Here is a 280,709-nt window from a genome sequence, read left to right as displayed (position 1 = left end):
TCAAATAAGTGAACACATCTTTTTTTAAGTGAATAAATTTAAAAAAATTTTTTTCAACCAATAAAGTTTTTAAAGAGCAAAGAAGTTGGAAGATACTCATGTACGAACGTGCTTTGGGAGGAAATTTTCTCACTATGGAGCCAAATGTCTGCCCCTTTGAAGACTGGCCCAGTGTAAGGTTTGAGGGGGAGGGGGGGCAATTTTGTCACCTAGGGCAGGGATGGGAAATCTGTTGGGCGAGAACAGCTACGGGAAGCAAGTGACCACAAGGGGGCAGTAAGAGATGGGGGAACGGAGGGCTGCCATTTAGTACCGGTGACACACTGAAGGTTCCCCTTGCTGGGAACTCGGGGACCCATGGCACATCACGTTTATCATGGAACTTCTTTGGCAAGAAGTCTTCTTCTCTGCATTTTGTTGGGGGAGGAATAATGGGGGGTACAGGAATTGCTGGGAGGAAGGAGGCAGGGGGTGGGGTGGCCAGGCTTGCTCGGAGATCCCAGCTCCCCCAGGAATGTGGGGTGGAGTGGAAACGTTTAGTGTATTTCAGGAGGGAGGAGGGACGGCTGTGGCCTTTGAGGGGGTTGAGAAAGGGAAGCGGCCCCACCTCTCATGCATGGTTTCCTGGGACTGAGAAGCCCAGGCTTGCAGGATCCCAGAGGGACAGGTGCCTGAGCCTGCAGTCCTGTGGGTGCGTTTGGCCCCAAAAGAGACCAGGCAAAAGTGGCATGTGTGGAACCATTGTCCTCTGAAGCTCACGTGGGTTAGTGACGTTATCTCCTGCAGGAGAGTAGCTGGCATCCCCATGCGTAGCTGGGCTGTCCTTTGAGACACGGGAGCTCTTCTCCGTCTGGTGGGGAATGCTTCCAGGATCTTCTCTCCTCCCTCTTTCCCTCCCTCCCTGCTCCTCTCCCTTCTCTTCCCACTCCGTGGAAAATTTCACATGTACCTAAAAGCGGAATCAAGAGTACAGTGAACTCCCTCGGACCTACCAGCCTGCTACCCTGTATCCATCTCTTCTCCATGTCCACCCCCGGGTTTTGTTACAGCCAATCCTAGACATGATCACATTTTAGCTGCACATATTTTAGGCTGTATCTCTAAAAGATAAGCATGTTTTTTTGAACCCAAGCAGAATACCATTAACACACCTTGGCATCTTTCCATACTCCATCCTTGCTATCATTTTCTTGGTTTGCTCAAGAGTGTGTCTTTCTGGGCGCCTGGGTGGCTCAGTGGGTTAAGCCGCTGCCTTCGGCTCAGGTCATGGTCTCAGGGTCCTGGGATGGAGTCCCGCATCGGGCTCTCTGCTCAGCAGGGAGCCTGCTTCCCTCTCTCTCTCTCTGCCTGCCTCTCTGTCTACTTGTGATCTCTCTCTGTCAAATAAATAAATAAAAATCGTAAAAAAAAAAAAAAAAAGAGTGTGTCTTTCTGGTTGAATGGTCTGGGCCAGGATCCACCTAAAGTCCGCACATTGCATTTGGTGGCTGTGTCCCTTAGGTGCTTTTAATCTATAGTGACCTTTCTGAGGCTGTGGGAGCTTGGGAGAGTCTTATGATGATGCAGAAATGTGGGGGGGGCTCTTCCCCAACCCCCCCCTGCCCCCTGTTAAGATTAGATTCCCACCAGGTGCTGGAGCAGTTGTCTACGTAATTTGAAAAAGAAAGATTTCCATTCCTTGCATCTGGAGCCTAGGTAATTTCATGTAATTTTCACAATGACCCCATAAGGTAGCAATTATGCCCGTTTTACAGCAGAAACTAAGTCTGAAGGGAGGCTTTCCAAATAAGTAGAAGTGATGATTTAATTAGAAGGCTTCGGGGCGCCTGAGTGGCACACAGTTGGTTAAGGGGCAACTCTTGGTTTTGGTCCTGACCTCAGGGTGGTGAGATCAAGCCCCATATCTGGCTGTAGGCTCAGCGTAGAGTCTGCTTAAGATTCTCTCTCCCTCGGCCCCTCCCCCATGCCCTCTCTCTCTCTCAAAGTAAATTCCAGATCTTAAAAAAAAAAAAAATTAGGTTTCATCTACCTGATTCCACAAACCACATTCCATTTATTCTCTGGCATTCCTCTCTGCCCTGGGACAAGCAACAGTGACACCCACTGCCAACCAGAGCACAGGGCCCTGTTGCTAGTTGAAGCCATTTGGGGAACCTCCGAGAGGTTGGAAAAGGGCTCCATACGAGAGTGTGAGTGAGGGGACAGGCATAAACCGCACCTGTGCTCACCGCTGTTCTCTAAAGAGCGGTGACAAGCATTTTCATCGCTTGTAACAGCCAGGGGGAGGCCAGTAATCCTTTTGTTTTGGCTGAAATTTTTTATTATGAGATTTAAAAAAAGATTTTATTTATTTGACACAGAAAAAGAGAGAGAGAGAGAGAGCAAGCAGGGGGAGCTGCAGACAGAGGCAGAGGGAGAAGTGGGCTCCCCACCTAGCAGGGGGCTTGATACAGGGCTCTATCCCAGGACCCCGGGATCATGATCTGAGCCGAAGGCAGATGCTTAACCACCTGAGCCACCCAAGTGCCCTCCACATTTGTATTTTCAAACAAATCATAAACATCATATGTTTGCACATGCAAACATTTCACTGTGTATGTTTCAAGGGATATGTCCTCTGTCTAGATGCCTTCCTCACCTCCTGTGGGCTCAAGCACCCATTTACAGTCCTGTTTCTGGGCATTCTATTTAGTTCCATTGGTCTGTCTGTCCCTGTGCCAATACTGCACTGTCTTAATTACTAGGCATTATAAGAAGTCTTGATATCTGGTAGGCAAATTCCCTACCTTGTACCTTTTCAGGAGTGCCTGAATATTCTTGGCCTTTGTCTTAACCTTTATTATAAACTTTAAGATTCGCTTATCAAGCTCTGTGAGAAAGCCCTCTGGAGATTTTGCCAGAACTGCATTGAATCTGGTTGTGGGTTTTTTGTTTTGTTTTGTTTTGGTTTTTTGTTTTTGTTTTTGGATGATCTCTGTTCTGCATGTATAAAGACACACGCACACATCATTTCTCCCTTTCTCCCTCACATGAAAGATAGCTTACTGTATACATTGTTCTGTACCTTTTCTTTTTCATTTTCTTTTTAAGTAATGTGGACATCCCACGTGGGGCTCCAACTCACAACCCCAAGGTCAAGCATTGCACGTGCTACCCAGTGAGCCAACCAGGCACCCCTGTTCCGTGCCTTTTCAACAATGTATCACGGAGGTTGCTTTCTGTTGATGCCTAACTCCAAAACTTAGTAGCATAAAACAATCTCTTGTTTTTCGTGATTCTGAAACCAGATCTGTCGGGCAAGTTTTCAGCTGCACGTGGTGTCTTCTGTTTCTAGAATATACGAGAGGGCTTTTCACTCGCTAGCCTGGGGCATCGGTCAGATGGCTAGCACATCTGAGGGCCTGCCAGGTGTCTCTTTGTCTTGTGTGGTCTCTCCACATGGTTAGTGTGGGCTTCCCCGCTCAGCGTGATGGCCTCAGGGCATTTGGAGTTCTTAGACGGAGGGAGGCTGCCAAGAGAAGTGGAACTTAAAGGCGAGGTCCCTAACTGCGACAGCATCACTTCTTTTTCCCCTTTTATTGGTCAAAGCAAGTCAGAAGATCTGCCCGGTTTCAAGAGATAGGAGAGAACCCACCACATGCTGTGAGAAGTGACATGTATTGTGAGAGAGGGAGGAGATTTTGGAGACTGTCTACCACAGCCCACCCTCTGGCCCCAACTCGTACCCTTTCCAGATGCAGAGTACCTCACCCCTTCCCAAGGTCCCCAAAGATCCTAGCTCATTATAATATTGAAGTCAGGTTTAAAATCTGTCATCTCATTATCTCCAGACATAGGAATCCTCTGGGCTCTGCATCCCTACCCCACCACTGTACATCCAATGAGTGATGTTAAAACCAGATAAGGAAAACCACAGTAAACCTGTCTGTTCAAAAAAGGGAAAGAATGGGATGCATGAAACAGTCACAGATCCCATAAAAACTCTGAAATCCAGTAAGGCACACATGTTCAGGGAATATTCCAGGAATGTTCCAGAAGCAGGGAATGTTTCTCAATTAGGACCCAGATAGGTTTTCTGGGAGTGGTTTCCTAGGCTGTTTGTTGTTCCCAGCAGCTCTTGACTTCACTAAGAAATCCTCTTCTAGGGGCGCCTGGGTGGCTCAGTGGGTTAAAGCCTCTGCCTTTGGCTCGGGTCACGATCTTGGGGTCCTGGGATTGAGCCCCGCATCAGACTCTCTGCTCAGCGGGGAGCCTGCTTCCCCCTCTCTCTCTGCCTGTCTCTCTGCCTACTTGTGATCTCTCTGTCAAATAAATAAATAAAATCTTAAAAAAAAAAAGAAAAAGAAAGAACTCCTCTTCTAAAGGAAGTGACCTGTGTCTGCCATTCAGTGGCTTTATCAGGCCTCTCCATGCCCGCAGAGAGCTGGCGACCCAGAGGGTCTCAGTTGAGTCTGAACTGTGCTTGTCTCCTTTAGTCCAAGCAGGAAGTGTGTTCACCCATGCGGTTCTCTTTAGAAATCTTTGTTTCCGGGGTGCCTGGGTGGGTCAGTTGGTTAAGTGTCTGCCTTTGGCTCTGGTCATGATCTCAGGGTCCTGGGATCAAGCCCCGCATCAGGCTCTCTGCTCAGCAGGGAGTCCTCTCCCTCTGCTGCTCCCCCTGCTTGTGCTCTTGCTTTCTCTCAAATAAATAAATAAAATCTTTTTTAAAAATCTGTAAGTTTTCTGTGAATCTGATTGGGGTTCACTCCATGCCCCCAAATACATATGCATAATTCTTTCGAAGAGGAACGGCCCTGTTCAGGCATGACCGGCAGTAGTAGGACAGTACCCTTAAGATTCTTAGAAGCGGGTGCCTGGATGGCTCAGTGGGTTAAAGCCTCTGCCTTCGGCTCAGGTCATGATCCCAGGGTCCTGGGATCTAGCCCCGCATTGGGCTCTCTGCTCAGCAGGGAGCCTGCTTCCCTTCCTCTCCCTCTGCCTGCCTCTCTACCTACTTGTGATCTCTGTCTTTCAAATAAATAAAATTAAAAAAAAAAAGATTCTTAGAAGCATTTTTCTCTTGCTGAGAGGGTCCATGAGGCGTGCCCCTAAATCATTATGGGGTTTTAGCAGGTGGTTTTTATAGCTGCGCCTAGATTTGATCTTTTTTTTTTTTTTAAAGATTTTATTTATTTATTTGACAGGCAGAGATCACAAGCAGGCAGAGAGGCAGGCGGGGCGGGGGGTGGGGGGGCAGGCTCCTCGCTGAGCAGAGAGCCCGATGTGGGGCTCCATCCCAGGACCCTGAGATCATGACCTGAGCCGAAGGCAGAGGCTTAACCCACTGAGCCACCCAGGTGCCCCGATCTTATCTTTTTAAAAAAGATTTTATTTATTTATTTATTTAATTATGTGACACACAGAGAGAGAGAGAGAGATCAGAAGTAGGCCGAAAGGTAGTAGAGGGGGAGAGGGAAGGGGAAGCAGGCTCCCTGCTGAGCAGAGAGCCCAATGCGGGGCTTGATCCCAGGTCCTTGGGATCATGACCTGAGCCGAAGGCAGAGGCTTAACTCACGGGGCCACCCAGGCGCCCCTAGGTTTGATCTTAAGCTTGAAGCCGTTTCGTTACTTTGAAAATCTGTAAAGGCTGGCGGTGAGAAACCTTTTTGAATAGTAGTACTGGGTTGAAACTATTTCCTCTAAGCCCTGCTTGAAAACTATTCCTAAACCTCTTTAGTTCATCTCTCTCTCTTCCTGTTCTTAATCACGGGCAGCTAAAAGAGGCAGTTGGCACTTTCGTCTTCCTGCCTAGAAATCTCCGCCAGATACCCAAATCTGTTAGGTGCATTTTCCAGCTTCAGTCTTAACCACGGGCCAGAGTATTTCCAAATGTTCCACCACGAGCTCACACATCACCCTTTTAAACACATCTCATGGCAACTTCCTCGCTGCTCCGCCAGCTTCTAGCTGCTGACTGGTTCCCCAAAGCAATGCTTTAGGGTTTGGTTTCCAGCTTCAGTAAATCCATTGGCTCGGGGTTCAACCAGGGAATCGGAAAGATTCCCGATTGGAGCTCAACCTTGCGTGAGCGTGAGGGGAGCTCCAGAAGTCAAGGTTGGACACTAGGCATTGGAGGCTTGGAGGCGCAACCGGCGGATCAGGGAAGCTGCGGTGGGGCCACACAGAGGAGCTGGTGCCTCTGTGTGGCCACGGCAGGACACTGGATGGTGGGCCCGGGGCGCCGCAGGCCACACGTTGGAAGGGCCGGGTATGGTGCAGAAGAGGAGCGAACACACTGGAGCTCACTGGCCCCCGTGCGCGCCTGTCACCATACAGCCCCACATGCCCTGGTCTTCAGAACGTCACTGCCACGGCCTCCCTGCCACCTTGCATGCCACCTGCAAGTTCCTCTTTTGGCCAACGAGGGGGAAGGGGATTCCGGGAAGAGCCAGACTAGCCCCGCTGACTATCAAATGATTCAAGGCAAAGAGAAACATCCCCTCGTCACTTGCTCGGAGGTTGGTTTCATTGTTTCACACTTTGAACTCTGGTGCATGGAGTGCACTGTGGGTCCCATTTTATCTTTCCCCAAACTGTCAAGATTTTTAATATACATCCCCCGATTTTTCTTAGTTTTCTTTTTTTCCTTTTCCTTTTTTTTTTTTTTAAGATTCTATCTAGAGAGAGAGAGAGAGCATACACAAGTGGAGGGGCAGAGGGGGAGGGAGAAGCAGATTCCCCACGGAGCTAGGACCCCGATGTGGGGCTGGATCCCAGGATCCCGGGATCATGACCTGAGCTGAAGGCAGACGCTCAACCAGCTGAGCCCCCTGGGTACCCCTTCCCCACCGATTTAATACGCCTTCTTTATCCTGTGCTAAATTTGCCTATGCATGTTGGTCTATCTCTGGGTTTCCTGTTCTCTTACATTATTCCTTTTATGCACCAATACCACATACTATAGAGGCTTTATTGAATGTTTTAGTATTTGGTAGGGCTAGCTTGCCCTAACTGCTAATTTTAAGGATTTTATTGAAAATGCCTATTCTTGGGACACCCGATTGGCCTGAGATTGAGGTCCCATGTAGGCTCCCTGCTCAGTGGGGAGTTTGCTTGTCCCTCTTCTCCCTGCTCATGCTTGCTCTCTCTTTCAAATAAATAAATAAAATTTTTTAAAAAGATGTTTATTTTTATTAGGCAGAGTGAGAGGCAGATTCCCTGCTTAGCAAGGAGCCTAATGCAGGACTCGATCCCAGGACCCTGGGATCACGACCTGAGCTGAAGGCAGACACTTAACCGACTGAGCACCCCTTCTTTTCTACCATTGGTAAACATGTGGAGAGTTTTTGGTTTTTACCATTACAAATGGTGCTACTGTATCCATTCTTAACATGTGTTTCTTGCTAGAGCTAGGGGTTTTGAGATGGCTGGGCCACTGGGTATGCATATCTTTAGCTAGAGAAGATGGTGCCAAGCTGTCTTCCAGATGTTTGAACCAGTTCACACCGCTCTCAGCAGCGTATGAGTGTTCTAAATGTTTCCTGTTCACACCTATACTCGGTGCTGCCAGTCTTTCTAATTTTAGCTTTTTTGTGAGTGACTGGCATCTTAATGCAGTCTCCACTTGCATTTCCCTGATTCCCAGTGACACTGAGCCAAAATGTGCTATGTTGGCCATTTTCTTTAAAAGATTTATTTATTTATTTTAGAGAGTGCAAGTGTGTGTGTGTGTGGGGGGTGCAGAGCGAGAGGGAGAGAGAGAGATTTATTTTTTTAAAAGATTTTATTTATTTATTTGACAGACAGAGATCACAAGTAGGCAGAGAGGCAGGCAGAGAGAGAGAGAGAAGAGGAAGCAGGCTCCCTGCTAAGCAGAGAGCCCGATGTGGGGCTCGATCCCAGGACCCTGGGATCATGACCTGAGCCGAAGGAAAAGGCTTTAACCCACTGAGCCATCCAAGCGCCCAGAGAGAGAGAATATTCAAGCAGAGTCCATGCTGACCTCAGAGCTGGAGGCAGGGCTTGAACTCAGGACCCTGAGATCATAACCTGAGCTGAAATGAGGAGTCAGATGCTTAACTGACTGAGCCACCCAGGCACTCCTATGTCGGCCATTTAGATGTCCTTGGGAATAGATTTCTTGCCTGTGTTTGTGTCAGGTGGTCTGCCTTATTGATTTGACAGAGTCTCTTCGGATATTTTGGACACAGAGTTTTTCTTGGTTATTTGTGTTACAAATATTTACTTCTACTCTGTGACTTGCCTTTTTGCTCTCCCAATGGTGTCACAGGATTAACAGTTCTTAAAATAGTCAGCTTGGTCAATATTTTCCTTCATGGGTACACCTTCTTGTGTTCTGTTTTAAAAATCCTTCTCTAGCCCAAAGTCATGGAGATATTCTCTTTTATGATCTTCTAGAAGCCTTCTCAATTCACCTCTTACATGCAGATCTTTAATCCACCTAGAACGGATATTTGTGTGTAGATGATACATGAGTTGTTTTAATTTTTCCATGTAGAAATCCAATTATCTGATCAAGATTTATTGAAATTGAGGGGCCCCTGGCTGGCTCAGTCAGTGGAGCATGGGACCCTTGATCTCAGGGTCCTGAGTTTTAACTCCATGCTGGGTGTAGAGATTACTTAAAAATAAAATCTTGGGGCGACTGGGTGACTTGAGTTGATTAAACAGTTAAGTGTCCAACTCTTGGTTTTGGCTCAAATCATGGTCTCAGGGTTGTGAGATCGAGCCCCAGGTCAAGCTCTGAGCTCAACGGGGAGTCTGCTTGAGATTCTCTCTCTTTCTCTACCCTCCCTGGTCATGCACACCATTCTCTTTCAAATAAATATTTTTTAAAAAGATTTATTGAAATTGAAATAACGGTTCCTTCCTCGCTGTTCTGATTTATTACCTTTGTTGTCAACCTAAAATCCACATATGCCTGAGCCTGTCTCTATGGTCTATAGACCATTCTCTTGGTCTATTAGCCATGTGACAGTACCACAGAGTGGATATTGTCTCTCTGTCCAGTAGGGAAAGTCCTCCTACTTCATTCTTTTTCTTGGAGTCTTGTGTAGTCTTGGCCTCCTGCATTTCCATATAAATCTTAGGAGGAGCTTGACAATTTCCACACAAAAAAAATCTGTATTTATTTTTTTTTCTGTTTTATTCTGTATTGAAATCTATAGGTCATTTTGGGGAGAGGTGCTAGGCTATTTTCTGTAATGTAACGATAATAGCTTACCCATTATTGAACTTCACAGAAATGGGATCATAGGGTATGTACTATTTGTGTCTGGCTTCTTTTGCTTAAGTAATGTGTATTTTAAAAATAATGTTGTTGTTGTTGTTGTAAGTAATCTTTATATGCAACAAGGGGTTCAAACTGACGACCCCTAGATCAAGAGCTGCACAGTCCACTGACTAAGCCAGCCATAAATAATGTTTCTGAAATGCTTCCATGCTGTTGCATGTATAAGTAAGTACTTTTTATTGCTGAGTAGTATTACATGGTATGAATATCCCACAGTTTGTCTGTTTTCCCACTGATGAACATTTGCTTTGTTTTCAGCTTGGGGTAATTATGAGTAAAGTTCTTATGAATATTCTTGAAGTAGTGTATTTTGGGGCATGTTTTCATTTCTTCTGGGTGAATATGTAGGGGCGGAGTTACTGGGTCAGTGTATTTTTAATTTTGTAAGAATATCCAAACTCTTTTCCAAAGCATTTGTATCATTTTATACTCTCATCAGCAATGTATGAGAGTTCCAATCATGCCCCATCACTGACAATATTTGGTACAGTCAGTCTTTGTAATAGGAGCCATTTCTGTGAGTGTGAAGTGGTATTTCATTATAATTTTACAGATTTTTTATTTATTTATTTGACAGAGATCACAAGTAGGCAGAGAGGTAGGCAGAGAGAGAGGGGAGGCAAGCTCCCTGCTGAGCAGAGAGCCCGATGCGGAGCTCAATCCCAGGACCCTGAAACCATGACCTGAGCTGAAGACAGAGGCTTAACCCACTGAGCCATCCAGGCGCCCCTTCATTATAATTTTAATGTGCACTTCTCTGATGACCAATGATATTGAGCAAATTTTCAGTGCTTATTGCCCTATAGATCAAATTGGGAGAATTAACATCCTAATATTATATTAATCTCTAATCCACGAGCATGGTATATCTCTCCATTTATTTAGGTATTTAAATTCTCTGAGAATGTGTTTTGTAGTTGCAAGTAAGAAAAAGTCTTGCAAATATTTTGCAACTTCATTTTTAAGTATTTTATGTTTTTTAAGTATTTTAAGTACTTTATGTTTTAAATATTTTATGTTTTTCATGCTATTATAAAATGTATTTCTAGCTTTGTTGGTAGTATATGGAAATAACAATTAAATTTGTGAATTGGCCTTTCACCTGTGATTTGCTAAATTCATTTATTAATCCAAGTGGGTTTTATTTTTTCTTGGTATGTTTCTTAGGATTTTCTATGTATATAATCATGGCATTTGTGAATAAAGACCACTTTACTTCCTCATGTCTTTCTCTTTTTTTTTTTTTTTAAGTAAGCTCTACACACTACGTGGTGCTTAAATTCAGGACCCTGAGATCAAGAGTGTTATGTTCCATCGACTCAGCCAGCCAAGTGCCCCTACTTCCTTGTTTTCGATCTTCATGCTTTCTGTTTATTTTTCCTGACATACTGCTCTTCCTGGCGTCTCCAGCAAGAATACAATTGAATAGTAATTGTGAGAGGAGACATGCTTACCTTCTTCCTCATTTTGGAGGAAAGTAATTCACTATTTCACCATTGATTATGATGTTACGTTGAAATTTTTTGTAGATGACTTTTATCAGATGGAAGAAACTCCCTTCAACTCTTAATTCAGCAAAGTACTTTTTTAAAAATCATTAATGGGTTTTGAATTTTTTCAGATGCTTTTTCAACATCTAATGAGCTAACTTTGTGCCTTTTCTCTTTTGTTCGGTTAACATGGTGGTTGGTTGGTATTTCTAATGTTAAAGTAACCTTGTATTTCCAGGATAACCTGCCTTAGATATATCATCCTTTTTGTGTACCACTGGATTTAATTTGCTAATATTTTGTTGAGAAATTTTGTATCTCTGTGCATGGGAAGTTACTGGTCTATAACAGTGGTGTCCAATAGAACTTTCAGTGATGATGTAGTGTTCTATTTCCTATGTGGTCCAATGTGGCAGCCAATAGGCACATGTGGCCACTGAGCCCTTGAAATGTGGCTACCGTAACTGAAGAACTGAATTTTACATTTTACTCAATTATAGTTTCCATAGCCACATGTGGTCAGTGGCTGCTGTGTTGGACAGTACAAGCCTTTAATTTAGAAACTTGTAATCTTCTTGTCTTTTTAAATATTTGCACATTCTGTTATCTTATTTTGATTTTCCTATTCAAGGGCCGTCCTCACATGCGTCTTTCTGTCTATTCTCTATAGCTGTAATTTTCTCTCTAGTCCTTTTGATGCCCCTTTTTTTAAAAAAGATTTATTTATTTATTTGACAGAGAGAGAGACAGCGAGAGAGGAACACAAGCTGGGGGAGTGGGAGAGGGAGAAGCAGGCTTCCCACAGAGCAGGGAGCCCAATGCGGGGCTCGATCCCAGGACCCTGGGATCATGAACTGAGCCGAAGGCAGACGCCTAACGATTGAGCCACCCAGACACTCCTTATTACCCTTTTTAAAAAAGATTTTATTTATTTATTTACTTATTTGACAGAAAGAGAGAGATCATAAGTAGGCAGAGAGGCAGGCAGAGAGGGGGTGGGAAGCAGGCTCCCTGCTGAGCAGAGAGCCCGACATAGGGCTCAGTCCCAGAACCCTGGGATCATGACCTGAGCCAAAGGCAGAGGTTTAACCCACGGAGCCACCCAGGCGCTCCACAGCCCCCCCCTTTTTTTTTTTAAAGATTTTATTTTTAAGTAATCTTTACACCCAGTGTGGGGCTCAAACTCACAACCTCAAGATCAAGAGTTTCATGCTCTACCGACTGAGCCAGCTAGGTGCCCCTCTGTTAATACCATTAGTTCAGCTTTATCCTGATTGCTTTCTCCGTGTGTATCCTCTGTTATGGCACTTTAGGGTCGTTATCTGCTTCCGAGTCTTTGAATTTCAGTATCATTGCAGTGATGAATTTATTTTATTTTTCTTCCACTTCTTTCCTGAGCTCTGACAGACTCTGTTTTGTCTCATCCTGTTTGCTCACAGTTTCTACCCCAACTGCTGTTATTTCTTCCTTGTTCTTATGCTTTATAGAGGCTGTGCTTTATTTTTAATTTGAGAGTAAGATGTTTGACATAAAGTTTTATCTATTCTGTCAAAACTTGTGACAAACATATGCAACTAGCAAAAGAGACCCCCAAATTTGATGCACACATGAACAACAGGGCAACAAGGAGAAATGGACAATTAAACGATGATAGTTGGAAACTTAAATCCTTAGCTTTCAAGAACAGATACAGCCATCAGACAAAAGAGCAACAAGGACGTAGAGGACTCAACACTATAATCCAGCAGACCAGCAGACGTCTCTAGAATAACATTCCAACCAACATAGCAGAATATACATCATTTGTTTTCTTTTACTTTTTTTAAAAAAGATTTTATTTATTTGTCAGTGAGAGAGAGAGAGCATAAGCAGGGGAAGTGGCAGGCAGAGCAGACAGAGGGAGAAGCAAGCGCCCTGCTGAGCTAGGAGACCAATATAAGACTCAATCCCAGTACCCTGGGATCATGACCTCAGTTGAAGGAAAACACCTACTGACTGAGCCATCCAGGTGTCCCCAGAATACACATTCTTTTCAAGCACACATAGTACATCCCCCAGGACAGATCATATATTATGCCACAAGAAAAGCTTCAGTAAATTTCAAAGGATTGAAATCATACAACGTCTGCCCTAGGCCCACAATGGAAGTTAGATTTCAGTAATAGAAGAACATTAGGAGGGGCGCCTGGGTGGCTCAGTGGGTTAAGCCTCTGCCTTCGGCTCAGGTCATGATCTCAGGGTCCTGGAATCAAGGCCCACATCAGGCTCTCTGCTCAGTGGGGAGCCTGCATCCCCCCTCTCTCTGCCTGCCTCTCTGCATACTTGTGATCCCTCTCTCTGTCAAATAAATAAACAAAATCTTAAAAAAAAAAAAGAACATTAGGAAATTCACAAATACAAGGCAATTAATTATCACACTCCTAAACAGTCAATGGGTCAAAGAAGAAATCACAGAGGAAACTAGAAAACTCTCTGAGATGAATAAAATAGAAAATATAACATATTGAAATGTATGGGATGTAGCTGAAACAGCGCTTGGAAGAAAATTTGTAGCTGTATGTTTTGTATTCTTTTGTGAGATGGGCAGTCAGGTAAGACCACAAGAAGAGACATAGGAGAGGCTCTGGAATAAACAGTGTTTTATAGTCATGGGCCCTGGAGACAGGAGGCAGGGCATGACAGACAGGGCATGACATGCAGGGCCACAGGGGAAGGAAACCACTGTGGTCAGGAGGCAGAAGACAGGAGTGAGAGAAAGCATTAGGCTAGAGCCTCTATTGGGATTTCCACAGTAAAGTCAAGGCATATATGCCGCGACAAAGAGGAATATATCCCAGGAATGCAAGTTTGGCTTAATATCTGAAAATCAGTTAATGTACGACACCATATTTATAGAACAAAGCAAGAACCACATGATCGTCTTGATGGAGGAAAAATATTTGTCAAAACCCAACACCCTTTCATGATAAGACATTCAAAAAAAAGGCAAAGGATGAGACTTCCTCAGTCTGAGAAAGGATATCAACAAGGAAACCCCAGTTAACTTAATGATGAAAGGCTAAAAGCTTTCCCTTAAAGTCATGAACAATACAAAGGTGTCTGCTCTTTGCACTTCTGTTCAACATTGCACTGGACATTCTAGCATGGCAATAGGACAAGGGAGAAAAAACCCATCTGTATTAGATAGAAAAAGTAAATCCGCCTCTATTTGTGGAAGACATGATCTTATATATTAAAAAATCCTATAAAATCCACTAAAATACCATTAAAACAAATAAATGTGTGTATCAAGATTAGAGGAGACAAGACCAAAATAGAAAAATCAGTTGTATTACTACACACTAGCAATGAACAGTCCAAAAATGAAATTAAGAAAACAATTCTGTTTACAATGGCACAAAAGTAATAATATCTTAGGAATAAACTTAACAAAAGAAGTATAAGACTTGGAACACTGAAAACTACAAAACATTATTGAAATAAAGAAGCTCTAAACAAATGGAAGGACCTCCTATGTTCGAGGATCATTAAAATTCATTAAAATTGTTATGATGGCGATACTTCCCACGTTGACTTGCAGACTCAATGCAGTCCCTGTCAAAATCCCAGGTAGGGCGCCTGGGTGGCTCAGTCAGTTGGGCCACTGCCTTCGGCTCAGGTCATGATCCCAGGGTCCTGGGATCGAGTCCCGCATCGGGCTCCCTGCTCAGCGGGGGGCCTGCTTCTCTCTCTCTGCCTCTGCCTGCTTGTGTGCGTGCACTCTCTCTCTCTCTCTCTCTGACAAATGAATACATAAATAAAATCTTAAAAAAAAAAAAATCCCATGTAGCCTGCTTGCAAAAATCAACAAGCTGCTCCTGGTGCTCATTAGGAAATTCTAGGAACCCAGAATGGCCAAAACATCTTGCAGAAGAAGCTGGGAGGACCCATACTTCGTGATTTCAAAAGTTAATACAAAAATGCAATTATCAAGACGACCTGGGGGCACCTGGTTGGCTCAGTCAGTAGAGCGTATGACTCTTAATCTCAGGGTTTTGAGTTTGAGCTCCATGTTGGGTGTAAGAGATTACTTAAAAAATTTTTAAAATCTAAGAAGGAAAAAAAGACAATGTGGGACTCACGTAAAGTTAGGCATATATATCAATGAAATAAAGAATCTACAGATTAACTCATACATTTGTAGTCTGTTGACTTTTGACAAGGGTGCTGAGACAAATGTGCTAAGGCTACAGAACAGTTACTCTAACAAATGTGGGAAGAACAGTCTCTTCAACAAACAGTGCTGGGACAGCTGGATATCCATTTGCAAAAGAATGAGGTCGGACCCCAACCTCACTCCATACATACAAATCAAAAGCTAAAACTTTAAAAGATTTAGAAAAAAACAAAGGGCAGCTTCTTGTCAGGCAAAGATTTTTGTGACAGGACACCAAAAGCACACAACGAAATAAAAAAAAATAGAATTGGATTTCATCAACTTTGTGAAAATAACAACTTTGTGCATCAAAGGACAAGATCAAGAAAGCAAAAGAACAACAAAATATGAACACTCTTAGAATCATCTTTTATACATGTGCATACATTTATGATGATGTGATTAAAAAAAAAGAAAGTAAAAAGACCACCCACAGAAAATATTCATAAATCTTATATCTGGTAAGAGTCTAGTATACAACATAGATAAAGAACTTAGAACTCAACAGTGAAAAGGTAAAAAACCCAACTTATTTATTTATTTTTTAAGTAGGCTCTCTGCCCAGCATGGGGCTTGAACTCACCACCCCAAGATCGAGAGTTGTGTGCTCTACCAACTGAGCCAGTCAGATGCTATACCTAATTTAAATAGGTAAGTAACCTAATTTAAAAGTGAACAAAAGATCTGAGTAGGTATTTCTCCAAGGAAGTTATGCATCCTGGCAATAAACTCATGAAAATATGTTCAGCATCATAGTCATTAGGGAATGACAAATTAAAACCATGGTGAGATACCACTTTATACCTATTAGGATGGCTATAATCAAAAAGGCCGATAAGAAGTGGAGAAATTGGAATCCATGTGCACTGACGATGAAAATCTTAAATGGTGCAGCTGCCTTGGAAAACAGTTCGGCAGTTCCTCCAAAAGTGAAACATAGAGTTGCCATTTGGTCCAGCAGTCCCACTCCAAGAAAACTGAACACAGGTGTCTCACACATATGTGCACACATGTTTCATGGCAGCACTATTTACAATAGCTTTGTGAACTCATATGTCCATGAATGGATGAATGGATAAACCAAATGTGGTATGTCCATACAAGAGAATATTTATTGTTCAGGCATAGAAAGGAAGTTTAATACATTTTTTTTTAAAAGATTTTATTTATTTATTTGACAGACAGAGATCACAAGTAGGCAGAGAGGCAGGCAGAGAGAGAGGAAGGGAAGCAGTCTCCCCGCTGAGCAGAGAGCCCGATGCGGGACTCGATCCCAGGACCCTGAGATCATGACCTGAGCCGAAGGCAGCGGCTTAACCCACTGAGCCACCCAGGCGCCCAGAAAGGAAGTTTAAAAAAAAAAAAAAAAAAGGAAGGAAGGAAGTACTGACAGTTTACAACATGGATGAATCTTGAAGACATTATGCCAAATGGAAGATGCCAGTCACAGAAAAGACATGTATGGTATGATTCCATGTATATAAAATATTCAGAATAGAGTGCTCGCTTCGGCAGCACATATACTAAAATTGGAACGATACAGAGAAGATTAGCATGGCCCCTGCGCAAGGATGACACGCAAATTCGTGAAGCGTTCCATATTTTTGAAACCAAAGAGAAATAAAGAGTACACTCCTAATAAAAAAAAAAAAAATTCAGAATAGATAAATCTAGAGGGACAGAAAATAGATTATTGGTTGCTGAGGACTGAGGAGGGCAGTGGTGGGAAAATAGGGGTAGTGATATCTAATAAATATGGGGGATCAGGAAGAGGTCCTAAAATTGGATTTTGTAGAGGTTGCACAGTCCTGTAAAAATGTTGAAAATCACAGAATAGTATACCTTAGCTGGGTGAATTAAAGCTGTTAAATGTTTGCACAAATTGTCTAGAGATGTTAAAATGCAGGTGTGATTTCGGAAATCTGCGGCAAGGAGACAGTTGTGAGTAGCAAGGGGATTGCACACAGTTCTTTCCTCCAGGAGCTTACGTGCCTAGTAGGCGTAGGAGACATAAACACAGTATGGTCAGTAGAAAAGGAGGTAAAAGAAGTTACCCTCCAAACTTGAGAAACGATCTCCAAGGTTAGAGACGGAATCTTAAAAGAACCAGTACACGAGGATGAAGATAGTTACTGAAGACATTTCAGGAGGCATCCCTCTGAGGAAATTTGCAGACATCCAACCAAACAAGCCAGGTATGTTCTTGGGACCTGTGTGTTTAACCAGTATTGAAATCCAGTCCATTCTACTGAGCCTTATCTAAAGAGAAGCAGTGTTTGAAGAACGGGGCTTATGTCTGGGAAAAGCAGACCAGAGGATCAGACCATGTTAGCGTCCCAGGCAGGTCTGTCCCTGCAGTGAGATTTGAGAGGGAGAGAGAGCATGAGCTGGAGGGAGGGACAGAGGGAGAGTGAGAAGCAGACTCCCCTCGGAGCAGGAAACTCGATGCGGGGCTCTATCCCAGGACCCTGAGATCATGATCTGAGCCAAAGGCAGATAGTTAACCAACTGAACCTCTCAGGTGCCCCGCATCCCAACTTTAAGTTATCCTAATTGTTCTATCTCCCTTAACTTTGTTTCTTAAGCAACTTCTTTCTTTCTTTTTGTTTTTAAAGATTTATTTATTTATTTGACAGAGAGAGAGATCACAAGTAGGCAGAGAGGCAGGCAGAGAGAGAGGGGGAAGCAGGATCCCCGCTGAGCATAGAGGCCGATGCAGGGCTCGATCTCAGGACCCCGAGATCATGACCCAAGCTGAAGGCAGAGGCTTAACCCACTGAGCCACCCAGGCGCCCCTAAGCAACTTCCTTCATGGTAAAATACATGTAACATAAAATTTGCCATTTTACAATGTACAATTCAGTGGCATTAGTTAGATGTGTAAGCATCACCACTGTCTGCTTCCAGAACTTTCTCCTCACTCCACTAGAGCAGTAATTCTTCATTTCCTTCTCCCCCACCGCCCCAGCCTCTGGTGACCTGGGATATACTGTCTCCATGAATTTGCCTCTTCTAGATATTTCGCACAAGTGGAATCACACAACATGTGTCCTTTTGTGCCTGGCTTCTTTCACTTAGCGTAACGTTTCCAAGGTTCATCCATGTCATGTCATAGCGCCAGTCAGAACGTCATTCCTTCTTAGGGCTGACTGATGTCCTAGTGCATGGAGAGGCTGCATTTTGCTTATCCACTCAGCTGTTGATAGACACTGGGTTGTTTGACCTTTCGGTCGTTATGAATAGCGCTGTTTAGAACACTGACAAGCAAGCGTCTGTTTGAATCGTTGTCTTTGATTTTGAGGGACATATATTTAGGAGTGGAATTGCTGGATCATATGATAATTCTATGCTTACCCGCCCCCTTTTTTGGCTTTTATTTAAATTCCAGTTAGTTGGGCGCCTGGGTGGCTCAGTCAGTTGGGCATCTGCCTTCAGCTTTGTCACTATCCCAGTGGGGGGCCTGCTTCTCCCTCTCCTTTTGCCCCTCCCCCTGCTTGTGCTTGCTTGCTCTCTCTCTCAAATAAATAAAATCCTTTTTAAAATATTTAATTTATTTATTTGACAGAGATTACAAGTAGGCAGAGAGGCAGGCAGAGAGAGAGGGGGAAGCACGCTCCCCATTAAGCTGAGAACCTGATGCGGGGCTCAATCCCAGGACCCTGGGATCATGACCAGAGCTGAAGGCAGAGCCTTTAACCCACTGAGCCACCCAAGTGCCCCTCAAATAAATCAAATCTTTTTAAAAATTCCAGTTAGTTAGCATATGGTATAATACTGGTTTCAGGTGTACATTTTAGTGATTCAACACTTACATAGAAAACAAATGCCCTCCTTAATCCCCATCTCCTACTTCCCCCATCCTCCCCACACCTCCCCTCTGCTGACCACTGGTGTGTTCTCTATAGTTAAGAGTCTGCTTCTTGGTTTGTCTTGCCCTCTCTCTTATTTTTTTCCCTTTGCTAGTTTTTGTTGTTGTCATTGTTTGTTTCTTAAATTCCACATGTAAGTGAAATCATACGGTATTTGTCTTTCTCCGACTGATTTTTTTTTTTTTTTTTTTTTTGCTTAGCCTTGTATTCTCTCCAGCTCCATCCGTGTTGTTGCAAATGTCTGTGTTTAGCTTTTTGAGGACTTTTTTGCTTCCTCATTTGAAGTTCCTGGGAAAACTCTCTAATGCCTTTTTCCTTTAGGTTTGTATATAGAGCAAAGTTATGCTCAGTCCTTTTTTGTGGAACAGAATGTGAACCTCTGGCTTTGTTGGCATGAAGAGTTAATAGACTTTCCTAATCCTCAAGACTCTGAGAGGTACTTTTACCTCTCATTTGGAAAGGCTCAGAGGCTGAATAATTTCGTTGGATAAAGATCTAAACTGCCGAATCTTAAAGGTCCACCCTCTTTTCCAGAATGGTATTTAACCAAAAGAAGCCTGGGACCAAGAGAGGAATGGAATAGAATTAAAATGCAAGGTTCTAGGGGCACGTGGGTGGCTCAGTGGGTTACAGCCTCTGCCTTCGGCTCAGGTCGTGATCCCAGGGTCCTGGGATTGAGCCCCACATCGGGTTCTCTGCTCAGCAGGGAGTCTGCATCCCCTCTTCTCTCTGCCTGCCTCTCTGCCTACTTGTGATCTCTGTCGGTCAAATAAATAAATAAAATCTTTAAAAAGTATTTTAAAATGCAAGGTTCTAGAAAAACAGTCACCAGGGAGCTATTGGTTTGAGTGTGAGAAACTTTTTTAGCTTGCAGACTCTTGGCTGCATCATTTTTAAGACATCAATCATTAAGATATTTTTAAAAGCAAAAACATTGCAATTTGCCATCAGTGGGACTGTGCATAAATAGAGAGCAGAACCAAACCAGCTTGATTCTCTGTTCCTCTGTGTCCTGTTCCTGGGGAACAGGAATTGGAATTAACATAGGGATGATACTTAGAACAAGTGTTCCTCCTGTTGCCTCCCAAAGAAACCTCCTCTGGCTTCTCCAGGGAGGTAGAGAGGAGCTGGCATTTTTAGGGGATGTTCTTTGTAGCTTGCAGGAAAGGGGACTTGAGATGGATGATTCAGACACCCCCTGGGCAAGCTGTCTGTAAGAGGCCCTGAGTGCCACACTCATCAACAAGTTGTGCCCACACCTTCCTTTCCCCCAATCTGGGCAGGAGCTGGGCTGAGAATTCCACCTCCGCCCACCCTTCTTCCCCAGCATTTGCTCCTGCCTCCCTCCGCAACCCCCCCAACCATGATAGGAGTTTAACCGTGTGCTACAGATTTTTTTTTTTTTTTTTTTTTTTTAATGATCCTGTCTCAAAGCTACTACTATCTGGCCTCAAATCCTGGTTTGAAGAGAAAATCTGGCCAAAGATCCTTTCTCCCACCCTCACAGAAGCACCCCTCTCCCTGTCATTCTCCCTTTCATCAACCCTGGCTTATCACAGCTGGCTTCTCTGGCTCTTACCACTCCCTGAAATCAGAGTGTTCATGTTCTCTGTCTCCCCCTGGCAGGAATGCAAGCCCCTCAAAGTAGAGACTTTCTGTCTGTCTTGTTAATTGCTATCCCCAACACATTTTTAAAAAGATTTTATTTATTTATTTGAGAGAGAGCACAAGCGAGCAGGAGCAGGGGGAGAGGCAGAAGGAGAGGGAGAAGCAGACTGCACACTGAGCAGGGAGCCCGATGCGGGACTCGATCCCAGGACCCTGGGACCATGACCTGAAGGGAAGGCAGCCGCTTACCCAACTGAGCCACCCAGGCGTCCCTATTATCTTATTTTAAAATTACTTTTTCTGCACTGAAACAGAAATTCTCTTCTGTTGTCCTGGAGTCTTCAGTAAGGTTTTATTTTCTATTATATCCTGTTCTTGTCTATATTTGGGGGAATTGGAAGAGAGTCTCCTGCTCATTCTCAGGCCACATGGGATGGGTAGGTGGCGACAATGGCAAAGTGACCCACGGAGAGTGAGTGTGCGGGGACTGGTGAGTTCCTGGGGTCTGGATTTTTGCGACTGGGGAGTTTAAAGAAAAGAATGATTCCTAAAGCCTGGAAAATGGAGGGATGGTTATGGACAGCATAAGTTCAGTTGCATATAGTTACATAAAACACCTTGCACTTGAGGAACTAGTGTCAAAGGCAAACAGACATCTGAATAGACAATCACAGCACTCTGCTGGCTCAGTGGGTGGATCACGTCCCCCTTGATCTCCAGGTCATGAGTTCAAGCCCCACATTGGGTGTAGAGCTTATTTTATTTTATTTTTTTAATTTTTAATTTAATTTTATTGTTTTTTTAAAGTGACATTTTTATTTCCTAGAATTCTGTAGGTTGTCTGGGCTGCTGCCCTCTCACCCAGCAGCAATCTAACTTGAGCTTTTCCAAGCCATTTCAAGACATCAAAAGCAGGAGCTTCCAGGATTCCTCCCCCACCCCATTTTTAAATTCAAATTCAACTGATTAACGTATAATGTATTACTGCTTTCAGAGATCAGTAATTCACCAGTCTTATATAACACCTGGTGCTGCTTACAACGCATACCTTCCCCAGTGCCTGACACCAGCTACACCATCCCTCCACCCCCCCTTCCCTCCAGCGTCCTGTTTGTTTCCTATAATTAAGAATCTCTTATGGTCTGTCTCCCTCTCTGGTTTCATCTTGTTTTATTTTTCCCTCCCTTCCCCTATGCTCTGTTTTGTTTCTTAGATTCCACATATCAGTGAGATCATAGGATAATCGTCTTTCTCTGACGGACTGACTTCACTTAGTGTAATACCCTCCAGTTCCAGCCACGCCGTTGCAAATGGCAAGATTTCATTTTTTGAATGAAGTATTCCAGCTTAATTTTTCTTTAGGGTGGCCCCCTCAAAGAGAGGCTGGCTGTTGTCTAAGGTGGGAGGGAGGTCAGGAGGATCTTTGTGCAGGCCTGGCTGTCTGATTTCCCCTATCCCAGGTCCCTGAGGCAGGACCCACCTTAGGCCTCCCTCTACCCCCCTCAACCCCCCCCCCCCGCCCCCCTTGTGAGTTTTGCTACACCTTGAACCATTTTAGATACAACTTCCTGAGCTGGCTACTTGCTTCAGACTTAGGGTTCAGCCTGAGAAAGCCCTCTCCCCATCTGCTCTTCACGAAGAAATTTCAAATGGCAACAAAGGGCAAGCCACCGTCAGGGAACAGGGCTTCCTTTTCTCGGGTCCTCGACTAGATCGGCTCCCCATTTATGTTCCCATACATCCCCCGCTTACCTGCGGTAGCCACGATCCCCTTGGCTAATGTGTGTGACGTCTGAGGTCCTCATCAGGCTGCCCGCTCTGGGGGGACGGGAGCGGGAGCGGGGGCGGGGGGTCAGCTACGCTTGGCTCGACAGGTAATTATTGAAAGACTGGCCACTCCCTGCTGTTTTTACTCTCCTTGAGCAAAATGGAGATCCCGGTGGTCCTGGCCTTGAAGAGGCGCTGGTTTCCGAACCTTACTCACTGTGACAGACGGAGCAGTTTAGGGCGATCCTGTGTGACCAGGATTGGTTCCTTGAGCCACCGGTGCAGGCAGTCTGTTCTCCTGGGGGTGTTCAAAGCTGGAGGGCAAATCTTTACAGGACATCCAGGGTCCAGATGCTTAGAATAATTCTGCAGGGACATGAGTGACCCTTTTCTGGTAATAAAGAAAATAGGCGAGAGTCATAAGCCAGTGAAGATCTGAACCGGGGGAAGGGAGGACATAAGCCGGTCTGACACCTGCTGCTCCCCCACTTAGAGATTCTGTAACGTGCCATCTTTTTTTTTTTTTTTAACATTTCATTTTATTTATTTAAGAGAGATTACAGAGGGAGAGGGAGAAGCAGACTGGCCCCTGAGCAGGGAGCCTGGTGGGGGGCTTCTCCCTCTCCCTCTGCTTCTTCCCCTGCTTGTATTCGATTTCTCTGTCAAATAAATAAGTTAAATCTTAATAAATAAATAAATAAACAAAAGAACTTTTTTTAAATTAAAGATTTATCTTTTCATTTTAGAGAGAGAGAGAGAGAGCAGGGAAGAGGCAGAGGGAGACAGGAGCAAGAGTCTCAAGCAGGCTCGATGCTGAGCGTGGAGCCCGATGCAAGGTTCAGCCCCACTGCCCTGAGATTACAACCTGAGTCAAAACCAAGAGTCAGACGCCCCCCAAAACAACAAGAAATTGTGGTTACAGCCTATGCATTCCTCTTGTATAGGCTGACATTCAAGTGCTCTGTACTGTCCACAGTTAAGCTGGGGGTGCTGGCGTTGGGGTGGTGGGGGCTGGGCAGCAGCTCAGATTATAGAGCTTTGTAGGTAGACCTGTAGGCAGACTTAACCAGTGAGCCTAGGACGTTTTCTCCATTTGTTCCAGGAAAAAAAACTCTCCCTGGAGTTTCTCTCTGTTAGGAACATGCTGCATCCCATCAGGGGTCCTTTCTGGGAAGGCAGGAGTAGAAGTTGTGAAAAGAAAAGCCAAAGACATCTGATAAAGGCTTGGTATCCAAAATACAGAGAGAGCTTACACAACCCAACACCCAAAAAACAAATAACCCAATTGAAAGATGGGCAGAAGACACGGACAGACATTTCTCTGAAGAAGACCTATAGATAACCAACAGACACATGAAAAGGTGCTCAACATCACTGATCATCAGGGAAATGCAAACCAAAACTGCATGAGATACCACCTCACACGGGTCAGGATGGCTAAAACCAACAACATAAGAAACAACAGGTGTTAAAGAGGATGTGGAATAAAAGGAACCCTCGGGGCGCCTGGGTGGCTCAGTGGGTTAAGCCTCTGCCTTCGGCTTGGGTCATGATCCCAGGGTCCTTGGATCGAGCCCCACATCGGGCTCTCTGCTTGGCAGGGAACCTGCTTCCCTTCCTCTCTCTCTGCCTGCCTCTCTGCCTACTTGTGATTTCCTACTTGTGATCTCTGCCTGTCAAATAAATAAATAAAATCTTAAAAAAAAATAAAAGGAACCCTCATGCGCTGTTGGTGGGGATGCAGACTACTGCAGCAACCGTGGAAAACAGTATGGAGGCTCCTCCAGAAGTTTAAAATAGAGCTACACTATGATCCAACAATCACACTACTGGGTGTTTACCCAAAGAATACAAGAACGCTCATCCAAAAGGGACACATGCCCCTCCATGTTTGTAGCAGCATTATTGACAATAGCCAAAATAGGGAACAACCAAGTGTCCATTAATCAATGAATGGATAAACAAGATGTGGTCTCTGCATATAAGGGAATATTAGTGGGTGATAAAAAAGGATGAAATCTTGGCCACTTGCAACAACATGGATGAAGCTTGAGAGTATAATGGTGAGTGAAACAAATCCGTTGGAGCAAGACAAACGCCTTTTGATTTCACTCATATGTAGAATTTAAGAAGCAAAACAGGAGCAAAGGGAAAAAAAAGAGAGAGAGAGAAACAATCCAAGACACAGACTCTTAACTATAGATCACACTCAGATGGTCACCAGAGGGGAGGTGGGTGGGGGGAAGGGGGAAATAGGTGGTGAGGATTAAGAAGGGCACTTGTGATGAGCACTGGGTAAGTAAAATACAAACTTAAAAAAATATGTCATGGGCTCTGCTTCCTTATTATTTGTTCTCTGATAATTCAGCATAGCCTGATTCAAGTTTCTTTCTTTCTGCTCTTAAACTCCAAATGAAAAAGAAAAAAAAAAAAGGCTACAAGAAAGGATTTTTCCAACAGTGGTAGGAAAATTGACTTTCCAATGAAAAGTAACCAGAGTTGAAATTCAGGAATTTACTCTCTGTGTGGGTAGCTTAAGCAAGTCACTTAACTATCAGCTCAGTTTTTCCAATAATGTCTAATTTATGAAGGAAATTATAGAGGTATAATAATGTCATTATTTTGGGGGGCTCCTGGGTGGCTCAGTCGGTTGGGCATCAGCCTTTGGCTTTAGTCATGATCCCAGGGTCCTGGGATCAAGCCCCGCATGAGGCTCCCTGCTCAGAGTGGAGTCTTGCTTCTCCCTCTGTCCCTCCCCCTCCCCCTGGTCCTTCTCTCTCTCCCTCAAATAAATAAATAAAATATTTTAAAAAATAATGTCATTATTTTCTTAAAGATGTATGTATGTATTTAGAGAGAGAGTGAGCAGGAGGAGGGGGAGAGGGAGAAGGAGAGAGAATCTCAAGCAGACAACAGGCTGAGCCTGGAGCCTGATGCGGGGCTCGATCCCCTGACCTTGAGATCATGACCTGAGCTGAAATCATGAGTCAGATGCTTAACTGACTGCGCCACCCAGGTGTTCCTGATGTCGTAATTTAGTACTATCTAGTTTATGATGTTCTACATACTAAACTAGACAGGGTGCATATAAGTAGCTTAATAGTGGTTAGTGCTAGTGTTTATTGAACATTATCACATGTCAGACATTGACATGGGTGCTTTATGCAATGTTCCTAATACTCAAAGCAAAGTTGCAAAGCAGGTATTGCATTTTTGAGATGAGGAAACCGCTGATGGAGATTAAACAATCCACTCAAGAGTGGAAAGCCTGCAGTGTGTAGTGTGTGTTGGGATCCGCTACATGTCAGAGATGGCTCCTTCAATGATACTCCTGCAGTTAGTAGAGGACTTTTTCAGCAGGGTTCATCTGGTTTCACTGGACACCTTAGATAAATCCTGGTATGACAAGTGAGTCTGATAGTTTGTAAATATCTGGAAGGGGTGAAATTAATTTGGATAAACAGTATATATATATACTGTAATATATATATATATATTAGTGTCAAATATATTAGTAATATTAGTAATATTATTATTACTACAATTACTATTACAAAATATATTAGTAATATATATATATATATTAGTGTCAAAAAAATGAAAACAGTACCGAATCACCCAGCAGTAGTGGAAAACACATTCTTCTCAAGTACATGTGGAAACTTCTCCTGAAGGAACCATATACTGGGCCATAAAATAAGCCTCAGTAAATTTAAAAGAACCAAAATGGTGGAAAGCACAGTCTCTGACCACAGTGGAAGGAAATTAGAAACTAATAACAGAAGGAAGTTTGGAGATTTCACAAATATGTGGAAATTAAACAACATATGCCTAAATAACCAATTAGCCAGAGAAGAAATCACGAGAGAATTAGAAAATACTTTGAGATGAATGAAAGAGAAAACACAACATGCCAGAATTTGGGGGTTGTACCTAATACAGAGTTTTGAGGGAAACCTATACCTGTAAACAACTATATATTTTTTAAAGATTTTATTTATTTATTTGACAGACAGAGATCACAAGTATGCCGAGAGGCAGGCAGAGAGAGAGGGGGAAGCAGGCTCCCCGCTGAGCAGAGAGCCCAATCCAGGGCTCGATCCCAAGACCCTGAGATCATGACCTGAGCGGAAGGCAGAGGCTTAACCCACTGAGCCATCCCGGCGCCCCTGTAAACAACTATATTAATAAAGGAAAAGATTTCAGTCAATCACTTAACTTTATATATGAATACACTGGAAAAGGAGAGCAAACTGAACCCAAAGCAAGAGGAAGAAAGGAAATAAGATTAGAGTAAAAATTAATGATATAAATTATAGAATAAAAAAATAGAGAAAAATCAGTTGAGCCAAAACTTGATTCTTTGAAAGGACCAGTAAAATTATCAAACCTTTACCTAAACTGACTAGGGGGAAGCGGTGGAGGGGGCATTGATAGAGAGATAGAGAGAAAGGAGAGAGAATTCAAATTACTAAAGTCAGGAATGAAAGAGGGGATATTACTACCAACCTTACAGAAATAAAAAGAAGCATAAGGGAATATTATGCACTGGATGCCGATAAATTAGATGAAAAGAACAAATTCCTAGGAAGGCACAAATGACCAAAACTGACTCAAGATGAAGTAGAAAATTCGAACAGACCTACAACAAGGAAAAAGACTGAATTAGTTATTAAAAAATTCAACACACACACACACACACACACACATACAGCCCAAGCCCAGATGGCTTCACTAGAGAATTCTACCAAATATTTAAAGAAAAATGAATGAGTTTCTTCATGAACAAATGCAGTTTCTTTACAAACTCTTCCAAAAAGTGGAAGAGGAAGGAACACTTTCTAACTCATTCTTTGAAGCCAGTACTCCCTGATACCAAAACCAAAGGTAATAAAAGAAAACCACAGACCTCAATATCTCCCATGAAAGTATATACAGAAATTCTCAACATAATACTAGAAACTGAATCCAGTAACGTATAAAAAAGGAGGGGCACCTGGGTGGCTCAGTGGGTTAAGCATCTGCCTTCAGCTCAGGTCATGATCTTAGGGTCCTAGGATGGAGTCCCACATTGGGCTCCCTGCTCAGCTGTGAGTCTGCTTCTTTCTCTGCCCCTGTTTGTGCTTTCTCTCTCTCTCTCCCTCAAATAAATAAATAAAATCTTGAAAAAAAAAAAACTATAGAACAGGATTATATACCATAACCAAGTGGGGTACATCTCAAGAATAAAGGTTGGGGGGCACCTGGGTCAGTCAGTCGTTAAGCCTCTGCCTTTGGCTCAGGTCACAGTCCCAGAGTCCTGGGATCAAGCCCCACGTGGGGTTCCCTGTTCACTGGGAAGCCTGCTTCTCCCTCTCACTCTGTCCCTGCTTGTGTTCCCTCTCTCGCTGTATCTCTCTCTGTCAAATAAATAAATAAAATCTTAAAAAATTGTAAAAAATAAATTAAAAAAGAATAAAGGTTGGTTTAACATCTGAAAATCAATTTATGTAATACACCATCTCAATAGAGGACAAAAACCACATGCAGAAAAAATTTTTGACAAAAATTCAACACTCCATCATAAACACAGTGAAAAAAATTGATTTTTAGGGAACTCGCTCAGCCTAATAAAGGATATCTATAGATAGGAGCAGGATGGTGGAGGAGAAGGAGACCTAAATATCATCAGGTCCCAGGAGTTCAGCTAGTTATCAAACCATTCTGAACATCTACAGACTCAATAGGAGATCGAAGGGAAGAAGAGCAGCAATTATAGGAAGAGAAGAGTGACCACTTTCTGGAAGGTAGGACGTGCGGAGAAGCGAATTTGAAGCAAGCAGACGGTGTGGGGAGGGTCCGGCTCCCGGCAAGTGGAGGAGCAATGGAGCATAAAATCCAGACTTCTAGAAGTCAGCTCTGCTGAGGGACATCCTCCGGAGGCTAAGCGGGGATGGAGCCTTTGCAGGGACAGTGTGGTCTCAGGACCTGCGGGGTCACAGAAAGGGGGTGTCTGAGTGTGGCAGAGCTGCCAGGTATCAGAGTGGGGAAGCCGGCAGCAAAGACAGAGCCACGGGGAAGGGGGCTCTCAGCTCAGGGTTACATTAAACGTCCACGGCAGAGTCGGGCTACTGCTCTTCGAGCAGGGACCCTATAAGCAGAAAATCCTGGGAGTAGCTGCAGGAGCCTGCGGCAGGAGCCTGCGGCAGGAATCTGCTGGGTTTGGAGACTCCAAATGGGGCTGAGCGTCAGAGACAGAAATGCTCAGTCACAGGCCAGGTAAGCTTGGAGCGGGGCCAGGGACCAAGGAAATGGAAGGGAGTGACTGCTTTTCTGAGGGTGCACTGAGGAGTGGGGCCCCGAGCAATCGGCTGCCCCAGGCTGGAGACTGGGAGGCTGCCATCTTCATTCCCAGCCTCCACAGCTCTACGGAAAGTGATCAAGGAACAAGCTCCCCAGAGTGAACCCGAGCAGATTACATAGTCTGGCCCCTGGCAAGGGCGGTGCAATTCCAGCTCAGGCAAAGACATTTGGGAATCATGGCAACAGGCCCCTCCCGCAGAATAAGAACATCCTGTCAATACTAAGTTCACCGATCAATGAGAACTGCAAAACTTCAGAGATAAACGGGAATACAGCACATAGAATTCATGGCTTTTTTTCACATGATTTTTTAGTCTTTTAAGTTTTTTAAATTTTATTTTTTTCTTACTCTTTTTAAAAAATTTTTCCTCTTTCCTATTTTAACCTTTTAAAACTATTTTATCTTATCAATACCTTAAAAAAAATCTTTTAGGGGTGCCTGGGTGGCTCGGTCGGTTAAGCGGCTGCCTTCAGCTCAGGTCACGATCCCAGGGTCCTGCTTCTCTGCTCGGCAGAGAGCCTGCTTCTCCCTCTCCCTCTGCCTGTTGCTCTGCCTACTTCTGTTCTCTATCTCTCTAATAAGTAAGTAAGTAAATAAATAAATAATATCTTTAAAAAAATCTTTTTAAAATTTTCATTGTTATAGTCATATTCTATCCCTTCATTGTATTTAACCTTATTTTTGTATACATATAGGTTTCTCTTTCTTTAAAATTTTAGGATACAGTTTCTTCTAACAGATCAAAATATACCCTAAATCCAGTGCATGGCTTTGTTCTACTCTCCAGCCTGATTGCATTCTCACCTCTTTTTAATTTCTTTTTCAACTAACTTATCAAGTCCTTTTTTAGAATCTTTTTAAATTTTCATCTTTATATTCATATTCCATCCTTTCATCATGTTTACCCTTATTTTTGTATATATAGAAGTTTTCTTTCTTAAAAATTTTAGGAGTTAGTTTCTTCTAACAGACCAAAATAATACAAAATCAAGTGTGTGGCTCTGTTCTATTCTATATATATATAGTTTTTCTTTGCTTCCCCCTTTCTTCTCCCCCCAGTTTCATGTCTCTTCTGATTTGGTTAGTGTATGTTTTTCTGGGGTTGTTGCTACCCTATTAATATTTTGATCTCTCATTCATCTATTCTTATCTGGATAAAATGACACAGTGGAAAAACTCACCACAAAACGAAAACAAAAACAAGAAACAAAAAACAAGAGGCAGTGCAGATGCCTAGGGACTTAATCAATACGGACATTAGTATTATGTGAGAGATAGAGTTCAGAATGATGATTATCAAGGTGCTAGGTGGGCTTGAAAAAACCATGGAAGTTACTAGAGAATCCCTTCCTGGAGAAATAAAAGCTGTTTCTGGAAAAATAAAAGAACTAAAATCTAACCAAGTTGAAATTTAAAAAGCTATTAATGAGGCACAATAAAAAATGGAGGCTCTTACTGCTAGGACAGATGAGGCAGAAGAGAGAACTAGTGATATAGAAGACCAGGTGATGGAGAATAAAGAAGCCAAGAAAAAGAGAGACAAACAACTACTGGACAATGAGGGGAGAATTTGAGAGATAAGTGATACCATAAGACGAAACAATATTAGAATAATTGGGATCCCAGAAGAAGAAGAAAGAGAGGGGCAGAAGGCATATTGGAGCAAATTATAGCAGAGAATTTCCTTAATTTGGCAAAGGGAACAAGCATCAAAATCCAGGAGGCACAGAAAACCCCCCTCAAAAATCAATAAAAATAAGTCCACATCCCATCATCTAATAATAAAACCTACAATTCTCAGTGACAAAGACAAAATCCTGAAAGCAGCTCAGGACAAGAGGTCTGTAGCATACAACAGTAGAAATATTAGATTGGAAGCAGAGCTATCCACAGAGACCTGGCAGGCCAGAAAGGACTGGCATGATATATTCAGAGCACTAACTAGAAAAAAATGCAGCCAAGAATACTATATCCAGCTAGGCTGTCCCAGAAAATAGAAGGAGAGATAAAAAGCTTCCAGGACTTGGGGTGCCAGGGTGGCTCAGTCATTAAGCATCTGCCTTCAGCTCAGGTCATGATCCCAGGATCCTGGGATTGAGCACCGCATTGGGCTCTCTGCTCAGCAGAGAGCCTGCTTCTCCCTCTCCTGCTTCCCTGTTTGTGTCCCCTCTCTTGTTGTCTCTCTGTGTCAAATAAATAAAATCTTAAAAAAAAAACAACAACCCAAAAGTTGCCAGGACAAACAAAAACTAAAAGAATCTGCAAACACCAAACCAGCCCTATAGGAAATATTGAAAGGGGTCCTCTAAGCAAAGAGAGAGCCTAAATGTAACAGACCAGAAAGGACCAGAGACAATATACCGTAACAGTCACCTTACAAGCAATACAATGGTGCTAAATTCATATCTTTCAACAGTTACCCTGAATGTAAATGGGCTAAATGCCCCCAATCAAAAGACACAAAGTAACAGAGTGGATAAAAAAACAAGACCCATCTATATGCTGTCTGCAAGAAACTCATTTTAGACTCAAAGACACCTCCAGATTTAAAGTGAGGGGGTGGAAAACAATTTACTATGCTAATGGACATAAAAAGAAATCTGGGGTGGCAATCCTTATAGCAGATCAATTAGATTTTAAGCCAAAGACTATAATAAGAGATGAGGAAGGACACTATATCCTACTTTAAGGGTCTGTCCAACACGAAGATCTAACAATTTTAAATATCTATGCCCCTAATATTGGAGCAGCCAATTATATAAATCAATTAATAAAAAAATCAAAGAAACACATCAACTTTAACTTCAACTTTAACACCCCCCTCACTGAAATGGACAGATCATCTAAGCAAAAGATCAACAAGGAAATAAAGGCTTTAAATGACACACTGGACCAGATGGACATCACAGATATATTTAGAACATTCCATCCCAAAGCAACAGAACACGCATTCTTCTCTAGTGCACATGGAACATTCTCCAGAATAGATCACATCCTGGGTCACAAATCGGGTCTCAACTGGTACCAGAAGATTGGGATCATTTCCTGCATATTTTCAGACCACAATGCCCTGAAACTAGAATACAACCACAAGAGAAAAGTAGGAAAGAACTCAAATACATTTCTATACACCAACAGCAACACAGAAGAAAGAGAAATTAAAGGAGTCGACCCAGTTGCACCCAAAACCATAAGATACCTAGGAGTAAACCTAACAAAAGAGGCAAAGAATCTGTACTTAGAAGACTATAAAGTACTCATGAAAGAAATTGAGGAAGACACAAAGAAATGGAAAAACGTCCCATGCTCATGGATTGGAAGAACAAATATCGTAAAAATGTCTATGCTACCTATAGCAATCTACACATTTAATGCAATCCCTATCAAAATACCATCCTTGTTTCTCAAAGAAATGGAACAAATAATCCTAAAACTTATATGGAACCAGAAAAGACCCCAAATAGCCAGAGGAATGTTGAAAAAGAAAACCAAAGTTGGCAGCATCACAATTCCAGACTTCAAGCTCTATTACAAAGCTGTAATCATTAAGACAGTATGGTCCTGGCACAAAAACAGACACATCAGTGGAACAGAATAGTGAGCCCAGAAATGGGCCCTCAACTCTATGGTCAACTAATCTTTGACAAAACAGAAAAGAATGTCCAAGGGAAAAAAGACAGTCTCTTCAATGAGTGGTGTTGGGAAAATCGGACAGCTACATGCAGAAGAATGAAACTGGACCATTTCCTTACACCACACACAAAAATAGACTCAAAATGGATGAAAGACCTCAGTGTGAGACAGGAATCCATCACAATCCTTGAGGAGAACACAGGCAGCAACCTCTTTGACCTCAGCCACAGCAATTTCTTCCTAGAAACATCACCAAAGGCAAGGGAAACAAGGGCAAAAAGGAACTATTGGGACTCCATCAAGATCAAAAGCTTTTGGGGTGCCTGGGTGGCTCAGTGGGCTAAAGCCTCTGCCTTCAGCTGGGGTCCTGATCCCGGGGTCCTGGGATCGAGCCCCGTGTCAGGCTCTCTGCTCGGCGGGGGGCCCTGCTTCCCCCTCTCTCTCTGCTTGCCTCTCTGCCTACTTGTGATCTTTCTGTCAAATAAATAAATCTAAAAAAAAAAAATCAAAAGCTTTTGCACATCAAAGGAAATAGTCAACAAAACCAAAAGACAACCAACAGAATGGGAGAAGATATTCACAAATGACATATCAGATAAAGGGCTAGTATCCAAAATCTATAAAGAACTCAAACTCAACACCCAAAGAACAAAAAATCTAATCAAGAAATGGGCAGAAGACATGAACAGTTATTTCTGCAAAGAAGACATCCAAATGGCCAACAGACACATGAAAAAGTGCTCTACATTACTTGGCATCAGGGAAATACAAATCAAAACCACAATGAGATACCACCTCACACCAGTCAGAATGGCTAAAATGAACAAGTCAGGAAATGACAGATGTTGGAGAGGATGCAGAGACAGGGGAACCCTCCTACAACTGTTGGTGGGAATGCAAGCTGGTGCAGCCACTCTGGAAAACAATATGGAGGTTCCTCAAAAAAGTTGAAAATAGAGCTATCCTATGACCCAGCAATCGTACAACTGGGTATTTACCCTAAACATAGAAATGTAGTGATCTGAAGGGCCACATGCACCTGAATGTTTATAGCAGCAATGTCCACAATAGCCAAACTATGGAAAGAACCTAGATGTCCATCAACAGATGAATGGATAAAGAAGATATGGTACCTATATACAATGGAATACTATGCAGCCATCAAAACCCCCAAAGTCTTGCCATTTGCAGCGATGTGGATAGAACTAGAGGGTATTATGCTAAGTGAAATAAGTTGATCAGAGAAAGACAATTATCATATGATCTTCCTGATATGAGGAATTTGAGAGGCAGGGTGGGGATCGTGGGGGGAAGAGAGGAGAAAAAAATAAAACAAAGAGGGACCGGGGAGGGAGACAAACCATAACGGACTCTTAATCTCAGGAAACAAATTGAGCATTGCTGGGGGGTGGGAGGGAGGGATAGGGTGGCTGGATGATGGACACTGGGGAGGGTATGTGCTATGGATAGTGCTGTGAATTGTGTAAGACTGATGATTTCCAGACCTGTGTCCCTGGGGCAAATAATACATTATATGTTAATTTAAAAAAAGAACAGCTACAAAAAACACAGAGCTGACATCATACTTAATATTGAAAAACAAAGCTTTTCCCCTACGATCAAGAACAAAACAAGGATTTCTGCCTTTGTCACTTCTATTCAACACTGTAGTGGAGTTTCTAGCCATGGCAATTAGGCAATAAAAAGAAATTAAAGGCATCCTTATTGAAAAGAAAGGAAAACTATTTCTATTTATGTTACATAATTACATATATAAAAAATCTTAATGGACACACACAAATTATTCAAGCTAAAAATGAGGGGTGCCTGTGTGGCTCAGTCAGTTGAGCGTCTAACTCTTGGTTTTGGCTCAGGTCATGATCTCAGGATCATGGGATCCAGCCCCGTGTCAGGCCCTGGGCTCAGCATGGAGTCTGCTTAAGATGGTCTCCCTCTTCATCTCTTTCTGCTCCTTCCCCTGCTTGTGCATTTCCTCTCTCTTTCTTAGATAAATACATAAATCTTTAAAAAAAAAAACCTCATAAGCTCAGTTATAATGAAAAGGGGCTTATAGGGAACAACAAGAGACCCATTTCACCTTGATGGCTCTGAAGTGGTTTTCAGGACTGAGGACCAGAGACCAAATACTATAACCAAACATGCTCCCATTGCTCTTATTGCTGAGGAAATGCTATGAGCCGGGAGCCAGGAACCATGGATGAAGACCAAATATGTGAGAAGAAATTGCTTTTGGTCCTCTGACAGACCAAATGTATATTTCTGACAAATCATAATATCCGAAACCCTTAACATACGAGTCATAGTTATTTTAAATTTCCTCTCTGTAATTCCAAGATCTGTGTCATAACTGAGTTTGGTTCTGATTCTTGCTCCTCTCTTCAGTCTGTTTTTTTCCTTGCCTTTTAGCATGGCTTGTAAATGCATGATTTATTGGGTCAAGGGACTGATAGAGACCTTTAATGTGAAGTTTGATGTTAGTCTGGTTAGGAGTTGGACCAGCTTAATGGTTACTGCAGCTTTAGGTGCCGGTGGCTTTAAGTTCTCCTAATGTCCTTTTTATTTTTTTTTTTTTTAAAGATTTTATTTATTTATTTGACAGAGAGAAATCACAAGTAGGCAGAGAGGCAGGCAGAGAGAGAGAGGAGGAAGCAGGCTTCCGGCTGAGCAGAAAGCCCGATGTGGGGCTCGAACCCAGGACCTGGGATCATGACCTGAGCCGAAGGCAGCGGCCCAACCCACTGAGCCACCCAGGCGCCCCATCCTAATGTCCTTTTTAGTTTGGCCTCAGTATGGCTTCATTATTAGTCTTGTTCAGCTTAAGCTCTCCCTCCCCCAGACTCCATCTTCCATCCCCCTGGAACCACCCCTCCAAGGATCTTTCTAGAACACAGACTTAATCATATGTCTCTGCTCAGAAACTCTCTGCTGCTCAAAACCCCTGTGCCCATGGAATAATGTAGATGTTGCTCAGTGTGGCCTTCCCAGGTCCTCAGGTGTCATCTTAGCCTTCCCTCTGCTGTCCACCTGCCCCGACTCCTACACTGCATCAGGGTACCAGGGACATCCCGAACTGCTTCCGGTCCTACACCATCATGCTGTCCCCAGTGTCTCTGCCTTGCCCTTGCTGATCCCTCTGGAACCCTTCCCATCATGACTGCAATGTGGCTCCACCAGCAAGACCCTGCCTTTGTGGGGAGGCCCTTCCCAAGCCTCTGGTACATTCCTCAGGCACAGGGCCAAGCTGTGGAGCCTGCCGATGTCCCAGGGGACCTCTCCAGCAGGGAAAAATCCCCACCTTCCTCCAGGCAGAGGAGGTAAGGGGCAGACACTCTGGATCTCCCCTTGGCTCTGCTTTGTCCCAGAAGTGGGGGGGGGGACACCAGATGGCACTGACCAGCCCTTCCATCAGCCCCCTCTGGCTGGGGAGAGGAGAGGGAAGGTCTGGAAGGGAAGGAACATCTGTCTCTTGACACCTGCTGTACGGGCCAGGGATGAGGGAATCTAGCTCTCAATCAGAGTCTTGGGATCCAAACCCTGAGCCCCACCGTGTATTGGCTCTCTGACCTTGGCAAGCTACTTACCTCTCTCTGTTTCATCCTCCTCCTCTATAGAACAGGTGAATAAATAGGACCTAGCTTAGGTAGAGAGAAGCTTCATGAGAGAAAGCAATGGCAAGAATTCTGTATGTGGGTAATACCCAATGAGGACTAGTTGCTATTCTACTCAGTCAGTCAAATGCTGCACCAGCTGCTGCTGAGTCCTGGGTCCACTTCCTGCCCTGGCCGGCAAGACAAGGTCAGCTCCCTTCTGCAGAGCAGGCGACCAAGGTGCTGAGGAAGTGGCAGAGCTGTCTGCTTCCTCCCAGTGCCACCGCTCCGCCCTCTCCTCCTCTGCTGGAGTGGCTGGGGAGGGAAGCAGGCTGCACATTCTGGCTGCATCAGGCCTGGCCTGGGGTGCCTATCGGATCCTGGAAGGAGGCGGTGGCAGTGGGCATAGGGGAAGGGGAGCGATCCTCCCAGGGCCAAGGCAGCTGGTCCTGCTTCATTCTACTCCCTCCATGAAGGTGGCAAGGAGAGAGCTCCCTAACCTTGTGGGTCTTGCTACATGCTGGGTGAGGACCAAGGTGGGGGCTCTGATGCCACACCCATTCTCACCAACTCCAAAGAGGCTGGTGTTCTGCCTCCATGTTCTGGAAGCCCAAGATGATGCAGCCAGGGATGTACAGAGACTGGCCCATGGGAAGCGCTTCACTCCCCTCTCCTGGGCCTCAAGTTGAGCAAGACCTCCACTCCTGCCCCGCCCCTACGCTGTCATCTCCCTGTGCTTGTCCCTCACTATGCTGAGTGAAGCTGAATTGCTGGAAGAGGTCAATTTAGGATAACAGGGACCCTCTGTTAGACATCTGAATAGTTCCATTGTATTCAATTACACCATGCTCAGGTGATGCGGTGCACAACTCCAGCAACTGCATGGGGCCGCCCTGAGATCATCCTCAGTGCGGTAGTCTTTTTGGAGCACAGCTGTTGAAATCTACCCTCCCGAACTCTGGGACTTCAATCTCTTCTTCTAGCATTTCAGGTGTCTTGTTAAACAAACCAAGCATCACTGGTCCAGGACTCCTCTGACTGCTGGCCCAAATCTTTGGCAGTCAGATGCCTTGAAGACCCCCTCACCTCCCGCTCTCATTGGCTCCAGGCTTCCATGCGGAGAATTCCTCCAAGGTCACTCCCCAATTCCATGGTCTCCCTTGGCCCCCCTCCTTCACCTCTCCTGGACACCATGTGATCAGTGGTTATATGCCTCATGCTGTGGGAACGCTCCAGGATTCTCCTGCTTCTTGTCTTCTTCCTCCCACCTCAGAAACGTGGTCTTCCCACCCCCAAGCTCTATGACCAGGTCCTTGCCGGCACCTTCTGCCTACCCCGAGTCTGGGCCTGTAGATCTCGGTCTGTCCATCCCAGTGCGGTGGGATAAAGCCCCCCGACCCCCGAGTTGGAGCCCATCAGAGCCCAGGGGGACCAGACTGCCCAGAAGGGCAGTGAAGCCTGGAGGGCTGTGGGAGGTGGCAGGAACCTTGCCCTTCTTTTGGCTTCTCTCCCACCTGAGCTTCCCCTGGACTTGGGGTCCCCAGCCCTGTTCCAAACCCTTGCCAGCTTGTCACTAAGAAAGGTGCCATCTTTTGCCCCATCCCCCTCTGCTCGGTCACAGGCAACAAACTGGTGCTCTACGACACGTTTTGTTTGGCCCAGCATCCTTTTCTGAAGTTTCAATGAGTTGCTAGCGTTTAAAAAGTAACTGATTTCACTTAAGAATCCAGAATTCTAGTTTCTTTTGAAAAAAAATCAGAAGATCCAGCAACATGGGACCTGCGTTCCTGCACGGTGACATGCAGCCAGAGCCGGCGTCCGCAGTGTCCTTCCATGGGACCTGCACAGCAGTGTCTGCAGTTCTAACCCTCTGGATGGGCCCAGCCACCCACGTCCGTGGCCTGGCTTCTGCACAAGGCGGTCCAGGGGGAAGGAGCCAAAAGTCCTCATGGTCTGAGTGCCCGAGGGCAGGTGGAGCAGGGCAAGCATGAAGGGGGTGGACGGTCCCAGATGGGAGCTGCATCCAGCCTCTCTGTCACTGTTTATTGCTAGCAGCGTCTCGGGCGCCCAAGGGTGTGTCCCGTCCCCGCTCCAGCCTGCCCCGGGGTAGCCAGGTGGCCTGCTATCTGCTGCTTTGGGACCCTCCGCGTCCTACTGGAGTTGGGCCCGGGGCCTGAGGCTTTGTCCTGAGCCTGAGGAGCTGTGTGGCCTGTGGGTACAGGCTTCCTTATTGTCCTGTCAGCTCAGCCAAACGTGCACCAGGGGGTGGCAGTCTTGTCACAGTCCAACAGGATGTTGAGGACAGTGCAGGGGGCCCCGCCCACTGACAGGGCAGTGCGGGAATCCACGTGGTACTTCACGGTGCTCAGGCCGCCCTCGCGGTCCACCTTGAACTGCTCCTGGGAAGGGAAGGGGGAGCGGGCATGTACTCAGGGCTTTGTGGTGGCCAGCGGTCCCCAGCAGCGCGCCACTATTAAGCAGGAGAGCTGACGGACCCATATGGGTGTGTGCGAGGTGGTGGCACCCATCACAGGTCTGCCTGGGATTCGGCACCTACAGCGGAGTCCCTCGCTTGCTCCCCGCCTGCCCGGACCCTGAGATCTGGGCCGGCCCACGGTGCCCAGGTGCCCATGGCAGCCACCAGGGTGGGGCAGACTGCTTGAGTAGAGTGCTGAGGGGCTGTGCTGGGCCACACAGTGGAGGACAGGGTCATCTGGGCCGGAGAGCATGGTGGTAAGGCCTGGCCCTGTTGCCCACCCTCTACATCACCACCTGTGCGTCCCCAATCAGGGGACCAGTCAGCACCTGTTTTTGAGCAGCGATGCGCTTCTGGTCCCTCTTCCGCCAGGCTGGGTCATGCAGGTGGCGAAAAGTCTTGTACCCAGTTGTGATTCCCGAGGGGCGGAAAAGCTAAGAAGGCCAAAGGAAGTTGGGTCAGGCTGCCTCTCAGAGCTCTGGCCCTTACCACTACTCTCCCAGGGTCCCAGTGCCTGCCAAGAGCCACAGGCAGGGGCCTGCACTGCTGTTTGGCAGAAGGGGGCGGTGCTCATTGGGGGCAGGGCAGGGTGGCCATCTCCAAGCCCCAGGAACCTCATCTGAGGGCAGAGAAGGGAACCAGGGCAGCCACAATGACTGAGGAGGTTGGAAGCCTTTCGGGGGGGGGGGGGGGTGTTACCTGCAGCCCGGCCCCTTTGATGCGCCGGTAGAACTCGTCATCTTCACGGCCCCAGCCCCAGAAGCGGTTGGACATCCCATTGCACTGACACAGAAACAGGCAACGTCACTTGCCCCATCCTCCCAGGGGCATTCCCTGGTATCCTATCACGTGGGAGTCAGCCAAGGCCCCCTGCTCCTCCTCGTCCCCTGGAGATTCTAATGGACACCCAGTTCCCACAGCCGCTGAGGTATGGGGGGGCGGGCACTGCAGCCCAGTCCCTTTGCCTGTTCTAATGGGGCCTTGAACTTGTGTGCGATGCCTGGTTTCTCAGGAAGGTCTGACGGGCGGGAGGGAGGGCACCTCTCTGGGGAGCTGGTGATTGGCAGAAGTGCCAGCTCCTGCTTGACTTCTGCCTGCCCCATGCCCCCGTTTCTCCTAGGGAGGCTCTGCCCTGGTCTCTTCCCCAGGGAGAGGGACAGCTGGGCTCTGGCAGCACCTCTGCTGCCACCTGGCCTGGGGCTTCATCTACATAGAGCTGGCTTCAGCCACACCCTGAAAAGACGGGGGTCTGAGCCACTTGGTCCTTCCCACCCTACCCCTCACCACCCTTGCCCCCTGCCCACCTCCACCTCCAGCCACAGCCCCTGACTCGGGCCGGGCCCCTGACTTAAGTCAGGCCAATCAGGAGGCAGCACGGTGCAGTTCTGAAACTCCTGTCTGGGCTGTTGGGGAAGGCACTCCAGCTTCTCCTGACCCTGGGCCTAGGTGGACCAGGGCAGGGGGCACAGCTACGACAACCACCTCGCACCTCCAGTGTCTGAAAGTCAATCCACTCTGCGGACAAAGCCGAGCTGAGAGATGGCAGGGGAAATGGTGTCCCGGGGACCCTGTCTGAGAGGCCGGGCCAGCTGCCCTGGAAGCCAGACCCTCCCCGGGTCCCACCCAGCCGGGTCCACTTTCCCAGCCAAGGAACCCCGAGTCTTCTGAAGCCAGCCGGTCCAGCGGTTCCTGCTGCCGCAGCTGCATCCTCCCTAACTGACCCACTGGGTTCCATTCCTGGCCCATGTCGCTGGCTGCTCCTGCGCTCCCAGGACGGGCCCGGGGCAGGACACCTCCATCTGCTGGGCCCCCGGAACTGCTACACCCCCAGCGGTGCCCCCACACAGGCAAGCACCCCCTGGCCCTGGGCCGCACAGGCCGGGCCTCACCAGCTGGTAGTGCTGCTTGGAGAGCAGCAGGATGCCACCCACGTAGGTCTTGTAGTGGTAGAGCGGGTGGAGCTCCGGGGAGGCCACGTGGAAGGGCCCAGCCTCAGGGAAGCCATAGTCTAGCTCCTCGTTGAGGGGCAGCAGGTCCACGTCGTGCATGGCGATATAGTCTGTGCTGTTGCTGCTCTCCAGAAAGCCCACATTAATGAGGGCTGCGCGGTTGAACCTGCACAGGGAGGCAGCAAGCTGGCTGAGCTGGGGGGTGGGCAGGCGGGCTTGCTCTCCACCGTGAGTGGGAGCCTATCCTCCACAGCACCCAGCCCGGGCCACCTTCCTGCCCGACACTGTCTTCCCAGGGTGGGGGGGGGGGCTGCCTGGCTGCATGCCTGCCCCCAGCTCAGCTCACACATGCCTAGCGAGCCCCCACCCTGCGCCAGAAAGCTGCAGGATCCCTGCAGTACCCATGTGGAGAAGTCAAAGCACTGCCATCAGGGAAAGGACATGCTGATAAGAGGAGAGAAAGGTAAGTAATTATGTATCTAGCCAGACCCTGGCAGGCGCAATGGAGGAAGACAGAGCAGGGCGAGGAGTGGGGAGGCCACTGGGGGGCAAGTCAGTGTTCTTCCAGACGGGAGGGGGGCAGGGGGAGCCATGGTAATAGGGTGGCAGGCGAAGGGCTGAGGGAATGAGCTGGAAGGAAGCAGAGAGGAAAGCCACTGCCAAGGCCTGAGGCAGGAGCAGAGGCAGGCCGTGCCGTGACTTGGGTGTAACAGGATGGCTGTGGCTGGGGTGTGGGGAAGAGACGGGAGGGTCGGGGGGAGCGGAAGTCGGGCTGGGAGGCTCCTACACTCATTCCGGCAGGACACAGCAGTGATTTAGCTCAGGGGGGAGGTGAGAAGTGGGCAGATTCTAGATGTATTCTGAGGGACAGAATGCGCCGCGTGAGGGAAAGAGAAGAGCTAAGCACTCTGAGGCTTTCTGGCCCGAGCCACCGGAAGCGAGAAGCAGCCGGCTCCTGAGCTGGGGAGGGGTCGGGTGGGGAATCAGAAATGCGGTTTTGATCACACGAAGCTTGGGATGCCAGAGACACCGAGAAGGAGGGTGATGTGGGCGGCTGCGCGTGCAGGTCTGGAGGTCAGGAGAGCTCCTGGGCTGGAACAGACTCGGGGTCAGCAGGGTCTGGACAGGGTTTAATGCTGAGACCGGATGACATCCCCAGGGAGTGGCTGTAGGCAGGAAAAAGGACACGGAGGCACTGAGCCCAAGAGCACCAAGGTCTCGAGGTCAGGAGGGTGAGGCAGAACCAGTGAAGGACACAGCCGGGTTGGGGAGGGCAGTAAGGAAGGAGGAGAAGCAGAGGGCTTCAAAAGCCAAACAGAGGTGTTTTAAGAAGGAAGTAGTAACCCAGTTGGCCAATGCGGGCTAAGAACAGGGCTTCGGGTCACCGCCGCGGGCTCACGGCTGGTATCAGTGAGAGCTGCCTCCCTGTCACAGATGTGGGGGTAAATGTTGGGAGGAGAGCAGGTTCCAAAGAGCGAGATGGGAGAGAGGGGAGCAGAGAAATGTGAGTGATGGGAGGTCACAGGGTCTTGTCTTCTTTTTTTAGATGGGAGCTATTTCAGTGTGTGCTGATGCAAATGCTCCCAGAGGGGGGAATTTGTGTAGGAGAGAGAGGAGCTGATGGCTGGAGCTACGTCCGTCCGGGGCCCGAGTGGCAGAGCTGGCCCTGGAGGGGCTGGGACGGGGCATCTCCAGCACGCCCACAAAGAAGCTGGTGGGCACTTGGGCACACCCTCTTCCAGCGTCTTCTCAAACAGCTCTGTGTTCTCAAACGGGAAGCCAAGTCATCGGCTGAAGCTGAGGAGCAGGGAGGAGCAGAGAAAGGGTGCAAAGCTGCGTCAGACAGCGGCGCGGCAGCAGGCCAGAGGAGCACAAGGCTCCCAGGCAGGCCTTCCATTGCCAGGAAGATGAGCAGAGCGCCCTCTCCAGCCACATCCAGCTGCCCAGGTGCAGGAGAGGCATCGTCAGTGGTGGTGGCTCAGGGAGCCGAGAAGTAGGCAAGGGACTGCTGCTAACGATGGACCCTGGATTCCAAGCTAGGGTTAGGAGGAGACAGTGAGGACAAAAGTGTGGGCTGTGAAAACTGGGGGGAACTGGGCCTAAAGGGCCTGGTGGGGCCCCTGAGCCTTTGGACCCAGCTCCCAGCGGATGGAAGCGCAGGGAGAGGAGGTAGAGGAGACGTGTGGACTGGCTCTCGGAGGCGAGCAGTGCATGGTAAAGGGCGAGGATCTCAGGGTAACACCTGATGGTGAGCAGCTTCGAAGCTGTGGTGTTGACCCTCCCTTCCCTGAATACCCACAGCCAGTTTACTAGAAAGCTCTGCGTGGGCTTCCTCCCCATCCCATCTCCCCATCTGCTTCCCCAGAGCCCAGACACCCTCACCTCCCGGCACCCAGCACCCTTCTCCTGTCCAGGTAAAAGCTATTCCTCATACAGCAGCCGTGGCCATCTTTTCAAAATGGATACTGGGGCGCCTGGGGGGGCTCAGGCAACTAAGTGTCTGACTCTTGGTTTTGGCTCAGGGCGTGATCTCAGAGGGGTGAGATCGAGCGCGGCGACCGGCTTGGCGCCCAGCATGGAGTCTGCTTGAGATTCTTTCCCTCTGCCCCTCCCACATGCTTGTTCTTTCTCCCTCTCAAATAAATAAATCTTAAACAAACAGAAAACGGCTATCAGATCAGGACACGCTTTAACCCCGAATCTGCCTCTCAAATTCCCAGCACACCACCGAGAAGGGACCACTGCTCCCCCACTTCCTGCCACTGCCCCGGTGTTGGGGGAGGGGAGGGTGCTTTCACAGGCCAGAGGCCCCCCTGGCATGGGACTCCCGTGGGGAAGGGAGGTGCCCAAGGGGCCGAGGCAGGGTGAGGGCCTGGAGAGGGGCTGCTGCTTCAGGAGACCGTTCCTACCTGAAGTGGTCCACCTGGTTGAGCACATAGATATGGTGCTGGATCTTTTTCCGGCTCAGGAAGCGATGCATGTGGGGCACAAAGACCAGGAGCTCCTCAAAGCGCTCGCGGAAGGGCACTAGCACGGCCAGGCGGTGGGGGCCCCAGGAGGCGTCTTCTTCCCAGTGTTCAGGTGGTGGCTCGGGGGGGCAGGAGCGGGGTGGGCCCGGGGTCTCCTGCCCTTGTCCCCTGGCTGCCCGGGCTACGTCCCCGGAGCAGCTGAGCTGCAGCCAGAGCAGGGAGAGGAAGCCCAGTAAGAGACAGGCGACAAAGAGGTGGAAGACGGAGCACTTCCGAGGGAGGCCGCCGGGGAGCAACCTGGACCTGGGACAAGAGCAGAGACAAGGTTAGGAGTGCCGGTGGCGCCAGGGGTTGGACCCTCTGACAGGCCCCTCCTCTGGCTTCCCCACAAGTCGGGCACACAGGACCGGTCTGCCCCAAGCACCTGGGAATTAGTGCAGAAGCCCCCCGAATGCTTTGGTTTGTGCTGCTACCTCGTGTCAGAATCCTGCTCGCTGCTCTGGGCCCAGCCTCTGTCACCCTGCCTCCAGAAAGCCCTCCGACCCCGGGGCAGAGCTTCCCCAGCTCTTTCAAACCCCCTTACTTTCTGTGAGTGAGTCCAGGTCAGATCAAGAGCTGCTGCTGGACGGGGATGAGACTCCTTGTCCCTTGTACCCTCCCCTCCCCAGGACATATAGCCCGAGGTCCAGGCAGGAGCACGGCCTTAGAGATCCCACCCATTGCCTTCCAAACCCTGCTCCCTTGTCGGTTCACCCCCAGCTGAAACCTTGACTTCATTCTGCTTCTCACACCAGAAAGGCCCCCAAGGCAGGGACCGGTGCCAGCACTGGTTGCAGGGAAGAGCCCTAAGTTGATTCTGGGAAGATTGGATCTGCCCCCAGAACAGTACAAGGCCCAAATAGACAATGGCAGTTCACTGAACAGGTCTCAAAGCTTCAGTCCAAGGGGTAGCCTATGTCACAAGAAATGGGAGATGGAAGAGGGAGAGGAAGATGCCGGCAGGGGAGGAAGATGGAACCCAAGCTGGGTTTGGAAGCTGCCAGCGCCACTGAACGGCCTGGACACTGAGGAGTGCTGGGATCCTTCTTGCTGAGCCTGGGAAGGAGCTGGGCAATCTAAGAAAAGTAAAGTTTCCTCGATCTACTGCCCCTGCAACCACCTGCAAAACACCCAGTTTTATAGCCTTAAAGAATCACCAGTTAGCTGGCAGGCGGCACAGACTGGACCCGAGTTGCTCCCTACCACCCCCGCGGGGCACATGCTGGGTAACCCAGAGCTTCGCCACTCACCACATTCCTTCCTGCTCCAGCGCTCACACAGCCTGCCGGGCCTTCCTTACTTTATTTGCCTGGAAGCCCCCTGCTCATCCTCCAGGGCCAACCTCCACTGTCACAGCCAGCACGGTCCCTCCCCTTCAACTCTAATGCCAGGGCCTGCAGGGCCCACCCCTCAGTGTGCGCTCAAGTTGATCTACGAGCTCCCTCCATGGCCTCTGGGCCGTCCCTCCTCGAAGCACTGAGAGGTCTGGAACCATTGGTGTCCCGTTCGCCGTCCCCCGCAGGTCATCAGTTCCTGTCAGCAGCCCCAGTTTAGGCAGCAGAGGGCTTGCTAGGGAGTCACAGGAAAGGTTCAAGCAGTCGCAGCATGCTTTAAGTCACACACCAGAGCCAAACTGTCCATAAAGTACAACCGCCAACCCGGAAGCCAGCAGCCCTAGCCAGGTCCCACACATGGCAGAGAGGTGACCAGGTAGGACACTCTGGGCTTCTGACTTACCCCCCATTGTCCTGTGGTAGGACTCTCCTCCGCTGCGGAGCAGCGGAGCCCAATCCTGCCAGTGGCTTGGGAAGGCTGGAACCTCTACTGATTCTCTCTCGCCCTTGGGGCTCTTTCTGGGGGTGGGATGGAGACCGGGGATGCGAACATGAGGAAACATCCCACCTTTGGGAAAAGAAGCAGTGACCGTTATCCAGGGGTGTGGCATGGATTGGGCACTCTGTGCAATTTCACAGGCTGTTCCTTCAGTCCAGCTTCCCTTTCAGGACCACGTTCTCTTAGGCAAGCTTATCCTTTGGGCTCTAAGACCCCAAATCAACTGAATTCAGAGCCAAATCTCCAATCATCAGGACAAGTGGACACTGAGGGCTCCTGGCGCCACCTGGTGGCGATCTCCAGGTCTGCGGCTCCCCGCCCTGGGGCACCCTGCTCTGAGGGGCACACCCTGCTCTGTCTCTATCAGTCTGTGCCCAAGGCTAGAAAAGGCAGATTCAAACCCAGGTAGGCTGGCTCCAGAGCCAGCACTCTCAACTGTTATACTAGCCTGCATCTGTTGCATGGACCTTTGTACCCCTGGGTCCAAAGCAGGCATTGACATTGGTAACTTTTTCTGGGAACAGAGGTATGTTCCAAAGGTTTATGGAAAGGGATCAGGAAATGGAACTTCTCTTCCATTACCTTTCCTCTCTTTCCTTATACAAACCTTAGTGATACAGGTTTGAATATCAGCTTCTCTGGTTACAGGACCGCCCAACTACAAAGGGAACCGTCAGACACCTCCTCTGTACCAGGTGCAGTGTCAAGAGCTTTACAGATGCCATCTCAGACAGCCCTGCAGAGTAGATATTATGATCCCTGCTGCGGAGATGGCAAAGTTGAGGTTGGAAAGATGAAGGGATCTGTTTCGGGTCACATGGCTCAGGGCGGACTCCACTGTCCAGGTTTTCCTTCTCTTATACCCCTGTCTTCCGACTTCAACACCACATCAGAATACCCCCCAGGAAGAAGTTGTGTCCACTGTATTCCAGAATATTTGGCACCTTGGCAAACTCAAGAGACACACATGGAATGGGGTGTCATTCCCTGTTCTGGTTCTGGGTGGGAAGAGTTTTGCGGGCACATCTTCAGAACGAAGTGTGGGTGTCCTCCCAAATCTAGACGGGTCTAGATGGCTCCCCTACCCCAATTTTGCTTTAGTGGAAAACATCACTTGCTAAGGTCTGGACCCCGTACAGCTGCACCGGAAATGAACCAGCATTACGTGTGCCGAGTGCCTAGTACGTGCCAGGCAGGGCCCTGCCAGGCACCTCACACAGAGCTTCTGTCTGGTCGGAACAGCTTCTGGGCAGTCAGCAAAGGCTGGGGAAGCGTGAGGGAGGGTAGGGTCTGAGGCTACAGGGATGTGAGGCGGGAAGCGGGAGACCAGAGAAGAGGGAGAAAGACCCTCAGGGGCCAGGGGCAGACAGAAAGACAGCGATCCGAGGGGAGAGGTCCGTGGAGTCAGAGCCCCGCACGCAGACAGACGCCAGTGGAGAAACAGACACAAAGAGACCCACACCGAGGGACAGAGACCCGCCAAGAGAGGGACAGAAACTCACAAGGGGAAGTCATGGGAAAAATACAGACCCGCGGGGGGACGGAGACCTGCGGGGTGACGGAGACTGCGAGACCCACACGGAGAGAGGGCGACCCGTACCCAGAGAGAGACAGCGACCCACAAGGAGAACCACAGACCCTCGGGAAGCCCCGCAGACGGGGACGCGACGGCCTCGGGCTCCTAAATTCCGCGGGGCGGCCCGGAAAGGATCGGCACCCGGGAGGACGGGGCCCGGGCCGGCCGCCGCCGCTCACCTGCCGTCCTCCCAGGGCAGCTGCGCCGCTTTCCTCCGGGAGGGGAACATCGTGGGGGGAGGTGGCGGCGCATGGGACTCGAGTTCCCAGCCGGGCCGGCCCGGCCTCCCGGGCCTACGCGGCGCCTCCGCCTCCCGCCCCGCCCCGGCGCGTCCGCCCCGCCCCCCGGTCCGCCGGGTCCGCCGCTCCTGCCGCGCCGTCGGCTCCACCGAGCCGGCGCGTGAAAGGTTCCGCGTGCGAGGAACGGTCGAGCGCTCCCGCTACGGCGGTTCAACTGCCTTGCGGGGTAGCCGCTTGTTCTCCCGAGAAGCCGAGAACCCGGAGGGGGTTCAGGTCACTGGGCCGGTGCTGGATTGAGTTAGCCTCCAGACCTCCAAACCGGCGCTCTGGGATGATAATCCGCACCGCCGTCCTCTTCCCGGCCCCAGGTGGTGGGTGCAGGGTTCCTCCGCAAACAAGCCGAGGAGGTGGGGGACGGGGGAAAGGCCAGGCTCGCGGCTCTGCCTCGGGCTCAGCAAAGACCCCAAGCGCTAGCGAGGAGCGAAGCACTAGGGGGCAGGGCACCATCTCTTTGCATCTGTTTCCTACTTGCGTGTATGAGTAGCCCCTGACTGGCATGGCTGCTTGGGTTAAGAGAACGGGCAAACATACTTGGTAGGTGCTGGGCACATAGTCAACGCGATGTTAGTGACGGCCATTATGCAGGAAGGGGCATTTAGGTGGAGTTGAGGTGAGCACTGAAGGGGGAGTAAGATAGAGTTCTTCTATCTGCCCTGGCACAGTGGGAACTTAACCTGGCTGGGCCAGCCTCCGATCTGGGAAAAGACAGCAGACCTGTGGGGCTTGATCTCCACACAAATGTGAAGTTCCCTAATAAACAGCTAATATCTACTGAGTGCTTAGTAAGTGCCAGGCACGGTTCTAAGTTCTTTGCTCCTGTTCTCTCATTCAGTCCTTTCAAGAAGTATATGTATGCGGGGCGCCTGGGTGGCTCAGTGGGTTAAAGCCTCTGCCTTCGGCTCGGGTCGTGGTCTCGGGGTCCTGGGATCGAGCCCCACATCGGGGTCTCTGCTCAGCGGGGAGCCTGCTTCCCCCTCTCTCTCTGCCTGCCTCTCTGCCTACTTGTCATCTGTCTGTCAAATAAATAAAATCTTAAAAAAGTATACGTATGCCCGCTTGAAAAACTGGTGCACAGAGAGGCAATTCAGGGTGTAAACCAAGGTACTTTGGTTGCACAGTTGCTGCTTCCAAAGGACTTTACTGTAGGTGAAGAATTTAATCACCACCACCACCACCTTCCCGTTTCTCCCTTAAGCCCAGCATACACCCACCAGTGACCTTACTGCTAAACTCTGCCTTGCACTGCACTCTAGAACAGAACGTTGGCAAATGCAGCCTGTGTTTGCTGATGACACAGGCAAGGCTGATCCCCTGCAGAGACCAGTCCAGGTAAGGCCAGTGACGGAAACAGGGAGGTGGGACTGTGATCTGAAAGCACAAGCCCACCTCAAAGGGACAGCTGTGATTCAGTCCAGCTAATTGTCACACTGGAATGAAGCCCCACTAGCGTCAGATCTGTCTCAAGAAATCGTTTTCACATAAAAATCCCAATTAATTTCAGTGACACCCACAGTCGTGTCGATAAGCAGCACCATAGATAAGATGGATGAGAATGGCACATTTTTTGGTCTTTCAAATCCTCAGAACTCCAGTCTAATCATGATAAAACCAGCAGACAAATCCCAATTGAGGAAAATTCTATAAAAAACCCCTGAACTGTACTCCTAAAAACTGTCAAGGTAATAAAAAGCAAGAAAAGTCTGAGAAACGGTCACAGCCAAGAAGGGGCTAAATGTAATGTGGTGTCCTGGATGGGATCCTGGAACCAAAAAAAGGGGGGCATTGGGCAATGGCTAAGAAAATCTACATATGGTATGGACTTCAGTGAGAAATAATGTATTGATATTGTTTCATTAAGAAATATACCATACTGATGCATGACAACAATGGGGGAACTATTATCACAATCTTTCTGTAATTCCAAAGCTGTTCTAAAAAAGGGTTTTGTTTTTAATGTCTAGGTGGCAATCTGAGGTCACATCACATCCTCCTGGCAGTTCAAGTAGTCTGCAAACTGGTCTCCCCACTGTCTTTTTCTCACATGCTTCTGGATTAACCTTCCTCAAATTTATCTCCATGGGGAATGCCTTGGGTGGCTCTATTGGTTGTGTCTGCCTTCAGCTCAGGTATTGTGTGATTGAGCCCACATCTGGCTCCCTGCTCAGCAGAGTCTGCTTGTCCCTCTCCCTGCCACTTTCCCTGCTTGTACTCTCTCTCAAAAGCTTCATCTCCACGGGATTCTTCTTCTTCTTTTCTTAAGATTTTATTTATTTATTTGACAGAGAGATCACAAGTAGGCAGAGAGGCAGGCAGAGAGAGGGCGGGAAGCAGGCTCCCTGCTGAGCAGAGAGCCAGGTGTAGGGCTCAATCCCAGGACCCTGAGATCATGACCTGAGCCGAACGCACAGGCTTAACCCACTGGGGTGCCCCTCCACGGGGTTCTTCTACTCAAAACGGTGTTGAACACTGGGTAACATACAAATGTCTTCTAACTCTAACCAACCTTAAACATCTTCCTCAAATTACCTTGACTCCAGTGGGAACCATGCCCATTGACCTCCATTCGCTAGTTTGTCCAACACCCCCAGCTTTACTTTGTATCAGAATCCTTCCTCTCCTTCAAGGTCCTTACTGAAATCTCAAGCTTTTGGTTAAAACCATCGACATCCTCATCCCCACCAGCCCAGGGATTTCTGTCCTTCCCAAACCTACAGAACTTCTGTTCAGTGTACATTCCCTTCCTGAACGAGGTCCTTCCTCTCAGCACCATGACAGTGACTTCCACCTGCTCTGGAAAAGCAGGGAGGGCACTTTGTTACAAGGGAGGGGGCACAGAGGAAAATGGTGTAAATCTGAGCACCAAGCCCCCAAGTGTCTTGTTTTATGGTCTTGGGCAAACCCACCATCTATCGCCTACTGCAGGAATTTGGAGAGAGGACAGAAGGACTAAAGTTCCAGGGTGGATTTTCATCTTGGAACATGAAGTGCTTTGCACAGTGGAACAAATGACATTTCCCAAGCACCTCCGTGTTATGGCCACTGCAGTAACTACACTGGACAAGAAGTCAATTTTTCTTTTTTATTGGGAAACCAATGTAACAAACCTAGACTTATTGAAAATGAAATCAGTAACTAAGACTCTGCAGGCCCCATCCCCAACCAGCACCAAGGCCTCTGCTTGGCCTGACCCCAGTTCCTCAAGCTCCCAAAAAGGACAACCAATTTGAGAAGATGAGGTCAAGCTCCAGGCTACTCTCCCCACACTGCAACTCCCTCCACCCCCACCCTCCATTGACACAAACATCCTGGATCAGCAGTCTGGGCCCAAGGAGGGTACAGTGAGGTTCCCAGGGTGGCAGGGAATCACAGCCACACCCCCACCTGCTCAAAAATCCCACGTTAGCAAAGGAAGACAGAAAAAAGACTGGCTTGCCCACCCGCTCCCCTCCCCCCAGCCACCCCAGACAACAGCCTCACATCCCTGATCAGTAACACTGTGATTCTGAGGTGCCAGTGGGGCTCCCAGTGGCTTCACCAGCCCCTGGCTGATTACTGCAAAGGGCTCAGAGCCCAGGGGAGGGGGCAGGCACTGCCCTACCATCTGCTCAGTATCAGCCAGCCAAACCACTGCCCTAAGCTTATGCCGGGGGGTGCCTGTAGCCCCTCTCCCCTCCAGATAACCACGGCTCGGAACCAGTCCTCCTGCCAGAGAAAAATCAGTTCCAGGAGGCCCTTTCTCCCCCAGCCTGGGAGGAAGGATGGCCTGTGAGGCCAGGAATGGCTACACCAGCTTCTTCGCTTCAAAGAAGCTTTTGAGGTGCCGCATCTGCCAGACACCGATGGCTACGAGGATGAGGGTCTGCAGAATGGACCACCACAGCACCCGCTGGTTGGTGCTCTCACTCGTTTGCCGGAAGCGCTCCTCTCGCCACTGTGGGAGGAGAGAAGGGAAGAGGGGCTTAAGATTGCTGGGCCCCACCTGGCACCATTGTAACTGGGAGGGGAACCCAGGGCCAGGCAGCTCCACTCAGCTTCCCGTCAAGTACCTGCAAAGACCTGAAGAAACACCCCCCACCCACCTGAGGGCTGCATTCCTCCTCCCTTGGTCCCCTCGTGGAGCCTTGGGCAGAGGTAAAGTAGCTGCATTATCACCCCATCAGAGAGAGCCGTCCTCTAGCACTCAGGAGTGGACATGCTCTCACCTCTCTGCCCAGGTCTCCCCAGCTGCTCCTTGAGGACTGAGGGCACAAGCTGCAAACTGGTGGCCCAGTGAGGACATCTGGCATGCACGTGTGTTTTGCAAATATTTAAAACCCGGGAAAAATCCACATAGCTTTTCTTGAAACCCAGGTCTAAAATATCTGCAAGGCTGCCCTCAGCTGACAATTAACTGAGGTCCCTGAGGCTTAAATACAGAACAGTCCTTATGGTCACAGAGCCATTCATGGTCCCATCCTGGCTCCCTGACACAACGGAGTTTGAAATAGCTGCTCCTGGAAGCACCTGCAGCCATGGAATTAACACCCAAGGTATTAGCATCGATCCCTCCTTTTGTCACTGTGCATGTGTCATTGTGTCTCCTTGGTTACAAACAGGAGTTAGTGGTACCCACCCTGCCTTTTAGACTTGGCAGAGCAGCACAGACATGTGAATCCCTTGGGTTTCAGAATGAAACCCAAGTTTGACCTGCATGCAACTTCTGGATGAGCCAAGGGAAGGCACCTGGGATGAAGCCCACCCAGAAGGTCCTGCCCGACATACCCGTTGGTAGTTCTGCTCTTTCTGGATCTGCTCTACCTGCTCCACCAGCTGTCTCACTCGGAGCTGCAACTCACTCAGCTTGTCTTTGGCCGCAATTTCTGCATAGTCGTTGGCGTGTTCTCCTACCTGGATGTCCAGGTGAACTCTCTGGGGACAGACAAGGAAAAGAAGAAATGAGGCAGCCCTGCTCCATTGTCCTGCCAGGGATGAGCAGCTGGTCCTCCACAGTGTCTGGTCCTAGGCAGATCTGGGAAAACAGGCAAGAATCAGCTTGGTGGAGCCTTGGACCAAGGCACACACAAGGAGTTCAGCAACCATGCCTGGATGTTCACTGGAAACCCAGAATTTTTAGGAAACACAAATCCGACATACTCATTTCATACCCAAAGCACCTCCAAGTCTCCAGGCTTGAGCTGGGTCTAGAACTTGAAAGCTACAAATCCCGCGTGGTTCCACTCACCAACATGCCTCCAGCAAAAAGAGAGAACTTGGTGGAATTGGAGTGAAGACAGATCTGGTGTTCACCAGGGGTATGGGAGGTGAAAGTGAACCTGCCTTCAGAGCCATACTGTCTGGCCAGGATGACCTGGAGAGAAAAGCCTTCAGTGAGTGTTACAGGCCGGATGGGGCCGGAAGGAAACAGGGCTTCATGCTCTGAGTGCCTGAAAGTTGGCAAACAGGGTCCTAAGCACCTCACAACACGACGAGGTCCAGAGAGCTGCTCTACAGCAGTTGCCAAAAGCCTGAGAACTTTCTGGGACAGGGGTGAAGGGTCTGACGGAGCTGACATGTGACTGCTCTTGGGAAGGGATCTTTATTCGCGGAGCTCCTGCTATTTCCACTCTTTTGGTCTGGTTCTTCTTTGAAATGAAAGGTGACAACTAAGGATTTTTGTTTTTCTTTGGCTTTAATATCCTTACTTGTCGAAATTAAAAGCTGCTCACTCGGTTTGGGAAGCACCCCGTTCTGGGAAATCCTCAAGTCTAGGTGTCACAGCAGCACAGTGGCCGGAATTCTTTGACGACCAGCACAATTAATCCACCAACCACGCCTACCAGACAGGTGATTTTCCATCTCGCAGGCCAGGAAAACCGCAGCGGCTCGGGGCGGGGAAGGGGCTCTGCCGAGTCGGGCAGCAGTCGGGAAGAAGCTGAGGAGCCGCTAGCTAGCCCCGCAGCGGCCCAACTGTGGCCTCGAGCGCAAGTCCGGGATTTTCTCCCCAGGACCCAGCTATGCTCAGCAGTGGAGCGGCTGCGGCGAGCAGGAAGGGGAAGAACCAGCACCTGCCGGGTCTGGAGGGGAAGGGCAGAGCGGAGGGCTCGGCGGGGCTCAGGGGCCGGCTCACCTTGTCCTCTGGGTCCTTCACCTCCACGAACATGCCAAGGCCGGGGGTGGCCGGCTGGTACTCCTCCCGCTGCTTGTCATACAGCTGCGTCCGGTAGTTTCCTGGAGGAAGTGGGGCGAACCCAGGTCAGAGGAGCGCGAGGTGGTGTGGAGTCGGGCCCCGCCAGGACGCGACGAGACCCGCTGCTCCCGCGCCCCCCGCCCCAAGACCAAGGTCTTGTTCCAAACTCTCCCCTTCCACCCGCACCTATAACCATGGTCTCGTCCGGAATCTCCTCAATAAAGCACTTCTTTTCGGTCTCCCCGATGTGGAAGTAAAGCGCGCCTCCGCGGGCCGCAAAACACAGCAGCAACACGAAGGCCCGAATCACCGTGCCCAATCCCGCTCCCGTCCGGGGCCGGACGACCCTCACGCCCTGCTCCGCAGCCATCTTGCCCCACCTGCCGGCGCAAGCGCAGCCGGCGGCGCCACGTAGCCCTGCCGCCGCCGCCCCGGGGCCTGCCGGGACAGCGAGTTCGACCGGCTGGACTACAAGTCCCGAGATCCCCCGCGGCCACGGCGAGGCAGTATCTGATTGGAGAGTCGCTTCTGCCTGCAACCTAATGGCGCCCTCAGAATTGAAACCTCCTTTGTGTTGATCGCGGAGTCTCAGGCGGCTACTAGTGTTTATCAACTGTTTACAGATGCTGCCAGTCACGCAGTTAGTGGTCGCAGAATGAATTATGGCCAGATATAGGATTGAAACCGAGGATCCCTGACTTGATATTTCTGCGTGCGACACTCTGGGCTTCTATGTTTAAAAACCGAACTTTGAAAAAATGACCCCAGAAGTGCACCAACTTACCTTTGGGGGAGAAAATAAAAGAAGCCTGGGAGACCTCCTTTACCACTTCTTTGCCACCTCCAAATTCAACCACTCCTAGATCTGGTCTGATCTGGTCTTATGGTCCCAGGCATCCTTCCCCCCATCCCCCGCCCCGCCTCCGTCCCCGCATCGGCCCCAGACATCATCCACCCCGGCCTTTCTGCAGAGCTCGCCCGAGGTGGCTCCTCTCTGGAACGTGGTTCGGTGCCTCAGTGGTCTGCAGGTGAAGGACTATCATTGGGGGTCTTGAGGGCAGAGCCGCCGCGTTTTGGAGGGCTCTGCGCTCAGTGTGAGATCTGCAGAGGTCTGGGTGTGACCTTCGTGTCCTTCCTGTATTTTATCCATATCCCGGTGTATTTTGGAAGCTCTTCGGACTTGGCAGTTTCTCATTGTGCTACTTCAGGGTTTCATAGAAGTTGGAAGTTTTCTCTCTAATTTGGGTTCTCTTTGTTGTTTCGTTTGGTCTTGGGGAGGGAAATTTAATGAGGATGTGTTGACATTTCCCCCTCATTGGACGTCTTTACCTTATTTTTCTTAAAAGCAACAATATAACATCATCTTGTTTCATACCTTATTTTTTTAACCATTCCTGTGATGAAAGTGGTTAAGATTTCTTTCCCTAATCATTTGCTCTCATGTATATTGCTGCAATAAAAATTTGTGTTGATTTGTTTTTTTAAAAAGCATTACTGTAGGACATTGTGTGTGTGTGTGTGTGTGTTTTCTTATAAATTGCCCTTTCAATCTTCATACCAATTTACAGTCTCACAGGCAGAGTGTTTTGGGGCTTACTTCCCCACACCCCGGACAAAGGTTCTCAACTTTTTAATCTTGCAAAATAATTGAATGAAAAGTTGTATTTCACTATTCTCTTAATTTTTATTTCCTTGGATATGGAGCAGGTTTTTTTGGTCGTTTGTTTTCTTCTGTGAATTACAGCTTATGTTTTTCTTAGTGCTATTTTAAAAAATCTGTCTCTTTTTAAAAATGTTTTATTTATTTGACAAAGAGAGGGAATACAAGCAGGGGGAGTGAGAGAGGGAGAAACAGGCTTCGCGCAGAGCAGGGAGCCTGATGTGGGCCTTGATGCCAGGACCCTGGGATCATGACCTGAGCGGAAGGAAGCACCTAACAACTGAGTCTCACCCAGGCACCCATTTCTTAGTGCTATTATAACTACATGCTACTAGTGCTGATGTCACCACCATTTGGGATTCACCAATGTTTACAGAATTAACATATGATAACATTTTATAATAGACATTTTTAGTATTTTTATTTTTTTTAAAGATTTTATTTATTTATTTGACAGACAGAGATCACAAGTAGGCAGAGAGGTAGGCAGAGAGAGAGGGGTAAGCAGGCTCTCTACTGAGCAGAGAGCCCGATGCGGGGCTCGATCCCAGGACCCTGGGATCATGACCTGAGCCGAAGGCACAGGCTTAACCCACTGAGCCACCCTGGCACCCCTTTAGTATTTTTTAAAATTAAACGTTTTACACTGAGATAATTATAAATTCACATGCAGTTGTAAAAACAATGCAGAGTGATTTAGTGTACCCTTTACCCAGTTTCTTCCATGGTAACATTTTGCCCAAGTATAATGCAATGTTACAACCAGGATATTGACATTGATACAGTCAAGACACAGAACATTTCCTTCACCACATGGATCCCTCATGTTGTGTATTCAAGCCATACCCACTTCCCTATTCCTTCACCGTCTCCTTAACCTAGGACGACAAGTAATCAGTATGCAGTTGATGTTTGCTTGGAGAAAGGGAAGAGAGAGAAAGAGAGAGAAAGGAAAGAATATGGAGGGTAAAGGAGGGAGAGGCGTGAAAATGAAAGAGAAGATGGGAGAAGAAGGAAACAGTGAAGGACAGAGAGAAGAGGGAAGGAGGAAGGCAGAGGGAAGCAAGCAAGGAAGAAGGAGGGGGGAGGGAAAGAGGGAAGAATGGTAATGATGACACGTAATTATAGGAAAAGCCAAAATCTCCATACTCCATGTCTGGTTTTCTTGTGATGTCTCCTCCTGATTATTTCCACGGGCATCCTGACCTGGGCATAGTAAGGGTGGAATGTTCTGTACATAAAATCAGAGTTGCCCTGTGCAAGTCTTCTGCTCTGGTGTGGATGGATTCTTTTGGTTTGGTGCTGATTTTCACACCATCCCCAGAACACCACCAAGCCACCCCTTCCTCTGAACCACTGCCTTCTACACTCATCTTCCCCCCTGGACTGTGGAAAAACAACTTCCATTCCTTGTGACCATCTCTACAAAGAAAATTCCTAAGGAAGTTCTTTTCCTTTTGCTCTCTATCTTAGAACACCTAGACATGAGGGTGCTGGTGCTGAATTCTGGGATATCACAATGTTCTGCTGAACGACCTTCGCCATCCTCCTTAGGCTTCTAGTGGTCCCTCTAACAGGATCCTTCCACTCCTGGTGAGTTTTCTCAGGAGTCTCATTGGGTGTCCCATCCATTGTTCTTGAGGTTTTGGGCAGTCTGTCCTACATGTCTGTGCCTGACTGAACCCTAACTGAGGGCTTGTGTCCTCCTGCTCCCCAATACTCTGGGGGGGGTACCTGTGGATAGGGCAAATCAGGAGAGTAGCCAGGCTGTGCCTCAGTCCCTGAGAGTCAGGAAATAATTGACCCCAAGACTCAGAGGACTTCTAGGGGAAATGTGGCCAAACGCTACACACCTGCCCACCTAAGTCTCAGCTCTACTATGGCCAAAATACCATGACATTTTCCCATAGTAAAATGCTTGCAGTCTCCTCAAAGTTATTGGTCTTCTAAACATCTCTTCTGGACAGTTAAAGAAATGCAGACTTGACTGAGGCACCAGGACACTTCTCTGGGTTCAGCTCCCCCACAAGGGCAGATCCTTTCTCCTCACATCTGAGGTTGCACAGATGAAGCGGATTTCTCAGAGCATCTTCTATTGTCACCCTTTGTCAAGTTCCCTAACCAGTAACTGCTCCTGCCCTGGAAGGAAGCCTTTTCACCATTCCTGCATGGGGGAGGCCTCATTCTTCAGATTCAAAGTTCAAAGGTCATTCATTGTCGCTGATGAAAAAAAAAAAACAGAGAAAAGGGAGGAAAGGGACAAAATGTGGAGACCAACGTGGAGTGAAGAGGGGCAGGATGGCAAAAGCAGACAGTGACACAGATGCGCCCTACTTACCTCCCCTTTCCTCCCTCTGCCCCATCATCCCATAGCCCCTCCCATGTCTCTGATTTCCCTGTACTCAAATGTAGGCTTTCTTTTTTTTTTTTTTAAAGATTTTATTTATTTATTTGACAGACAGAGATCACAAGTAGGTAGAGAGGCAGGAAGAGAGAGAGGAAGGGAAGCAGGCTCCCTGCCAAGCAGAGAGCCTGACGCGGGGCTTGATCCCAGGACCCTGAGACCATGACCTGAGCCGAAGGCAGAGGCTTTAACCCACTGAGCCACCCAGGCGCCCCTCAAATGTAGGTTTTATTCCAGTATGGTGAGGCCAACAGATTAGGAGATGGTTGCCATTGAAAGATAATTTCTTACCCATAGTTCTCAAGACAAGTGACTATATCGCACCACTCAAGGGCTACAGGGGACAGCGCCAGGGTCTGTCTGGGGGTAGAGAGAGTGACAGGAAAGCATGGGTAGAAGCCTTTAATGTATCTTTATGGGAAGGAATGGTAGGTGCGGGGAGCAAGTGAGCAGGTTTAGGATTGACTAGTTGGAATAATTTCAACAGGCTCCACTTCTTTTTTAAAAAGATTTTTGTGTATTTTTTTAATTTTTAAAAAAGATTTTATTTATTTATTTGACACAGAGAGAGAGATCACAAGTAGGCAGAGAGCTAGACAGAGAGAGAGGGGAAAGCAGGCTCCCCACTGAGCAGAGAGCCTGATGTGGGGCTTGATCCCAGGACCCTGAGACCATGACCTGAGCAGAAGGCAGAGGTTTAACCCACAGAGCCACCCAGGTGCCCGAATCTTCGTGTATTTCAGAGAGAGAGAGAGAGAGAGAGAGAGAGAGAGAGAGAGCACACACACCAGCAGGAGGAGCTGCAGAGGGTGAGGGAGAAGGAGAAGAAGCAGCAAGCTCCCAGCTCAGCAAGGAACCTGATTCGGTGCTCAATTCCAGGACCCTGAGATCATGACCTGAGCCAAAGGCAGACGCTTAACCGACTGAGCCATCCAGGTGTCCCTGATTCTGGATTTCTTAAAAAAATTTTTAAATTATAAATTATATCAAATCTACCACTGTATGAGTGGAAATTAAGTCTTTATGCAATTTTATATGCTGTAATATTTCTTCAAATAAACCTCTCCTTTTAAAAAAATCTAAGTCTGAGGTCTTCAGTGAACCACAGATGAGGCAAGTAGATGTACCAACCCAGTGTCTTCTTTGAATGTCACAAATGGCACCCAGGTTCAGTGATCTTGGCAGTCATTGTGGAATGAAATTTTTGCCAAGTGGGAGGATCCCAGAAGGGTGGGTTCACTGCTCTTATGTTCCTAGTCTTGTTATTGGTCAGAAACAGTTGTCCTTCCTTCCTTCCTTCTTCCTTCCTTTCAGGGGGAGAGAGAGAGAGTGTGTGCATGCCTGAGAACGTGAGGGTGGAGGGGGGAGAGGCAGTGGGAAAAGCAGACTCCCCACTGAGTGCAGAGCCCCCCTCCCTGCCCACCTCCATGAGGCCCTATACCAGGACTCTGAGCCCAGGACCCCAGCCAAAGTCAGATGCTTAACTGACTGAGCCACCCACCCCCACCCCTGGTTGTTCTATTTCGACAAAACACTTGTGCTACTTGGACAGTCATGTCCAACTCCTTCCTAATGTCTGGGTTCTGTGCCTTGAAATCTCATTGGTGTACTATATCCTTACATACATGTAGCTGCAAGCATTTTCCACTTTTGACCCTTTGGGAGGTTCCTGTGGGTAGTCTGGCCAATGGACCACTGCCATGCAAGAGTGGTATTCACAGTGTAGTGTGGGTGCTGGTACTGGTTCATGTTTGTTATAGGTCTGCAATGAGGTAAGTGCAGATATTGAGTAAGTGTTTAGGAATTTTTACAGAAATTTAATATTGATGTGATATCCAGACACACGATTAGTTTCATTTTTTGGTTGTATTTTATAGGAGTATTGCCTTGTGAGGGATTGCAAATTTTACTAAAAACAAAACAGAGCCTATGCTTTACTCTAAGTGGTGGTACTGGTCTGGAGAGGAATGACGGTTCAGGACCACGGACAGCACCTCTGTCTCCCAAGCCTGATTTCTACCTCTGCTCCCAGCTCTGGCTAACTCCCCTGGTGAACAACTAGCTCTCAGATCCAACAGATGCTTTCCAGCTCTTGTCTTATTTGACCTTTCTAAAGTATGACTTTCGTTAACATCCAAATCTGTCATTTTTGTTTAATGATCATTCCCAGTGAAGAAATAAAAAACGCTCCCCTAGGATTGCCAGTGAACTACACCACTAAAATGAGGGGACCATTCTTGGTAACTAAAAAACACATTGTCAATCTCTCTCTCTCTCTTTTTTTTTTTTTTAGATTTTATTTATTTATTTGACAGAGAGAGAGAGTGAGAGTGAGCACAAGCAGGAGGAGTGGAAGGCAGAGGGAGAGGGAGAAGCATGTTCCCCAGTGAGCATGTGGGCCTCAATCTGAGGACCCTGGGATCATGACCTGAGCTGAAGGCAGACGCTTAACTGAGACACCCAGAACCCCATATTGTCAATCTTAACACCCTGTATTGATTTTACACACACACACACACACACACACACATCATCTCATCATCATAACATATTTGCTGAATAAACTGACGAGCACCTCTTACTACCAGGCACTAGGTGGTGGAAGACTTCATCCCATTTCCTGGGTTGGGCTACAGCTTTCTGTTGACATATTTGGGTCCACACTGTTCTACCCAGGGCACTGTGAACTTTTGATTTCTCGAGATTTGCTTTTTCTGGGTCCCCATTTTGTCATGTTGGCTTCATCCTCCCACCCCTTTCAGTTGTGTACCCCTACCCTTTTCCAGTGGCTTGCTTGCCATCTTCTCTTCCCTCCAGGCTCACCAATGCAGAGAAAAGTACGCTGGATGAAGGGCTCCCCTGTTCAAGCAGGCTTGACACCTCCTGCGCCCTCAGATTCAGCCCAATTGCCTACTCCCTCCACGTTCCTATAACTTTTCTTCCCCCAGTCCCTTAACTGGTCTGGCTGCTAGGCAATGCTACGTTCCCTTGCCTAAATTGCTCTTGTTCCCCGCTGCTCAGGGAGATTTTAACCATCTTTCAAGGCTTGAGTCAAATCTAATCCCTTCCATGAAAACCGCGACATCTCCTCCTCCCCTTCTTGAATTACTGCTTCAGACTTGAAACCCCACGGGGCTTCTCATTCCGTTTCGCCATGTCACCTCCTTTCCCCAATCAATCCTAAACTCTTCGAGGTTCAAGTCCAAGTAATAAACTTCCCATTATCCCCATTCTTTCCGCACACATCTGGGGTGGGTGCCCTGTAAGTTTCAGAGGGCAAGCCCCCTCCACTCTCTGAGGCTGTTACCTCAAACAGGAAGAAGGGCTAACAGCACCTATGCCTCCCCGAGTTTCTGCGCGGAGCAAGCGAAGCGGGGCCTGGGTTGGGTGGGGGCTCACGGGACCCCTTCGCTGCGGGCTCACGGGACCCCTTCGCTGCGTGGGTCGGCGGGAACGCGCCGGGGGCGGGGCCGCGCGGCGGCTCCCGGGAGTTGTAGTCCGCGAACGCGTTCGCAGTCTCCGCAGGCTCCGCGCGGAGACCCGTGGACTCGCCTGCGAAGGTGGCGGGGGCCTGCGGGGCTCGAGGAGCTGGGCCCGGGGTTGGCCCCGGGCAGGGATGGAGCAGAGCGCGAGCAACCGGTATGGCCTGCCGCTGCTGCTAGGGCAGCTGCTGGCGCTTATGGGCCATGGGGGGGCCTTCTACCTCGAGGTCCGCGAGCTGGAAGAGAAGTGCTTCATCCAGGAGATCCCCGATGGTACCGTGGTCATAGGTGCGCGCGCCGGCCTTTCCGGCCTTGCCCTCCCTGCACCCAGTGTCGAGAGGGGAGGGGAATAGGGCTCCGTGGCACCAGCGCAGACCCCACCTCCCCTCCCCTGCCGGGGGCGGGGGTGGGCTCGGGGGTAATGGGTGGACAGTAGTCTGGCCAAGGCATCCTCTCTCTTGCCTGTGCGGGGGCGGGGGGCGCCGAGTCTGATGCAGACTCTAACGAGGGCAGAGAAGTGGTGCTGGAGAAGGGAGGAGAGGCAGAGGGCCGTGGTCAGGCTCCTCAGACTCGAGATCTTCCTGTCCCCCCACCCCCACCCCGGACCACCAGGTCTGGGTCAGGGGGATGGTTGGGAATGCACCTCTCTTGCCTCTCCATTAGGTAACTACAAGACTGAGCTATACGACCCTGCTATGGAAAAGTACCAGCCCTCCCCACAGTGGATCAATTTGTTCGTGTTTGTGAAGGACCCTGAGAACAAGGTGAGGCAGGCCTTTACTCCTTGCAGCACCCCCAAGGTCCCAGCATCAATGTGTGGCCTTCTCTAGTCCCTCATTTCTCACAGAAGGTGTTTCCTGACAGGCAGGCTAGCTCAAGGAGGGCCATGGTCTTTGCAATCCTGTATTCTGTATTAACGTTGGAATATGGGAATTTCCAGCCAAACCGATCCCATTTCCCTTACACCCACCCCTCTGGCCTGCGGGGGTCTGCACCTGGGATTCTCCTGAAATCTCCTGGAAGCAGGTACATGGCTAACTTGTGCTCACTGAAGGCTGCTTCCTCTAGAACCTCCTGGCCCGGCAGTACGGCCCTCAGGGAAGCTTCACCTTCACCTCTCAGTCTCCAGGAGAGCACCAGATCTGCCTCCACCTCGAGTCCATCCGGTTCGCCCTCTTCTATGATGGCAAGCTGGTGAGTGTGGCAGGTGGGAGGTCCACCGTCCCCAGGTGTTCCCTTTCTCAGCCTCTATAGAGTGAGAAGGCTGTGGTGGGTGGTGCCTATTGAGTAGGGCTGGGACTTTACCTCAAGTACGCATCCCAAGAACGGGTCCTGAGGATGAAAGGGGACCTGAGGAGGGAGTCACTCAGACTTAAAATGCTCCCTTGGCTCCAGGCCATAGGATAAAGACCAGGCTTCGTAACAGGAGGTTTAGAGCTATTCTGCATCTGAGCGCTTCTGGGCTCTCCAATGTCACCTCCCAATTCAAAACTTCTAGTAAACTGCCTGGTTCAGAGTCACAGCTCTATTTCTCTGCACATGTTGCCCCATCGTTTGTGTTCTGAATATAGAACTCCACACAAGCCAGGTCCTGGTCTGGTGTCTGGACCCCCAGAGCAGGGCCAGTCACCGAGTCAGTGTGTAAGGAATGGAACTCCCAGTGTAAGGCCCAGCTGGGGATGTAGAAGCTAGATTTCCGGCAGGTTCATGGAGCTGAGCTCCCTGACTACCCCCTCCTGGGTTCCCCATTCCAGGCCATTCACTTGGACATGCAGTTGGGCGAACACACCAATGATTATGCAGAATTTGCGGCCAAGGACAAGCTGACCCAGCTGCATCTGCGCCTACAGCAGCTTGTGGAACAGGTGGAGTTGATCCAGAAGGAGCAGGAGTACCAGAGGGTGAGGGGCTGGGTTGGCCCAGCTGGGATAGGGTACGATATGTGACCTCCTGGGAAGTGGCTCTTCCAGCTCTGCCCCCAGAGGGCGCTCTAGACAGGCATCTTTTCCCTTCTCTCTTCCCACAGTGGCGAGAGGAGCGCTTCCGGCAGACAAGCGAGAGCACCAACCAACAGGTGCTGTGGTGGTCCATTATGCAGACCCTCATCCTGGTTGCCGCCGGTGTCTGGCAGATGCGGCACCTCAAGAGTTTCTTTAAAGCCAAGAAGTTGGTGTAGGCGGGCCCCAGAAACCTAGCCCGAACTCATTCCCTTTCTCTTAACTGATGGCAAGTGGCCTGGCCTGGTGTACTTCCTGGCTTCGGATTCCCACAACCCCACGGGGGTGGGGGTGGGGGTGACGGAGGACCTCTTTGAACTGGTTTCTCAGCTGGCACTTGGGAGAGGATGGGTTTCCTGCCAGATGCTTGGCTGGGGAGCTGCAGGATTCTCTGGGGCTCTGGGCTGCTGAGGAGGAAGGGAGGGTGCCCCCACCCCCTATGGCTAACCTCGATGAACTGTCCCAAGATGGAGAGAATTAAGAGTGTCTATAAACTGCCAACTTTCTGACCTGAACATTTATTGCCTCCCACTCTGCAATTCATTCTGGTGTTTTGTTTCTAACCAGATATTAACATTAAGGCTCTGCATGCATTTGGTGGGGACTGATCCCAAAATGGATGGGGTGAAGAAAGCTTGTTCTCCAAAAGCCTTAGCAACTTGTGGAGCCCTTTCAAGAAAAGTTCAATTTGGGCCCATCTTATGGGTAACCTGAGTGCTTGTGCTAATCCTGTGCCTCTTTGTGGGGCTCTGGTCCCCACATGTGCTCTTCTGCTGGTTTTTTCCAGGCAGTTGGACAGGCACCTTTGTTTTCATACTACTCTTCAACCAACCTGTGTCTCTCTTTAGGATGTCCCAGGTTGACTTTTTTTCAGGAGATGCTTTCTTTCTTTTTTTTTTTAAATAGGATTTCAAGTAACTGTTTCCATTAGAGTCAGCATCTCGTTAACTCAACCGTCACAGGTGCACACAGGTGTAGATAACCAGGCATCTAGGTACCCAGTGCTTCTGCCTCATCTGAACTCTGTTGGTTGCCCTGTTGGGAAAGTCATCTCACATGTGAATCTGACATTTTCTGTGATAAGGAAATTCACTGGCTGGCACCCTCAACAAAATGAAGTCCAACTCCTCAAGGCTAAGGACGTCAATAAAGGGAGACTCCCCATAAGGAGGGGGATAGGGCAACAACCCAAGCACTTGGCCCCTGAGACAGACACATCCTCCCCTAGGATACGCTTGAGGAACACTGCAAGCCTTGGGTATTTGCTCATTTGTGGGTGTGGTCCTGACTGGCTTCTGGAAAGTATGAGTGGACTAAACTGAAGGCTGGGGGTGGGGAGAACCACTGGAGAGTAACCTCACACCAAAGTATGTGATCTTAGGGCCCATTACCCTTATCTGAAGGGATGAGTGTGTGAGTCGGGGGGGGGGGTTGCTCTGCTCTCTTTCATAGAAAAAGCAAAATGATCCAGAAAGGCACATTCTCGCACATATCTGATACCAAATGAGGCAGGGCTCAAACAACAGGTAAAGGTAGTGCGTGCTTCTGAGAAGGATATGCGCCAAAAATGACATGATATAGTGCTGGCCTAGTCTAGATGGTCAGAGAAGGGTGCTTTTTAGAATTGCATTTGTGATGAGGAAGCAGCTGGGGGAAGTGTGTTCTGGCCAGAAGGAATGGCACATATTGAAGCCCTAAAGCAAAAAAAAAAAAAAAGAAAAAAAATGGCAATTTGAGAGATCAAAAGAAAGTCACTCTATCATAATCCGGACTCTAAGAGAGACCACAGGATAGATCTGGTATTTGCTGGGGGTATGGGAGGTGCAAATGAACCTGCCTTCAGAGCCATACTGCCCACCCAGCATGACCTAGGGAAAAGGGGCTTCAGCAAGTGTTACGGGGGGATGAGGCTGGAAGGAAACAGGGCTTCACGCTCTTAGTGCCTGAAAGTTGGCAAACAGTCCTAAGCTCCTCACAACACGACAAGGTCCAGAGAGCTGCTCTACAGCAGTTGCCAAAAGCCTGTCTGAGAACTTTCTCGGGCAGGGGTGAAGGGTCTGAGACGAGGCTGACATGTGACTGCTCTCGGGAAGGGCTCTTTATTCGGAGCTCCTGCCATTTCCGCTCTTTTGGTCTGGTTCTTCTTTGAAATGAAAGGTGACAACTAAGGATTTTTGTTTTTCTTTGGCTTTAATATCCTTACTTGTCGAAATTAAAAGCTGCTCACTCGGTTTGGGAAGCACCCCGTTCTGGGAAATCCTCAAGTCTAGGTGTCACAGCAGCACAGTGGCCGGAATTCTTTGACGACCAGCACAATTAATCCACCAACCACGCCTACCAGACAGGTGATTTTCCATCTCGCAGGCCAGGAAAACCGCAGCGGCTCGGGGCGGGGAAGGGGCTCTGCCGAGTCGGGCAGCAGTCGGGAAGAAGCTGAGGAGCCGCTAGCCAGCCCCGCAGCGGCCCAACTGTGGCCTCGAGCGCAAGTCCGGGATTTTCTCCCCAGGACCCAGCTATGCTCAGCAGTGGAGCGGCTGCGGCGAGCAGGAAGGGGGAGAACCAGCACCTGCCGGGTCTGGAGGGGAAGGGCAGAGCGGAGGGCTCGGCGGGGCTCAGGGGCCGGCTCACCTTGTCCTCTGGGTCCTTCACCTCCACGAACATGCCAAGGCCGGGGGTGGCCGGCTGGTACTCCTCCCGCTGCTTGTCATACAGCTGCGTCCGGTAGTTTCCTGGAGGAAGTGGGGCGAACCCAGGTCAGAGGAGCGCGAGGTGGTGTGGAGTCGGGCCCCGCCAGGACGCGACGAGACCCGCTGCTCCCGCGCCCCCCGCCCCAAGACCAAGGTCTTGTTCCAAACTCTCCCCTTCCACCCGCACCTATAACCATGGTCTCGTCCGGAATCTCCTCAATAAAGCACTTCTTTTCAGTCTCCCCGAAGTGGAAGAAAAGCGCGCCTCCGCGGGCCGCAAAACACCCCTCCCGGACCAGCTCTGCAGCCACCCTGCATTTGTCACCACAGCCGAAGGCGGCGGCAGCACGTGACCTTGACGCAGCCGCTGGGCCTGCCGGGATGACGAGTTCCACTGGCTGGACTACAAGTCCCGAGATGCCCTCGGCTCCAGCTAAACAGTACCTGATTAGGGGGCGGATTCCGCTCGCAAAAGAGTTAGGGCCACAGAATTGAAAGCTTTCCGTTGATTGTCGTGGTGGCCGGCGAATGGTAGTGATTATTAGCTTTTTACGGATGCTGGAAGTATGTTTGTGTCGTATGTTATGCTGTATGTTTGTGGTGGCAGAGTGAATTATGGGCAAATACAGACTTAAAACCGAGGAGCCCAGACTTTCCCCCACGTGTCTGCATTTACACTTGGGGCTTGCTTCCATTTTAAAAAACTGAGCTTTGAGGGGGTCTGAGTGGCTCAGTGAGTTAAGCGTCAGGCTCTTGATTTCAGCTCAGGTTTTGACCTCCCAGGTCCTGAGTTTGAAAAAGCAAAATGCAGGGGCGCCTAGATGGCTTCCTCAATTAAGCATCCCCCTCCCGATTTCCGCTGAGGTCATGATCTCAGGGTCATAGGATTGAGCACTCGTCCCACAGCGGTTCAAGGCGGAGTCCGCTTGAGATTCCCTTTCTATCTCATTCTGCCCTACCCCCGCCGCCCGGCGCCAAGTTCGCGCGAGCTTTCTCTCTCTAGGATAGACAAATCAATCTTTAAAAAAAAAAAAAAAAAAAAAAGAAAAGAAAAAGAAAAAGAAAAAAGAACAAAAAACCCTCTGAACTTTGAAAAAGTGACACAAATGGTGCGCCAACTTACTTTGGCGGGAGGAAAAAAAAAAAAAGCCAAGGAGACTCCCTTTACCTTTTTTGCTCTCCAAAACCCATCCACTCCTAGATCTGATCTGTATCGTCCCAGGCATCCCCGCACAGCATCAGCACCAGACGACATCATCCACGTGGGCTTTGCTGCAGGAGCTGGGCGGTGGTGGCTCCTCTCCAGGCCGGGTTTGGTGCCCTACTGGCCCGCAGGTAAAGGAGTATTGGTGGGGGTCTTGGGGACAGTCACCTGTTTTGGAGGGCTCTGTGCTCAGTGTGAGATCAACAGAGGGTCTGTGTCTGCCCTTCCAGGATTTTATCCAAATTCCAGTGTATTTGGCAGGTCTTGGAACTTAGCAGTTTCTGACTGTGCCACCTAAAGGCTTCAGAAAACTTGGAGGTTTTCTTTATAATATGGGTTCTCTTTGTTGTTTCGTTTGGTCTTAGGGAGTGACGTTTAATGAGAATGTGTTGACATCCCCCCCCTCATTGGAAGTCTTTACCTCATTTTTCCTAACAGTAACAATAAAACATCATCTTAGTTCACAGAGCACCTTATTTTTAACCATTCCTGAGATGAAAATGGTTAAGATTTCTTTCCCCCAATTATTTTTTTCAGTGATCCGTCTGTTTATTTTGGGGAGAGAGAGAGAGAGAGAGAGAAGATGTGGGTGCGCACAGGCAGGTGAGGGGCTGAGGAAGAAGAGAAGGTTAAGCAGACTCCCTGCTGAGCACAATGTGGAGCTCCATCTCACTACCCTGACGTCACAACCTGAGCTGAAACCAAGAGTCAGTGGCTTAACTGTGCCACCTAGGCACCCCACACCTCATTATTTGCTCTTAAGTATATTACTGCAATAACAATTTGTGTTCATTTTCTAAAAACGCATTACTGTAGGACATGTAGGACTCTTTGATAAGAGAACACAAAATTCCCCTTTCACAATTTGTACCAATTATAGTTTCACCAGCAGTGTACTATAGTGCTTAATTTCCACACTTAGGTCAAATATTCTCCACCTTTTTAATCTTTGCAAAAGATTAAGTCTTTTGCAAATCTTCAAAAGATTTAAACTTTTAACGACTCTTTAAAAGAGTTTATCTTTTGCAAAGATTAAAAAGTGTATGAAAAGTTGTATTTCCTTTTATTTTCCATTTATTTTCTTTCCTTCCTATCCTTTTCATCTTTATCTCCTCAGATGCTGAGGGTTTCTTCTTGGTCATTTGATTTCTTCTGTGAATTGCTGGTTGTGTTGTTCTTCTTTTTTTTTTTTTTCCTTAAGATTTTTATTTATTTATTTCAGAGAGGGAGAGTGAGAGGGAGAAGCAGACTCTGCTATGTAGAGAGCCTGACCCCATCTCAGGACCCTGAGATCACGACCTGAGCTAAGGCAGACACTTAACTGACTGAGCCATCCAGGCACCCCTGGTTGTGTTTTTCTTTTCTTTTTAAAAAAGATTTTATTTATTTGACGTAGAGAGACAGTGAGAGAGGGAATACAAGCAGAGGGAGTGGGAGAGGGAGAAGCAGGCTTCCCGCCGAGCAGGGAGCCCCATGTGGGGCTCCATCCCAGGACCCTGGGATCATGACCTGAGTTGAAGGCAGACTCTTAACCAACTGAGCCACCCAGGAGTTCCTGGTTGTGGTTTTCTTAGTGCTATTATAACTACATGCTGATGTCACCACGATTCAGAATTAACAAATGGCTTCAGAATTAATAAATGATAACATTTTATAATAGAAGTTTCTAGTATTTTTAAACTTGAACTTTTTATGTTGAGATAATTATAGATTCACATGCAGTTGTAAGAAACAATGCAGAGAGACTCAGTGTACCCATTACGTTTCCCCTATGGTAACATCTTGCCCACGTATAATACAATATCACAACCAGACTATTGACATTGATACAGTCAAGACATGGGACATTCCATCACCACAGGGATCCCTCACGTTGACTTATTATACCCACACTTTACCTCCCCGTTCCTTTACTCCATCTTTCACCCTAGACAGCAAGTAATCTGTGCTCTCCGTTTCTATAACTTTGTCATTTCAAGAATGTTATATAAGTGTAATCACTCAGTATGCAACCTTTTGAGATTCGCTTTTTCCATTCAGTATAATTCTCTGGATATTTATGCAATTTATTGAGTGTTTCCACAGCTTCTTTTTATAGTAAGGAGTAACTATTGCACATAATATATAGAGATATAATTCTGAGATACCCACAACTAAAAGGGTAACAACTGAGCTGTTAAAGGAGCAGAGATTTTGGGTTTTACTGAAGGTAAACTGGTATAAATTCAGATTAGTGTGATTTAACTGTAAGATGGTAGATATCATTCCTACAGTAACCACATAGAAAATAACCATAGGGGGCGCCTGGGTGGCTCAGTGGGTTAAGAGTCTGTTTCAGCTCAGGTCATGATCTCAGGGTCCTGGAATCGAGCCCCGTGTCAGGCTCTCTGCTCAGCAGGGAGCCTTCTTCCCCCTCTCTCTTTGCCTGCCTCTCTGCCTACTTGTGATCTGTCTGCCAGATGAATAAATAAAATCTTAAAAAAAAATAAAATAGCCACAGAATATATACTAAAGGAAACGAGAAAGGAATTTAAATGTTTCACTACTAAAAAATTAACTAAATGCAAGAAGACAGTAAAGGCAAGACATGAGGGACAAAAAAAGCTATAAAGCAAACAGAAAACTAATAGCAAATGACAGAAATAAGTCCCTCCTTATCAGTAATTACTTTAAATGTAAATGGATTAAACTCTCCAGTGAAAAGGTAAAGATTGGCAAAATTGGTAAAAGCCATGACCCAAGTATTTGTTGTCTATGTACGGGAGACTTGCTTTAGATCCAGACATACAAGTGAAAGAATGGAAAAGGCTATTCCACGCAAACAGTAACCAGAAGAGAGCAGGGAGACTATACTAGTATCAGACAAAATAGACTTTAAATCCGAAAAGCTTACAAGATATGGTAATGGCACAAAGAGAGACACATAAATCTATGGAACAGGATAGAGAGCCCAGAAATAAACCCCACTTATATGCTCATTTAATCTACAACAAAGGAAGCAAGAGTATATAATGGGGAAAAGATGGTCTTTTCAATAAATGGTATTGGGATAACTGGCAGCTATAGGCAAAAAAAGAAACTGGATCATTTTCTTACACCATACACAAAATAAACTCAAATTGGATTAAAGACCTAAATATAAGACCTAAAATCATAAAATTTCTAAAGGATAATATAGGCAGTAATCTCTTGGGCATTGGCCTTGGAAACGTATTTACGGAAGGGAACGGAAGGTAAAGGAAACAAAAGCAATAATGAACTGCTGGGACCTTTTCAAACTAAAAAGTTTTTTGCACATCAGAGGAAACCATCAACAAAATGCACAGGCAACCTACTGAATAGGAGGAAACATTTACAAATGATATATCTCATAAGGGGTTAATTTACAAAATACATGAAGGACTCATACAATTCAACAGCAAAAAAAAAAAAAAAAAAAAACAAACCCACAAAACAAACCACCCCCCAAACAATCTGATTAAAAAATAGAGAACCTGAATAGACATTTTTCCAAAGAAGTCACACAGATGGGCAACAGACTCATGAAAAGATGTTCAACGTTATTCAAGATCTAGGAAATACAAAACAAAATCACAATGACATATCACCTCACAGCAGTCAGAATGGCTAGATTCAAAAAGACAAATAAAAACAAATGTTGGTGAGGGTGTGGAGAAAAAGGAACTCTTGTGCACTGTTGGAGGGAATGTAAATTGATGCACCACTGTGGAAAACAGTATGGAGTTTCCTCAAAAAATTAAAAATAAGACTGCCATACAGTCCAGGGGTACCTGGGTGGCTCAGTTGGTTAAGCATCTGAATTTGGCTCAGGTCATGGTCCCAGGGTCCTGGGATTGAGCCTGCGCTGGGTTTCCTGCTCAGCCAGGAATCTCCTTGTCCCTCTTCCTTTCCCTCTGCCCCTCTCCTTGTTTGTACACACATGTTCTCTCTCTCAAATAAATAAATAAAATCTCAAAAAGAAAAAAAAAAAAAGAAAGAACTTACCGTGCAGTCCAGTAATTCCATTGCTGGGTGCCCAAAGAAAATGAAAACACTTTTTTGAAAAGATATATGTACCTCTGTATTCATCAAACTGTTATGTATAATGCCAAGACATGGAGGCAACCTGTGTCCATTGATAGACAATGGATAAAGAAGAAATGGTATCTATCTATCTTCATATATATTCATATATATGTGAATATCACTCAGCCTTAAAAAAGAATGCAATTTGTGATAACATAGATGGACCTAGAGGATATTACGCTAAGTGAGGTAAGTCAGACAGAGAAAGATACCATATGATTTCACTTATATGTGGAATATTTTGTTAAAAAAAGATTTTATTTATGTATTTATTTGAGAGAGAGATAAAGAGAGAGAAAGAGAGAGCATGAGTGGGGGGAAGGGCAGAGGGAGAGGGAAAAGCAGACTCCTTGCTGAGTGGGGAGCCCGATGTGGGGCTCGATCCCAGGACCCTGCGATCATGACCCGAGCCAAAGGCAGACGATCCACCAACTGAGCCATTCAGGCGTCCCTTAAAGATTTTATTTATCAGAGAGAGAGGGAGAGAGAGAGAGATCTTGTGCATGAGTGGGGGAGGGGCAGAAGGAGAGGGAGAGTGAGAATCCCAAGGAGGCTTTATGCCCAACATGGAGTCTGACTCAGGGCTTGATCTCACAATGCTGAGATCATGACCTGAGCCAAAATCAAGACTTAGAGATGCTTGATTGATTGAGTCACCCAGGTGCCCCTGTAATAAGTCTTTAAATCAGGTAGTGTTGGTCCTCAAACTTTTTTTCTGTTTCCATGTTCTTTTGGACATTCTAGTGCATTTCAGTATGAAGCATCAACTTGTTAATTAAAAAAAAAAACCTGCTGGGGGGATGCCTGGGGGGCTCAGTCCATTAAGTGTCTGACTCTTGATTTCGGTTCAGGTCATGATCTCAGAGGTCTGAGATTGAGCCTTCCTTATCCATTGTCTATCGATAGACACAGGTTGCTTCCATGTCTTAGCATTGTACATAACGGTTCGATGAATCAGAGGTACATGTCAGGCTCTGTGCTCAGTGGGGAGTCAGTTCAAGGATTCTCTCTCTCTCTTTCCCCCTGCCCCTGCTCTCTCTCTCTCTGAAATAAATAAATCTTTAAAAAAAAGGAGAGAGAAAAAATATGCTGGGATTCTGATAGGGATTGTGTTAAATTTGTAGATCAAGGTGAGGAAAACTGATATCTTTTTTTAAAAATTTTTAGAAGATTTTATTTATTTGAGAGAGAGAGAGCGCGAGCGAGCGAGCATGAGTGCGGTGGGGGAGGGGTAGAGGGAGAGGGAGAAGTAGGCTACCCGATGAGCATGGAGCCCGATGAAGGACTTGATCCCTGGACCCTGGAATCATGACCTGAGCGGAAGGCAGACATTTAACCAACTGTGCCATCCAGGCGCTAACAACTGATATCTTAACGTTATTGTGTTTTCTGGTTTCTGAATACTGTATACCTTTTTGTTCATGTAGATCTTTAATTTTTCTGAGCATGTTCTTATGTAGTTTTTGGTTGTTTAAATCAATCAATTAGCATCAGATAATTCAGTTTCTTTTTTTAAATTTTTAACAGATTTTCTTTATTTATTTGACAGAGATCACAAGTAGGCAGAGAGGCAGGCAGAGAGAGAGGGGGAAGCAGGCTCCCTGCTGAGCAGAGAGTCCAATGCGGGGCTTGATTCCATGACCCTGGGATCATGACCTGAGCTGAAGGCAGAGGCTTTAACCCACTGAGCTACCCAGGCGCCCCAGATAATTCAGTTTCTTTATTGTACATGTTTTGCTACTTATTTGCAGTTAATTACAGTGAAAAGTGGAGCCAACAGGAAAATGACACATACCATTTCAACTCACTACGCATTTGCCAGAGCTCATGGTATGTTCCCACTCAGCTCTAAGGGGGCCGGGAAATACAATTCTGTTACCCATCTGGAAAGGAAGAAAACCAGTAATATTGGGTGACCATCACTGAAGACTATCATAATACCCTTTGTGGCCTACCCAACAGCCGTTCTCCATCCTTTATTACTTGCTAAGAGAACCCCAGTCCTGTCTACTCTCTTCTGGATGATATCTGCTTTAGGAAAGACGGGACCTTTCATGGCAATCCCATTCCTTCCTTTTTGGGACTAGGGCATTAACCATGTTCTGGGTAAGAGATGTAAGGATGTCTATTTCTGGAACTTCTGGGAAGGTTTTTTTCTCTCCCTTAAAAGAGGACATCAGACAATGAGCACTTATCTTTCATGCCTTGGTGGCAAGTTATGATGTGATTACTTTAGAGCTGCAACCAAGAGGGGGAGTGATGGACACTAAAGATGACAGAATGGTAAGCTGGACAGATGCTGGATGATTGAAGGCATTGGTGTGCCATATTGAAATGATTGGTCCTGGAACCACCCTACCGGTAGACTTCTTGTTAGAAGGCAAGAAATGTCCTTCCTTTGGCCTTTTTTAGGCTTGGGTTTTCTGTCAGGTGAAGCGAGAAGCATCTAAATATACCAGACAGCTGAGTCATGAGTTGGGAATTGTGGTAAGGACTTCATCTGCATAAAAGTAATGTAATCTCATTTCATTCCCATAAGAACACTGTGCCCTAGGTGTTATTATATCCTTTTTGTGGGTAGAGAGATTAAATCATTGCATGAGGCCACACAACTCTAAGTGGTAAAAAGAAGGACGAAAGCTTTTGGTCTAGTCTATGCAAAGGATAACTTGACATCATTTGTGAATATTCTATACCTTCCCTACTTTCATTTTTCTCTGAAGCATATGTAAAAAGTAGAATTGTAGTGTTTCACCCTAAGAACTCAGAAATTTCCAGGGGTATGGGAAAATACCAGAGAATGTAGAGCTGATTAACCTTATGATTTATTGTTATCTAACTTTAGGCAAGTATTCTCTTTTTTTAAAAGATTTTATTCATTTATTAGAGAGATAGCAAGAGAGAGAGAGAGAGCATGAGTTGGCAGGGGGAGTTGCGGGGAGAGGGAGAAGCAGGCTCACCGCTGAGCAGGGAGCCTAATGTGTGGCTCAATCCCTGGACCCCGAGATCACCACCCAAGCTACGGCAGACGTCCCCAAGTATTCTTTTTTTTTTTTTTAATTTGGATGAATGTGTTCTATATTCTTACTAGGCATCAGCAATACAAGCATTTAGTTACTCATTCAAAAGGAAAGGAAATGAATGACAGGGTGCCTGGTGGCTCAGTCAGTAGCTGCAATTCTTGATCTTGGGATTGGGAGTTCAAGCCCCATGTTGGGTGTAGAGATTACTGAGAAAAATAAATAGACCTTAAAAAAAAAAAAAGAAAGAAAGGAAAGAGTGAAAAAAGGAACACAGCATGAAGTCAATGCTTGATACTTACATATTATGTCATAGTCACAACCATCCTATGAGTATTTTTTTTAAAGATTTTATTTATTAGGGAGAGAGAGTGAGAGAGCACAAGCAGGGTGAGAGGCAGAGAGAGAGGGAGAAGCAGACTCTCTTCTGAGCAGGGAGCCTGACGTGAGACTCCATACCAGGACCCTGGGATCATGACCTGAGCCAAAGGCAGATGCTTAACCATCTGAGCAACCCAGGCATCCCCATCCTAAGAGTATTAAATATACCTATTTACAGAAGGGAAATCTGAAGGTTAGAGTAAGTGGTCAAGCCAATAATTGGTGGAACTCTGATGTTATGGGATAAGATTGAAAACAGTTATGTGCCTGACCCCTTATAAAATGTTTTCTCACTACATACTTGGTATGCTCAGATATTATCTACTATCTGTGGTTTGTCTCGGAATGAAGCTGGGCTTCATCATAGCCTGGGCCAGCTTTCTATCTCTACCTCATTCATTACTAGTAGCATGGCCTTGGGTCAGTTATTTTATTTTATTATTATTTTTTAAAGATTTTATTTATTTATTTGACAGAAAAAGAGATCACAAGTAGGCAGAGAGGCAGGCAGAGAGAGAAGGGGAAGCAGGCTCCCCACCGAGCAGAGAGCCCAATGCGGGGCTCAATCCCAGGACCCTGCAACCATGACCCGAGCCGAAGGCAGGGGCCACCCAGGCACCCAGGTCAGTTATTTTAATCTCATGCAGACTGCTTCTTCATCTGTATTATCTGTATCACAAGGTGATATAACTACTTCATATGGTTTTGTGAAGCTTGGGAAAATAAAGACAGTGTCCCGGGCTCTCAATTAGTGACAGGTATTATATTGGCACAGCTAAGGAAATTATGATACACAGTGATCAAGGTAGTAGTAAATGTTCACATAGTTCAGTGATATCTATGCTGGGGCCAGAATATAAACCTATTTCTGCAACGGGCAGAAGACATGAACAGATATTTTTTTCAAGGAAGACATCCAGATGGTGAACAGACAGGTGAAAAAATGCTCAGTATCACTCATCATCAGGGAACTACAAGTCAAAACCCCCATCGGGGGGGTTCAGTTGGTTGAGTGTCGCACTCTTGATTTTGGCTCAGGTCATGCTCTCAGGATAGTGGGATCGAGCCCAGCCTCAGGCTCTGTGCTGTGTGTGGAGCCTGCTTGGGATTCTCTCTCCCTTTGCTGCCCCAAAGAGATTAGGAGCTCAAGGATTACGAAGTAAGTTTTTAGAGGGTGGAGATGATTAGTCCTGATTCCAGATTCTAAAATATGGCCAACCAATGAATATTTGTTTTTGTGTCTCTGCAGTTTTAGCTGCTGATGAAACCAACAAACAAGATAAAAAAGGTTCTGGCTCTTGAGTTTATAATCTAGTAAAAAGAGCAAATTATAAATAAATAAACAAAATAATTTCAAGCAGTGGTAAATCATAATGGATTGATGTAAGAAAGCCTGTTTAGGTAAGGGATAGAATCCGGTCTTAAATGATGAGGAAGTACTGGGAGGAAGATTGTCTGGGCAGGAGGAAACTAATGCAACTGGAAAGTTCCCTTGATGGTAATGAGCTTGGGTGTGTTCATGGGAGAGAAAGAAAACAGAGCATTTGAGCACTGAAAGTGGGGATGAGAGTGGTGGGAGATGAGATTTCGGGAGGTAGGGCAGAGGCCTGCTCAGTAGGGTCTTGAGGGTCATGGTAAAAAGTTGTGGGTTTTTAGGGTGCCTAGGGGGCTCAGTCCATTAAGCATCTGGGGCGCCTGGGTGACTCAGTGGGTTAAAGCCTCTGCCTTCAGCTCAGGTCATGATCCCAGGGTCCTGGGATCGAGCCCCACATTGGGCTCTCTGTTCCCCGGGAAGCCTGCTTTCTCCTCTCTCTCTGCCTGCTTGTGATCTCTGTCTGTCAAATAAATAAATAAAATCTAAGCATCTGCCTTAGGCTCAGGTCATGATTCCAGGGTCTTGAGATGGAGCCCTGCTTCGTGGGGAGCCTGCTTCTTCCTCTCCCTCTGCTGCTCCCCCTTCTTGTGCTTGCACACTCTGTCAAATAAATAAACAAAATCTCAAAAAAAAAAAAAGGTGGGTTTTTAGTAGTTGGAATAGGGAATTACTGGAGTGCTTTATGTAGGAGTGTTAGCCTACCTGGCTTATATTTTTATCTTTTTAGGATTTTATTTATTTTGAGGGGCGCCTGGGTGGCTCAGTGGGTTAAGCCTCTGCCTTCCGCTCAGGTCATGATCTCAGGGTCCTGGGATCGAGTCCCGCATCGGGCTCTCTGCTTGGTGGGGAGACTGCTTCCCCCTCTCTCCCTGCTGCCTCTCTGCCTACTTGTGATCTCTGTGTCAAATAAATAAAATATTGGGAATAAATTTTTTTATTTATTTTGAGAGAGAGGAAGAGAACATGAGCAGGGGAGAGGGGCAGAAGGGGAGGGAGAAGCAGACTCCTTGCTGAGCATGGAACCTGATGTGGGGCTCAATCTCAGGACCTTGGGATCAGGGCCTGAGCTAAAGGCAGGAGCTTAACCCACTAAACCACCCAGCTGCCCCTGTCAGGCTTATATTTTTGGAAGGATCACTCTGGTTGCTCTTTGCAGAAGAGCAAAGACCAGAGTCTTTGGATCATGGAAAGACCAGAGTGGAAGCAGTTAGGGTGGCTGGGATTAGGTATATGTCAGTGGAACTGTACGCAAGGAAGAGCAAATTCTCATAATCCTCTTTGACTTCCCAAACAAAAGAGTCCCCCACTTAGGGTCGCCACATAAAATACAGGTGCTCTGTTAAGCTTGCATTTCAGTAGAATAAGGTTTTTTTTTTGTTTTTTTTTTGTTTTTTTTTTTTTTTACTACGTGTTCCCAAATACTGCATAGGAAATTCTGAAAACCTATTCGTTATCTGAACGCAAATAAAAGGGGCATCCTGCCTTTTTACGTGCTACATCTGGCAACTCTACCCCCACGAGAATGTGAACTCCTTGAGGGCAGAACCTGCGTCAGTCTGGTCCCACACCTACGTGGTGGCGTAGTGCCTGCCGGGCACACAGCGGGAGCCCGCACAGGCTCACCGAAAGAATTAATGAAGGATTTAGGGAAAGAATAAAAGGAGGCACGGGAGCCCCTTGGTGCGGAGGTGCGGACGGGGGAAGTCAGAGAGAATGGGCTGCGCGAGGGCCGCGACACTGGCAGGCAACTTCGGGGAGGTGAGAAGCGGCAGACGCGCTGAGGTCACTGGCGCCCGCTGCCCTGGTGACGTCATCACGCCCGCGCTCTCCGCTTCGCCGGGGCTCTCCGTGGCGCCGGCGCCGCCTCGGCTGTTGTGGTGACGGGGGGGTTTCTGCTGACCCCGGCCCTGCTCAGGCCGCCTGCGGAGCGGTCCAGTCCCGGCCGTGGCCGTCCGTCCCTGTCATTTACCGAACGCCTGCAGGCCTGGCCGCTCCCCCGCGGGGAGAACTTCTCAGGGCCATGTCCAGGCCGAGCAGCGTCTCCCCGCGGCCGCCCGCTCCTGGAGGCGGCGGGGGCGGCCCAGCTCAGGGCGGCCCTGGGGGCGGGGGCCGGGCGAGGGGGCTGAAGGACATTCGTATAGACGAGGAGGTGAAGATCGCGGTCAATATCGCTCTGGAGCGCTTCCGATACGGGGACCAGAGAGGTGAGGTTCCCGACGGGGACCCCGCCGGCTGCCCCGTCTCCCCCACGCCGGGACCCACCGTGTAAAGGGGCCGCCTCAGAGTGGGGCGGGAAGGCTTGGGCCGCCCCCCCAGCTCGCGGCGCACTGGAGCCGGCCTCCGCGGCGGGCCCGGGGCGCGCTTTGTAGCGCTGGGTGGGAGGCACGGGCTCCCTGCATATCCGCCGGGCTGAAGCACTTACCTGGCGTAAGTCAGAAGGTGGAAAGAGGCGCGTTGCTCCCCTGCAGGACGCGTTTCTTTCCCCCAGAGAGAGGCCTTCAGGCAGGCAGCTTGGGGGCGTCGAAGCCACAGTTTTTAGGTATTGATCCCCCCCCCCCACCTTTTTAAAAGGAGATGGTGGTAGCCTTAGCTGAGGCACGTTTAAGCTACAGCAGGAGAGCAGAGGACACCAGACGAATAAATGCTTGGCAATATTTTAGTGCTTGGTTGAAATCCCGAAAGCATCACGCTTAAACACCGAAAAAAATTAAACCGGTTTTGGTGGATGAAACGTCTTTCATATCCCTTAAGGCTAGAAAGCTCCTTGCCTTGGGTCATCGCGTGCAGAACCCACAGCCAACCCGCGGTGATCTGTACAACATAGTGTCCATTCCAATTTGCTGGCCTAGGTGGAGGCCCTTGACTTTGGAACCTTACAGTCCAGAACAGGCAGGGACTTGAGCAGAGTCCGTTTGCCGTAAACAAAGCCTCAGCAATAGGAAAGGAACACGTCCCCTCTACGATAGTGAAATATTAATTCTAGACAGTTTTGAAAGCAAAGACAATGGAGTTTGACATTGAGCATTTATAATGCTTGAGCATCGCTCATTGCAGAAGGAAACGAACCTTTTGCGAATTAAGCAGGTCAGGACTCAACTAAGTTAAAGCAGGAAAATAGGTTCATCAATTAGTCATCTTACCAAATTGAAGATTCCAGTACAAATAAGAGGAGTAATCTTTGGTGAGCAGGAGAGTCCTCTATCACGTTTAGATTTAATTTTTATTAATATGGTAACTCTGGTAGACATTCAGCAATTAATTGAATTAATCACGACTTCACGCATAAAATGACCTTGTCACAGAATGTGAAAATGACTTTTCACATAAAATCACATATGCTTAAAGGATTTTTTTTTTTTTTTTTAAGAATGCTTTGGGGAGGGGAAGAGAGAGGGAGAGAGAGAATCTGAAGCTGACTCTATGCCCAGTGTGGAGCCCCACTTGGAGCTCAGTCTCACAGCCCTGAGATCATGACTAGAGCAGAAATCAAGAGTCGTGTGCTCAACTGACTGAGCCACCCGGGCGCCCATTTTTTTCACATTTTATATCTGTATGTTTATTGAAGCACCTTTATAGAAAATTGTGTATTCCCAAATGGTCCTTTGTGTGTGTGTGTGTGTATTTTTTTTTTTCCATGTAGAAATGGAATTTCCTTCCTCTTTGACCAGCACTGAAAGAGCCTTTATTCATCGATTGAGTCAATCTCTTGGTTTGGTCTCTAAAAGTAAAGGGTAAGCTGATAGCTTTTCTTATTTAAACATAATTATTTACCAAAAAAGAGAAATGTTCCTGACTCCATTTAAGTAGTTACTACTGTTTTAGATTCACATCCTTAATTATATTGTAGATAAACTGATTCATGTCTGTACCAAACTCAGCTCTTTGCATTTTCCGTTAGGGGGTTTAAAAAAAAAAGTGAAATTTAAAGTGTAAGAAAAATAGTTTAAAAGTTGAAGTTGCTTGCTGGAAGAAAGTGTTTTCTTTTTTCGTAGAAACTAGTCTCCTTTTTAAAAAAGAATGGATGGACTAAAGATAATAAGTACAATTATTTACAGAACTATTTCTTTTAATGTTACTATACTGTAATGGTAACTTTAGAATACATAATCATTGTTTTCTTTCCCATCAGCTTAGAATCTGGTGATTAAAAATGACTAAATAGGGGTGCCCGGGTGGCTCAGTGGGTTAAAGCCTCTGCCTTCCGCTCGGGTCATGATCTCAGGGTCCTGGGATCGAGCCCCGTATGGGCTCTCTGCTGGGCAGGGAGCCTGCTTACCCCTTTCTCTCTCCCTGCCTCTCTGCCTACTTGTGATCTCTCTCTGTCAAATAAATAAAATTTTTTAAAAAATTGACTAAATAAAATGGTCCTATATTTGAGGACCACTGACCACAGAGAGAAAAAGTCGTTTGAACTATCCAATTTGAAGGGCTCAATTTTAAAATTACATGGAACAATTTCATTTTGGGGATAAGAATGATGGGATTGCTATATATAGCAGGGTTTCTCAATATTGGCACTACTAACATTTCAAACTGGATAATTATTTTGGAGGGCTGCCTTGTGTATTGTAGCATATCTAACCTTACCCAGGAGCAACTCCACTCGCCGTTTTAACAACCCAGAATGCCTCTAGACAGTGCCAGAGTGATCTCTTGTTAAGAACCAGGGATGGGGAAGAAAGATAAAATTTCAGCTTACCAGGGTTTAGGTTAAGAAGAGAGAAAACAAAAGATTATGAGGTCAATATTTGTAACAAACAGCAGGATAAGTCCTAAGAGGAAAGTATCTGATGTAGGAATGTCTGGCTTTTGAATGCCCACAATGCTACATTAGAGGAAGATGGGCTTTAGCTTAGGTGAACGTGCATTTTGAACATCACTAAGGCCAGGGCTGGAAAACAATGGTAGATTTTGGGCATGCCCATATCATAGTCATCTGGATAAGTTAAATACTGCACTTGCAGATGAAAAGAGTACAGAGCCATAATCCTTTATCCAAAAACACTTGGAACAAGTGGATTTTGAGATTCAGATTTTAGGGTATATTTGAAATGTGTTATGTAATACCCCTCATAAGGTACAGGCATTACATTTAATCACAATATTTCTGCTGGTAACCATGGATGTTCGCAGTAAGATAAATAAATACTAGAAATAGACTCATGTCCATGTAGTCAGGCTTTCCTGACAAATGTAGTTGCTGCCTTTAACCTTAGAAATAAAACTGCCAGTTACTTTGCGAGCAAGAGGTGGGTTTCTTTGGAAGTAGGGGGTTGCAGGCTGGGACAAGCAAGCTACTACAAAACCATCTGCAAGTCCAACAAACAAGAGAGATGAGCATGATTTTGTGGAGAAGGAGGAAGTTGGGAGGGGTTGTTCTGAACAAAAGTTAGAGAGAAGCCAGAAGGGTGATGACAGTTTCTCATTGGCTGGGTTTCAGGGATGGTTGATTTCTTGTAGAAGAAGAAGAAGCAATATAAAGCTTTCCTGTTGAGGTCCGTAGTAGAAGCTCCTTTTCTTTCCTTTTTTTTTTTTTTTTTTTTTTTTTTTCCCCACAGAGTGGGAGGGAAAGGGGTAGAGGCAAAGGGAGAGGGAGATAGAGAATCTTAAGCAGGCTCAACACCCAGCATGGAGCTCGACACAGGGCTTGATCCCACAACCCTGAGATCATGGCCCGAGCTGAAATCAGGAGTCAGACAGATTAAATCTTAACCAGACTTAACCAACTGAGCTACCCAGGTGCCCCCAAGTTTCTTTCCTCTTGAGGCTCCTCAGCTGGGTCTGTAATAGACAATTCTTCCTGGAACTGACATGAGTAGTTGGGCTTGTCCTACCAGTCTCCCTTGCTCACATCCCCTTTCCACTAGTGTGTTTCCACTTAGTGAGGTTTCCCTTTATTAATTTTCACAATGCAGACTTACAGAAATCTTCCAGTTTTCATTGTTGTTTGGGTTAAGAGTTGCTGCTAAAAGGTTGTCTGAAAGCATTTGTTGTAAAGGCACAGTTCTGTAGCTCCATCATTTCTGTGGTCGAATGGGTTGTGAATTCTGAACAGTTAACATGGAAATGACCTTTAGAAATTACCCTTAGAATAGCAGTCCCTTAGAATGGATGACATCTGCTTCTGTCCAGTAGCACGATTGTTTAAGGGATGGTCCCAAATGGAGAAACCTGGGGCAGGGGAGAGTTCAAGATAGAAGTTATCAGGACAAAAAAAGGTGGATGAGGAAACACTGAAAGGAGAGAGGAAAAAAGATGCTGAGGGAAGCCAGCCAACCCTGCCTTCTCATCTAGACTCTAGTCACTATTCCTTGTGCTCTACAAACCCTCTAGGGAATGTCCTAGCACTTTCCCTCCCCTTTTTATCTTTGATTAAAGGTAGTACAATGTTTATCTAGTGGTCCTTGCGATTTTCAAATGCCTTTTCTTCTTTTCACGTATAGGAAGAACTTTGAATGTGGTTCTTGTATCCTTTCTTTTCACTTACATGAGAATTTGTACCTGACTTACATTTTTATGTTTTGTTTTGTTTTGTTTTCTTAGATTTTTAAAATTTATTTGACAGGGAGATGGAGAGTGAGCACAAGTAGGCAGAGTGGCAGGCAGAGGGAGAGGGAGAAGCAGGCTCCCTGCTGAACAGGGAGCCCGATGTGGGACTCAATCCCAGGACCCTGGGATCATGACCTGAGCCGAAGGCAGCCGCTTAACCATCCAGGCACCTGTTTTTATGGGTTCTTTTGTTCACCATTGAGTAGAGGATTTTTTTCCCCCACTTCCTTAGTTTTTCTGCCTTTTTCCCCGCTTTTGTACCTGGTATCATGGTTTCTTAATATGTATTTGAGAGAAAGCCTGGTGTGGAGGAAGAGGCAGGCAAGTTGGATTTGACTCCTTGTGTCTTACTGCCTCCTTCTCCAGCTTTGGTCATGGCCCTTAACTTTCAGGGCCCGTTTTCTTAAATGTAAAGTATGAAGGAGTTAAATCTCTTTGTTTTAGTTGAGATTCTGTAGTTTATTTTGAGCATCTTACAAGGTCTGAGAATAGATTCTAGGCTTACTGTGTGAAAGTTTACACTTATTTTTTCTCATCACTTTCTCCTTTTTGCTCTCCTTTCTTTCAAAATTCAACCATGTGTGCTGGATTTTGTTTTTCCTTTCCTCCTGAAGAGTTGGATAGATTTTGCAATTGATTACTTGTTGTGGATTACTTTTTATAATTGCTCATCTTTGGGTGAAAATTCTCTTGTTGGAGTAATGTCCTCATATTGTGCTCTTTAGTGTAGCCTAAAGTTTTGTTTGAAATTGTCGGCAAGCTTCTCCATACTGAAATTTCACCTCCTTATAATTTGTTTCCGTTTTTCCCCAACTGAAATCTGAGTTTTTGTTTTAAGAGCACACTTTTCTGAGTCTCATGAACAGAACAGAATTTCTTTTCCTGTTCTTTCTAGTCTTTTGTTACACAAAATGAAATTTACCAAATGAATTCTGTTAAAGACTTGTGGAAAGAGAAACTGTGAAGTACGTGGAAATAGGTTTTCCAGGTACAGGTTTCCTACCCTGTGATTGCTGACATTCCTGCTTCCTAGGTATCCATGTGTTCTAGTCACCCTGATTGCAAGTCTCTACCCTGTAAGAAAGCCCCCCTTTTCAGATTCAGGTTCCTACCTCCATCGCCTCTTGCCTGGGAAGATTATATACTGCACTTTTCTTTTCTGCCCCTACTTCAAATAGGAAAAATTGGTTAAAGGTTACTTAAGTGTCTTACTGACTTTCTGGGCATCCATTGAAAAGAAACAGCCTACGATGCCCAATAGTAATAATAGTGACAGTTCATGTTCATTAAGTACTCTTATGCAGCAGGCCTGGTGCTGGAGGCTTTAAGTAGATTAGTTCATGCTGACCATAGTCTTAATCAGTAGATACTATTAATAACATCCGGTATCTGTCTAATAGGTGAGGCAGTTTGGGGTTGGAGACATTAAGTAATTTTCCCAAGAGCACATAGCTAGCAAGGGGCAGAGCCAGGATTTGAACATAGTTAATGTTTCATTACTTTTTGATTGTTTATAGGGGCACAGTAATGTCCTAGGAGCTGTGAGAAGTTAAAATGGAAATATTAGGTAGATCTTGCCTTTAAGTTGTTCATAGTCCAAAGTCACAGAATGAACCAGTGTGCCACCATCATAGTGTCCATGACATGAGAGCAACTTTGTTTAGTGACAGAGTTGACGGATTGGTTTATTAATTTCCACATAATCACAAAAGAAAGTACGAATTAGTGTGATATAAACTTCAATAAATTCACAATTCTATTGTACAGTATTGGGAAGAAAATGATTTGGAGTTAGGTTTTTGCATCTTTCTGCCTAAAAGAAGTATAAATTAAGGAAATAGGAAATGATGCATCTGTAAGGCATCGTGTGAATGTGGATTATTTTTTGAGACATTTAGCTCCTTGGTGGCTGTGAGCTTCTTACATTGTCATCTCAGATTTTGGCTCTTTAGCTTATTTTTTTTTAAGAAAAGGATTATTAGAGAGAGAGAGTGTGCGGGTGCATGGACGAGGGGCAGAGGGAGGGGTAGAGTGTGCATGTGCATGTGCACGTGCATGAGCAGGGGGTAAGGGGAGGGGCAGAGGGAGAGAGAGAATCTCAAGCAGACTCCATGCCCAGCACGGAGCCCCATGAGGGGCTCAGTCTCATGACCCTGAGATTATGACCTGAACTGGAACCAAGAGTTGGGCACTTAACCTACTGTGCCACCCAGGTGCCCCCTAGCTGATTTTTTCAACTGTTTACAGATTAGGAGAGTGGAGAATAGTAAGGCATATGGTTCTATTTGAGGTAAATGTTCAGTAACATGCTGTATAAATTGACAAGTTAATATTAAAATTGCATCAAATTTGATGAGTTAATAGTTTTTTTTTTAAAAAGGAAGAAGCCATGGTAATGCCAAACTTCCTGATAGCATGTATTGATTACTTTTACACTTTGAAAGTTAGATGTTATGTTCTTTGCCTGTAATATTAGCACATTTATGTTTAAAATTCACATGTGGAGCTTGCATTTTATTTTGAAAAAATTGTGACATTAATTATTTAGCATTGTGCAGTTAGTTTCTAGTTAATTTTGCTTTGAAAAGGCGTCTCTTAACGGTTTTCTTCAAAGAGTAGTGCCACTTCGGAATGAAAACATAATGAGATTTCAGTGTGTTAGTTTACAAAGTAGGACAAATCTCTGGTGTTTTGAATGTTTTCATCCTCACAACAAGATAAATATTTTATTGAACATTTCACTAATCTTTATTATTTACCGGTGTCACTGGTGCTGAATGTGGCAGGAATGAGAGCACTAGGAGCCACAAGTAGAATCTTCCTAAAATATAAAAACTATCGAGTTGATTATATCTTTCTACCCTACCATCTGTGTTCAAAATGAATTCAGTAAATTTTAAATGGTAATGGCCAAGTACTCACACATGCTTACTTTGAAGTTATTTTTGTACTTAAATGCTGTATTATTAGTAGGCAGCTTATGTTAGGAAAGTTTGAATCTGACCCATTTTAGTTGTGAGCTTGTGAGGAGAGTATATTCTACTCAACTTTGTAATCCCGGCTTCTAGCATAGTGCCTGTCATACAGTAGGTGCTCAATATATGATGAATGATTGAATGAATGAATGAAATAAAATTAGCTAAAGGTGAAATACGGCAGAACTTTCCAGAGACAGTTTTCAAGAAAATTAAAGCCTCTTGGAGCTGATAGATACAGCAGAGATTTTTAAATTAACTTGTGTATGGTGTGAGAGGAATAAAATTTTTGATCATATAGCTAGTTAGTTGAACACAAGACTCCTGGCTCTTGGCTCTAGTGCTCATTCATTCCTGGACACTTCCTGCCTTCTGTAGGTGAAAGTTTTATGAAATAAATGGCACAGGAGGGGAGTGAATGATTGTGTCTATAATGACTGTGCTGAGTTTTTAGAAAGGTCCATGGGAGAAGAACCTACTGCAGAAATTATCTCTAGAATCCAGTAATTCTTATTTACCATAGAAATAACCAAAATTCTTAGATCAGGTTAAATTCAGTTATTTCACCTTGATCTCGTAATTTAAAGATCACTAAGAGCTTGTTAAGGAATAGATTAGATAGTTCTGAACACTTAATAATTCATTAAAGCCTTCCATAAAGAGTTTCTAGAAATTAAAAATCTTGGTAACTCAAAAGTCTCACTTAAGGCTTAGACAGCTCAAACTGTATAGGTTAATCTCCAGTTCGATATTGTTTTTGCTGTGAAAATATTGTTAAAAAATTTTAAATCTAATGAAAATTAGCAAAAGTGTACATGTACTTTTCATTGTATTTGTGGGTTTGTTGCTCACTTCTGTAATGTGATAGTGACAGTAACAAGTGGTAGAATGTTTTATGAAATATTTTGGGTAACTTTTAAAAATAAGTTATTTTTTTCCAGACTATGTAATAATAGCTTTCATTCATTTAATACTTACTTTGTAACAGATTTTGCCGTTTATATGCATTATCTTATATAGTCATGAGTAATCCTTTGGGGCAGGTATTACTATTATCTTAGGGTCAGACCTATTAAATAATTTGTTTATAGTCCCACAGCTGATAAGTAGTGGAGCTAGGATTCAAATCCACGTTGGTATGCTTTTAGAGCCTGAGTGCTTTACGAGTACTAGATTATGGACATGCATTTCTAAATCAGTCAAAACGCATTTGAGGACTTCCTGTGTGTATAACATTGTACCTGAAACTCTTGGAGCTACAGAAGTCATAGAAGACATCGTCAGTCCTGGACCAATTGAAGCAACAAATACACTTACATCAAATAATTTGATAACAGTTATAAAGATGTATCAGGTAATGACTTTGTAACTGAAGGCGAGAGCCCAAAGCTTTGAAAAATTTCTTTTTCCCAAGATGCATGTGAAAATACTTACCAGTAATGTTGATTTATGCTTTTTTGGTCCAGCCACTAAGCTTGGTTCTCAACAGGTTTTCATGGGATGTGACATTACCAGCATACTATGGAAACATTCAGCGGGCTATGAACTGTACCTTTTTTATTAGTGTTTTTAGATTCTGTTGTTCAGATTGGTTTTCTCCCTCTGTATGCTTCCAACTGGTGATGTTTCATCCACCATGAAGTCTGCTAAGTCAGACTTTAACATTTGTGGGTAAGTAAGCCACTTGGGAGGTTTAAAATCTGGATTTGCTGCAGTTTGAAATTTTAACTGAATATGGTCTTGTGGCCACTTCAGCACCAAACCCCCTTCTTATAGACTTTTTTGGGATTTTAAGCATCTTCTTCCAAAGCATTTTGATTTTTTTCAATGTTTTACTTGAGACATGTTTTCTAAGTAGGCATACATCATTTGTGAACAAATTGACTCTATGTAGTAAATAAATGATTTTTATTAATATTCAGAAAGGGAGCAAATAGATACCTAACTGTGAAGAAGAAAGATGGATCAGAAACAGCTCATGCAATGATGACCTGTAATTTGACTCATAATACAAAACATGCTGTTAGGAGCCTAATTCAGAGATTTCCTGTCACCAATAAAGAGCGTACTGAACTTCTACCTAAAACAGAAAGAGGAAATGTGTTTGCAGTTGAAGCTGGTATGTATTTTCTGGGGAGCTTCCTTGTCTATCCTATTATTTGATGACTGTTCTTTTACCATTTTAAATTTATTTTTTTTTTTTTAAACTAAGATGCAGTAAGATTTCTCAGTTTGAATCGTTTGTTAGAAATGAGAAAGAACTGTGGAAGTTTTGGAATGACATGCAGTGTTAAGGCACGTGATAAAGTTAGACAAGTCTTTAAGCGTCACAGTGACAGCTGTCTATTGAGCACCCATTGTGTGCTAGACAATGTGATAAACTCTCTATATAGGGCCTCATAGAACCTTCCAAGGCCAGAATTTCCTCTATTTCAGGGGTGATTAAATGGGTTCAGAGCAGTTAAGTAATTTACTCAAGGCTACTCAACTAGCCACTAAACTGCAGAGCTGGGATTTGACTCCACAGTCTGGACTTTCCTATGTTACACTGCTGAGACATGCTAATCGGTGAGCTTTTGAATTTGGGCTTTAGCTTCTGGTAAGAGGACAGAGTCTTCAGTACACTAACTTGCCAGAAGGTAGATAAATAATATTTTTAGGTTATAAAATGAAGTTTTAATTTTATTATTTGGAAAAATAACTTCTTAGAAAATTATTATTTACCTAAAGTGACAGATACGCATTATTTCCATTGTCTGTTGGAGTAGGTTTGCAGAGTGTAGAAAATACATAGTCCTAGATAGCAAGGAATTTAAGTTCTAAATACATGGCCACAAAAATGTTTTGAGTTAAAGAAAATGTTTTGAGTTATGTGAAGAATATAAAACACATCATGCCTCTTTTTTATTCCTGTCTGCTTATTAATTAAATGTAGATGCTGACTCAAATTCTTCATAAGGAAATTTGTTAAGATTAGGACCTTATATTTATACGTATTCTATATGATCACATAGTCTTACATATTTAACTTTACACATACAGACTATTACTCTTTTCACAATGTGTTTTCATATTGTGCATAAAAGACTTGTTAGGCACGTTGTTTCCCATTTTAGTTTTTTGTGTCATTATTGATAGAAGCAAGCATGAAAACTCTTTTACGGTATCAGAATCCTGTTATATTTTTAGTGGTTACGGAGTGATTGATTTCTGTTCATTTGTAAACATTATGCACCAGAAATACTTTTAGAAATTGGCCTTTCGATTGATAACCGAAATTTGTAACTTGTTTTTAAAGAGTATTAAGCGTAGGAGTACAGCAGCGGTGCATTGCTCGCTAACTTTATGTAGACTGAGTAGAGAAGAAACATTCGAATGGAATTACATTGGAAATTACTTATCTTTGTTTCCTACACTTTTTAAACACTGCTGACCATAATTTTTTTTTTGTTCTTTTATTCATTTTCAAAGAAAACCGGGAAATGAGCAAAACAAGTGGGCGACTCAACAATGGCATACCTCAGATTCCAGTGAAAAGAGGGGAATCGGAATTTGATTCTTTCAGGCAGTCTCTGCCTGTGTTTGAGAAACAAGAAGAAATTGTTAAAATAATTAAGGAAAATAAAGTAGTTTTGATTGTAGGAGAAACTGGGTCTGGAAAGACTACGCAGGTTTGTTTCTTCTTTGTTTTTTATGGAAAACAATATTTTATCCCACAGGATAGTTTTATATCAAATTTGTACTGAATGTATTTTAACCAAAAAAGCCCCTTTTGGTTACTTAGTGGTTATTTTAGAAATACTGCTGGGAGTGCACTTTGAGAGTTTATAGAAAGGAAATGTTTTAAAAATAATACTTTTAAGCTAACACATTGGGGCTTCGTTTAAATAGACGAGGGGGGGGTGGGCGCCTGGGTGGCTCAGTGGGTTAAGCCGCTGCCTTAGGCTCAGGTCATGATCTCAGGGTCCTGGGATTGAGTCCTGCATTGGGCTCTCTGCTCGGCAGGGAGCCTGCTTCCTCCTCTCTCTCTCTGCCTGCCTCTCTGCCTACTTGTGATCTCTGTCTGTTCAATAAATAAATAAAATCTTAAAAAAAAATAGACGTGGGGCATATGATTGGGCATAAAGGGATATGGACGAGGCTAATCTTGTAACCTCCGTGAGCCAGAGCCCACATTTGTAAAATGGAGCTAATAATTGCTCCCATTTACGGTGAAGTTTAGAGATGTCTGTAATGAGCCTACCAGTGTTTTGTATGTAGCAGCTAAATTAACAGCAGTATTAACAATGATGTGTTAATATAAAATCGACTGTAGACGTTGAGACCCGCGCAGGTCCCAACCTGTTTGTGGTTTGGGGTTGCTATCCGTCTCATAAAACAAAGTAGAGGGTTTGTCTTCTGGAAAGACAAAGTCGTCTTCTCCTCTGAGAAAGCCTCCTACATCGTTGGCTTCGGCATCTCCCGTGAATAGGGAGGCAGGGATCGAGGCCTCAGGAGTCTGGGTTTTCGGCTGAGGTAGAGAGAAAAGACAGTGCTTATAACCAGAAAGTCCAGAGTCGTGTGTAATTACCTCCAGGACTCATCCCTGTTAACCGAGCCTGGGCTTTGTGACAGGTGTAGAAGGAGATTCCTTAATATTAATGATACAGTGTTAAAAAAATAAAGTTGGCTCTAGAATAGAGTTAGTATGACAGGTTTGACTTGGATGTTTAGTATCAAAGTGCTTCAGTGTGCGATTTCCCTCATTGGGTGATGGATTGGAAGTAAGTATGGTATAGTGATTTGACCTTGTTTATGTTCTTTACATGTTCACATGTTAAAATAGTAAAATTACCTTGATTTTGATAGATTCAGATAGAATAGTCAATATAATTTTACATTTTTTTCTCTTCTTTTATGGACACATAAATTTGCTTTTGACAATCACTTAACATTTCCTATGGTCATATCGGTTGGCGTAATAAGCCTAGTCCATAGGTAAGGCAAGGGGGTAGAGGCAAAGTTGACTATAAAGTTTGCCACTTATTCACTTGAAGGACTTAGCCATTTTTACAGAGGTGTAACTATGCCTAAAACATGAGCCTCTAAAGCTGGATAATGAAAAACATGATGAAATTTTTACCTGAGCACAATGTATAAGATTTTTCTTTAGCGTGAGTCCTTTTATGATTAATTGGAATTCCATGGAGTCATTCCAGAGAATTGGTTCAGTTGTTGATTTAGTATTAGAGTAAGTTTTGCCAGTAGGTTTTAATTGTACTCTTTCTAATTATATTGAGCAGGGATTACGAGAGCTTACTTTGGCAGCACATGTACTGAAGGGAGATTATGAAAGTTTTGACAAATATAATAAATTTGTGTTTTCATTTAAATTATTTGAATATCCTTGCTAAATGATCTTTGTATATGGGCATTAGGTATGCTTATTTTCACAATTATGTGTATCCTTATATTAGGTATGACGATACTTGAGAATTTAATTAGAAATGGATTATTTGATTATGGCTTTTCGAGAAGAAACTATTAATTTACTGGGTTTACATCTAAGAAATGATCACATCTTATTTGAGGAGTTCAAATAAAATTACTGATGTATCTGTTTTATGAAATATAAATGTAATAGAATTCAAAGTTCATATCATTAGCCAGTTTCATCTTGCCTTTACTAGCATTAGGAAGTTAATTGCCTTTTGCATTTTCATGTTCACTGTTCATGTTCATTATGTAAAATTCAAACATTATGGAAAATAGTACATAGAGAGTGAAAGATTTCTAATTCTCTTGCTACTTTCCATGCATTTTTGTCAGAAACTTGGAGTATGTATTTCTGTTTTGTTTAATTTTTTTAAAATTTTTTTTAATTTTTTTTTAATTTTTTGATGCCTTTGCGTTTCATTTTCTTTAGAGCACTGATATATATATGTACATGTATAATTATATATATAACATATTAGATATTATATATAACCACTGATATATATATTTATTTTATTTTATTTTTTAAAAAATATTTTATTTATTTATTTGACAGAGAGAGAGATCACAAGTAGGCAGAGAGGCAGGCAGATTGAGAGAGAAGGAAACAGGCTCCCTGCTGAGCAGAGAGCCCAATTCAGGACTCGATTCCAAGACCCTGAGATCATGACCTGAGCCGAAGGCAGAGGCTTAACAACTGAGCCATCCAGGCGCCATATATATATATATATTTATATTTATATTTATATTTATAAACAAACATGAAATAATATGCCTTTTGCATCTTGCTTTTTTCACTTAAAAGATATGGGATATTTTTCAGTAGCTAGAGATATAACTCTTTTTTTTTTCTTTTTTAAGATTTTACTTATTTATTTGACAGGGAGAAACACAGCAAGAGAGGGAACACAAGCAGGGGGAGTGGGAGAGGGAGAAGCAGGCTTCCCATAGAGCAGGGAGCCAGACGTGGGGCTTGATCCTAGGACCCTGGGATCATGACCTGAGCCAAAGGCAGATGCTTAACAACTGAGCCACCCAGGTGCCCCAGAGATATAACTCATTTAAAAAAAAAACTTTATAGTATTCCCGAACATTTTACAATAACAATGATAAAAAATGACAATTTACTATGTGTTGAACTTTTGAGTTCTCTTGTTTAAATCTCTCAGTAACCTCAACACATGTAGGCTTTTTATTATCTCTACAGGTGAGGAATAAAAACTGGAACTTAAAGATATAATCTGTCCAAATTCCCATAGCTAGGAAGTGGCACAATAGGGATTTTATTCTTGTATTATACTTCTTAATATTATATTCTAATACTTCTTTGCTAATTTATGGGAGTAGTTTCATAGGGTAAGTTCCTAGGAGTGGAAATGCTTGGTCAAGAATGTGGCAGTTAAGTTTTAGTAGCTATATTAGCTAGTTATTGTCTGATAACTCAAAAGAGAGTTGTATTATAATAAAATTGAAGATATTGAAGGTTCCCATTTCTTTGAAGCTTGGGCAGCAATGATTTACCTTTATTAATCTGATAAACAAGAAATAATGTTTTAATTTGTATTTCCTTTCTTAGTTGAGTATCTTTTCATTTTTGCTTGTTCTGTGGGTTGCTTATTTATACCCCATTTTTCGTTTGGCTCAATCATTTTAGTTTATTTTTAATCATTTTGGTTTAATTTTAATCCAGATTAGAAATTTGGAATATTTTTAATCATTTTGGTTTTATTTTTAAATTTTGGTTTATTTAGTATTTTTTTATTTTTTATTTTTTTATTTTTTTTTAAAGATTTTATTTATTTATTTGACAGACAGAGATCACAAGTAGGCAGAGGCAGGCAGAGAGAGGAAGGGGAGAAGGCTCCCTGCTGAGCAGAGAGCCCGATGTGGGGCTCGATCCCACGACCCCGGGATCATGACCTGAGCTGAAGGCAGAGGCTTTAACCCACTGAGCCACCCAGGCGCCCCTATTTAGTATTTTTTTTAAATGAACCCCATCTTAAGGGAGGTTTGTGGTAGTTAGGGCTATGGGACAGTGCCGGCAGAAGTTAGATATTCAGTATATCTGAATTCTTTTTTTAAGATTTTATTTATTTACTTGAGAGGGAAAGAGAGAGAGAGAGCATGAAAGGGGAGAAGGTCAGAGGGAGAAGCAGACTCCCCATGGAGCTGGGAGCCCGATGTGGGACTCAATCCCAGGACTCTGGGATCATGACCTGAGCTGAAGGCAGTCGCTTAACCTACTGAGCCACCCAGGTGCCCTATTTTTGGTTTATTTTTAACTGTTTAATATATATTTTATATGTTTTGGGTACATGTCTTTATATATTATGGGTACATGTCTGTTGCCTGTTGAGAGATCCTAAAAATGATTTTGTCAGTTTTTGTTTGTGTTTTTAGCTTTGCTTGTGGTATTCTTTGTATTAGTTTCACATTTTTATTTAGTCCAACCTGTCAGTCATTTTTTAGGGCTTTGAGCCATGCTAAGAAAGGCATTTACTACTCCAGGATTAAAAAAACACTTCCCTATAAATATTTTATTCTAGTATTTTTTTTTTTATAGGATTTTATTTATTTATTTGACAGACAGAGATCACAAGTAGGCAGAGAGGCAGGCAGAGAGAGAGGAGTAAGCAGGCTCCCTGCTGAGCAGAGAGCCCGATGTGGGACTGGATCCGAGGACCCTGGGATCCATACCTGAGCTGAAGGCAGGGGCTTTAACCCACTGAGCCACCCAGGAGCCCCTATTCTAGTATTTTTGTACTAAAGTTTTAAAAAGTCCATCTGGAACTTATAATATCATATCAGGTAGGAATCTCACTGTTTTCCTCATGTTATTATTTAGTTGTTCCAATGTAATTTTTATTTAATTATTCTTTCCCCTTTTAGTTAGGGTACCACTTTTGATCAAATACTAAGTTTCTATAGTACCTGGGTCCGTTTCTGGAATTTTTTTTTTTTTTTTTAAGATTTTATTTATTTTTTTGACAGCTATCACAAGTAGGCAGAGAGACAGGCAGAGAGAGAGGGGGAAGCAGGCTTCCCACTGAGCAGAGAGCCCGATGCGGGGCTTGATCCCAGGATTCTGGGATCATGACCTGAGCCAAAGGCAGAGGCCTTAACCCACTGAGCCACCCAGGCGCCCCTGTAATTTTTTGTTTTATCTTTAATTATCTATTTTTGTGCCAAGATCCCTCTTTTTACTTTTTGTAGTTTTATAATGTGTAGCATAGTATTCCTCTTTACTATCTTCTCTTTTTAAACATTTCTTAATTTGGGTTCCTTTACATTTCTGGATAAACTAGTCAAGTTAAAAAAGATCCTAGAGGCCAAGACATGCATAAAATGAAGTTCTCTCTCACTCACTGTTAAAGAGATGAAATCAAAAAGAACAATTAAAATTTTCACCTATCTTGGGGCGCCTGGGTGGCTCAGCGGGTTAAGCCTCTGCCTTCGGCTCAGGTCATGATCTCAGGGTTCTGTAATCAAGCCCCACATCGGGCTCTCTGCTCAACAGGGAGCCTGCTTCCCCTCTCTTTCTGCCTGCCTCTCTGCCTGCTTGTGATCTCTCTCTGTCAAATAAATAACTAAAATCTTAAAAAAATTTTTTTTTCAACTATCAGATTGGCAGAAATTAAAAAGTTGATGATATTCAATATTTGAGTAGGTGTTGGGGAAACAGCATCTTCTGTTTTATGGGTCTAAGTATAAATTGTTTTGGAAGGGCACTTTGGTGCTGTTTCTGTCCAAATTAAATTTATATACTCTTTCATTTGACACACATATATATAACGTATATGCAAACGTTTGTGAAGATAGGTATTCACCGCAGCACTTTTTAAAATAACAAGCATCAGTAATAGCCTAAAAAACTGGAGATAATTTAACGTGATACTTGTTAAATTACAGCACATCCGTAGGATGGAATATGCAGCTATTAGAGTGGAGTGGGTAGATCTGCATGTTAAGGGAAATCTGCAAATTATAAACATTAAATACAGTAATCACTTTATGTGAATAAAAACCTGTTTATATACACAAATACTTTAAATTGTGGAATACTTTCCCACCAAAAGCATTCATAAGAAATAGTAGTTACTTTTTTGGAGACTACTGATAGTGATAGGGTGGGAAAGACTTAACTTTTTAAGTCTTTCTGACCTGTTTGAATTGAGTGTAGAAAGGTTCCTACAATCCCAGTATTAGGCCATTTTGGTTTTCTTTAGGCTTTTCACTATTTAAAAAATTCCAATGGAGGGGCGCCTGGGTGGCTCATTGGGTTAAGCCTCTGCCTTCGGCTCAGGTCATGGTCTCAGGGTCCTGGGATCGAGCCCCGCATCGGGCTCTCTGCTCAGCGGGGAGCCTGCTTCCCTCTCTCTCTGCCTGCCTCTCTGCCTGCTTGTGATCTCTCTCTCTCTCTCAAAAAAAAAAAAAAAAATTCCAACGGAATTTGGATTGTTGTTTCATTCATTTCATAGATAATTTGGAGAGAATTGACATTTTTGCAATTACTGATTATTTCCACTCAAGATTGTGTCGTATTTCTTTATTCAGTTCATGTCTTTTAGTTGTAATTTATTGTCTTCTTTGTGCAAGAGTTAACTGTTTTTATATGAATTTTTAAAATTTTATTTTAGCGTGAGAGGGTGGGGCAGGGGCAGAGGGAGAGAGAGAGAATCTTAAGCAGACTCTACCCCTAGGGCACAGCCCGACTAGAGTGCTGGATTTTATACCTCAGATCATGACCTGAGCCAAAATCAAAGTCAAAAGTTGAACGCTTAACCGAGCCACCCAGGTGCTCTGTATATAAATTTGTTTTTAATATTTTAGTTTCTCTTGTAAATAAGATCTTTTAAAACTATATTTTCTAGTTGATTGTTAGAAGTTATATCAAAGTTGCTGATTTTATGATTATTTTATGTTAGGACATGTTACAGAACTTCTTTTTTAGTTCCAGTAGTTTTTCCACTGGACTTTGTGGGTGTACAATCATGTTATCTTATAAGACTTTAAAACTTTCGTTTCAGATTCCTCAGTTCCTTTTAGATGATTGCTTTAAAAATGGTATCCCCTGCCGTATATTTTGTACCCAGCCAAGACGGTTAGCCGCAATTGCTGTGGCCGAAAGAGTTGCTGCAGAGAGAAGAGAAAGGATTGGTCAAACAATTGGATATCAGATCCGATTAGAAAGCAGGTAATGCTGGTTCTCCGATAGCCTATCTTTGATCGTTCTTCAAAAAGACTAATGTTTATATTTCACTAAATACAGGGGATATGTTGGTTAAAAAATTAGATGATCATTTTGCTTCAAGAAAGTCTTTGATAAGATATTGGGGTCATGACTGAACTTAGTAAGGTTTTGCATACATAGGTTAAAAAAGAGTTGGGCCATAGTTACAAATCCCGTTTCATAGTTTTATGATCAAATACTAGTTAAATTCACCTCTTTGAACCTCAGTTTTCTCATCTTTAAAATGGGTCCAGTAAAAGCAGCTAGAGCCCAGGTTTGATGTGAAATTTATAGTAAACAATAAATGATAGTAATGGAATTAATTATTAGAAGTGGTACTAGTAGTACCTTCTTGATCAGTGTACTGTTTCTTTGCTCTCTGTAGTTTGGATGTAGTAATTCAAAAAGCTGCTCATTTATGATGTACTTTTTTCCTCTGAGCAAAAAGTGTTAAAGGTTTTTTAAAAAAATCTATTTATGGTTCCTTAACAAAATAATCAATTAATTAAAGGCTGTTAATAAAAATTTTGTAAGATTATCAGGTATGAAAGACATATTTCACATAACTTGGGTCATAAAGCATGCATACCAGTTTGCCATTATATTAGTAACCTTAAGTAACCCTTATTAAAGTACATATGAGACTAACATTTAATGTGATTATGTTTTCATTACATGTAAGAGTTGTAATTGCACGCTTTATTTTTATTTTTTTAAAAAGGGTTTCTCCAAAGACACTTCTGACATTTTGCACTAATGGGGTATTGCTTCGTACGTTGATGGCAGGAGATAGTACATTGTCAACTGTGACACATGTTATTGTGGTAAGAATATTGCCAGGTTTGCCATATACAACTCAGATTGCTTAGAATGTTGAATATGTAATGACATTTTTAGGATAGAATATGCATGAGAACCAATTCTTTTAAACAGCTGTTATAATCAGGTTGCTTTCTATTGCCTGTAATTGTTAGACATAAATACTTGTATTAAGTAGAGATATTCTTACTATCAGTAAGAATTTAGGTTTTATGTAAGTAAGGCTTTATGAGGGCAAATAAAGTGAGTAGGAAAGTTTTTCCAAAGTGCTTTTTGTATGAGAAAATGATACATGTGCTTAGCATTTCCCAGAATGGTGAAAGTTTCCTTTTTCCTGTGTGCTTAGTCATCTGATTCCTCCTTTAGCTAGTGTGTATTTCCTAGTCTTGGAGTACACTTTTTTTTTAAAAAGTTTTTATTAATTTATTGGACAGAGAGCGAGAGAGGGAGCACAAGCAGGGGGAGTGGGAGAGGGAGAAGAAGGCTCCTTGCCAAGCAGGGAGCCCGATGCGGGGCTTTGGGGTACACTTTGGAGTCATTTAACTTCATAATTAAGCTGCTAAATTAAGTAGCTACTGATGAAGTGGATGAATTACCACCTTACTAAAAAATTCTAAAAAAAAATAAAATTCTAAGTTTTTATCCAGTTTGTGTCAGAAAAACATTAGATTAAGTTGTATAAGTTTGCAGTAAGCAGCTTTTGGAAACTTACTAGTTGTGTGCATTCAAACCAAAGGGTGCACCTATGCCCCGATGCTAATGGAAGCTTATTTATTTATTTATTTATCTAAAAGAGTTTATTTATTTATTTATTTGTCAGAGAGTGAGAGAGAGAGCGCGAGCGAGAGCGCACAAGCAGGCAGAGTGGCAGGCTGAGGTGGAGAGAGAAGCAGGTTTCCTGCTGAGCAGGGAGCCTGATGTGGGACTTGATCCCAGGACCCTGGGATCATGCCTGAGCCGAAGGCAAGCGGCTTAACTGACTGAGCCACCCAGGCGTGCCTGGAAGCATATTTAAATACATTTTCTATGTATTAAAAATACATTAGGCTCCAGTACTTCAGAATTTGTTGTAGTTTGTCCTTTATATCCTCTAGGAGGTGGTGCTTTGTTACCCACGGTGGTTGTTGATGTCTTATTATTTCTGCATTATCCATAATACAAAATTTTCATGAGTACTGATTGGACTTATTCACATTAAATTTGAATTATTATAAAACCTAGTGGCTCTGTACCTTTAAAGACTTCGTCATCCATAATGTTTTAACTATTCCATGGTTTTATTTTTGTTTATTGCAGGATGAAGTACACGAAAGAGATCGATTTAGTGATTTTTTACTTACAAAGTTAAGAGATCTGTTGCAAAAGCACCCAACTTTGAAACTTATTCTTTCTAGTGCCGCCTTGGATGTAAATCTTTTTATAAGATATTTTGGAAGTTGTCCAGTGATACATAGTAAGTTAAATGATCAGCTTTCTTCTAGGATTTTTATAAAAGTACACTTTTTTGGCCTGATTATATTTATTGTAATAGGAGCTGGGGAATGATCTGAGGTAGGAGCATCCATTTCTGTTTTCTGTGAAGTATGCCTCAAAATCTCTCTAGATTTTTGTCTTCTCCTTTTCCATCCACACTCTGTGGGACTGTTGTGAGGGCAGTTCTCTAGTCTTAAAAGGACATGTGCTTTATTTTGGTCCTTTATCCTCCTTTAATTCTGTCCTCCCGTTTCCCCTTTGTTGCTAGACTCCTTGAAAGAGTAGTCGTGTTCCCATGTTTACTTCCTGTGTACTTCAACATAGACTGCCTTTTCACTTTTGTCCTGTCCTTTAATCCAAACTGGTTTTGACACCAATCTTTAAAAAAAAAAATTATTAAATTCCTCCTTAAAAATTGAATAAGTTATATGTGTTTACCTCAGTGATATAGTACAAATATATATAGGAGAGAAGTTCAAAATTGCCCCATCCTCTTTCCAGTTTATGGCCTACTTTGCTGATATTACTTGAGGTTAAAGCCTCGTGTATGTCCTTTCTTATGCTCTCCATGCTCATAACATATGCAGACACATCCATGTACATGTGTCTAAACTGGTTTTAGAGAAATGAGCACATGCCTTCTACATTATTTTGCAATTTGCTTTATTCATATGACGTTACATCCTGAAAAGCCCTCCAGTGTCATAGCTGCAGATGTAGTTCATTATTTGAAGCAGCTGCTTTAATATTTCACAATACGAATGTACCATGATTTATTTAACCATTTATCTTTGGACACAGATTGGTCCTAACTCTCCTCTCCCCCCGACCATAAATAGTGTTGTAATAAACATCCTTGCATGTATATCCTTATATACTGGTGCTCTTAATCCTAGGGAGAGATTCCTGAAAGTAACATTGTTGGGTAAAAAGAGTGTATCTGTTTTTAATTTTCACAGAATTTGCCACTGTACTTTTTCAGAAGAGATGAAATGATTTATATGTATTTCTGTAGTGCATGGGGCTGTTCATTTGTATTCTTATAGGTGTTGTTTGATACTGATTTAATTGCCAAGCCTACTATTTCAGTTTTACACAAAGATCTTGAGTTTTGTGTATTTCTCATGGTTAGCTTCCCCCTTTTTTGTGTGTGAAATGCTCTCATCCCATAATTTACTTGACAGTACTGCCTCCTAAGTCTTGTATTCTGCATTAGGGTCCATACTTTCATGGTCTCCTTTGTGTGCTTGTATGTTGGTATTTTATTGGCATTCTTCCCTTGACCCATTTTTTTTCTCTTCCTTACTCACCTTCCCTTCTTTTCTTTCTTTTGTTTTTCCTCTTTTTTCCTGCTCTGTACTCCTAGGTACTGGAGACACACAGTGGTTTCCCTGGAAGCTCTCATTCATGCCCTTGGCTTCTACTTTCTTTGTTAAACTCATGACTCCTAAATCCTCATTTCCAATTGAAGTTGTTCTCCAGAGCTTTGTGTTTAGATGTCTTATAAGCAGACCATTTTTTAATAAGTTCCAAGCTAAATATTTAATCTTTTCTACAAAATCTACTTCTCATGTGTTGCCCGTTTTAGTAAATCATACCATCAACCTAGTCACCTAAGTCACAAACCTGTCTTTCTTCTCATAATATTCTTAGATGATGAGACACATAAAATGTGTGTGTCTGCTAACTGAAAGCTCATTTTGGCGTCTCACGTTTGACACATCTGAAACCAAACTCCCAACTCTGACCGGCCAACCTGTTGCTTTCAGCTTTTCTTGTTACCTCAGAGAATGACCTTGTCATCTACCCAGTTTTGTGAGCCAGACATCGAAGAAACGTGGTTGATGCTTCGTATTGTTCCCTCACATCCAATTTAGTGCTGAGTTTGTGGATTTTACTTCCTGACTATCTCTAGAGTCTGTCTCATGTTCATTTTTATCATCACCAGTTTCATTCAAATGTTGTTCTCTTTCATGTGAATTATCGGAATGATAACCCAGTCTGTTCCATCCCTTCTGCTCTCTTTTAAATCTTTGCTCTCCATTGCAGCTAGAGTGGTCTTTTCTGACATGGAATTCCGAATGTTGAACACTTTCTTGATCTGAAGACTTTGGATAACTTTTACCTCAGGATGAAGACCTAAATCCTTAATAAAACTTACCTGTTCGGGGCACCTGGGTGGCTCAGTGGGTTAAACCTCTGCCTTCAGCTCAGGTCATGGTCTAAGGGTCCTGGGATCGAGCCCCACATCGGGCTGTCTGCTTGGCGGGGAGCCTGCTTCCCCCCCCCTCTCTCTGCCTGCCTCTCTGCCTACTTGTGATCGATCTCTCTCTGTCAAATAAATAAATAAAATACTTAAAAAAACAATAACAACAACTTACCTGTTTCTCCTGCCTCATCTAAAATTGCAGTCCCTTCTTTACTCCCTGTCTCCCGCCATGTTCCAACTAGCTTGGCTGTTTAGTTTCTTTCTCAACATAGGATGTTTGCATGTGCTTTTGTTCCTCATTGTACACCTTTTCCTCCTGTTAGTTCAGTATTTTGTTTACCCTTTCTTTTGGTCCTCATCTTCTGTAAGAGGATGATTTTCTTAACTCCTTCAGGCCCCCCTTTATGTCATGGTATCTTGTCCTTCTCTCTGAGAGGACTTACTACAACTCTGTTTTTACATTTATATTCTGTATTTTTGGATTGATGTTTGTCTCCTTTCCTAGCATGTAAGCTTTAGGAGATTCGGAGGCAGCTGTCCTTCTTACGATTTGTATTCCTGGTGCCTAGCATGATGGCAGACACATACGCCCTGGAAGAAATGAACGAATGAACAGTTCTGGAACATAAAAATCAGAATTAGGTTTAAAGGACAATATCATGAGGATCACTTGCCCTGTGAATTGCTTTTGGATTTTATACTCAGGTTCATTAACTCAGGATTTTCATGTTATTGTGTGCATTATCTCTAAGTTGCAAATTGACTAAAGTATTCCTGTCGTTTAGTACAGGGAAGACCATTTGAAGTGAAAGAAATGTTTCTGGAAGACATCTTAAGAACTACTGGATACACAAACAAAGAGATGTTAAAGTACAAAAAGGAAAAACAACGAGGTAAGCTTTTTATCAAACAAATACTAAAGTACTATTGATACAGTTTTTAGAGTCTTAGACTGTGGAGATGCAAGGACACTTGAAAGTGTTTTTCCTTTGTATATAATCGTATAATAGTATATTAGAATTCTGTCGCAAGTGTACTTACTACATTGTGGTTTATGCCCATAAATTGTAATCTGTGGAGAGGAATTGACAGTGGATGCCAGGGTTGAGGAGGAGGGTGTCTGTATTTAGAGATGCAACCAGTGTTGTAAGGAGGCAGAAGGGTAGGTGCTGCCCCATCTGTGATGGGCCATGGGAGGTTAAGAGTGCAGTATGCCATAGCAGAGCTCATGGGATGGGAATGGGGAGTGGGCGGGAAGGATGGAAAAGGGTAGCATGTGAGTAATGACAGTCTCATCTTTCATACAAATGTCAAGTCTTCAAATCTTGATTTTTTTTTTTTTTTTTTTTTTCTGAGAGAGTGATCCTTAGTGAGGGGGCGGAGGCTGTGGAGGGGCAGAGGAAGAGGGAGAGAGAGAATCCCAAGCAGGCTCCACACCCAACTTGATCTCACAACCCTGAGATCATGACCTGAGTGGACATTGAGAGTCAGATGCTTAACCAACTGAGCTACCCAGGCGCCCCTCGATTTTGTTATGAGTTGCATAGAATTTAGCATTATTTGTCCATTAATACATCTCTTCCCATGACTTAACAGTATCTCTCAGCTTTTGAGTTAGGGTGAGATTCCTCTTTTGCTGACTTGTAACTACATTAATCATGATAGAAGATTTGGCTTCAAGCTTTGATTCCTTTGTTTAGTCTGTATGACCTTGGCCAGATATCTTAAGTTCTTTGGATTCTCCACCTGAAAAAAAGCAGTTCGCAGTGCCTGTTTCACAGAGCAATGCTGAAGTAGTAATATGCAGATCGTGAAACTAGTAGTTCTCTAAATTTTTGAAGGTGAAGACGGTGTATAACTTTTATCCCAAGCAACTGGCATGGTGTAGAAGTTCAGTAAACTGGTTTTCACAAACTGCTGTATGAATGTTAGTTGCTGATTTAAGCAGTATTTAGTGTATGGCTAAATACTGTTATTTGAATTTGGACTCACTTAGGAGTAAACTTCTCACTAATAACGTGAACTAGATGTTTTGAAGCAGTTTCATGTGTCCTTAAGGATCAGCATGACAAATTTTACTAAATGTTTCTTGTTAATGTATTTTGAAAAAGTAACTTCAAAATTAGGCCAACATTTAAGTATTTTTCAAATTCACTTAATTTTTTTAAACAAAGGCATATATTCCCCCAATTGAAGCTTTTATGTACTTACTCTTTCTTTTTTGTTATTAATTTAGAAGAGAAACAGCAAACTACCCTTACAGAATGGTATTCGGCTCAAGAGAATACTTTCAAGCCTGAGTCTCAGAGGCAGAGAACTGTTCCCAGTGTGACTGAAGAGTATGATTTATTGGATGACGGTGGTGATGCTGTCTTCAGCCAGTTGGTAAGACCTCGTTGGTTTCACATTGATATTTTGAGTGAAAATGATACAGTTTAAATTAACATCTTATGAGATTGTAATTGTTACTGGATTACTACTGTGTGATTCTCTTAGTTTATCTTAGGCTACAACATATTTTTCAGAACAACTTTTTTTTTTTTTAAAGATTTTATTTATTTGAGAGGGATAGAATGAGAGAGAGAGAGAGCATGAGAGGGGGAAGGTCAGAGGGAGAAGCAGGCTCCCCAATACAGGACTCGTTCCCAGGACTCCAGGATCATGACCTGAGTTGAAGGCAGTCGCTCAATCAACTGAGCCACCCAGGTGCCCTCAGAACAACTTTCTAATGTACTTTTTTGGGGCAATTAATGCAGCATCTTTTATTGTTTTATTCTCAGTTTAAATTATTTCAATAAAATACATTTTTTGAGGAAAATAGTTATAGATATTGTGCATATACATTATCATTGTCTGATATTTTGTCATCTCAAAAGTTTAAGAACCTGTGAGCCTAAACAATGGCTGATAAGCTCAGTTAAGAGAAAATTGAGGAAGGACTGTTGATACTAGAGCATATAATCCACCAACCCGCTGTGTGACTTTGTAAAATCAGTTACACACTACAGACCTCAGTCTCTTCTCTGCTCCTTTTCTTTTTTCTGTTTGGCTACAGAATCTTTTACACATGAAATATTTCATGGGAGCCGTGCGTGCTCACCCTCAGTGTCCACCCCCATCGGTCGGTGGGGCCTCTGCTACCTTGGGTTTCATGGAATCTGTTTGAAAACTGGAACTAGCTGGTTTCCTAGGCACCTTCGGGTCTTGCATTTTGGCTTAGAATTCTTTAAAAGGCATTGGTGATGAGTGTGATGCAAACTATTGCTGGGCCCGTGGACTTTTTAGAGAATGTTTAACTGTTTTGAGCATGCGAAGGTACACATGCAGGCCCCTAAACAGATATGTTTTAAGTTCTAATGCGTCCAGATGAACTCTACATGTTCCTAAAAACCCTTGTGCAGAATGTTTAAAAGTTATTATGTCGTATGGGGAACATCCTTCTGGCTCAGTGAATGGCATTTTGACCAATAAATTCGTGTTTCTTAAGCCTGGCTGTGCCTGATCATCACCTCAGGAACTTATAAAGCCCTGTAGAATGTGGCCTGCATCAGCAGAGGTTCTAATGAACTGGCCGTGGGGTGGGACCTGGCATCAATGTTGAAAAACACAAGGGGTGGTCCCTCTGGTTTGCAGCTGGGAGGGAGAACCACTGGGGTGGGTATGTTTGATAGCGTTCTGCCAGAAGCACATTTAGATAATATTTTGACTGAATCATACTCCTTTGTTTACAAACCCATTCTCAGATAAAAGATAAATGTTAGAACAAAATACCGTGTTGTAAGTGGAATGTTTGTGTTGAGATGAGAAACTTTTATGGTAAAGCTGAGGTTGTAACATGTGGTTAGTAGTTCTTGTGGCCATTGTGGTCATCTCACATACTTTGCACATAAAGGTTAAGCTGTTAGGTAATTTATAATCTTTGCTTTTTTTTTTTTTTTAAAGACAGAAAAAGATGTGAATTGCCTTGAACCATGGTTAATAAAGGAAATGGATGCTTGTCTCTCTGACATATGGCTGCATAAAGATGTTGATGCCTTCGCTCAGGTCTTTCACCTTATTTTAACTGAAAATGTTAGTGGTACGTGTAATTTCTTAAAACATATTATTATTACTTTTATGGTTATTTATAGTGGAAGTGTAGTTTAATTCAAAGTGTATGTACTACATTTTTTTGTTCATAACCAATAATTTGTTCTTTTGGAGTACTTATTCACGTGAACAAATCAGGATCTTATTAGCATAGTAGAATAAATAAATATTTGTTGTGTTAAATCAGGGATTTTTTTTTTTTAAAGTAAGTTCTATACCCAATGTGGGGCTTAAACTCATGACCCTGAGATCAAGAGTCCCATGCTCTACCAGCTGAATCAGTCATGTGCCCCTAAATCTTGGGATTCTTAATCCAGTTGTCTCCAGAAGGGTTATATGGGGTCTGTGAATATATGAGTTATGTGCAGAAGTATTTTTATGTATATGTATTTTGTATATAAATATACTCCCCTTCCCTCCCACAGGAATATCTTGGATTTTTAAAGTAATTTGCAATTTCAAAAAAGGAAGGAAAAGAAAGGCTAATAACTTTGCTTTGGATTTTGTATTTAGTGAATGGAGAATTTCAGCCTACCTTTAATTATATAGCCTCAAGTACAAATTCATATGCATATGCTTTATGTCATATGATGTGTTTTCACTAATGACCTATCCTGATTTTATTAGTTGATTATGGTGGATATTGGTAACCAGAGGTCAGTTTCAGAGCCCTGAAGGCTTCTAGGCAAAAGACGGAATAAAAGACCATAGAAGGTCAGTACTGAAAAGGATTTAGATGTCCCCTCACTTAAACTTCTCAGCATTATTTTTATTAAAATTATTATTGATCACACCTTTCTTGAAACATTTTCTTCAGGGGCACCTGGGTGGCTCAGTGGGTTAAGCCTCTGCCTTCAGCTCAGGTCATGATCTCAGGGTCCTGGGATTGAGCCCCGAATCGGGCTCTCTGCTTAGCAGTGAGCCTGCTTCCTCCTCTCTCTGCCTACTTGTGATCTCTCCCTCTCTGTCAAATAAATAAATAAAATCTTAAAAAAAAAAAAAAAAGAAAGAAACATTTTCTTCAGTTAACCTCTAATATTCCATGCTTGGTTTATTTTCTCCTTTCTTGTCTCCCTCGCTGGAACTTCTTGGTTTCTTTGGCAGAATTTCCCCCTTTTTCCTAACTTCTAAATATGAAATGGCCCAGACCTCAATCCTTTGGTGTTGCTTCTATTTATACTTAACATCTTATGTGGATCTCATCTAGTTGTTGTTTTTAAATATTTATTCAAGATGACTCCTAATTTTACTGTTCCAGTCCTGACCTTCCCCTGACCTGAGTACACCTGATCACTTGACATCTCCCCTTGGGGGTCTGTTAGGTGAATAAAACTAGATATGCCCCAAACAACTTTTGGTTCCCTTCTCACTTCACTCCTGACCTGCCTTTTCCTTAGTGTTTCTTCAGTGATCATAATCGGTTGTAGACTTCTTTAAAAAATTCATGTGCCTGGCCATCCCAGACTTTTTGAAACTGAATTTTCACCTGGTTGTTGAGGCAACAAAACATGAAATAAGTCATTTAAAAAAAAAAAAGGATTTTACTTATTTAATTTGAGAGGGAGAGAGCTCATGTGCTGTGCATGGCTGGGAAGGGGCAAAGGGAGAGGGAAAGAAAAACAGACTCCGCACTGAACCGGGAGCCTTATGTGGGGCTCCATCTTCACGACCCTGGCATCATGACCTGAGCAGAAGGCAGACGCTTAACCCACTGAGCCATTCAGGTGCCCCATAAAGCCGTTCTTGACTTTGTTTTCATACTCCACATATCCATTTGCAAGTCCTGATGGTTTTCCCTTCTAATTAAATCCTGAATCTGACCCCATTTCACTCCTCCTCCTGCTGCCATTCTAGTCCAAGCCAACATTTCCCTCCAAGGACGATTACTGAAGCCTGTGAACTGCTTTTATTCTTAAGTCATTCTGGTCTGTTCTCCAGAGAACAGTCAGAGTTACCCTTTCAAAAAAACTGGCATCATGCTACTTCCCTTCTTTCCACTCTCCCGTGGCTTTCAGTTACACTTTGAGTAAAAATCAGATCTCTTTCCCTGATTGGGTCTCTCTAACTGCCTTTTGGACCTCATTTTCTACGACTGTGGACCTTTTGCCACTATTACCTCCTTGCTCTTCTTCACGTGTCAGCACATTCCGACCTGGGGGCCTTTGCTTTGGTTGTTTCTTGTGTGTGGAGTGCCATCCCCACAGATGATCATGCGTCCCAACGTCTACTTCATGTAGGTCTCTGCTTGGGTCTTGCCTTCTCAGCAAGGCCTCTTTGGGGTCATTTTACTGAAATTGGGCCCTTTCTCTCACTCTTTCTCCGTTCCCCGCTGTGTTATTCACTATTGTACTTTCATTGCCTGACAGTGTATATTTTTAATTTTTCTTACTCTTACTTTCTTTTACTCTGTCTTATCCACTAGAATGTAAATGACACGAGGGTGGAAACCTCGTTTGTTTTACTCATCTCTTATCCCCAAAGGTTTTTTAGCAAGTGCCCAATAAATATTTGTTGAAAAATGATACTTCTTCTTTTTTTTTTTTAATTTTATTTTTTATAAACATATATTTTTATCCCCAGGGGTACAGGTCTGCGAATCGCCAGGTTTACACACTTCACAGCACTCACCATAGCACATACCCTCCCCAATATCCATAACCCCACCCCCCCTTTCCCAACCCCCCTCCCCCCATCAACCCTCAGTTTGTTTTGTGAGATTAAGAGTCACTTATGGTTTGTCTCCCTCCCAATCCCATCTTGTTACATTTACTCTTCTCCTACCCCCTTAACCCCCCATGTTGCATCTCCTCTCCCTCATATCAGGGAGATCATATGATAGTTGTCTTTCTCCGATTGACTTATTTCGCTAAGCATGATACCCTCTAGTTCCATCCACGTCGTCGCAAATGGCAAGATTTCATTTCTTTTGATGGCTGCATAGTATTCCATTGTGTATATATACCACATCTTCTTTTTTTTTTTTTTTAATTTATTTTTTCAGCATAACAGTATTCATTAATTTTTGCACCACACCCAGTGCTCCATGCAATCTGTGCCCTCCACAATACCCACCACCTGGTGCCCCCAACCTCCCACCCCCCACTCCTTCAAAATTCCCAGATCGTTTTTCAGAGTCCATAGTCTCTCATGGTTCACCTCCCCTTCCAATTTCCCTCAACTCCCCTCTCCTCTCCATCTCCCCTTGTCCTCCATGCTATTTGTTATGCTCCACAAATAAGTGAAACCATATGATAATTGACTCTCTCTGCTTGACTTATTTCACTCAACATAATCTCTTCCAGTCCCGTCCATGTTGCTACAAAACTTGGGTATTCATCCTTTCTTTCTTTCTTTTTTCTTTTTTTTTTTTTTTAATTTTTACAGCTTTATAAACATATATTTTTATCCCCAGGGGTACAGGTCTGCGAATCGCCAGGTTTACACACTTCACAACACTCACCATAGCACATACCCTCCCCAATATCCATAACCCCACCCCCTCTCCCAACCCCCTCCCCCCATCAACCCTCAGTTTGTTTTGTGAGATTAAGAGTCACTTATGGTTTGTCTCCCTCCCAATCCCATCTTGTTTCATTTACTCTTCTCCTACCCCCTCGACCCCCCATGTTGCATCTCCTCTCCCTCATATCAGGGAGATCATATGATAGTTGTCTTTCTCCGATTGACTTATTTCGCTAAGCATGATACCCTCTAGTTCCATCCATGTCATCGCAAATGGCAAGATTTCATTTCTTTTGATGGCTGCATAGTATTCCATTGTGTATATATACCACATCTTCTTTATCCATTCGTCTGTAGATGGACATCTAGGTTCTTTCCATAGTTTGGCTATTGTAGACATTGCTGCTATAAACAGTCGGGTGCATGTGCCCCTTCGGATCACTATGTTTGTGATCTTTAGGGTAAATACCCAGCAGTGCAATTGCAGGGTCATAGGGTAGTTCTATTTTCAACATTTTGAGGAACCTCCATGCTGTTTTCCAGAGTGGTTGCACCAGCTTGCATTCCCACCAACAGTGTAGGAGGGTTCCCCTTTCTCCGCATCCTCGCCAGCATCTGTCATTTCCTGACTTGTTAATTTTAGCCATTCTGACCGGTGTGAGGTGATATCTCATTGTGGTTTTGATTTGTATTTCCCTGATGCCGAGTGATATGGAGCACTTTTTCATGTGTCTGTTGGCCATCTGGATGTCTTCTTTGCAGAAATGTCTGTTCATGTCCTCTGCCCATTTCTTGATTGGATTATTTGTTCTTTGGGTGTTGAGTTTGCTAAGTTCTTTATAGATTTTGGACACTAGCCCTTTATCTGATATGTCATTTGCAAATATCTTCTCCCATTCTGTCAGTTGTCTTTTGGTTTTGTTAACTGTTTCCTTTGCTGTGCAAAAGCTTTTGATCTTGATAAAATCCCAAAAGTTCATTTTTGCCCTTGCTTCCCTTGCCTTTGGTGATGTTCCTAGGAAGATGTTGCTGCGGCTGAGGTCGAAGAGGTTGCTGCCTGTGTTCTCCTCGAGGATTTTGATGGATTCCTTTCTCACATTGAGATCCTTCATCCATTTTGAGTCTATTTTCGTGTGTGGTATGAGGAAATGATCCAATTTCATTTTTCTGCATGTGGCTGTCCAATTTTCCCAACACCATTTATTGAAGAGGCTGTCTTTGTTCCATTGGACATTCTTTCCTGCTTTGTCGAAGATGAGTTGACCATAGAGTTGAGGGTCTATTTCTGGGCTCTCTATTCTGTTCCATTGATCAATGTGTCTGTTTTTGTGCCAGTACCATACTGTCTTGATGATGACAGCTTTGTAATAGAGCTTGAAGTCCGGAATTGTGATGCCACCAACTTTGGCTTTCTTTTTCAATATTCCTTTGGCTATTCGAGGTCTTTTCTGGTTCCATATAAATTTTAGGATTATTTGTTCCATTTCTTTGAAAAAAAATGGATGGTACTTTGATAGGAATTGCATTAAATGTGTAGATTGCTTTAGGTAGCATAGACATTTTCACAATATTTATTCTTCCAATCCAGGAGCATGGAACATTTTTCCATTTCTTTGTGTCTTCCTCAATTTCTTTCATGAGTACTTTATAGTTTTCTGTGTATAGATTCTTAGTCTCTTTGGTTAGGTTTATTCCTAGGTATCTTATAGTTTTGGGTGCAATTGTAAATGGGATGGACTCCTTAATTTCTCTTTCTTCTGTCTTATTGTTGGTGTAGAGAAATGCAACTGATTTCTGTGTATTGATTTTATATCCTGACACTTTACTGAATTCCTGTACAAGTTCTAGCAGTTTTGGAGTGGAGTCTTTTGGGTTTTCCACATATAGGAAAAATGATACAACTTCTAAGGATCCTACCAAATGATTCATCTGTTTGAATATGTGATAGGAAGCTCACTACCTTCCTTTGGGACACTTTTTTCAAATTTGGTATCTTTTAACTGCTAATTTTTTTTATATGTTTTGAAGAGTGAAGTGAAATCTACCTATATAGCTTCTACCCTCTTCTGCCTTTGGGGTGATATTGAGGAGATTTAGTATCTGTTTATGCCTGACAAACCTTCAGGTATGAAGATAGTTATTCTTCCTGCTTTCTCATTTTCTGGGCTGACCAGACCTGACTTCGTCTGTTTGTCTTTAATGTGAGATGCAGTTTAGTCTTCTCCTGCCATTGTCTGCCTTCTCTGGTTATGTGGAGTTTGTCCCTTTTAAAAAGCATGCTGTCCTTTCTGAGTGTTAATGACTACCTTCAGGTTGAGTATGTCCATCAGCCTAAAAACCTCTACTTTTTACCTACAGTAATTCAGCCTATGGTCAGTATAGCTCTTTGCCATCCACATTGTCTTACTGATTCATACCGCCTTTGAAACTTGTAGTTCTTTTTTTTTTTTTGTTTAACAACTGATTTTAATAAATGAATCCCTCCCATCATTTACTTGTTCTGATTTTTTTTTTTTAGTTTAAGACTTTCTGTTTGTTCTTTTTAAATTTCATAATTAGACTTGGCCCATTGCTTTTGTTTCACAACTCCCCCCCCCGATTCTAATTGTTACCTAATATATTAATAAAGTTTCTCAGTTTATGAACTCAAGAGGCCTGGGTCACTGACCAAGTGCTGTGTATGCTTTAGGTCAACATTTGGGTGTGGTTGTTCAAGTGGTTGTAATTCCATTCATCTACTAATCTAGCAAACCTCTTAAGAAGGAAAGGAAGATCTTTTGGCCTTTCTTGTTTTTGTTTTTTTTAAAAGATTTTTGTTCATTTATTTGACAGAGAGAGAGTGAGAGCACATAAAGGCAGAACAGCAGGCAGAGGGAGAAGCAGACTCCCCACTAAGCGGGGAGCCTGATGCAGGATTTGATCCCAGGAGCCTGGGATCCTGATCATGACCCTGTGCTGAAGGCAGTTGCCTAACCGACTGAGCCACCCAGGCGCCCCATGGTCTTTCTTATTCTTTGTAAATTTATTTTGGTTTCTATTGCTCTATTTTTTTCTAGCTTATTGGTTATTAAATAATCTATCTGTATTTTGAAATTTTTTGTATTTGGAAACGTTGATATTTGTTCATCTCCAGTTTTCTGGCAGTCTTTTTTTTCTCCCACAGAAAAAAGCTTAGCCATCTTAATTGAAAGTTAAGAAAATTTGAGCTCTGAGGCATGTTGCTTTAAAATATTTATATACTTATGAAGCATTAATGTATTATTCTTGACTTTTTTTTTTTTTTGAAAGAGAATGAGAGAGAGAGAGCATGAGAAGGGGAGGGGGAGAGGGAGAAACAGACTCCCCACCGAGCAGGGAGTCCGATATGGGACTCCATCCCAGGACTCCAGGATTATGACCTGAGCAGAAGGCAGTTTCCCAACCAACTGAGCCACCCAGGAACCCTATTCTTGACCTTCTTCCTAGATATTTCTCTAGTGTATACTAGGCTATTACTCTGATGTCATCATCCTATGGATCCAGGTTCCTCATCTCTTTTTTCTCTTTTAAAGATTTTGTTTTTAAGTAATTTTTTTTAAGATTTTATTTATTTATTTGACAGAGATCACAAGTAGGCAGAGAGGCAGGCAGAGAGATAGAGGAGGAAGCAGGCTCCCTACTGAGCAGAGAACCTGATGCGGGGCTCGATCCCAGGACCCTGAGCTCGTGACCTGAGCTGAAAGCAGAGGCTTTAACCCACCAGGCGCCCCTGTTTTTAAGTAGTTTCTATACCCAGCATGGGGCTCGAACTTACACCCCGAGATCAGAGTCACATGCTCTACTGACTGAGCCAGCTAGGTGTCTCTGGGCCACTCATCTTTATAAGTGTTTCACTGGACATTTTCTTTATCCTTCCTTCCTTCCTTCCCTCTTGCCTTCCTTCCTTCCTTTTTTAGATTTTATTTTTTTATTTGTCAGAGAGAGAAATAGAGAGGACAAGCAGAGGAGGCAGCAGGCAGAGGGAGAAGCAGACTCCTCACTGAGCAGGGAGCCTGATGTGGGGCTCCATCCCAGGACCCAGGGATCATGACCTGAGCTGAAGGCAGACGCTTAACTGACTGAGCCACTCAGGCCTCTCTCACTGGGCGTTTTCTAGAGTGCAGTATTTTTTTTTTTTTAAGATTTTATTTATTTATTTATTTGTCAGGGAGAAAGAGCGAGAGATGGAGAGCACAAGTGGGTTCCCTGCTGAGCAAGGAGCCCAGTGTGGGACTTGATCCCAGGACCCCTGGGATCATGACCTGAGCCGGTGGCAGATGCTTAACCCACTGAGCCACCCAGGCATCCCTAGAGTGCAAGATTCTAATGTCTGAAGCTGTGTGAAGTAAACAAAATGCTATGGTAGCTCTTTGAACAGTTACTGACTTCCCATCTTTTTATTTCTCTTCTAAAATCTCAACCCTTAATTGGCACCAGAGTTGAAAATACTTCATGTAATCCAGGAAACCTCCTACTTTGCAGGTTTCTTTTTAATGCCATCAATTTCTCCGTGGAATCCTGTGGAAGCAGCTAGTAATTAGTGAGACAGGCATTCTCTGTCATGCTTACTGTGCTAGTCCTCTATTGTTGCATGACAAATGAATGATTCCCAGCCTTAGCAACCTCAGTCATTTGTTGTCTCACATTGTTCCTGAGACTCAAGAATCTGAGACCTGTTCTGGCTTCTAGTGACTGATAAAGTAGTTGGAGCTCTTGTCTGAGGCTTTGGTCGTCTGAAGGTTCACGGGAGCTGCGGGGTCTGCTTCCGAGAGGCTCACTCACGTGGCTGTTGGCAAGAGGCCTCAGGTCGTCTCGTCTCCTCTTTTGGCAGAAGGCCTCAGGTCTTGCCATCCAGACCCCTTCAGAGGGCTGGCTGTCTTAATCTTCCCCTGTGGCAGCTGGCTTTTTTCTGAGTGAGTGAGTCAAAAGAAGGAGAGAAAGCAAGCAGGAAGCCATACGTACCTTTTAGAGTGAATCATTTGGTTTAGCTCATACTCAAGAAGGGAACTTAGACTCTCCCTCTGGAAGGGGGGAGTACTAAAGAATTGTTGGATGTTTTAAAAACACCCACACTTAGTCATACCCTGCTGCTCAAAATACACACATTTTGGTTCTTTTCTCCACGGCTATCAAATGAATATTCAGCTGAAGCGGTAATTCTCATATAGTGAGTACAGATCATAATCTTTTCAGTCCATTTTAAAACTACATGTTCCTGGCCATCCCACACCTACTGACTCTGAATCTAGGAGTCAGTCCTGGCTGTCTGTGGTTTCAGAAGTAAGGAACCTGAGGTGATTCTCTTGTAAGTCCTCCCCACTTGAAAAACCACTGACTTATATTAATAATGGTTACCAAGTTTTAGAGTATTATTAAACACTGAGGATGATTGCGTATCTACGGAAAATTAAAATTGCCCATTTGCGATTATCTTAAATTTTACTGCAGAGGTTTTTTTTTTCAGTGATGATTTCTTTTTAAAATCACCAATTTTGTAGTTTAAGCAGACCAGTGCTAAGTGATTATAATAGATTGCATTTCTTGAGAAATATATTCTAGGAAGGAAATTAAGTTCAGTAGAACTTTAATTATTTTTCTCATGGAGGGCTTTTATGGGAAGTAAACTTTCTGCCAATGTTATTTCCATTAAGCATCTCAGAAAGTAACAGTCTGGAATGATGGGGGAATAAAAGCAAAACAAGAACAACAAAAAATGGTCTTGGACTTTGCATTTGCAGTCTTAAGCATTCTTTTCCAGTTACTGATGAACCTTAACTTTTAATTTTTTAATTATATCTTGTCATTTGGTGATCAAGACAATATCTGGGCTAGGAAGATTATTTAAGGGTTCTGCAAGTTACTAGCCTTCCTCTTCCGTTCTCATTACCCTGGTGAGCTTGAGACAGCTGAACGACTATTTCTTGTTCTCCTACCTTCCAAATGGTCATCCCTCTTCCACCCTGTTTAGACTAAGGGTGCATTAATAATAGATCTGCGTCCAGGGTAATGTAATACCGTTACAGTGTTGTTGGATGAAGGAACCAGTCCCAGGTTGATTGTCCTGACACTCATTTCTTTCATTTAAGTTAAAAAGGAATGAAAATGATCGAAAAGTTTGGAAATATAACCTGCATTTGTCTTTTCCTTGCTTTAGTTGATTACAGGCATAGTGAAACCAGTGCAACAGCCCTCATGGTTGCTGCAGGGCGAGGTTTTTCAAGTCAAGTAGAGCAGTTAATTAGCATGGGAGCCAACATTCACAGTAAAGCATCGAATGGCTGGTAATTATAAACCACATCCCTTCTTGCTGTGTCTCTGTACAGCTCCGCATACCGGTTTTGATTTCTTGTGTTTGTCTTTGTACTAAAAGCTATTGTGTAATAATTGCTGGTCCATCTCTAATGGGTGAATGAATCCTTTGACTCATTTTATAAATTTGAGAACATTATTTCTCTGTCTAAATTTGATCTCTTTTTTACAAATTTTTTATTTTATTTACTTATTTATTTAAAATTTGATCTCTTTGAATTTTGGCAGGATGGCTTTAGATTGGGCCAAACACTTTGGACAGACTGAAATAGTGGATCTTCTAGAATCATACAGGTAAAACTTTATACTGTGTTTAATTAACCCTGATGTTTTTTTTAAAGGCTTAACCATGTAAATGACCGCGTATGACAAGGTAGGCTATAGTCTCTTCTGCAGAGATTTTCTTTTTTCTTTTTTTCTTTTTATTTATTTATTTATTTATTTATTTATTTATTTATTTATTTATTTTTTTTTTTTAAAGATTTTATTTATTTATTTGACAGAGAGAGATCACAAGTAGACAGAGAGGCAGGCAGAGAGAGAGAGAGGGAAGCAGGCTTCTTGCTGAGCAGAGAGCCCGATGTGGGACTCGATCCCAGGACCCTGAGATCATGACCTGAGCCGAAGGCAGCGGCTTAACCCACTGAGCCACCCAGGCGCCCCTCTTTTTTCTTTTTTGAATTCTAAGGAACTTTTGTCTGATTTTGTTATTTTTTGTTTTTGGTAGGGTGCCAGTAAGATCCAGTGTTATAATACTTTATTTCAGTTTGCAAAGCAGAAGGGGGATTTTCAGTTAAACATTGTAGATACAACACATGTAATTTATCTTTGCATTTTCCTAAAGCCTCATTGAAATGGTAAGGAAGGATTATAAAATGTGTAAGCTAACAAAGTCGAAGAGATTGGAAGAGAACATAGCAACTGGTGGAAGATAGGAGTAAACTTTTGGGTAGTAGAAGGCTAATGGATCAGTGGTGTTTGACTTAGCAGAGCTGAGAAAATGGAAAGCTCAGTGCAGAGAAGTAAGTGCCAGTGAGAAACCAGCTCATTTTAGCTTCTTAGGGGTTCAAAAACCCCACCCAGAATTGATTGAAATTCTCTCCGAGGAACATTCAGAATTCCAGATTTCCACCTCTCCTACCATTAGCTGAGATCTCCCTTCCCTACCTTGGCAGAGAGTGGGAAGTTTATTAAAAAATTAAGCCACATGAAGCTTTGGACTTGGGTCCCATCAAGCACAGAGGGAGAATGGGAGTGATGTATCAAAGAGTAAGGTCCCCCGACAGACTGAAGGTTGAGATTCCATCCCCTCCCTTCCACTGCTGTCCCTGTCGCCATTTCCTGTTAGAAGCTTACATTCTTCAACAGAAAATGGGAGAATTCTTTCCTGGGAAAACAGACCAAACCGACAGAAAAGAATTAGAATTATGGAAGTTTTGGTATTCTTTTCATTGAAATGACCATCTTTAAGCCACATAGCTTGACAGTTGCTGCCTGTGCACATGGACGTTTTGTGTGCATTCTCTTTGAAGATTAACAAACTGCCAGGCATCTTTGAGGGGAGAAGTACCCACGATCAAATAACAATAGCAACTAAAAACCCTGGAACTTTGATGGGCTGCGCATCAGTAATCAGAAGAAAACTTCAAAAGCTAATAGAAAATACTCATAAAACAGAAACAATGTGTTATAAAACAGGAACAGAACACAAATCTTTATTCAGATTTTATCTTCATGAGGGTTACCTAAATTTATCCTGTTGTTGTAGTTTACCTTCTTGTGCTGTTGATCCTTCTCAACCTACTCTATTTTTCCTTTTGTCTGCAGGACCTGTCACCCTCTGACACATTTTTTTTTCTTTTTTTAAAAATTAAATTCAATTAATGAACATACAGTGTATTTTTAGTTTCAGAGGTAGAGTTCAGTGATTCATCAGTTTTTTTTGTTTGTTTGTATTTTTATTTTTATTTTTTTAGAACTTACTCATATTTTCAAGATTTTATTTGAGAGAGAGAGTGTGTGTGCGCATGTCTCTCTAGTGAGAGAGACAGGGAAAGTGAGCGTGAGCAGGCAGGAGGGACAGAGGGAGGAGGAGAAGCAGGCTCCCTGCTGAGCAGAGAGCCCGATGCAGGGCTCAGTCCCAGAACCGTGAGATCATGACCTGAGATGAAGGCAGAGGTGCCCGTCATCTTATTTTTCTTTTTTAGTGTCTTTTTCTTTAAAAATTTCAATTCAATTAATTAACATGTAATATATTATTAGTTTCAGAGGTAGAGGTCAGTAATTCATCAGTCTTGTATAATATCCAGTGCTCATTACATCATGTGCCTTCCTTAATGTCTGTCACCCAGATACCCTATCCCATAAACCCCCTCCCCTCCAGCAGCCCTTTGTTTTCTGTGATTAAGAGTCTCTTATGGTTTATCTCTGTCTCTGATTTCATCTTGTTTTATTTTTTTCCTCTCTCCCTATGATCCTCTGTCTTGTTTCTTAATTTCCACATATGAGTGAGATCATATGTGTATAAATTTGATTTAAAAAAAAAAGATTCGGACAATACTTTCAAATGCAATGAAACAAATCGTTTATTTAGGTAATTAAAGGTTTTGGCGAAAGTTAGGTTAGATATTTAGATAGATATGTAAATCTTAGATTAAATATCTAAAGAAAAGAAAAAGGTAATTTTAAAATATATTCAAAGAAAATATGTTTTATAATACATTGATAGCACTTTGTTTTCAACCTATAAGAATCAAAAAAGATAAAAATGAAACTGAGGGCACCTGGGTGGCTCAGTGGGTTAAGCGGCTGCCTTCGGCTCAGGTCATGATCTTAGGGTCCTGGGATCGAGTCCCGCATCGGGCTCTCTGCTCAGCAGGGAGCCTGCTTCCCTTCCTCTCTCTCTGCCTGCCTCTCTGCCTACCTGTGATCTCTGTCTGTCAAATAAATAAATAAAATCTTTAAAAAAAAATGAAACTGAAGTTAAAATATACTAAAATATCTTTTACACAAGAATATAAAAATGTTTTATTTGAGTTGAGGTTTTGGATTTTATTCTATAGATAATAGTCTCAGGTGAAGTGAATGTTTGAAGTATGAAGTTAGTCTTGTTATTTTAATTTCATTAAATGATAATGAAGGTTAGAGTCACAAAGTTCTTAACAGACCCAAATGCTAATTATGGTATGCCAGATTTTGTTGTCATTTCAATAATAGCACCCAGAACTTGCAGTCCTTTTTGACATTGATGCTTTGAATGTTCCAGACGTTCTTATGGTGCTGGGAATAGCTCAGTAGACACTACAGATTATCAAGTAGCAGTGATCTGGATAGTATTCTAATTATCCTGCCTAACTGGGCTTTCTTTTTATTCTGCAGATCATGACATCAATTACAAATTTCAAATATTTAAAATTAAATTTATGGTGTTTGCAGGATTACTGATAATTGATAAGTAAAGTTAGAGCTTTATTTTTTTTTAAAGATTATTTGAGAGAGAGAGGAAGAACACAGAGCAAGGGAGAAAGTTGGCGGGGGAGGGGCAGGAGGAGAGGGAGAAGTGGGCTCCCAGCTCACGGGGCTTCATCCCAGGACCCTGCTGATCATGACCTGAGCTGAAGGCAGATGCTTAACTGACTGACCCACCCAGGGGCTCCTAAAGTTAGAGCTTTAAACAAAGGACATTGTACCCTCTTCATTTACCTTTTAAGAAGTAAGAAAACAAAAATTTTGGGATGTTTTAAAATGAATCTTAAAATTTAAAATAACTGCAGTTAGAATTTTAATATTTTAAAATATTAAATATTAGTTATTTTTCTGCTAAGCTCTTTGGAAGAAATTGGGCAGAACTGAACTTCTTAGAAATTTTAGTGATAGTTACTAGTGATGGCAGAAGGTTACATTTTTACATATGGGATGAAAAAGCAAGCTGTTATTTCAGTAATTTATGCTGATTTAGGGCTTTTGGAAGATAGCATAATCAATCTGCTTTTAATATGGAATAACCAAATTGGCAGTCATGTTAAGCTGGCACCTGTGGAATTGTTTTAAATGTAGACTTTGCTTCAGAGTATTGTTTATAAGAGTGAACAATTAGAAACAACCTATTAAAAAAGTGCAAATGATGATCAAAGGTTTGTGTGTTTTAAGTTTTATTGAGATAAAGTTTTATTTAATAAAAAGTAAAAAAATAAAAAATAAAAAATTTAAATAAAAATAAAGTTTTATTTAATAAAGAATAAGTTTTATTGACAACCATGTAATTCATCCTTTTGAGTGTACAATTCAGTGGCTTTTAGTGTGTTTGCCTTGTTATGAATTTTTTTTTCAAGATTTTATTTATTTATTTATTAAGAGAGGGCAAGCAGAGGGAGGGGAGAAGGTGAGGGAGAGGGAGATCTTGAGCAGACCCTGCACTGAGTGCGGATCTCAACGACCCTGAGATGATGACCTGAGCTGAAACCAAGAGTTTGACGCTCAACCAGCTGAGCCACCCAGGTCCCATGTTATGCAGTTATTATGATAATAATTTTGAGAACATTTTCATCACCACTGCCCCAAAATTCCTGTAATCATTAGCAGGCACTCCTCATCTTCCCCAGCTCTTCCAGCCCTAGGCAACTAGTCTGCTTCCTGTTTCAATAGATTTGTCTATTCCATACACTTGATCTAAGTGGAATGATATGATACGTGGTCTTTTTATGATCGGCTTCTGTCACAGCATGATGTTTTCAGGGTTCATCCATTCATGTTCTAACATCCTTTCTGACTTGAGTTATAGTCTGCTCTGTGGCTAGATCACAGTTTGTTTAACCTTTCTTCAGTTGATGTACATTTGGGTGGTTTCTACTTTTTGGCTGTTATGAATAATACTAGTGTGAACATTTGTGTATACCAGTTTATATAAACATATGTTTTCATTACTCTTGTTTATAAACCTAGGGGTGGAATTGCTGGGGCATCTGGTAACACTGTGTTTAACATTTTGAGGAACGGCCACATTGTTTTTCGAAGTGACATCATCATTTTATGTTCCCATTAACAATGTGTGATGGTTACAATTTCTCCACACCCTCTTTAATACATATCATCCTCTGTCTTTTGATTATATCGTCATCCTACTGGTGTGAACTGGTATCTCACTGTGGTTTTAATTTTCATTTCTCTGATATGTAATGATGTTGAACATCTTTTCAATGTGTTTATTGGCCATTTGTATGTTTTCTTTGGAGAAGTATCTTCAAATTGTGTTTTCGAAAAGCACTTATTGATAGATTTTACTTTGGATAATGTAGGTGTAAGCCAAAACATGAATTGTAGCTAGGACATTAAGTATCATTTACCCTCCTTAGGGTATATTCAAAATTTAAAGAAGGACATCATGGGAATCATTGACTTTAAAGGATTACTGTTTTTGATGAAAATTGAGTTGGTCATTTTTTTTTTCTTTTTTTTAAGTGCTTCACTGGAGTTTGGAAATCTAGATGAAAGTTCTCTGGTTCACACAAACGGAAGTGACCTCAGTGCAGAAGACAGAGAGCTCCTGAAAGCTTATCATCACAGTTTCGATGATGAAAAAGTAGACTTGGATTTGATCATGCACCTTCTTTATAATATCTGTCATGGTTGCGATGCTGGTAAATGAGTATTGTCTAAAATAACTTGAACAGCAAAGTGTACTTCAATTTCCAAGATAATATTTTGTGTGTACAGATTTTTACAGAATTCCATTGGCAGTACTGCAAAAGTAATCTCTTAAGTGTCCTAAGTATTACACTTTATCAGTATTTCAAAACTAGTGATATAGCTCATCATAGCTGGGCCTGTCGATAGTTTCTGGTTTGTAAAGCCAGAGATTCAATATTTTATTTTATTTATTTTAAAAGATTTATTTATTTGAAAGGGAGACAGAGAAAGAGAAGGAGCAGGGGGTTGGGTAGAGGAAGAAGGAGAAGCAGGCTCCCCCAGGATCCCAGGATCATGACCTGCACTGAAGGCAGCTGCTTAACTAAGCCACCCAGCTGCCCCGAGATGTGATTTAAAAAAAAAAAATCCTTGTTTTCCAAGGTGCAATATTAATTTTCCTACCTGGATATGATGAAATTGTTGGACTGAGGGATCGCATCCTGTTTGATGACAAGCGGTTTGCTGACAACACACATAGGTAAAAGCTAAAGTTTTATGTTTGTTGCTCTAAGTAACTGATAGGTACTATAGTGTATTTTCCCTTTCCATTGTCAACAGATACCAAGTCTTTATGCTTCATTCAAATATGCAAACGTCAGATCAAAAGAAAGTATTAAAAAACCCACCTGCCGGTGTTCGAAAAATAGTAAGCTTCATACAATTTTCTTTCGTCCATTTCAATAGCCATTGGTCCTGTATTCATATTAACTGTGATGTCACATCCCCTTGCAGATCCTTTCCACCAATATTGCTGAAACCAGCATCACAGTCAACGATGTTGTCTTTGTTATTGATTCTGGTAAGGTGAAAGAGGTATGTGTGGATAAGTTGTATTTTGTTTAAATGAAGAGGGTTAAGTTACATTCCCGTAAATGGTTTTATGATTCATTTTAATGAGAAGATGGTTCTGCATGAATTTAATATAGTAATTGTTGATTTCTCCAAAGTGAGTATTTTGCTATAAGCTGTTCAGAATGTAGGATCTAGTTATTGTAACAGATTATACAAAAATAAAAAACAAAATAGCTTCTGCTGATTAAATACTAGGAAGAATGTAAAGGGTTGGCTAATTACACTGAAAGTTTTGTCACTGTATGGGAATTGGATTACATGTTTTGTATGCTTTCCTTCTTTCCTTCTACATATGGGCATGGAACATGTCCCTCTTGTTCAGAGTTAATCTCCAGGGCTCCACATGTAGTGGGTATTCAAAAGACATTTCGTTCAAGAGAACCATCCTGAGACAGTGCGAGCAGTCAGACCAGACTTCAGCAGATGCCAGTTAGCAGGCACATGGGCCCAGCACCTGCTTTTATAAAAATAAATATCACTGAACACTGCCCTGTTCACTCTTTTGTCTCTTGTCTGTGGTCACTTTCACACTGCAACTGGAAGAGTTGCAACAGCGACCCTCTACAAAGGCTAAATTATTTACTGCCGGCCCAGATATAAAGAAAAGACAATATTTATTTTCTGTTAGCACTGGGATGCTCAGCAGTTCTCAATACCCTTCACTTTGGTGGATCCTTTCATGGAAAGAATGGAAAGTGATAGAGGTGGTTGATTTTCAAGGAAAGATCCTGTCTATATTGTGGAAAGCAAATGATGTCTGTTATAGTGGATAGCAATGATCATGTTTTAATGTGGGAAAATTTGTTAATTGCTTTTTAATGTTTTCAATGTAATTTTTAGGAATATCTTACAGAAAACACAATTTTATTATAAAATTTGGACATTTCAGTATAGTTGGGTACTATAAAGAAGAGATATGTTTTATTTTTTTATCAGAGGTTAATGATGAATATTATCACAAAGTCTGAATGGTGAGTCAATGAAAATTCAGATTTTATTGCCCTGATTATCTAAAGCTGATGAAGTAGATTGTGAATATCTTAGAAATTAATTCCTATAGGTGTCTTTTATCAAGTAAACCATGGTTTGGAACATGATGGTAGTGTCAGAAGTTATTTTACATACAAAACTGACAAATATGACATTTTATTAAAAACCACCTAAGTAGCATCTTTTCTAAAAATCCCATAATTAAACTATTATAAGAACACATTTGTATTTGCTCTATTTAGTTATTTTATGAAAGGGAAAGTATAAGTCACTGAATGATTAAGGTATATTTTAGTTAGGAATGCATTCTTTTAAAATCTCTACAGTCAATTTTGGCTTTAGATTGTTTAGGGAATATAGAGGTAATAATGGTTCTTTACTTTCTCTTTTACAACGTTCTGGTTAGGCTAACTGTTCGTAGCTCAGCAGGGGGTAAAATGTAAAGGAGTAAAAATTCTTCACTTTGGGGATAGGATTGGTTCAGTGATTATTGTTATTCCTCCATATCAGCTCCCTGGCACATATTTTAGAAACTGTCTTTCTCTGATCATTCCTATTCTTCGTGGTGATAGAAATCTGATAGGAAATGACCTCAAGAGAATAGATTTTTCTTCAGTCTTGATGCCTATGAGTACTGACTACTGTTATTCAAGTGTAGCAGAGAGGAACAAATAACTAAACAAGGCAGGAAATGAGGAAGTTTTTATAGCTCTTCTGAGTTTATTTTTCATTCTTTTTATTTAGAATGTTTGTAACCAGCGATGGGGATTTTTTTTTTTTTTTAAAATCTGTGCCCCATCCTAAATATCTAATCAAAAGGGGCCTTGAATTAAACTTGGCATGTTAAAATATATTCATAATACTTCTTGCTATTTCTTCTTAAACACCTTTTATAAAAGTTTTAATATGAAGATAACTTAAATATTACAGAAATCCTTTGATGCACTGAATTTTGTTACAATGTTAAAAATGGTGTGGATTTCCAAAGCTAGTGCCATACAACGAAAAGGCAGGTAATGTATATTTAATGTACATTCATTCACTCAATTGCCTATAAAATGGAAACATTTTGATATGTATTACATATTTAATGTATATTCTGCTTTCTATATAAAATGTTAACATTTTCATGTTAGTCTTAATTCTTACCTTTTTTTTGCAAGGCAAGCCATTTGAATAATTTCTTTAAAAGTTGAATTCAGGTTATGTTAAAAATTTTTGACTAGTATAATCTGTCCTCAGAAGATGTAAGAAACTTAAAAAACAAAATTGAAAGGAAAATAAACATTTGCAGTATAGGACAAAGGGCTAATTGCTATATTATGCAAAAAACTCTTTAAAATCAGTTCATAAAGACCAACACATTAACTTCACATACACCACCTCATATATGCCAGAATAAGTGCAAATTAATGAGGAAATTTTTTTGCTTATCACCAGATTGGCATTGATGAAAACGTTTAACGGTACCTATAACAGAGTTGGCCAAAGCGTGGGCCAATAAGCTTTCATAGTTTGCTGATGGGAGTGTAAACTGCTGTGACTTCTTCAGAGGACAGTTTGAAACTGTTTATCCGAATCTCCCCTTTGCCGATGGATTCCACTTCTCGTAGTTTATCCTGAGTGTACCTGTGCATGTGCCCAGACGTGTGTTGAAGAATGTTTTCCACAGCACTGTTTGTAATAGTGAACTCTCTGGAAGTTTTGTAGTTAAATAAATTATGCGATAGTTGTGCAATGGTATATTAGACTATGACAGTGAAAGATGTGGATGTATGTATTGTTAAGTGCAATGAGTTCTCTGAATATATTATTAATTGAAAAAAGTAAGGTGTACAACATGCATCTATAGTATTTGTACTTAATATATATGTATAGTGCTAAATAAATATATGTATGCATATATATATATTTAGGGCAGAAATGCTTTGACGGATTTGAGAGAAACATTAAAAAACAATTGTTGACTCTGAGAAGGAGGATTTATGGAACTCTTTGAAGGAAGGAGGAGTTAATTTTTTTTTTTTGTAGTTTGGTTATTTATTTTAGTATGTACTTGCGTTACTTTTTCTTTTTAAAAAAAGGAAGATTTAAAATTATCCTATTTATCAGTAATCATTTGACTAATTTTTCTTGCATTTTAATAGGAAAATATCTGATACGGACTTTAAAGCAGCGGCTCATGTGCTGAAGCTGGTGGATGCATTATTTCTGTACTTTATAATTTCATGGAATGTTCTTGAAGGCTTTTGCTATTACCATACCAGTTGTTTTCCTATGACAGGGTGTGGCTTGATAACTCTAGCTAAAGTTAGTAATATTGCATCTCTTCATCGTGTTTACCTCTTAATCGTGTTTACCTCTTAATTGTATATTATCTGGGAGGAAAATCAGAAATTGTAGGAATTTTCCTTGTCATTTTTTTCAGCCTATTTCTTTTGACAGCCATTACTGTGCAAGTGTTAGGGATGCAACGATGAATAAACTGTAGTCTGATGAGTCAGGTTTGTGGTGGGGGAATGGTGCAGTCCATCCTGGAATTCAGTAAATTAAGCAATTTTAATACCATGTGATTTGTGCTACAACTGGATAATGCTTCTGGAGGAGTGAGGGTAGAATGTGAGATAAAAACAAATGAAGAGGTGTTTTGAAAAGGCTTTTCTAGCAAGGGCGAGGCACGCACAAAGGCCTACAGGCAAGAGTGAACAACAAAGTTGTCTGGATGGAGTTTAGTTTAGAGGAGAATAGTGAAAAAAATGAGTAAGTTGTAGACATGTCCTTAAGGATCATTTTGTGTTTCCTCTCTCTTTTTCTTCTTAATAAACCAAAGGACGGCATGATTTTAGTATTCTTTCATCTCTTTGAAGAATGAATTGGTAGAGACAAAACTGATGGCAGGAGGACCCAGTAAGAGGCTCTTTCATTAATACTTGGAATTTACAAAAAGGGAGAGGTGACAATAGTCTGGATTGTGATAGCGGTGTTAGAAGATATTAAGGAGAGCATTATTGGGGCGAGAGTGTGTCCAGGGGCAAGGAATAGTGTGGAGTCAAGGATGTCATACAGGTGTCTGTCTTAGAAACTTGTGTGGATGGTGGTGCCCTTGTCGGGGGAAATGGGAGTAGCGGTTATGTTGGTGAGAAGAATTAATCTTTGGTTGTGTTGAGCTTGGGTTGGCTAGAAAATCCAAGTGGAGCTAAGAGGCTTCTGAAGTATGGGTGTAGGGTTAGGGTGAAGAGATCTCAGTGGATGAAAATTAAAGTCAGGAGGATAATTACGATCCCCTTGGAGTGGGGATGGACTAGGAGAGCAGAGGGCTGAGGCCCAGCCTCACAGGAACATTGACATTTAAGGACTGGCGAAGGATGGAAATGTCTCAGAGAAGGCTGGGTAGGAGGGAAAGCAGATGGGTTGATAGTGAGGACAGTACTGATGAAGAAAGCAGTGCTCCAACGTCTCATTTTGTCACTTGTAGCACAGTGTGTTGTAGCTTTGTGACAGGAGGGATATTTCTGGATCTCTATCGCTTAGCGTGTTCAGCCTGGCCATTAGCTGATACAGTGACTCTGGGGGAAATGAGGAGAGGCTGCTTTTCTTTAAGATATTTCTCTCCTACTTCCCAGAAAGTGATACAAGTCTCCCTGGTGACAGGAACTGCCACGCCCTGGAGTGATGTAATGCTTACTTTGCGCAGCTCTGAGCTGTGGGCTTGTGCGAGGCGCTTGAGTCAGTTGAGTAAAGCAGATGAAATGTCAATTACCATGTATTTTTTCATTATTTTTACTCACTTTCATGTGTATGTCACTTACAAATTTGTTTTTATCATTACCTTAGTAGGTGTATCAGGTAGGTGTCATTCGTAAGTTTTTATGAATGATGCCTAGACAAGTGACGTGCCTTCTGGAAAGATTCAGGAGGGAATCACAGTCAGCTGTCCTGACACTGGTCCGTTGCTCTGTCTCCTAAAGCACACTGCTTTTAGAGTTGCCGTGGTCTAGTCTTTATTCCTTTTTGAAGCTTAATTTTTTATTTCACTTTTAAGGGCAGGGAGATGCAGACCTGGAATTTGTTTCCGGCTGTTCAGTAGACTCCGATTCCAGAATATGTTGGAATTTCAGACTCCAGAACTTTTGAGAATGCCATTACAGGTAGAAATGTACTGAACTCTAAAAGGCTGCTTTTAAGGGTGAGGGAGGAGAGGGACCACTTCAACTTAATACCAGTTGAACTTTTAAATGGTAATTCCTAAAACAAAATTATAAAATATATATGATGGGAGGTGGTTATGTATCTAACTAATATTTTTTTTCTAGATAAGAACATTTAATCCAGGGAAGCCTGGGTGGCTCAGTCAGTTGGGCGACTGCCTTCAGCTCAGGTCCTGATCCCAGGGTCCTGGAATTGAGCCCTGCGTTGGGCTCTGTGCTCAGTGGGGAGCCTGCTTCTCCCTCTCCCCTTGCCTGCTACTCTGCCTGTTTGTGCTGTCGGTCACATAAGTAAATAAAAATTCTTTAAAAAAAGTTTAATCCATAAAACTCCAAAATTTTATTTTATTTTTTAATTTTTAATTTTTATTTTTTAAAAGATTTTATTTATTTGACAGACAGAGATCACAAGTAGGCAGAGAGGCAGGCAGAGAGAGAGGAAGGGAAGCAGGCTCCCTGCTGAGCAGAGAGCCTGACCCGGTGCGCAATCCCAGGACCCTGGGATCATGACCTGAACCGCAGGCAGAGGCTTTAACCCACTGAGCCACCCAGGCGCCCCCAAAATTTTAAAGGATTACTTGAGTTCATTTAAATTATGGTACAGTTTATATATATATTTTAAAAGCAACATTTTAGAAATCTGTCAACCATATAATAGTGTTCATCTTTCACATTCTCATCGAGGATTAGAAAACAAATTATTTAAGTTCCAAAAGATAATAGCAAAATTTCAGTTTAAGATGCTGAGATTAATCTTGGTAGTCTGGAACTCAGTCCACTGAGATTTCCTGACCTTTACTAATTGTTTTGAAAAATGGTTTTCTGACTTCACACTAGCCAGACATTGTGGTTTCTAGGGAAAACTACCAGAAATACATTAATTTGATTCTCTGGTGTGCTGAGCCAGATGCTAGCTTCCAAACTTTTAAAGATTTTATTTCTTTATTTGAGAAAGAGAGAGAGGGCATGGTACGATGGACAGAGGGAGATGAGAGAGAAACTCTAACTAGACTCCACTCTGAGAGCAGAGCCGCACTCGGGGCTCCATGTCATGACCCTGAGATTAGGGCCTCGGCTGAAAACAAGAGTCAGACATTTAACCAACTGAGCCGCCAATGTGCCCCCCCACACTGTTCTTTTTATTTTTTTATTTAAATAATTAAAAAAAAACATTTTGTTTATTTATTTGACAGAGCGAGAGTGAGTACAAGCAGGGGGGAGTAGCAGAGGGAGAGGGAGAAGCAGGCTCTGCACTGAGCAGGGAGCCCAATGTGGGGCTCGATCTTAGGATCCTGGCATCATGACTAGAGCGGAAGGCAGATGCTTAACTGACCAAGTCACCCATGTGCCCCTCTACTGTTCATTTTTTTTTTTTAAGATTTTATTTATTTATTTGAGAGAGGGAACACAAGTGGGTGGCCGTGGGAGGGACAGAGGGAGAAGCAGGCTGAGTAGGGAGCTTGGTGGGCTTGATTTCAGGACTCTGGGATCATGACCTGAGCCCAGGCAGGCATTTAACTGACTGAGCCACCCAGGTGCTCCTCTACTGTTGATTTTAATCAGAAGACTTTACTAGTCTGTTTGGGGACTATGTTTCCCATGATTTCTTTCTCTTTTTTCTTTTTTTAAGATTTTATTTATTTGAAAGAGAGAAAGCATGAGCAGGGGGAGTGGCAGAGGGAGAAGCAGAAGCAGATTTCACGCTGAGCAGGAAGCCCATGAGATTTGGGGCTCAGGCTTGATCCCAGGACCGTGGGATCCTGACCTGAGCCAAAGGCAGACACTTAACGACTGAGCCACCCAGGGGCCCCCGATGATTTCTTTGAAAGTCAAAATCAACATAAATTTCAACATTTCAAAATGATTTGCTGTTGTTGTTTACAGGAACTTTGTTTACATACTAAGCTGTTAGCTCCAGTGAACTGTCCTATTGCCGATTTCCTTATGAAAGCTCCTGAACCCCCACCAGCTTTAATTGTAAGAAATGCTGTACAGATGCTTAAGGTTGGTGTCTCCACAGTTTTATTTTACCTGTTTTACTTGAAATTTAAACACAGTGAGGATACATCTTACAGAATTTTGTCCTTAAAAATGTTATCTTAAATAATCATGTACTTTGAATAATACTCTCATGGTAATTATAGTAAAACAGTAGAGTTCATAGTTCTTTTTTATATAAAATATGGAAAGCAGAATATGTTTTTTATGAGATGTGGCAGAAGAAAATTTACATTTTCATTTCCTGATGACTTTTTAGGTATGTGATTTGATTAAGCATAGTTTTTGGTCATGTCAGATTCTGTTTTTGTTCTTTTATTTAGACAATAGATGCAATGGATGCTTGGGAGGATCTCACTGAGCTGGGATATCATTTGGCTGACTTGCCCGTAGAGCCACATCTTGGTAAAATGGTCCTGTGCGCTGTTGTTTTAAAGTGTCTGGACCCCATCCTCACAATTGCCTGCACGCTAGCCTATCGAGACCCTTTTGTCCTGCCAACCCAGGCCTCTCAAAAACGGGCAGCTATGCTATGTAGAAAACGCTTCACTGCAGGGACTTTCAGTGACCACATGGCCCTTCTCCGAGCATTCCAGGTATGGTTTATTATTGTCATTTCATTTCTGAACATGGTGTTGCCTATACACGTATCTGGGGCAAGTGTAATGAATTCACAAAGAGACATGATTCCATTAATTTTGTTTCATTCTGAAGTCATATTTTATTACTAGCTTAGAAAAATACCTTCCTACTGTTAATGTGTTGGAATTATCAGTTTCTACCTTTTTTCTCTTTCATTTTCTCAGTTTTCTCCATGTAGGAATATGTGAATGCATGTATTTATGTTTATTTACTTGTATTCATTTTCTAATACTCAAGTTCCTACTCTTTTAATCATATCTTGGGTAGGGAATGCACTAAAATTTTAGTTAAGAAGCAATGTATATTACTCAAAGTATGTAGAAGAAACGTTGGAAGAAAATTACCTTGAATTTAGTATCTATTTATTGATTTTTTTTTAGAGTACATCTTTTTTTTTTTTTTTTTTTAAAGATTTTATTTATTTATTTGACAGAGAGAGATCACAAGCAGGCAGAGAGGCAGGCAGAGAGACAGGAGGAAGCAGGCTCCCTGCTGAGCAGAGAGCCCGATGCGGGACTCGATCCCAGGACTCTGAGATCATGACCTGAGCCGAAGGCAGTGGCTTAACCCACTGAGCCACCCAGGCACCCCTAGAGTACATCTTTTTCTTATATGCTCGCAACACTGCCCTAAGAACTTAATTTTATAAAGTAAAATCCAAATATCACTTAAAACTTTTCAAGATAGGAGTAGTGAGAAATTGAGGAATGTGATAAATGAGAAAGCAAAGATAAGGAAAATGGAATTCTGAGGGAAGGAAGTGATGCATAATTTAGAATTTCAAATAATGTGAAGATGATGTTACTTCCTGAAGAGGTAGACATGCTATTTATCCTTAAATTCTCTAGAATGTAGGCTGTGACTATACTTTTTTCTTTGTTACTATACATTTAAAAAAAATTCATTTTGTTTATGCAGAAAATACTCTTTTCCCAGGCATACAGGATTTTTCTGATATATATAGGTTAAAAAAAAATAATGGCAAGCTGTTTTGTGAGCATAATTGAACAATGGATGATGCTGTGCTATTGAGTTCATTAGATACCCCATGTTATAGGAGATTAGTTGAGTGGATAATAGAGGGAGATTTGGTGTAGAATTCCTATGAATTCTTTGCTTTTTCCCCAGCTCCTTCAAAAGCAGAGAGGATAAAGTACTGCCTTGGTCTTTTAGTTATATTCCAAAGTAAGAAAAGTCATTTTCAAAGAGGAGCTTTCTTATACTGCATATAGGTGGTTTCTAGAAATCTTGCTTCCCATTCTCAGATAAATTAAGAAGAGGTTGATATAAAGGTTTTTTTGGAGGACAGGAGTGGTAGAATCCTTACATATAAACGGTGTTATGATGGCTTAGTTAAAAACCTCCAGTACGTCAGTGGAAGAAAACTAGCAGACACATCTGAAAAGGCAGGTGTTTTTACATAGCTGGTCATTTAGGTTAATGGATACTTTATTCTCATTAGGATTTTATAAACTGAATGGCTTTCATAGCATTTGAGTATAAATTAATGATAAATTTTATTTAATCATGAAGTCTTAGATTTTCTTACATTTAATTTTAAAATTTATATTTTTTAAAAATTGAGATGTCATTGACATATAAGATTAGTTTTAGGTGTAAAACATGATGATACTATAATTGTATATATTGGGAAATGATCTCCATAGTAAGTCTAGTTAACATCCATCACTGCACATAGTTACAAATATTTTTCTGTTGTGATGAGAACTTTTAAGATTTACTCTCTGATATGTTAACTAGATTTATTGTGATCATTTCATAATATATACAAATACTGAATCACTATTTCGTATACCTGAAATGAATGTAATGTTAAATGCCAGTGATATCAATTAAAAAAAAAGTTTACCAAAAAAAAAAGAAATCTACTCCTTGGGTACCCAAGTAGAGCAGTTGTTTGGGCATTCAACCCCTTCTGCTCAGGTCATGAGATTGAGCCCTGCGTTGGGCTCCGCACTCAGCATGGAGTTTGCTTGAGACTCTCTCTCTCTCCCTCTGCCCCTCTGCAGACTCTCTTTTTCTCTAAAACAAATAAATCTTTAAAAAAAATCTATACTCTTAGCAACTTCCAGATATACAATGTAATGTTATTAACTATGGTGACCTTGCTGTAAGTTACAGGACTTACATATTTTATAACTTTAAGCTTGTATCTTTTGACCCTCTTCACCCCACCTTCCTCTCCTCCCCTGCCTCTGGGAATTACCAATCTGTTCTCTGTATCTTTGAGTTTTGGGGTTTTTTGTTTGTTTGTTTGTTTTAAGATTTTGTTTATTGGGGCGCCTGGGTGGCTTAGTGGGTTAAAGCCTCTGCCTTCGGCTCAGGTCATGATCCCAGGGTCCTGGGATCGAGCCCCGCGTCAGGCTCTCTGCTCAGCGGGGAGCCTGCTTCCTCCTCTCTCTCTCTCTCTCTCTGCCTGCCTCTCTGCCTGCCTGTGATCTCTATCTGTCAAATAAATAAATAAAATCTTTAAAAAAAAAAAAAGATTTTGTTTATTTATTTGACAGACAGAGATCACAAGTAGGCAGAGAGAGAGGAGGAAGCAGGCCCCCCCTCTAAGCAGAGAGCCCAACGTGGGGCTCGATCCCAGGACCCTGGGATCGTGACCTGAGCCGAAGGCAGCGGCTTTAACCCACTGAGCCACCCAGGCACCCCTGAGTTTTGTTTTTTTTAATGAGGGCCTAGATTTTATCAAATAATTAGAAGGAGAATTGACCTTGAGTAGCTAATGTAGAGGTTTTCAGTTACTTTGCAGCCTAACTAAGGAATTTAGTGAATGTATCTTGTTATATAATTATATTTTCATAGGCATGGCAGAAAGCACGAAGTGATGGGTGGGAGCGAGCCTTTTGTGAAAAGAATTTTCTTTCACAAGCTACCATGGAAATAATCATTGGCATGAGAACTCAGTTGCTTGGTCAGCTTAGAGCATCAGGTAAAATTTTCCCTAAAAAACTTACTTAGATTACTGAGAGCACCTTACTTATACCTATTAGTATTTTTAGTGTTAACTGATGCCATCTGATATTATTTTTATGACATTTTCACATTGTTTTATATCTTGTATATAACAAACTGCTTTGTAGACTCCTTTGTGATTTCAGCTTTTGTTTGTTGGTTAGAAAAATGATATTGTAGAAGCTGTAGCTGAGAAATCTGAGTACCTTTTGATACTATAGGCAGTGAGCAATTTATAGTACATTTGTTGGCAAAAAGCAATTTAGATGTTGTAGTTCTGTTTTATCACTTTAATAAACAGCTGTTTAGCTCTATAATAGATTTAAATATATAAGTAGGTTGATACAAATGTGGTCTTCATATTTTTAGAACATAAAAACGCTAGTAATCTCTCTTTAAGGCACTTAATTTTTTTTTTAAGAGAATGCCAGTATTATTATGTCAGTTTGGAATTACTTCTTTAAATTTCCTCTTGTTAATTTTTTAATAAATTTCCTTTTGAGTAGCATAGTACATTGAGAATATAGTCGAAAAGTACCAGAGCCCGGATGCATGGATGAGCTAAAGTGCCAAAGTAATAAAAGGAGTGAACCAAAAGGTTTTAGAGTGGTCTCAAATATTAGGAAATATGAAGGGCTTTGGAAATTCAAGCAAGAATATATGTATTGTCTTCACTCTAGAATTCATGTCTGTCATAACCAAAATGTTATTAATAACAGTCAGAAGAATGGTTTAGATTTTCAGCTATGATTTTAGGACATTTCTTTTTTTTTAAAAATTTTAGTACATTTCTGATAGCATCTTACAAAGAACTTTATAGTAAGGATGTGTATTCTTTAGAAGTCCCTAAGTCCCCCATACTTTACTTTAGCCTGAGCAAACCTAAACTTTCTTAGAATGTTGATTCTGTATTTTAAACTTTACAGAGGAGATTTTATTAATTATTGTGGAATTTGAATATCATGAAACGTACATGGGTTAGTACAATTTTTGTAAAAAACGCACATGTTTGAAAGTATATTTTGTGCAATAGTGTGTTGGTGTGTTTTTTTCCCCTCCGTCTAGGCTTTGTTAGGGCACGAGGTGGCGGTGACATTCGAGATGTTAACACAAATTCCGAAAACTGGGCTGTCGTCAAAGCTGCGTTGGTAGCAGGCATGTATCCTAATTTAGTCCATGTGGACAGAGAGAATGTTGTATTGACAGGGCCGAAGGAGAAGAAAGTTCGGTTTCATCCCACTTCAGTTCTCAGCCAGCCTCAATATAAAAAGGTAAAATATTTTTAATGCTCTTAGGCCTTGAGGTGAAACTAATCTAATTTATATAGTTCAAGAGCAACAAAAAGATGCTCCACAGACCAAGCAATGAATTGACTATATATGTATAATTAAACATTGGAACAAAATTTTGATGAAATCTTAGCGTTGGAAGAGGTCATGTGTTAGGTAATGAGGACTTGTGTTCCAGCTGTGTGAGCAGTGACTTGCTTTACTGTTTGCCTGACAACTAATATCTGTCATCTGTTGCGCTGAGGGACGTTCTGCAGGTTAAAAGGATGGCCAGTAAAGTAGGTGGTAAATACAATTAAGATTTTGATTTCTTTTTCTGATAGATTCCTCCAGCCAATGGTCAGGCTGCAGCGATTCAGGCACTGCCTACAGATTGGCTTATTTATGATGAGATGACCAGAGCCCACAGAATAGCTAACATTAGATGTTGTTCGGCAGTGACCCCTGTCACCGTTTTGGTATTCTGTGGACCAGCGAGGCTGGCAAGTAATGCTCTTCAGGAACCTTCATCGTTTCGAGGTAAATGGATCATAAGGAAATACAAATCTGTTTGAAATGAAAAAAAAATTTTTTTTTCTAGACCAAATAAAATTTGAAATTCCAAACACGTATGTAGGAGTAGCTCTCTTTTGATATATTGAGACGAATTAGAAAATACTAAAGTATACCTCAGTTCTTAAAATTGATTTCTAAGGTAACTTGTTACTGGTTTGTGCATTTTTAGTTAATCTTGCTGATAGGAAGTTTACTTTTCTCTCCCACTTGAAGTTAAATAATAGTTTAACATAAAGGTAATTGTTTAAGGGAAATCGTAAGAGTGACCCATGACCCCATTTCTCTTATGCAAGCAAACACTTTTTTTTTTTTTTAAGATTTTATTTATTTATTTGACAGGCAGAGATCACAAGTAGGCAGAGAGGCAGGCAGAGAGAGAGAGAGGAGGGAAGCAGGCTCCCCGCTGAGCAGAGAGCCCAATGCGGGGCTTGATCCCAGGACCCTGAGATCATGACCTGAGCGGAAGGCAGAGGCTTTAACCCACTGAGCCACCCAGGTGCCCCAAGCAAACACTTTTTATATTACGTTAAGAATATTGGGGCGCCTGGGTGGTTCAGCTGGTTGAGCGTCTGCCTTCTGCTCAGGTCATGATCCCAGGGTCCTGGGATCGAGTCCCACATCAGGATCCCTGCTCGACGGGGAGACTGCTTGTCTTCCTCTGCATCTCCCGCAGCTTACTTTCTCTCTCTCTCTCAAATAAATAGAACTCTTTAAAAAAAAAAAAGATGTAGCAAGAAAAAAAGATTATGTGATTTTTAAAAGTTATACATATTTTATTTTATATCTTGCTATTTTCATTATGCAGAATATAAATTTTCAAAAATATTTATATTAATGGTTGCAAAATATTCTCTCAAAAGTGGCATAATACAATTAAAATGTTCGTTTGCAGTTGCTTTTTTTCAGTTTTTTGCTGTTCAGTGATTTAGCAAATATTCATTGGTCAACTCCTATATATCAAGGATGCTAGGCATTGAAGATGTAACAGAAAACAGTATAGACAAGGTGTTTTGGTCCTTAGGAGTTTACATGGTAGTGGGGGGTAGACAGAAAAAAAGTAAATAATCTGTATGCTACTATGAAGGAAATAAAGAGGACTGCCTTAGGGGGGGTGACCTGCTTTAGAAAGAGACCCTGGAACAAGTATCTCCGAGGGGGTGTGATTTGAATATAAGACCTAAAGTATGAGACGCTGTTAGGAAGAGAAGCAGATTCAAAATGATTCTGGAGGTACTGCTAATTGCTGGATTGAATGGGTGGTGAGTGGAAGGGAGGAGTCAGTAACTTGCAGGATTTTGGCTGTGGTAGCTTGCTGGAGTAACTTTTTAAAATTCTTTTTTCTTCTTGATGTTCACCTTGGGTGGTTTCTACCACCCTGTCTTCCAGATCACTGATCCGTTCTACTCATCTAATCTGATGTTCAGTCCTTTTAGTTTATATTTCATTTCAGTTCTTATATCTTTCAGCTTTCTCCTCATATACTGTTTTAGAAAGCTTACATGAATGTATATCACATTTGGCATCTTTGTTTTTTTAAAGTATTCATTTATTTAAATCATCTCTACACCCACCATGGGGCCTGAACTCACAAACCCGAGATCAGGACCCGAGATGAGATCAAGAGTCAGCCACTTAACTGAGCCACCCTGGTGCTCCATCTCCTTTTCTTCTTTTAAATTTGAAACCTATGAATTTACATGAGCTTTTCTTGATTTTTAGTGTTTTCATTCCCTTCTTTATGTTCTTAGTTTTCTTCTCCGTCCGGTTAATATTTAAAGATTGTGTTTTGATTTTTTAGTTCTTGTCTTTTTTTTTTTTTTTAAGATTTTATTTATTTGAGAGAGAGAAAGAGAACACAAATTGGGGGTGAGGAGGGGCAGAGGGCGGAGGAGAAGCAGACTCCCCGCTAAGCAGGGAGTCTGATGTGGGACTCCATCCCCAGGACCCTGAGATGATGACCTGAGCCGAAGGCAGTCACTTAACTGAGCAACCCAGGCGCCCCATTCTTGTCTTTTAAAATTTCCTGCATTTTGATTAGAGATTATAGTCTTTAAAATGCCTTCCCCCTCCTTTATATAAATACTGAGACTTAATTTGTGAACTCTTGGATTTGAAGAGCTCCCCATCCAAACTGTTAGTATATCAGGTAGATTTATGTAAATACAGAGTGTCTGTGTTTACTGACTTCTTTTGCTGTAAGATGTTAAAAGTGAAATTTTTTGCTTTCGATGTGTTTGAACAGCAGATGGTATTCCTAATGACAGTAGTGACAGTGAAATGGAAGATAGAACTACTGCTAATTTAGCAGCTTTGAAACTTGATGAGTGGCTCAATTTCAAACTAGAGCCTGAGGTAAGTTGCTCTTCTGTAGTGTGGTGAGTTTCTTTCATTCAGTGAGTATGAACTGACATAAGGTATGTCATGTGAGCCCTTAGCGTTAGAGAATATAGTTTGTGTTTCAGTTTTCACAGGGCCTGTATGCATTCTCTGACATTCTAGGGTGTATTCAAGTAGAGGATTTGAAAAGCCTCGGTGTGGCTTGTATTTAAGGACAGTGATATTTGAGTGTTTCTGTGGGTGGTACACAGAACTCCCTTTGTTTCGTATAACTCTGTTTCTGAGAGAAAGATATGAGTTCATTCTGTTTTCTCTTTTTGTATATTTCTGAATTGGGAAAGATGAATGTCTTTTTTTCAAATTAAAAATGTTCTTGACGAAGCCTTCCCTTCATTCCATCTCCACCTTTATGTATTTATTTTTTTTCAAGGTATTCAAGTCTGTATTGTTATTGTCCTCCTTTATCTTTCTATACAGTTTTCTCCTTTTGGAACGGGAATAACAGAGGAAGTACATTACTTTCTAACCTTAAATGTTTATACAGATGCTCAACACATTTAATTATAGAAAATCAATTTGTTTCGAGTTACAAAATTGATGTGGATATGTAATTAATGAAAAAAAGATGTTAAAAAGATAACTATAAGAATACCCAGATACATGCTGTATTCCCATTTATATGGCTCTGATTCATAATATATCAACACATTCACTTGCATACTAATTTAATCCATGGATCAAGGCTGTGTATTCATAGGATGCCAGGACCCTTCAAGAGTTGGAGAAAAGAGTTTGGGAACAAAATATGCTTTATTTAGCCAGTGAATACCTAGAGTAATAAAGTTTTATCTCATGATAGCAGTCAGACTTGCAAACATGCAGAAATAGGATTTAAGTGTTTCTTTTTTTAAGAGTTATTTGAGAGAGACTTATAATGCATGTAAGTAGGAGGAGGGGAGAGGAGAGAATCTCAGGCAGACAACCCCCCCCCCCAACCCCCGCCTAGTGTAGAGCTTGATGCGGGCTTGCTCTCATGTTCCTGAGATCACAGTTGGAGCTGAAATCAAGAGTCAGATGCTGAACTGACTGAGCCACCCAGGCACCTCAGGAATTTAGGGTTTTAAATGTAGTTATAAAGTTCATAAAAAAGCAGACCAAGGTACATTTACTCAAAATGTTGAGATTCATTAAGTGGTAGCAAACAAAATAATTCTTCAGACAAATGCACATTTTCCAGTATATTGGGGGAAGGAAGGGAGAAGAATGTGTGTTAAGTAGTGAAATCCACCAAGCTGTATATCAGTATTCTGTCACACCAAACAGTTTGGAGACAAGGAAAGTGTTCTAATGTAATTTCAGATTATGTTTCACTTGGCTAAAATAGAGCTTAAGGGTGCTTTGCCCTATTAAAATTGACTACAGTGAATTTTCACAGAAGGTTATAGACTTGAACTCCGGGACTAAATATGGCATGATTATTTTGCTTTTAATCTGTCAAATAGCTAAAAATTGACAATTCTAAAAAATACTACAAAGAACAAGTTGAAGTGATGTGACTCTTATGTCATTGAACCACTTGTAACGGTCAACTGTTAGTATTTAACCATTCAGAGAATTAACCCTCTCTGAGTTAATTCACTCAGTCTCTGTGCCTTAGCTGGGACACGTAATTACAAAAGACAGCTATTGGTTAAAGCTCTGTCTCTCTCTTTTTTTCTTTTTTTAAAGATTTTATTTATTTGACAGAGAGAGGCACACAGAGAGAGGGAACACAAGCAGGGGCAGCAGGAGAGGAGAAGCAGGCTTTCCACTGAGCAGGGAGCCTGACTCGGGCCTCGATCTCAGAACCCTGGGATCACAACCTGAGCCAAAGGCAGCTGCCCAGTGACTGAGCCACCCAGGTTCCCACTCTGTCTGTATTTTTAAGAGATCCTACTATTTCCTTTTTTGTTGTTGTTGAAGGGGGAGGGTGGTCAGCAAAGCCTTCAAAAGTCGACAACTGGCTAGGTTTACTTTTTTACTCTCTGTTCACTTGTCACTTCAGTCCCACCCCTGGAATCCCTCTTCTGTTTGCACCAGCCCTTCCCTTCTCTGAAACGGCCTTTGTCAAGGTCAGCATGTCCCCCACATTGTCAAGGGTCGCCCACTGTCCTTGAGTTTACCCTTTCTCTCATGTTTGGCACTGTTGTCCATCCCCTTCCTTGTGTAATACTGCCCTTCTCCATTTTTCCTTCTCACTTGTCCCAGCTTCTTTGTCACAAGTTACTATGACATTAGTCTTTCCTGATTCTTCTTTCTTAAAAAGTCATTCCTTCTTAGGTTCTTTCATTGACTCTGCCCATATGTGTTTGTGCCTTAAATGTTAGATATTCTCCAGTACTCTGGGCTTTACTGTGCTCTTTTCATGTCTGTGTACAATCTCTAGGGACCTTACCTCAGTGTGTAGGTTTAGTAAACATTGATGCATGGATGACTCCCAAGTCCGTCTCTATTTCTAGCTTTGGCCTTTCTCTGGATCTGTGAGACTAGCTGCTCTCTGGGTCATCATGTGGATGTTCTATAGGCACCAAAATAAAATATGAAGGAAACGAAATGTATTTTTCTTTATTTACTCTGCTGTTACTGTTCCAGTTTTAATCACACTCTAACCACACATTATTGGCCGTCTCTTCCATTGGACTGTGTCATTTGACTTTGTGTCTCTAGTCCTCATATGTGGTCAAGAAGAAATGTTATCTCATTCATGCAACAAAAAGAGTGAAATACGTTACTTCCTGACAAGTTGCGCAGTGTCCTTTGGAAACAGTCGCAGAGCTTCACTAGTAAATGGGTGTCTTGCAAGTGGTTCGCCATCTTGCTTGGCTCGCCTTGAACTGAGGAGCCCATTCTATTCCAGGCAGCCAGTTTGCTGCTGCAGCTCCGGCAGAAGTGGCACAGCTTGTTTTTACGCCGAATGAGAGCTCCATCTAAACCCTGGTCTCAGGTTGATGAGGCCACCATAAGAGCCATCATCGCTGTTCTCAGCACGGAAGAACAGTCTGCGGGCTTACAGCAGCCCTCGGGAATAGGCCAGAGGCCAAGGCCTATGTCTTCAGAAGAACTTCCTCTGGCATCATCTTGGAGGTCAAATAACAGCAGGAAAACTTCGGCAGATACTGAATTTTCGGATGAGTCTGCTGCTGCAGAAAGGTAAATTGGTAACATTTTATCAAAACTGGAGACATGTTTCCCCCTAGGAAAATGAATTATTTATCAAAGAATCATGAGCTTTTGTAACATTTAAAAATTACTTATAATAGAAAAAACATAGAAAGGTTACACTAAAATGGGAAGAGTTTTTTTACTTTTTTTTTTTTTTAAAGATTTATGTATTTATTTGAGGTGGGGAGGGACACAGGGAGAGCGAGAGCGCGTCTTAAGCAGACTCCGTGCTGAGCTGAGCTCAATCTCACGGCCCTGAGATCACGACCTGAACCGAAACCAAGAGTTGGGCACTTAACCGACTGTGCCACCCAGGTGCCCCAAGTTTTTTACTTTTAAAACATGGTTTTCAGTAGTCTTAGGATAAAATGAGGGATTTTAAACTCTTGGTATTTATGAGTTATTTAATGAGGAATTTTTTTTATCAGGAAAATCTCAAATGTTTAATTTAAAGAATTGACAAGTTTAGCATCTGTTAAAAAGCTACCATTATTTTAAAATTATATATTTTCGTTGCTATATGTCAATATCTTTCCCAGACATGCAAGAAGCATGGGCTGTGGCCATTTAAAAGAACAACGTTCCCACAAGTCTTACCTAAGTATCAATATTGCTGATTGTATTGTATTCCTATAGGAGATCAATTATTCATTCATTGATTCAGTGATGCGTTACACGTGCATTGTTGTTGGTGTAAGAGATACAGCAGTGTACCAAACAAAGATCTCTTCCTTCAGAGAGTTTATCTTTTATCCAGGGGAGGCATATAATAAGCAAATTTACTGTAATGGCAGAATCTGTTACACTTTAGCCAAATTCTTCTTTTTCTTTCCAGCATTTAGCAATTAGATGTGATATTTTTATTTACTATATGATGATGATTAGTAATAAGAGAGCTCTTCTATTGAATTATCCAAAAATGTGCTTCAATTATATAATAGTGGTTGTAATGAATCATTGGCCATGATTCAAAAATATTTGTAGTGTAACAACATTTGTTAGAACCATATTTGTCTCTTTATATCCATTAAAACATTTCTTACCCTGCTAGAATTGATAACAAAAACAATATTCTTGTCTGTGATGCTAATTTTAACAATATTGGTAGAAAGTCTGTGTGTTAAGACTATTTCATTGTTAAAAAAAGCTGAAAATTCAGTGAAAACATGAAAGTTATGTAATGTTTACTGTTTTTTAAGGATCAGATGGGGCTGTTAGTGTCTTCTTTTGGTCAGATTTGCATATTTGAATGAAACATACGGCTTCATCAGGTCAGACTTCAGTCAAGGGGAGTATTCTATACTGGTTTCCAAGTTCTTCAGATATTACACTTGAGGAATAATTCAGTCATTTGTCAAGAAAATCTTCTCATGTGTGTACCTGAATGTTTCTGATGTAGGCTCTGCTGGGCAGTAGAAGAGTAAAAGGCACATTTTCTTCTAGACACTAACTACTTTTTGAAAAGATTTTTCTGAAAGCTTCCTTGAACAATGGTTTAGAATGTGGAAGTAGATTTCCATAGATACTGTTATGCGGTAATGTTATTCCGAGGCCCATCCATAAAAACCCGTTAGGTTCAACGAGACTGTGTGTTTTGTGTGTGTGTGTGTGTGTGTATAAATGCAAGTGTATATGTATGTGTGCATCTATTCGCATACACACACATACATTTTTGGAAAATGTGTAATAGATGCTTATTTAATAAAAGAAATTTAATAAAATTAAGACAATCAAAATGATAAAATGTAATATTAGTTATAATTCAGATATTCGTTGTCTTATAAATTTAGTTTTTCACCGGTGACAGTGGAATCAAGCATTTCCATTTCCTTACAAGTTGTAGCCTGGCAGTCTTCATTTTCTTACCTGTTGAATGGTGAGATCTGGAATTTTATCTACCTTCAGAATTTTGGTAGTATTAGTAGATAAGGCCTGGAGTTGGTGGGTTTGGTGGGGAATGGGATGAGGACGCTTAGGAAGATTTATTTTTAAAGGGAGAAATTAACAGTTTTTGTGAGACTACTTCTTGGAGAGAAACTATAATTAGAGTTTTCCTCTGCAGTGGTAAAATACATTTATTTTTTTTTAACATAAGTACTTTTTTTTTTTTACTATATTTACAATTCTTTTAATAAAATCATTTTATTGAAACTATTTTAAAATAGTTTAAGAAACTATTAAAGTATTAGAAATTGCCCATCTTCCATCCTAAATCATACCAGTCTATCTTTTGCTTGTCATTTTGATAATTGGTTGGCAGAGGACAGGTGCATCTTTTCTATAAGAGAAATGAGATAAAATGAATTCAGTGTCTGAACTTCTTAAATGAAAAGGTGGGGGGGGGGCTTGTGGAGGGCTTTGTTTCCATCTTTATGAAATTTTCCAGGGAAGCCAAGCATAAGAGAGAGAAGCTAGAATGGAGCTCAGATTAAAAGATCAGTTTGAAAACCAAAAGGTAGACCAGAAAATACATTTTTATTTTAATGAGGTTTTACCCTCATTAAGTTCTGTTGCCTAATTTTCAGGTCACTGAGTTGCCAGGGTAAGAACGATGTGATTTTAGGGGGGTCAAATTTACATAATGCATTGAACATCAATTCATGAGAGAAAAAAAACCCTGAAAGGTCTTTTACACTTCTTAGCAGGTTGTTAATGATTCAGATGTGCATTCATTATATAGTCTTTGTTAATATGTTTAGGCTTCACTGCTTTTATTTTATTTGTGAAAGAAATAATCCTGGATCTGAGATAGTTACTCTTGAAGGAAGAGTAATTATAATTATAATTGTAGGAGTCTATGGTAGTTTATGAATTATTAAACACAATCTTTTTTGTTTTAAACTTGTTTATTATCAATATTGTTAAACACAGCAAACTAAATGATACACCATAATGAACTCCATGTCCCACATTCAGCAGTTACCCAGATTTTTACTGCTTGCTGTATCTAACCAGTTTTTCTTTTTTCATTCTTGGCTTTCTTATTTGGTTTACATATTTCCAGATAAATTCTACACATCGTATCATTTTACCCTTCCATATTCAAACATACATCTCTTAAAAATAGAGGAATTTGGGGGCACCTGGCTGGCTCAGCTGGTTAAGCATCTGACTCTTGATTTTGATTCAGGTTTTGATCTCAGGGTTGTGAGTTCAAGCCCGGTATTGAGCTCCATACTGGGCGTGGAGGCTGCTTTTAAAAAAAAAAAGAAAAGGAAATTTTTCTACATAATTAAAATCCAATTATCAATCCCAGTAAAATGATCATTTCCCCAGTTGTCATACTGTATACATTTATTTGAATTAGCATCCAGGGAAGACTCATCAGGGCGTCATGTTTCTTGAGGCTCCTACGATCTAGAGTAGTTCTGTTAACTTTTGTTTTTTTTTGAAGATTTTATTTATTGGAGAGAGAGAGAGAGAGAGAGAGCGAGAGAGAGAGAGAGAGTAGTTCCTTTGTTAACTTTTGTTTTTTAAAGATTTTATTTATTGGAGATAGAGCAAGAGAGAGAGAGAGAGAATGAGAGAGAGAGTAGTTCTTTAAATAACTTTTGTTTTTAAAAGATTTTATTTATTTATTAGAGAGCGAGAGAGAGCGAGTATGAATCGGGGTGGGAGTGGGAGGGACACAGGGACAGGGAGAAGCAGACTCCCTGCTGAGCCAGGAGCCTGCTGCTGGGCTGTATCCCAGGACACCTCAGGATAGTAACCTGAGCTGACTGGGCCACCCAGGTGCCCCCTCTATTGACTTTTTTTTTTTAAGATTTTATTTATTTATTTGACAGACAGAGATCACAAGTAGGCAGAGAGGCAGGCAGAGAGAGAGGAGGAAGCAGGCTCCCTGCTGAGCAGAGAGCCCGATGCGGGGCTCGATCCCAGAACCCTGAGATCATGACCTGAGCCGAAGGCAGAGGCTTCAACCCGCTGAGCCACCCAGGCGCCCCTCTATTGACTTTTTTGAAGAAAGTGGGTTGGTAGTACTGTGAGGTATATCACATTCTGGATTTGTCTGTTTCTTCTTGGCCTTCTTTGTTGGCATACCGTGTTTATTTCGTCTAAACTGGTGGTTAACTCTCAGGGTTTGATTTGAGCCAATATTTTGGCAAGTGTATTTTATAGGTGGTGCTGTGAACTTTGTATCACATGACTTTAGGAAGTACTCAGTGTCTTTTTTTTTTTTAAGGTCTGGTTCCACAAAGACCTATACTTTTAGAAAAACTTCAAAGTTTCTGATTGCCAGCTTTGCTTGCATTTATTCATAGAATTTTAGAATAGAAGAATTTTACAGTTTAGTATAATCCTTTTATTTAACACGTAAGTAAATGAAAGCTCAAATAAGTTAAGAGACTTGCCCAGGATCAAATACCTTAGTTGTAAATTTAGTACTGTCCTAGAAGTCTTCTCTCCTGACTGTAGTCCAGCAGTATTTTAATACTTTATCATATTTTTTTGGTATGCTTTTAAAATATATTTTACTTGGCTCTAAGATATTTTGTGAAAGTGGAAGGGAAGTAGAGTGGGTGATATTTTAGTAAGGGCCATTAGCATAGATGTATTTAAATAACTATATAATGTTAAAGACCTCTCCAATAGCATCATACAAGAGGTTAGAAATTTGTTTTTTAGGATTTTATTTATTTACTTGAGAGAGAGAAAGGGCAGAAGCAAGGGGGGCAGTAGAAGGAGAGGGAGAAGCAAACCTCCTGCTGAGTGAGGACCCCGACAGGGGGCTCGACCCCAGGACCTTGAGATCATGACCCGAGCTGAAGGCAGACGCCAAACTGACTAAGTCACCCAGGCTCCCTGAGGTTAGGAATTTTGTAAGGGAAATAATATTTTGAGTATTTGTTAACATTAAATTAAGAACTTACATAGATTTTTTAAAAATACATTTTAACCTATTGTTTGTGTAAATGTACCCTAATATCTCAGATGTTTTTTTCACTCTAAATGTGAGATAAATGAAATTCCCTTAGTATTACACCATGTATCATAATGCTACTGCGACTCTGGTTTGAAATGGAGTCTGCTTTGTATTATGAACTTGTGTGTCACTGATCTTTGTTTCCTCCTTCCCACTCAAGAGTATTGGCGAAATCTCCATCTCCAGCACTGCACCCCCCTCAGAAGTACAAAGATAGAGGGATTTTACATCCTAAACGAAGCACTGATGACCGATCAGATCAGTCTTCTGTGAAATCTACGGACAGCAATAGCTACCCAAGTCCTTGTGCCAGCCCTTCTCCTCCATCCTCAGGAAAGGTATAGTATCTACAAGTTGATGTAGCAAGGACCAGATTGCTAGCACATTTCACATTACATATTGGAGCAAAATGCCAATACGGTTCTATCTTTGGTTACTAATCGTGGTCTTTGTTCTAGATATAAATGGAATCTGGCAGACTTGAGACACCTTGCATAAATTTTTTAGTTTTTCCTGCTTGGCAGAGATTTCTAGTTAGCACCATCTTAGGATGTTTTAAAACTAACAGACCGTTTACCAGCGGCATGTAACTCAGCCGTCCGCCATGTCCTTTCTGTATCGTTAGAACCTTTTTTGATGAAGTAACAAGATGATCTCAAATTAGTTTAGGTTTGTAATTTCAGAGTTGCAAACAATGGTTTCTTTTGAATTATGAATTGATTTCTCCAATTCAGTGGTTGTATTAAAAAGTACAAGATAGGGTGGGAATTAGGAAGGTAGGGAATGTTGGTAGGGAATTGAGAACTATGTATCTTTGAAAAAAATTTATAATATGATTTCAAATATTTAGAATACGTTTACTTCTTATTTCCTGTGTTGTTGGTACTAAATATTCAATAAGGGTTATTTAGCTATATGTTGTGTTCTGGGACAAATGTCTGCTGAAACACTCTTGTTAAATGAGAGGAAAAGAAATGTTTTTTGTGTATTTGCATTCTTAGGTTTTAGGGTGTTTTATTTTAAAATATATTTATTTAGGTATAGACATAATAAAATTCACCAGTTTGTACAATTCAGTGAATTTTGACAAATGTATATAATTATGTAAACATATCCCAGCCATGTACAGGATATTCCCACCAGCCATGGATCATGATGACTACTGAATTGCTCTCTGTCCCTAGAGTTTTGCCTTTTCTGCAGTTTGCTCGAAATGGAATCTGTGTATGTGGTTTTTTCGTGACTGGCTTATTTCACTTTTGAAATTCAACCAAATTATTAAGTGTATTCTTAGTTCATTGCTTTTTATTGCTGGAGAGTATGGCTAATATCATAGAATGTTTATCCATTCCCCAGTTGATGGACATTTGGATTGTTGCCACATTTTGGCTGTTACAAATATTCGAGGACAAGTCTTTATGTGTACACATGGTTTCTGTTCTTGGGTAAACACCCCAGGAGTAGAAGTTTAACTTTACAAGAAACTATCCAGCTAATTTCCAAAATGGCTGTACTTTTTTCCATTCCCTTCAGTCATCTATGAGGGTCCCATATGCTCCATATTCTTGACAATACTTGACATTATTAATCTTGACATTATATAATACTTGACATTATTAATCTCTTTAACATTAGCCGTTTTGGTGGGCACATAGTGATACCCCATGGTAGTTTTGATTTGCGTTTCCCCAATGACTAGTGATGTTGAGCATCTTTTCATGTGCTTACTTGCCGTTCCTGAATTTTCTTTGGTGTGAAGTATCTGTTCAAATTTTTGTTCAACTTTTCTGGTTGTTTACTGTTTGTCTTTTTTATTCAATAGTAAGATTTTATAAAATGTATTCTACATACAGATCTTAATTATATATGCTTTGCAATTTCTCTTAACAGTCTGGGCCTGCATATTCATTTTCTTAACAAGTGTTTTTTGAAGAGAAGTGTTTTTAATTTTGATGAAGTCCATTGGAGCTATTTTTTTCCTGTTTTGGTTTCATCTATTTTTCTGTTGTTGTTCATATTTTTTGTGTCCTAAGAAGTGTCTGTTTAACTCTGGGGCGCTGGGATGGCTTAGTCAGTTGAGTGTCCGATTCTTGTTTTTGGCTCAGGTCATGATCTCATGGTCTTGAGATCGAGAACCCTCCATGGGGCTCCTTTGCCTATACAATTGTTCTAGCACCATTTGTTGAAAAGGTTAAATTTTCCCTTGATTTATTTTGGCACCTTTGTCAAAAATCGATTAACCATAAGTAACGTGGTCTATTTATTGAACTCTATTCTGTTGCATTGATCTTTACACCTCTCTGTTTTGCCTCTGCTACAGTGAGTTGATTATAATAACTTTATACTAAGTCTTGAAACCAGTTAATTTTTTTCTCCAATTCTGTTCTTCTTTTTAAAAATTGCTTTGGGGGGCGCCTGGGTGGCTCAGTGGGTTAAGCCGCTGCCTTCGGCTCAGGTCATGATCTCAGGATCCTGGGATCGAGTCCCGCATCGGGCTCTCTGCTCAGCAGGGAGCCTGCTTCCCTCTCTCTCTCTGCCTGCCTCTCTGTCTGCTTGTGATCTCTGTCAGATAAATAAATAAAATCTTAAAAAAAAATTGCTTTGGTGTTATGGGTGTGCTAGTGTTCTTTCATATGAAGTTTAGAAAATGCTTTTTTTGGTATTAAGTGGAATTGCATTGATTCCGTAGGTCAGTTTGAAGAAAACCGACAACAGGTTTTAGTTTCCAAATCCGTAAGCATAGTATACATCTGCATTTCTTTCTTTTTTTTTTTTTTAAAGATTTTTAATTTATTTATTTGACAGAGAGAAATCACAAGTAGGCAGAGAGGAAGGCAGAGAGAGAGGAGGAAGCAGGCTCCCTGCTGAGCAGAAAGCCCGATGTGGGGCTCGAACCCAGGACCTGGGATCATGACCTGAGCTGAAGGCAGCGGCTTAACCCACTGAGCCACCCAGGCACCCCACATCTGCATTTCTTTTATCAAAATAAATTTTTCATACATGTTTTGTAAATTTCAGAGTTCAGGTGTTACACATTTTTTGTTAAGTTGATCTCTAAGTATTTTATACTTTTGGTGCTGTTCTTTTTTTTTTTTTTTTAAAGATTTATTTATTTATTGGGGTGCCTGGGTGGCTTAGTTGGTTAAGCGACTGCCTTCAGCTCAGGTAATGATCCTGGAGTCCCAGGATCGAATCCCATATCGGGCTCCCTGCTCGGCAGGGAGTCTCTTTCTCCCTCTGACCCTCCCCCTTCTCATGCTCTCTCTCTCTCATTCTTGCTCTCTCTCAAATAAATAAATAAAAATCTTAAAAAAAAAGATTTATTTATTTATTTGACAGAGAGGGATCACAAGTAGGCAGAGAGGCAGGCAGAGAATGGGCGGGGAAGCAGGCTCCCTGCTGAGCAGAGAGCCCGATGTGGGGCTCGATCCCAGGACCCTAAGATCATAACCTGTGTTGAAGGCAAAGGCTTAACCTACTGAGCCACCCAGGCGCCCTGTTCTTCAAATTTTTAATTTCCAGTTGTTCATTGCTAGCATATAGAAATACATTTGACTCTTGTTATATTTACCCACTATGCCACAATCTTATTTCATTTATTAATCCTGTTAACTTTTTATGTAGATTTCTCAGGATTCTCTGTATATATAATCATTTCATCTGTTAATAAAGGTAGTTTTGCTTTTTCCCTCTCTAGTATTGATTCTGTTCCTTTCTTTTCTTGCTTGTTTTCTCTGATTAGAACCTCCTTTAAAATGTTTAATAAAAAGTGTTGAGAGCAGACATCTTTGCCTTGACCTTAGAGGGAAAGCTAGCCCCTAGTTAAATCTGTCACCATTTATGATAACATAACTATGGGACATTTCCTTTTAGATTTAGTTTGCTGAGAGGATTTATTAGGAATAAATGTTGAATTATGTTCAGTGCTTTTTTTTTTTACATCTACTGAAATGATAACATAATTCTTTTTTTCTTCTATTAATAAAGTGGATCTCATTGACTGTCTAATGTTTATGCCTCACTTGGTCACAATGATTATTGTTTTAAATATTAGTGGATTTGATTTTGCTTAATCAAAACTTCTGTTAAGTTTGGGATCTTTGTTCATGAGGGATATTCTGTAGTTCTCTTTTCTTGTGTTGTTTTTGTATAGTTTTAGTATTAGGGTGATGCTGGCCTCATAAGATTAGTTGGGACGTCTTCTTTCTACTTAAGCTTTTTAGAAGAGATACCTAGAATTGATATGATTTTTTTCCTTAAATGTTTGGTAGAATTCGTACCTAAAGCCCTTTTTAACTCTCCTTGGTGTATTTCCAATCAGTATTATGTGCTTCAGGTATAGTTTGAGAAGCTTGCAACAGTGTATTTTACCCCCCCCCCCCCCAGTCTTTTGAGTTACTGGTCTCATGTTAAAAATGCCAGTGTAGGGGCGCCTGGGTGGCTCAGTGGTTAAAGCCTCTGCTTTCGGCTCAGGTCAAGATCCCAGGGTCCTGGGATCGAGCCTCACATCGGGCTCTCTGCTCAGCAGGGAGCCTGCCTCCTCCTCCTCTCTCTCTCTCTGCCTGCCTCTCTGCCTACTTGTGATCTGTCAAATAAATAAAGATTTAAAAAAAAAAAATGCCAGTGTAGTATTTTTACTTCATAGTAAAGTGTCTTCTCTCAAAAGTCAGAAAAATGTCTTTTATATTTATTCAATATTTACCATTTCTTGTGCTCTTTATTCTTTTGTGTTGATGTGAATTTCTGTCTTGAATCATATACTTCTGTCTGGAAACATTTTACCATTTCTTTGAGTACAGATATTCTAGAAATGAAGTTGTTAAGCTTTTGTCTAGAAAACCTTTTTCACCTTTATTTTTGGAAGATATTTTTACTGTCAGACGTGGTTCTGGTACAGAAGTACTGTCAGACGTGGTACTGGTACTGTCAGACGTGGTTCTGGTACAGAGCTAAATTAGTTGCTGTCTGTTTAATCTTGTTGAGATTTACTTTTACGTGATGTTATGGTAGGTCCAGAGCAGTTTTTATTCTGGTACTAATTTAGTTTCAGTACTAAGGTGTGCGCCTTCTGGGGGCTAACGCCGTCTGTATTAACAGTTCTTCCCAGGGGCGCCTGGGTGGCTCAGCGGGTTAAAGCCGCTGCCTTCGGCTCAGGTCATGATCCCGGGGTCCTGGGATCGAGCCCCACATCGGGCTCTCTGCTCGGCAGGGAGCCTGCTTCCTCCTCTCTCTGACTGTCTCTCTGCCTGCTTGTAATCTCTGTCTGTCAAATAAATAAATAAAATCTTAAAAAACAAAACAAAACAAAACAAAAAAAAAACAAAAAAAAAAACCAGTTCTTTCCATCATGGCTGGGCATAATAGGGATTGCTCCCAGCCCCATGTGAGCTCCGGGAATGGTTTTAAGTCTATTGCTTTCCTCTGGATCTTTCCCTGGCGTTAGGTCAAGTTTTCGTAAGCCTGTGCAGGTCAGTACAGAGTCAGAAACTCCGTTTCTGTGGGGACCTGTCTTCAGTTCTTCGGGAACTCTGTTTCTGTGCAGCTCTCTTCTGTCCAGCCCTCTGCTATGCACACTCTGACTACTGGGCCTCTCGACTCCAAGCTCTGTCTCTGCAGTTCAGGGAGACTGGGGTTCTGTTTGTTTCCCTCTCCTGAACTGTTGCCTGGAAACTGTATTCAGGTGGTAAGCTGAAGCAATTTTTGTTTTGTTTTCAGTGTTTGAAAGTTTATTAAAATATTTTCTGAAAGTACATTTGGAGCATAAATCAAAGTTTGTAATCCAGGATCCTTTCTTGATAAGGGATTTTGAATGCTCTTAAAAACGAGTGTTTGGTTTTGGCTCTTTAACCTCATTTTGATCAAGTCTTATGTAGCTTTTCAGGCATGATGGAGCTATTTGCATTTGTTGAATATTGGGTAAAATATTTTGATTTATATGTTTATGAAGATGTTATTTAATGGAGCCTATTGATTTCGGAAGGTCAAATTACCTTTCAAGAATTTATGCATTCTCTTATAGGGCTCAAAATCTCCTTCACCAAGACCAAACATGCCTATTCGATACTTCATAATGAAGAGTAGCAATTTGAGAAACCTTGAAATTTCTCAACAGAAGGGTATCTGGTCTACAACCCCTAGTAATGAGCGGAAGCTAAATCGAGCCTTTTGGGAAAGCAGCATGGTTTACTTGGTATTTTCTGTTCAAGGATCTGGACATTTCCAGGTGAGCCATCCTGAACCAGTAAAATGGGGCTGTTCTGGCTGCACGTTAGACCACAAAGATTAAAAAAAAAACCCCAAAACCACCCTGGCTTTTTATTGTATCGGGATGTAAGAATGCATTTTGCTTGACTGAGCATGAGGGATGTAGTGTTACCTCTTCAAGGGACTGACTCTAGGGATCCCGTTGTTTTCCTCGTCTTACCAGAACCTTTCTAGATAACCATTTCTCCTTCTGAGGACAAGTTCAGATTTACTATTTCTCAGGTGGATTGAGAGTAACGAGAAGCTTGACTTTTTGGTAAAATGTTTTTTTAAAGAGATAAGGAAGTTAGAATTGGTAATCCAGAAACTGAGTGTGTTTCTTAACTCCTCTTGACTCGATGTCCATCTGAATTTAGAAACTAAGGAATTTATTATTTGATATTATTATAATTTTTGGAAGTAAAAACTATTAGGTTAGATTATATCTGTTTATCATGGAATAAGTGTGGGTTTAGGGCTGTTAATACATTATTTAGAAAGTATCTGTTCATACTGAAATTATGTTAGAAGGCTGGAATCAGTCTTCCCTCTAAAATTTGCAAATACTTCTTTTTATGAAAAACAGTAATTTATGTTTTTGTGAGGTATCTATTATTTTTATATTACATTTTTACCTTAAAATTTAAAAAACCTCAGAGCTTTCTCAGATAAATTGAATTCAGACAATTTTAATATCATCCTCACCTTTCCCCTTGCCCTCATTTTACCCGCAGGGATTTTCTAGGATGTCTTCTGAGATAGGAAGGGAGAAGAGCCAGGACTGGGGCTCAGCTGGACTGGGAGGAGTATTTAAGGTGGAGTGGGTCCGGAAGGAAAGTCTTCCCTTTCAGTTTGCTCACCACTTACTCAATCCCTGGAACGACAACAAGAAAGTCCAGATCAGCAGAGACGGGCAGGTATACAGTGGCATTTAATATTTGTCTTCTGCTTTTCTTTTTGTTTTGCTTTGCTGTTATTCGGTGGTTTGAGGAGGAGACATAAGAGTACAGAATGTGTGTTCCATATGCACACAGGAGATGGTTCCGACGTGTGGAAGAGCTAGTGAACACCTGCTTGCACAGGTGTTTGACAGAGCTCGTGGCTTTTTTTAACATTTTGTAACCTGGGCTTCTCTCTGCCATTACATACATATAAAATCTTTCATAAGTTACTTCACGGAGGCTCCTATTGCCTTACTAATGGGAGATTTGCTAAAAACCGAGTGTAATTCTGAAGTAATTTCACCAAAGTCTAAGGATAACAACAGTATCTGACTTCTTTGTGCTTTAACTAATTATATGACATAATAACAGCCTTTTTATATTTTTGTGGCTTTTTTTATTTCTATTGCATTTACTTGGGCTTTATCATGATAGCTGCTGACATGCATTTTGAACTAGTTAAGGAGATGGGAATTTACCATATATATATGGACCACAGTGCTAGCTGCTGTATATGAAGTAGTTTAATTCAATGCATGTTGAGTTATTAGCCCAGTTTTAGTCAGGAGAAACAGGAGAAATTGTTCTAAGGTCACACAGCTAATAATTTATTTAAACTAGTGTGACTTAGTTTTAAATCACCATACATAAAGTGTTTGGGTTCTCTTTAAATGCACATCATATCACAAGAGGACTATAAATGACATTCTTTTCAGTTGTATCAGAATATTTTAATTTTTATTCTAAAATAAGGATTTTGAAATAAGTCTAATTCCTAAGATAAGAATATCATATACTCTTGATGATTTCCTTAAAACCCCCAAACATCTAATATGCTAGGTTTCATAGTAAACCTTTGAAAGCTGAAGCTGAGTGCCGTTGGCAAATCCCCATTAAAAACGAAATTCGCTATTTCCAGATAGAAGTTCCAGGAGAACTCGGTGGAAATTACCATTTTGTCACACATTGTTGCCATATTTGCAGGCTAACTCTAATCTTGAAGTCTGGAAGTGAATTTCACAGACCTGAACACAGAGAATCCCAGAGCAATACATGCCATGTGATTTTATTATGTCCTCGTAGAAAATGAAATTGAATGGACTTGTCCCACATTTTTATCAGCATAGGTTTTGGTGATTTAAAAATTCAGTCTAGTTCCTTTCGTGTTTATTCTGACTTCTGCTTTATCTAGGAACTAGAGCCTCAGGTTGGCGAACAGTTGCTGCAGCTATGGGAACGCCTTCCCCTGGGAGACAAAACCGCAGCCGACTGACACTCAGGTTATCTGCTCCTTGACTTTGAGTATTGGCAGTATTTGTGATCACTAAGGATATCTTTCAAATTATTTATCTTTTTTTTTTTTTAACTCGTTTAGAGCTCTTAGCTACAGGAGAACACTGTACCTATTTAAAGCCACCGAATGCACTGACTTCTAAAAACTGAGGTGGAGATGTTTGTTAGGAGTGGATGGGCTTTTCTGATTGAGAGTTTCTCTTAAGACCCACCATCTTCATAAAAAAGAGAAAAGGGTAATTTACATTTTTATAGTGATCGTAAAGAATGATTATGTCATGTTTGTTAATTATATGTTTATAAGTGAATAAAATAGTAGTAGTTTCATTGTTTGGCACAACAGCAGTTGTTTGAACCATACTTAATTTTGAAGTTAAACATTTCATTTGTTGAAAACACTGACCTATGACTCTTAATTGACCTATGATTTTTTTGTAATGCAAAGTAAATTGTTTTAAGAAAAAGGCCTGAATGTGTCAGTACACCTGAGCACCATTTTAGAACCGTCAACTCTTAAGGTTTGTTGTTAAAAAATAAGCAAACAACCCAATTCTAAAAATGCCCCTTTTGAAAATAGTGTGTGCTGATTAAGGACTATTCATTCTGCCATTTTAAACCTGAGATACATGAAGAAAAAACGGAGAGATGTTCTTTTTCTTTGATTATGAAGTGCAGTTACATCTGAAGGAAATGGGAGAGTTCCTCACTCCTTGTCTTTGCTCAGATCAGATTAAGTGCTTAGTCTTATTCCTGGTCCTCCTGCCTCTTAACCCAGTGTGCTGCATACCCGTCTCTTCCTCCCGTGTTACAGCCTTCACACCTCTCTCACGTGAGTGCTGTAATTATGTCCTCTTCGTTTTGGCTAGAGAAGCTTGATTTAGACAAGTTAAAAATGGAAACAAATGAAACATGTTAAAAAAAAAAAGTGCCCAATAATTAGTGAGAGCTTGGTTGGTGTATGTCTTTCAAACTAAGGTCCCCAGCACCACAATTCTGAACGCCTTCTATTTGTTTTCTAGTACTTTCCATCCTACTTACATTTTTGGATTTCTTATTTTTTTGCATTTATGGTTTAATAAATGGGTAATTTTTTAAAAACCTGTGTAGTGCCAACTCTCCTCTATTTTTTTTTTTTTTTGTCATCTCAGGATTATTTGATAACTTTACCACCACTGTCTATAATATAGTTTCCCCAGAGGATTTTTGAAGGGAAATAAGGTACAGGGAGAAATGAAAGAAATGTCTTGGTTATTGAGCTCTAAATAGAGCAGCTTTGATAGCACGTCTCATGATATATTTGGGTTATTGCTGCATGAAGAAAAACCGGCCTGAATCTAATTGAAAGACAAGAAGACAACTCCTCTAAGTTTTTTGCTTCTGCATTTGAGAACAAAGAAGTGAAAAGTTAGGGTCACCATAAGATCTTGAAAATCCTCCTTTCTCTTGGAAAGCGTTGTATGTTGGCATAGTAGCTTAGAATGGCAGCTGTGATTTTTTGCCTATTTTTGCCTTTTTGTAGTTACTGGTTTTTGTTTGTTTTATACTTTTAGAGATACACCTGTAAATTGAGCCTGTGTGAATTATGTTCTGCTGTATGTGTATTACAGTCTTTTCCTATTACAGAAACTTGTGTTTTTTCTGATAATGTATATATACTTTGTTGAGGTATATATTTAGCAGTTTACGGTGTTCTAAATTTGGAAGTGAGGACTTTTAAAAAAAATAAAACTTGTTTTAATTTCCTTCTGTTTTCTAATATCTAGCTCTGTATGTAAATGATGGGTTTGTTGATATTTAAAATGAACACAATTTAAATGTAATTAAAATGCTGTTTTTGGAAGAGATGAACTTTAAATACACTCATTAAATGAAATTCTGTTAAAATATCTAGATCTTGTTATTTCTGACCCTCCGTAATAGGGCTAAGGTAAAAATGACCAATAATACCCCTTGAGATGTTAGGGAATTTCAAATACCTTGAAGAATACTAAATTGATAGAGAAGGTGATGATTTCATATCAGAATCTCCTCATTGAAAAAATTTGCCTTATTACCATAAGGGAAGGAAAAAAAACTCAAGACCCATGTTCAATAGGAAATCTTTTAAATGTGTTCCCTGTCAGGACACTGGATCTTGGTAATGTGCCCTTCTATCCATTGTACACCCCAGCCTTATTCTACCAATTACAGCAAAGCTTGCCAGTGAGGGAAGCACAGTCTCAAATGTGTACTTCGAGAAAAGACCAATTTATTTAAGACTTTGTCTTCAGAGACTCCTTCTTCACCATAGAAAGCCTTATTTCCTGCAACAGGGGAAGTCTGGAGGACCAAGTCAAATGAGCTTCACCTCTGCGTCAACACCGGGGCACAAATCCTGCCCCTGAACTTGTCATTGACAGGTGATGACGCCTTCCTGTCTGTGAGCTTCCCACAGCTCACATGCTCACTGTGCTCCAGAACCTTCCGCAGCTCCTCTCCACGCACAGGCCCACCACACAGTGCACTCACATCTGCCCAGAGCCCCTGGGCATGCCTCGGTCTTTGTAGCCAAGGGTGAAATTTCCACTCGGCTGTCTCATAAAATCACAAGTGCTGCATATTGAAAATGGAACAACTGTTCTTTCCTACAGCCTGCTCCACCCAAAACTTCTCTCTTCAGTAGCCCCTGTTTCCATCACTTGTGGTTGCTCAAGGCCAGAAAACTTGTAGTCATCCCTGATGTCTTTCCTTCTCTCAGTCTCTCCTCCAGCAGAGAATCTTCTTGGGTCTACCTTCAAAATAGACCTAAACCCCAACTGTTTCTCCCCACATCTGTCACAACCACTCTGGACTAAGCCATAGTCCTCACCTGGGTTACCAAAATTGCTCCCAATCTGTTTTCCACACAGAAACTGGTGATCCTTTTATTATTTTATTATTTTTAAAGATTTTACTTAAATTTGACAGAGAGAAAGCACAAGCAGGGAAGCAGCAGAGGGAGAGGGAGAAGCAGGCTATGTCCGTGGCAGGGAGCCCGATGCGGGGCTCGATCCCAGGACCCAGAGACCATGACCCGAGCCAAAGGCAGAGGCTTAACCCACTGAGCCACCCAGGTGCCCCTCCTGGTGATCCTTTTAAAAGTTTGCATTACTTGGCTGCTCAGAACCCTGCAGTAGCCCCCCACTTCTCCCAGGAACTGAAGTCCTTACTATGGCACCAACACGACATGATCCAGTCCGCTGTTATATCTCTGGCTGTCTCGCCTCTCCTCTGCTTACTCCACTCTAGCCACACCAGCCTCCCCACTGTTCCTTGAATATCCTAGGCCTGTTCCAGCCCAGAGACGTGAGTGAGCTGTTGACTCTGCCTGGAATGCTCTTCCCAGAATATCCATGTGGCCAACTGGTTGTCACCATGTAGTGTTAACTCTGCTGTCAAGTTTTCTGTAAGGCTTATTTAACTTTTAGAAGTAACATACAGTAAAGCCAACTTTTTTTAGATGTGCAACTCTGAATTTTGACACCAACACAGATTTAGGAACTTCCACCTCCATTAGGAGCCTGTTCCATCACCCTTAAAACGTCCTCGTGCCACTTACCCCTGTGTAGTAACAGCTTCCTCTCACCGCTCATGCCGTCCCACCATAGATCTATTCTCTGACATGCTAGTTTTCTCCTTTTGAGAACGTCAGATAGGTAGAATCCTACAGTATATAACCATGTGGGGCTGCCTTCTGTCACTCAGCATAAGGCCTTTGAGACTGATCCAGGCTGTGTATATCAAAGTCCATTTCCTTTTCCTGCCAAGTAATATTCCATTGTGTCGAATGTGCCACATTTTTTTGGGAGCCATTTACCTGTTGGTTATACACACGTGTGATTGTATTTGGAACAGGTAACCGTTTGTGCACAGGTTTTTGGGCAGGAATATGTTTCTGTTTGTTGAGCAAATAACCAGGACTGGAATCGCCAAATCATATGGTAAGTGTATGTTTTATAAGAAACTGCCGAACTATTATCCAGAGTGGCTCTACCAGTTTGCATCCCTATCAGCAATGCTTCAGAGTTCCAGCTGACAGCACTTAACTATGGTCAGTATCCTCTTTTTTCTCTTTTAAGTTGAAAATGCACATCAATTTTATGAAATTGTTGCTAAATTCCACTGAAGAATAGTATAACTAACTAGTACTACAGAATGTGTGTTCTGCATGTTATTTTGTTGTATTTGGCACAATAACTTCATAAATATAAATACACTGTAATCAGTTTAAACCGAGAGACCTGCTAGAGTTAATCCAGTGTATCTATCTAAGAAGGATATGTTCATAACCTTTCTCCATTCCTTTTTATTAATTTTTTCATCATGATGAGTGTATTCCTTAATCCCCATCACCTGTTTCTCCCTTCTCCCACCACTTCCTTGCTGGTAACCATCAGTTTGTTCTCTGCAGTTTAAGAGTCTGTCTCTTGGTTTGTCTCTCTCTTATTTTCTTTGCTTGTGTGTCTTACTTCTTAAATTCCATATATGAATGAGATCATAAGGTATTTGTCTTTCTCTGGCTGGCTTATTTTGTTGTGTTTTATAGTCTTTAGCTCTCTCCATGTTGTTGCCAATGGCAAGATTTCATTCTTTTTTATGTCAGAATAATGTTACCTTGTATATACATGCCCACCTTATCGTCACCCATTCATCAATTGATGGATAGTTGGGCTGGTTCCATAATTTGGCTGTTTAAACAATACTGCAATAAACATAGGGCTGATGTATCCCTTTGAATTACTGTTGTTGTATTTTTTTGGTTAAATAGCCATTAGTTGCAATGACTAGATCATAAGGTAGCTCTATTTTTAATTTTTTGAGGAAACTCCATCCTGTTTTCCAGAGTGGCTGCACCAGTTTGCATTCCCACCAACGGTGCATGAGGGTTCCTTTTTCTCCACATCCTCGCCAACATCTGTTGTTTCCTGTGTTTTTTATTTTAGCTTTTCTATTGTCAATATCTTTTGTTTTTATCCTTCTTTTAGATGTGCAGTAGGCTCTGATCATGGTTTTAGGTTGTAGCTCTCTAATGTCTCCTAATGTTGCTCATTTGTTCATGGGCTTGTTTTTGTTTTTGTTTTTTTTTTAAAGATTTTATTTATGTATTTGACAGACAGAGATCACAAGCTGGCAGAGAGGCAGGCAGAGAGAGAGGAAGGGAAGCAGGTTCCCCTCTGAGCAGAGAGCCTGATGCAGGGCTCGATCCCAGGACTCTGGGATCACGACCCGAGCCGAAGGCAGAGGCTTTAACCCACTGCGCCACCCGGGCGCCCCTGTTCATGGGCTTGTTATGTCACTCAGTCTGTTCAGGCTGCTCTAACAAAATACTACAGACTTACACAGGCTTACAAACCACAGAAATTTGTTTCTGACAGTTCTGGAGTCTGGAAGTCCAAGATCAGGGTGTTGCCATGGTCAGGTTCTGGGGGTAGCCATCTTCTCAGTTGCGGACTGCTGGCTTCTCGTTGTGTCCTCGCATGGTGGAAGGGGACACAACATTTATCCTCTGGTGAAGTGTCTCTCCAAGCGATCTGACCATTTTAAAATTAAATCCATTGTTCTCTTACTGTTGAGCTTTGAGAGTTCATTATATACATTACCCCCCCTTTATGTGCATGGCTACATTCTAATACCCCCCAAGGATGCCTGAAATCATGGATAGTGCTGAACCCTATATACTGTTTTTTTTTTCTTTCCTCTATATACACACCCATGATAAAGTTTAATTTATAAATTAGGCATAGTAAGAGATGAACAGCAACTAATAAAATAGAACAGTTATGGGGCGTCTGGGTGGCTCAGTGGGTTAAGCCTCTGCCTTCAGCTCAGGTCATGATCTCAGGGTCCTGGGATCGAGCCTGCATCGGGCTCTCTGCTCAGCTGGGAGCCTGCTTCCCTCTCTCTCTGTCTGCCTTTCTGCCTACTTGTGATCTCTGTCTGTCAAATAAATAAAATCTTAAAAAAAAATAGAACAGTTATGACAATATACTGCATTAAAGGTCATGTGAATGTGGTTTATCTCAACATACCTTACTGTACTGTACTCACCCTGTGATCACGTGAGATGATGCGTACACGATGAGATGAAGTGAAGGGAATGTTGTAGGCATTGTGTCATAGCGTTCAGCTACTGCTGACCCAATGATACCTGAGAAGGAGGACCATCCACCTCCTTCTGGATTAAGAGTGACTGTGGGTACTTGAAACCTTGGATAGGGAGGGCTGCTGTATTCGGAGTCCAAGTTTTTTGTCAGTTATGTGATTTGCAAATATTTTTTCTCTTCCTATAGCTTGTCTTTCCATTCTCTTCCCAGTAATTTTTGAATTTTTTTTGGTGGGTTTATTTTTGTTTGTTTGTTTGTTTGTTTTTGTAGTTTTAAATTGACAGGTTGCCAATTTTTTTCTCTTATGGATTGTGATTTTGGTGTCATGTCTAAGAATTCTTTGCTTTATTCCCAGTCAGGAAGGTTTTCTTCTGTTTCTGTAATTTTATATTTTTAGATACATGATTCATTTTGAGTTAATTTTTGTCCAAGTTGTGATAATAAGTTGAGGTTCATTTTTATGCATGTAGATATGCAGTGGGTCTAACACTATTGTTGAAAAGAGTGCCCTTTATTGAACTGTTTCTGTACCTTTGTGAAAAATCAGTTTGCCATGTTTGTTTGACTCTGTTTCTGGACTCTTTATGTTCTATTGAACTCTGTATCTGTCCCTTCACCAACACCATAGTCTTGATTATTGGTGTTTTAGAGCAACTTTTAAATATTGGATAGTGAAGACTTTCACTTAAAAAATTTTTTTTTATTTGCTTAGTCTCTATATCCAATGTGAGACTCAAACTCATGACACCAAGATCAAGAGTCACACACTTTTTTGGGGGAGTCAGCCAGGAGCCCCAAGAAGTTGACTTCTAACTAAAATGAAGTAACATGGACCAGATTTACTTTCTTCCCTGAAACAACATATATATAAATACATGGAACACTTGTTTTCAAAACACTGGTCATCAGGCAGTGAAGGACAGTAATCCCTGAGAGATGAGAAACAAAGATACCTGCCCAAACCTACTGCCTTGTGAGATATCTAGGCCATGACACAGGGAGGGGGAGGGGAGTTGAAGCAGAACTTGACAGCATCCAGAGCTGAGGCAACATAGTTGAGAGTGGGGAAACCAAACAGCTAGAGTTCATAGAACAGAATACCAAAGGGAGAACTGCATACAGAGAGAACCCCAGAGATGCGTAGACAGTATCCCTGGAATATTCAGTAGAGTGCTGAGGCATGCATGCATGTGCAGAAATGGTCGGGAAAAGAACAATTTGAAAGGATTAAAGGGAATAGTACCTGTTCCCACCAGCTAGACTTGTAAAAATCCAAAAGAAGGCAGGAAAGAGGAAAAAAAAAATTGAAATAACAAATAGAAACAACAAAAAAAGAACAAAAATAAAATAAGTAGCAACATGATAGACTCACATCTAACAGAATCAATAATCATATCAAATGTCTAAAAATCCCAACTAAAGGGCAACTGGCTGGCTCAGTCAGTGGAGTGTGCAACTCTTGATCTCCAAATCTCCAGGTCATGGTTTTGAGCCCCACATTGGGGCTTTTTTTCCTTTTTCTTCTTCTTTTCTTTTTTTTTTTTTTAAGATTTTATTTATTTATTTGACAGAGAAAGACATAGAGAACAGAAGCAGGGGGAGTGGGAGAGGAAGAAGTAAGCTTCCCACTGAGCAGGGAGCCCAATGTGGGAGCCCAAGACCCTGGGATCATGACCTGAACCAAAGGCAGATGTTTAATAACTGAGTCACCCAGGCGCCCCAGGTATAGAGATTTCTTAAATAAAAAATTTAAAAATCCCAATTAAAAATCCCAATTATTGTTAGGTAGAATAAAAAAAATCAAGACTCAATTACATGATGCCTATAAGAAAGATACTTAAATATGAAAGCACAAATAAAAGTTAAAAAAAATGGAAGGAGTTACCCTTGCTAGCATTAATGGAAAAAGAAAAAAAAGCTTCTGGCTATATTAATATCAGGCAAAAGAGAATTCAGAGCAAAGAATATAATCAGGGATAAAAACTATCATTTAGTCGTAATAAAAGGGTCAATGCATATAATAATCCTAAACACACAGGTACCTATAAAAAAGCTTCAAAATACTTAAGTAAAAATTGATAGAACTGAAAGGAAAAATATACATAAGTCCACAATTATTGTCAGAGAATTCAATACCCCCTCTCAATAATTGATAGAAAAAATAGGCAGTACATCAGAAACGATACAGTGGGCTGGAAGAATGCTATCAACCAACTTGATCTAATTAACATTTACAGAAGGTATTGCCCAACAACAATGCTGCAGTGAACATGGAATGCATGTATCTTTCTCAAATCCTGATTTCAATTTTTTTGGATATATACCCAGAAGTGGGATTGCTGGATCAATATGGTAATTTTGTTTTTAAAGAATCTCAGTAAATTTGGGGCACCTGGGTGTCTCAGTCAGTTAAGCTTCTGACTCTTGATTTCAGCTCAGGTCACGATCTCAGGGTCATGGGATCCCTGTGTCAGTCTCTGAGGTCAGCGTGGACCCTGCTTGAGATTCTCTCTCTCCCTCTCTGCCCCTTCTCCCAACTTGTGTGTGCTCTTTCTCCAAAATAAATAAAATCTTTAAAAAAACCTCAATACACTTTTTAAAAAAGATTTTATTTATTCATTTGACAGACACAGATCACAAGCAGGCAGAGAGGCAGGCAGAGAGAGAGAGGAAGGGAAGCAGGCTCCTTGCCGAGCAGAGAGCCCGATGCGGGGCTGGATCCCAGGACCCTGAGACTATGACCTGAGCCGAAGGCAGAGGCTTTAACCCACTGAGCCACCCAGGTGCCCCTCAATACACTTTTTTAAAAGGTTTTATTTGGGGCACCTGGGTGGCTCAGTGGGTTAAGCCTCTGCCTTCGGCTCAGGTTATGCCCTCAGGGTCCTGGGAAGGAGCCCCGCATACCACTCTCTGCTTAGTGGAGCCCGCTTCCCCCTCTCTCTCTGCCTGCTTCTCTGCCTACTTGTGATCTCTCTCTGTGTGTCAAATAAATAAATAAATAAATCTCTTTTAGATTTTTATTTATTGATTAGAGAGAGAGCACAAGCAAGGGGAAAGGCAGGGAGAGGTTATTTGCTTACACATATTATTGCAACAAATGTAAGTTAAAATGAAAACAATACCATTTATAATAACATAAAATATATCAAATACCTGGACTAATAGCTGACAGAAGATGTAAAAGGCTTATAGAAATACAAAATACTGCTGAGAGAAATGGTAAAGCAGACCTAAAAAACAAATAGATTAACCTTGTTCATGGATTGGAAGATTCAGTACTGTTAAATTGTAAATTCTCCCCAATCCCAGTCAAAACTTCAGCACCCTTTTTCAGTAGACACTGACAAACTGATTCCAAAATTCATATGGAAATGGAAAGGATCTAGAATAGCCAAAAGACCTCTGAAAAAGTACTGGTTTGGAGGGCTCATACTACCTGATTTCAATACTTACAAAGTCATGGACCACAAAACAACTTGATATTGGCATAAAGATAGACAATTAGATCAGTGGAGCATAATGGAGAGTTCAGAAGTGACTCCATCATCTATGGACAATTGAATTTTTTTAAAAAATTCCATTTATTTATTTGAGAGAGAGACAGTGAGAGAGAGCACGAGAGGGGAGAAGGTCAGAGGGAGAAGCAGACTCCTCGTAGAGCTGGGAGCCCGATGCAGGACTCAATCCCGGGACTCCAGGATCATGACCAGAGCCGAAGGCAATTGCCCAACCAACTGAGCCACCCAGGCGCCTGGACAACTGAATTTTTTTTAAAACAACAACATAAAGGCAATGTGATGGAGGAAGCCTAGTCCTTCCAAGAGATGGTGAAGGAACCATTGGCTCTCCCTACGCAAAATAATGAACTCGGATCTCTGTCTCATGATGTACTAACATTAACTCCTAATACATCATAGGCTTAAATGTAAGAACGACAGCTGTGGAACTTCTAGGAGAAAACAGGAGAAAATCTTACCTGAGCTTATGCAGAGATTTCTCAGATCTGCTATCTCTAAAAGAGTAAAAAGGTAAATTCGGCTTCATCAAAATTTAAAACTTATGTGCTTCAAAAGACACTTAAGAGAATGAAAACACAAGCCATACACTGTAGGAGGCTATTTGAAAGGCATGTAGTCAATAAACCATTCGCATCCAGAATACCTAAAACAATTCTCAAAACTCTACAGTAAGGAAAAAAAAAACTAGTTAAAAAAATTGGGCCATTTGAACAGATATTTCCCCAAAGAAGATAGAAGATAAGTAAGTACATGAAAAAATGCTCAGCACCAATAGTCATTAGGCAAAGGCAAGCTAAAACCCACCACAAGATACCACTGCGTATCTAGTAGAACAGCTGGCGTGAGAAAGACTGCTCGTGCCAAGTGTTGACAAGGATATCCAGCAACTGGACTTCCCACCCACGGAAGGCGGGAATGTAATATGATAGAACCGCTTTAGAAAGTAGCTGGACACTTTCTGAAAAAGTTAAGCATATACTAACCACTTGCCACTCCTCAGTACTGACTTAGTTTTTTCCTGATTTGCATATTTTCTTTCTTTCTCCTTTTAAAAAGATTTTATTTATTTATTTGACAGACAGAGATCACAAGTAGGCAGAGAGGCAGGCAGAGAGAGAGAGAGGAGGAAGCAGGCTCCCCGCTGAGCAGAAAGCCCGACGCAGGGCTGGATCCCAGGACCCTGAGATCATGACCTGAGGCAGAGGCAGTGGCTTAACCCACTGAGCCACCCAAGTGCCCCTGATTTGCATATTTTCATTGTAGTAATCGCATTCCTTGTTTTCATTTCCTGCCTCCTCCTTCACAGACTATACACTTCTTGGGAGTGGAGAAGCTTTCGATTTCATAGACTGGGTTTCTTGAACAATGTCCAGGAGGCATTTAATACACAACTGTTTAAGAAGTTAGAGGAATAAAGAAAATAACAATGAGAAAAAAGCTCATGATTGAATATGAATTTTACTTAGTTTCTTTTTAGTATGGTGTAATATTTTAGTCTATTTGTGTTCATTTATTTTTTTTAAAGATTTTATTTAATATTTATGTTCATTTAAAATTATAAGATAATGTTTCCATGCTATTGCAGATTGACTTCCTGATTCATTCATAGTAATGGATATATGATATTTAATAAATTTCATGTATTATAATAAAATCCATAATTTTATTTTTTTCTATTATAAATAGTATTATTGCACATATTTTCTTATTCTAAATAATCTCATTAGGGCAGATACCCAGGAGTGATATTACTAGATGAAAGGGTATGGGCAATTGTATTACATTATTTGAAAGTATACTTAGTTACTAAGTATAAGTACTAAGAGCATATGCTTAATATGCTTAATTATGCTTAATAGCATAACATGCTATTAAAGTGGGGTGATTTGGGTATAGAAATGGTTGTAGCTATACTTGGGTCAATTTTATTTTATTTTATTTTTTTTTAAGATTTTATTTATTTGTTTGACAGACAGAGATCACAAGTAGGCAGAGAGGCAGGCAGAGAGAGAGGAGGAAGCAGGCTCCCTGCAGAGCAGAGAGCCCGATGTGGGGCTCGATCCCAGGACCCTGGGATCATGACCCAAGCTGAAGGCAGAGGCTTTAACCCACTGAGCCACCCAGGTGCCCCTGCCTGGGTCAATTTTAATAATTTATTTTTATTTGTTATTTAGAAGTTTTTTTAGCTTTATGTATTTTAAATTTTATTTTTTAGAGAGAGAGCACATTGAGGGTGGGTTCTGGGGAAAGGTCAGAGGGGGAGGGAGAAAGAGAAACTCAAGGAAGCTCCATGCTCAGTGTGAGCCTGGTGCAGGGCTCTATCCCATGATTCTGAGATCATGACCTGAGCAGAAATCAAGAGTCAGATGCTTAATCGACTGACTCATTCAGGCACCCCAAAATTTATTTTTAAATGAGGAAAATAATCTTTATATTTTTTCAACTTTTAAATTTTTATTTTTTTTTAAAGTAGGCTCCACGCTGTATGGGGAGCTCCAACTCGGGACCCAAACTCAACTGTGAGTTCAAGACCTGAGCTGAGATCAAGAGTCAGGTGCTTAACCAACTGAGCCACCCAGGTGCCCCAGGAAAATAACCTTTAAAAAAATTGGGCCTGGGGCACCTGAGTGGCTCAGTGGGTTAAGCCGCTGCCTTCGGCTCAGGTCATGATCCCAGGTCCTGGGTTCGAGCCCCGAATCGGGCTTTCTGCTCAGCAGGGAGCCTGCTTCCTCCTCTCTCTCTGCCTGCCTCTCTGCTTACTTGTGATTTCTCTCTGTCAAATAAATAAATAAAATCTTTAAAAAAAAAATTGGGCCTATTATCTTTGGGTTTAAAAAACACACACCCATTTTAACTGCTGGTGGTTCTTTCTCTTCCACGTGGCAATAATTTTTTAAAAACAATTCCATAGTTACAATTTATTTTTTTCTAAGAACATGTTTCATCCACTCTTAATATATCCTGGCTAACTATCAGAAACCCTTATGTGAGTATGTAAATATGTAAAATACTCTGTCTTGTTTCAAAAAGGATTTGAGATTGTATTAAATTCTGGTGTGAAATGTTGGGGAGAATAACAACACAAGAAATGATTTCTTGGAGGACTGTATAAACAGCATAGTGTAGGGTCCTCCGGTGAGGAAGGGCACCGATAATGGGCCAATACTTAGATCATCTTTAGAGATGTGGTTCATGGATTTTTTTTTTTTTTAATTTTGAGGGAGGCGTGCAGAGAGAGAATTTTTTTTAAAGATTTTATTTATTTATTTGACAGAGATCACAAGTAGGCAGAGAGGCAGGCAGAGAGGGCGGGGGAAGCAGCTTCCCTGCTGTGCAGGGAGCCCCATGGGGGGCTCAATCCCAGGACCCTGGGATCATGACCTGAGCTGAAGGCAGAGGCTTTAACCCACTGAGCCACCCAGGCACCCCCAGAGAGAGAATCTTAAGCAGACTCCATGCTCAGCATGGAGCCCAACATGGAGCTCTATTTCACAACCCTGAGATCATGACCTGAGCTGAAATCAAGAGTGGGTCGCTTAACCAACTGAGCCACCCATGTGCCCCATTTTCTGGAAATTTTAATTAGTTTTTGGTCTTCTGCTTTAAGTAAAAGTGCTATTAAGTACACGATTAAATATGTTGGATTGGGGAAGAGTTACTTTGCTGGTCACCCTTATGAACTGGGCATGTGTATCAGTCACAAACTTTGGTGTTACTTAATTGTAGGTAACACATTCTGACTTTAAGTGGTAAAGGGATTTATTGGACAGGTGTGAAACAGTTCCCAGAATTGATGGGATTGAAGAACCAGGTATGGAAATAGGCAGAGGGAGATGGAATGAGAGCCAGAGAAAGTCTGGGTTGGGACCTTGCCCCTGGCTTTGCTGCTGCTGCACCCTGCCAACGCTAGATTCTCCTCTCTTTTTCAGCAGTTTTCCAGCCTCTTCTGTATCTTTGTCACACTCTCTGAAGAATCAGGGTTGGTGGGAGCAAATGACTGGTCAAGTGGGTACCCTTCCTGTTAGACAGTAGGACAGGGAAGGTTCCACGGGCAGAGAAGGGGAGGGGTCCCTGGCTGGCTCAGTTGGTAGAGTGTGTGACCCTTGATCTCCAGGTTCTGAGTTCAAGCCTACTTAAAAAAAAAAAGGGTCTGGCCTCTTCTGCCTCCCATCAGTTATAAAACAATAAAGTATCCCCTCAAATAGAAGGGACGTTTGGGTTATCGTTAGGTTAAAACAGAAAGTCATGAATCTGTTATATGTATTGATTCCTGATGATTATAGGATCAGTTTTCATTTTTCTAATAACGTTTACAGTTATTAGAACCACACATGATTGGGGAGGGCTGGGGAAGGCCACATATTCCCTGAAATTATACACAGAATTTTGGTATGAGTGCCTTTTGCATTATTGGGTGGCAGGAGAACCCATAACCTTTGATAGCTTATCCAGGAGGCCCACAGTCTACAAAAAGTTAAGAGATCCTAACTGGAATGTTCTTCATAATTACTTTCTCACTGGGAAATTGGAGTTCATTTGTATTAACTGTCGCTGGTATTACTACCTTCTGCCGCTAGATGGCGCTGTGGTGCGCCTTTTCAAGCACCAATCACAAGGTTCATTGATTTATCAAGCGAAAAAGCATCCTGGTTTAAATAAATGGCAAGTCCTCCGAGTTCATTTTAGGTTGGAAGGAACTTCCGAAATCACCTAGTTCCATCTCATTGTTTTACAGATAGACACCTGATGAGTTTGACTGGGTGGGACCAGACCTTTGGAAAAGTCAAAAGGATGCCCTGAGCGGTGGAAGGGTGGGGGAGGGGGTAGGATTCAGGGGAGTTGGGTAGTTGTGGGGAGAGCTGGGGCTCTCCTCCTACCAAGCTGTACTTGAAGGCTGTGCCTCTGGTCTCTGGAGGACTGGGGGTAGTAAGCCTTGTGGACTTTATAGAGTCTTTCCTTCTGAAACATTTGTTTATTTCACTTACAGTCATGACGTGAAGTGTGGTCCTTCTCCCCTGCCCGAGGGTGGTATTGCTGAGAAAGGCTTTACTTAGTTAGGGAGGGAAGTTGTACCAGTCCCACGCCCTTGCCTGGTTGGCTTTAGACTTGGCTCACAATTATGTGCATTGTGTTCCTTCTAGAGCCAATGGTGACCCTATAAAAATATATGTTAAGCAGTATTGATGACACAAAAGGTTCATGCTAGGTTGAGTGGAGGGTTTTATAGTTAACAGTTTTTAGGCATTTACATAATAGTTGAACATTGACATTTTTATTGTATGTATATATATATATATAGAGAGAGAGAGAGATTATTTGTCACAGAGAGAGAGAGAGCACTAGCAGGGGGAGAAGCAGTTTCCCCTCAAGGAATCTGATGTGGGACTTGATCACAGAACCCTGGGATCATGACCTGAGCCAAAGGCAGATGCTTAACTGACTGAGCCACCCAGGCATGCCTGTAAGTGTGTTTTAAAACACTCTCATAAGAACCCATTACTTCCTGCTTGTCATAGTTTCTGTGATGAACACAATGATTAGTTACTCAAGTGCCCCATGGGGAAGGAAGAACTTTCTCCCCCAGTACTGGGTGGGCTGTGGGCAGAGGCCCTCAGCTGTCAGACACTCACAGGTGTTGCTTCTCCTGAAGAGAGCTGCCTTGCCCAAGTCATGTCCCCTTCCTGGGGTGGCCCATCTCTAGTGGCTGATTGATGTTTGGGGCATAAAGGTTCAGCCTTCCCGTCCCAACTCCGGACAACTGCAAAGAGTCATCTCAACCTCAAGACTTCCCTGAGGGAGGACAGAGAGCACCAGGGACACTATGGTGGCTTGTCTTCTCCCTCTGCCAACTCTGCTTCCCTGCTTCCCCCTTTCTGGTGTCTGCCACTAAAACACTCCCACATGCCATTCTCCTCCTCAGAGTTGGACCCAACCTGTTGATATCTGGTACCAGAAGTAATTCCAAAATACAGATGCTGGGAGAAGATTTTGGATCTGGATCATGCATGAATGGCTTGACCATGAGGACTCCCATCAGCAGTGGCGAGTGGGGTGCAGAGGTACAGATGGCACGAGGTACAGATTGGGGTTGTTGAAATTTTTGACCCTGCATGGGTCACGTGACCACCACTTCCTCACTGTGAGAAGGGGCCTGACCTGGGTCGCGTACTTGGCCGCCAAGGATAGGCAGGACATCGTGATGGAGATTCCGCAGAACCACATGGGGGAGGGTGGGAGTTCACCAAAGAAAAGGAAGACATGGTGTCCAGTGCAGTTGCTAAAGTCCTTATTATGGCCCACAAGGCTCTACTCCACCAGGCCTTTCTAAACTTCCTGTCCTTCCACTGTCCCCCCCGCCACCTCCCTCAACAGGCAATGCTAGCCTTCTCGCTGTTCCTTAAATAAGTGGAGCATTTAGTTCCTGCCTTGGGGTCTGTGCAAGGCCTTTCTCTTTGCTTGGGAAGCTTTCTACTCACCTTACCATGATCACTCCCTCACTCCATTGGTGTCTCTGCTCAGTGACATTGGTGTCACTTACTTAGAGAGGTCTTCCCAGACCACTTCTGGAGTCATTTGGTTCATCTTATCCTTTACCTAGCTTAATTTTCTTCACATCATCAAATTGCACTTGGCCTGAAAAAATTTTTTTTATAACATATAATATATTATTAGCCCCAGGGGTACAGGTCTGTGAATCACCAGGCTTATACATTTCACAGCACTCACCATAGCTCATACCCTCCCCCAGTGTCCATCACTCAGCCACCCTATCCCTACCATCCCCTCCCCTCCAGCAACCCTCAGTTTGTTTTGTGAGATTAAGAAGTCTCTTATGGTTTGTCTCCCTCCCAATCCCATCTTGTTTTATTGTTTCCCTCCCTACACCCCATGATCCCCTGCCCTGCCTCTCAAATTCCTCATATCAGAGAGATTGTATGATAATTATCTTTCTCTGATTGACTTATTTCGCTCGGCATAATACCCTCTAGTTCCAAATACGTCATTGCAAATGGCAAGATTTTGGTTTTTTGGTTTTTTGATTGCTGTGTAGTATTCCATTGTATATAGATACCACATCTTCTTTATCCACTCATCTGTTGATGGACATCTACGTCTATGTTCTTTCCATAGTTTGGCTATTGTGGACATTGCTGCTATAAACATTCAGATGCATGTGCCCCTTCGGATCACATTTGTATCCTTAGGGTAAATATCCAGTATTGTGATTGCTGGGTTGTAAGCTCTATTTTCAACTTTTTGAGGAACCTCCATACTGTTTTCCAGAGTGGCTGCACCAGCTTGCATTCCCACCAACAGTGTAGGAGGGTTTCCCTTTCTCCGCATCCTCGCCAACATCCATCATTTCCTGACTGGTTTATTTTAGCCATTCTGACTGGTGTGAGGTGATATCTCATTGTGGTTTTGATTTGTATTTCCCTGATGCCGAGTGATGTGGAGCACTTTTTCATGTGTCTGTTGGTCATCTGGATGTCTTCTTTGCAGAAATGTCTGCTCATGTCTGCTGCCCATTTCTTGACTGAATTATTTGTTCTTTGCGTGTTGAGTTTGATAAGTTTTTTTTTTTAAAGATTTTTATTTATTTATTTGTCATAGAGAGAGAAGCGAGAGTGAGCACAGGCAGACAGAGTGGCAGGCAGAGGCAGAGGGAGAAGCAGGCTCCCTGCCAAGCAAGGAGCCCGATGTGGGACTCGATCCCAGGACGCTGAGATCATGACCTGAGCCGAAGGCAGCTGCTTAACCAACTGAGCCACCCAGGCGTCCCAAGTTTGATAAGTTTTTTATAGACTTTGTATACTAACCCTTTATCTGATATATCATTTGCGAATATCTTCTCCCATTCTGTTGGTTGTCTTTTGGTTCTGTTGACTGTTTCCTTTGATGTGTAGAGGTGAAATTGTTTTTTTTTTTTTTAAAGATTTTATTTATTTATTTGACAGAGAGAGATCACAAGTAGATGGAGAGGCAGGCAGAGAGAGAGAGGGAAGCAGGATCTCTGCCGAGCAGAGAACCCGATGCGGGACTCGATCCCAGGACCCTGAGATCATGACCTGAGCCGAAGGCAGCGGCTTAACCCACTGAGCCACCCAGGCGCCCTGAAATTGTTTTTGATCATTGCTTTGTATCAGCCACTTGAAGATGAGCTCCTAGAACAAGCATTGTACCTTTTTTTTTCAGCACTGTAGCAGTGCTCCTGAGAATAGGGCTTGGCCTATAGTAGGTGCTGGGTAGTGATTACTGAATGGATGGAGATAAAGTGCAGATGGTAACACAGAGAGGCAAAGTAGGGAAATTAACCTGTTTTGACTAAAGAAAGCGATGATAGGGGCTTCCCAGAGGAGAAAGCATTTGAGTTGGATGCGGAGGGTTGGGTAACATCAACGGGCAGATATGGAAAAGTTCAGGGAGAAGGATGTTTGTGGGCCCTAGAGAGGAGCGAGTAGCCCATTGTGTCAAGGGTTATGATGTAGTTTGGTGACTCAGACCACGTGGTCTTGGGGCTGGTTCATAGTGTGGTCTAGGTTCCTTTGATAAGCAGTGTCTAACTATGGAATTCATGCTCAGAAATTCATTTCTGCAGTTCTTCAAATAATTCCTTACTAGGTGGCATGTAAACCACCCATTTGTGTTTCCCGCTCACAGTTCAAACTAATTTATCTACCTGTTCACCACACCATTGTTGATACTTATGCATAGTATTCAAGTTGAGTAGTTACTCTTCCCTGGGGTGTGTCTGGGTGGCTTAGTGGGTTAAGCCTCTGCCTTTGGCTCAGGTCATGGTCTCAGGGTTCTGGGATCAAGCCCCGCATCGGGCTCTCTGCTCAGCGGGAAGCCTGCTTCCCTGTCTCTCTGCCTGCCTCTCTGTCTACTTGTGATCTCTGTCTGTCAAATAAGTAAATAAAAAAAATTTAAAAAAATAGTTACCCTTCCCTGCCATTTCCGTGTTCCTGCAGTGTCCTAGCACAATGCAGAGAGGACCAGTACTCCTGGCAAGACGGTGGTCGAGAGGGAGCAAGTGACACGATTTCTTAAGCCTGTCAGAGGTTTACACTTGAACAAGGCTTAGGTAAGTCCTCTCAACAATGACTATCAGGAGAGGTTTCAGGTGTTTGCATGTTTGTGTCTTTTCTTGATATTAAAAAATGTATAGCTTTGCCTTTTAAAATATGCAATATCTAATGAATATTTTGATGGATAATCAATTATTTTATCAGCTACTTAAATATTCAAATTAGAGAAATTTCTAGAAAGATGATAAAATCAAAGCAAGTTTAGTTTATTCCTCTCCCTGAAAACTACAGAAATGAACAAAAAGAATTAAATGTAAGGAGAAAAATATCTATAATGAAATTAGGAAATAGCTCAATGCCATACCACAGGTTAAAGAACATCTTCTAGATACAACATCATTTGAATCCAATCAAAGAGGGTGCTCAGAGCTGACTCCTGTATTCTCTGATATTGGGAAGGGATTAATCTTGTGGGTGGATCAAAGACAAACAGGGGGGACCATGGGAACATTTCTATTCCAGAAGATGTCAAGGGAGATGATGGTGAAAGGGATCATGTGGCCATTTGATCTTGTCTGTGACCTGTCCCCAGAATAAGATAGCTTCCTGAGTAGCAAGACCTTGAGAGAGCACCCTCACAGAACCAGTAAGTTTACATAACAGAGGAATCTTCAGTTTTGTAAGAAAAGAGATTATATGAAGCCAAGTTTTCAGTGGAAAGCAACCCCTACCCCCAGATTTAAAAACCCAAAGACTAAAAACGAAAATGAAGATTGTAGCAGAGATATTCTAAAGCAAGTGGTTTTGACAATAAAATGATCAAGAAAGAAAGTCATTGTGAAGATGTGGTACTACTCAATGCTCTTTTTTCTGTCTTTTGGAAACATCTAATTCCTGGTTTGGACATAGAGAAAGAGGGAGATTAGAATAATTTTGAAGTCATTTGCTTACATGCGCTGTTAACTCCCATTCTATTTGACTGTTATTTCCCTATAACTCAAGTTAATGTTCGATCTTTGTGCATTAGTTCTTTGCAGCCTAATCTAACTTCTTCTAAGTCAAATAAGAGAAGGAATCGGTAAAGCAAATTTGGAGCTTTCCCAAGATTTCCATGGTTTAGGTCTTTTTCTGATTTTTGTATCCTGATGATCAAGAATTGATTGGAGGTGAAAAACACATTGAAAAATTTTGTCATTAGGTGATTTCTTTTCCTGCCTTTAAGATTTCTAATATATGCAGGTTACCAGTTGCTCCTTATCATTATTTCCTGTAGTGGTTCTGTAGTCCAAAGACAGGGCATTAATTTACGGCTCTGCTGTTTACTTATCTCCTTGAGTTGGGGCAAGTTTCTTAATGTGTTCAGGGTTTGCCTTTGTAAAACACAAGTCATATATGCACCTCATAAGTTGTTGCGAGGATTAAACAAGATATCGTTTTGTTGGAAAACACCTGACTCAGAGTCTGGGACAGAGAGGGCATTCCAGTAATGTGCTATTGTTTCTTATTTGATAATGAGAGCTCACAACTCATGAAACATGATAATGCCAAAAAGAATGGTTCCTTCACTGAAGGATTTTGTCCCTCCTAGGTAGTAGCTTGCCCACGACATCTGTTACATTATTCTATATTCTTAAAATTAGCATATCTTAGCATTCTGCTGGACATTTTATGGATGGAAATAATGAGAAATTTTATTTTTGGTTCAGATAATGGCCTCTGAGCATATGGAAGCCTCATAATTCATTGGCAATGAGTTCATAAACTCTGTTGGGTCTGCAGCTGTGAACCCACAGGACCCGTCCCCTGGGTATTTTTAACAGGTTTTTGCTCAGTGATAATTAATAAATTAATAATTGGTGCTAAGAGAATTTAATGTATCATGCAAGGAGAAGCAGAAACAGCAAGTAAGAAACACATGTTTCTATAAGGGACATGCTATTAGAACAAAAGGAGAGCTCAAAGGGTGGCTTGACCTTGGCCAACACGCCGGCTGGGTAGATTGCTTACCCCCCATCCCCTCGTGATGGTAAAATGAATGTCCATATTTCAAACTCTGATTGTTGATGTTATGGAAGTCATCAAACTTTGTTCGAATAATGGTATGATGGGAACTCCTGAATTATTAATGATCAGTGCCTAAGTATTACATTCATATGGAATACATCTGTACCCTTTAAAGGAAAAGTGATGCACATGTTGTCTTTGTTGTAGGAAGTCATATTTTTCTACATAATTGCTCTCTTTTGTAGGAAAGAACTCTGTGTACAGTCTCATCGCCATTCATGTTCAGTACGATTGTAGGAGGGGCTCCTGGGTGACTCAGTCAGTTAAGTGTCTGCCTTCAGCTCAGGTCATGATCTCAGGGTCCTGGGATCAAGCCCCTGTTTCAGGCTCCCTGCTCAGCGGAGAGTCTGCTTCTGTCTCTCCATCTGCCACTCCCCAGCTTGTGCTCTTTCACTCAAATAAATGAATAAAATCTTAAAAAATACCCAATATGATTGGAGGCACCCAATAATATGAGCTCAGAATCTACACAATGCTCTTTAAAGAGCTTCCTCAAGTATTATGCTGAGCCAAATTAGTCATTCAGAGAAAGACAATTATCATTTGATCTCCCTGATATGAGGAAGTTGAGAGGCAACGTGGGTGGCTTGGGGGGTAGGAAAGGAATAAATGAAACAAGATGGGATCAGGAGGGAGACGAACCATAAGAGACTCTTAATCTCACAAAACAAACTGAGGATTGCCCCGGGAGTGCGGGGGGAGGGGAGTAGGGAGAGGGTGGTTGGTTATGGACATTGGGGAGGGATGTGATTTGGTGAGTGCTGTGAAGGGTGTAAGCCTGACGATTCACAGACCTGTACCCCTGGGGCTAATAATACATTATATGTTATAAAAAATAAAAAAATTATTTAAAAAAATAGAGCTCCCTCAAGTTGTTTTGAATTAAGTTTATTATTTATTTATTAGTAGTATTAGTTAGTATTATTTAATGTCCAGGGATTGAGAATATTTATTTATCAAACATTACAGGCCATAATGCCCTTCAGATAGAGTCATGGCCTGGGAATGAGACTGTCCTAGTAAGAATAGTGCCTATTAATTTTCTTAGAAACTGGAGAAAGGGGGTGCCTGGGTGGTTCAGTGGGTTAAAGCCTCTGCCTTTGGCTCGGGTCATGATCCCAGTGTCCTGGGATCAAGCCCCGGTATTGGGCTCTCTGCTCAGCAGGGAGCCTGCTTCCCCCCCACCCCACCCCCCTTCCCCCCGCCACCTGGCTACTTGTGATCTCTGTCTGTCAAATAAATAAATAAAATCTTAAAAAAAAAAAAAAGAAACTGGAGAAAGGAGTAAGAAACGTACATGAAGAGAATATTGTTTTTGTGCTTTTTCTTTTTTTCTTTTAAGATCTTATTTATTTGACACAGAGAGAGAGAGATCACAAGTAGGCAGAGAGGCAGGCAGAGAGAGAGAGAGAGGGAGAAGCAGGCCCCCTGCTTAGCAGAGAGCCTGATGTGGGCCACCCAGGTGCCCCTGCTTTTTCCAAAATAATAAACCCTTGACTGTGATCAGAACCCACATGAGAGGCTGACAATCCACACTGCCCGCTCAACATCTCCATCGGATATCTTGAACGAAAGCTAAATCACCATGTCTAAAACTGTGCCAAGCTCGCTACTGGGACTCCCCCATACACATTCCTCCTTTTGGGTTTCCTAACTCAGCAGATGGCACCGCAGTTCCCCCAGATGGGTATGTCAGGAATTGGGCATTGTTCTTAATCCGAGTACAGCCTTTTGGTTTTAACCTCCACAACCACAGCTGACCATTTTATTTCTCAGTATCTTCCAAATCGGTCCTTTTCTCTCCACCTTCATTGCCACTGCCCTAGACGAGCCAGGAGTACCGCAATGGCCATGTAATGGGTCTGTCCCTTTCTGCTTTTCCCCGCCAGTGCATTCTCTTGCAACTCAAGTAACCATTTAAAACCTAGTTGGATCACATCACTGGCCCATCTTAAATACTTGCAGCTGGGATAAAGCCTGTCCGATCTGGACTCCGGTTTGTCTGATTGCTACTGCTATCTTCTTAGACTCCTTCAGCTGTGATGTGTTCCTTCCAAAAGCAGGAATCTCACCTCAGTTAACTCCTTCAGACCTCTGAGCAAAAGCTACTCTTGGGAAGATCTCAGATACTCCGGACTTTTTTTGTTACCAGGCACTTTTTCCTTGAACATCAATCACACACATTCATTGTGTGACTGCTTGCTCAATATTTGCCTGTGCAGGTACCCTGTGAGGTCACCATTGTGACATTGTTGCCTGTCCCTTGCCCTTCTTTTTACATTAATTCCTTAGCTCCATTCATTTTCAATATGTCATCTTCAGGACTGGTTTGGGGGAGGAAGCAACAGCCTACGATAATTAGCCATCTTGACAGGTGTTCCAGTCCTTTTAATTTTCACAAATAGTATTTCAGTGGCTTCTGTAATCACTATAATGGATCACAATATGAAATGTTCAGAAAGGCGGGGAAAACGGAACTATAGTATTGAGGACCACACAGAGGTAATAAAGCAATGAGGTAGTTACCATAAAAATTGGGATAGATCTTAATTTCATGGGGAGAAAAGGGATTGTAACTGGGAAGGGACAGGCTAGAGGGGCTTCTGAAGTATGACTTTTTAAAAAAAAAATTTCATTTATTTATTTGAGAAATCGAGAGAGCATGAGCAGGGGAAGTGGGAGAAAGAGAAGCAGACTCTCTACTGAGCTGGGAGCCTGATGTGGGGCTTGATACTGGGACTCTGGGATCATGACCTGAGCCGAAGGCAGACGCTTAACTGACTGAGTCACCCAGGTGCCCACATCTGTTTATTTCTTGACATGGACCTTGATCAGGATGGGCAACATAAATTGTGGAGTCTGTACAACATGGAGACGTGGGGCCTCTTGTTTTTAAAATTATTAGAAATATCAAAGTGTTGACAGCAGGTCAGCAGGCCAAGCATGGCACCCTTCTAAGTGGGGGTCCCTGTGTGACTGGACAGGCTGCATGCCCATGAATTCAGTCTTGGGGGTGATTATATGAAAATTCACTCTGTAATGATTTGTTATGTATTTATATTTATGTTTTATGGATTTTCCTCTATGTTTGCTGTGTTTCACAATGAAAGAGATGAAAATAGTTGAATACAATGAGAAGTCCAAAATATAAAAAAAATAAATTAGAACCCTATATGATTACTTTGAGGAACTTCCACTGATAGGAAAATGTAAAAGGGTAGAAAATATGAACAAAAAGTCAAGAGATAGGAATAGCAAAAGAAACTGTACTAGCATCTGCATAAAAATAGGAAGCCTCAAAGGAGATGAAAAAAAAAATAAGCAGAGAAGTAAATAGAGTACAAAATAGGATAGATAAGAAGTCTACACCTATGTTTACTGTCATGAAATTGAAGAACAAAAAACCATTTAAAATTCTAAAATCTTCCAGGAAGAAAGAACAGATAACTCATAAGGAACAAGAATAAAATGGATGCTCGCTTCTCTTCAATGGCATGGAATACAAAAATATAACGTAGAAGTGGTTTTTTTTTTTTTTTAAAGATTTTATTTATTTATTTGAGAGAGAGACAGTGAGAGAGAGCATGAGTGAGGAGAAGGTCAGAGAGAGAAGCAGACTCCCTGTGGAGCTGGGAGCCCGATGTGGGACTCGATCCCAGGACTTCTGGACCATGACCTGAGCCGAAGGCAGTCGTCGAACCAACTGAGCCACCCAGGCATCCTCCTTTATTTTTTTAAAATTAATTTTATTTATTTATTTTTTAATAAACATATAATGTATTTTTATCCCCAAGGGTACAGGTCTGTGAATCGCCAGGTTTACACATTTCACAGCACTCATCATAGCACATACCCTCCCCAAAGTCCATATCCCCACCACCCTCTCCCGTTCCCCCCTCCCCCCAGCAACCCTCAGTCTGTTTTTTGAGATTGAGTCTTTCATGGTTTGTCTCCCTCCCAATCCCACCTTCTTTCGTTTTTTCTTTTCCTACCCCCTAAACCCCCACATTGCATCTCCACTTCTTCATATCAGGGAGATCATATGATAGTTGTCATTCTCCAATTGACTTATTTCGCTAAGCATAATACCCTCTAGTTCCATCCACGTCGTCGCAAATGGTAAGATTTCATTTCTTTTGATGGCTGCATAGTATTCCATTGTGTATCTATACCACATCTTCTTTATCCATTCATCTGTTGATGGACATCTAGGTTCTTTCCACAGTTTGGCTATTGTGGACATTGCTGCTATACACATTCGGGTGCACGTGCCCCTTCAGAGCACCACGTTTGTATCTTTAGGATATATACCCAGTAGTGCCATCGCTGGGTCATAGGGTAGCTCTATTTTCAGTTTTTTGAGGAACCTCCACACGGTTTTCCAGAGTGGTTGCACCAGCTTGCATTCCCACCAACAGTGTAGAAGGGTTCCCCTCTCTCCGCAACCTCGCCAGCATCTGTCATTTCCTGACTTGTTAATTTTAGCCATTCTGACTGGTGTGAGGTGGTATCTCATTGTGGTTTTGATTTGTATTTCCCTGATGCCGAGTGATGTGGAGCGTTTTTTCATGTGTCTGTTGGCCATCTGGATGTCTTCTTTTCAGAAATGTCTGTTCATGTCCTCTGCCTATTTCTTTTTTTTTTTTTAAGATTTTATTTATTTATTTGACAGAGAGAGATCACAAGTAGACAGAGAGGCAGGTAGAGAGAGAGAGAGAGGGAAGCAGGCTCCCTGCTGAGCAGAGAGCCCATTGCAGGACTCAATCCCAGGACCCTGAGATCATGACCTGAGCCGAAGGCAGCGGCTTAACCCACTGAGCCACCCAGGCACCCCTCTGCCCATTTCTTGATTGGATTATTTGTTCTTTGGGTGTTGAGTTTGCTAAGCTCTTTATAGATTTTGGATACTAGCCCTTTATCTGATATGTCATTTGCAAATATCTTCTCCCATTCTGTCAGTTGTCTTTTGGTTTTGTTAACTGTTTCCTTTGCTGTGCAAAAGCTTTTGATCTTGATGAAGTCCCAATAGTTCATTTTTGCCCTCGCTTCTGCTGTCTTTGGCGATGTTCCTAGGAAGATGTTGCTGTGGCTGAGGTCAAAGAGGTTGCTGTCTGTGTTCTCCTCAAGGATTTTGATGGATTCCTTTCTCACATTGAGGTCCTTCATCCATTTTGAGTCTATTTTCGTGTGTGGTGTAAGGAAATAGTCCAATTTCATTTTTCTGCATGTGGCTGTCCAATTTTCCCAGCACCATTTGTTGAAGAGGCTGTCTTTTTTCCATTGGACATTCCTTCCTGCTTTGTCGAAGATTAGTTGACCATAGAGTTGAGGGTCTATTTTTGGGCTCTCTATTCTGTTCCATTGATCTATGTGTCTGTTTTTGTGCCAGTACCATTCTGTCTTGATGATGACAGCTTTGTAATAGACCTTGAAGTCTGGAATTGTGATGCCACCAACTTTGGCTTTCTTTTTCAATATTCTTTTGGCTATTCGAGGTCTTTTCTGGTTCCATATAAATTTTACGATTGTTTGTTCTATTTCTTTGAAAAAAATGGATGGGATTTTGATAGTGATTGCATTAAATGTGTAGATTGCTTTAGGTAGAATAGACATTTTCACAATATTTGTTCTTCCAATCCATGAGCATGGAACATTTTTCCATTTCTTTGTGTCTTCCTCAATTTCTTTCATGAGTACTTTATAGTTTTCTGAGTATAGATTCTTTGCCTCTTTGGTTAGGTTTATTCCTAGGTATCTTAGGGTTTGGGGTGCAATTCTAAATGGGACTGACTCCTTAATTTCTCTTTCTTCTGTCTTGCTGTTAGTGTAAAGAAATGCAACTGATTTCTGTGCATTGACTTTATATCCTGACACTTTACTGAATTCCTGTACAAGTTCTAGCAGTTTTGGAGTGGAGCCCTTTGGGTTTTCCACATATAGTATCATATCATCTGCAAAGAGTGATAGTTTGACTTCTTCTTTGCCGATTTGGATGCCTTTAATTTCCTTTTGTTGTCTGATTGCTGAGGCTAGGACTTCTAGTACTATGTTGAACAGCAGTGGTGATAATGGACATCCTTGCCATGTTCCTGACTTTAGCGGAAAAGCTTTCAGTTTTTCTCCATTGAGAATGATATCTGCAGTGGGTTTTTCATAGATGGCTTTGATAATATTGAGGTATGTGCCCTCTATCCCTATACTTTGAAGAGTTTCAATCAGGAAATGATGCTGCACTTTGTGTCAAATGCTTTTCAGCATCTATTGAGAGTATCATATGGTTCTTATTCTTTCTTTTATTAATGTGTTGTATCACATTGATTGATTTGAGGATGTTGAACCAACCTTGCAGCCCTGGAATATATCCCACGTGGTCGCAGTGAATAATCCTTTTAATGTACTGTTGGATCCTATTGGCCAGTATTTTGGTGAGGATTTTCGCATCTGTGTTCATCAAGGATATTGGTCTGTAATTCTCTTTTTTGATGGGATCCTTGTCTGGTTTTGGGATCAAGGTGATGCTGGCCTCATAAAATGAGTTTGGAAGTTTTCCTTCCATTTCTATTTTTTGGAACAGTTTCAGGAGAATAGGAATTAGTTCTTCTTTAAATGTTTGGTAGAATTCCCCTGGGAAGCCTTCTGGCCCTGGACTTTTGTTTGTTTGGAGATTTTTGATGACTGTTTCAATCTCCTTACTGGTTATGGGTCTGTTCAGGTTTTCTATTTCTTCCTGGTTCAGGTGTGGTAGTTTATATGTCTCTAGAAATGTATCCATTTCTTCCAGATTGTCGAAATTGTTGGCGTAGAGTTGCTCATAGTATGTTCTTATAATTGTCTGTATTTCTTTGGTGTTGGTTGTGATCTCTCCTCTTTCATTCATGATTTTATTTATTTGGGTCCTTTCTCTTTTCTTTTTGATAAGTCTGGCCAGGGGTTTGTCAATCTTATTAATTCTTTCAAAGAACCTGCTCCTAGTTTCGTTGATTTGTTCTATTGTTTTTTTAGTTTCTATTTCATTGATTTCTGCTCTGATCTTTATGATTTCTCTTCTCCTGCTGGGTTTAGGCTTTCTTTGTTGTTCTTTATCCAGCTCCTTTAAGTGTAGGGTTAGGTTGTGTACTTGAGACCTTTCTTGTTTCTTGAGAAAGGCTTTCACTGCTATATATTTTCCTCTCAGGACTGCCTTTGTTGTGTCCCACAGATTCTGAACTGTTGTGTTTTCATTATCATTTGTTTCCATAAATTTTTTCAATTCTTCTTTAATTTCCTGGTTGACCCATTCATTCTTTAGAAGGATGCTGTTTAGTCTCCATGTATTTGGGTTCTTTCCAAATTTCCTCTTGTTATTGAGTTCTAGCTTTAGAGCATTGTGGTCTGAAAATATGCAGGGAATGATCCCAATCTTTTGATACCGGTTGAGACTTGATTTAGGACCAAGAATGTGATCTATTCTGGAGAATGTTCCATGTGCACTAGAGAAGAATGTGTATTCTGTTGCTTTGGGATGAAATGTTCTGAATATATCTGTGATGTCCATCTGGTCCAGTGTGTCATTTAAGGCCTTGATTTCCTTGTTGATCTTTTGCTTGGATGATCTGTCCATTTCAGTGAGGGGAGTGTTAAAGTCCCCTACTATTATTGTATGATTGTTGCTGTATTTCTTTGATTTTGTTATTAATTGGTTTATATAGTTGGCTGCTCCCACGTTAGGGGCATAGATATTTAAAATTGTTAGATCTTCTTGTTGGACAGTTCCTTTGAGTATGATATAGTGTCCTTCCTCATCTCTTATTATAGTCTTTGGCTTAAAATCTAATTGATCTGATATAAGGATTGCCACTCCTGCTTTCTTCTGATGTCCATTAGCATGGTAAATTCTTTTCCACCCCGTCACTTTAAACCTGGAGGTGTCTTCGGGTTTAAGATGAGTTTCTTGTAGGCAACATATAGATGGGTTTTGTTTTTTTATCCATTCTGATACCCTGTGTCTTTTGATTGGGGCATTTAGCCCATTAACATTCAGGGTAACTATTGAGAGATATGAATTTAGTGCCATTGTATTGCCTGTAAGGTGACTGTTACTGTATATTGTCTCTGTTTCTTTCTGATCTACTACTTTTAGGGTCTCTCTTTGCTTAGAGGACCCCTTTCAATATTTCCTGTAGAGCTGGTTTGGTGTTTGCAAATTCTTTCAGTTTTTGTTTGTCCTGGAAGCTTTTAATCTCTCCTTCTATTTTCAATGATAGCCTAGCTGGATATAGTATTCTTGGCTGCATGTTTTTCTCATTTAGTGCTCTGAATATATCATGCCAGTTCTTTCTGGCCTGCCAGGTCTCTGTGGATAGGTCCGCTGCCAATCTAATGTTTTTACCCTTGTATGTTACAGACTTCTTTTCCCAGGCTGCTTTCAGGATTTTCTCTTTGTCGCTAACACTTGTAAATTTTACTATCAGGTGATGAGGTGTGGACCTATTTTTATTGATTTTGAGGGGCGTTCTTAGCATCTCCTGGATTTTGATGTTTGTTCCCTTTGCCATATTAGGGAAATTCTCTCCAATATACCTTCTGCTCCCCTCTCTCTTTCTTCTTCTTCTAGAATCCCAATTACTCTAATGTTGTGTTGTCTTATAGTGTCACTTATCTCTCGAATTCTCTCCTTGTGATCCAGTATTTGTTTGTCTCTCTTTTGCTCAGCCTCTTTATTCCCTGTCATTTGGTCTTCTATGTCACTAATTCTTTCTTCTGCCTCATTTATCCTAGCAGTAAGAGCCTCCATTTTTTATTGCACCTCATTAATAGCTTTTTTGATTTCAGCTTGGTTAGATTTTAGTTCTTTTATTTCTCCAGAAAGGGCTTTTATCTCTCCGGAGAGGGTTTCTCTAATATCTTCTATGCCTTTTTTGAGCCCGGCTAGAACCTTGAGAATCGTCATTCTGAACTCTAGGTCTGTCATATTAGCAATGTCTGTATTGATTAGGTCCCCAGCCTTTGGTACTGCCTCTTATTCTTTTTTTTTTTTGTGGTGAGTTTTTCCACCTTGTCATTTTGTCCAGATAAGATTTGCTTTCTCCTCCTCTGGAATTCCACTGTTCTCCTTGGTGAGTGAAGTTGGTCTTGGCTGGGTTTCTTGTAGATCTTCTGGGGGAGGGGTCTGTGGTAGTGATTCTCAAGTGTCTTTGCCCCAGGCGGAATTGCACCGCCCTTACCAGGGGCCCGGCTAAGTAATCCGCTCGGGTTTGCTTCCGGGAACTTTTGCTCCCTGAGTGCTTTCAGTAGAGTTCCGGGGGATGGGAGTGAAGATGGCCTCTTGGTCTCCGGCCGGAGGAGCCGAGAGCTCGGGGTCCCGCTCCTCAGTGCGCCCTCAGCGAAAAGCGCCCAACCACCACCGTCTCCCTGGCCTCTGTTCGCACTTGTAGGAAAGCGCGCAATCAGTTGCACTTGGAGAAAAGCGCCATGTCGCTTCTGTCTCCATGGCCTTCGGCCGCGCTCCAGGCTGACCGAGCCTGCGACCGGTTCAAGGTAAGCCCAAGCTGAGAACTCACTCCTCGGCTTTGTTGCTGTAGCTGGCTTCCCCGTTCTAATACCTTCAAGCTCCGCGACACTCAGACACCCCCGGTCCTTTTGTGACCCCACGGGACCTGTGGTTATGCTGACCCCATGTGGGCTTCCCCCCGGTTTAGCCTGTGGAGCGATGTCCCTCAGTGTCCCTCAGTGGAACAGACTTTAAAAGTCCTGATTTTGTGCTCCGTTGCTCCCCCGCTTGCCAGGATCCGGCCCCTCCCCCCGTGGTCTATCTTCCTGTCACTTTGGATTCACTTCTCTGCAGGTCCTACCTTTCAGAAAGTGATTGATTTTCTGTTTCTAGAATTGTTGCTCTTCTTCTCTTTGATTTCCTGTTGGATTTGTAGGTGTTCTCAATGGTTAGATAAGCTATCCAGCTGATCTCCTGCTTCCTGATGTCATCTCAGCCTGCTACTTCTCCGCCATCCTGCCCACCCCCTGTAGGAATGTTTTTGAAGTGTTCTCTAGGGTCATTCTAGAGGCTTCTGAAATAAGAATGTGGATAATAAGAGGACAACAGCATACCCTAACATGAGGCTTCATTCCCACTTAACCTAAGAGTTCAGGAAACAAAAGCAAAGAAAAGAAACCAGCCAATCAGTTTTAAAGCAGAAACCTGGACTCCAGGGTAGAGTAGAATCTAGGACAAGAGTGTTTTAGAAAATAAGATCAAGAAAAATAAATAATGCTGAAAGCACCCAGGAAATAAAGCCTGGGCTACTGCTCAAAGCCAAAGGGCTACATCAAAAGTAAAAACTTGGGATGTCTGGGTGGCTCAGTCAGTTAAGCGTCTCCCTTTGGCTCAGGTCATGATCCCAGGGTCCTGGGATGGAGTCCTGCATCAGGCTGCTTGCATTGCAAGAAGTCTGCTTCTCCCTCTACCTGCTGCTCCCCCTGCTTGTTCTCTCTTTCTCTCTCTGATAAATAAATAAATAAAATCTTAAAAAAAAAAGTAAAAACTTTCAGGTGTCTTAAGTGACATAAGAAGCAGGTCAGTAAGCTGAGCAACGAGGAATTCAACATCTACTGGCGAAACTTTTTCCATTTAGGCTCACAAAACGAAGTCCCGTCATGTACAGGGTCATCCTTTGAGAAAGCAAGCCTTCATCCACACTGTTGTCTTGGTCTGGCACTTCTCTTTCACTCTTGAGAGTGCAGATTATGTGCAAGGAGCCTATAACTCTTTCCCTAAATCCATAAGGTAAGTTAGTCATGTTCCCATGGGGTCTACTGTACCCTTAGCATTTTTAATCCTAGTACGGATAAGCCTGGAGAGGAGGGAGAATGGATGCATGTGATTTTTTTTTCATCCTTTTGTTCCATCTGGACTTGTCCTGTTCCTGAAGCATTACCATTTTTGGAGGTTAGGAGAGAGAATTGAGTTGATTCTCAAAGTTCTGCAAAGTTGGTAGGGTGTAGGAGCCTTCCCTCACATGCCCAGGAGCTCCATGTATTTGAGACCAAGGCAACCAACAGACAACCGCTATTGTGTTGACAGAAAAATGCTTTATCACTGGTTGAATGAAAGAAATGATTACTGTTTCTCAAATTCAACCAGGTGCGGACATGGTATCAGGCACAGCGCTAGGCGCTTATGCATCTATTATTTCATTTTATTCTTAGCATCGTTGTTCCCCTGAAGTCCCAATGGGAAATTCAGTGATTCTGCAAGCCATTTGTGGGGGAAATTGCTACCAAATGCTTAGAGGAAATTCAGAGCTTTAATGAACGGATTAATTCAGGCCCGAGTTGAACCAATCCCAAGTGCTTTCCTGTCCCTGTTCAGATTGTGTGGTTTTTGCCTCTTCCCGTGAATCTCCCACAAAAGGTCTCAGGTCCCAGACCTCGTCACTGTGAGCCCTGGTACACGCAGGCAGATTTGAGATGAATGAACTCTGCTAGGACAGCAAGACTGACTGATTCTTGTCAAAAGTTGTATTTATTATAAAAAAGAAAAAAAGTCCATTTATTACATTGATCCAGACAAGAAGTTTGCATTCAATACTCAGGGTCTCCTGCTCTGATGAGATGCTGACAGAGGGGCCAGGGTGCAGACCAGGCGGGTGAGGCTGTCTGGATGGCAGGACCTCAACAGGTCAACCTCAATCTACCGGTCGTAGTCCAATTCCAGATAGAAGGCATTTTCTAGATGCCACAGATGGAGTTGCTGGTTCAGGTTTTAACCCTTACTCCAACTCACTATATGGCGGGCACTTGAGCTCAGAGCTAATATGGCGCTTCTGAGCAGGTCAGGGTCCAAGCTTGAGGGCATTCATGGGGTCTGTGCAAGGTCAGGAAGAAGAGGAACCCCATCAAGACCCTTCCCCTTCCTTCCTTAGTCAGGAGCTAGGGTGAGACCTGGGAGCTCCTGGCTGTCCTCCCTCCCTGCTTCTCACTGTAAAGTTTCAACCTGTTCTGAATTTTTATTTATTGTTTATTTAGTAAAAGAAAAAAATTTTTTAAAGATTTATTTATTTTTTGACACACACACAGAGATAACACAGAGAGACCTCAGGTCATGGTCCTGGGGTCCTGGGGTCGAGCCCCGCATCGGGCTCCCTGCCTGGCAGGAAGCCTGCTTCTCCCTTTCCCACTCCCCCTGCTTGTGTTCCCTCTCGCTGGGTCTCTCTCTATCAAATAAATAAATAAAATCTTAAAAAAAAAAAAGAAATTCAACTTTGAAAGACTAAAGAATCATGGGGAAAAAGCCATGATTTCTATGTGCTGTATTCTCATAGATGTGAAGTTTTACAGTTCTCCTTGATTGGTAAACTTGGTCATGGCTGGATGTTCTTGCTGATCTTCTGGGGATGGACCTGTTGCCGTGATTCTCAAACGTCTTTGCCCGGAGGCAGAATTGCACCATCCTTGTCAGGGGCTGGGCTAAGTAATCTGCTCAGGTTTGCTCTTGGAGATTTTGTTCCCTGAGCACTTTCCGTAGAGCTCTGGAGGACGGGAATGAAGATGGCGGCCTCCCGATCTCCATCCTGGAGGAGCCGAGAGCTCAGGGCCGCACTCCTCAGTGCATCCTTGGAGAAAAGCAGTCACTCCCTCCTGTCTCCCTGGTATCCAGCTGCACTCTGAGCTCACCCGGCCTGTGACCGAGCATTTCTGTCTCTGGTGCATGGCCCCATTTGGAGTCTCCAAACCCCACAGATTCCTGCCGTTTGCTCCCACCACTTCTCCCAGGGGGAAGGTGAGTCTCCTGGATCTGCTACTTGTGGGGTCCCTGCTCGAAGAGTAGTGGCGTTACTGTGCTGGGGATCATAGTTTAAGGTGACCCCGAGTTGAGAGCTCACTCCTCAGCTATGTCTGTGTAGCTGGCTTCCCTGCTCCGATACCTGGGGGCTCTGCCGCACTCAGCCCCGGTCTTTCTGTGACCCCAAGGGACCTGAGGCCACATTGTCCCCACAAGGTCTCCACCCCTGCTTAGCCTCTGAAGCGACGTCCCTTGGTGGAGCAGACTTCTAAAAATACCGATTTTGTGCTCCGCTGCTCCATCGCTTGCTGGGAGCCGGCCCCTCCCCCCACGGTCTGTCTTCCCGTCACTTTGATTCACTTCTCCGCACATCCTACCTTCCCAAAAGTGGTCGCTTTTCTGTTCCTAGAACTGCTGCTCTTCTCTCTCCTGTTGGGTTTGTAGGTGTTCAGAATGGTTTGATAAGTAACTGAACTCCTGCATCCTGATGATATTTAGGTCTCCTTCTCCTCCACCATTCTGCTCCTCTCTATTGGTTTATTTTGGAGAGAGAGACAGAGAGAGAGAGAGCATGAGTGGTAGTGACGAAGGAAAAAGGAGAAAGAATCTCAATCGGGCTCCATCCTGAGCATAGAGCCAGATGGGGGGCTTCAACTCATGACCCTGAGATCATGGTCTGAGCTGAAAACAAGAGTCGGATGCTTCACCCACTGGGCCCCCCAGGCGTCCCTTTTTTCCAATTTTAGATTATGGGCTGCTGAAGTGAGCCCACTGGCTTGATCTCTTCAAGGTCATCAACTCCCTCAGTTTTTGTCTATAGTTTTTCTGTTAAGAAAAAAAAAAACCCTCTTTTTATTTGTGATAAAACCATCTCTCTCAAGCACAGTGTTTTCCTTTGTTCTCTTTTCAAAGAAATGAGGGAAGACATGTTTTTATTTCAATGCAGACTCATCTTTAAAATGAGATCCTTTGGGGACGCCTGGGTGACTCAGTCGGTTAAGCCTCTGCCTTCGGCTCAGATCATGATCTCAGGGTCCTGGGACTGAGCCCCGCATCAGGCTCTCTGCTCAGCCTGGAGTCTGCTTCTCCCCCTGCTTGTGCTTTCTCTCTCTCTCTCTCTGACAAATAAATAAAAAAAATCTTTAAAATAAATAAATAAAATGAGGTCCTTTGAACATGACCTGGCAAATGAAATCAACTATTTATAGTAGCGCAGAGGACCCTGTTCTTTCTACCCTAGTAAGACAACATAAATGGTTTTTATTAATTTTTAAAATTTTCTTATTATGTTAGTCATCATACAGTACATCATTAGTTTTTGATGTAGTGTTCCAAGATTCATTGTTTGCGTATAACACCCAGTGCTCCATGCAATATGTGCCCTCCTTAATGCCCATCACTGGGCCAACCCAACCCCCCATCCCCCTCCCCTCAAAAATCTTCAGATTGTTTTTCAGAGTCCACAGTCTGTCATGGTTCATCTCCCTCTCCAATTTCCCCCAACTCTCTTCTCCTCTCCATCTCCCCATGTCCTCCGTGTTATTCCTTATGCTCCACAAGAAAGTGAAACCATATGATAATTGACTTTCTCTGCTTGACTTATCTCACTCAGCATAATCTCCTCCAGACCCATCCATGTTGATACAAAAGTTGGGTATTCATCCTTTCTGATGGCTGAGTAATATTCCATTCTGTATATGGATCATATCTTCTTTATCCATTCATCTGTTGAAGGGCATCTTGGCTCTTTCCACAGTTTGGCAATTGTGGACACTGCTGCTATGAACATTGGGGCCCTTCTTTTCACTATATCAGTATATTTGGTATAAATACCCTGTAGTGCAATTGTAGGGTCACAGTAGCTCTATTTTTAATCTCTTAAGGAATCTCAACACTGTTCTTCAAAGTGGCTGTACCAACTTGCATTCCCACCAACAGTGTAAAAGGGTTCCCCTTTCTCACATCCTCTCCAACACTTGTTGTTTCTTGTCTTGTTAATTACACCATTCTAACTGGTGTAAGGTGGTATCTCAGTGTGGTTTTTATTTGAATCTCCCTGATGGCTAATGATGATGAACATTTTTTCATGTGTCTGTTAGCCATTTGTATGTCCTCTGTGGAGAAGTATCTGTTCATGTCTTCTGCCCACTTTTTGACAAGATTTTCTGTTTTTTGGGTGTTGAGTTTGAGGAATTCTTTATAGATCTTGAATATCAGTCCTTTGTCTGTAGTGTAATTTGCAAATATCTTCTCCCATTCCATGGGTTGCCTCTTTGTTTTGTTGACGGTTTCCTTTGCTGTGCAGAAGCTTTTTTATCTTGATGAAGTCCCAAAAGTTCATTTTCACTTTTGTTTCCCTTGCCTTTGGAGACATGTCTTGAAAGAAGTTGCTGTGCCCAATGTCGAAGAGGTTACTGCCTAACATAGATGATTTCTTAAAATGGCTGCATGCTGTCTCTCACTGTGAAACATGAAGCTGTCTCTGAAGAGCTAAAGTCTGGGGATCATTGTCTGGGACAAAATTTCCCAGCAAAGCTTCTGTGCTTTTTTGAGACATGGGTAAGCACAGCACCAAATATGGATATTTTGGTCCTTACTTTTCCCTGGCGAATTAAGGAAACAAGCTTAGTCATTTTTAATTGAGTGGCTGGATACACAGCATCCTTCCTGGGAAGAAGGAAGGGAAGAACAAGAGAAACAGGCAGACCGTATTGGCAGACAATTTCCCCCCATGTCTCTTGTGTATCTGCCCGTCTTAGGAGCAGAGGCACTGAGCGGCTTTGTCTTGGGCTGTCTTTTCTGTGATGTTTGTACAGCAACTGCCTTGGAAGATGGAAACAGGGTCTCCCTCTGGAACAGAGAGTTGGCAGGTTTACTGCCCTTCTAAAAAACTGGGTTCCTGCAACACACCTGTTCACCTTAAAATAGAGTCCCAGTGAAAGGTGAATGAGCACTCATTTGGGGATAAGAATTGCGGTTCATGGAGCACAGGTTCAGGTAGAAATCCAAATAGAGTCCCCGCTTGTAGGGTAAAAGCTAAAGGTTTTTTATTTTTTATTTTTTTAAAGATTTATTTATTTCAGAGATGGGGGGACGGGGCAAAAGGAAAGGGAGAGAGAATCCTCAGGTAGACTCTCTGCTGAGCTTGGAGCCCGCCTCAGGGCTCAATCTCATGACCCTGAGCCGAAACCAGGAGTCAGATGCTTAGCGGATGGAGCCACCCAGGTGCCCTGAAAGCAAGAGTTTTTTTTTTTTTTTTTTAAATTTTTTTATTTTTTTCAGCATAACAGTATTCATTATTTTTGCACCACACCCAGTGCTCCATGCAATCCGTGCCCTCTACAATACCCACCACCTGGTGCCCCCAACCTCCCACCCCCCACCCCTTCAAAATTCTCAGATTGTTTTTCAGAGTCCATAGTCTCTCATGGTTCACCTCCCCTTCCAATTTCCCTCAACTCCCTTCTCCTCTCCATCTCCCCTTGTCCTCCATGCTATTTGTTATGCTCCACAAATAAGTGAAACCATATGATAATTGACTCTCTCTGCTTGACTTATTTCACTCAGCATCATCTCTTCCAGTCCTGTCCATGTAAGCAAGAGGTTTTTATGAGGAAAGGGTAAGGGAGCCGCTACACAAGTTGAAGAAAAGGAGGAAAGAAAACCGTTTTCTTTTTTCTTTTTTTTTTTTTTAAAGATTTTATTTATTATTTGTGAGAGAGAGATTGAGAGAGAGAGAGAGAGAGAATGAGCACAGGCAGACAGAGTGGCAGGCAGAGGCAGAGGGAGAAGCAGGCTCCCCGCCGAGCAAGGAGCCTGATGTGGGACTCGATCCCAGGACGCTGGGATCATGACCCGAGCCGAAGGCAGCTGCCCAACCAACTGAGCCACCCAGGCGTCCCAGAAAACCGTTTTCTATGGGCACTAACAGCTAAGCGACTCTGGGTTGTACATTGACTGGCTACTGAGTCTATCTTCAGACAGTCGACAGCTGTCAGCCTTGGGAGCAGGACGTCTGTTCTTGAAGGCTGGCTTTCCCGGCAATTGCTTAGAACAATTGCCCTTTTGCCCAGTCCAAAGGTGGGGAAGGCAGTCTCTCTGCAGTGCCAGCTCTTACTCTGTTGTAAAGATTTTATTTATTCATTTGACAGACAGAGGTCACAAGTAGGCACAGAGGCAGGCAGAGAGAGAGGAGGAAGCAGGCTCCCTGCGGAGCAGAGAGCCCAATGCGGGACTCGATCCCAGGACCCTGAGATCATGACCTGAGCTGAAGGCAGAGGCTTAACCTACTGAGACACCCAGGTGCCCATACTGGTGTCAACTTCTAATGTGGGGGAAATCACTCAGTAATATAAAATAGATTTAAAAAATAGATACAAAATCCTTCTTTTGGTAAATATAAATGGTGTTCTAGTATGTTCTGGGCCTTTGGATCATGCATCAACTTTTGGTTATACCCTTGCCGAGAACTTTAAGATTTAGAGAGGTGCATATTAGGAAATATTTTTACCTAAAATATTTGACTAGAATGATGGCAAAGTGAATTTAAAAATTAATAAGAAGAATGGGAAGTGGGTGATATAAGAGCTAGTTTAACTACATGTGTCTCAAGGTAAACTTCTATTTTTTTAAAGATATTATTTATTTATTTGAGAGAGAGAGTGAATGGGAGAGAGAGGGAGAAAGCACAAGCACTGGGGAATGGCAGAGGGAGAGGGGGAAGCAGGCTCCCTGCTGAGCAGGGAGCCCAAGGCAGGACTTGATCCTGGGACCCTGGGATCATAACCTGAGCTGAAGGCAGATGCTTAACAGACTGAGGCACCCAGATGCCCTGCAAACTCCTATTGGTACAAAGAAACAAGGTATCTACCTGAATGCACTCAGTCTCAGGACCAATGCTGTGACCAAAAATTCTCTTGAAGATCAGGGACCTCATTTAAAAACATTCCAAACCATCTCTCTCGAAATAGAAGGAATAGGAGTATCTCTTCTCCACACTCCTATCAAAATTTCTTCAAAACTCCATCCCTACCTTTTCTTCTCTGGGGTTCATATTTTATAGACTTTAAATGTTTACGCATTCCTTTTAGGAATTTAAACGTTGAATCACTCCTTTTAGGATTTAGAGCAATTCTTTGAAAATGGTATGTAATTCAAAGGCGTCCAAAGCGTCACTCAAAGGAATTCAATCCAAAGCAACTTGCCTTTGCCTTTGGCAGAGATGTGCCTACTTGAGGGAGAGGGACAGGTAGATTTGTGGGTCTCTAGAGTGAAAGCTCTTCTTAGTTCTTAGAAACACAACCATGGGGAAAACATAACCAAGTAGCCAAGAAGATGCTCTTTTGTTTTGCTTTTGTAAAATGACTTCATTTTGATATAGGAAACCACAAGGGAAACATTTAAGTCTTAAGAAACAAACAGAAAAAGTCGACTGGAGAATTTTGAACTGGAGGATGAGTGAAAAAAATACAGAAACAAAGAGCTGTTAAGAAAACAACGTCTCCCGAATTTTGTTGCGTGTCAGAATGACTTGGGGAATCTTTATTTTATTAAAAATTATTTATTTATTTGATGGAGAGGAACACAGCAGGAGAGGGAATACAAGCAGGGGGAGTGGGAGAGGGAGAAGCAGGCTTCCCGCTGAGCAGGGAGCCCTAAGTGGGGCTCAATCCCAGGACCCTGGGATCATGACCTGAACCGAAGGCAGAAGCTTAACTGACTGGGCCACCCAGGTGCCCCTCAAAAAAAGCAAGACAAAACAGGGTCTAACTGGCATCCCCCAAAACTGGTAGATCAATGATTGACTGAGGGATCCTGGTGGAAGGCACAAGACTTAATTAGGGGATCAAACTGTGGAAATGGGGTAGAATTTCTGTTTATCCACCAGCTCTGTCCTTTGTGTCAGTGGGGATGCAGCTACAGATCTTAGGTCTTCACAACCATATCACCTCTGACTCCTGGTGCTTCACTGTGGTGTTGGGGGGGGTGACGCCAAGAGGCGAATCACTGATTGATGGCCGTGGTCAGCAGGATACCAGGTATGGATGGCTTTGGGCTGGTGTGAAGAGGACATGTATCTAGATATGCTCCTAAGGGTTTGATTCTGTTTCAAAGCCAAATTTTCATGATTAGGAGTTCTGATTCATGGTAATGTCTTCTAGCAGAATACCCTGTATTTTAGTCTTGCTGGTCTTTAATTAGCATTCAGAAACTCTTTCTGGGGACATGAATTTGGCTTTTTGGGGCTTTGTTCTAAGATTCCATATATAAGTAAGTTAGTACAGTGTTTGTCTTTTGCTGTCTGACTTAATTCACGAAGCACGATGCCCTCGAGATCCATCCATATTGTCAAAAATAGCAGGGATTTCTTTTTTTATGGCTTCATAATGATCCCCTTAATATTTTGAAGGCAGTATTCAATTCTCGTGAAGCTTCCAATATTTTTTTTTTTTTTTTATTAAAGATTTTATTTATTTATTTGACAGAGAGAGATCACAAGCAGATGGAGAGGCAGGCAGAGAGAGAGAGAGAGGGAAGCAGGCTCCCTGCTGAGCAGAGAGCCCGATGCGGGCCTCGATCCCAGGACCCTGAGATCATGACCTGAGCTGAAGGCAGCGGCTTAACCCACTGAGCCACCCAGGCGCCCGTGAAGCTTCCAATATTCCTGGGAAGTTCTGATATCTTGATTCCCTAGCCTTTGTTTATGACATTTTTCATTTCTAGAGAATTATACTTGTGTGAGTCCATTCTACATGGAAAGTCATGTCATTTAGCTCTGGGAAAGCTTTTTAAAAAAATTATTTCTTTAATAATTTCATCTTTAATGTTTTCTGTTTCTTTTGTTTTATTTTGTTTCTTTTCTGTGTTTTGTTCTTAAAGTCAGACAGTACACCTTCTAAACCAAGGCACCCCTTTTGTTGTTGTTTTGTGCCTTATTTTTATCTTCTGCTGTTCAGGATAGCCCCACATCCAGAGTCTTTCAAGTTCGATTCCCCAGAGTAGGGGCTTTCAAAGTCTTTGGTTTCAAAATCCTTCTACATGATCTGAAACATTATGGAGACCTCCAAAGAGTGTTTGTTTATGTTGATTATATCCATTGATTTTATTGTGCTAGAATTCAAAACAGATATTTAAAGAGTAGTTATTAATTCATTAAAAATAACAATAACGGGGCACCTGGGTGGCTCAGTGGGTTAAAGCCTCTGCCTTCGGCTCGGGTCATGGTCTCAGGGTCCTGGGATGGAGCCCGCATCAGGCTCTCTGCTCAGCAGGGGGCCTGCTTCCTCCTCTCTCTGCCTGCCTCTCTGCCTACTTGTGACCTCTGTCTCTCAAATAAATAAAATCTTAAAAAAAAAAAACAAGAAGCACATTGTGTTTTAATATAAACACATGTTTATGAAAAGCAGTTAAAATTTCCAAAACAAGAAAACAATTTAGTGAGAAGAGTAGCATTGTTTTATATTCTTGCAAATCGTTTAAGTGCCTAGCTTAAATAGAAGACAGCTGGATTCTCATATCTGCTCCATGTATACTCTCTGGAAAACTGCACTCTAGACTAATGAGGGCAAAAAAGACAAAGAATATTCTGGCATTATTGTAAAGATAGCTTTGACCATGTAGACCCTGTCTTGGGGATTCCACACTTTAGAACTACTGCTCATGGAAGCAAACTTCCCTTGTCCTGCTGGGATGGGAATGGGTTGGTGGTCTGTCTGTGCAGGTTGGGGAAAGGACCTGGGGTTCTAAGTTCCTTATGTAGAGACTCCCCCAGACTTCCTGTTCCAAGCTTCACTCCCATCCCTGCCTCCGGTCCCCTCACCTCGGTATCTGGTGTATCTAATTCCTGGGACTTAGTGGGATTCTGCAGGATTGCTTGCCTTGTTTTTATTTGTGCCCTCTATTAGAAAGTTCCAGCCTTTTCCCACTCGGCCAGGTCAGTGTGGTGCTTTTAAAATTTTTGTTTTATGTATTTATTTTTTAAGTAATCTCTACAGCTGACATGGGGCTTGAACCTACAACCCTGAGATCAAGAGTTGCGTGTTTCACCAATGGAACAAGCCAGCTGCCCCAAGTTGGTGCTTTTAAAACATGTCTGCAATACCTTGACATTCCCACTCATGAAAGGTGGTGGCAGTGAGGTCTGTGTTTTCTTTTCTTGAACATGGGCCAGCCTCCATGACTGGTTGACCAGTAAAGTACAGTGAAACAGTGTGATGTGTTAGATCAGAAAAGGTAGACCTTCTGCTTGGTTCTCTTGAGATGCTCATCTTTGGGTCTCTGAGTTGTCACGCGAGAAGTCCTGGGCTGTCATGCTCTGAAGAAGCCCAGACCATATAGAGGCGTCCTATGCAGGCATTCCAGCCAGCAGCCCAAACTGAGGTTCCCACCAGCAGTCAACTTTTGCTCCCCGAGACATGAGTCACAAAGCCTCCTGATAGTTCCAGACCCCAGTTGTCCAGTCACCCCAATTTGAGTCTTCCCAGATGATGCCTCTGACCTGGTCGAATGATAAGCTGTCCCTGTTCCTGCCATGTCCTTTCTAGATTCCTGACTTCCATAATTGGTAAGTGCATGCACACACACACACACACACACACACACACACACACACACACACAGTTGCTTTAAATCACTAAGTCTTAGGGTAGTTTGTTATCCAACCAAAGATACAGGGCAGTTAATGACCCCTCATTCCTCTGCTCTCCATCTTCTAGAATTTTCTTGTCATCATTCATCCACTGTTTTGTTATATTCTGTCCTTTTGTTTGTTAACCCCTTTATTCTTTGATGTTATTTTGAGGATTTTGGCAGATGGTAGAGAAGAACACCTGTTCAGTTTGCGGTGTTTTGATTGGGTGACTTTTCCAAGTGTCTTTTATCCCACTGAAATACATTTCAAGATTGTTTCCATTTTAATCGTAGTCTGGCTATAAGTTTTCTCTGTGAGTGGGTATGCCTGTGGACTCATGAGATATATTTATTTGACCTTCTGGAGGAAAAGTTAGAAGACAAGTGACGCCCACCACATAAGAACAGTATGCTTCCTGTCAAGCATGCCCATGGTATTCCTCCAAAGCTGAAGAGCTTTAGACAAAACATGTTTCCCCTCACCTTTAGGACTCAAGGATGGTATATTCTTTTTTTTTTTTTTTAAGATTTTTCTTTATTTATTTGACATACAGAGATCACAAGTAGGCAGAGAGTCAGGCAGAGAGAGAGAGAGGGAAGCAGGCTCCCCGCTGTGCAGAGAGCCCGATGCGGGACTCAATCCCAGGACCCTGAGATCATGACCTGAGCCGAAGGCAGAGGCTTAACCCACTGAACCACCCAGGTGCCTAGGATGGTGTATTCTTTTTTTTTTTTTTTTTAAATTTTATTTATTTATTTGACAGACAGAGATCACAAGTAGGCAGAGAAGCAGGCAGAGAGAGAGGGGGAAGCAGGCTCCCTGCTGAGTGGAGAGCCCGATGTGGGGCTCGATCCCAGGACCCTGAGATCATGACCTGAGCCGAAGGCAGAGGCTTAAACCACTGAGCCACCCAGGTGCCCCAGGATGGTGTATTCTTGAGTTATTACACAAAGAGTTACAGAAATCCTCAAAACCCCTGACAGGAAAAATTGGTCAATAACATTTTCTTAAAAAGATTTTATTTATTTGACAGGAAGAGAGAGCACAAGCAGGAGAGCAGCAGGCAGAGGGAGGGAGAAGCAGGCTCCCTTCTGAATATGGAGCCCAATGTGGGGGCTCTATCCTGGGACCCTGGGACCATGACTTGAGCCAAAGGCAGATGCTTAACTGACTGAGCCACCCAGGTGCCCTAGTCAATAGCATTTTTATGCACCAAACTATGTGTCCTCAAAATTCCTATGCTGAAGTCTGAGGCCCCCTAACCCCCTCAATCCCGGACTTCACAGAATGTGACTGTATTTAGAGACAGGACCTTTAAAGAGATAGTGACCAAGTTAAAAGGTGCCTTCTAAGGCATGCCCTAATCCAATTTGACTGGAGTCCTTAAAAGAAGAGGAAACTGAGACACACAGGGAGATGCCAAGGATGTGTGTGCACAGAGAACAGCCCAGGTCAGGAGGCAGTGAGGTGTGAACATGGGGAGAAGGCTCAGGAGAAAACAAACCAGTTGGCCCTTTGATCTTGGACTTCCACCCTCTGGAACTGGAGCAAATACATTTCTGTGGTTTAAGCCCACCCACTCCCCCATCTGTGGTATTTTATTACCGTAGCACAAAACAGAATTAAAAATTGATAGCAACATTAAGCATTGCTGCTTTCTCTGTAGGTTCCAACACCTGACAGATAACGAAGGATCAGATTAAATCAGCTGGGATCCAATGGAATCCAGTGGTGTTTGTTGAGCTCTTTGGGTGGAGCAGTGAACAGGAGGTCCTCCCTAGTGGTGCCCAGGGGAAATCAGCATGGAACATTCTGCTGCTCCTGCAGGTAGGATTGGGCCTTTGGGGCTGAAAGAAGCCTTTGGGGCTTCTTTTCCCCGGTTTAGGAAGAGAAGAACGTCCACATGGACTCCATAAACAGATGGATTTCACTTTCTCTAGTTAGTATTCAAGGCACTTCCTTTAAATTTTAATTCCATCAAGATTTTGCTTCTCCAGAGCCAGGGTGTACTCTTGAGGCAGTAGCACTTCTGAATTAAAAGAAGAATCCAGAGTGTGAATAAGCAAAACCCAAGGAAGGAAAAGCGTGGAGATGATCTCAGGAGCCCAGGTCGTGTCTCCTACAAGGGCTCTTCCCTCCATCTTGGAGGTAACACCATTTACACATACAAGGACCCGCTGCCAAGAAGGTCTTTCCTGACTCCATCTTGTCCACACGGTAGAACTTTCGTCCATCCCCGTCCGTGGATCTGATACCACTTTGTGAAGCCTTCTCAGCTCAGCCACCCCACCCCTTCCTCAAGCCTTTTCTGGAAAGGATCAGACAGTTACTTTCCTGACGGTTGGCATTGTGTAGTTTTTAAAGACACTGTCTGTATAAAGTATAACTGTATTTTTTTTTAAACCAAATTTAACATTTAACTTGAGCCCCATTCAGTGAATTCTGAGTGGTCCTGCTTCTTTTTATAGGGAGCGGAAGGCATATCCTCTTCTTGGGTCATCAGTCCCTATTGGCATGTGTCCGTCTCAGTCACAATGGCTCCCTCCTGCCTGTCTTGGTCATCGGCTTCCATCCTTGCCGGCCTCCACGAAATGTGGGCTTTCCCAAATGGATTCAAGTGCAAGTTCTAGAGTCCCTGCTTCTTCAGTCTGACTCACCTCAAGTCTTCCTTAGGTTCTTGGGCTCTCTGTGCTACACAGGGTCTCATCAGGGTCAGGTCAAGGAGACTTGGGATGCTCTTCCAAGCCACAGTGGATCATGAGAACTCAGTGGGGGCTGTCTTAAGTTCCCTCTCCCGTGTCACCATATCTTCCCCACCACTGCAGAGTGTGAGTGAATGCTAGGATTTCATTTAGGAAGCAAAGCTCAGGTTTTATCTGATTACGCATCTCCAAACTCAATGGTGGACCCTTTCAGCCAAAGAGGGCAGAGGTAGTCACCAGGGACATGGTTACTTGCTTCCCTTCTGACTACGCTCGTGAAGCTGAGACAGCCCCCAGCCACCATCATGGGTGGGAGATGCTTGCTGTAAGTAGTCACTTACAGATATGAGTTTCATATCTGGACTTGGAAGCACCAAAGCCAATATTTGAATCCTTTGTTCTTGGGCTGCCTGTGACAGTCTCCTTCATTTCCCTTCACTCCCCGGGACAGCAGGCTCAAATTGTAACTTCTATTTCTGTCAAGTATATGGTGTGTGTGTAGGTGAGAGTGGCTTGTTGTCCTCATTTTTTGACGTTTTTATTTTTGGAGATATAGGTGTACTATTTTTGCTCCTTTTCCTGTTTTTTTCTCTCTGGCTGACTATAATTCATAGATGACAACGGGGAACAGCTGTAAGATGTCCTTGGTCGTGGAAGTCAGACTCTGAGGCTGGCAGGAGCAGGAGACAAAGAGGAGCCTGGGTCGCTGATAACTTCCTAGAGCTAAAATCTCTGCCCTGGGCTGCCTACCCCAAGACAAACAGCCCTAAGCTCGGATTGTCTTATGTGAAAGAATCCTCTGTTTGTGTGTGTGTGTGTTCAAGCTCCTAGTCTTTTTTGTTTTTTTTTTAAAGATTTTATTTATTTGACAGAGAGAGAGAGTGAGAGAGGGAACACAAGCAGGGGGAGTGGGAGAGGGAGAAGCAGGCCTCCTGTTGAGCTGGAAGCCCAACATGGGGCTCCATCTCAGGACCCAGGGATCATGACCAGAACTGAAGGCAGCCACCCAATGACTGAGCCACCCAGGTGCCCAGTTTTTTGTCTTTAAGTAGAGCTAAACCTACTTCTAACTGATACCTGCTCCCCCAGTCATTTCAAACTCGAGTCTGTAAGTAGGGGGTAGACACAAAGGGAAACAGGACCTCATCGCTACTCTCAAGGAGTCCCTGAACCAGTGCAATGGGCAGAAACCTGCACAATTTGCGCCAGCACAAGGTCAAGTTGGAGAAATGCAGAAGGATGTGAAAAATGCCCAAGGAGCTTGGAGGCAAAGGACATATAAGTGTAGCCTGGGGCAAATAAAGGGGAAGACTCGGCAGAAGAGGGGTCTTGATAGAAAAGGAAAGATTGGTTTGGATTTTCGCTAGAGACAGGAAGGGAAGGGGTTTCCAGGCAAAGGGGGAGTTGCATGGCATCTGTTCTAGAAATGCTCCCTCGTCTAGTCTGGTAACATTCCTATGTGGAGAAGCATAGGGAGAGATGAGGTTGGAGACCTAGGCTGAGGCTCACTGAGTCTCCATGTAGCAAGGTCAACTGAAAAAGAGTGATGAGAATTTCTCTTTTTTATTCCCATGTTGTTGATGTTCCCTGCCCTCCACCAAAGCCTATGACTTCTCGGGAGCAGAGACGTTAGCGTTCTGAAGGTTAAGATGGAAATGAAAAGCAGTGTTAATATATTTGCTAATTCAAAAGAGAATTTAGCAGCAAGACCATGAGCTTGGAAACCCAGTTTTATCTTAAAGGAAGACAACCTTCTGATTTCCTTTATCAGGCACAGAAGAGAGGTCAGAGGCCTCAGATCATAGGATTCTGCTACAGTGTTGAATAGATTTCCCGGTCCTTTAGGGCCTGTCTGGGCCCGGAGGCTTGTGTCCACGTAGGAATCAAGAATAAGACAGAATGGAGCTTCCCAGCCTCTGTGGTTCCCGTGGGTTAGAGGCATCTTCCAACCCTTGGTCTTCAGGAAAAGTCGCCATGCTGCTTGGCTGGCAGCTTCTGGACATGAACTTAAGCAAAAATAGAATCGGGCACCCTCTCTGCGCTTGGCCTAGGAGATGATCTACACTGGTGCGTGGACTCCAGCAGCGAGCGGAGGGATCTGGTGTGTTGCCGTCCATTGTGGACAGCCTATCTCTGATGCTGCTGGGGATTTCTCTTCTTCCACGATGAGCTCAGGAGCATGGGGTGTAATCTGAAGGCCTGTGGTCAAGGTTCAGAGGAGAGGGAAACCTGCCGGGAGTGCTGGTAGACCCCTTGAAGTTGTTTATCTATATATAAGATCCTTTTGCCCTTGGGCAGCAGAGGAAGGGAGGGAGGTGGCTGGTGGGAGTGCTGGTGGACCCCTTGAGGCTGTTTATATATCAGATCCCAGATCCTTTTGCCCAAGGGCAACAGAGGCACTTTGCTACCTAGTGCCTGAGCTAGCAAAGCAGTGGCTGCTCTCACAACGCATGCGCCTCCTGCTTATTAACTTTACCGTTAGTGTGAATGCCTGATGTGGGGAAAAGTGTGATTGGAATTCAAGTGCGTTTGTGTTCTTACCAAAACGTTTGAACATACATTCACCCACGCAAGAAAATAAAACGTCCATAGCATCTTTAAATGTCATGTCAGCTACTGTCAACTTTGGAGTTCTGGGAAATTTCAAAATTTCGCATGTTTGGAAAACACTAGGGTGTTGAAAAGGGTTTTAAATTTATCTCCCCTTTGTGATGATAGAGTTTCTCCTCAATATCAGCTCTCTGGAATTTGAACAGCTCATCATTAAAAACTTGGCCAGGAATTGCTTGGGGGCCTATTTTAGGAAAAAAAGCTGATATGCAATTTAGTTTTTGTTTCCAACATAAATCAGTAAATAAGTGAGTTAATGAATTAATTAATCTACATTCCAGTATAGATGACATACAGTGTTATGTTAGTTTCAGGTGTACAATACTCAACACTTTGTGCATTTTTCAGGACTCATCATGGTAAGTGTACTTTTAATCCCCTGCACCTGTTTCCCCCATCCCCCTCACCTCCCCTCTGCTAACCACCCATGTTTTCTCTATGGTTAAACGTCCACTTTTCGTTGGTCTCTTTTTTCTTTGTTTTGTTTTTTAAATTCCACCTCTGAGTGAAATCACATGGTATTTGTCTTTCTCTGATTGACTTATTTAACTTAGCGTAATACACTCTAGTTCCATCCATATTATTGCAAATGGCAGGATTTCATTCTTTTTTATGGTTGAGTAATATTCCACTATATATCCGTCTCTTCTTTATCCATTCAAGTACTGATGGACACTTGGGTTGTTTCTCTGTTATGGCTATTTTAGGTAATGCTGCAGTAAACCAAGAGGTGCATAGATCTATTTGAATTCATGTTTTTGTATTTGTTGGGTAAATACCCAGTAGTGTGAGTTACTGAGTCATAGGGTAGTTCTATTTTTAGCTTTCTAGTATATGTGCTGCCGAAGCGAGCACTATTTTTAGCTTTCTAGGAACCTCCATACTGTTTTCCACAGTGGCTACACCAGTTTGCATTCCTACCAACAGTGCAAGAGGGTTGCTTTTTCTCTGCATCCTTGCCAACACCTGTTGTCTGTTGTTTTTGTGTTGTTGATTTTAACCATTTTGACAGGTGTGAAGTGACATCTCATTGTGGTTTTTGGTTGTATTTCCCTGAAGGTCAGCGATGTTGAGCTGATACACAATTTATGTGCATAAGATCAGCCTCAGGTTTCTCTTAAAAGATTAGAGGGGTGCCTGGGTGGCTCAGTGGGTTAAGGCCTCTGCTATCAGCTCAGGTCATGATCCCGGGGTCCTGGGATCGAGCCCCACATCAGGCTCTCTGCTCCGTGAGGAGCCTGCTTCCTCCTCTCTCTCTGCCTGCTTCTCTGACTACTTGTGATCTCTGTCAAATAAATAAATAAAATCTTAAAAAAAAAGATAAGAAAATATCTTGTGTGTTTCATAAACACTCAAAATTTAGTAATTTTCCTAACACTTGGCCTTTTGTTTATTACAGTTGTATACCATGAAAACAATGTGATCCATTTTTCAGAAGGTCCCCCTGTAGATGTCCGCACATCGCCTCCAGTTTACTCCAGCGTGCAGACCAAATAGCACCACATTTTGTGTTTGTTATGAAAAAGGATTGGAAGCACTGACGAAGAGGAAGAAAAGTCTGAGGTCCCGCCATCCCCTCCACGGAAGGGGTAAAGGGGAGCCACGTAGGTCAGGCGTCAAGGATTATAGACTGGTCTGGATGGGTAGGTCCCTAGGAGCTAATGGCAGTCTGATGTGAGAATAGAGCAATTATCAGGGGTAGGGCCCTCCACACGGGGGACAAGTAGCTGGGGTCAAAGAGATGGATGTTCTCACATCACTCCAAACAGCCAGATGTGGCCAGTGATTTCTCAGGGGTTCAGACAATTTCGCCTCTTTGCAGCAATGATCAGAGTGGATCCAGAGGCAAGCATGGGGGCCTAAGGACCCGTCCCTGCTGCTGCCAAGAGGCGGCAGTAATAGTCTGTGGCTGTCTTGGGGAAGTTGGAGGCGAGGAAGCAAAATCCGAAAGCGTGAAAATTTGGTCGAAGGGTCTGTGTCCTCCAAAAGAGGTCATGGAAACTCACGGTCCTTTGAATCCACAGAGTATTTCGATGAAATCATTTAAACCATTTCAAACGAAAACGATTAAAATATTACTAATTGATGGGGTGCCTGGGTGGCTCAGTGGGTTAAGACACTGCCTTCGGCTCAGGTCATGATCTCAGGGTCCTGGGATCGAGCCCCGCATCAGGCTCTCTGCTCAGCGGGGAGCCTGCTTCCCCCTCTCTCACTCCCTGTGCTTGTGTTCCCTCTCTCCCTGTATCTCTCTCGGTCAAATAAATAAATAAAATCTTAAAAGAAAATATTACTAATTGCAAATCTAAATTATCTAGCTAGGTGAGAGCTTGAGGAGGAAGATCAAACCGGGCCTTCCAGAAACAAGAAATCAAGCTTTCTGGCCACATGTGAAGGCGGAGTGAGTAAATAAGGAGCCAGAGCAGCTAAGAAGTTAGACTTCATTTGGTCAGCAGCAGCGGGGCGGGGGCATTGGCTGGCAGAGTTAGCTGTCTGTGCTATAGATTGTGACTATACCTTCTTTTCCCTTTTACTTTCCAGTTTGTCCAAGCTGGACTCACTGGTCCCGGAACAAGACCCATCTTTGCTCCCCTCAAAAACCCAAAGTAAAATTTCCTGTTAAGGAAAATCAGAAGTTTTCTGGTTAGGAAAGAATCTGGTCCAATGAATATGCTCATTGGAGTTTTTATTTCTGTTCTCACTATCCACCTTGTCTTCCTAAATCCTAAAATCTGAAGTACATTAAGTAGCAGAATGGTGATGAATCTCCTCTCACAGAAGTAGCTAGAAGTAGAGACTATTGAAAAAACTTGCATGGAGACGTCACCAAAACCATCTTCCTGGGTCTGTGGAAAGGATTTTGGAAATGGCATGTGATGCAGTAATTCTGACTTACTGTTTCCCACATACCTTGGAATAATTTTTTTTTTTAGCCGAAATTATTGGATGATTCTTTCTTTCTTTCTTTCTTTTTTTTTTTTTTTAAAGATTTATTTATTTGACAAATCACAAGTAGGCAGAGAGGCAGGCAGAGAGAGAGGAGGAAGCAGGCTCCCCGCTGAGCGGAGAGCCCGATTCAGGGCCCCATCCCAGGACTCCGGGATCATGACCCAAGCCAAAAGCAGAGGCCTCAACCCACTGAGACACCCAGGTGCCCCTGGATGATTATTTCTAATGTGAAATGTTTTCCCATCATCAGACGTGCATTGTGACATACCTGTCATGTGTGTCTGTTTGGTTGGTAATCCCAGGGATGCAGGCAAATAAAACAGAAAGCTGGAAAATAAACGGGGAGGGGGGGCACCTGGGTGGCTCAGCTGGTCAAGGGTCTGCCTTTGGCTCAGATCCTGATCCCAGGGTTCTGGGATCAAGCTTCAAGTCAGGCTTCTTGCTCAGCAGGGAGTCTGCTTCTCCCTCTCTCTCCAAACCTCCCCCTCAGGCTTTCTCTCTCTCTCAAACAAATAAGTTAAAAAAGAAATAAAAATAGATGGGGGGGGCGACGTTTCATTGATGATGTTGGTTTGTCTTGGCTTCCTCCCCTGCCTGACGTCATATTTTTGCTGACGATCCTGCTCTTCCTCCCTGCTCCACTCTGTTTCTCCCTGGAATGCTGCTTGCCCTTTCTCTCAGGATACTCACATTTTATCACACCTCGTGTGGGAGTCATCTAGGAGATGTGGTTTGTGCTTTTAAAAATGCTTTATTGGGGGCACCTGGGTGGCTCAGTGGGTTAAACCTCTGCCTTCAGCTCAGGTCATTAACCCAGAGTCCTGGAATCGAGCCCCCGCATCTGGCTCTCTGCTCAGTGGGGAGCCTGCTTCCCCCTCCCCCTCTGCCTGCATCTCTGCTTACTTGTGATCTCTCGCTCTCTGTCAAATAAATAAATAAATAAATAAATCTTAAAAAAAAATGCTTTATTGTGTTTTTTTTTCAAAAAGGAAGGCTCCAGTTAGGATGCCCAAACTTGAATTAGGCACAGAAAAAATGCGGATATTACTCAGTTAAAATACAACTTCTCTAACATTTTTTTCTTTCTGCTTCCTAATTACACTGCAGTTTATATGTTACAAAGAAAAGCTGAGTTATGAAAGGTGAGGAAGTTATGAGTGAGGGATGCTCAGCTTGGAAATTTAAAAAAAAGTCAGCTTTTCAGTGTCTCAGAGTCTTTTTTTTTTTAAGATTTTATTTATTTATTTGACAGATAGAAATCACAAGTAGGTAGAGAGGGAGGGAAGCAGGCTCCCTGCCAAGCAGAGAGGCTGATGTGGGGCTCAATCCCAGGACCCTGGGATCATGACCTGAGCTGAAGACAGAGGCTTTAACCCACTGAGCCACTCAGGCGCCCCTATTTCTTAAACTTATGAACATATAATGTATTATTTGCTCAAGGCTTTCCTTTCTTTTGACATTCTTACCCTTGAAGAGGGAAGGGATACTGTGTCCACTGTTCACATTAATTATGAGCTGCCTTCCTTTTTTTCCTCTGAGAAGACGGAAAACATTAAGGTTTTAGATGGTAATTGTTCCTTGACTCTGGCCACGAGTCTTTGGAGAAGTTCCCTCTGGTAAAGGCAAGTCCACGTGCATTGGAAATGATGATCAAAGGCTTTCCTAAAGAAGCTAATAGTACCGAGTCCTAAAGACTTGCGAGGGCAAGTTGGGGGAATTCATCAGCGAGGTTTTGCAAAGGGGTTTGGAGACAAAAAGTGCAATATAAATGCTAAGCAGCCACAAATTTTTCTGGGAAGAGGTGGAGTAAATATAATCAGGGCTCTGCTCAAGCAGAGCAGCCTGGTGGCCACCTCCACACATATATTTAATGTTGATGGAATCACTGGCAGAACTTCCAACAGAGACGGTCTTTTCCTCCTACCATAAGGTAAGTAATTTCCACAGAACTCAGGGCAATCCAAGCTTCAGACGCGTCGAGCAGAACCGAGGGAAAAAAGCTAGGCGTATGGTATTTCTATAGTAGGTGTTCAATAAATATCTGTTGATTTTTATGTTATTTTACCCACGGTTTTTCAGACGCCCCTTACCCTTCTCCCCACGTGCTTTAAGAGGATCTCACCACTAGATGGCGCTCTGTCACCGCGGAAGATTGGCCCCTGGGGTTGGTGGTCAGGGACGGACCCCTCTCATTTTGTTAATTCGTGAAGAAGGCAAGGGCTTTATTTTAATTCATTTCCTCCTGATTTCACTTGAAAAGAAATCACGACCTTTTTATTGTTTGAACGGTGGGTTAGGGATCGACCGTGTGGTTTTCCCTCTGCATAAAGCAAGTTCACTTTTTTTAAATTTTATTTATTTATTTGACAAGAGACACACAGCGAGAGAGGGAACATAAGCAGAGGGAGTGGGAGAAGGAGAAGCAGGCTTTCACTGAGCAGGGAGCCCAATGCAGGCCTGGATCCCAGGAACCCTGGGTCATGACCCGAGTCCAAGGCAGACACTTAACGACTCAGCCACCCAGGCGACCCATGCAAAGGAGAAATTTTAGAAATGAAGCCAAGAAAGGTACTCATGAGGCTAGAGGTAGCTGGATCCACGAGAAAGCAAAACTTTTTTTAATTTTTAAAAGATTGTATTTATTTGTTTATTTGGGAGAGAGAGAGAGAGAGCAGCGCGCTCATGTGAACAGCGAGGGAGCAGAGGGAGAGGGACAAGCAGACTCTGTGCTAGCCAGACTGGGGCTGATCCCAAGATCCCAAGGTCATGACCCCAGTAGAAATGAAGAGTCAGACATCCAACCAATGGAGCCATCCAGGCGTCCTGAGAGAGAAAGGAGTTTAGGTATAGGTTAACTCCCCACTTCCTAAACTGTGTGCTATGACAGCCGGGAGCACGGCAGCAAATTCACAGGGTTGCTCTGAAACATCCTGACTTTTTATTTTATTATTTTATTATTTATTTATTAAAGATTTCATTTATTTATTTGACAGAGATCACAACTAGGCAGAGAGGCAGGCAGAGAGAGAGGAGGAAGCAGGCTCCCTGCTGAGCAGAGAGCCTGATGTGGGGGTTGATCCCAGGACCCTGGGATCATGACCTGAGCCAAAGACAAGGCTTTTAACCCAGTGAGCCACCTGGGCGCAATCCCCCCCCCCCGCCTTTTTTTTTTAAAAGATTTTATTTATGATCCTGACTTTTTATTTTATTTTTTTATTTTTTTTTTTATTTTTTTTTTTTAAAGATTTTATTTATTTACTTGACAGACAGAGATCACAAGTAGGCAGAGAGGAAGGCAGAGAGAGAGGAGGAAGCAGGCTCTCCGCTGAGCAGAGAGCCCGATGTGGGACTCGATCCCAGGACCCTGGGATCATGACCTGAGCTGAAGGCAGAGGCTTTAACCCGCTGAGCCACCCAGGCGCCCCTGATCCTGACTTTTTAGAGAAACAGAGCAACATCAGTCAGAGACCAGGCAATCTGCTTCCCGGTTGAACTATTAGGTTGCATGACTTTCCTTCAAATGACATGGTGTTTTTGCCAAGTTGGGTCTTCAGGCGTCGATGGGATAAAAAGCAAGTCGGTATAAAAATCAGTACAGAGGGGCGCCTGGGTGGCTCAGTGGGTTAAAGCCTCTGCCTTCGGCTCGGGTCGTGATCCCAGGGTCCTGGGATCGAGCCCCACATGGGGCTCTCTGCTCAGCGGGGAGCCTGCTTCCTCCTCTCTCTCTGCCTGCCTCTCTGCCTACTTGTGATTTCTGTCAAATAAATAAATAAAATCTTAAAAAAAAATCAATCAAAAAAAAAAATCAGTACAGAATAGTTAATTAAGATGGCACTGTCCAGTCTGATGCCGATGCTTAAGGAGCGATGCAGTGTCCAAGAGGCACCTACATCTCTTTCGAAGTAATTAATTATGGTTATTTTGTAATTAAGTGGAACAATTTTCCCTTCATTGTTGGGAATTGTTTTTCCAAATGGCTACTCAGCTGTTCGGACATAAATACTTATTTGGCTTTTTGGATATTACAACTGAATGAAAGGAGCGGTTAGGAGTTTCTTTTGCATGTGGGTAAAAAAGTTACTGAGACAGAAGGAGTGCTTTGGACTTAGAAAATTAGGGCACTTCTGAGCTAATGTTGGAAGTGGCTCCCTGATCTTCCTTGAGGAATGGCAGACACACTCCTGCCTCAGGGTCTTTGCTCTCACTGTTCTCGGCATCTGAAATGTGCCTCCTTCAGATGTCTGCTTGACTGAATTCTTCCTTTGTGGTTAAGTCCTTGCTCAGATCCCACCTACTCATGGAGGCCCACACTGACCTCCATCTTTGGTATTGTACCCCATCTGCCCTCCTTAGTGCGCCGCGGCTACCCCTGCCTTACTTTAGGACGCTTATCACTGTGAAAGGCATTACCTAGTTGTTTCTCATTCTTATGCATTATTATTTGTTCCTCTCACTAAAGTGTAAGAGTCACATGGGCAAAGTTCTTTACTGTTTTTTTTTACTGACTAAAAAATTTGGGAAGTATTTAGGGGGACACCTGACTGGCTCTGTTGGTAGAGCGTGTGACTCTTGACCCGAGGGTTGTAGGTCTGAGCCCCATGCTGGGTTTTTATTTTTACCTAAAAATAAGATATTTGAAAAATAAGTGTTTAGAACAATGCCTGGCACATAGAAGTCTTTGTAAGTATTTGTTGAACGAATGAAAAATCATCTGTGGCACCTGGAGCCTGGTAAATACGCGTTTCCATATATGTTTGTTAAACAAAAAGTATACAGAAGTTATAAGGATGAAAGTACCTTGGGAACTCTTCCTCGCTCCAGGGTTATTTTGCAATTCCTGTTCTTCCAGCAAATGATGAAAGAAGAGCTAAGAAGTCACTGCTGTTTTTGAAATAAATCCTTATTTTTTCACTTTATAGAATGAGGGTGCAAAGAGATCAAAGATTCTACTCTTGATGTTTCTAGTTCTCTGCATTCTTTAAAGTTACCCTAACAGGAGCCTAGAGCTCTTCTAAATTCAGTAGTCTTCCAGGAGAGGTGATCCTTCGCTCTGTGAAAGAAGGAAAAGGTATCTTTCATTTTTCATTTTTTTAAAGTTGTGTTTATTATTTATTTGAGAGCGAGAGAGCACAAGCAGGGAGAGAGGCAGAGGACGAGGGAGATAAGCAGACACCCCGCTGAGTGCAGAGTCCCATGGGGGCTTGATCTCAGGACCCTGATGTCATGACCTGAGCTGAAATCAAGAGTCAGACCGACTGAGCCACCCAGGTGCCTCTCTCTGGGGCTTTTTTTTTTTTTTGCAACTTCAGACCTTTCTGAAGGGAAGGACACCTGACAGGGTTAATGCCACATGTCCTACAGTGAGGGCTGGAATCATCACGTATGAATGAGGGAAGGAGGTTTACTGAGCTCGGTTGATTGGAAGTGAAAAGGATGCCATGTTGACTCAGTGTATTAGTTTCCCACATGTGTAACAAGTCACCATGAATTTAGTGACTTGAAACAATGACCATTATCTCACAGTTGGAGGTGTTAGCCAGGCTGCATTCTTGGTTGGGGGCTGGGAAGTGTCTGCTTCCAAACTCAGTCATGTTGCTGGCAGAATCATTTCCTATGGCTGAATGAAAGGACCACACTTCTTTTTTTTTTTTTTTTAAAGATTTTATTTATTTATTTGACAGAGAGAAATCACAAGTAGGCAGAGAGGCAGGCAGAGAGAGAGGAGGAAGCAGGCTCCCTGCTGAGCAGAAAGCCTGATGTGGGGCTCGAACCCAGGACCTGGGATCATGACCTGAGCGGAAGGCAGAGGCTTAACCCACTGAGCTACCCAGGCGCCCCAAGAACCACACTTCTTAGTGTCTGTTGGTGGAGGCCGTCTTGGGTTCTGGAGACCATCCTGGTCCTAGATTTCCTTCGGAGATTCATCTGTGAAACAGCTTTCAATCCTTGGAAAAATTGTGGTGGGGAAGTTTTGGGCAAAGATGTGACTCCATATAGGGAGATAGTCAATGCATATTAAGTAAATGTATTTTATTTAATTTGACCATAAACTTTCACTGAAACAGAGTGCGCATTTTATTAAATATTGGTAACCAACATCTTTTTGGAAATGAGAGAGATAGCTATTTTGGCATTAAAGAAAGGAGGTCTAAATTGCTTTATTGCATTATTATCTACAAAATCATTCCATTCTCCTGGTAAATACTACTAACTATAAAACTGAATCATAAAAAAAACCCAAAAAAACCAAAGTACTGACTTGAAATCAATCCGTCATTTTTATACCGAATATCTAAATTGTTTCTGTAGTAAGAAAAATAAAGTGTTATCCATAAAGATGTTAACTTATCAAAAGACGTGTGCAAAGGATTTAGAGAGATGTAGGAAAACAGTCATTTTATGTAAATTTCACTGGGGAAGAATACTGGAATGTTTTCCTCAAGACCCACGAGAATCATAAATCCATGGAAACTTGAGGAGTTTCACTTTGCTCTGGGAAAAGAGGACTGCATAAAGCTTTACCTAGGGGTATAAATTTGCATTTATAAAAATCTATAAAATTTTACTAAAACCTTGTTTTTAATCATCTCACCATTACATGGATTTCATCACACGGGGAGTGAACTCCATGCCTGCAGAGAGCCAATGATAGGGGGTTACCCAACAATACAGTCAGGATTCAAACGTTCCAAGAAGTAGATAAGCATTTTGGAAATATTTGTTAAGCACTGCTGACATCCTGGGTGCCATGCAGAAAATACGTGGTTTTTCTCCGTGGCCTCATAACTCAGAGTACCATGGCATCCATCCTACCTTTGGTTGTCAAAACACAGCATTGCACATTTTATTCTCTTAAGGTTTTGTAGGCTCCATGGGAACTTTATAGGTAAGGACAGGTTCTTAAGGACTTTTAAAGGCAGAGATGTCCTGTGCCCGGGGTGGGGAAGCTTCATGAGAGATGTCAGCAGATGTTTGGGAGAGGGGGATGGGGTCTGATGAGAGGTAGGCAGATGGCTGCCCCAGGTATGGAGAACCCCACCAAGAAGGTACAGCACCATCAAACAGCTGTAAGACCTGTAGCAATGGTTCTCAAACTCAAGCCTTCATCAGAATCTCCTGGAAGCCTTGATAAAACAAAGATGGCAGCCCCTACCCCCAGTTTCTGATTCAGCAGATCTGTCTGTGGGGTCTGAGAGTGGCATTTAGGACAAGTTCCCCTATGATGCTGATGAGCCTGTTCCAAGGACCCCGCTTTGAGAAACACTGAGCATCCAACCACCCAGTGTGGTTAGGTACGGGTAACTGGCAGAGACAGTAGGAGGTGTGGAAACCTAGAAGGAATGCCTAAAAGGAGCGTGAACGTGAGAGGTTTTCCAGGGAGTCTTTGGTTGACAATGGCCTCGGGGATAATCACTTTCCTCCCACCATACACACTGGTGAGAAGACATCTCTCACTCAGGGAAGCACTTCTCATTGTGATTAGGGTCACAGGCTTTGGCTTTGGGGTCAGCTAGGACTTGAGCCTGAGTCCCCGTACTTGAGGTGACACATTCTGGTTTCCTTTAGCCACGTGGATGTTCTTCCTGGAGTGAGAGGGTGGAACGAATGGGAGAGACAAAAATGAAGAGATGGTGGCATCTGTTGGTAGCTGAAAAACGCTCAGTGTTCATCTGTAGTGATGGCAGCATCTAGCGGTGGTGGCATCTCACCAAGTGACAGATTGTTCAATGCCTTCACCTCCTCTGGGTCTTTGCCCAAATGTCAACTTTAGGTTATGTTCCAGAACCATTTTTTTTTTTTTAAGATTTTATTTATTTGACAGAAAGAGAGGGATCACAAGTAGGCAGAGAGGCAGGCAGAGAGATAGAGGGGGAGGTGGGCTCCCTGCTGAGCAGAGAGCCTGACGAGGGGCTCCATCCCAGGACCCTGAGATCATGACCTGAGCCAAAGGCAGAGGCTTAACCCACTGAGCCACCCAGACGCCCCCAGAACCGTTCTTATTTATAGGAACAATAGGCAGAATACATCCCTGTCGCCCAAGCAAATGTGTTCTCCTCATCCATACTTCTTTTTTTTGAGAGTTCTCTACCACACTGTATATTTTATTTGTTTTATCTGACTCTTCCATTGGAAGCTGAGCTTTTTGAAGGGAGGGAATTTGTCCCTTGTTCACTGTTGTGTGGCTTTGGCTTTGGAGTCAGCTAGTCTGATGCCCAGAACAATACCTATCACATAGTAGTACTTGGTATGTATTTATTGAACACATGAACACTATAGGCTTGTGATATTCTTTGGTAAGTTCGCTCTTTGCCTGAGAGAACTAATATCTGTTTGCTGCTTGTGATTATGGACCCTGGCCAACACAGATAGCTATTATTATTAAGTTTTTAAAAGCAGTTTTTAGCTTCTTTAAAAATCTCCCTATTCATCTTTTGGCATTACTGCTATATTTTACATAGAAAGGTTATCAGTCAAGGATGTTATTAGCGAGGATTTGGTGAGATGCGAGTATGAAACAGCTTTGTTTCTTATTTCCATTTTTTTCCTTTCTGCCATTAACCATGAGCTGTCAAGTCTTTCCCATCTCAACACTATCTTGGAGAGAGCCTATTGTTTTGTGGACATTTTTGGGCTTGAAAGTCCAGTCCGGCTTAATTTAATCAGGCTACAATTTCAGCCTCTTATCTACTAGACAATCCTTTTCCACCAGACGTGTCTGGGAGCTCACAAGACCTGTGTTGGTGGAAGTCTGGCTTGCTCCTTCTCTACCTCTTTCCTTCCCTCTCCTGGGACTTGCTTTTCCTCTAGTGCATTAGATTTTGGGAGGCAGAATGGAGGAAGAACAGATGTCTCCTACATGAGAGGAGTGCCGTGTTTCTTTACTGGCTAGCCATGTCCTCCGTGTGGCAGACATCAAATGACCACGCCCTTCTTGCTTAGTGGGCAGCCCTCTGGCTACACGGCTTAAGCCTGGATGACTTCCTTGTTGGGGGGCAGTCCATTCCATTGCTGCCCCGCTTTCAGTCAGCCATTTTCCCACAATACAATTCCCTTGTATTCGCTTTTTAAAGGAGCACCAATGGGGCACTTGGGTGGCTCAGTAGGTTAAAGCCTCTGCCTTTGGCTCAGGTCATGATCCCAGGGTCCTGGGATCGAGCCCTGCATCGGGCTCTCTGCTCGGCAGGGAGCGTGCTTCCTCCTCTCTCTCCGCCTGCCTCTCTGCCTTCTTGTGATCTCTGCCTGTCAAATAAAATCTTAAAAAAAAATAATAAAATAAAAATAAAGGAGCACCAAGGCAGATTAATACGTCCATTCATAGGTAGAGTCCTCATGGGGAATGGATGCCAGTCGCCCCCTTTTTGTAGCCACTGCTAATTTCTTGAATCCCTACTGCTTGGATTTAGGGTTCGAGAATAGCCCAGTCCCTGAAGGGAATGGAGAAGCCCCAGGACTTTCACCTTATCCCAGTATTTCCTAATAGGAGCGCTATTGGCAATTTGGGTGGGAAAATTGTTTGCTGTCTAGGGTTCTCCCTTTGACTGCAGGATATTTAGCATCCTTCGATCCTGCCCATTCAACACCAGGAGCGCTCCCAGAAATGCCTCCTCACATTTCCAGCTCGCACTCAGTTTGAGAACCATTGCCAGGCCAACAACTCAGTGACACAGGAGAATCTAGAATTTCGAATCTATCACTTCTACAAGCTGGTGGGAGTCAAGGGTGATAGTTGCGTGACTTTTAAGTTCTGTAGATACATGTCTGTCAGTTCTCTTTAGAACGTGGGAGTTCTTGGGTTCCTGGGTGGCTCAGCTGGTTGATCAACTGCCTTCGGCTCAGGTCATGATCCTGGACTTCCAGGATCGAGTCCCGCATCGGGCTCCCAGCTCCTTGGGGAGTCTGCTTCTCCCTCTGACCTTCTCCTCTCTCATGCTCTCTCTCACTCATTCTCTCTCAAATAAATAAATAAAATCTTAAAAAAAAAAAGAGTGGGAGTTCTTAGTCCCTATTATCCCCAGCTTTGGGCTTTAGTTGACATTCTGAAACAAGAGAGGGTCTTTCAACATCCTCTTACAGGCTGATCACAACATGTTTCCAAATTGCATGTTTGCATACACTGTATTATGTCTGGGGTTTCCTTTGCACAGCTGGTCCTCTCCTGGCGTGTAGGTTCCAGTCAGACTCAATTGGAAAAGCTGTCCTTTTCCTTTCTTCTTCCTCAAGTTCTTATGGAGGACCCATTTGGTAGAACAGTATAGTGCTTGTTCTTCTCTAAATACAAATCCTATCAGAACCATAATAATGACTCAAGGAATATTTACTTATTTATCTATCTCTTTACTTATTTATTTATATATTTAGAGAGAGCCTGAGCAGGGGGAGGGGGCAGAGGGAGAGGGAGAGGGAGAAAGAGAATCCCAAGCAGACTCCATGCTGATCACGAAGGTCAATGTAGGGCTCAGTCTCACGATCCTGAGATCATGACCTGAGCTGAAATCACGAGTCAGATGCTTAACTGACTGAGCCATCCAGGTGCCTCATAATAGTGAATTTTTATGAAGTCTGTAGTTTTACAGGATTTTAAAAGTAAAGCTCATGCTTTGTGTTTGGTTGAACCATGAAATGAGCACTCTTGCAGGTTAAAAACCATTGAATATTGGCAACTTCGCGTAATTCAGTTTGATGCTGTTGGTCGATGCCATATTAATTTGAAAGCGACCTTAGCGTAAAGCAGGGGTGACGATTTTTAGCAGTTGAGACATTGTTATTTATGAGAGATTTTATCCCTGTTGACCGTGGGTCAGTTTCATTTGAAGAACAGGCAAGATAGAAAGGGAGCCAATCTTTTAGGTTTGCATTATGTCCTGTAGTTTTAGAATGTTTTCGTATGAATGATCTCATTTGCTCTTCTCTAAAATCCACTTCACAGAAGGATATTTGTGCTCCTTCCAGGGTACGAGAAAAAAGGACAGTTTCCATGTGTGTATAAAACATCTAATCTCTTGGGGCGCTTGGGTAGCTGAGTGGGTTAATCCTCTGCCTTTGGCTCAGGTCATGATCTCAGGGTCCTGGGATGGAGCCCCACATAGGGCTCTCTGCTCAGCAGGGAGCCTGCTTCCCTCTCTCTCTCTCTCTGCCTACCTCTCTGCCTACTTGTGATCTGTCAAATAAATAAATAAAATCTTCTAAAAAAAATCTAATCTCTTAATGGGATCTTTAGTTTTAGAAAGCCCTTTTGCTAATACTTAGGATATTCTCTCAAATTGATTCTCTAGTTAGTCTAAATGTTTAAAATGGTTAAATAATAAAGAACTACCTTGTTATGATCATTGTGTTATATGTTTTACACTTACTGGTTCTATTGTGGGTTTCGATGAATAATTTCCACATATCCTACAACATATACTTTAAATGAAATGTCTTTCCCGAATCAATGCACACACCTAGTAAGGAAAACGTCAGTTTTCTTACCAAAGCAGTCAAGGGAGGAGGTAAGTGGTTCTGGGAAGGGAGTGCGGTTCAGGAGTCTCATCATGTGGTTTTTGGGATTGGCAACTTTGCGGGGAGGTTGTCATGGTAGAGCTGAGGTTGTAGCATTGGCTTGAAGATGAAAAGAGAATGTCTTTTATGGGTAAGAATAAGAGAAATTAGTTAATGATAATTTATTATTATTTTTTAAGATTTTTATTTATTTATTTGACAGGCAGATCACAAGTAGGCAGAGAGGCAGGCAGAGAGAGAGGGGGAAGCAGGCTCCCTGCTGAGCAGAGAGCCCGACGTGGGGCTCGATCCCAGGACCCTGGGATCATGACCTGAGCCAAAGGCAGAGGCTTAACCCACTGAGCCACCCAGGTGCCCCAGTTAATGATTATTTAAAAAAATCCTCAGATCTCTTATTTGTTGGTTATCTACAAACCAAGAGGTCTACATCCTTATTCTAGTACATGCCAACCTGTGGAATTCCGCTGATGTGGATTTTTTAAGAAAGCAAGCTCTTTCACAAAGTGAATTTAACCTTTGTGTCCACCCTTGTGGATTTGGAGACTGTACCATAGAGCGTAGCCCTTTAAATTTGCATGTTACTCAATATACCTTTTGTTACTGCCGTAGCTACCTCTTTCTTCTCCTGGAGAAGGCCATGAAAGTCTGGAGGCTGTGTCCTTTATTCTCCTTGTTCTGGAAGAAGCTAGGATGTCATGTTGGTCCATTTGCGGTGAACCCCTTCTATTTGCTCTCAGTAACTGTTTCTTCTGACCCTCCACGTTGACTCCCCAGAGAAGCAATCTCAAATCTCTGCCGGCTTGACATCCTCAATTCTGCTCTAGTCTTTCAGATGACCTCCAAAAGTTCTAGAAAATGCTGGGGGAAAAGAGGTCAAAGGACATCGGGCGAGTCCCAACCAGAGATTTATAACAACTTAAAAGAAGAAAAGCATTACATTTTATCATACACCCTTTGGTGTGCATCTGTCTTTTGGATGGGACACGAGATAATTAATGTGTAAATACCAATTAGGGTGCTTGGCACAGAGAAACCGGTTAATAAGCAGTTGTTGGTTTTTTTTTTTTATCTGTCTGTCTCTAATTAATAACCTTTGACCAGCAAAGATGGTTTAGAAAAATATTAGGTAACTCAGTGTCAATAAATGTGATGCTATAATGAGTTATGCTGACCTAATTAATGTCCTTGTTCATTTGGTGTCTCAGCTGGTATAGCGAAAATATGCGTGTGAGATGACTCTAAACGATGATGTCTCAAATGACACCTGAGGTCAGGCCAGGTGGATAGAGATGCCTTTTACAGCTATCACCCTACCTCGGATTCAGTTTTCCTACTAGAGGCCCCATGATCTCCATGTTACTAGCATGAAACTACAGAGCAATTAGCAAATTTGCAGCTTCTCAAAGATATCCACTCATTTTCACTGCTGCTGTGATTGCTACTGCTTCCCTGGACTGATGGGTGACCAATACAGTCCCCCAGCCTTTTCTAAAACCCAAGAAATGGCTTACGAGAGCCTTCCAACTTGGTGTAATACAACTCGTGACCTATGGCACATGCCGGGGCCATTTTCAGGGAGAGGGGGGTGAAGGCACTGACTCAGCTAATGCTTGCTTAGGGCTTGTGGGTTACAGATTACTTCTTATTTGCTGCCTCTTTTATTTTTATCCTTACATTAAATCCATGAAGTAGGCCCAGCAAGTGTTTTTATTTCTCTTTTATCCATCGAGTTGGACAGTATTATTTGAGGATATTATTCTTTTCTTTTCAAATGAAAAGTGTATGTCCAGCTCTTAAGTGAATTGAAAGAATGGCTTGTTCTAAGAGAAATGGCTAAGTTTCACCCTTTTATTTTATTTTATTTTATTTTTTAAAGATTTATTTATTTACTTTAGAGAAAGAGACAGAGAGTGAGTGCAGGGGGAGGGGCAGAGGGAGCGAATCCCCAAGCAGACCTTCCACTGAGCATGGAGCCCACTGCTTCCATGGGGTTCCATCCTACAACCCATGAGACCATGACCAGAGCCAAAACCAAGAATCAGACACTTAGCTGACCAAGCCACCCAGGCGCTCCTTGTTTATAATTTTTTTAAAAAAGATTTTATTTATTTATTTGACAGACAGAGATCACAAGTAGGCAGAGAGGCAGGCAGAGAGAGAGAGGGAAGCAGGCTCCCCACTGAGCAGAGAGCCCGATTCGGGGCTCGATCTCAGGACCCTGAGATCACAACCTGAGCCGAAGGCAGAGGCTTTAACCCACTGAGCCACCCAGGTGCCCCTGTTTATAATTTTTAAAAAAAGATTTATTTATTTATTTGACAGAGCAAGAGAGATCACAAGTAGGCAGGCAGGGGTGGGGGGAAGCAGGCTCCCAGCTAAGCAGAGAGACCAATGTGGGGCTCAGACCCAGGACCCTGAGATCATGACCTGAGCCCGAGGCAGAGGCTTAACCCACTGAGCCACCCAGGTGCCCCCCCTTGTTTTTAATTAAAAAAAAAATTTTTTTTTGAGTCCCTGCCAAGAAGAGTGGGCACCTGGTAAATATTTGGGCAATGAAAGAGTGAATGAAATGTGGAAGGTATCATTACGGATCAATCGATATTCCATATTTGAAATTGGCAGTCTTGTATCTTGTGTATTGATGAAACTGGACCATTGACCAATTCCTGGATGTCACCCGCACCTTCCTGCCCTCTGTGCCTTTGGTCACTCCATTTCCTTCACCTTGATTGCCCTCTATATCTCTATCAAAATTCTACCCATCCATTGGCGTGGGCCAAATGCCATTGTCTCCCTGAAATCTTCTTGGCTTCTTCATTGCCACAGATGGAAATAATTGTATCTCAAAAGGTTCTGGGGTGCCTGGGTGGCGTTGTGGGTTAGGGGTCCAACTCTCGTTTTGGCTCAAGTCATGGTCTCAGGGATGCAAGATGAGATTGAGCCCTGGGTACGGCTCTGTGCTCAGCTTGGAGTCTGCTTAAGACTCTCCCTCTGCTTCTCACACGTCCCCCTACCAGATAAATAAATAAAACTAAAAGAAAAAAAAAAGGTTCTCATAGCACATTGCTGTATTTTCCTTATAGTCAAGCATTATTGATTGAGGAGAAGAGTCTGTTAAGCAGCTAACACGTTCATTTGGGGTCTTAGTGATTGGACTGAAGTTCAAAGTGTGCCCTGGACAAGCAGGGCGTGCAGGTGCTGACATAGTTAAACTCATACACCAATGGCTATTTAGCTACAGTGTTACATTTTCTCTATTTCTGTCCAAGTCCCAGGAGGTGGTCCAGGTGCAAGTGACAAGTTGCAATCCACAAAAGTCCCTGGTGTTCTGAAAATTGACACATTAGAAGTGCCTTGACTTTGCATCCTCATTATCCTCCCCACTGTATTTCAAATGATCCTCTTTGGAATGCTTACTTCCCTTTGGAATCTTCTGCAGCATATACACATCATCTTCGTAGGATTTAAGTTCTCTGAGAACAGAGAACAGTGCTCATCTTTGTACCTCACACAAACGCTTTAAATATAGTGTCACCCTATGCCAGTTTCTCAGTCATTTTTGTCGCATATATGATGCCTGCCGGGAACGAACTTTTCTTTCCATGTTGTAATACCTATAGCTCTTCACAAATCTTTTCAATAAAGATGCTGACAAATGGGAAAAACACACGCATTTGATTTCTACTGAAATTCTAAAGCCACCCATGGAAATATAAGTAAACAGTAAAGTGGACAAGACTCCCGGGAGAACTAAATTCTTAAAAAGACACAGAGGGGAAAAATTGTCTTGATTAATGGGGGATGAACAGAATCTCAGTAAGAAACACTGGCATTCCATCTAAAAACCTTGGGAGAGAATGCAGCCTTTTTCTACAGACAAGAGGAAAACAGTAATTTTTAAAAAATGTTTCTAGTTTGGATTTCAGCATGTGGCTCTCCAACAGTCTCCAAATTATTCCTTTAACTCGCAAAGCCAACGCAGAAACAACAGAAGCAAGCCTAGGGTATTAGCTCTACTCCAGGGAATTGAAGGCACTAGAAAGAACCACCAGGGTCTCTGGCCTGGGTGGGGGTGGGGCTGGGGCTGGAGCCAAGGTGTGGCCTGCAGCCGCGCAGTTCCTTCTCTTGTACTGTTATTCCAGGCAGGGGCGGGTTCAGGCCGATTATTTATAGATGAATTTGCAGTGTGACAAGCCTCAGGCGGTGAGGTTCCGGTGAAATCCGCATGACATTGCAGATTTCCTAGAGCCAGGGGAAGGAACCACAGGGCAGCCGAGAGCAATGCTCCCCTGGCTTCCCCCGCCCCCTCATCGTCCTTGTTTTTTCCTTTTAACCCAAGTTTCCCAGGGGGTTTGCAAAAAAAAAAAAAAAAAAAAAAAAAAAAAAAAGAAAAAAACACTGATTCATCTTAAAAAGTGTGATGGTGAATTCCCCAGCAGCAGCTTCCTTCCCCGCAGAGATGAGTGTTAACAGCCCGCAGAAATCTGGGTTACTGACTTGGAAACCAAATAATAGGGATGAATGAATGGACCAGAGAGTAAAGAGTCTGCACATAAAGGGAAACCCCTTCTGACTGCATCTTTCATGCTGTTGGACATTAGGATCCCGGCAGGCCGACTCAGCCCTTAGGTTCGGTTGCCCAGTAACCAGAGGATGCACAGATTTCCATTTTTACCTTCTTTCTGATTCAGGAAAGTCTTTTTTTTTTTTTTTTTCTTTTTAAACAGAAGGATTAAAGAACACCCCCTCCTTCCCGCCCCGCCCTCGCCCTACACATTAAGGTCGAACCAATCCCTTTCACCTGTTGGTGGCTAAAGTGTTTGAAAGGACACCTGTTTTAAAACAGGTACGCTGTTAGGAAATCGTCGGGGCAACGTCGGGATGCAGACAGAGGGTGGTAAGGTAAGAGACAGCTGCACCCCTGCTTGGAGTTCAGGCAGCGGGTGGACACCGCCCCCCACGCCTTCCTGGTGGGCGTTGTGGGGGGATGGTGAGGGTGGTGGTTCTCCGGTCCCTGGAGAGCCTTAATCTTGCTTCTTCAACAGTTCAGTCTCGTCTGCCCCCTTGCTGTGAATTTCTCTGTCCCTCGAAAACACCCAGGACTTATCAGGGAGAGTCTCCCCGATTGCCTGATTTTATTTTCTTTAAAAAGCTTATTCTTAACCCAGCCTTTTCTGAAAGAGAAATCAGCTATTTTTTTTTTTTTTAAATGGGTCATCGATGGGCTATTTTTAGCAATCCAGTAAAACCAGACAGGGCAGAGTCCTCACTTCTCTCTCTCTCTCATAGAGAAGGAATATGGGGATTTAAAGCTTAAAATCTTAGGTGAAGCGGTTTTCTTCCATTTGATGGAAAAGCAGCCAAACGGAGTGGCTGCTTGAAATCCTTCGGAGCGAAGGCTGAATCAGGCTTCAGTCTGCTCCTGTGCTTAGGAATGAGCTCTCTGGATGGGGTGTGTGTGCCCCTGGGCTGGTTGTGGCTGGATGGGTGTGTCTGTGTGTACAGCTGAGGGTTCATTGTGAGTAGATGGTATCATTATGAGTCTATGGGGACACCTGAGAAGCTTACTCCAATGATCCTCCCTTTAGAATGGCAATCCCTATGAAGCCAGGCTGTTTAAGGCAAGGCTCATGTTTTTTCTACAAAAACAAACCTGTAAGGAAAACCTGTAAGGCAAACCTGTAAGGAAACCCCACAGAGAGAATTTCCATTCCTCCTGTTTGCCTAGGATGATCAGGGCGGGAAAGACCCATCTGCGATCTGTCTTTTCACGCTGCCTGCCTGGGAAATGGGTCCTTTGAAATCTCAGCCATTGTCTCAGAGCTCTGTTGGAATGAAGACCCAAGCAAAAGGAGCCACTGTCTGTAGCACTTTGATGGATTCCCGAGATCACTTCTATCAAACACTCTGGACCTTTGCAAGATCACCTGATGGGAGCAGAGTACCCTAGTTTACTGTTTATCGGGGGTACTTCAAGTTGTAATAACCGGGTGTCAACATCCTCTTGGTTGAATTAGTAGAACCTGCTAGGAGACAGCAAGTAACCCCCAAGTCTGGGTGTTTTGTGATGACTTCAGCCCTTGGTTCTCCAGCGGTAGAGATGCTTCCTGGGTTCGTTACAAGCTCCTCATGGGAAACGGTGCCATTCCATGGCACATGGGACAAATTAGAGTATATTACCAAATGTGATTTCTTCCCCAGCATTGCTATAGGAATGAAAGCTGGGCTAAAAGAGCATTGGGGTTAATGTGCATGGGGAGAAAGACGTCGCAAAAATGTCCTGAAATGGGACTTGCATGGGGGTGGCGATGGCTCCCTAGTCCTCTAGGTAAAGGAGGCAGTCAGCGATCATTGTGGATATTCCCATATGTTTTGTGTGTATTTGTATACCTGTGTTTATATATTTGTGGGCACAAATGTGAACACGTAAGCACATGTACAAACCTCATTTTTCACGTGAGTGGACCACATTCTCCTCTCACTCTCTTTCAGAGCTTGGATTCCCTGGAAATGAGGGAACCGGGATCAACCCAACTGGTCTTCTGCAGGAATGTCTGACTGTGGAATAGTCAGGTTGGCCAGGCTGTGCACTTTTCACCATGTAGTGTGTCCTCAGTAAAGCTGTGGTGAGTTGAATTGTGTGGGAGAAGGTAGGAGTGGGGAGAAGAGAGTCAGGAGAGCCAAAGGCTGAGCTTCTCATCTTGTGGGGAGTGCAAATGTTGCCTCCCAGGCAGCTGAAATTGCCAGAAGCAGAATCTGCAGATCCAGAGGCTAGAATGCGGCTTCCCAGCAGACGGACTCCACCTCCCTACTTCAATTTCAAGGACTCTATAGGAAAAGCTTTTCTTCAGATTAAGGGGAAAGTAGTCCTGTTCCCCTCTTTCTCCAGTGTGTCCCTCCCAGTCCTTTTAAAAAAATTTTTATTTATTTATTTGTCAGAGAGAGAGAGAGTTCGAGAGAGAGCGCACAAGCAGGGGAGCAGCAGGCAGAGGGAGAAGCAGGCTCCCTGCTGAGCAAGGAGTCAGATGTGGGACTCTATCCTGGGACCCTGGGATATGACCTAAGCCGAAGGCAGACTCTTAACCGACTGAGCCACCCAGGCGTCCCTCCCAGTCCTCTTGATGGCCATGGCCACTGCTTGCCACTCTTTTTTAACCCTCTAAGGGAAAAAGAAAGGGTAAGTTGCATTGATTCCAAGGTGACCATGTCATTGTTCCGTTCCAAGCTCCCCTCCCCCACTTTGGGGCTCTGATCAGCAGAGAAATGGCTTTTACTGAGACTTGAGTCATCATTCCTCAGGAGCAGAACGTGCAATTTAACGGCATGAACACGTGTGAGGGCTGTCAGCTCCGGTTATGGAGGGGCTCCCAAGGATGCTCTGAAAGTTGTGTCTGTTCACCAGTAATAGGATTTACGTTGCGGCATGTTTGCCGTCTCATTTATATGTATTACATTGTTTATGCAGCTCAGCTGTAAGGATGGTGCCGACTCTAGTGATTTATTGTACTGTGTCCCCTCTTAAAGCAGTCGCTGGTTCTGGTGTCACGTGAGGCTTTTGTTGAGGAATGAAATCATGTGGCCAGGTAAACACGCAGGACATTTCTGTTTGGTTTGCCTTCCTGTCTGGTTTTCTCAGCAGGCTCTTGGTTTGAAGTGCGCAAGGGGTAGAGATGACAGCTGAAGAAAAACAAATGGGATGCAAGCTGTCCTTGTTCCCCAGTGACTTGGACGAATGTCAGCGAGCCCTTACTAGTGGAGAAAAGAGGGCTGGAGCAGAAAGTTTCCTGGGGGTGCTTTTCACTGTACTCTAGCCTTTGTGAGTTCAAGCCCCACATTGAAGCTTACTTAAAAAAAAAAAAATTATGTCTGGACACCTGGGTGGCTCAGTCGGTTAAGCATTAGACTCTTGATTTCAGCTCAGGTCATGATCTAGGGTCATGGGATCGAGCCCCAGGTTGGGCTCCACATTGAGCGCAGAGCTTGCTTCAGATTCTGTCTCTTCCTCTGCCCCTCCCCTAAGCCCATGTGTGTGGATGCATGCTCATTCTCTCTCCCCGCACCCCCTCCCCCCAAAATTATGTCCCACAAGTGCCTAGAAGTTGGGAGGGAAATAGTGGGTCAGATGAAAACACTCAGATTCTCTATACGCCTGCACGGAGTGTGTCCTTTGGGGGATCGGTTCCATATGAGCTGGTGGGAGGAGGTCCTTATCCCTCAGGAACATTCAGGAAGTCATTGGGAAGAGTTGGAGAATCTATGTTCTAGGGATCCCAAAATGTCTCAAAAATCACAAAATTGTTGTGGCAGAAGTATCAAACTTGAAAACCCTTCATAAAGTCGGGGAGAAGAGTATTTTGGGCTTCCCTGTGTAGGGGACATATGAAACTGTAGGAACAAACATATGGGGTCTAAATATTACGTCCACGGCAGCCAAGAGATTTCCCAATTGTTTTAAATCTGGCTTGATTATAGGAAATGAGAACACACACCTTAGGGTAGGTGCTGAAGCACCTACCTCTGGCTTTTGAAGTTATGAAAAGTTGGAAGAAATACAGTGCATCTCTTCCTAGTTATTCAATGCACAATTAAAAAGGTGTTTATTTTTTTTTTCATTTTATTTTTATTTCTTTTCAGCATTCCAGCATTCATTGTTTATGCACCACACCCAGTGCTCCATGCCATACGTAACCTCCTTAGTACCCACCACCAGGCTTTATTGTTTTTTAATTATTTTTTTTAAAGATTTTATTTATTTATTTGACACAGAGATCACAAGTAGGCAGAGAGGCAGGCAGAGAGAGAGGAAGGGAAGCAGGCTCCCTGCTGAGCAGAGAGCCCGATGCGGGGCTCGATTCCAGGACCCTGAGATCATGCTTTAACCCACGGAGCCACCCAGGCGCCCCAGTTTTTTAATTTTTAAAATTTTAGGTAGGCTCTGTGTCCAACATGGGGCTTGAACTCACAACCCTGAGATGAATGCTCTACCAACTGAGCCTGCCAGGCACCCCTCGATGCAGTTTTTTATTTTGCAAGAGCAGTTGGTCAAGGCTTAACGAATCCGTTAGCTTTTCCCATGGGTCCTTAATATTTCTTGCTGTACTTCACGTCCCTCAAAAGCAATGAAATGTGGTGATGGAGAAGGAGTGTGTACGAGGAGTGTCCTTATTATTATTTAAGATTTTGATCCAGATCACGTTGTATTTAACCAAAGAAAAAAATTTTTTTTGCCATCTCATGACTGTGCGATCTGGAGAGATTTCAGTCTTGACTGGAGCACATGCAGTAATTAGGAGGTATTACTAGGTTAATTAGAAGCTGTGCCTCTTAATGATTCAAAATGGTTCAGGGGAGAAAATTGCAAGAGGAGAGCGAGTACAGGGAGAGGATTTGTCTCTCAAAGCTGCTCTCCCGTGAAGGTCATGCTATTGTTATGGCAAGATGTGCATGTGTTCCTGCTAGAAATGTTCATTATGCCTGCTTTGTGTCAGCTGTGTTAAGTGAACAGTAATGTACTTATTAAAATAATTTCCGTTCATTGACTGAGTTGATGCAAAAGTATGAAACCAGCTTTGACCCTGATGCCTCCCTGGCTCCCCAGAGGCAGCACATCCCCTTGGAATTCACACCCAGCCCTCTCCACGCATCTCAATGTGGACTCTTGCCCCCTCATTCAGCAGATCTATGCAGGCATCAGATCCTGGGGATTCTGTCTCCTTAAATCCTCTGAAACCTGTCCACCTTTTCAGTTCTGTTGCTGCTGCCCTTGGTCCCTTAGTCCTGGGTCTGCCCCAGGCTGCCGTGAATACTTTAGTCCCTGGCCATCCCACTCAGGGCCTCAGGAGCATGAGCGTTCCCCTGTCCTCATCTTTGGTTCCTTTCGTGCTGTGAAACCAACTCGTAAACCATGCCTGGTGCTATCTGGTGTTATGGATATGGTTTGTTGTCCGCATGGACTGCCTTGGAACGCTTCGGAGAATCAGCAGAGGTGTGATGCTGCGGAACATTCTAGCATGTTGGTAGTTCCTGTCCCCGGACTTCCCTGGGGTAGGTTTGCTAGAGCTACCTGATCTTCTGCTTCCCATCCCTTGTATTTTCATATTTATTTTATTTTTAAAAATATTTTATTTTAAAGAGAGAGGGGGAGAGAGAGAGCCCACGAGTGGTGGGGGAAGGGCAGCAGGCATAGGGAGAAGCGGACTCCCCACTGAGGAGGGAGCCCGACACGGGACTTGATTCCAGGACCCCAAGATCATGACCTGAGCTGAAGGCAGACTTTGAACCCACTCAGTCACCCAGGCACCCTTGTATTTTCGTATATAATAAAGGGTGTGGCTTGCTGTGCCCAGTATCCTTATTTGACACCTACCCAGCTGTTCCTCTAATAACCCAAAGACCAGCAGACTTCCTTCCAAATGGTTTGCTTCTGCAGCCAAAACTCTGTATGGGGTAGATGCTCCCCTGCTCTTATATTTCTCTGACGTTAGCTGTAATTGACCCATCTTTGTTCTTTTTGTTTTCTCCTTTCTCCTCTTCCTTCTTTTTCTTCTTTAACTCTTCATACACTTTGGGTTTGGTTTTGGTAGAGGCTCCCCCTCCATTTTTTTTAGAGGGGATGAGGGGCAGAGGGAGAGGGATAGAGATAGAATCTCAAGAATGCTCAGCAGGGAGTCTGATGTGGGGCTTGGTCCCAGGACCCTGAGATCATGACCTGAGCCAAAACTAAGAGTCAGATGCTTAACCCACGGAGGCACCCCTAGTTTTTCTTTTATATTTTACTGCTCATCATTCTCTCACTTATTTCTGTGAAGATGGCACACTCCCTGTTGTTCTGCTTGGTTTGTCTCCCTTTTTCTCCCTTTTTTTTTTTTGTGATTTTATTTTTAAGTAATCTCAGCACCCCAGGTGGGGCTCAAACCTAAAACCCTGAGATCAAGAGTCACATGCTCTGCCGAATGAGCCAGCCAGGCTGCCCTGCGCTTTTCTTTTCCCTTACAGCTCCCTGATTTTGCTCCAGACCCTCTTTTCTATGAGGCGAACAGTGGGTCTTCCTTCCAGTTCTGTGCCCTCCTCCTCCTTCCACATTTTGGAGTCCAAGGGAGCTCTTTGTCTAGGGTACAAGGCCCTTCATCTCCCTCTCCCACCGTCGTTTCCTGTTCTGACCCATCTCTCAACTTCTATTCCAGCCATAAGGAATTGTTAATGGTTGGTGTGGATCTTTCTGGAACCGACGGATGCTCCGGTTTGCCCTCTCTCTGTAATGCTCCTCACCATCCTCTCCACTCTATCCAGTTGCTTTAAGTAAACTACTCCATTTTCAAAACCCTGTCCATGGTGTGAACTCAGGAATCCTTTGCCTCGAAGACCTTCCTGCTCCCTCCCACGGTAGAATTGCGGTTCCTCTCTGAAGTCCGTGCTGTGTCCTGCATGTGCGTCTCCCGAGCATTAGGTCACACTGTGGAGCATGATGGAATCGAACCCCGCACCACACGGTCCCTCCTGTGTTCAAGGATCTGTTCGGGGTGCTCACCCAGACCGCTTGCTGGTTACATATCTGTCTCCCCGTTGAGCAGGGAAAGTCTTAAAATTTATTTTAAAATTATTAGCTTGTATTTTATTTAATTTTAAAAGTTTTATTTCTTTGAGAGAGAGAGCGAGCACAAGCAGGGGGGTGGCAAAGGGAGAGGGAGAAGCAGACTCCCTGCTGAGCAGGGAGCCCCATGCAGGACTCCATCCCAGGCAGGCAGTGAAATGACCGAGCCACCCGGGCGTCCCATGCTTTGGTTTCTAAGACCGATCCCTCTGCTTATGTTCTGGAGCTACCCTCTCTCACTTTATCAGGGACCACATTTCTACAAGTACCTGCTTTATTTCTTGCATCTTCTAGCGTGGTGGCAAATGGTTCATATCGCCGGTTTTTAACTCTTGGCTCTGCAACTAGCCATGTGACTCTGAGCAGATGAATGGACTTCTCTCTGCTTCTAAAATGGTGATACTTTTGATAATTAAACAAGCAATACAATTATCGCTTGTTTATGGGGGGGCCAGTGCCCGGCACAGTGTAAATGCTGAGTAAATGTTAATGAGCAGGTTATAAAAGATCATTTGTGGGGCGTGTGGGTGGCTCAGTCCGTTAGGTCTCTGACTCTTGGCTTTGGCTCAGGTCTTGATCTCAGGGTCATGGGGTCAGAGCCCTGTGCCCATCTCTGCGCTCAGCAGGGAGAATTTTGGAGAATCTCTCTCTCCTTCCCCTCTTGCGCTCTCTCTCTCTCAAATAAATCTTTGAAAAAATCATTTGCAGGCGCCTGGGTGGCTCAGTCAGTTGAGCATCTGCCTTTGGCTCAGGTCATGATCCCGGAGTCCAGGGATCCAGCCCCACACGGGGCTCCCTGCTTAGCGGAGATCCTTTTTTCCCTCTGCCCCTCTCCCCTCTCCGGCTTTCTCTCTCTCAAATAAATAAACAAAATCTTAAAAAAAAATCACCTGCAACAGCCTATAAAATGCCTCGTTGTCATGCAGTAACACACACCCCTTGGGCTCTTGCTCTCCTCCGGCTCCTGCCCTATCTTCTTCTCTGCTTCGCAGCAGGAGTGGTTGGAAGAGTTGCTTGTACCTGCTGTCTCCTTCTCATTCCCCTTTCTCTCCTTAACTCAATGGGTGGGGCTTTCATCCAAACTGCTCCAGTGATGACGCTCCTCCTGGTCAAGGTCAACAGTGATTTCTACCTTGTCAAGATCCCATGGTCAATTCCATCTTTCTTTGTTCCCACAGCTGACCTCTCCACTGCAGTGGACATGGTTGAAGATGCCCTCCTCAAAATGCTTTTCTTCTGGGGGCTTCCATGATCTGGGAAGCCTGGGTTTCCCCACCTTTTGGGCCCCTCCTCCTCAGTCTTGATGCTCCCTCACCAGACCTCTGAAAGTAAGAGTCCTCCAGTCGCTTGGTCTTTGGTCCTGTTCCTCATCCAGATTTCCTTCCTCCCTGATCTGACCTCGTCCCATGGCTTCAGATACCAGTTATGTGCTGGAGAATCCTCAAATTGTTATTTCTAGAACTCTTTTTTTTTTTTTTCTAGAAATTGTTATTTCTACAACTCTTCCCTGGGCTCCCCACTCAGATATTGAACTGGTTCTTACCGTAGAGATGCCTGATAGGCATCTGGAATGTAATATGTCCAAAACAGAACCGTTCACTGCTTTCCTCCCAAGTCGCCCCTCCCCCCTCCCCTGCTCCCACCTCGCCCCCACCCCACCCCCTTCCTTCCAGGTAAAGGGCACACCATCCAGTATTGGGTGAAGCCTGGACCTGCTCCTTCACTGCTTTCCTACCTCCATGCCCTTGTTAGTCAAAGTCCCCACAATCAGTGCATTATTTCCAGTCCCCGGCTCTGCTCCTGCTTTAGTGCTCCTGCCCCGTCTTTCTCAAGCTTAAATTCAACCACTTCGCTCTTGCTGAAAACACTCGAAAATGTCCATTATACTTAGTATAAAATCCAGGCTCCTTAACATGACCTAGAATCATGGCTCTGGGACGGGACCTCACGTTCTTTTGCTTTCTCCCTTGCTCTCTTCACTCTAGCCACCTTGCCTTGGATTTCTTTGACCTTGAGCATGGCAAACTCTTTCCAGTATCTGGGATTCTGCACGGTTTTTCTTTACTTGGGTCTTTATGTGGATACTGTCTTCCCCTACGGATATCCTCTGAGGTATAGCAGTAGGTATTCGACAGAATTGTCTCTATTTATTTAGAACTCTCAGTTTAGAGGTGACCTCTTTCATGGCTCTGTATTTTATTTTTGTATCTCTGTTGGAATAGAGGTCTAACTGCCTTTTCTCCCCCAATTTGGCCAGTCATCCCAATGCCATTTTTTTGAGACAACCATTTTCTCCACTGATTTGAGACGCCAACAGTGGACCCCTAGATGACTCATACTGGCATTTCTTTTCTTTTCTTTTTTTTTCCCCCTAAGATTTTATTTATTTATTTGAGAGAGAGTGAGAGTGAGAGAGAAAGAGAGAGAGAGAGAGAGCACATGCATGAGCAAGGGGCAGAGGCAGAGGGAGAATCAGACTCCCAACTGAGCTGGGAGCCTGATGTGGGGCTCGATCCCAGGACTCTGAGATCATGACCTGAGCCGAAGGCAGAGGCTTAACCCATTGAGTCACTGAGGAGCCCCTGTATGGTCATTTCTTTTGGAAGAACTCGTAAATGTCCTTAACCTGTCTCTAGATTTCATGGGATAGCTAGCAAGTCCTCTGGATTGTGGTCAAGGTTTCTCTTTGGTTGAAAATTTCGCAGAGAAATCTAAGAAATTTCAATTTTAGGCTGGCGTCTACTATCTGAAGGAACGTATTTGTGAACAGCTATGACTGTCTTGTAAACACTGTAAGACAAGTCCAAGTGAAGTGCCTATTAAATAACCTTCTTATCTGTGAAATGATTTTCTCACCCCTAAAGTTCTAAATCTTATGATTCTAGGCTTGGGCTTCTTCAAAGCTTTTCCCTTATATTTTCAAATGAACTCTACTTGAGATAGTCTGTAGTTTCCATAGGACATTCTTTGCTTTCAAGATTAGAGTACAGAAATCCAACCACATATAGGTATTTCTTTTTTTTTTTTAAGATTTTATTTATTTGTCAGATGACAGAGAGAGTACACAAACAGGGGGAGAGGCAGGCAGAGGGAGAAGCAGGCTCCCCGCTGAGCAGGGAGCCCGATGCAGGACTTGACCCCAGGACCCTGGGATCATGACCTGAGCCGAAGGCAGATGCTTAACTGACTGAGCCACCCAGGCATCCCACACATACAGTATTTCTTTCACTAGAAAAGCAGTAGGTATCTGTCAACACCCAAGACTTGGTTTTTACACTCTTCAAGGTTCTAAACGTTCCCTCCCATCCATCTCTGTTCCTTTTTTTTCCCTCAGCTTCCTACATTTCTTCTTAAAAGTGTGACCAGACTACATGTTGGTAATCGTGGACGGTCTGGAGGTACGCTGGCATTGTGTACAGCTTTACTTTTCTTCCCTTGTTAGTGCTGGAAATTTCTGATTTTTGGAAGGAAACCAAAATGCAGATATAGCAATGTTTTCTCAAGGTCTTTTTTTTCCCCCCCTCCAAATCACTGTGCTGAATTCGTACCTTATTTGGACAATTTCCATATTGAAAGGCTGAGAAGGTTCTACTCTGACTTCTCTTTTGCCCTCTGAGAAAAAGGTCTAAACATTTTAGATGGAAATAGCAAGCCTATTATGTAGGAAGTGTGGTTGTAGAGCAGAATGGCATTTTGATAACAGAAAGCAAGAAAACTCCCCAATAGAGCCTGGCTTCCCTATTCTTGGTGCTAAATAAATAATGCATTTTTCAAAGGCCGTGTCTTTGGATGCAAACCTACTTTTTGGTAAAAGAGAAAGGCATTTCCACTCTGTTATTGGCCTTTGGGTTGCTTCTGTTTTCCACCAGTGCTGAAACTGCAGTCAATTAGGTACTTTTTTTTGTGACAGATTGGAAGCCAGAAGGGAGCTGATGAATTCAAACAGAGAAATAGGAGCTAAAAATGTCTTTAAAGCCCTTCTTTGCACATTTTCTCTTTAGAATTTATAGAGTACATTAATTTTCTGATATAATGAGTTATGAGATGCTTAGCCTTATGTAAAGTTAATAGAAGGCATGCTTTATTTTGAATCCCTACCTGTTTTTCAATTTATTTAATTATGTGCTCTCTGTTATACAATCAGTGGCCTGGACTCCCATGCCTCCTTGACAATCGATGTCTGTTGTTTCTGTTTTTGTTTTTATGTATTTATTTATCTTTTTTTTTTTTTTTTTTTTTTTACCACTTGATTCCTCGTTGGATGATGTATGATTGCTAACCTTTTCTGAGTTCGTGGCACCATCTGGATTTCTCATTCAGAGTCCATGGACTGAAAATAGTATTTTTTTTTTTATGGTTGGGCATAATTTTTTGGGTTCCTGATGGGCACAATTCCTGTCTCAATATCTTTATTTTGAAAGAGATATTTCAAATTCAGTAAGTATCAATCTGGCCAAGCAGTGTTCGTGTTTGAAGCATTTAGTGAGTAGGGGGATTTGGTGAACAGTTTTTGGTGTCCTGTCCTGATTCCCTTTACCCATGAATTTAAAGATTATTTGTTTGTCAGAGAGAGCATGTGCACAAGCAGGGGGAGCAGCAGGCAGAGGGAGAAGCAGGCTCCCCGCTGAGCAGGGAGCCCTATGTGGGACTCGTCCCAGGACCCTGGATCATGACCTGAGCTGACGGCAGATGCTTAACCGACTGAGCCACCCAGGCGTGGCATCCCTTACCCATGAATTTAAATCTCTGGTCCAGACTCTGCTTCTAGAGAACCCGACCTGTGATGGTTGGTCCCAGGAGAGGGTCCCAAGGAAACTGACCCTAAGAGATTCTGAGGTTGGTCACTTCCCTGGGTGGCTGTCAGTGAGCCTCAGTCTCTGGTGCTAGGTGATTTACCAGTCATCCCTGGTTTGCAAGAGCACAGCAATTGTTAAGCCTTTTACTTGTGGGAAGATTGGAGGGGGGCACAAGAGAAAGGAGATGTATTAGCTTGTTGTCCTATTGCTGGCATTTGAGAGGTTCAAGAACATTCATATTATAAGGATAGTTGCTGAAGACTCCACATGCTCATGGCAGTCAATCACTAACTCAGAGGAAAGTGTGCAAGTCAGAGGGTGTCCTTGGAAGCACTGAAAGGGGTGATTGCATGAAAGGCCAGGCCCGGGACTTAACTGCAAGAGTGATATCACTTTGGAGAAGGCTGAATTCTCAGCCCGGACAAGTCTATGGCAGGTCTGTGACCTCTATGACAAGCGAGGTCCCTATTTGGGAGAGAGCAGGACTCTGAGATCTGTTTTCAAGTATCTGAATTCCCAGATTCCCTTGAATTCTTACAACTGCAGTAGATTCCCTTGTTGGAAGACAGAGTCCTCCTGCTTGCTTAAATACCACAGGGGAGCCACATGGGATAGAATCACCTGGAGAATGATAGAGGCTCTCTCTGATCTGCCCCTTCTGTCTTCCTAGCCACCAGACCAATAGCTAAGGTCAAGCCTCAGCATGATCCAATGGGGCAAGGTTAGGTTTGCTAGTGGAGGGGTAGGGTGTTAAATCCAAAAGGAGCCACAGGACCCATTTGCAACCAGGAGAGCGTGCTGGGGAGTGAATACCGAGGTGCTGGATTAGGCGATAGTGAATTTAAAGTGGCCTAGGGGAGATTATTATTTTTTTTAACTACAAGATAATCTTCTTCGATACAAGATTTAACAGCCTGGGAAGGACCCTGGAGATAGGTCTAATATTCTGCTGGAATGGGTCTTGGAAACCTGGAAGAAGATATGGCCCCACTAAACTGGGTAGAGAAGCCGGAATTGCTAGGGCTGCCTATGGAAGGTTTGCAGTGAAGCCTTTCCCTTAGCTCACACCTGCCTGTGACTTCATAGGAGGTCCCTTATACTCAGTTGTTGAAGGTGGGGAGACCTGAGCCACGTTCATGGATGAGTAGGCCTGCTGTGTTTGATGGAAGTGAAAATTCATTGCCCTCACACCTTCTCCCCACTGAGGGGTGGTTTGGATGCACAGCGGTGTGGGGAAATACTACCTACAGGCAGAGCTTTGAGCAGTGTAGTCATTCGCTGTGTGGAAGGAGAAGTAGCCCAAGGTAAGGGCTGCCTATGGGGATTGATGAGCAGTGGCAATGGCTTAGCTAAATAATCAGGGGCCTGGAATAAACGAAATTGAAAGGTAGGAGAAAAGGGATTTTTGGGAGGAGGCACCTGGTTAGACGTGTGGGAGCAGACCTGAAGTGCGAATTATACACACTAGCATTCGAGAAACAGCATCTACTGGGGAATAGTCATGGGCCATGGGGACACAATGACTCAGCCAGTTGATGTCAGCCAACCTTTATTGTTGGCCACCCCAGTGCTTGGGCAGTGAGCTTATGAATGGAGTAACCATGGTGGGAGGTACGAAGACTAGGTAGGGACCTGTCAGTGTGGGGTCTCTCCATTCAGGCTTAGCTAACTGCTGCTGAATGGTTGACCATCAATTTAGAGCCTGACGCCGAGCTCCTGACACTCCTCAAGGTGATCCAACAGCCACTTGGTGGCACATGGATTAAATTGAACCCCTTCTACCCTGGGAAGAACAATACTTCATCGTGGCTGGGATAGATACATCTTCTGATTATGGGTTTGACCCTTCCACCTGCAATGTTTCCATGGGAACCACTGTTCAAGGGCTTAAAGAATAACTCATCAACATTGGGTCCTGTAGCACAAAGGGACATACTTCATAGAAAATAGGGTGTGCATGAGGCATATGACCCCCGGATCCATACTTCATCCCATATCATTGAGAGGCTGCCGGCCTGAAGTGTCAGTCAAGTCCTCTGGGAAATAGATGGTGAGAATGAGCTTTGGAAGTAGATAAAATGTCTTTGAAAGATTAAAGGGGAGTGAAGCAGAATCGGGTATGGAAAGCTTTCAGGCTCTAGTGGAATCTCACATCTGTGGAAAAGGAAGGGAGGAACCAGGATGAGGGATGGCAAGATGAAGACCTCAGTGCCCATCTGGCAAGGTCAACAGGGAGTCCCAGGGCAATGGGTGCTTCTAGAGCCCCACCTGGGACAGAGATGCTTAGTCATGGGCTGAGGGAAGCCTGGGAAGAGTGTGGCCTCTGATCAAAATCTGAGGCAGATCTTGTGGGTGCTGTCGCCCAGAGGATGTCCCCAGGATGCACTCCTTGAAGCTGAACAGCAAATTCTGTTTTTTTTTTTTTTTTAAAGATTTTATTTATTCATTTGAGACATAGAGAGATCAAGTGCACAGAGGGAGAAGCAGACTCCCTGCTGAGCAGGGAGCCTGACCCGGGGCTCAATCCCAGGACCCTGGGATCAGGATCTGAGCCGAAGGCAGACTAAGTCACCAGGCACTGCAGCAAATTCTTCCTCGAAGGGAGGTTTGAGTGGCATCCTTCCACGGCTGTCACCATTGATACCCCATGTCCTGTGGATCCACACGCTCACAGGGCATTTCCCTCAGGGTTCTAGTGGACTCTGTTCAAGGGTAGACTCAGCAAGGGGAAGTGGCAGGAGGGTCTTGGGGCTTCCTCTGGTACTCATCATTTTCCTCTTGCATGATCCACTCTAAATTCCCATTTTCAGCTGTCCTTGGTGCTTCACCGGGAGGTGTGACCCAAGTCTGAGGGGTCTGAGCCCCTGTAATTCTCTCCTCTGGTTGGGGCTGTGGCGCTTGTCCATTTACGTTCACAACTGGACAGAGGAGTCCCAACGGGTATCCACGGGGATCCCCGGAATCCCACACATATCCCTCCTCGTTCCACCTCTGCCTGAGAGTCAGGGACCATGATCCCCCCACCCCCCACCAACCCACCCCTGGTGGTGATTGCTCTCCTTGTCTGTTGTTCCCTGGGCACCAGGCGTTCAAAGGACCCACGATGCAGCCTTAACCTGCAGTTTATGGAGACCTTTGCTGTGTTCTCTGGCAAGAGCGTGGCCTCCCATCCGTGGAGCAGGACATTTAGCCCTGCAGAGCCCAGAGCGGTGAGAACAGGAAGCGTGAAATGCTGCAGTGGGACACTGGCAATGATGATAAGGGACGATTTCTGCTTCTGTGCCTGGGGTCCTGGATCCATGTATTAGAGGTTTCTGATTCCCTGCGGATACCGCACCCTGAAGATGGCACCCATCCTCGCCGAGAACTGCCTCGGAACCCACGCCCCAGCATGAGGGATATCTACACTGCTGACCGTAGGGCGCAGAACTCATGGTTGAGTACAGTAGGGTTGAACAAAAGATGCATACTGAGAATCAGGCTGCCGGTTTCTCTTCTCAGACACGGATAACCAGGAAAGAGAGGGGAAGGCTCTTGTTCAGAAAAAAAAAAAAAAAAGTCCAAATACTGATATTTGTATATACCTCAGTAAATGCTCACCTCTCTGCTGGTGGGGAGATCTTTTTAAAAATCAGATTATAGGGGCACCTGGGCAGCTCACTTGGTTAAGTGTCCAACTCTTGATCTCTGCTCAGGTCTCGATCCCAGGGTCGTGAGTTCAAGCCCCGTGTTGGGCTCCCTGCTGGGCATGGAGCCTACATAAAAAAAGAAAAATCAGATTATCTGATTATGTTTGAACACTTGAAAAGTGATACTGGTAGGCATTTGACAGATATGGTGGAGGATGAGGAGAAGAAAAATTAAGCACAGTATCTAGAAAACTAGCTTAGTATTTCGAAAACTAAGGAGATCATGTTGTTGTTGTTGTTGTTTTAAACACCACCTACCAACTTATGAATTCAATTTTTTATAGGGTTTATAGCCTCCTTCTGGAATGTCAGAGTGAGGGGTCCAGCAGGCTTTGCTCACAACCATATCCCAAGTGCTTAGCATGGGAGCTAGTGCACAGGGGACTTTTAACAACAGTTGAATAGTTGAACAAAAAAGCAAGCTATTCTTATTTATAATCTAGGAAACAAATATAATATAGGAAAACTTGGGTGTAAGACCAAACCCTATTATAACATGACTTAATAGCCATGTAATACAGTATTAGAAATCACAGCATGAGGTACCTGTGTGGCTCAGTCAGTTAAGCATCTGCCTTCTGGCTCAGGTCATGATCTCAGGGTTCTGAGATCAGGCCCCACATTGGGCTCCCTGCTGAGCAGGGAACCTGCTTCTTCTGCCTCTCCTGATCTCCCTACTTGTGCACACACTCTCTCTCTTTCTCTCTGTCAAATAAATAAATAAAATCTTAAAAAATAAATCACAACGTGATTATCTGTAACAATATAACGAGTAACATAAATATGTATAATTCGAAATAGAAATATTTCATAACAAAGGGAATCAAATAATACTTTACTGTTTGTTATTAATTATTGTTATTATTAATTACTGTTGTTATTATTATTGTTATTAATATATTGATTAGATTGCATTATGATTATATAATTAGCATAATATCATTATATACTTCAATTTGCTATAATTATAACATACAATTATTTTAGTTTTTATTTTTATTTCTTTCTCCATTTATTTATTGTTTTAAATTAACATGTAATGTATTATTGGCTTCAGGGGTACAGGTCTGTGTTCATCAGTCTTACATAATTCGTAGCACTTACCATAGCACATACCCTCCTCAATGTCCATCACCCAGCCCCCCAGTAACCCTCATTTTGTTTCTGAGATTAAGAGTCTCTTATGTTTTGTCTCCCTCCCCGGGCCCATCTGTTTCATTCTTTTCCTCCCTACCTCCCATGACCCCCAGCCCTGCCTCTCAGATTCCTCATATCAGAGATATCATATGAAAATGGTCTTTCTCTGATTGACTTATTTCACTTGGCATAATACCCTCTAGTTCCATCCATGTCATTGCAAATGGCAGGATTTCAGTTTTTTTTGATGGCCACACAATATTTCATTGTATATATGGACCACATCTTCTTTATCCATTTATCTGTTGATGGACATCTAGGTTCTTTCCATAGTTTGGCTATTGTGGACATAGCTGCCATAAACATTTGGGTGCACTTGCCCCTTTGGATCACTACATTTGTATCTTTAGGGTAAATACCAAGTAGTGCAATTGCTGGGTCATAGGGTAGCTCTATTCTCAACTCTCTGAGGAACCTCCCTACTGTTTTCCAGAGTGGCTGCACCAGCTTGCATTCCCACCAACAGTGTAGGAGGGTTCCCCTCTCTGCATCCTCGCCAACATCTGTCATTTCCTGACTTGTTAATTTTAGCCATTCTGACTGGTGTGAGGTGGTATCTCACTGTGGTTTGGATTTGTATCTCCCTGATGCCGAGTGATGTGGAGCACTTTTTCATGTGTCTGTTGTCCATTTGGGTGTCTTCTTTGTAGAAATGTCTCTTCATGTCTTCTGCCCATTTCTTAATTGGATTCTTTGTTCTTTGGGTGTTGAGTTGAGAGGTTACTTATAGATTTTGGGTACTCGCCCTTTATCTGATATGCCATTTCCAAATATCTTCTCCCATTCTGTCAGTTGTCTTTTGGTTCTGTTGACTGTTTCCTTTGCTGTGCAAAAGGTTTTGATCTTGATGAAGTCCCAGTAGTTCATTTTTGCCCTTCCTTTCCTTGTCGTTGGTGATATTTCTAGGAAGAAGTTGCTGTGACTGAGGTTGAAGAGGTTGCTGCCTGTGTTTTCCTCAAGGATTGTGATGGATTCCTGCCTCACATTGAGGTCTTTCATCCATTTTGAGTCTCTTTTTGTGTGTGATATAAGGAAATGGTCCAGTTTCATTCCTCTGCATGTGGCTGTCCAATTCTCCCAACACCATTTGTTGAAGAGACTGTCTTTTTTCCATTGGACATTCTTTCCTTCTTTGTCGAAGATTAGTTGGCCATAGAGTTGAGGATCCATTTTGGGCTCTCTATTCTGTTCCATTGATCTATGTGTCTGTTTTTGTGCCAGTACCATACTGGTGATTGATGATGACAGCTTTGTAATAGAGCTTGAAGTCTGGAATTGTGATGCTGCCAACTTTGGTTTTCTTTTTCAACATTCCTCTGGCTATTCGGGGTTTTTTCTGGTTTCATATAAGTTTTAGGATTATTTGTTCTATTTCTTTGAAAAACATAGATGGTATTTTGATAGGGATTGCATTAAATGTGTAGTTTACTTTAGGTAGCATAGACATTTTCACAATATTTGTTCTTCCAATCCATGAGCATGGAAAGTTTTTCCATTTCTTTGTGTCTTCCTCAGTTTCTTTCATGAGTACTTTATCTTTTCTGAGTACAGATTCTTTGCCTCTTTGGTTAGGTTTATTCCTAGGTATCTTCTGGTTTTGGGTGTAATTGTAAATGGGATTGGCTCCTTAATTTCTCTTTTTTCTGTCTTGCTGTTGGTATATAGAAATGCAACTGATTTCTGTGCATTGATTTTCTATCCCGACACTTACCTGAATTCCTGTATAAGTTCTAGCAGTTTTGGAGTGGAGTCTGTTGGGTTTTCCACATAGTGTATCATCTGCAAAGAGTGAGAGTTTGACTTTTTTCTTTGGTGATTCAGATACCTTTTATTTCTTTTTGTTGTCTGATTGCTGAGGCTAGGAATTCTAGTACTGTGTTGAATGGCAGTGATGACAGTGGACAGCTCTGCTGTGTTCCTCACCTTTGGGGGAAAAGTTCTCAGTTTTTCTCCATTGAGAATGATGTTCACTGTGGGTTTTTCATAGATGGCTTTTATGATATTGAGGTATGTCCCGTCTATCCTTACACTGTGAAGAGTTTTTATTTTTTAATTTAATTTTATTTTTTCAGTGTTCCAAGATTCGTTGTTTATGTTCCACACCCAGTGCTCCATGCAATACGTGCCCTCTTTAACACCCACCACCAAGCTTACCCTTCCCCCCCCAAAACCCTCAGTTTGTTTCTTAGAGTCCACAGTTTCTCATGGTTCATCTCCCCCTTCCATTTCCCCCAATTCACTTTTCCTTTCCTTCTCCTAATGTCCTCCATGCTATTCCTTATGCTCCACAAGTGAAGCCATATGATAATTGACTTTCTCTGCTTGACTTATTTCACTCAGCATAATCTCCTCCAGTCCCATCCATGCTGATACAAAAGGTGGTTATTTATCCTTTCTGATGGAGGTGTAATATTCCATTGTATATCTGGACCATATCTTCTCCTCCTCCTCCTCCTCCTCCTCCTCCTCCTCCTTCTTCTTCTTCTTCTTCTTTTTAAAGATTTTATTTATTTATTTGACAGACAGAGATCACAAGTAGGCAGAGAGAGAGAGGGGAAAGCAGGCCCCCTGCCGAGCAGCGAGCCTGACGCGGGGCCCGATCCCAAGACCCTGGGACCATGACCTGAGGTGAAGGCAGAGGCCCTAACCCACTGAGCCACCCAGGCGCCCCTGGACCATATTTTCTTTATCCATTCATCTGTTGAAGGGCATCTTGGCTCTTTCCACAGTCTGGCAATTGTGGCCATTGCTGCTATGAACATTGGGGTACATGTGGCCCTTCTTTCACTGTATCTGTATCTTTGGAGTACATACCCAGGGTTGCAATTGTGGGGTCATAGCTCTATTTTAAATTTATTAAGAAACCTCCACACTGTTTTCTAAAGTGGCTGTACCAACTTGCATTCCCACCAACAGTGTAAGAGTGTTCCCCTTTCTCCACATCCTCTCCAGCACTTGTTGTTTCTTGCCTCGTTAATTTTGGCCATTCTAACTGATGTAAGGTGGTATCTCAGTGTGGTTTTGATTTGAATTTCCCTGATGGCCAATGATAATGAACATTTTTCCATGTGTCTGTTAGCAACTTGTATGTCTTCTTTGGAGAAGTGTCTGTTCATGTCTTCTGCCCATTTTTTGAAGTGATTTTCTGTTTTTTTGGGTGTTGAGTTTGAGGAGTTCTTTATAGATCTTGGATATTAGCCCTTTGTTTGTAGTGTCATTTGCATGGGTTACCTCTCTGTTTTGTTGACTGTTTCCTATGCTGTGCAGAAGCTTTTTTTATCTTGAAGTCCCAAAAATTCATTTTTGCTTTTGTTTCCTTTGCCCTTGGAAACGTGTCTTGAAAGAAGTTGTTGTGGCCAGTGTCGAAGAGGTTACTGCCCATGTTCTCCTCTAGGATTTTGATAGATTCCTGCCTCATGTTGAGGTATTTTATCCATTTCAAGTTTATCTTGTGTATGGTGTAAGATAATTGTCGAGTTTCATTCTTCTACACATAGCTGTCCAATTTTCCCAGCACCATTTATTGAAGAGACTGTCTTTTTTCCACTGGATATTTTTTCCTGCTTTGTCGAAGATTATTTGACCATAGAGTTGTGGGTCCCTATCTGGGCTCTCTACTCTGTTCCACTGGTCTAGGAGACTGTTTTTGTGCCAGTACCATGCTGTCTTGGTGATCACAGCTTTGTAGTAAAGCTTGAAATCAGGCAACGTGATGCCCCAGTTTTGTTTTTCTTTTTCAACATTTCCTTAGCAATTCAGGGTCTCTTCTGGTTCCATACAAGTTGTAGGATTGTTTGTTATAGCACTTTGAAAAATACCGGTGGAATTTTGATCAGGATGGCATTGAAAGTGTAGATTCCTCTGGGCAGTATAGACATTTTAACAAATGTTTATCTTCTGGTCCATGAGCATGGAATGCTTTTCCGTCTTTTTGTGTCTTCTTCAATTTTTTTCATGAGTGTTCTGTAGTTCCTCGAGTACAGATCCTTTACCTCTTTGGTTAGGTTTATTCCCAGGTATCTTATGGTTCTTGGTGCTATAGTAAATGGAATTAATTCTCTAATTTATCTTTCTATATTTTCATTGTTATTGCATAAGAAATCAACTGATTTCTGTACATTGACTTTGTATCCTGCCACATTACTGAATTGCTGTATGAGTTCTAGTAGTTTGGAGGTGGAGTCTTATGGGTTTTCCATATAAAGTATCATGTCATCTGTGAAGAGAGAGAGTTTGACTTCTTTGCCAATTTGAATATTTTATTTCTTTTTGTTGTCTGATTGCTATTGCTTGGACTTCTAGTACTATGTTGAACAACAGTGGTGAGAGTGGGCATCCTTGTCGTGTTCCTGATCTCAAAGAGAAGGCTGTCAGCCTTTCCCCATTGAAAATGATATTCACTGTGGGTTTTTCATAGATAAAATTTATGAAGTCGAGGAATGTTCCACTATACTTTGAAGAGTTTTAATCAGGAATGGATGCTGTATTTTGTCAAATGCTTTTTCTGCATCAATTGAGAGGACCGTGTGGTTCTTCTCTCTTCTCTTATTGATTTGTTCTATCTCATTGATCGATTTGCAAATGTTGAACCACCCTTGTATTCCAGGATAAATCCTACCTGTTATGGTGGACAATCTTTTTAATATACGGTTGTAGCCTATTAGCTAGGATTTTGTTGAGAATCTTGGCAACTGTGAAGAGTTTTGATCAAGAAAGGATGCTGTACTTTGTCAAATGCTTTTTCAACATCTATTAAGAGTATCATATGGTTCTTGTTCTTTTTTTTATTAATGTAGTGTATCACATTGATTGATTTACAGATGTTGAATTAACCTTGCAGCCCAGTAATAAATCCCACTTGATTGTGGTGAATAATCATTTTAGTGTACTGTTGGATCTTATTGGCTAGCATTTTGGTGACAATTTTTGCATCTATGTTCATCAAGGTATTTGGTCTATAATTCTCCTTTTTAATGAGGTCTTTGTGTGGTTTTAGGATCAAGGTAATGCTGGTCTCATAAAATTAGTTTGGAAGTTTTCCTTCCATTTCTATTTTTTGAAATAGTTTCAGGAGAATAGGTATTAATTCTCCTTTAGATCTTTGGTAGAATTCCCCTGGGAAGACATCTGGCCCTGGGCTCTTGTTTGTTGGGAGATTTTTGATGACTGCTTCAATCTCTTTACTGGCTATGGGTCTGTTCAGCTTTTCTATTTCTTCCTCGTTCAGTTTTGGTGTTCATGTGTCTCTAGGAATGCATCCATTTCTTCCAGATTGTCTAATTTGTTGGCATACAAGTTCTCATAACATGTTCTTTTAATTGTTTGTATTTGGTGTTGGTTTTGCTCTTTCCTTTCTCATTCATGATTTTATTTATTTGGGTCTTTTCTCTTTTCTTTTTGATACATCTGGCAAGGAGTTTATCAAATTTATTAATTCTTTCAAAAAGATCTATCTCCTGGCTTCTATTCCACTGGTTTCTGCTCTGATCTTTTTTATTTCTCTTCTCCTGCTGGGTTTAGGCTTTCTCTGCTTTTCTTTCTTCAGCTCTTTTAGGTATAGGGTTAGATTGTGTACTTGAGACCTTTTTTGTTTCTATTGAAAGGTTTGTATGGCTATATACTTTCCTCTCAGGACTGCCTTTGCTGCATTCCAAAGATTTTGAACTGTTGTTTTTTCATTTTCATTTGTTTCCATAAATTTTTTAAGTTCTTTAATTTCCTGGTTGACCCATTCATTCTTTAGTAGGATGCTCTTTAGCCTCCATGTATTTGAGTTCTTCCCAACTTTCCTCTTGTGCTTGATTTCAAGTTTCAAAGCATTGTGGTTTGAAAATATGTGGGGAATGATCCCAGTCTTCTGGTACTGATTGAGACCTGATTTGTGATCAGATGTGATCTATTCTGGAGAATGTTCCATGTGGACTAGGGAAGAGTGTGTGTTCTGTTTATGTTATAATTCATATATATTCATTAGATTGCATTATGATTATATAATTAGCATAATATCTTATGGACTTCAATTTGATATTATTATAACATACTAACATTTTCAGTTTTTATTTTTAAAGATTTAATCATCCATTTTAGAGAGAGAGAGAGAGAGAGAGAGAGAAAGATAGCAGGGGGAGGGGCAGAAGAAGAGGGAGAGAGAGAATCTCAACTAGACTCTGTGCTGAGCATGGAGCTTGATGTCGGGCTCAGTCCCAGTACCCTAAGATCATGATCTGAGCTGAAATCAAGAGTCAGGAGCTTAACAGACTGAGCCATCCAGGTGCCCCATTCACAATAGATTTAAATGTTAGTTGTCACATTACTGATTTGGAGGTTTTTAGATAACTGGTAGTAATTTAAAAGCTATACTATTGTTTCCTACTTTGGGAAAGCAGTTGATAACATCCCAAATTTTGAAGTGAGTAAATGGCTGAAGAAGCATATTATTTAGAAACGTGGAAAGCAAATACTAGAAGAGACATTTGGAGTGGTTGAAACTGGTAGATCCCGGGAAGTCCAGTGGACATTTGGGGAAAGTGACAGAAGCATGTATGGTTTCTCTTGATTGACCTTGTAGTGTGTTTGATTCCTCAATTCTGTGTTTGTATTGCATCAATAAAAAATACCCATTAAGTAAATCCATTCTCCAAACAGTTCATTTGAACAAGGTGTTGTGCAATTTTGGTGATCATCTCAGACATATTCCTAGACTTCTTAGGACTGTGGAATCCAGTTGCTGGGGTGGCTTATGTCATTTGTGCTTTCCAGACCAATTTTCTTGGCTTCTGTGCCTATGGGGCAGCTGTGTACTGATGCATGTCCTGGAAGGTGCCAGTGCAGGGCTGAGTAGTTGAGAGTGGTCTGGGAGCTGGGAAGGGTGTTTCCAACAACATTCACAAAAGTGCTGATACGTGTTTGTAGAACGTACAACCTCAACTGTGTCTGTGGCATGGGGTCTGGTTTCCGGCTTCAGAATCCACATAGTGTGGTGCCTTGGAATACAGAAAGCTTAAAAAGTAGCTGTTGAATGAGGTTAAATTATTTGATAAATGCTGAGGCATAAAATCAACTATGAGTTTCAGTGTCATTTTGACTTCTTTAAAAAATTCTTTCAGCTATCGTAATACATATATCATCATATATTTGTTAAATGATACAATCTACCTATATGGTAGTAATGGGGAAGGAAGTCTTTTCAACAGAGAGCATAGTAGGCATGTGGCTTGATAGAAGCACTTATTTTTTTAAAAAAGATTTTATTTATTTATTTGACAGAGAGATCACAAGTAGGTAGCAAGGCAGGCAGACAGAGGGGGGAAGCAGGCTCCCCGTGAGCAGGGAGCCCAATGCAGGCTCGATCCCAGGAACCTGAGATCATGACCTGAGCTGAAGGCAGATGCTTAACTGACTGAGCCACCCAGACACCCCTAAAAACACTTATTTTTAAAAGCATCTATGTGGGGAACCTGGGTGGCTCTATCAGTTAAGTGTCTGACTCTTAATTTCAGCTCAGGTCTTGATGTTGGGGTCAAAAAAACAAAGCACCTATGTAGGGGGACTTGCTTGTAGGCAGTTATGATAAAGCAGTTTGGAAACTACATTTTCCCCAAAAAGTACAAAGCACTTTCCACACTTAAAATTCTCCTAACGGGGTATCAAAGGTATTATGTCTCGGGAATTCTTATGCATATTTTATAAGTAGGAAAATAGGCCAAGCAAGGCGCCCACCTGAGGCAGAAGTGAATGGGGGGAAACCCTAATGGAGTTTAATGTCAGAGGCTGGCCTTCACTCTGTGTATTCAGCTTGGTGTGCTGGAGAACTTGGCCTGGCTTCTACCCAGTACCTCCTATCAACTCCTGAGCAAATGATCTGCAATATTACTCTTTATAATTCTTTCCCGATTTTCAGTTGTTCTAGGTCCTCCAGTCTTTTCCCCTTTGCATTGTTTTCTTTTTCTTTCTCCTCGTACTTTCACTCCTGGCCCATTGGAACATTGAAGGCCCATTGGAACATTGAAGTTTTTTCCTGTCTCTTGTGTGTAATTGAAAGCGTATATTTTATTCATATTTTTGATTGACTAAAGATCTTCCTTTGGATGGTGTCCAGAGTCACGACATTGTAATTGAATAGCGAACAGTTATAGCGTGGAGTGGTTATATTATTATTCCAAGGAAGGACAATGGCAGGGTAATAGGTGATCCCAAATGAGAGACGAAGTACTGAGTTGTTTAAAAAAAAATAAATGGCATTTTCCTGGCATTCCAGAAAAGGGGTGATGGAGCTTCTGTAGTAGGTGCTATTGGGGCAAATGTATCTGAAACCTAGCAGGAGACCCAGATGAGAAGGACCCAGCTTCCTCTGCATCCAAAGACTAGAGGGAAACAACTTTTTTTTTTTTTTTTAAATTTGAAGAGAGAGAGAGAATGCAAGAGCAGGGGTAGTGGCAGAGGGAGAGGGACGGTGTTCTGCAGACTCCATGCTGAGTGCAGAGCCCAACACAGGGCTCGATCTCAAGACTCTGAGATCACGACCTGACCTGAAATCAAGAGTTGGATGCTTAACCAACTGTGCCACCTACGTGCCCCAAAGGAAGCAGTGCTTGCATGGAAATGAAGTGAGTGAATCATCAAGGAATGACAGTCATGCCCAATTGGCATGTATGTCTGCAGGTTCTCCCAGTTACATAGCAGAGTGTTGTACAGTCTAAATAACTGGTCCTTATGTGTCACCACCAGAGGATACAGATAAAAGAGGAAGCAGGGTAATGCCGTGGGTCCTAGGGAAGCCAGCCTGGGATGTGCTGTTTTCCTTCACCTTCTGCGCCACAGCAGTCGAAAGACACCAAGTTGCAAATTCCCTGGAGAGTGAAAGACGACGCATGCAAGGAGGTCGCCTGATTTTGTGTCAAGAATGTAGTGATCCGTACTGTCATTGGCCACAGATAATTTTGAGTGGAGCCCAACAAGATTATCTTTCCTTGCTCCTGCAGATTAGGACCTGGAATAATGCAAGTAGGCATCGAGGAGGGACACAGGATGCTTGTGGACAGTGGGACCCCCATGGTGACCACTGCGTTGTGGAGATCCTTCTGTGTGAGTTTATGCTGCATCATATGTTTGATAGCTGTTTCTGTTACAAGAATCGTCTAACATCAAAGCGGCCTAATCAATTTTCCTTCTCAAGGGCTTGATATTAACGAGAAAACACAGTTCTAGAGCAACACTTGAACAGGATCTCTTTTGAGGGTTTGCACTTGGGGCCATACAAGAGAAGAACGTAGAATTTCTTCTGCCATCCAGCATTAAGATGATCTTGCATTTTACGACGGAATCTGTTCGGATGAATATTTGGATTAATTTGTGTTCGGGTATGGAAACAAAATGTATGCTATTAGAAATGCCAGCGTATATATTCTAGTTTCTTTTAAAATGAGTTAGCAGGAGAGGTCCTGGGGGTAGATTTCAGGACAAATACCCACATAGGCTGACAGGATCTGCCCAGATCTCCTCAGTGTCAATTGCATGGACCTGTGCGCTGTCTTCTTGGTGCTTTCTCTCTGGAAGGGCTGTCCTTGGAGATGGTTTTGCCTTAGTGCAAGGAGAGCAGGGAGTGTCTGGGAAATCAAGCACCCCCAGAGCCAACCCTTACCTGGTGAAAGGCAACGTTGAGACAAAAAGTACTTAATGACCCTTGCTCCTGATGGGAGAGTGGCTTCCACTATCTTCAGACGTATCCGCCCCCCTCCTGCCTGTGGGGTTGAGCAGATGCTACCTTCTCTAAGGCTTGGCTTGAAATCTCATCCTTGCATGGCTTCCTTCCCTATCCTCCTCCTTCCCCACTCCCCCACTGTTTGTTCCTCAGAATACTTCCTAATAAATCAGTTTCACACGACTCCCCATCTCAGGGTCGGCGTCTGGGGAAGTCGATCTCAGACACTTACCAGATGGAGGTGGCATTGGAATGAGAGATTGGCAGATTGTTGTAGGATGATACTTAGGAAGTTTCCAGGCTCTGACTTTCCTCTGATGACCCATCCTGTTTCTGTCCCCACAGAACTGCTGCATGGTCTTCGGGAGGGTTTTCAGACCCATAGGCATGGCAGAAAAATTAATAATGTATTTAAGTGAAGCTCCCATTTTGCCTGCCAGCAGGTTATTTGCTCATCAGTAAGAGACTAGTTATTTTTATGCTTGGGAAGGGAATTCCTTTTTAGCATTCAGATTCATGGCTCTGCTTTGTAAACAAATTACTTCCTGTAACATAATTTATTTCAGTGGGGTGGAAGCAGCACTAAAAATATCTCTGGTATCTGCATCAATCTATAAATATAAGAGGGAAGGAGAAAAATGAGAGGTGGCAGGATGGGGGGTTGGGGGTGTGGTTTGGGGAGACTGCTAATATTGATCGAGAATGTTCCATGCACCAGACCTGTGCCTGTAATGGGCAGAATGAGAGCGGGGCAAGGTCAAGCTGTTAGTGATCAGGAAGCCGGGAATTTAAACCCCATAGAACTGAAGTGAGGGAAAAGAAGCTCTTTTGTGGTTTTATTCTTACATATTATGATAATTCTGCTGCTCTTATCTTCTTGCAAATACATCAGCCTTTTTGGTTTAATTGCCCCATTCTTTTGCATTCTCATTGCCAAAGGTAGGTCAGGGCTCAGTGGACATCTCTTTTTAGTGTGCTTTGGTGTGTCTCTGTCCCCAGAACACAGCTGAGGTTCCCCAATTACTTCTTCCATAAAATCAAGGTTTTTTTGTTTTTGCTTTTTTAATCATGGGCTTTAGGGAGTCTCCAGCAGTTGAAGGGAAGTCCTTTTTTTGCCAGTTGCTTTCATTGCCCATTTGCTCTGGCCCATGCTTCTGGCCAGAAGGCTAAGCCAATTTCTTATGCATGTCCAGAAGATAGGCCAATTTGCGTTTGAGCTATGCACGAGCCTTAAACCTTGGGCCTTGGCTACTCTTTAAATTCCTTCTTCCCCTCCCGACTACTAGAGGGGGATGGGTTGATCGGTGCACCCTTTCCTCCAGGGTCCAGTACGTGAGTCCTTACCACCAGAGAGAAAGCCATGATCTTTACCTGTCTGGTCTCCCCTTTGCTTGTGGGGTGCTCCTCTCTGCCCCACCCACATGCTCATCCAAGTGCCTTTGTGCCTGTCCACAGCCCCAATCTGTGTTTCCCCACTGTGAATAGTTAGATGTCTCCTCATGTATTCTCCGCAGAACCACTTGGTCCAACTGCCAGTTTCCTGTTATTTTCTGCTGTTTGGATAGTTTCTGTTGTTGAAGTGAACCATCAGAGAGTCTGGGGTTTAGCACTGAAATAGCTTAAGAGATCATCTTTCTGATCCAATCCTCTCTACTTAATTTATCTGATTCATGATGTAAATCATTTCATAATTGCCAAAGTCCTGTAATTTTTGGTTCGGGAAACTTCGAAGACAAAAAGGAGAACGCAGAGATCAAGTCTAATGCTGATGGCTACTAATACCTTTGTGTGTCTTTAAAGAAATGCTGTTTATGCCAGTCATTTAAAAATATAGACCGGGGGCACCTCAGTTGGTGGAGTATCCAATTCTTGATCTCAGGTTTTGAGCTTAGGGTGGTGAGTTCAGGCCCCACGTGGGGCATGGACCCTACTTAAAAAAAAAAAATAGATAAAAATATAGAGTGGGGAAGGAAGGGCAAGATTGCGGAGAAGTAGGAGACCCTGTTTCAACCAGTCCCCTAAAGTGAGCTAAATATCTACCAGAACACTCTGAACACCCGTGAAAGCAGCCCGAGATATAGGACTATACACTTCTGGATCTCTACAGGAGCAAAAGACATCAGTGGAGAGGTAAATCAGAGTGGGAATGCTCTGACTGATATGGGAGGATAAATAAGAGGGGGAGGGAGCCACCAGAAGTGACCCACTAGAAAGTAATACCCCAATATAAGAGTGCCCTATGGTTGGGGACCAGCATTAACTTGGAGTCTGGTTAAAAACACTAAAAAAAAAAAAAAGCAGAAGATCTTAAGGGAAACTGGTGGAATCAGATGATCACGGGCAGGGGCCTAACCCCACGGACCCAGAGTGGTCACCCCCTGCGACCACCATGCCAGAGAGAGTCCAGTGGGGCCTCCAGTCCATGGTCCTTGAGCCCACCGCTTTCTGCTGCTTACACCACCGCTGGGCTGGGCACCCTCCTCCCCATGCCTGTGAGCCTGGTGTAGACCCTGAGAGTGGTCTCTGGGCCTGTAGCCTTCCTCGACCTGCATGGCCATGGGGTGTGAGTGCACCCAGCCCACGCCTGAGAGAACCCGGCACAGTCTCAGGTCAGGGCCCCTCAGCCCACAGCCTTCCACGAGCTGTGCCTCTGCTGGGTCTGCGTGCACTGGGCATGGGCGTGGAGCCCAGACAGCAGTGCCAGCACTGGCAGCCACCGAGGTTCAGGCTCGCCCAGACCAATACCCCTTGCGGCTTTAGTGGCACAGGGGTGCAGAGACAAGTGGGGGTCTCAGGCTACCACTGAGATGGTGGCTGGGGGTGAGCACTCCCTGTGGAAGGCTGTGGTGTTCAGCATAGTTTGCAGGTGGGGTATCTGTGTATTCTGGATCACCCAGAGGGGAGTGGTTCAACATTTGCAAATCAATCAATGTGATAGAACAAAGAGAATAATTCTCAATAAGAGAAGAGAGAAGAACCACACATTCCTCTCAATTGATGCAGAAGAAGCATTTGACAAAATCCAGCATCCGTTCCTGATTAAAAATCTTCAAAGTATAGGGGTAGACGGAACATTCCTCAACTTTGTAAAATCTATCTATGAAAAACCCACAGCGAATATTATCCTCAATGGGGAAAAGCTGACAGCCTTCCCTTTGAGACCAGGAACACGACAAGGATGGCCACTCTTTCCACTGTTGTTCAACACAGTACTAGAAGTCCTAGCAACAGTAATCAGATAACAAAGAGAAATAAAAGATATTCAAATTGGCAAAGAAGAAGTCAAACTCTCTCTCTTCGCAGATGACATGTTACTTTATATGGAAAACCCCAAAGATTCCACCCCCAACTTCTAGAACTCATACAGCAATTCAGTAATGTGGCAGGATACAAAATCAATGCACAGAAATTGGTTGCTTTCTTATATACTAACAATAAAAATATAGAAAGGGAAATTAGAGAATTGATTCCATTTACTATAGCACCAAGAACCATAAGATACCTGGGGATAAACCTAACCAAAGAGGTAAAGAATCTGTACTCGGAACTACAGACCACTCATGAAAGAAACTGAAGAAGACACAAAAAGATGGAAAACCATTCCATGCTCATGGATCAGAAGAATAAACATTGCTAAAATGTCTATATTGCCTAGAACAATCTGTACTTTCAATGCCATCCTGACCAAAATGCCACTGGCATTTTTCAAAGAGCTGAAACAAACAATCCTATAATTTGTATGAAACCAGAAGAGACCCTGAATTGCTAAGGAAATGTTGAAAAAGAAAAACAAAACTGGGGGCATCACATTGCCTAATTCTAAGCTTTACTACAAAGCTGTGATCACCAAGACAGCATGGTACTGGCACAAAAACAGTCTCCTAGACCAGTGGAATAGAGTAGAGAGCCCAGATATGGACCAGCACCTCAATGGTCAAATAATCTTCAACAAAGCAGGAAAAAATATCCAGTGGAAAAAAGTGGGTTTTTTTCCCCCACTTTTTTTTTCTAGTGAAAAAAAGGCAGTCGCTTCAATAAATGCTCCTGGGAAAATTGGTCAGCTATGCGTAGAAGAATGAAACTTGACAATTATCTTACACCATACACAAGATAAACTTGAAATGGATAAAAGACCTCAACATGAGGCAGGAATCTATCAAAATCCTAGAGGAGAACATGGGCAGTAACCTCTTTGACATTGGCCACAGCAACTTTTTTCAAGACACGTCTCCAAAGGCAAAGGAAACAAAAGCACAAATGAACTTTTGGGAGTTCTTCAAGACCAAAAGCTTCTGCACAGCAAAGGAAACAGTCAACAAAACAAGAAGTCAACCCACGGAATGGGAGAAGATACTTGCAAATGACACTACAGAAAAAGGACTGATATTCAAGATCTATAAAGAATTCCTCACACTCAACACCCAAAAAACAAAAAATCATGTCAAAAAATGGGGAGAAGACATGAACAGACACTTCTCCAATGAAGACATACAAATGGCTATCAGACACATGAAAAAATGTTCATCATCATTAGCCATCAGGGAGATTCAAATTAAAAACCACATTGAGATACCACCTTACACCAGTGAGAATGGTGTAATTAACAAGACAAGAAACAACAGATGTCGGAGAGGATGTGAGAAAGGGGAACCCTCTTACTTACACTGTTGGTGGGAATGTGAGTTGGTGCAGCCACTTTGGAAAATAGTGTGGAGATTCCTTAGGAAATTAAAAATAGAGCTTCCCTATGACCCTGCAATTGCACTACTGGGTATTTACCCCAAAGATACAGATATAGTGAAAAGAAGGGCCATCTGTACCCCAGTGTTCATAGGAGCAATGGCCACAGTTACCAAATTGGAAAGAGCCAAGATGCCCTTCAACAGATGAATGGATAAAGAAGATATGGTCCATATATACAATGGAATATTATGCCTCCATTGGAAAGGATGAATACCCAACTTTTGTATCAACATGGATGGGACTGGAGGAGATTATGCTGAGTGAAGTAAGTCAAGCAGAGAGAGTCAATTTACCATATGATTTCACTTACTTGTGGAGCATAAGGAATAACATGGAGGACATTAGGAGAAGGAAATGAAAAATGAATTGGGAGGGGGAGATGAACCATGAGAGACTGTAGGCTCTGAGAAACAAACAGGGTTTTGGAAGAGAAGGGGGTGGGCGGTTGGGTGAGCCTGGTGGTGGGTATTAAGGAGGGCACGTGTTGCATGGAGCACTGGGTATGGTACATAAACAATGAATCTTGGAACACTGAAAAAATAAAAAAAATATATAGAGTGAATATTTTATTTCCTGCAGACATTTTTTTCTTTCACGATTTTATACTTAAACATGTAATCACTAAGGGCATATTCACTGTTCAGAATTCCAACTTGATCTATATCAAGTGAGATGTGCCCTTGGCCCCTCTTTCCTGCCCCTCTTCTCAATCACCATCATTGGTGTAGTGTACCTCCTTCCTCATCTGTTTCTCTGAATTTACACACATGTATGCACATGGAGAAATAGGTAGTTTTGTTTTATTTATATATATATATATATATATATATATATATATATATGTATATACATATATATATCCCTACAAGAATTGCATCATTATTCATGCTCTAGTCTGGAACTTGCATTCTTTACTTAAAAATATGCTCTAGAGGCCCCTGGGTGGCTCAGTCCATTAAGTGTCTGCCTTTAGCTCCTGTTGTGATCTTAGGGTCTTGGCATCGAGTCCCACATCGGGCTCCCTGCTCAGTGGGGAGCCTGCTTCTTCCCCTACCTCTCCCCTGCTTGCACTTTTTCTCTCTCTCAAATAAAAAATAAAATCTAAAAAAAAAAATTACTGTCTAGACATCTATCTGTGTCTGTCAGTAACCTGGAGGAAAACACATGACTCAGTCAAACTGGGTAATTTGAGGAGAGTTTGATGCTCCGATCCAGGGTGTAGGGAAAACATGGGAACATAGAGCACCCTGAGGTCAGTAATCGTGAGGGTACTATTACTACCTCTAGGCCAGGTGGGGGAATGGTGGGGAGGAGTTATGGGAGGGGGAAAGGAGGAGGGACGCGGGAGAGAGAGAAATGTGTGGAATGGGCTGGTTGGCAGGGTTGAGATTGTCACTGGGGGGCAGCCGTCTGTCTGTCTGCACCAATCCCACAGGGAGGCACCAAGGGGAGTAAAAATCCTTCCTTCCTGCCGCTCCCTTTCTATGATAGATTAAGTGTGTGTGTTGCTCCCATATTAATATGTTTCACGTTCTAACCCCCTATCCGATGGTTTTTGGGGTGGAGGGCTGTTGGGAGGCAGTTAGGGTCATGAGGGTAGGGCCCCATCGATGGTGCTAGGGCCTCATAGAAGGAAACTTGAGAAGGCTTGCTGACCCTCAGTCCATGTGTATGCACTAAGAATGGACAGGGAGCACATAACGAGAAGGGGGCCGTGTGCAAGCCAGGAGAAGAGCCCTCCCCCCACTGGCCAGCCTAGTTCAACTTTCCAGGTTCCAGAACTATGAGGAAGAAAATGTCTGTTGTTTAATCCTCCCCCCACCCCACCCCCCTTGGGGTATTTTGCGATGCAGCCCCAACTGACTAATACACTCCTGATCTTGGAAGGAGATTCTCACTGGCTGACCCTTATGGGAAGCTGGAGAGCAAGAGAGTGTGTGAGTGTGTATCGATGCACTCTGTAGACCGGAGTGTCCCAAGAACAGTACAGACACATTCTTAGAGACTTAATTCTTCCAGTAAATTTCAGTACCTCTATATGACAGGCATTGCTCTAGGGGCAAGAGAATACTGTCAAAAAAACAACAACCACTGTCAATCAGAAGCTCACAGTTACCCTGTGGCGCAGAATGCAAAGCATTCCCTAGCGCCCATGAAACAGAGTTGGCTCAAGATCTCTGCTAGGGGTGGGAATCTATGCTGCTTTGATTTTCCTAATTGAAACAGTGTTGTGGGACTGTCCTTGTCTGCGTCTTTCTGTGCGTGTAATAGTATTTCTCTCTGGCAGATACTAAGAATTGTTGCATTAAAGGAAATACGCATGGGGGCACCTGGGTGTCCCACTCGATTAAGGGTCCGACATTTGGTTTCGGCTCAGGTCATGATTTCATGGGTCATGAGATCGACCTCTGTGTTGGGTTCCAGACTTAGCCCAGAGTCTGTTGAAACTCTCTCTCCCTCTCCACCTGCCCCCCTCTAAAAAACATTAATCTTTAAAAAAAGTAAAGGAAATGCACATACTTAATGTTAAATAGGCTCATGAAGTCCCCGTCCTCCCTTGATAACAGTTGTTTCCACTTTGTCAGAGTTTTACCCTTCTGATGGGGGCAGGGGACAGGGATAGCTGGTAGTTGTTGTTTGAGTCTGAGCCCTCGTGTTACTCAAATTTGAACCTTTAAACATATCTACAGCCATTGGTGATTTTTATTTGGTGAGTTGCCCTGCCTGTTCATATCTTTTGGCTAGTTTTTTTTTTTTTTTTTTTTTTTTTTAAAGGCTGTGCCTTTCTTGTCTATGCTATAGACCAAGGCTTCCCATTTCCCTTGGATCCTACTTGTCTTCCGTCTTTCACAGATTCCTCAGAAATGTATGTGCAAAGCACCTCCCTCTTTGTTTCTCATGGCTATTATGGTATTCAAATACATTTTTTAAAAAAATATTCCATTATGACCAGAGGTTTGTAGCCAGAGGGTGAAGGTTGGAACATGATCTAGCCCAGGGATTGCCAGCCTTTTTCTATAAGGGCCAGTAGTAAATATTTAAGCCTTCATAGGCCAGATGGTTTCTGTCTTGACTGCTCAGCCTGTTTTCATGCAAAAGGAGCCATCACTGATAAATGATGGATGGATGTGGCCATGTTTGAATCAACCTGATTTATAAAACAGGCATTGGGCAGGATCTGACCCAAAGGCCCTCATTTGTGGACACCCGACCTATTTTGTTTTGTTTTGTTTTAATGATTGTATTTATTAATTTGTCAAAGAGCGAGCACAAGCTGAGGGGAGCAGCAGGCAGAGAGCCTGAAGTGGGGCTTGATCCCAGCACCCTGGGATCATGACCTGAATTGAAGGCAGACACTTAACTGACTGAACCACCCAGGTACCCCTAGATGTCTGTTTTTTGTAACAGATGAGCAGTTGGGAGCCTAGAGGAGAGTGAGTGGAAAAACTAGATCGGTCGCCTCTTCTCCGTACTCACCTGTGAATCTGTGATCTTTCTTCCACTTGGCTCTTTTTGTTAGAAAGATACCTAAACATGTCTTCCTTGGAAACAAAAAGGTTACTTTCAATTTCTTCCTCTGTGTCTGTGACTGGAAAGCAAAGAAAGTCCAGGCCACCTTGCTTAGGAGGGAGCCACTGAGAGTCAGAGTACTGGGCATGCTGGGGGGATTGTTGGCATCAGGACCAACGGACGCTCTCGTCCACATCTTGTCTTTCTCTTTTAGGAGCTGTTAGAGACATTAGGCAAGATTAATGAAGCATAAAGTATTTGAGCTCTTCTAAGACAAGACTCAAACATAGCCATAAACGTTATTACTCTGTTTTCATCCACAGAGCCCCACAGGGCATAGAATTTGATATCCTGGTAAAAGTGGTGTCTCTTTTTGTCCAGCTTTGGGCGATAGGAAAGGGCTTACACTTGAAGTTAGGGTTGAGGCTTGAGTCTGTGCCTGACACTTACAAGCTGTGTGAGCTTGAAAAAAATGACTTCAACCTCCAGGTTGTCATTCCATGCGAGTGAGAAAAATGTGAATTATGATGCCAGTCTCTTAGGGTTGTTGTGAAGATTAAGCGAGACGGTGTGTAAGAAGGTAATTGCTACGTTGCAAAGCATTGTAAAAACAGAAGTTATTAGTATATGGATTGAGAATAGAAGCCCTGCTACAAACAGTAAATTAGTGCCAATGGCTGTGATTGGGTATTTGAAATGCAGGGAATTGGGCATATCAATGAAACCCTACACTGCGAACATGTTAACTAGAGAGCCCGTATGACATTTAGTAGCAATGAAATGTTAATTTATTTCGGTTTGAATTTTATTGTTCCCGGGAGCTTTATATCAAGTTTAGCACGTCTACTTTTAATCGTCTTGTGATTATCTAGGAGAATAAATTAAATTTTCTTCCCATTTGGGTTTTTTTTTTAAAGATTTTATTTATTTATTTGGCAGAGATCACAAGTAGGCAGAGAGGCAGACAGAGCGAGAGGAAGGGAAGCCGACTCCCCACTGAGCAGAGAGCCCGATGTGGGGCTCGAACCTAGGACCCCAAAATCATGACCTGAGCTGGAGGCAGAGGCTTTAACCCACTGAGCCACCCAGGCACTCCCCCGGGGGTGGGGGTGTTGAAATGAAGTGTCCCCTTTCAAAAGGCAACTGTATACAATTCCCTTTAAAAAGACAACTGTGTGGGGCGCCTGGGTGGCTCAGTGGGTTAAGCCTCTGCCTTCGGCTCAGGTCATGGTCTCAGGGTCCTGGGATCTAGCCCCGCATCGGGCTCTCTGCTCAGCGGGGAGCCTGCTTCCCTTCCTCTCTCTCTCTGCCTGCCTCTCTGCCTACTTGTGATCTCTCTCTGTCAAATAAATAAAATCTTTAAAAAAAAAAATAAAAAGACAACTGTGTACAATGTAGTACTGCTTGGATCTGAGGAATACCATGCTCTAGTGAATTGCCCTCGTTTGTTTTACAAAGTCATTTTTCATGCTCCTTTTTTAATTTAAACAAGGTGGTAGGACCTCGTGGATCTAGCGTCCACCCGGTTTGAATTCCAGCTTTCACATTTATCAGCTACGTCCCTTTGGACAACATACTTACTCACTGTTTCTCACTTCTTTCATCCATAAAATTGGGATTATAGTTCATACCATTTTTTAATGGCTTGTTTTAAGAATTGGATGTGTCTTTGCATGTTAAACTGTTTGGAGCAATGCTTGGCCTGTACTGAGAGCTCACTAGGTACACGCAGACCTCAGAGATACGGTTTGGTTTCAGACCGCCACAAGAAAGCAAATATTTGCAGTAAAGTGGGTCAAGTGAATTTTTTTGGTTTCCCAGTGTATACGAAAGTTGTACTCACACTATACGGTAGTCTGTTAAGTGCGAAATAACATTATATCTCAAAAACCCCCATGAGGTACAGACCTTAATTAAAAAAAATACTTTATGACTAAAAATTGCTAGCCATCATCTGAACTTTCAGTGAGTTGCAACCCCTGATCACAGATCCCCATGACAAATAGAGTCATCATGAAAAAGTTCAAAATGTTGTGAAAATTACCAGACTATGACACAGAGACATGAAGTGGGTGAGCTCATGCTGTTGGAAAAATGGCGCTGACAGGCTTGCCCAAAGCCAGGTTGCCACAAAGCATCAATTTGTAAAAACTGCAAAATCTGCCAAGTGCAATAAAGCAAATTGTAACAAGATGAGGTGGTCCCGTATTAGATGCGATTACCTATTGTAACTGTATGCTAAACATGGTGCAAAGGATCTAAGAGAACTGATCCGTGCATTAAGAGTGCCAAATGAGGGGTGCCTGGGTGGCTCAGTGGGCTAAAGCCTCTGCCTTTGGCTCGGGTCATGATCCCAGAGTCCTGGGGTCGAGCCCCACATCGGGGTCTCTGCTCAGCGGGGAGCCTGCTTCCTCCTCTCTCTCTCTCTGCCTGCCTCTCTGTCTACTTGTGATCTCTGTCAAATAAATAAACAAAAATCTTAAAAAAAAAAAAAAAAGAGTGCCAAATGAGCAGACCTGGGATTTTAAAGGCATTCTACTCTCAATGGTGTGGGGAGAAAGAAAGCACACAGAGGCAAAATGGGGAACTCCTTAAGGAATGAAACAGTTGCTTAATTTTAAGAAAACGTTCAACAGACCCTCAAGACCTGGGTTTTGCTTTGCATTTCCTTTTATGGAGAAAACCTCCATTGCACAAGTGATGAGGGGCGAAGCCTGGTTTGGACCTCAAAAATCCGTCTTCTTCTGTGGTGGGCCATCACCAGGCCTGCTCCGTGGAAGGATCTGGCAGTCTAGAGGCATGATGAGGAACCAAGCTATGTTGTATAAAGTGCTTTGTCAGTGCTAACAGCTGTGTTCTGTTACTGTCATGCCATGGGTACATTTTGAACCTGAACTTGGATATTAGCTCGCTTGGCACATGGTAATACGTGCTGTCCTTGGGTTCTGATGTACCCATGCAAGCTCCTGGGCCTACAAGACAAGAGGTGGTGAGTCTGATGTGGCTCTCTCCTCTGGATCTCAGAAAAGGGTGCGTTGTTTCACGGAGGCTGCTGAAAATACTAAAATGCAGATGCACTTTCTTTTTTTTTTTAAATTTTTTTTTTAAAGATTTTATTTATTTGACAGAGATCACAAGTAGGCAGAGAGGCAGGCGGGGGGTGGGGGGTGGGAAGCAGACTCCCCGCTGAGCAGAGAGCCTGATGTGGGGCTCGATCCCAGGACCCTGAGATCATGACCTGAGCCGAAGGCAGAGGCTTTAACCCACTGAGCCACCCAGGGACCCCATAGATGCACTTTCTTGAGGAGCAAGGGAGGTACAGCAGAACTGTGTCCATGCACAGTATCAAAATCCCTTGCTCTCCTATGTGTTTTTGTACCATTTGTTTGCTTGTTCAGCAGGAAAACAAAATATAAGAAAGGAAGTTCAACTCATTGCTTTTGCCAGTCTTTGCACCGGCACCATCTCTGGGCTGACCTCTCTCCTGCTTGACCGCTGGGTACTCTACTGTTACTAAGCTCAGACCTTCCCTGGATCCCCCATGCTGGTGGAGAATTCACTACTTCGAAGTTGTGGTTTTCACCAGCAGCAAAGGGTCCGGATGGACCACCTCACTGGGGGGAAATGACATTAATTATACAACAAACTGATACTTTCCACACAGATTTTTATTTTTGGAGTTTCTCTGGGGACCATTTCATCAAGATCTGAGAATGCTGTCCATAAACTGGGGTCCAATTAGGAAGAGAATTGACGTTTTTTTTTTTTCCTTTATTCTCTTGCCAAAGCTGAGATCAACTAAAATTTTCTAAAAATACTAACATTGATAAAGTGAGAGAGGTCGGCTTCCCATTATGGTGGGATAAAGATGGTGGTGGTTCCTCTCTCCAAAAGCAAGTACAAAACTGGGTACAACTGTCAAAAGTAACCTTTGAGGGGCACTCGAAACTGACCAAAGGCAGACAGCAGGGAACAATTTATCCTTGAAAATGAGAGTTTTAGGGAAGAACAGCAGGTTATGTGGACCTCTTGTCTGAGGCTCCCTGCATATCTTTAGGGTTGTCAGATAAAAATACAAGATGCCCAGTTAAGTTTGAATTTCAGATAAACAAAAATTAATTTTTTTAGCATAAGCATATCTAAAATACTCCATTGGATATATACTAAAAAATACTCATGATTTATTTGAATTTAAAATTTATTTATTTATTTACATTTTAGTTATTTATTTGAGAGAGAGAGAGAGAGAGAGAGAGAGCGTGCACACAAGCAGGGGCAGAGGGAGAAGCAGGCTCCCTACTCAGTAGGGGCATAATCCCAGGACCCTGAGATTGTGACCTGAGCTGAAGGCAGACCCTTGATCCACTGAGCCACTCAGGTGCCCCTGATTTTCAAATTTAACTGGAGATCCTGTATTGCCTTTTTTTTCTTTTTTTGACATTAGGCAGCCTCCCCCTTCTGTCCACTCCACCCCACACTCCAACAGTGGAATCAAGAATATGCGGCTGGATGGGAAAACCAGTAGCTTTACTGGCCAGAGAGGGTAGACTTGATTTGGGGGTGGAAAGTAGGGATGAAAACTTGTGGATTTTTTGGCTAACAGTGATGAACTTGGTTGGGAACAGGAAAAGTCATCTGCTTGACTAATGGGACATTACAGTTCTTGTGGTGAGAGTTAGGCCAGCCAGCACTTAATAGAGAAATCACATAAGTGAGCTCAGCTCTTCAGATCTCCATGGCTGAATGGAAAACCACACTGATGCACAGAGGAGACCTGAGAGAACTGAGTGGGAAACAAATCCCAAGGAAAGACCTAAATGATGGTAAATTTGAATACATTCCCAGACATCAGTCAGCAGAGGTTGAATGCTTTCTGGACATAAGATGTTTGAGTCCAACTTCTACTCCAAGTATTGACTGACCCATGAAGCTATGTAGACACAGGAAACCATGAAGATGCCATGGTAAAAAAGACACAAATAAATATGTAAAAAATCTGTCCAGAAACATCAGTGACTGCACACCACAGGAGAGACAGATTTTATAGTGTAAGTCCAGGCAAGTTGCAAAGAAAAGAAAAAAAATCCTTGGAAAAATGAGACAGAATTTGAGTTGTTACAGCATATTATCTAAAATGTCCGGTTTCCAATCCAAAATTATGAGACATACAGGGGAGCAGAAAAGTGTGGTGAATATTCAGGGGAAAAAAAAAGCAATCAACAGAAACTAATTCTACGTGGGCTCAAAGACCTCTATGCATCTATTATAAATAGGCTCAATAAAATTAACTGAAGTTGGATTTAATTATTTGAAAAAACTGGCAGTGAAAGCAAGGAAGAAATTGCAAGAGAGAAATGGACACTATAAAAAAATAGAAAGAAAAGGCAATCTAACATTGAAAAGTAAACCCAATGAAGAATTCAGCAGGTAGGCTCAACAACAGATTTGAGATGGCAGATAAAACAGTAACTGATCCTGAAGATAGCAATTACTCAATTCAGAGAACAGAGAGAAGAAATGAGATTAAAGGACAGAAATGAGCTTAAAGTATCAGAGACTTGTGGGATAATATCAAGATAAGTCTCTAATATTTGCAATAGGAGTCACAGAGGGAGAGATGAGAGGGAAAGGGGCAAAAAGAAAAAAAAAAGCAACAGTGATCCAAAACTTCCCATATTTGATGAAAACCTGTAATCTACAGATTCAAGAAGCTCAAAAACCTCTATGAAGGATAAACACCCAGAGAAACACATCTAGTCCCATCATAGTGTAATTGCGGAAATACCCAAAGAGCAAGTCTTAAAAGCAGCAAGAGAAAAATGACTCATTGTCAAAGAGAAACAACAGTATGGAGAGTGTCTGACTTTTTGGGATATAATGGTGTCCAGAAGGCAGTAGAATGACCAGTTAAAATGCAGAAAGGAGAGAGTGTTGTTGAAGGATTCTCTACCAGAGGGGGTGCCTGGGTGGCTCAGTGGGTTAAAGCCTCTGCCTTTGGCTCAGGTCATGATCCCAAGGTCCTGGGATCGAGCCCTACATCGGGCTCTCTGCTCAGCAGGGAGCCTGCTTCTCCCTCTCCCTCTGCCTGCCTCTTTACCTACTTGTGATCTGTCAAATAAATAAATAAAATATTAAAAAAAAAAGAATTCTCTACCTGAGAAAGCTATTATTCAGAAAACAAGAGTGAAATAGACTTCCCAAATTAATAAACTCTGAGAATATACCTGCCCTATAAGAAATACTGAAGGAGTCCTTCAGGCTGAAAGGAATGATAATAGTAACTCAGATCCACCAGAAGAAATGAAGAGCACAGGACATGATAAAAGTGTGGGTCAGTAGAAAAGCTTGTATATGTTTTTTCTCTTTTCTTCTAATTTCTTTAAAAAGCATACCACTGTTTAAAGCAACTGTAAGACTGATTTTGGTTTATAACATAAATTGATTTAACATTTATGATAATAGCATAAAAGATGGGGAGAGGAAATGGAGCTTACTGGATGAAATTTGCTGTATTTTACCAAAATGAAGTCAGTATTGCGGCTGGTGCCTGCCTGACTCAGTCAGTAGAGCATGCACCATTCTCCCCCCCCCCCTTTTTTTAAAGATTGATTTATTTATTGAGAGAGAGAGAGTGGTACAGAGGAGGGGCAAAGGGAGAGTGAGAGAATCTTTTTTTAAAAAGATTTTATTTATTTATTTGACAGAAAGATAAGGAAGGAGCACAAATAGGCAGAGAGGCAGGCAGAGGGGGAGGGATAAGCAGGCTTCCTGCTGAGCAGAGAGCCTGATATGGGGCTTGATCCCAGGACCCTGGAATTATGACCTGAGCCTAAAGCAGACACTTAACTGAGTGAGTCACCCAGGTGCCCCTAGAGCAAGAGAACCTTAAGTAGACTCCACACTGAGCATGAGCCTGACACAGGGCTCAATCTCTTGGCCCTGAGATCATGACCTGAGCTGAAACCAAGCGTCAGATGCTCAACTGACTGTACCACCCAGGTGCCCTGAGCATGTGACTCTTGATCTGGGCGCTGTGAATTCATACATTGGGTGTAGAGATTAGTTAAAAAAAATAAAATCTTAGAAAAAAGTTAAGTCAATATTAATCTTAAGTAGATTGTGATGAATTAATGGTACATAGTGATTCTGAGATAAATATCTAACCCCCCCTCCCCCCAAAATCCCCCAAAAAACAAAACTAAGAAAATTTTAAAAAGTAGTAGAGGAATTAAAATAGTAACCTAGAAAATACATATTTAACACAAAAGAAGGCAGTAAAATCGAATAGAATATGTAGGACAAGAGTCACATAGAACACAAATGGCAAAATGTCAGACATCAGTTCAACTACATCAATAGTTATATTAAAAAGCAGAGATGATCGGACTGAATAAATAAGCAAGATCCTACTATACACGATGATGTATAAGAGACACACATTTGTTTAAAGATACAACATTGGTTGGAAATAAAAGGACAGAGAAGGTATAATTTGCAGAGAGTAGCCATAAGAGAGCTGAACCGACCATATAAATTTCAGACAAAACAGACTTTTTGGCAAAGAATATGATGAGAAGCAATGTGGAATATTTCTTAATCATAAAGAGTCAGTACACCAGGAAGCTCTCACATTTATAAATGATTATATATTTAACAATAGTCTCAAAATACATGATGCAACAGGACAGAATAGAAAGGAGAAATTGACAATAACGGTTAGAAATTTCAATAGTCCTCTCTAATTAATGGAATTGTTAGATAGAAAATCAGTAAGAATATAAAAGAAAATCACTTTCAACTTGACCTATCTGACATATATAGAATACATCCAACAATAGCACAATATACATTCTTGTTATTGTCTTGTCATTTTTGATTGAATACTGGACATTTTGTATGAAAAAAAGAGTAGAGTCCGAGGTAGATAGGATTTATGCCCAGAAATGGGTATGACTCTTCTCAGTGTTTCATGAGAGAAGATTGAGCCAATGCAGCTTTGGTTTAAGCTGATTGTAGGGTTTGTTGTTGCTATAATTACTATGAATGTATCACAGTCTTTTAATGACCCTGGGTGGTGGTGGCGGGGAGGATTGCTGCTGCCTTGTACTTAATGCAGATTTTAGGCTGCTGGTGGATTTTTCTGTGTTCCCAATTCATCTTCAGCTTTAAGCAGCCCTGACTGCATATAGGTTCTGTCTCTGTGGCTCTTACCTTTCTTATGTTGTATCCTGCCAGTTGTTGTTTATTGGGTGGGAGGCTAAAGATGGGGGTGAAGTGGGCATTCCTCATTCTTTTGGTCCAGGCTCACTGAGCTGGATCCTGGGTACACGGATCTCAAGAATGGGGCTTTTTTAGCATTCTTGTCCCTGACATGGCAGCCAGACTCTAGCTAGTATCTCTGGAGAATTTCCCTGCTCTTCCCCAAGTGGTAGCTGACCACTGCTTTTTGTCAACACAGGAGCAGGGGTGGATCTTTCCTTGAAATGAGTGACAGGTGGGTTGCCTTGTTGCTCCACAGCCCAGCCCTGGTGGGAGATTGCTAGCCCTTGTTGCCAGTACATGGTTGGTGGTGGGTTTGAAGGGGGCTGCCAAATTCTGTCCTTGGAGTTCATCTTTGCCTGGGACAGAGGGAGAGAGGGCAGGTTTTCCACACCTCCACAAGTGATGTTGACTTCTATCCCTGCCCAGAGGCAGTGGATCTTTGGTTATGTTGTACAGGTGGGAGCACTTCCTGAACCTTCCCCAGGACCCACAGTCCTTGGCTCCTGCTTCCAGAAAGTTCTCTTCTCACAACGGGAAAAGAGGGTGGGGCTTCGTGTGCCTGTGTGCTGGGGCAGGGGTTGGGAAGTTGGGTGAAGGTGTGCAGACTTCCTGTGTCTGGAGCAACCAGGGATGTGAATGTTCTCTAGCCCACACTTGGCCTTGAAGAACTCCTTAAACATGTTTCCATTTTCCATTTAACCCCCCTTTTATGGTGGTTGCCTCTGTAGGCTCTGCTTTGCCACAGGTGAAGCAGTTCAAGCATCTGGCCTCTCCCAGGGGCCTGTCATCTGAAATTTAGTTCATCTGTCTGCCTTGCTGCTTCAGCTCTCCGGCGAGCTCAAAGCAAATTATCCAGCTTTCTTTTGCCTTCAAGGTGGGTTCAAGGTCAGTTTTTTTTTTTTAAAGAGAGAGATCACAAGTAGACAGAGAGGCAGGCAGAGAGAGAGAGAGAGGGAAGCAGGCTCCCTGCTGAGCAGAGAGCCTCATGCGGGACTCGATCCCAGGACCCTGAGATCATGACCCGAGCTGAAGGCAGCGGCTTAACCCACTGAGCCACCCAGGCGCCCTCAAGGTCAGTTCTTTTGTGGCTTTCTGCATCTAAGGGGAAGAGAAATAGGATACCTCCTATTTCCAACCTTCTTTTTGAGTCTCCTGTCCCACAAGTAGGTAGCAACTCCTCACTCTTTTGGGAGAGAAGGTGATCATGAAGTCTCTATGTACCTGAAAAGAAATGGAAGCCATCAAGACACCTTATCCTTCCTTCTTTAAGAGTTGAATGAAGGGGCACCTGGATGGCTCAATTGGTTAAGCATCTGCTTTTGCCTTAGGTCATGATCTTGGGGTCCTGGGATCAAGTCCCACATTGGGCTCCCTGTTCAGTGGGGACCCTGCTTCTCCCTCTGCACCGCCCCCTCTTTGTGTGTGCACACTAGCTCTCTCTCTCAAATAAATAAATAAAATCTTTAAAAAAAGAGTTGAATGAAGAACTAAATGTCCTATAGTGTATAGTTACAAGCATACAATTTTCATATTTTGATATTAAATAAATAGGTTGTTTTAAAATGGGGGGTGGTTCATGAGGGACACCTGGGTGGCTCAGTCAGTTAAGCATCTGACTTTGACCCTGGGTCATCATCCCAGAGTCCTGGGATTGAGTCTTGCATTGGGTTCCTTGCTCAATGGGAAGCCTGGTTCTCCCTCTGCCTGCTTGTCCTCTCCCTCTGACAAATAAATAGATAAAACCTTAAAAAAAATTCTCTCTCTCCCTCTGTCCCTCCCACCCACTCTTTAAAAAAAGGGGGGTCATGAAGAAATGGGGGACTTGGTTGCAGATTTTGACTGGTTTTTGCTTTGAATAATTTCAGATTCTTCATGATTGCTTAAATTGTACCACCTTGTATTATTTAGAACATCTTTTTTTTTTAAAGTTACAACTTTGAGTATGATTTAGGTATGTGTACAGTGAAATATTTGGAAGAGATGGACTTTGCCCAGTTGATGGAATTTTATTTGATCTTCTCATCAAATGACTTTAAAAATGAAATGAAAAGTTTCAGCTTTCCCTTTTTAATTCTTTTGGCAAGATACGATGAAATCCAAGAAGAGTAGGAGATGTCGTGTGAAATGCCAAGAAAATGGATTAACGCAGAAAAAAATAATCTGTTTTAAGGTGGAACAATTCAAATATTAAGAAAAAGACCTCATTCATTCTGGTGAGAGAGACATTTTGGTGGCTTTATTTCTCATACAAGGCACGGGTTATTCTTTATTTAAATTAATGGATACAACCTACAATTCACACGACCCTCTGACCCACCTGTCTAGAGAGAGAATGGTAAACCAACAAGGATACAAAGAACTCACAAAATGAGTCCCAAGAAGGAAATATTTGGTTCAAATGCCTACAAGAACTTTGCGGGTGTCTGAGACACCACAGTGAGGCAACTGTTTTTACAATGAAGAAAATATGAAACTTTGATGCGAAACCAACTCAGAAAAGCTCTTGCTCTTAGGTGTGAAGCCAGCTTACATCTGCCTAGGACTCTGCATGATGACTAACATTGAACTTGGTGGCTTTTTTTTCAATGTAGAATAAACACAGTCTTCACACAGGATCTTATTTTTAAAACTGTGTGTCTCTTTTACTCCCTAGGTTTTATGAAATCATCTAAGACTCCTACCTACAAAATTCTAACATCCTCCTAGAATAGAATTACTTTTTGGTGACTTGGAAAAAATTATGTGAAATTCAGATTTCAGTGTCCATAAATAAACTTTAATGGAGTGCATCCATTTTGTTTGTCATGTATCATCTGTGTCTGCTTTCGCTCTACAGAGGCTCCCTTGCACAGTCATCCCAGAGGCCATGTGGCCCACAAAACTTAAAATACTTACTCGGGTTCTTTACAAAGTTTGCTGACCCTTACTACACATCAGTATTCCTCAAACTTGAACATACATACCAGTCATCCCAGGATCTTACTAAAATATTTCCCCTCCCTTTTTCCCTCCCTCCCTCCCTCCCTTCCTTCTTTCTTTCCTTCCTTCCTTCCCTCCTTCTGGAGAGCATGCATGAGCATGGGGAGGGACAGAGGGAGAGGGAGAGAGAGAATCTCAAGAAGACTTCCTGCTGAGCACGGAGCCCGAAGTGAGGCTCGATCCCATGATCCTGAGATCAAGACCTGAGCCCAAATCAAGAGTCTGATGCTTTACCAACTGGGCCACCTGCACACCTCCAAGGTATAGATTCTGATATTCTGATGACTGGTTAGGGAGAAGGAGCTCAGAAAGAGATACAGACTTTACCACCTTCTCACCTCTTGGGGCTTCTATTCCCTTCTTGGTCACCTGGACCCAGAGGAATGAGAGTCAGCCTCACAGAGGTAGGCTGAGAGCAGCCACAAGAAAAGGAAGGACAGCCAGCAAGATGCCCTCTGTCAGCAGAACGAGTTGAGAGCTGGGGGGCAGGAGGCAGAGGGAGTGGAGGGAGTATGTGGAGGGAGCTGTATCCTACCCAGAAATATGCCCCCAGCTACTCCACATGGCATCTTCTCCTTTCCCCTACCTCACCTAAAATTCCCACCATCAAGTTCACGTGGGTATAGAATAGGGTTCCTTCGGTTTGTTTCAGTAACACAGGCTGATGTGGTCAGGAGGACTCCGGGCTCTCTTTCTGCCTCTCTGGTTTCTCTTTCCCCATTTTCTTTGCTCTTTCCTTTTCCTCCCTTCATTCAAGCTCCTTTCTTGTCCTCCTCTCCTTACTCTGTATCTTCTCCTGGGTGATGCCATCTGTTTCCATGGCTTCTCTTGCTAGTTTTATCTTGATAACTTCCAAAATCTTTCTTGTCTGGGCTTTCTTCTAAGTATTGGTTTGCCTGCTTGAAATTTCCACTTGGGGGTATCACGCTCAATTCAGATTTAATATTCCCCTGCGGGAGCTCATGGTCATCAGCTCCAGACTGCTGGTCCTCCATTGCTTTTTCTTGTAGTAAGTGACTAGCAGCTCCCACTCAGAAGTTTGTGCCAGACTACTGGAATTTACACAACGATACAAATGTAGTGATCTTAAGGGACACCTGTACCCCAATGTTCATAGCAACAATGTCCACAATAACCAAACTATGGAAAGAGCCCGCTATTCATCAACAGATGAATGGATAAAGAAGATGTGATCGATATACATGATGGAATATTATGCAGTCATCAAAATGATATCTTGCCATTTACAACAACGTGAATGGAACTAGTGAAATAAGTCAATTAGGGAAAGACAATTATCATATGATCTCACTGATAGGAGGAATTTGGAAAACAAGGCAGAGGATCATAGAGGAAGGGAGGGAAAAATGAAACAAGATGAAACCAAAGAGGGAGACAAACTGTAAGAGACTCAATCTCAGGGAACAAACTGAGGGTTGCTGGAGGGGAGCAGGGTGGGAGGGATGGGGTGGCTGGGTGATGGACACTGGGGAGGGTATGTGCTATGGTGAGTGCTGTGAATTGTGTAGGACTCATGAATCACAGACCTGTACCCCTGAGGCAAATAATACATTTTATGTTATTTAAAAAAGAAAAAAGTTTGTGCCAGAGACCTGGGAGTTGGGTTTGCCTCTCCCTCCTCCTTACCCACCATGAGCTATTATTCTGACCACCTCCTAAATATCCCTGGGATCCATCCACTTCTTTCTTGCAGTCCCCATTCTAGGCCACTGGCAATTGTCACCCGTTTTTCTGCAATAGCTTTCTGTGCAATCCGTGTATTGAATGTCACTATGCGAAAATCAGTGGTCCTCACTGTTGCCAGAGTAATCTGCTTCAAATGAAAATGTGATCATATCCTGCTTCCTCAGAATAAGGTCCAAAACTCCCTGTTACGGTCTACAGGCCCTGCGTAACTGGCCCCGGCACCTTCCTGTGTTCCTGGCCTGTCTCGTGGACTTACTCCCTTGCTTCCTGCATTCCAGCCATATTCAATTTTTCTCATGTTGTTTTTTTCAGCCAAGTCATTTAACCATGATGCTGCCTATAATTCTCCTTCTACCCATCATAAAATGGCTTTTATCTCTGCTCTTAAAACTCGCTTCTTCTGGGAAGCATTTCCTGAGCCACCAGATGAAGTCAAATATTCAGGGTACATGTTCTCATAGCATCCAGCTCATCATAGTGGGTTGAACCTGGAGTATAATACAATCGAGTTGTATCTACACATTTACAGTAAAGAAGTAGAATATTTAAGAAAAAAAAAAGGGGGGGGGATGCCTGGGTGGCTCAATTGGAAGCGTCTGCCTTCAGCTTAGGTCATGATCCTAGGGTCCTTGCATTGAGTCCATGTTGGGCTCCTTGGTCCATGGGGAGCCTGCTTATCCCCCTTCCTGACTGCCCCCCCAACAAATCAATAAATAAAATCTTAAAAAAAAAAGTAGGATAGTATTTGCATCTCGAGTGCCCAGGGGCAACTTACCCTTGTTGCAGTAGACCTTGGTTTCTCTCTGTCCTGCACTTACCCCAGATGAGAAGTCTCAGCTTTGGTAGAAGACATGGCTGGTTGGTATCCACCTCTTGTTCTCCGTCCCCCGGTAGACTTCAAGTGAGTTCAGGGACTGTGGCTTTTCCACCACTGTGTTCTAAGCACCGGGCAGAATGCCTGCCATCAATAATTATCTGTGAATAAATACAAAAAATATAAGCCACCAATTTGATTTGGATACAAATCATGGGGATGTTTAGGAGTCGTAGAGTATGTCTAATATCCTCACCTTGTAGAGAATCCGTTTGATGACTGCGATTACTATGACCACCCCATAGGGCTTCAGTGTTTCCCACATAAACCTGGGTGGCGTCCAGAATTTCCTAGCAGGAGATCAGCTTCCTGCTTGGCTGTGTGGCATGCTGGCTCCAAAGGAAGAATTGCGTGAAAGACTTTCCAGATTCCTGTGCCCCTTGATATTGTTGAGGGAGTGAGTCCTCACCTCTAGTCCCTCTTCTGAATGAGGCTTTGAGACAGCCTTCCTTCTCAGACACAATTCCACTAGGTAGACTTTTGATGTAAGAACTTTTTGGATTTAGCTTTTCTTCTCAGTGATGGGAAACTTTGTCTTGGGTGTCTCAGCTTTGGTTCCATTCTAATGGAACACAGTGTTAACATCATCCTCACTGGGAGGTGGCAGTTGATTGAGAATATAGTGTAGCAGTAAATATTAATAAATCCTGGGTGTTGATAACATAACAGTAACATAACATAACAGTAAATCCATGGTTTATTGGATGACCACGTATTCTGGGAACTGTTCTAATTACTTTACACTGACTGGTTCATGTAATTCTTATCCAACTATGTAAAATGCATGCCATGATTAACCCCATTTTCAGGCAAGGAAGTTGAGGTTAACTTGCCCACAGCCATATGGCTGTTAGGAAAAGGAGTCTGGATTTGAAAGCTTCATTGAGAGTAGCTTCTTTTCCTGAGAGTAGGCTTGCACTGTAGAGCATTGAGAGATCTATCAGGCTCTTGGTCAAATGAAAGAGCCCCCTTCGGCTCAGCAACCCGTCTTAGGGTATACTAAGCTTACCTTGCACTTGGAGCTCTTGAACCTGTCCCACCCCTTTCCTCAATGTGTCCTGTAACTCACAGGGGTTGTTCCAGGGTGAAAGTACACACTCAGCCCCCCAGCAATCCTGGCCATCCTCATATGGGTTTGTTCTATCCCATGGAGATGAACGTGGCTTCCTTGGCCGGGGAGGTGGGGGTGAGATTGGAAGCTCAGTGCTGAGGGTTGCAGGAAGAAGTGTGCATCCTGGAGATCTGTGAGGTTCTTCCAAGTGGAATGGGGAGAGGTTGGGGGCTTGGAGCACTCAGTGCCACCAAGATGGGTAGAATGATGGCTGCACGAGTTGCCCACCGAGAGTGGAAGCAAAGGTTCCCAAGGCCCAACTTGGCCTGGAGGACGTGGATCTGTGAGAGAAGCCCCCTGCACCATCCCACCTTTTTCATGGATCCTGGCTTGGGTAGGTCATCACAGAGGCCAAGAGTAGACCCTTCCCTGTGAGTCAACATCCCATTAATCCCTGGGTTGTTGAATGATGAAAGGAGTGTAGGGGGAGACCTGGAAGTTTACTGGTATGTTTGTCTTCCAGCCTATCATATGGGTTGGACCTGGAGTATAATACAATTTAGTTGTATCTACACATTTACAATAAAGAAATATGATATTATTTGCATATTGCGTGCCCAGGGGCAACGTACAATAGACCTTGTTGCAGTAGACCTTGGTTCCTCCCCGTCCCACAGCTTAGCCCAGAGAAAAATCTCAGCTTTGATAGAGAACATGGCTGGCAGGCAATTGCTGACTAATCTTATATAATGAGAGAAGAAGATCTTGTAAAATCATTCTGGGAAAACATTCTCTGAAGGGTAAGATGTTTGGGATGGCAGTTATATGTCTAGACTCTGGAGTTATTGCTGAAAGTAACACTATTCCCCGCCCCCCACCCTGCAGTAGTTACTAAATTTAGTTCAAAATAGTTCGTGTCAGTTCTACATAAAGTGAGAAAATACTGCCTTTGAATTCACCTGTAACACAACAAAATGTGATATGAACAACTGCAAAATCTTATTTTTATTTAGCTTTATTCAGCCCACATGTCATTTCCATCAGACTGAGAATGCTCCCAATGTAATTTCCTGGTGTTGAATTATCTCAGATCATTGATAACTGTACCTTTTAAAAGATATGTAGAGGACAAACGTTCTTCAGTTTAGCACATTAAAAAGGACATCTTTTTTTTTCATAAGGGGAAGTTTAAGTAATAGATTTTTAAAAGATTACTTAAAGTCTTTGTATTTTATCAGTTGAAACTCTTCATGGGAATATGGCCTGTTTAACATACTTACAAACTATGATTTTTCAAGAGGTAAAATCATGATTCCCAGGCAAACAGAACATGTGTTCATTGATTTTATTTAATTTATTAATCAAAGAACCTGTTAGATGTTAATGCTGGTTGAAAGAACATTTAAGAAGTGAGGACATTTATAGGCAACTTAATAAAGAAATATTAAGGTAGGATTGCTGAGTTCATTATAAAACTGTTTAATGTCTAGTGGGTCATAAATCTTTGGGAGGTATCTGTTCTGTTGAAAAGTTAGCAAGCTCGTGAAGTTGAACCTTTCATCAGTGGTAAGAGTTCATCCCCACGAGATGGAGAGGAGAAGGGAGTTGAGGGAAATTGGAAGGGGAGGTGAACCATGAGAGACTATGGACTCTGAAAAACGATCTGAGAATTTTGACGGGGTGGGCGGTGGGAGGTTGGGGGCACCAGGTGGTGGGTATTGTAGAGGGCACGGATCGCATGGAGCACTGGGTGTGGTGCAAAAATAATGAATACTGTTATGCTGAAAAAATAAAAAAATTATAAAAAAAAAAAAAGAGTTCATCCCCACATATAATTCTTGGGCAGCCTTTAACCCATCTGATTTGGAAAGTGTGCCCTATGCACACTTTTTGCCTTTCTTCCCCAACTTTCAGACAAATTTTCCGATGTGTTGTTTCAAAAAGATTATTGGCTCAGCTCATTTCTGATCTCTCCAGATTTTCCTGGTCTCCCCAGCTGGGTTCCTGGCTACCCAGCTGTGGGGGATAAGGGTGCTACAGAACAGGGCAAGGCTGATGGCCCATAACCTCATTTGCAGGACACCTTTACAAATAACTGTAGCTTTCCAAGGAATTCTAGACTCTCCACTTTAGTGAACAGATGAGTGACGTAAGCATGAAGCCTCTAGCTCTTGTTTTTTTTTTTTTTAATTTTTTTATTTTTTCAGCATAACAGTATTCATTATTTTTGCACCACACCCAGTGCTCCATGCAATCCGTGCCCTCTACAATACCCACCACCTGGTACCCATAACCTCCCACCCCCCCACCCCTTCAAAATTCTCAGATCGTTTTTCAGAGTCCATAGTCTCTCATGGTTCACCTCCCCTTCCAATTTCCCTCAACTCCCTTCTCCTCTCCATCTCCCCTTGTCCTCCATGCTATTTGTTATGCTCCACAAATAAGTGAAACCATATGATAATTGACTCTCTCTGCTTGACTTATTTCACTCAGCATAATCTCTTCCAGTCCCGTCCATGTTGCTACAAAACTTGGGGATTCATCCTTTCTTTTTTTTTTTTTTTTTTTTACAGCTTTATAAACATATATTTTTATCCCCAGGGGTACAGGTCTGCGAATCGCCAGGTTTACACACTTCACAACACTCACCATAGCACATACCCTCCCCGATATCCATAACCCCACCCCCTCTCCCAACCCCCTCCCCCCATCAACCCTCAGTTTGTTTTGTGAGATTAAGAGTCACTTATGGTTTGTCTCCCTCCCAATCCCATCTTGTTTCATTTACTCTTCTCCTACCCCCTTAACCCCCCATGTTGCATCTCCTCTCCCTCATATCAGGGAGATCATATGATAGTTGTCTTTCTCCGATTGACTTATTTCGCTAAGCATGATACCCTCTAGTTCCATCCACGTCGTCGCAAATGGCAAGATTTCATTTCTTTTGATGGCTGCATAGTATTCCATTGTGTATATATACCACATCTTCTTTATCCATTCGTCTGTAGATGGACATCTAGGTTCTTTCCATAGTTTGGCTATTGTAGACATTGCTGCTATAAACATTCGGGTGCATGTGCCCCTTCGGATCACTATGTTTGTATCTTTAGGGTAAATACCCAGCAGTGCAATTGCAGGGTCATAGGGTAGTTCTATTTTCAACATTTTGAGGAACCTCCATGCTGTTTTCCAGAGTGGTTGCACCAGCTTGCATTCCCACCAACAGTGTAGGAGGGTTCCCCTTTCTCCGCATCCTCGCCAGCATCTGTCATTTCCTGACTTGTTAATTTTAGCCATTCTGACCGGTGTGAGGTGATATCTCATTGTGGTTTTGATTTGTATTTCCCTGATGCCGAGTGATATGGAGCACTTTTTCATGTGTCTGTTGGCCATCTGGATGTCTTCTTTGCAGAAATGTCTGTTCATGTCCTCTGCCCATTTCTTGATTGGATTATTTGTTCTTTGGGTGTTGAGTTTGCTAAGCTCTTTATAGATTTTGGACACTAGCCCTTTATCTGATATGTCATTTGCAAATATCTTCTCCCATTCTGTCAGTTGTCTTTTGGTTTTGTTCACTGTTTCCTTTGCTGTGCAAAAGCTTTTGATCTTGATAAAATCCCAATAGTTCATTTTTGCCCTTGCTTCCCTTGCCTTTGGTGATGTTCCTAGGAAGATGTTGCTGCGGCTGACGTCGAAGAGGTTGCTGCCTGTGTTCTCCTCGAGGATTTTGATGGATTCCTTTCTCACATTGAGATCCTTCATCCATTTTGAGTCTATTTTCGTGTGTGGTGTAAGGAAATGATCCAATTTCATTTTTCTGCATGTGGCTGTCCAATTTTCCCAACACCATTTATTGAAGAGGCTGTCTTTTTTCCATTGGACATTCTTTCCTGCTTTGTCGAAGATGAGTTGACCATAGAGTTGAGGGTCTATTTCTGGGCTCTCTATTCTGTTCCATTGATCTATGTGTCTGTTTTTGTGCCAGTACCATGCTGTCTTGATGATGACAGCTTTGTAATAGAGCTTGAAGTCCGGAATTGTGATGCCACCAACTTTGGCTTTCTTTTTCAACATTCCTTTGGCTATTCGAGGTCTTTTCTGGTTCCATATAAATTTTAGGATTATTTGTTCCATTTCTTTGAAAAAAATGGATGGTACTTTGATAGGAATTGCATTAAATGTGTAGATTGCTTTAGGTAGCATAGACATTTTCACAATATTTATTCTTCCAATCCAGGAGCATGGAACATTTTTCCATTTCTTTGTGTCTTCCTCAATTTCTTTCATGAGTACTTTATAGTTTTCTGTGTATAGATCCTTAGTCTCTTTGGTTAGGTTTATTCCTAGGTATCTTATAGTTTTGGGTGCAATTGTAAATGGGATGGCCTCCTTAATTTCTCTTTCTTCTGTCTTGTTGTTGGTGTAGAGAAATGCAACTGATTTCTGTGCATTGATTTTATATCCTGACACTTTACTGAATTCCTGTACAAGTTCTAGCAGTTTTGGAGTGGAGTCTTTTGGGTTTTCCACATAGAGTATCATATCATCTGCGAAGAGTGATAGTTTGACTTCTTCTTTGCCGATTTGGATGCCTTTAATTTCCTTTTGTTGTCTGATTGCTGAGGCTAGGACTTCTAGTACTATGTTGAATAGCAGTGGTGATAACGGACATCCCTGCCGTGTTCCTGACCTTAGCGGAAAAGCTTTCAGTTTTTCTCCATTGAGAATGATATTTGCGGTGGGTTTTTCATAGATGGCTTTGATAATATTGAGGTATGTGCCGTCTATCCCTACACTTTGAAGAGTTTTGATCAGGAAGGGCTAGCTCTTGTTTTTGAGTACGTTTCCAGTGATCTCAGAGCAAGGAGCTGATGGGGTTTTTATGAGAAGGCTTGTGAAATAAACATGCATGATACAGTTTAGGGGTCCGGAACCCAGGCACCAGATTCAGAGAGCTCAGGATTTCACCAGTGGTCTACTCCTCTGTCATCTTGATTGCCCACTCAAGCTCTCGGGGCCCTCAGTCTTCTTATGTGGCTTATCATGAAGATTATCTAATAGAATGAAGGTAAATGCTCTCCATGATGGCTTGGACACAGTTATTGTTTGGCAATAATGAATAAGTGATAAATTATATTACAGATTGTACTAGGTCAACCTTGGGCATTTCGGGATGAAATGGTCCTACACCTGAAGATAAGTGCTCACATCAGGGAGAGAGACAGATCTGTAATCAGTAATCACGATGGAGGGGCGCCTGAGGGGCTCAGTTGGTTGGGCGTCTGACTCTTGGTTTTGGCTCAGGTCATGATCTCAAGGGTTGTGGGCTCAGGTGGGCTCCACACTCAGTGGGGAGTCCTGCCTGAAGATTCTCTCCCTCTGCCCCAGCCACCCACTCCTCAAATAAATAAATAAGTCCTAAAAAAAATCTTGATGGAAAATATTGCTATGATAGAGAATCCGTAAATGGCTCTGGCCGTAATAGTGACAAAGCTGTTAGCTCCACCTAGCAGGGGTGGTATATGGAAGAATGTTCTAGAAGATGACCTTCAGGATGGGCTTTGAAGGATTGGGAACAGGGACCTCAGTCAGGGGTGAGCAAACCTTTTCTGCGAAATGTCAGATAGTAAATATTTTAGGCTTTGTGGACGGTATCTGTAACTGTCACAACTGCCTCTCTCTTTGTGTCCTACAGCACAAAAACAACCACAGATGATACACCAACAAATGGGTGTTGCTGTGTTCCAACAAAACTTTATTTATTTATTTTTTTAAAAGATTTTATTTATTTGACAGAGAGAGATCACAAGTAGGCAGAGAGAGAAGGGGAAACAGGCTCCCCACTAAGCAGAGAGCCCGATGAGGGGCTCAATTCCAGGACCCTGAGATCATGACCTGAGCTGAAGGCAGAGGCTCAATCCACTGAGCCACCCAGGCACCCCCCAACAAAACTTTATTTACAAAATCAGGCAGTGGTCGGATGTGGCCTGTGGGCTTTAGTTTGCCAATCCCTGGCCTAGAGGATGAACCAAAGGATACAGAGATGGATGAACTGTAGTTGGGGAGATAGGGGTGGGATGAAGTTGTTTCCAAACATGATTGGTGACATTCTCTCAAAGGAGAAGGGCAGGAGTCAGGAGTAGGTTTCCTGACCTTGAATTTCATCTGATACGATTTCTGGCAATTTCCTTCCTCCCTCAGATATTCTTGGATTGTCAAGAGTAGAGCACAGCTAGGGACACACCAGCCTTGGCCACAGGCATGAAAGGGCAGGACTCAGAAAGAAGCATCTGGGGTCTGATGAAAGAAGGGCTCGTTTTCCATGCATCTGCTGGAGGGGTGGATTATTACTCAAGAAGTGGATCAGAGGCCAGGGACTGGAAGCAAATAATTGAGCATCAGAGCTAGGATGGCCATTAGGCGTCAAAACCAACAGAAGTATGCCAGAAGCCCCAGCTAGAGTCTGCAACGGAAGTCTCGTGGCCCAGGTGCTAAGAACTGGATGGGGCTTCTCTTTACGTGGCAATGGTGTGGGTTGTCTGGGTAGAGAGTAGGTAGGAGGGAATAATTGCCATGGTTCTAAGAGTTTTCAAATTTAGGAGCCATACTTTATGTTACAGAGGGACTGGATCATTAATTTGTTTTATAAAACATAAAAGCAATATTTGCCAACCAGAGTTAATGCATGTTAGAATTCTAGTTATGTCCAATATTCATTGAGTTTTAATACAAGGGGATGCATAGCTGGAAGAAAGTACAAAAGAGGAACAATTTTATGTGTCAGGAGGAGGAAATTCAGCATTTTGAAAAATGTATTTACAAAAGGCGTCTTCTAGGTAAATAGGACGTTGAAGATTTCTGTTGCTTAATGTAAGCCACGGACACCACGTGGCTACTAATGTGATCTTTGTTCATTCCATGTGTGGTGCTGAGATAGTGCTGGTTCTGGGAGGTCTGAATGATTCTGTAGCCTGCATGGTTCAAGGCGTATGTGGAGATTTTTAGTTTTTGGTTCTGGGTACCATATCCTAAGGGATAAGCTTGGATAAGAATATGTCAAGAGAAGGATGGCCGGGAAGGTGGAGAATATGTCCGCGACGTACTGTAAGTTTGGTCACCATATAATTTATTGTCTGAACTGGAATGTGTTGGGAGAACAAAAGAAGGCTGTTAAGAAAAATTATCCCCAACTTGGAAACAAAGCAAGAGAATGATTGACTATCCTTTTTGCATCATACTGGGACATTATCAGCCAAAGATTATTTGGTCCCCTTGGAGGCTATACCTATGACTTTGGTCTTTGCTATTTGGTCAGAGCCCAGACACTGTGAAATCTACAAACTTCCCTTGTAGAAAAAATAACTCCAAAGTTTATCATTCAGTTCCAAGTAGGGTATGACTAACTAGTTTTATATTGCACCTAGCAAACTGTATTCTACCATCTTTTTTCCAGTTCCTCTACTATGTTCTTTGTTCCCTCCCCAATTAATAATTTGAATAAAATATTTGATGTGGATTCATTCTATGTTTATTTCAATGTCATATTTTAACTTTGTGAATTTCATATTTTGAGAGGTATAATTATCATTCTTAAAAAAAAAAAACAAACAAACCCAGGTCAGATGTGCCTGGGTGGCTCAGTTGGTTAAGCGTCTGCCTTCGGCTCGGGTCATGATCTCAGGGTCCTGGAATTGAGTCCCACATAGGGCTCCCTGCTCAGCGGGGAGTCTGCTTTTCCTCTGTGCTCTCCCTGCCTCCCTCTCTTTCCCTACCCCCCAAATAAATAATGAAATCTTAAAAACAAACAAACAAACACAGAAGGTTAAACCTGGACTATCCTGGGAAAACCAGACTCTGTAAAGAAATCTTTGAAGGAATTCAGAATGGAGAAGATAAGGTGTAGGACGCTTTACCGGGGATTTGAGTGATGAAATGTCATGTGTATTTTTGTGTATTTTGAGAACATTAGCAGAATGAGGAGGTAACCTGCCTAGAGCTTCCAGAAGGGGTGGAAAGATGATTGGCAGCCAGAAGGTAGTTTTTGGGTGCTGAAGCAGTCTGCAAGGGGGTCTAGAGCAGGTCTATGGGAGCCCTGTTCTGTGAATCAGCCTCTTGTCGCTAGTAAGAGCTGGGACCTGAAGGATGGTATAGCTGAGGAAACCAGATCTGCCAGAGAGGCTCAGGGGGATTAGGTATTTTACCCATCATTGCTGAAGTTGGAATTCAGACCTTGGTTTCTAGGTTTCAAAGCCAGAGCTCGTTCCATCACATCCCAGCTGGATTCCCATTTTAATTTTACTTGGTGGAGTTTTGGTTAGTATGTCTGTACTCCATTATGAATTGAGTTTTACACTCACTAAATTTTATCAACTTATTTCTAAGCATTGATGCAGTCAACAGAGTTGATATATATATATATATATATATATATATATATATATATATAATTTTTTTTATTTTTTATAAACCTATAATACATTTTTATCCCCGGGGGTACAGGTCTGTGAATCACCAGATTTACACACTTCACAGCACTCACCATAGCACATACCCTTCCCAGTGTCCATAACCCCACCCCCCTCTCCCAAACCTGCTCCCCACAGCAACCCTCAGTTTGTTTTGTGAGATTAAGAGTCACTTATGGTTTGTCTCCCTCCCAATCCCATCTTGTTTCATTTATTCTTCTCCTACCCCCTTAACCCCCCCATGTTGCATCTCCACTCCCTCATATCGGGGAGATCATATGATAGTTGTCTTTCTCTGATTGACTTATTTCGCTAAGCATGATACCCTCTAGTTCCATCCACGTCGTCGCAAATGGCAAGATTTCATTCCTTTTGATGGCCGCATAGTATTCCATTGTGTATATATATCACATCTTCTTTATCCATTCATCTGTTGATGGACATCTAGGTTCTTTCCATAGTTTGGCTATTGTCGACATAGCTGCCATAAACATTTGGGTGCACGTGCCCCTTTGGATCACTACATTTGTATCTTTAGGGTAAATACCCAGTAGTGCAATTGCTGGGTCATAGGGTAGTTCTATTTTCAACATTTTGAGGAACCTCCATGCTGTTTTCCAGAGTGGTTGCACCAGCTTGCATTCCCACCAACAGTGTAGGAGGGTTCCCCTTTCTCCGCATCTTTGCCAGCATCTGTCATTTCCTGACTTGTTAATTTTAGCCATTCTGACTGGTGTGAGGTGGTATCTCATTGTGGTTTTGATTTGTATTTCCCTGATGCCAAGTGATGTGGAGCGCTTTTTCATGTGTCTGTTGGCCATCTGGATGTTTTCTCTGCAGAAATGTCTGTTCATGTCTTCTGCCCATTTCTTGACTGGATTATTTGTTCTTTGGGTGTTGAATTTGCTAAGCTCTTTATAGATTTTGGACACTAGCCCTTTATCTGATATGTCATTTGCAAATATCTTCTCCCATTCTGTCAGTTGTCTTTTGGTTTTGTTAACTGTTTCCTTTGCTGTGCAAAAGCTTTTGATCTTGATAAAATCCCAAAAGTTCATTTTTGCCCTTGCTTCCCTTGCCTTTGACGATGTTCCTAGGAAGATGTTGCTTTGGCTGAGGTCGAAGAGGTTGCTGCCTGTGTTCTCCTCAAGGATTTTGATGGATTCCTTTCTCACATTGAGGTCCTTCATCCATTTTGAGTCTATTTTCATGGGTGGTGTAAGGAAATGGTCCAATTTCATTTTTCTGCATGTGGCCATCCAATTTTCCCAACACCATTTATTGAAGAGGCTGTCTTTGTTCCATTGGACATTCTTTCCTGCTTTGTCGAAGATGAGTTGACCATAGAGTTGAGGGTCTATTTCTGGGCTCTCTATTCTGTTCCATTGATCTATGTGTCTGTTTTTGTGCCAGTACCATGCTTTCTTGATGATGACAGCTTTGTAATAGAGCTTGAAGTCCGGAATTGTGATGCCACCAACTTTGGCTTTCTTTTTCAATATTCCTTTGGCTATTCGAGGTCTTTTCTGGTTCCATATAAATTTTAGGATTATTTGTTCCATTTCTTTGAAAAAAATGGATGGTATTTTGATAGGAATTGCATTAAATGTGTAGATTGCTTTAGGTAGCATAGACATTTTCACAATATTTGTTCTTCCAACCCAGGAGCATGGAATATTTTTCCATTTCTTTGTGTCTTCCTCAATTTCTTTTATGAGTACTTTATAGTTTTCTGAGTATAGATTCTTAGCCTCTTTGGTTAGGTTTATTCCTAGGTATCTTATAGTTTTGGGTGCAATTGTAAATGGGATGGACTCCTTAATTTCTCTTTCTTCTGTCTTGTTGTTGGTGTAGAGAAATGCAACTGATTTCTGTGCATTGATTTTATATCCTGACACTTTTGATATATATTTTTTAAAGATTTTATTTATTTATGACAGAGAGATAGCAAGAGAGGGAACATAAGCACAGGGGAGCTGGAGAGGGAGAAGCAGGCTCCCTGCTGACCAGGGAGCCCGATGTGGGGCTCGATCCCAGGACCCTGGGATCCTGACCTGAGCCAAAGGCAGACCCTTAACTGATTGAGCCACCCAGGTGCCCCTACGTGTTTGACATTCTTCATGACTCAGAAAGATTAATCATGTTGATATATTGTAACATACATCGTTATTACAAGTAAGGAGCAGTTTTAGTGTCGTGACAAATTGCTTATAAGAATATGGACTATCGGGGCACCTGGGTGGCTCAGTGGGTTAAAGCCTCTGCCTTCAGCTCAGGTCATGATCCCAGGGTTCTGGGATCGAGCCCCGCATTGGGCTCTCTGCTCAGCGGGGAGCATGCTTCCTCCTCGCTCTCTCTGCCTGCCTCTCTGCCTACTTGTGAACTCTGTTAAATAAATAAATAAAATCTTAAAAAAAAAAAGAATATGGACTATCATTGCCACTAGAATACCAGAATATCTACCAAAATATTCACACACACACACACACACACACACACACACACACACACACACGTATAGACCTGTGTACATACACTTAATTGTAGAACCTTTATAAATGTAAGTCCAGATTTTAAATGAATGGAAACCCAAAACGAGTCTTTCAGCTGAAGATGTTGTGTATTGGTATGAACCATTCAAACATACCCAGGGAAATAGATCATTCCTTCTTATAGCAGTCTTCAGTTGGACTTTAAGGAAAAACAATTAAAAATGGCTTAGTAAGCTCTGAAAGGACTCTATTTTATGGATGATTGCACCACTAAATAAGAAAGCATTATCTGTGAAACAGTCTAATTGAATTCCTGATGGCACGGGTCAGCTTTATTGTTTATCAAAAGAAATCTACACTGAAGATAGATCGGAGCCTCAGAATGGTTATTCAGCTCCTAACTACTTTTGCTTTGATACATTTGGAAAACAAATATAATGTTTGTGAACTCGGACTAATAACAAAATGCATTAAAGTGTTCACAATGATAGATTAGCGGAGTCTCAATTCACTTGCTCTGTGACCAACCAGAAATTGTATCCCTTTTTTCCCCCCATAAGGACAAGACCAGCTGCTTTTTTTTTTAAGATTTTATTTATTTGACAGAGATCACAAGTAGGCAGAGAGGCAGGCAGAGAGAGAGAGGGGGAAGCAGGCTCCCTGCTGAGCAGAGAGCCCCATGAGGCGCTCGATCCCAGGACCCTGGGATCATGACCTGAGCCGAAGGCAGAGGCTTTAACCCACTGAGCCACCCAGGCTCCCCAAAGACCAGCTCCTTTTGAAATTGTTATCTGGTCTTGATCAACTACTGCTGTATTCCAGGTTGTCCTTGGTTACTACAAGACATTAAGACCTGAATGAGGGGCACCTGGGTGGCTCAGTGGGTTAAAGCCTCTGCCTTCGGCTGGGGTCATGATCCCAGGGTCCTGGGTCGAGCTCCGCATTGGACTCCCAGCTCCATGGGGAGTCTACTTCTTCCTCTGACCTTCTCACCTCTCATGCTCTCTCTCTCTCTCAAATAAATAAATAACATCTTAAAGACCTGAATGGCTTGAATTAGCCATTCTCAAACTTTGTTGTTGTTGTTGTTAACTGTTCCCACCTTCCAGGGAAAAGTAGACTCCTTGATAATGGGGAATTGGAAATGAACAAAAGAATGAAAATGGTACAAAAATTCATGCACAATGGACTCCTTTGTTCTTTGTTAGTATTTGTGCTGTCTAAAATGGAAGTATCCAGAATTCAAGCTGATTCTCCTGCAGAGACAAAGAAAGGCCTTGGATGTTTGGGTCAGTCTTCAGTTCAGAAGGAAGACTACATGTCCCCTCTCTTCCGTCTTCCATCATCGCGGACTCTGCTTTTTGAGTCTTTGGTTTAAAGCAACAGAGTGGGGATGTCTGGTTGGTTCAGTCGGTTAAGCAGCTGCCTTCAGGTCATGATCCCGGGGTCCTGGGTTCGAGTCCCACATCAGGCTCCCTGCTCTGTGAAGAGGCTGCTTGTCCCTCTCCCTCTGCCACTCCCCCTGCTTGTGTGTGCTCGCTTACTCTCTCAAATAAATAAAATCTTTGGAAATAAAAGAATAATGGGTGCCTGGTTGTCTTAGTTAAGTGTCTGCCTTTGGCTTAGGT

The 280,709-nt window shown here is 43.0% G+C and overlaps 5 protein-coding genes and 1 non-coding gene across 13 annotated transcripts; 3 read left to right on the top strand and 3 right to left on the bottom strand.

Moving 5' to 3' along the window:
• The first annotated feature begins 16,476 nt into the window (after nt 1-16,476).
• Nucleotides 16,477-16,583, top strand: LOC125101378 (U6 spliceosomal RNA). Its single transcript, XR_007127798.1, has one exon. It is a non-coding gene; the product is annotated as a U6 spliceosomal RNA (small nuclear RNA).
• Nucleotides 16,584-37,517: 20,934 nt separating this feature from the next.
• B4GALT7 (beta-1,4-galactosyltransferase 7) lies at nt 37,518-47,009 on the bottom strand. Of its 5 annotated transcripts, XM_047730963.1 has the most exons (7): nt 46,827-47,005; nt 44,976-45,140; nt 43,140-43,502; nt 40,171-40,396; nt 38,981-39,064; nt 38,611-38,715; nt 37,518-38,204 (listed from the first exon to the last, which is right to left on the bottom strand). In XM_047730963.1, the coding sequence occupies exons 1-7, from the start codon at nt 46,874-46,876 to the stop codon at nt 38,049-38,051; spliced, it is 1,149 nt and encodes a 382-aa protein (XP_047586919.1). In that variant the 5' UTR covers nt 46,877-47,005; the 3' UTR covers nt 37,518-38,048. The 5 variants fall into 5 exon arrangements, with proteins under 5 accessions (XP_047586919.1, XP_047586920.1, XP_047586922.1 ...); XM_047730964.1 differs by lacking the exon at nt 38,981-39,064 and having other exon boundaries at nt 46,827-47,009; XM_047730966.1 differs by lacking the exon at nt 44,976-45,140 and having other exon boundaries at nt 46,827-47,002.
• Nucleotides 47,010-50,011: 3,002 nt separating this feature from the next.
• Nucleotides 50,012-53,513, bottom strand: LOC125100377 (transmembrane emp24 domain-containing protein 9). Its single transcript, XM_047730545.1, has 5 exons — nt 53,299-53,513; nt 53,053-53,153; nt 52,168-52,293; nt 51,708-51,854; nt 50,012-50,877 (listed from the first exon to the last, which is right to left on the bottom strand). The coding sequence occupies exons 1-5, from the start codon at nt 53,480-53,482 to the stop codon at nt 50,728-50,730; spliced, it is 708 nt and encodes a 235-aa protein (XP_047586501.1). The 5' UTR covers nt 53,483-53,513; the 3' UTR covers nt 50,012-50,727.
• A 7,157-nt stretch (nt 53,514-60,670) lies between these two features.
• On the top strand, nt 60,671-63,170 carry LOC125100379 (transmembrane emp24 domain-containing protein 9-like). Of its 2 annotated transcripts, none has more exons than XM_047730546.1 (5): nt 60,671-60,946; nt 61,322-61,422; nt 61,727-61,852; nt 62,413-62,559; nt 62,685-63,170. In XM_047730546.1, exons 1-5 carry the CDS (start codon nt 60,793-60,795, stop codon nt 62,832-62,834), a joined length of 678 nt encoding a protein of 225 aa, XP_047586502.1. In that variant the 5' UTR covers nt 60,671-60,792; the 3' UTR covers nt 62,835-63,170. The 2 variants fall into 2 exon arrangements, with proteins under 2 accessions (XP_047586502.1, XP_047586503.1); XM_047730547.1 differs by having other exon boundaries at nt 60,704-60,815.
• Nucleotides 63,171-64,995: 1,825 nt separating this feature from the next.
• On the bottom strand, nt 64,996-66,972 carry LOC125101226 (transmembrane emp24 domain-containing protein 9-like). Its single transcript, XM_047731813.1, has 4 exons — nt 66,968-66,972; nt 65,530-65,786; nt 65,284-65,384; nt 64,996-65,189 (listed from the first exon to the last, which is right to left on the bottom strand). The coding sequence occupies exons 1-4, from the start codon at nt 66,970-66,972 to the stop codon at nt 65,175-65,177; spliced, it is 378 nt and encodes a 125-aa protein (XP_047587769.1). The 3' UTR covers nt 64,996-65,174.
• Nucleotides 66,973-77,243: 10,271 nt separating this feature from the next.
• YTHDC2 (YTH N6-methyladenosine RNA binding protein C2) lies at nt 77,244-154,036 on the top strand. Of its 3 annotated transcripts, XM_047729707.1 has the most exons (30): nt 77,244-77,612; nt 79,049-79,139; nt 86,855-87,051; nt 88,404-88,603; nt 95,435-95,601; nt 96,359-96,461; nt 97,753-97,909; nt 100,924-101,031; nt 102,375-102,523; nt 104,081-104,216; nt 113,862-113,988; nt 114,245-114,310; nt 119,474-119,652; nt 120,083-120,179; nt 120,260-120,347; nt 120,434-120,514; nt 122,474-122,556; nt 125,586-125,691; nt 127,633-127,752; nt 128,070-128,342; nt 131,218-131,344; nt 132,433-132,638; nt 132,980-133,175; nt 135,454-135,563; nt 138,445-138,737; nt 143,834-144,011; nt 149,693-149,896; nt 150,651-150,833; nt 152,050-152,137; nt 152,233-154,036. In XM_047729707.1, exons 1-29 carry the CDS (start codon nt 77,429-77,431, stop codon nt 152,128-152,130), a joined length of 4,290 nt encoding a protein of 1,429 aa, XP_047585663.1. In that variant the 5' UTR covers nt 77,244-77,428; the 3' UTR covers nt 152,131-152,137; nt 152,233-154,036. The 3 variants fall into 3 exon arrangements, with proteins under 3 accessions (XP_047585663.1, XP_047585664.1, XP_047585662.1); XM_047729708.1 differs by having other exon boundaries at nt 135,457-135,563; nt 152,050-154,036; XM_047729706.1 differs by having other exon boundaries at nt 152,050-154,036.
• The last annotated feature ends 126,673 nt before the right edge of the window (nt 154,037-280,709 follow it).

This window comes from Lutra lutra, chromosome 5 (genome assembly GCF_902655055.1).
Source record: "Lutra lutra chromosome 5, mLutLut1.2, whole genome shotgun sequence".
NCBI lineage: Eukaryota > Metazoa > Chordata > Mammalia > Carnivora > Mustelidae > Lutra > Lutra lutra.
Note: the sequence above shows the minus strand (reverse complement) of the source record. Positions and strands in the feature narration are given on the sequence as shown.

Bases quoted from the DNA above. Each gene is read 5' to 3' on its own strand.
- B4GALT7 (XM_047730963.1), bottom strand. From the start codon at position 46,876: ATGTTCCCCTCCCGGAGGAAAGCGGCGCAGCTGCCCTGGGAGGACGGC. The intron at 40,397-43,139 runs GTAGGAACGGTC...CTCCCTGTGCAG, and splicing joins AACCAGGTGGACCACTTCAG to GTTCAACCGCGCAGCCCTCA. The intron at 38,716-38,980 runs GTAACACCCCCC...TGGCCTTCTTAG, and splicing joins TCAAAGGGGCCGGGCTGCAG to CTTTTCCGCCCCTCGGGAAT.
- LOC125101226 (XM_047731813.1), bottom strand. The intron at 65,385-65,529 runs GTGCGGGTGGAA...CACTTCCTCCAG, and splicing joins GGACGAGACCATGGTTATAG to GAAACTACCGGACGCAGCTG.
- YTHDC2 (XM_047729707.1), top strand. From the start codon at position 77,429: ATGTCCAGGCCGAGCAGCGTCTCCCCGCGGCCGCCCGCTCCTGGAGGC. The intron at 96,462-97,752 runs GTAAGAATATTG...TGTTTATTGCAG, and splicing joins CTGTGACACATGTTATTGTG to GATGAAGTACACGAAAGAGA. The intron at 135,564-138,444 runs GTAAGTTGCTCT...ATTCTATTCCAG, and splicing joins ATTTCAAACTAGAGCCTGAG to GCAGCCAGTTTGCTGCTGCA.
- LOC125100377 (XM_047730545.1), bottom strand. From the start codon at position 53,482: ATGGCTGCGGAGCAGGGCGTGAGGGTCGTCCGGCCCCGGACGGGAGCG. The intron at 51,855-52,167 runs GTGAGTGGAACC...GTCTGTCCCCAG, and splicing joins TTTTTGCTGGAGGCATGTTG to AGAGTTCACCTGGACATCCA. The intron at 50,878-51,707 runs GTATGTCGGGCA...CTCCTCCCACAG, and splicing joins AAGAGCAGAACTACCAACGG to TGGCGAGAGGAGCGCTTCCG.
- LOC125100379 (XM_047730546.1), top strand. From the start codon at position 60,793: ATGGAGCAGAGCGCGAGCAACCGGTATGGCCTGCCGCTGCTGCTAGGG. The intron at 61,423-61,726 runs GTGAGGCAGGCC...TGCTTCCTCTAG, and splicing joins TGAAGGACCCTGAGAACAAG to AACCTCCTGGCCCGGCAGTA. The intron at 62,560-62,684 runs GTGAGGGGCTGG...CTCTTCCCACAG, and splicing joins AGGAGCAGGAGTACCAGAGG to TGGCGAGAGGAGCGCTTCCG.